A 216,957-nucleotide genomic window follows, 5' to 3' on the forward strand; every position below is an offset into this window, starting at 1 on the left:
GCGCTTTCCCCAACAGCTGCTGCTTTCCGTCACGTGCGCGGGTGCTTTCAGCGTCTACTGTTGGCTTTTCATTTCTTCCCTAAGTACGGGGTTTCCCCTTCTACTTCTTCTCTAGCTTCATGCATGTTCAGGTTGCGAACTGGATGGGGGTAGGCTCGATTTCAGTTTTATACCTCACTTCTGTTCACTTTTCCGTACACGGTTCCTTTGATAGTGGCCTTTTAACTTTTAAATATTAGAGTGCTTTGTTCGCTCTACCTTTCTTTCCCTGACATGGTGAAACGCTAAATGTCGTAGGCAGTTGAATCCGATGTCCCGACTTAGATGTGTGAGTCGTAAATGCGCGAAAATGCATCCAGATATTGGATTCGACTACCCATAGGTAGAATGATGATATTATCGGTGAGCTCAGAGGGCTCGAATGCTCGAATCTCGTACCACCTGCTGTGGCTTGATTTCACTTCGCTCGCGTGGTATGATCGTGGTGGCTAGCCCTTGCTGTTGCTTGCGTAGATCTCCGCAGGGGGAATCTCCAAGCTTAATGCGTGCAAAGATAACTTTAAACATAGGCCCGTCAACTGTTAGATGACCCCAGTAGCTGCTCAAACATATCAGGTAGAAAGTGCACGTTACGCTAGACAGTAATATCGCCACGTGTCATGGACAAGAGACATGACCTCATTGCAACGCAATCGGCTCAAGGGTAAGTATGTCAGCCTTAAAAACAGGCCAGCGTGGGGTTGTTTGACATGAGGATAGCCTGCTACGCACCGTACCTGGCATGACAGGGTCCAGCGCCAGGCGACATCGGAGATGGTGGCGGGGCGATCGATGCGATAAGATAAGCCTCTCACCATGACCGCCAAGCCCGTGCGTAAGCGTCCGGAATCTATCTTTCTCAATTGCGCAACCATTCGCTCTCTCTCTGTCTCCCAACGCAATTCAGATTGCCGCCCACCAACCCCGTCCCAGCAGCAAACATGGCCGCCCACGTCCCCAGATATGCCTATCTCAGGCGAGGCGCCTCGTCCCTCACGTCGCAGCCGGCCTTCAGAACGACGCATCAATCGCTCCAACGGCACGCCGCCGCCCGCACTCTTGCCACCACCGTCGGCGACCCAGCCTCAACGCCGACGCCGACATCCCCATCCACAACCCCCAAGACCGGCCGTCCGCGCACCCGGTTTTCGGACCGCCTCAACCAGGGGCCGGCCTTTGGCGACTTCGTCGGCGGCGGCGCCAAGGAAGAAGCGCTGTCGGCGGACGAGATGCTGGAGCTGCGGACGGCCATGGTGGGGCCCGAGGGCAAGAAGAAGCAGATCACGCGGCTGCCGTCGTGGCTGAAGACGCCGATCCCGCTGTCGGACAACTACAAGAAGATCCGGAACGACCTGCGCGGGCTGAACCTGCACACGGTGTGCGAGGAGGCGCGGTGCCCGAACATCGGCGAGTGCTGGGGCGGCGACAACAAGAACGCGGCGACGGCGACCATCATGCTCATGGGCGACACGTGCACGCGCGGCTGCCGCTTCTGCAGCGTCAAGACGAGCAACCGCCCGCCGCCGCTGGACCCGCACGAGCCCGAGAACACGGCCGAGGCGCTGAAGCGGTGGGGGCTGGGCTACGTCGTGCTGACGAGCGTGGACCGGGACGACCTGGCGGACGGCGGCGCCCGGCACTTTGCCGAGACCATCTCCAAGATCAAGCAGAAGGCACCGACGATGCTGGTCGAGGCGCTGACGGGCGACTATGCGGGCGACTCGGACATGGTGGCGCTGGTGGCGCGCAGCGGGCTGGACGTCTACGCGCACAACGTCGAGACGGTCGAGGCGCTGTCGCCGTTCGTCCGCGATCGCAGGGCCAAGTTCAGGCAGAGCTTGAAGGTGCTGCAGAAGGCGAAGGAGGCGAAGCCCGACTTGATCACGAAGACGAGCATGATGCTGGGGCTGGGCGAGACGGAGGAGCAGATGTGGGATGCGCTGAGAGGTAAGAATTGTCCATCCACTCCACCTTCACCCCTCCGAAGTAGCGGAGAGAAAGGTAAAAAAAGGAAAAAAACGCGAAACTAACTAATGACCAACAGAACTCAGGAAGGTCGACGTCGACGTCGTCACCTTCGGCCAGTACATGCGTCCCACCAAGCGCCACATGAAGGTCGAGGAGTACGTGACGCCGGCGAAGTTCGAGATGTGGCGCCAGCGCGCCCTCGACATGGGTTTCCTGTACTGCGCGTCCGGCCCGCTCGTGCGCTCCTCTTACAAGGCGGGCGAGGCCTTCATCGAGAACGTGCTCAAGAAGAGGGCCGCGGAGCGTGCGGGTGGGGGCGCCGCAACGGCACCGTCCGTACCGCTGACGTCAATTGAGGGCGTGAAGGAGATGCAGTCGTCGTAAGAGATGACACAAAACTATTCCCTTTCGTTTACCGTCCCACGGCGGGTGACAGAAGATTCGAGCCCCCCGGTCTCTCGCAGACCATGCTACCTCTCTACCTGTGGGTAGTTGGATGTGGTGCAATGTTTCTGCGAGGTAGACGCGGGTGGGCTCCATCTTCTGTCATCCGCCGTGGTTCCTCAACATTCTTGTAATGTTCCTTTTACTGCATGGGCTCTTTGGCGTTTCTTGTCTTTTTTTTCTTTTGTTTCTTCCTACATGGAAAAAGCGTTGGATGGCCGCACTTTACTACAGTTTGGCCGTGTACAGCATACACGCAAGCTCCAGGGCCGGCGAGCGCCTCGACTTGGAAATTTTCTTTACTACTTTGGGAACGGTGTGTCTTTTCGGACATAGAAGATGGAGGATTATCAGGGGGGGAGAGAGAGAGACCGAGACGAAATTTACCATATTAGTGGCATCATTCAACAGATGCCTTTGACGCCTGTTAATTGAGGATCTGAAAGCTGGGGCCCGGACATTGATGAAAGATGGCTATATGAATCGAGCTAATCCGTGATGCTTGAGAGATTTGAGGAAGACACAGGCTTTCGTAAACGTTCTTTTTTCGTCATACAACTCCACGAGGCAGATCTTACGGTAATACGGGAAGACTATTTTGGCGCGCGAGAGAAAAATCCTAAAATCGAAGGTCTTGAACAATTCCAGGTGTATCGACTGTCTGCACACCTTTCCGGGCGTCGTAGTATGAACAATCATCATAACCATGCGCTCCAGTCCGTCATACGAGAGGGGGAAGAAAAAAAAAAGTAGAAAGGCTATTCCATTTCAAGAGAAAACAGACTAATATCCCCGCGGCACACTCATTTTACGCGTATGACCGCTTATGCCACGCTATTAATGACCAACGTTGCCACGCCTTCCTCTTCGGACCGCACGTCCATCTTCATGGTTACGCCCGCCTTGGCCGAGAAGGCCATGCGCACCTGCGCCGCGACCTTGCCGCCCGTAATGGACTTGCCGTACAATTTGAGCGTATGCGTCGAGGTGCTAAGAGCGACATCGGTGCCCTCGAGGGGTTGCAGGGAGAGGGTCTTGGGAATTTGCTCCACGGCATCTAGGTTGGTGTTAGTATAACTTCAAGGCCATGCAGGGATTGATATCATGGGGAAACAAACCTTGTATGCTCTTGAGAGCGCTGAGCTGCAGAGTCTCCGTTGCCTGCTCGCCCGAGGCAGACTGCTCCCAAACGTTGTCGAAGCTGCCTGCGTACGCCGGAACGATGTAGTCGGCACCATTGAGATCGAGGTCCTCGACCTGGTACTCGTCTTCGTAGCCACCCTCTTCGGGCTCGCCTGTGGATGGGTCGATTTCTTTGAGAGTAAACTTGAGGATGTTCGTGAAGCTGGACGCAACGTAGGTAGCCTCGCCCTCGGTGCGCTTGAATGAGACATAGACGGTGCCGGGCTCGTCAGTCTTAAGCGCAGGTGCAGGGATGATGAACTCCTCCTCAAGGCCAGACTCCTCCTCATCAGCTGGGGTGACGACCATGGTGACATCGGCGAGAACAGTATCTGGAAGTGTGTTCTTAATCTCGTACTGAAGGACGATGTGCTCGTTGAAGATGTGCTTGATTGCCGAAACAACATATTCGGTCTCGGATTCGGTGAGCTCCACGACAGGAGAGGACTTGAGAACGCCACCAAATGCAGCAATCTCGGGAATGGCCTGGAGCTGGGCGGCGTATTTCTGCGCAGCAGCGGTTGCAGATGCAGCAGCGTCGGCACCGGTACGGCTGGCCGGCTTGGGTCCTGCGGAGGGTGCTTTGAGGGTAGGAGTGGCAGAAGTGAGCTTCTTCGTACGGTCTTCGGCATCGGCTTGTTCCCGAGTGACAACCGGGACCTTAGAAAGGTCGAAAGGCTGAGAGAAGGTGTCCTTGTCATCTGCAGTGACGTACATAACGAGCTGGTGCTCGAGCGTGGGAAGAGAGAACATGGAGTCTATGCAAGTGTTAACAAACCTGACTCATACAAGCAGCCATGCTATTCAGCTTACCATTACGAATGAATTTGTGGGCATCCTCATCGTCATCATCCATGAGTCTCAGGTTCAGAGCGGCACGGTCACGGACTTCATCATCCGTATCGTCGAGGCAGCGGGTCAGGAGGACGCGGACGCTGCTCTTGACCTCAGGGTCCTTTTGACCAACGCCGAACTTGGCGAGAGCAGTAACAGCAGCAGCGCGGACTATAGAGTTTTCCAGGACGACACGGTTGTAGATGTAGCGGATGTACTTCGTTGGCTGAGGCGTCTTGGGCCCCTCCATGCCGAGCAGGTGCAGAATGCGGACTGCAAGCTTGGTGAATTCGCAGTCCTCGATGAACTCGCACAGGTGGGCCAGAGCATCCTCCTTGCTCTCCGGAACGAACTTGATGAGGTCGAACATCGATTCAACAACGGCACGCTTGAACTCGTAGCCACCCTCATCCCTCAAGATACCGCTGAGGAAGGCGAGCATGCCGGCCTGCTTCGACGGGAACTTCAAGCACAGCGTCCTAATAGCCTCCACAATTGTGACCTTGAACTCGTCCGTGATCTCAGCCATGAATCCAGAAATCTGCTTCATCAGGCGGTCCACGCTCGACTCGTTACCGGTCTTAAGGAGAGTCGTGATGGCGAAGGTAGCAATGGAACGGTTGCTGTTCGTGATCAGCGCCTCGATGTCCGGGTTGCACTGGCGCACAGCGTCGGGCTTGAACGAAGCAAAGTTGTGCAGGATGCGAATAGCGGCGAACTTGGTGACGGCACGAGGGGAAGTCAGGAACAGCTGGAGGACATGCACGGCCTGCACAATATCCGCGTCGGAGACGTCCTTCATGTCGCAGATGGCCTTGGCAGCCTCGAAGTTCACCATTTCGCTCTTGTGGCGCAACCAGCCGTCGAGAAGCTGCAGCATGGGCCTGCGAAGGTTGGGGTCTTCCTCCGCAAGCTTCGACGCCAGCCGTACTAGCAGGACGGTGGCCGCCGGGCTCTTGACCACACCAGCAGCGCTGTACTGCTGCACCATCTTGACAAGGGCCATCCGGTCGTGCGAGCGCATCTGGTAGAGCAGGCCAATGGCATGGTATTGGGTCATGAAGTTGGTGTTGGCGGCGGCCAGGTTGGAGTGCGAGGAGCCGAAGCCCAGGGAGAAGCCGCCAGAGGACTTGGTGGACGACGCGGCTTCCTGGGTCTCGGACTGCCATCTCCGGACAACGTCACGGGCGACGGGGAGGAGGTGGTAAGAGGAAACAAGGGCAGCGGATGAGACCGAGGGCGTCTTGTCGACGATGGCAGTCTTGATCAGGCGCTCAATGGCTGGTACTGTCGAGGCCTGCAGGGCATCAGCGCAATCCACACAAAACTCCTTTCGCAGCTCACATCAATAACACGGCAGAGTGCTCTTATGGCGTTCGCGCGGTATACAACATCGCTGCCGACGGCCGTGTCCTTCATAATACTACTCGTGACCATGATAACATCCTCGGCGGTGTTGGCGAGCTCCTTGATGACAAGGTAGACCATCTGGCGCAGACTGGCATCCTTGTTCTGGAAAAGCTTCGAGATGCCGAAGAACAGCGAGGTGGCCTCATTGGTGGGGAACTTCTCGCCGGTGAAGAGAAGGAGGGAGATCTTGGTGAGGAGGATACGGCATCGGCGCGGCGAGATCGGGGACGAGTTGAAGACGCGGGCTGCTTGTGGGTAAGCTCCAGCTGGAGGACACGGGCGCGGCGGAGAAGCGTACCTTCCTGGAAGACGGAGGTGCGGTCGACTTTGACAATGGCGCCCTCGCTATCTTCGTCCTTCTTGTTGTAGCTCATGGTGGAGGCGGCGCTGGGCGGGAGCGCAGGCTAGGCGGGAGTGGTTGCGGGTATGGGGGAAATGTGTCCTTGTCCGCCAGCCAGGGTGCTGCGACTCGGTCGGAGGGGCGGCGGCGGCGAGAAGAGGCGGGGCGGTATTTGCGAGCTCAGGGCACCAGGCAAGAGTGTCGCATGCGAATGGCGGGTCGCAGCGTTGGTGGTGAGAGGTGCGAGAGTGATAGGCCGTCCGTGGGTCGCGCCCTTGGTGTTGCGCTGTGCTCGACCGACCCTGGTACGCCTGGCCTTCTTGGCGCCTCCCGCGGACAGCCCTGCGGCGGAGCGTCATCGCGCCGCCCCTCCGCCAGGCCCCAAGAATATCCCACAATTCTCCTTGCAATTGCTGCCTGTCCGCTCGCAAGCACCCATCGAGTCCGCCCACGCACTGGAGCTCCATCGCACCCATCTGCGCACTTGGAAACACCTGCAGCCCCGCCATCTTTCCGTTGGACCGCGCCCGAAATGAATCAAATGCCAGATGTACCTGTTCAGGTCCCGGTGGACGACCCCAACGCCGATACCGAATGGTAGTGTACCTGCCCTGGTCTAAGGATAATGCTCTAACCTTGTTTCCGCAGGAATGATATTCTCCGCAAGCATGGTGTCATCCCCGAGAAGCCCCCTTCGCCCACGCCTATGATCGAGGAAGCTCTCACCGAGGCACGGAGACTTGCTCATGAGAACCGGTTGGAGGGCAAAGACTTGGATGAACTTGCCGAGTTGGAAGACGAGGAGGATGACGACTTCCTCGAGCAATACCGGTATGTTCGCTTCACTGTTCCATCGTTGCCTCCTGCCTGCGACCTGACACATCTGCAGCAAGAAGCGCTTCGCCGAGCTTTCCTCCATCCAGACCGCCTCCAAATTCAACCAAGTGTACCACTTGCAGAAACCCGACTATTCGCGCGATGTGACCGAGACGTCCAAAGAGGCCTGGGTCCTCGTGCTCCTCACCGCAGCCACCACAAACACCGAGTCACAAAGGGCCATCGAAGTTTGGCGTGAGATGGCCCGTAAGTTTGGGGATATCAAGTTCTGCCAGATCAGAGGCAACATGTGTATCGAAGGATATCCGGACAAGAACACACCCACTATCCTCGTCTACAAGGATGGAGATATAAAGAGGCAGATTGTAACACTGAAAGAGCTCAATGGGCCACGCACTTGGGTGGAAGGTAAGGAACCATGACGCTGATTATGGCGAAGCCTCGTGCCAAGCTCTTCGAGAAGTTTGGCGCGAGCATCCCCGCCAATTGACGCATATTTTTGCTAACGGAATTCGGTCAGACGTCGAAAAGCTGCTGATAGACCTTGGTGTCCTCAAACACGGAGACCCCCGCCTTCGGCGCAAGGATGAAGAGGCCGAGGAGAGCTCGAAGAAGATTCGCCAGACTCGTGTTGACGATGACGACGACAGCGACTGGGATTGAGCAATCATTCGATCCCGAACCAGCCAACGGACGGGCCCAGCCGTCAACGAATTGCTGAAGCGGAGGGTAGGCATTCGGTCCCATGCGCAAGAGATGCAATACGCAATGACGACAGGCTGCATATAGGGTTGGCGGTCAAGGCTTGACGGCTGAGGCTTCCCCCAGCAGTTCATGGGCGGAACGGTGCATCGGGCTGCAGGCAGTCGAGGCAGTGGTCTGCCTGCAGCGGGATCCTCCAGACATATGCTGGCCCGGGGGGCAGCAACGGCCTGCCGGATTCAGATCTGACCGCGGCCTGTCGGTTTGTGATTAGACACGTGCGGATTGATGCGCCGTCGAGCTGCGCGGGATATGCAACGGGAACCGTAGTCGTACAAAGAAACGCGCCATCTCGTCAAATGTTCCCTCACTTGCGTCTTCCACGTCGCTTTACAGGCATCTCTACTGCTGACATGTCGCCCCGCGTTCAGCCCAGTTTCCCTTGGCCTCATTACCTCAGCTCCACACTACAACTTTTGCTGTGCTGACACGGCCCGCGCTTCGCTCAAACGGTCACTGTGCGTAGGGAATATGCATGCACTCCCTGGCCCGATCCTACTGCTCATCACAGGGTGAATATCTTTATCCATCCCAGCGAACGGGAAACAACGGGAGGCACGGGTATCGGGCCAGACTCTCCCACAGTATCATCACCCTATCTCGCACCCCTAGGAGTTGATTCGCTTGGCCCCAACCCTCGCACCGAACGCGTAACCCATAGCTCCCACCATGCCGAGCCTACGGCAATCCTGCCACCTTGTTCTCGCCGTTTTTCCGCCTATCGGGACAGCCCACCGGAGAGGCGTTGAGCATGCGAGAGTGGCTGGATAACAGAGAAGTTTCGCTCTCGTATTCGGCCACGCATTGATGGGGCCAGACTTATTCCCAACCACTAACGAGGTTGAGGCTCTGATTCATTTCCGCGCAGTTCCCGGGATCCCAGCAATCGCCCTTCGACTGCTTCCTTCCACCGGCTATTGTACCCATGTCCGTGGTGAATGGGCAACGCCGACGGTACGTACTTTCTTTGGGCCTGTCAGCATTCAGATGGAACATGCGTGCTTCCTGCACGTGCAACCCAGCCCTGCATCTCACCCCTCCCAGCCCACCCTCACCTCTTGCGAAAATCCGAAACGAAGCTTGCATCTGCAGTTCAAGGTGCGTGGCATACCAGAAGCAAGGCTCGAAAGCGAGCAGGATAAGCACGCCAGCGGCTCCGCAGGGTGTTGCGCACGCCCACCCTTCCAGAATTCTCTGCGATGCTCATCAGTCCTACAAGCAGCAATGTATCTCTACTTTGTTTCCCCAGTTGCTGCGCGCGTCTACAGTCGGGATGTCCCGTTCTGTGGCGCCGCGCGCTTCATCAGACCATTTTGGTGCCATGCTCCTGAGACATCTCCTCTCCCCCAACCAACCCCGCAGCCATCTATCATCCACCACCTCCTGCCTGAACACGAAAAACGCCCACTGAACGCTGTCCACGAAGCCGTCTAACTGAAGAACGCGCAAGCTCAGTATAACCACTCGCCCACTTTTCAGCCCTACGCCCTAACTAATCAATCCGGTCTAAATGCTGACTTGTCCCTCTTCGTCGCCAACCGCTTAAACGCTCTACAGCAACCCCGCTCTTGGTCTACTCGTCCAGTGTCGGGATAGTACTGTGGGATTCCCTCCCTCATCGGGCACTCCGCCCGCCCTAATTGCTTTCCACTCTCCGCTGCGGCATTTGCTGCATGGATCCTCCTTCCACTTTCCACCCGTCCCCCCTCTCCCCTAGCACATGCGTACTACTTGCTACTTCTGATGCCGGAAAGCCGCTCTGGCGTGCTTGTTCGCTCGGGATCCTACATTGCGAATCCTCCCCAGCCGCTTTGCATGCCTACCCAATGACCTACGACCGCCACCGCCGCACTCACTGCTGCAATGCAACAGCGACGGCATACATTGGCTTTTCCCTATACCGATCCCGCCATCTCTCGCTCTTCCCGGTGCTTGGGCTGTCTTTTCCGCCGGAAACACCGCACCACTCCGGCCCCCCTCCAATCATCTCTTCTCAAACACCAACCATCTCCCCTATCTGACTATAGCCCGCTAACCAACCAACGGAGCCATTCCGGCATACGTGTCCATCGTACCATCCACACACTCTCCATCATCCTCCGAACCAGATGTTGTGTGAATTTCCCTTGCTCCCCCTTCCCCTCAGCAGCGCTCGCATCTTACAAGAAGACATGTACCATCCTCATCATCACCACTAATCACCATGCACCCCTAAAGTTGCATGGGGGCCCTGCAGGACCCGAACGCACGCTCAAACGATGCCGTGCCGTTGTCAGCTTCGCTTGCCGAACAAGCCGCTGACTACGCCACCTCCCCCTGCCCCAAACCCGCCCCTCGGAGTGCCTCCGCCGGCTTATTAACGACCATGCATGCATGCGTGCCATGCTGCGTTGCGCGCGTCTTTCTGATGCCGAAGTTCGGGGGGCGTTGAAGATTCCTTACGTGCAGGCTGTAGTAGTAGCATGTTCTTTCAGCTCGCGCGCGCGCCCCCTTGCCGATCGGCATGTACCGTGCCGATGGGATATCTTTACTTCCCCTTCTCGTTGGCACTTTCACTGGGAGTTGTCTGTGTGTTGTTTGAAGTGCGTGCGTACACGGGGAGACGCGCGGTGTGTTGCGTCTACCTTACCAGTAATGTGGGGTTCGCAATTTATCCCTTGTCCTCTTGGTCTGTTGCTATTTGCTTCTTTGTCTCGTGATCACTTCTTGATATGTAGTTCGATTTTTTTTCTTTTTTCGGGCTGTCTCTGTTGCATAGGTTCTAGACTAGAGTGAAAGAGGCTCGAAGCCGCGCTGGGTGGACAAATCGCGATCTACACGATCCTCCGATTTCTTCCAGAAATGATGAAATAGCATTCTCGACGTACGTGGATATCGAAGGCTAAGCGGACGAGCGGGTGAGAGAGGGGGCGCAGTGCTCTTGGCCAACAGTCTCGCCTGTGACGAAGGTGGCTTGGCCTGTTGTGAGGAACCATGGGTTGGGTGTGCACACCTTACGAGCTAGCGACAGTGGTTGCCTCCGGGGTTTTAGAATGGATGGGTTTAGGATGACGGAAGTAAGTACTTGAGTTAGTAGGTTGGCAGTATGATACGAGACAAATGCATGTTGCCGGGGGAGAATGGGTGAGTGCAGGCCATCACATCGAGTAATCGTTGCCAGTGACCATAGCAATAGGTAATAATCAGCAATCTAGAGCTTCACTTGCTATCATTCTCATGCTGATGAAGAGTGTTGTTTAGATTAGAAAGAAATTAAGGATATCATAGAAAATTTACTACTATAGAGGGTGATTTCCCGCTAAAGCGCCAGATAGTTGGCTAGTAGCGATAGAGTTCCCTAACTCAGACAACTCCAATGAGGGTATATACACACAATTTCCATAAAGGACATGAGACACTATATATGGTCCTTCGTAGACTCGGAAGGAAAAAAAGCGAGCGGTAGCCTGCATATTTCCCTCTCCCTCTTCCTCTTCCACACTTCTCACCTCCACACCATACACTTCGCCATGCTGGTATCCGTTGTTATGTAGACTTTGTCTTTTTCCTTCTTCTCTTGGGTTTCCTCCCCTCTCATATCAGCGCGTCGCCCCCTCCCCTGCTGCTTTCCTCTTCGATGACCCTGTATATCGCCGACTCCTCGAAGACGGGGCCTTGCCCATCGCAGCGGGCAGCGTTCCGCAACCTCTCGCACACGTCAGCTACATCGACGGCGCCCGACCGGACCAGTGAGTGCGACTGGATCAGATCCCATGTCTGGCTCGCGCCGAGCAGATGCGGTGTCGTTCTGCCGATGTTGGCTCTCGAATGCTGCCCGGTACCGAGTCCGCCACCGCTACCGCTGCTGCCCATGCCCCCAGCCCCGTCGCCTGGCACCGTTGTATACGGATCCCTGTCCAGATCCAACTGTAAGTCGCCGTCCTCACCGGGACTCGCCGACCGGCTACCACCACTCCCACTGCCACTGCCGATGGATCCTACTCTTCTGTGTCGGTGGTGGTTCGTCGCCCTCAGAATCTCATTCTCCGTCTTGGCACGTTGTAGCAACAATTTTAGACGCTCGTTGTCGCTCTGCAGGCTGTGCGTCGACGACTCAAGCACGCGCAACTTGTCTTCTAGCTCGCGGACATGTCGCTCTTTCCGCTCACGGAAGGCACGCTGTGCGGCACGGTTTTGGGCTTTGCGTCTGGATTGCGCGGGTGTTAGGCTGGAGTTGCCGCCGGCGTTGTCTTTCTCCTCCGAGGAAGAACGCGTGTGCTGACCGCCGTTGCTGCCGATGGTTGGCGATGTTGGGTGCGAGGGTGAGCCGGTGTTGCCTATTGGTTGCTGTTGCTGCTGCTGCTGTCCTGACGAAAGAGCGTCGGAAGAGGATGTGGAGGAGCTGTGGAGGCCGGGGGCGGTGCTGAGGGTGGCGTGGATCGGGGAGGCTTGGGTGTGTTGGATGTGCTGGGCAGTGTTGGCGGCGTCGAGATCTAAGTGTATGCCGCTGTCGACGCTGCCGACGTGGAGCCCGGACGCAACGGCGGACGAGTGCGGGTGGTCGGGTGGCGAGCCGTCTGGTAGCGAAGGGAAGGAAAATGCGTCGTATTGCAGGAACGAGGTCGGGTCGAGGTGGGTCTGAAAGTCCATCGAATTAACTGACGGCAGCTGGGAAGTGGTTTGGACGGCAGCGTTTTCTGGTGTTGGAGTGTTTCGCGAGAGGAGGGTGGAGCGGGTAGGGAGGATGTGTTTTGGCGCAGAGAGCTCGGCGAGCTCCTCGAAAGCTACGTACCTGCAAGTTGAGCTTGTCGCTGGAGCTATCGTAGTTCGGCGTCTGCGGCAGGCCGATGTAGTACTGCTGGGGCGGCGGCACGGAAAAGTAGGTCGAGTAGTCCATGGCTCCTGAGGTTGAGGGCAACGGCGGGCGGAGTGGCAGGATTGAGGGAAGAAGCGGAAGGATTATGTATGGGCGATAGTGCCCACGGCGAGTTGGGAGTGTGGCTGTCGGGGCCAATGCGCCCTCGGGATCGGCGTGTAGATACTTGGGGGCGCGGGGGCGTGTTTAGCGGGCTCTACCGCGCAGCAATACAGTCGAGTCGTCGGACAGGGAGGGCTGCAGACGTGGGGCGCAGGGATCGCAGGCCTCGCGATACACGCCGCGACGTACCTGGACTCGCACAGGCGGAGGCGCGCCCGGGCTCCGCGGGGCATGGCTAGGCGTAAGCTGCGCAGAGTCAGTAGTGTCTGGGGTCGAGGGCTGGCCGTGCATGAGAGGCAGCTGAAGATCGGCAGCCAATGGCAGCATAAGGCTGAAGCGACGGGTGTCTGGGCCTCGCGGCCGCTGCCCCCGCCTGCCTTCGATGGTCGTCCCAGTGGTGAGGAGCTGGTCCCGCGTCCAACACGCAGGCAGGAGCGGCCCCCGCCAGCCTGCCGGTAGCGGCCGCCCAACTAAGGCCTGATCCTCCGTCAGCGCCGGTGCGACCAGCTCATCATCTCCCACGCGCCCCGGCTGCCGCATCGAAGCAACACCACGCTCGCCCAAGCTTTCTGCTCAAGCTCGGCTCCCAGCCCTGGTGCCCGCCTGCCAGACCGCTCCCACAACTGCGCTCAACTGGCACTGGCTGACACGAGAGCGGTCCAAAAATAGGCGTTATGGCGTCCCGGCTGCCGCTTCGGGTAGGTGCTCCATCCACGGCGACGACGCTTCGGTGCGGCTTCCGTGCCACGCCTCTCCTTGGTGCAACGGCCCGCTCGACAGCCGCTGCAGAGCCGCCGGGTTCGCAGGCCGCGGTTGGTGGAATTTCCACCGTGATTTGCCTCGCGTTCCTGGCCTCCAGGAAGTGGTCATCGCGGACATAATCCGCAATCGTCCGTTTCGCCGTGCGCCCTGCATGTTTCGGACCCTCATCGCATCTCATAAACCCTCGTGTGCCCGCTCGCTGGAGAAGCTCCCTGCCACCAGGGTCCGCACGCGAGTCAGCCCCGTCCTCCGCCAGAGTGGCATGACTTTGTCGCTGGTAGCCATGCACATGTTTGGAAAGCCATGGCCTTCCTTCGCGCCACACTGCGCCTATCTTTCTCGAGGTCACTACTCCTACTGCCTACCGCAACACATCCAATACCATTCAGCAGGAAACCTAGTTTAGCTCTCACCGTCATTCCAATCTTCCTGAGCTGAGCTCTCGCAGATCTTCCCAAAGCCCACGTCAAAGAGCTTGTAGTATTTCCACACGGTATTCCCATGCTGATGCCTCGTGGCTTCAACGTCCCGAAAAGCAACAGGGCACGACAACGCCACAAACTTCGGCGTCCCCGACTTCGTTCACATGCTGGCACCACAGCGCGTTCGATCCACAAAGGGCTTCGAGAGCAGCAGCCTGATGATGTGCCCATGTCGACCCGAAACCCATGGAAGTAGGTGCCGGATCCCCGGTGTTAGCCCGACAAGCATGTTAGAGATGCGATGAGTTCCCAGCAATGGTCCTTGTTAAGGGCGCGTTTTGCTTCCAGATAGGACAAGCCTTCCCCAACCGAACAGCGGACAGCAGCAGAACTGCCGTACTTGGCCCGATGAGGGGATCTGCGCTCGGGAAGCGGGGGTGGAGGGAAGCGTTGCGGATCAGCACGGGTCCAGCCGTGTCCTGTAGTCTTTTTACTTGCACGCAGATCATTCTCCGGGCTCGAACCAGAATAGCTGCTACCTAGGTGAGATGGTAAGGGCGGCGGCGGCATTTTCGCCCTGTGGGGATCTGCGAAGGAATGGGGACAATAGGTGAGCGCTTTCTTTTGCTTCGTGAGGTACAGCGCCCACTAAAAAAGAAAAGGGGGATCCCTAGGACCTACACCGGCTCGGCCTGAGGGACCTCGAAGCCTATCTGTATGGCTTGCATTCGGCAGCTACATCCCACTCGTCCTATTGGCTTAAACTCGGATCGGATGGTATCTCAGCGGCTGTTGATCGATGCAAGCAAGACCACGACATTACCTACCAAGTCAAAACCGGGAATTACCTCGCGGGATGTGCGACGCTTGGCAGTCAGAAGCCAATGAAGGAAGATGCATCGTGTGGAATAGGACGTGGTTGGTGGACGGGCGGTTGGAATCCGATGGATCAAGGTAAGTACCGAATGCGGCACTAAAGCGGGAACGGGATAGCTCACGTATGGCTATCTGCGGGGATGACGATGCCCATCCACAAGATCTATGTGAGCAATAAACATGGTCTCTGGATCGTCATCATGAGTCTAGAGTGCTCTCTTTCTTCTCAGGACTTTGGGTATGTAGTGTTGCTCGATGCGGAATGCACCTCCGCCGTTGACGTCGACGGCCTGCCAGTGTAGTTGGCATTACTCGCTCCCCTTTACTGGTATTCGGATGGGATGATCAGTCACTTTTTCGCTAAATCATATGAATTGCTCAGCGTAGTTGAATCCAAGGTCTGCGCATAGATGTGGGCCTTGAATGCAAACCACTTCGTCAAGATAATTAAACGAAAATTGTATCTAAACATTACGAGCACGTTCGATCCATCAACATCCCCTAAGCGGTGGAACATGGAAACTTTGAAAAGTATACTGCCCTGAAACATGCATCTACTGGTACCCATCTTTCACGCCTTATTCTCATATCTTCCGCGCAGTCCTTCTATGATGCTTTCCACGAGACACCTTAGTGCGGCTGCTTCCGCTTGCGGGGTTCTTGAGATCACCTGGCTCTCCCCTTAGTGCTCACTCCCATCATGAGTTCTGGTTCCGACCCGCAAGACTTCAACCGGTTTCTGTTGCTTTGGGAGCGCCTGCTTTCGCCCTTTAATCTTTGTTCCCTGAAAGAAGTTGGGGAGAGCTTCCGGTAGTGGAATCAGGCGTCACCAAAATTCAGGACTTTCGGGAGCTTCTCGCGCTCTCTGCGTCCCATCGGTGAACAGCGTGCCTTGCTTGTATGGAAACCTCAACGTTCAAGCCACGTGCCGATGATGACAAAAACTTCCAGCGGAGGTTAGTGTGGAACCTCATTTTGACCTATCCTTTTGCCAGCTACGACCGTGCAATACGTAATACTATGAAGCATAGAACACAGTGAGTATGCCTTTTTTTTTTTGTGATTTGGACATACGAGTCTGTTAGCGTGGTCATAGCTCTATAGGTAGTAGTGCTATCAGGAGCGGAATTTTTGCCCCAGCCACTTCAGAAAAGGATAACCACCACGGATAACGCCACAACTATTGCATTGAATTGCTCAGGACCAAACGCGCACGCGTGGAGCGTAACCGAGTCTGTTAGCTCCCCATGACCCATTCCGTGGATAGTTGACGGATGCCATGGATCGTCCGCCTCACCTCGTTTACTGCTGAATGATGCTCCGCATGCATTTAGAATTCTATGGTCCATGAACTGCCACGTAAAATCACCACGGGCACGGGACCATAGCTATGGAACGAATCCCGATTAATTATTCGTCTCTAGACCAGTCGAAGTGTCATTGGAAGTACCAGTGGATCGCGCCGACTGAGGAGATAGAGCCCTCTTCTCTGCATATCTACTTTTCTTTTGCTTGTCCGATAGAACAAATGGAAAAGAAAACACAGATGAGGAAATGAAAATCCGGGAAGTAATGGAAAGATGATTATGAAATTGACAAACAAACACTATGCAACAAGTCCCCCTCTTGCGCTCTTGTCGATGCTTTCATCCAAGCATCAAAAGCAGATGAGTCGTAAGAGCTGTAGATAAACTTCCTTCGAGAAATCTGATAATCAATCTTCACCGCCATCACCACCAGAACAAGACCCAAAAAATACGGTATACCCTAATCGCTTTCCGTCAACATCCGCCCGCCCGAGAAGTAGAATGATAATGCTCATCATGAAAACGCCTTGCAGAAGAAGCAAAGAAAACAAGATGATGCCGGGACGCCTATGGTAAGTGATGGTAATATTGAAACACATGAACGCCCAAATGGTGTAGCTAAGATGCGAGAGCATGCATGAAAAGGTAACCAATGATACGAATGCGTAACGATATCCGTACGAGTCCAAGTATGAGAAAAGTGTTTCGCCGACACATAGTGGGCGACATGAGCCGAAGGTAGAGGGTAGCAAGCCTTCAAACCTTCTTGGCGTCAAACAATGTGAGGCTCAGGGCAGTATCGTTCGGACCTGAGCCGCTGGTCGAGTCTGGGAGAATCTCCCAGCGTCGGAGTTGGAATGGCACTGGTTTACTGTATTCCACAGGCGGTGCTGGGCCAGCTCCACTCATATTGGTGACAACACCGGCACCTGCGGCACATGCGGCTCCTAGACGCTGTTGTTGGGCTGGCGTGCGTTGCACCTGAGGCTGCCAGAAGCCTTGGTGCTGATGCTGCGCCGCCGTGCTGCGGGATGCAGCCGCAGTGTTAGCAGCATTACCCACGGTCGATTGATTAGGGGTGTTGGCCGAGCCGGAGGCCGGAGACTGGGTGGGAGTGATGAGCCCCAACCAAGAATCCTGCATGGTTGAAGGGAAGCCAAGGATGAAGATTATGCGAGGGTCATGCACTGGTTTGTTGGCCTCATGTCTGAGAAGTTGTATACGGGCGTCTTCGGGAAGGTCGTCGGAGAGGGAAGCAGCGACATCGAGAACGTATTCCGTGGTATTGGGATAGGGCTGTAGCTCTGGGTGGAGGAGGAAGGCGCGCAAGGTCCAGAGTAGACGGACTTGGTGGCTGGTGTTTACCTTGCCAGGTTGATAGACCGACTGATGGACCACGATCAAATGTAGAAGCGCGCAAATCCAAGGACAAAGAGCACTGACTGCAGCAGAGCCTCGTCGCAGCTTGAATGTATCCTCCTTCGAATCACTGGCGACTCCTGACTGAGCTGCTTGTGAAAGCAGTTCATGCAATGTCCGAAGTCTATCCAGTATCGCAGCGCAGATCTGGCCTTGAGCCTTGTCCTCTATACTCCAAGCGGTCAAGTTGAGCACTGAGAGATATCTCTGCAGCATCTTTTCATGACCTTCCTTGCAGAGAGGGACGGACGGATCTTCGGCGCTTGAGCGTGCCTTGGCGAGAGTGGTGACGGCGGAAAGAACATGCGTCTCGGCGTATTCGCGAATTTTTCGCGTCATTTCCGCGTCCAATCCGGTAAGAAGATCCGACCAGATGGACTTGTCCGCTTCCACAGCTTCTTTGACGGCCTGAATGATAGCATCTGCGACACCTATCTCGCCTTCCTCATCAGACAAGACCTGGATCTTGAAGAGCAGTTGGAGCTCCAGTTGGCAAAATGGTACTGAAAGATCATCTGCGGCATTCACCAGGGCGCTCGCCTGCTCCTCAGCGTCGAGGTTCGACAGACCTAAGCTGCTGCTTGGATCCATTAAGGCGTCGAACATTTTCTTGAACAACGTCGAGCGCTTTTCGTCTAGAGACATTGCGGCATCTGTCTTTCCTGAGGGAGGACTGATGCCCATGGCCACGCAAAAGTCCTGCGCGTTTCGAGATGCATGGTAGCGGAGCACCTTAAGCAAGCGCTGGTTCCGAAGCAATGCCTCAAGCTGGATCGGTTGGTTCGAGTCCTTGGAATCTAAGCAGAGCTCAATAGCTTGCCGCAGCAGCTGCAATGCAGTCCCTTGCGAATCCTGGCAAAGCTTCTCTTGTTCAATCCTGTACCGATAGATCTCTTGTACCAGTCCGAATCCCTGTAGGCCTTCCATTGGCAAAATGGCGTCCAACACGTGCAACGAGGCGTTGGCTGCAGCCGAGACATTCCTCCTTCGCAGGACACCGATTGTGCTCTCCGAAAAGGAAATGAAGTTCTCGAGCGAGAGCGATCCTGAACCGACTGCGCACGGAAGGATGTGGAGTAGCGACTGCCCGTCGCTGAGTATGAGGCTGGAGATGGTGTCGGACATGTGGCGGTCGAACGTCTTGTCGTCAAATGCTTTCAACCGCTGGAGCCACTGCCCATACCTGCTGTTTCGACCGTCTTCCTTCCCGATCTGCTCTCCGATGCGCGAGACGACCCTAGCGAAAACTCGTGCAACCATGTTCTCATCCATCGTGGTCCCGCTGGCGAGGATGCGGTCGATCTCCTCGTCGAAATCCATCTTGCCACTGTGGAAATCAGCCATGTTATCGGATGCCGGCGAGCACGCCGCCACTGCTGATCTTTGTTCCAATCGCGCGATATCGGTTGTGAGTTGAAGGACGAGATTCGGTTCTGCTTGGAGCCTGCAGCAGAGATCGGCAAGCGCGAGAAGAAAAGAGCGCTCTGACGGCTTTTCCAGCCTAAACTTTCCGTACTGCTCGACAAGGCCGTTGAACAGCGGTCGGAGGGCGCCAATCGCTGCAAATGTCCGGTGATGATGATTGAGAGTATCGGCGATGGCGGCGAGAATCATCATGTCCCTCGATTGCATGGATATGTTCAGAATATCAGCGAGGATCGCAAAATCTTCGAGCTGCTCCATGACACCCCTGATGGCGTAGAAGCGAGACGCGGTGAGCGCGTAGTCATCTCGCATTTCGTCGTCGTCGTCACCAGAATCTGGCCTGTGATATGTCAATAAATAATGAGTGCTACGATAGGCGACACAACCTACTCTAGTCGTGCAAGCAATTCTTGGCGCAGCCAGCGACTGATTTCCAGCCGAACGCTCGTACTCAAGTCTGCGAACGGGATGTCGAAGGTTATTTCGGCGCCAGTCCCAGGAGCAAATATCGACCACAGCTGCTTGATGATCCCGTCGTGGTCGTCCATGAGCATCACCGCCTCGTATGCGCCGTTTTGCAAGTTTGTTTGTAGTAATGTTTGTCGAAGATTGAGCACATGTTCGGGAAGGCCTTGGAGAGGGATTTCCGCGATGAGACGCACATTGCAGGCTTCGCTCTGGACGCGTGTTAAGATGGATGCGCAGCATTAGGACTGAGTAAATTACTTACTTTGGTGACGTCTCCACCCGCAGATAAGCTTCCACTTGCGATCAGCCACTGAAGATATCTGCCGACAGAAAAATGCTTTGAACGCACAAGCTCGGCAACGAGTCGGAAAAAGTCCCGATGCTTGATACCTTTCAGCTTCTGATCATCGCTAAGGACGGCCAGAACAGCGCCGTCGATATCAGCTCCCCTGGATTTCCACTTTCGAAGCAAGCGTGCTGCAATATACAGCCTGTGACCCCCCTCACGGTAAAGAGAGCATGCCCATTGGAGCACTGTGACAGCGAGGTCTTGACTGTCAGGCATGATTGCCAAGCACCTAGTGGCAACATCCCTGAGATCGAAGTCCAGGGCTATTGAATCAAGGGTTGAGAGAATGGCCTTTTGCGGGGATTGGTGGGCTTGTGTTGGCTTATGGCACCATCCACTGAGTCGCTCGTTTCTCCTCATGATAGAGCGGAGAGCGCTCTGAAATGCAGGTTGACTGCTGCTTGAAAGCATACTCTCGAGGATGTGCCTGTGTCTCTTCCATGTCCTTGGTATGACCATGCAGTCACGATGACCCAGGATCAAAGCGGTGATTAGCTGTCGCGACCGTTGAACAAGTGGGTGGTCAACGTCTGAATCGTCGCCTTTGGTCATGTTGCCAAGTTGCAACAGTAACGCTTCTGCAAGGCGTCGCCCTCGCCGCCGAACGGTAACAAGATCCTGCCAATAGATCTGAACCATTAGAAACCATACGGGAAGGCGCTCAACCTCGGTCGAGTCAAGAGACGTAAGAAGCCAGTCGAGATAATGGTCTTGATCCAGGAGTCGCTCAGTGTACAGCTGCGAGGCTAGCCGGATAGTGTAGTCCATCTTATCACGCCATCCATCTTGACCACAAGTGCTGATGGTGCTGTCGACGAACTGTTCCACAAAGACGGTCCATTCACGGACCCATTTCAGCTCCCCACCCATGCCACCCGTGCTACTTGCACCCTTGCGCATCCAAGCGCGCATTTCGTTCGCGCCGACACATTTCGCGAGCCAGATGGCCCGAGCAATCGGTATGTTTTTGCTGAGACACTGTTCCAGTAACAGCTTTCCCCGGATGCCGTGTGGAATCCTGCGTTTTGGTGGTAGCGAGGGATTGGCCAGATCTCGAAGCCATTCTTCGCGTTGGGTGTCTTTGACCGTGATTCGAGGGGGTGGTTTGAAAGACGAAGGCTCCCTAACACGTCCAGACGCCTGGCGCTTCTCGAGCGCCTGGACGAAAAGAGACGACAAAGCCTGCAGAGTGGTTTTGTTTTTGACCTGGGGGCCGACGTACGATTTCCCCGCATTCAGGTCAACCTGACCCTTGCGATCGTCGTAATACCCAACCTTGACAACTTCCGCCGACAGATTATCTTCCGGATGATTTCCAGCCCAGGGATAGAAATCCACAGTCTTGCCGCGCGACACCCGCACGGCGTCGGGAGGAGGCTCCACGACACCGTTGCGTTGCGCAACGTCCCTCTTTACGCCACCCGTGGCCGGGGAGGCTGTTCTCGCTCCCTGCGCCTGTCGCTTGTGCACGCGGAATCCCGGTCGTGGTGGAAAGGGCAGGCTTCCGGAAGTCGCGATGGCGGTGGAGCGCAGGGCGGCCGAGGCAGCTCTTCCGAGCCCGGAGGTCGCGGCGTCGGCGACATCCTCGAAGGAAATCTGGGGACGTCCGCGGGGAGGGGGCCTCGAGAAGCCGTCTTGGGCGGCGAACTGTGTGTCTGGGGCGACCCAGCGAGGGTCGTCTTGCGGGTTGGCCTTCTTGGGCGGCGCATCGGCGGACGGCTGCTTGCCCTCGTCGGCGGTGAGATCAATCACATCGGTGGGCGGGCGAGCATTGGCCTGAAAGTGCTGTTGCACGGCGGGGCGGCCTTGGATGGGCGGGCGTGGCAGGTTTCCAGCGGTGGCGCGCTGAGCTGCAGTCGGGCCAGGACGAGAAGTCATCGCATTGAGGCTCCATGCGTGATCAGGCGCGGGCAGACATGTTTACTGCGGTGGACAAGAAGCGGACTGGAGGTAACAGGGAGGATCGGACATCTGGGGGCGTCAGCGAGGGTGTCGACCAGGGCGGCGAACGTACCGGCGCAGCGCTCAGTGTGGAGGTGGATGGGTGGGCTGAAGATGAGGTCTGGCGGCGCGGTGCGAGAGCAGCCGGAGGGCAAGCCAGGATGCGCCGATCAATCTTGGGAGCTTAGTGGCCGTAAGCGTCGCGCGCTCGCCGCTGGCTTGCGTGATATGGGGGCAGATAAAGCACGGGCAGCCGGGCGTCTTCGGCTGCGGCCGCTTGTTGCGAGATCTCGCCCAGCAGCGGCCGCCCGTCTGCGCGACATGAGCCCCGACCGCTTCGCCGTGAGGGCGCCGTGTGATTGATTGCAGCCGACACTGACAGACACTTTGCGTGGCACGCCGGCACCCAGGCCCACCTGCGCTCTAGCAGCACACTGGCGTCGCCCGAGCGCCAGCGGACATCGATCCATGCGCGGCGACCCCTGCGCAACCCACCGCGAGGGGAACGGAATTGTGGCTGCCGGAAGCCACTGGCTGGATGTCCGCTAGGGCCCTGAGCCAACGCAACCTCCACCGCACGCCAACACCAAACAATATCCGGGGCCCCAACCGCACGCCCAATATCCACACCACCACAACCGCCAGAATGGCCACCAAGAAGGATATGCGCCGCGACGACCTGAGTACGCTGCCCGCAAGCCCTGCCGCGCGTGCCCCCGCCGCTGCCGCTGCCGTTGCCGCTGCCGCCTGCACGTGAGAGCTAACCCCCCCGCCTGCAGTCGTCCCCTACGCCGACCCGAATGAGAAGGCAAGCTCCGACCCGGATTTTGCTGGTATGCCCCGCCCGCTGGACTGCTATGTGCGCTTTCTGACGCCCTGCCAGGCACCATGGCCAGCACGCTGCCTATGGCCGCTGTAAGTCTATCTGCCTGCTTCTGCGTCGGACTTCCATGGCTAACCTGGCGCAATAGATATTTACGAGGAACAAGTAAGCTTTGTCGGAGAGCGCGCTGGGGCCTGTCGGCGAGTATGCTAACAATGCGGACTTGAAACAGGATGATCGGCTGGTACGTATGCACGACCGCCCCTTGCGCGTCTCTAGCGACGCGTGCTGACTTGCAACCCAGGACCGCCGTCATCTTCGCGCTCCAGACCTGGCTGGCGGAGACGCCGGAGCAGAAGAAGAAGGCGTCGACGCCCGGCTACTTCAGCGTCATGATGGCTTGTGTGTGACCCCCCGCTGCACTCAACGTTCTTGTTGCTGACTTTGGCGTAACAGTCATGTCCCTCCTGGTCGTACGTAGGACCCTCAAGGCCCGCTGCATGAAGAGGAAACTAACGTCTATCTTCCAGTCCTACATGCCCCTCTTCCTTCCGCCTCCCCCGAACAAGGCCAACGCAGGCTCTGGCACCGAGGCTCCAGCAGCAGTGCCCCCGGCGTAGTAGGCAAAAGACGACCTAAATGTAACAGTTCCGATAGACGGGGGAGAAGCATGCAGACAATCCCCAATTCAAAAGCACCTTTCGACGCATGACTCAGTTTCCGTGAACTTTCTGACTGCTTTTGGAACCGTATCACAATTAATTAAGCTCGTTGCGTTGCCGCTATGCGGCCGATGCACCTGGCCGGACCGGCAGAGCCCGTCGCGGCTACGGCTATTCCGGAAAAGCAAAATTGGAAGACGTGTCTTTGGCGGTGCTCAAAGACAGTGTTTCCATGTCGTGGATGTCCGGAAGCTCTGCCGGTGGCCGGGCTATGCAGGGTAGCGGCAGGGTGCGCTGGCAGCCCGAGTTCCATGGGCTGCATCTTGCACCCTCCGGAGAGGCGATGCGTGTTCCTCTGTGAAGAACATAAGCAAATCACAGGCGCTGTAGTTGGAGACGCATGCCGCACTGCAAGTTGCGCTCCATCACATACGTCAGCTGCGGACGTGCGTGACCCGGCGCGTCGCACAGGCCCGGGACAGCAGCCGGCGCTCGCGCAGAATGGTGAGAACGCAAAAGTGCAACGGAAGGTCTGTTTGGTAAAAGGTTGGGCTGAGCGCGCGCCACCGAAGTTATCTAGCGCTCCGGCTGCGCGACCGGGCAGTGCAGCCAGGCGGGAGGCGTGATAGGCCGATGCAGTTCTGACTGTCTGGTTCGCATGTGGCGACTTGTGGTTCTGGCTTCTGGCTGACTGACCGCCCCCGCGGCAAGCCCCTCGTTATTTAGCTGCGCCCAACTCTCCTTCGCCTTGTTCACAACACCACTCGACCCACCGCCCTCAGACGCTCCAACGCCTCACCTTCCGCGACCTTTCGCCCCACCCAGCGCACCCTCCTCCTACCACCACTTAGCAAGGACCGTTGTCAAAGACTGAGGTTTATGTCCACTATCGAAAACCTCAAGACCTTCGGTAAGCTCAGCTGCCCCTCCCTCAGCCTGATGGCGCTGCTCGCGCCTGCCGCCGCGACCACGCCTGCCGCGAGCGCATACATGGCCCAGAGGTGTTCGCCAGGGCGACCGTCGGCTTCCAAATTCTGAGTGAGCGCATCGCTGACCGCTTCCCTCCGCAGACCCCTTCGCCGAGGCCGACGAAGACACAGGCGAGACCAAGCAGTCTCAGAATTATATACATATTCGAATCCAGCGTACGTATCCTCCTCCACGGCTGCGACCATGGCCAAGTCTCGCCAACGCGCGGCGCGTGGGCCCCTTTGACGCGCGGCGGCTAATCTCTGGGTCCCATAGAGCGCAATGGCCGCAAGACCTTAACCACGGTTCAGGGCTTGCCCAAGAAATTCGACCAGAAGAAGATCCTCAAGGTCATCAAGAAGAAGTTCGCCTGCAATGGCACCATCGTGAACGACTCGGAGATGGGCGAGGTTATCCAGCTCCAGGGTGACCAGCGCAAGGATGTCCAGGAGTTCCTTACCGACAAGAAGGAAGGCCTCGAGCTCGATGCCAAGACCATCAAGGTATACCATGTTGGACTTTCGCGCTCTTTTGGACACGCTGACAATTGGCTCCCAGGTCCACGGTTTCTAAGCGCCCTCCAGTTCGCCCCGCCCGCTGCAGCGACTGAAGGTGAAAGCTTATACCACACGGCTTACGAGAAATAGCCACGATGCGAGTGGCACCTCGCTCGCATGTGCACCGTGCCTACTTCTTTTGCGATGACCGGCTTTGTAATGGCGGTTACACCGGGGCGGCGTTGGCGAGATACCCATATGGCTGGATTGGTTCCTTACGGTTGCGGTCTTTCTTCCTTCATCTTCTAAATTGCGGACTGATGACTGAACGAGCTTCCTTTTCTCTCTGCCTGACTGTTGCTGGAGAAGGGTTTGCGACATGCGTTCTCTGGATGTACGCTGGTTGCTTTCAACAGTCAGAATACCTTCCAATGGAGGGTGGAACGCAGTTTCACGCAGCATACACGGAGGATAATGAATGCAGATTTTCGGTTCCTATTACGTTTTATCGTTTCTCCCGGTTCCAGCTATTGTTTATTTTTCGCTCGATGCAGTGTCTGCTGTGCATTCCGTGAACCACTGCCGATCACTGATCGGCGGTTAACGTCGAAGATCTAGGAACCAGAAGCGAGGCAAAGTACCATGAATCCTGCCAGATGCTAGCCGAATCCATGGCGCGGATTGTGGACATTAAGCTTATCCCCTATTTGACTATTTTTTGCTTATCAGCTTTTAGCACGAGAATTCAAGAGTTACACGACAACATGCAAATGTTCCCTTTTGCAAATCTACAGCATGTCTTGTGAGGAAATGTTGCGAAAGGGGACAGACGGCCGTAGGTACTCAGCACCCATTCACTGCAACCCGCACATCCCAGGCACCTTGCTCGCGCCCCGGCCCACCAGCCCATCCAGGTACGCCAGCAGCACACGGGCATCCAGCATATCCAGCGCGCCCAGGTCCGGATGCGAGCTCCGCAGCACGCGGCCACCCCACAGCACCCTGACGTATACCGCCGCCGCCGCCGCCCCCGCCGCGTCCTTCCGACGATTGGTGTACACCTCGAAGACGACCTCGGCCCCCATGCCCGGCCAGACCATCACGTCGACCTGCAGCAGCGCCAGCAGCCGCGCCACGCTGCCGTCGTGCGCGATGTTGTGCCGGTACCTGACCCGCGGCTTCACTTCTCCTCTTCTCTTGGCAGCAGCGGCGACGATGTCGCGAATGGGCGCCGCCAGCTCCGCAACCCACACGCCGTAGCCGGCCGCGGCCGCGGGCAGGCTCTCGGGCGCCGCGCGCCACAGCCGCGAGTACTCGTGCTGGCCGAGGCGGAAGACGGCGGCGGCCTGGGAGTCGGTGACACACTTCCCCTTCGTGTCGCACGGCAGTGGCTTGGCGTCGCAGAGGCGCGCGGAGAGGTTGTCGAAGTAGTGGTCCCAGGACCGGTGCCATTCGTCGTCGGTGTTGGAGGCGGCGTCGTCGGATGGGACGCCGGATATGGAGTCGAGGGCGGCGAAGAGCGGGCGGGAGGCGGCGAGGTGGGCGAGCCAGGAGGATGCGTTGCTGCCGGGCCCGTAGAGGGAGAGGAGGGCGGCGGAGGCCGGGCAGGGGTATCTGGGTTCGAGGGAGTCGATGGATGGGGGTTGGACTTTGATGGGGAGCGGGCCTTTGGGGAGGGTTTGGGGAGGGTTCTCCGAGGAGAACATGCCGGCGATGAGCATGGAGGCGACGTGGGAGGTGATGACGTTGTCAGTGACGCGGAATTCCATGACGGACAGGGGATCGATGGAGGGCAGGAAGGAGAGTAGGTAGTGGTAGACGTCCCAGAGGTCGCGTCCGTGCTGCCAGGAATCGTCAAGGCCGCCCCGTGTTATCTGGGGGAACTGGCAGTTGCCGTTGAAGCCGGCGTGGGAGAAGGGGTTGGAGGGGTCGGTGTAGACGCTCCAGTAGGTATAGGCTGATGCGTTGCCTGCGGGGTTGAGAGGGGCGCCCTGGTGGAAGACACCCGAGTCGGAGCAGTACCATGGGTAATTTTCGACGGGGAAGGTATTAGAAGCGTATGGTGTGCGCTTATGGTGGCGATGTATCTGTGGCAATCCGTTGGTAAGACTCCACCATATCTAACGCTGTTGCGAGGAAGAAGATGGCTTTCACCGTCACATGTTGTAAACATGCGAAAAGGTAAATGTAGAGGCTTGGTTCTTGTTTGGTTGCGCTTAGAGCTCAGAGGAGATTCACTTACCACTTCCACATACTCAAGCTGGTACTCATCACTCGCGATTATTGGATACTCCGAGGCCCGGACATGTGGCATGTTGCACCAGTTATAGGTCCCGTATGGCACGCCATCTGGAAGCTGCGAGCCGTTGAAGATGAAGCCGTGCACGCCAGTCCCGTTGATTACCTCGTTCAAGTCCGTGATCCACGTTGAGTTCGGTGGATGCCATCCGGAGACGGAGCTGTTCAGCGAGAGAGCGGCGGCGAGAGACATGCTTTCGAGGGTTGTGGAATGCTGACCCGATAAGGGACGTATCTGTGCCTGAGCTTCGCGAGATGAATCGGCACTGTTCACTTGTAGGAAGAAGTAGAAGACGGAGAAGAAGAAGGTAGCGAGTAGGATGGTAGCTAGAAGAGCTAGGGAGGCGAGCCTTTTCAGAGCACTCTTGGGCGTCATTTCTCGCTTTACACCCATGGGCGGCGGGTTCGCGACGCGGGCGCAGTCAGTAGAATTGTTGGGTGCAAGGGTCCCGCGTGCTTCTGGGACTGGCTCTCATTGGCGGCGGCGTTGCGCCGTGCGTCAAACAATCGCTTTGGTTAAATTCGTGACCTGTGGCTCAGCGCGCTGGACCTCATGTACCGAGCTTAGTAGGGCAGGGCCGTTGAGAGCGAAACCCCCATTTCCCACCGAGGATTGGGCAAAACGCCTTAATCAGCCACGCTAATGCAGCGCTAAGGCGACGCTACTTGGTCGTGAAGTTTAAGGCCTTCGTCACGTCTCGCTTGAGTGATGGAAAACGGGCGCATCGCCTATTTAACTAAGTAGATAAATACCTCGGCTGATTGGTCCAACTACCCCACCATCGACATGTGCGCTTTGCTCGATGTTGCTAGATGTACCATGAGTGTCTACTATCTTCATCTACAGGATCAAACGCGAAAGCCTCCTGCCCTCCCTCGTGTATTAACCACCACCTAATGCGGTAAAGACGTGCCAGCTGCAAATGGTTGGCATCTGTTCGAGAGGCAACAAGAAGCCGGCTTTCTCGCTATACCGGTCGAGCGGCAATATGGAGTCCTACAGGTTGCAGTGATAAGGGTGATATGATGGAGTGTAGCATTAATGAGTGCGACTGGACGGCGGCATGCATTTGCTCATTCTCACTTAGTATACTACCCACTTCTTTACAAGATATCGGCACATTACAAGCTGATACTGCTCGTAGCGTCATAACTGAGCGTTAGTGGTGACACAAGGCCAAGCCAAGAACAGCAGGGATTGTTGACCTTCAGCTGCCCCACCATCAGCAGGCGCAACGTCTCTGCCTCTTCTTCAACTAACCCAACAAGCCCCGAAACGTCCTCGAAAATCAGTCCTGCTCCCGTGATCACAATCGGCAAAGAGATGGAGGTTGCCGCGAGCGTTATAGCCGTGATCCAGATCAGCAGCAACGTCGCCACCCTTTGCTGGCACTACCGAAAGTTGAAGTCGGCCCCGCAAGAAGCAGCGAAGATCATCCAGCAGCTAAAGAGTCTCGATGTTATACTCAACAGCATGGTCGAGCTGCTTGAAGATGAGAACGCTGCCGTTGACCCTCGCTTTCGCACGATCGAGTTTCTCCAGAAATCCGGACAACTGGATGCTTTTCAAGCTTTGCTGAAAGATCTGGAGGGGAAACTGAAGCCTCCACGAGGGCTGGAGAAGCTTCTATTTCCGTTGAAGAGCCGAGATGTCGAGGCGACGCTTCAAGAGATCGAGAAGTTCAAGACAGTCATCAGCCTTGCTCTTGGCGTTCATCAGGCAGCGTGCTTGAACGCAATGAGCGTGAACGTAAGAGACATCAAGGAGACGCAAGAGAATGCAGTAGAGGCTCAGAGACATGCACAGGAAGGTAATGAACAATCAAATATACTAAAAGAGTCTTTGGGCTGACCTGGTGCCTCCAACAGCACGTCACATGGAAAGCATTCTGAAATGGCTCGCGCCTCCGGACTCCGATACAAACCATTTTCGAAAACGCGAGGAACATCACAAAGACACCGGAATATGGTTCGTGGAGGGAGTCGCCATTGATCATTGGAAACGGGGTACCCCATCGCTATTTTGGCTTCATGGAATTCGTAAGTGCCGAAAACATGACTTGATTCGCCAAATACTGACCTACTATAGCTGGATGTGGAAAATCAGTGCTTAGGTGTGTCCAACCTGTTGCATAAGGAAGGCCGTTTCTGATGTGTACAGCTCAACCTTGATTGAATGCTTGAAGAAGGAAGAGCTGCACAAAGCGGACGATGTTGTTGCATATTTCTACTTCGACTTCTCAGATACGAAGAAACGTAACGCCAGCAGTCTGATGCGATCGCTCATCTCGCAACTGGTGATTAACCACAAACGCATTTGGCCGAGACTCGAAGATATCTTCGAACAGCACCATGGCCAGCGCCAGCCTTCAAGTGAAACGCTGCTCTTGGTGCTACAAGAGTTGGTCACTAAGTCCAAAAGGACCTTCCTCGTTGTTGATGGACTAGACGAAAGTGAAGATGTGGAGGATACTTTGAACATTGTGCGCAGTATGTGCGATTGGAACATAAGCGGTCTGCGCATCTTCGTCTCTTCTCGGCCCCTCGGCATCATTGAAGAGGCATTCAGCGAGATGCATCCTCTTGAGCTATCTGTGAGCGACCATCTTGTCGATCCGGACATACAACTGTTCCTTGGTAGCAAGGTGAAGGATCTGTCCCAGTGGGATCTGGACACTCGTGCCGCAATCTCAGAAACCTTGTCGGAGCGGGCAAATGGAATGTATGGGTTCCTATCTGAAGCATTTATCTGTCCCTGAATCTGATTTTCGATAGGTTCCGGCTGGCGTCTGGTCTGCTTGACCTCGTTGGGAAATGCCGGAAAAAGAAAGACCTGCAGGTCCTTCTCTCCTCACTACCGCGGACCCTCGAAGATATGTATGAACGTATACTTCTAAGCATTCCGGAAGACGAACGTCGCGATGCTTTCAGGACTCTTGAGTGGTTGGCATTCTCTGGCCAGCCTGTTCGGATGGAGGACTTGTCTGAAGCACTCGCTGTCGAGCTGGATGATCAACACGGCTACGACCCCGATCTCAAGGACCTTTGCATACATCGATCACCCATCATGAACTCCAGCCTCGTCACAACATCAAAAGCATGGCTAAATGATGTCAAGAGCTCTCCAGGCTACTATGATGAAATATGGGATTCAATGAACATAGTCGTGACCGAGGTTCGGCTCGCGCACGCATCGATCCTGGACTACCTCCGATCTCCCGGGATCAGAAGGGGTCGTGCCGCGTCGTTCGCTCTAGATTGGGATTCAGCGAACCGAACTATGGCTCAGACCTGCCTGCTATATCTTCTGAATCCTTCACTCAAGAGCGGCTATCCGACCTCGATGCGTGGCTTGAACTTGCTATTGCGAGAATGGCCTCTCCTCATCTACGCGTCTCACTTCTGGGGCTACCATACCCAAGAGCTCGGTGAAGAGCTGGATTCTACCACATGGAATTTGATTCAGCAATTGTTCGAATCCAAAAAGCTTCCGAATTGCGGCAATTTTGGAACGTGGGCTCGTTTCTTGACACCTGGTGCACAGCAGCAAGTTTTCGAGAATACGACCCCTCTCTACTACGCATCTTCGCTTGGAATCGGATCCGTCGTTCGCAAGCTTCTCAAAACTCTGCCGCTGACTGAAGTCAATGCACTTGGTGGAAGGAATGCGAGCACGCCTCTCCAGGCCGCAGCGTACCGCGACCATTTGGATGTCGTAAGACTGCTTCTCGATGCAGGCGCTGACCCGAATATCCGTACGAGCCGCTCAGATGGTAGTGCACTGTTCTGGGCCATTCTAAATAATGACCCCAACGGCCCAAGGATCGCGAATTTGCTGTTGCAGCATGGTGCAAGCCTTTGTCAAGAAGATCGCGAGGAGTTGGATAAATATGGGGTATCTAGTATCATGTCCTGACATTATCCTGCTGGCAATGCACCGCAGACTAGCTTTCTCGGGGAGAAAACAGAAACAAACGAAAAAAAATGAAGTTGTATGCAAGGCGTAGTAATTTGATATGCCTTCGATATGCGTGACTGTCAATCGAGATGTAATTCATCACCCCTTTTGATTGAGGAAAACCTCTCCCATCTTCCATGAATCATCACAATCTCCCCATAACCATCTAGGGTGATACGGTCAGCTCATGACACCACCGCCACGGCGGGTGACAAAAGTGCCTTCCACACCGACTTTGAAACAGGATATTTAGGTAGGTAGTTGAATATAAGATCCAGACGTAAATGCACGAATCTCAAACTTACATTCACATCCGGATCTTGTTTCAACTTATCTATCCCTTATAGAGTTGTTCTTTAAGGCAGTTCCGGGTGAACAATTTCTTTTGTCACCCGCCGTGCCACCTATCTCGGGCTCAGCGCACAAGAGTGAGCAGAGAGCCCGTTACGTAAAGAAGTGATTTACAGATTGATGGATGGTGAAGGCGACAAAATGCTCGTGATTGGGACGTGATGACACATGCGTGCTGGGGATTGGATTGTACTGGCTGGCCAAGGCCATGTTGTTCGTACGCCGCCATGCACGTGTAGATGGCTTGAGACGAGGAAGAAGACACTTCGACGATGTGAATTCTTAGCGGTTAAGAATGTCTGCCTCTTTTCTGGACGAACTGAGCTTGTATTTTTTGTGTCGAGAAAGGAAACGAGGTCATATCAGCCTCCCTTTTGCAGTTCCTCCACGACGTCCCTGATCACCTTGATGTCCTTCGGCCCCATCCGGCAACACCCGCCAATCCACCGCGCGCCCTCCTTCCACCACTCCCTCACCCTGTCCTCCAACGCCTTCCCCTCCGTCGCCTCGCCCTCCCTCCACACCTTCGCCTCCGCATCCCACACCTCACCGCTATTCGGATAAACCAGACACGCCTTCTCCCCGGCACCCTCTCTCAGCCCCCTCAACGCCTCCACCACCAAGTCCTGCGGCACGCAATTCACGCCCACCGCAACGACCTGCTCGCTATCCCTCACCAACTCCCCCACGCCCTTCAACCCGCTCCCATCACTCAGCACCACCTCCTCCCCCTCCACCGCGCCGTCCTCCTTCGCCAAGCTGCCGCCGGTCTCCACCCTCCTCAGCTCGACCGCCGCCTCCTCGACCGCCGCCACCGCGCCTCCCCTGACCGCTTCCCTCCTTCTGCGCACCGTGACGCCCAGCCACGCGCGCGCGTGGGGGAACTCGTCGCGCAGCAGCTCCGCCACCGCCTCGATCTCGACGCGGTTCGGCATCGTCTCCAGCGCCAGCGCGTCCGCGCCCGCGGCCAGCAGCGCTGCCACGCGGCCGCGGTGGAAGTCCTTGAACGCGTCCTTGCTCAGCGCGTACCGGCCCGTGTACTCGGAGCCGTCGGCCAGGAACGCGCCGTACGGCCCGACGCTGCCCGCCACGACCAACGACAACCCCCCGTTGTCGTCGCGCGCCTCGCGCGCCACCTCCACGCTCTTCTCCACCAGCGCCCGCGCCTCGCCGTCCGTGTAGCCCGCGGCGCGTAGGCCCGGCAGCGAGGCTTGGTACGAGGCCGTGGTCGCGACGGTGGCGCCGGCGGCGTAGTAGGATGCGTGCACGGCGCGGATGGTGGGGGCCGAGGAGGCGAGGGCGGCGGCGGACCAGAGGCGGGTGGCGAGGGAGAGGCCCCGCGCCTCGAGTTCGGTTGCGAGGGCGCCGTCGAGGATGAGCGGGGTGGTGGGGGAGAGGGGGAGGGGGTTTGTGGACGGCATGGTTGGTTGGTTGGGGTTTCCGTTGTGTGTTCCTTGGGTCGGGGGAGGTGGAGGGCGGGTTGGTTTGTTGTTGTTGAAAGAGACGGTGGGTGGTATGGTCTGGTTGATCGTCGGTTGGCTGTGGTGTGAATCGTTTGCGTTTGGCGGGGCGGGGTGCGGAGGAGAAGTGCGGAGGGTGTGGAGCGGGCTCAATGGCGGGCGTGGGGTGTGGCGGCGATCAATCTGATTGTCGAGCTGAGCTGTGCGTATGTCAGACCTCGGCGAGCGGTGCAGGTGAGGGAAGGAGGTCGGGAAAAGAAAAACGAGGAGTGATCGGACCTTGTGTGGGGCGTGGAGGGGCGGCTTTGATGGCGGGGTAATAAGTAAACATTGGACGCCTGAGACGGCCGGAGCGACTTCCGAAACACTGTCTCTTCTTTCCAGTCCCCGAACCACGCAGTATCGGCTTCAAGGGGCGCCGCTTAATTAGCGGCGGATACCACGAGGGTGAGGCTGACTGACGGGAGCAGGTTTGCCGAACAGGCGTTCCTGGTGATGCGCAGACGCCCCTGGAATCCTGTGTGCGCGAGTCATCAGCCAGCGTCCAAAACGGTTGGTCCACAATCTTTGCGTACCTTCAGAACGATTCTGCCGCCATTGCTCAATCTTATCGCGGAAGCTCACTTTCACATACGCATCATCTTCAGAAAAGTCTTCTTTCCAACTGTCAATTTCAATCGCTATCATGATCATAAACGCCGTCTCATGCAGAAAAAATAGGAGGGGTATAGAACGCGTCAAAACCACTGACCGCACGCTCACACCTTCACGTCCTGCACCAGCTCATCCGCCCTCCTCGCGCCACCGCTGCGCACCACCTCGGCCATGATGGCGCGCTCCTCCATGGCCGAGTTGTCGCCAAACACCTCGTCCATCTGCTCGAGAGTGCGACCCTTCGTCTCCGGAACCAGGTAGTAGGCCCAAACAGCGGCGAGCGCGCACCAGCCGGCGAAGAAGACGTAAGTGCCGAACCCGGCCTTCTCGATCATCGTGGGCACGATAACGCCGATGATGAAGTTGGCCAGCCAGACGACCGATGTCGACAGCGCAACGCCCTTGGCGCGGGTGCCGTTGGGGAAGATCTCGCTAGGCAGGCACTACAAGGTTGTTAGCATTTATCCATCGTAAGGAGCACCTTGCGGAATGCTTACCCAGGTCAAAGGCGAGTAGGAGACACCGTAGAAGAAGGTGTAGATGTAGGCCATAGCCGTGGTCCCCCAGCCCGCCGCCTTGTGGCCTGGCCAGTCGGACGAGTAGAGCCCGACCAGGATGCTCATAACAATGTACGGCGTCATCATACCAATCGCGCCCCAAATGGCGAGCGGGCGCCGGCCGATGCGGTCGATGATGAAGAAGCACACGATAACGGCGAAGAGCTGGCTGATGTTGAGCGTGCCCGAGAGGATAAGCGACATCTCGTCGGTCTGGCCCAGAGAGCGGAAGAGAATGGGAGCGTAGTAGATGAAGCCGTTGATGCCTTGATTGCAGTGTTAGCTCTATTCATCGGCCTGCCTAGTTGAGCAAGGGACATACCGGAGAACTGCTGGAAGAAGGCGATACCGGTGCCGACGGCCGTGCGCCTCCAGCTCTTCTTCTTGAACAGGTCGAGCCAAGTGGCGATCTCGAGCTTGAAGCCGGAAAGGCCGGGGTGATGGTGCTCAACAACCTTCTTCTGGAACTCGACCTCGGTCATGATGGCCTGGAACTCGGCCTGAACACGGTTGTCGGTCGGGGGCAGGCGGCGAAGCTGAGACAAACTCTGCAGGCATTCCGCCTCGCGGCCCTTCAGGCCGAGCCAACGAGGGCTGTAAGGGAAGAAGTGGATGCCGGTACCGAGGAGGATGGCGCAAACCATCTGGAGGCCAAAGGGAAGACGGAATGCGATCTCGCCATCAAGCTCCCTACATCTTTGTTAGACCATCTCGGGTGTCCAGCATGAAGAGTCGAACTCACTTGGTGCCATAGCTGATCCAGTACGAAACAACCACACCGGTCACGATGGAAACGGACTCGAGAACAAGGAGAGCTCCGCGGAGGTTGGGAGGTGCGATCTCTGAGATGTAGAGCGGAGCGCCCTGTTGCGGTGTAAGTGTCGCGTCAAGGGGGAGTGGCACATTTCGAGCTTACCAATGCCAATGTGCCAACACCAATACCTCCGAAGAAGCGACCAAAGACGAGAGCACCGTAGTTGGGAGCGGATGTCTGAATAATGGCGCCAATGCAGAAGATGATGACAACAACGGTCAGGGCCCATTTCCGGCTGATCTTGTCCGCGAGCCAGGGCATGAAGAAGCAGCCAAGGAAAGCACCGAGCTCCAACATGGCGGTCATGAGACCGGTGTAGAAGCCGCCCTGGTTCAGGATAGGGTAGGCGGCGAGGAACTGGGGCATGACATTGATAATTGAGATGACACCCTGGTCGTAGCCGAACGAGAAGCCGCCGAGAGAGGCCAGGAAGGAAGCACCGAAGACAAAAGGCGAATCGAGGAGACCACGAAGACCGCTACGACCATATGAGACCTCCTCGGCCATGAGGTCGGGGAGGTCGGCGGTCGGGACGACCTTCATGGCGTTGACATCCTCGTGGTACTCGGCGGAGCCCTTGGAGAGCTTCGCGCTGTCTTTGTCGGAGGCTGCCATGGTTGGTGGAGTGAAAGATCAAACAAGTGATTTGAGCTGCCGGGTAGAGAACAGCAAAGGCTGGAGGGCTGCGGAAACATTTTATAGTCGGCTCTGGAAGCGTCTGATGCAACGGCGGCAGGGAACGGGATGGCGTATGCCCATGTCCTTTGGCGAAGCCTGCAGCCGTCTGGGGCTCCGGACTAGGCCTCAGTCCGTGATCTGGGGTTGGCATCTGTGGAGACAGCCGGGGGACGAGAGCTTGTCTGGTCGGAAGCCCATTCCCGTTCGAGAGGCGTGGGGAGGAGGAAACTGCCCCAATGGAGCGCAGGCGGAATGTGCGCGCGGCGGCATTGTGGGACAGGGCGAGTCAGCAGGCCGGCGGACGTATGAGAGGGCTGAGATTTGCACTTTACCAGCGGCGCACGGTAATTGCGGACTAGAGCGGCAGGCGGTGGTGGCGATGGCACGGTCAAAGGCCGACGTCAATGGCGGCGCAGTGGCCGAGCGCCCGCGCGGGGGCCACCCGGTAGCCACTGCCGGCACATCATGCGCCTCCGCCAATCGGCCGTTTCCTCAAACGGCCGACACGACGTCATCGGTCGCCGTCCCCGGTCGCCGTCCCACCTCCCCAGACCTTCTCCACGCCGGCCGTGGTGCGGATCGGGTCGCGCTGGTCCACATCCACTGCCTGCTCTGGCAATGCAACCGGCCCCATTGGCCTGTCCACAAGACGGACAGCCATCACCACCCCGACAGTGTGGTGTTGTGCGGCGCGCCAGGCACCGCTGGGCCGCAAGCCTCGCGTTCTCAGCCGCACGGGACCGAAGAAGGAGCCTCCAAGGCGTCCGACTACCGCATGGGGTCCGGGCCAGGGCCTGCTGCGTCGCGAACCACTCGTTGTACGGCTGGGTCCCGCCACGAGGTCATCTGCCACGGCCCCCGGCACAGTGCCTGCCGGTTCCTGGCCGCCCAACAGAGCCGCCTTCACCGCATGCTGCCTTGCTATCAGCCTCGTGAGACACTGCGTCACTGTCTGCGAGCCCGGCCAGCGCTCAACACCACCTGTCACTCCACTTTTGTTCCTCAACGCTGGCACTCGGCCTGCCTGCCAAGTAACGCGTGTCGGCAAATGCATGCTTGTCAGCGTCGGTCTTTGGCAGGGAACCTAGGAACCGCGTCCGGTCTTACGCGGAGCCGAGGCCAGACCGATCGTCATGCTGTTCTATCCTTGTATCTGCACTTCCCATTATCAACCTCGCCCATCCCACTTCGCATTGAGTGCTCCAGTTATGGACTTCTTACTCCATGCGTCCGTCTTCACGCAAATCTCGCTGGACTGCGCCGTCCTGCAATGGGCCGAGGAAAATCTTCACGCTGATGTATCAGGATGCTCCGCCATGAAATCATACAGGAACCCCTTTTCCGGCCATACCAACCCTACCCGTTTGATATCACTACAGTACGTACACCTCGTTTCTCCTGTACTCAGCACCGCAGCCGGCGAATGAGAGCCTCTCCGATGCTGTGCCCAGCATCTGCCGCTCCAAAATTGCTCATTTTGGTCCAATGACTGGCAACCATCTCCATATCCCAAGAAAGCCGTATCTCCGCCATTGAAGGCTCATTCAGGCCGTCTCAGTCCAATCGTTCACCCCCAGTAGCCGCCCACTTCCCGCTTCGACCCGCAATACCGTCCCAATCGGCCATTTACCGTCGGCGGCCCCCTTTTAGTCCTTGACATTCGTCGAGTCCCAACAAACGCAGCCCGACCAATTTGCCACAATGGGGCTGTTTTCCCGTGGCGGGTGGCTTTCGTCACTCTGAGAAAAAAACGCAGCAAGAAATGTTGCATCGAGAAGCCCAAGCCTTAGGGTCCAGAACGCCACTTCCTCGACTGAAAAATGCCGCGCGTCCTAAAGTGTGCCCGCCTGCATCACCAAAGGCCGAAACACGACGGTAAACCCACTTCTTTCTGAAGGAACCCAGTCGTCGGATAGCCCCAAGCACGGGGGCCAACAGCCAAGTTTCGCCGAGCCACCTTCACCGGCCGGGCATTGCTGCGTTATCTCTCGGCTTTCTTGCCACCAGGAACCCGGATCCACAAGGCCCGATGCAGAAGGGCCCCCAGGAACGACCGCTTGTGCTGAGCTGTCTAATTCACCGGGAGTCGTATAGATTCAGAGTCCAGATCCCTCGGTGTGGACACCTGGCTTGGGCCAGCATGTGATCACATATGCTCGCTATCGCTCTACGGCCATCCATGGCATAGGTCGAAAGGTGAACTGTGCAAAGGCCGGTCCATTTCAATTTCTTCCTCGCCATGTCATGGGAACGAGTAGTTGCATCTGAGTACTGCGTTGCGAATGTGATCGCGTCATTCGTTTCGGAACCCCAACACTTCCAAGATCACATACTCTACACCCTGCTTGAGTTGATTCTGACAGAATATATTTCCGCTCAACTTTCCAAAGAGCCGCCCAAGATCAAGTCGACATTCAGCTGATAAAAAAGCCAATTTTCGTCGAATACGAATCCCCCGCACCATCATCATCGACCGACAATAACCGCTCTTCATGTTAAGACTGAAAGTGTACTAGATACTGAGGGGAAATTGCTATGGTTCTCGGAAGGTGGCTTGGTGGTAGGATATCCAGTGGTAGTGGTGGCAGCGGAGCCAAGCCAAAACTACTCAGCGCGGCGGCGTGCGGATGTAGGTGCGTGGAAGAGTGAAACCACCTGCTGGAAGTCGAACGTGAGATACGCCGATGATCTGAGGATTGAAATGAAGAGCCCGCGGACCTGTTGAACAGCTTTCTAATTCTATTTTGGCACTGTCGGTGAATCAAAGGCAAAGCTCGTTCCATCACCATGTCCCACTGTTAGCTGCGCCAATGTCGGGGGAAATTTGTCTCGCATTCTTAGAGAACCGAACTCCAAGCCGACGCCATAGATGCCCTTCATCAAGCAGGCAATACTTCCTGCAGTTCATTTGAGCGGGTTGTAGTTACCGCTATGTCCTCAGTCGGCGAGATCCTCAGAAACTGTATGCTCACGCAGGACCTTCCTCAGCACGAATAGCACGAGATGATCATAGAAAAGTGGCATTCTCAAATACAAAAAACCGCTGCCAGGTACCCACCACTCAGTTCCAGGAAACGCCGCGTGTCTAAGAAACCTGAAAGTGTGACAGCCTCGGTCCACACTACGTGGGTATGCTCTACCTATTCAACATTTGAATTTGGAATATCTGTGTTCCTGCCCCACTGCCATACGTCGAATCATCCATATTACCTTCCCCTCCTCTCCCCAACACTGGGATATCGCAGCAGATGCTTTTAAAGGTGGTGAGCAGCACCTCCTCTTGATAGTGCCACTAAGCATGGTCCGCCGATATGCAAGTCCTGTTTCTTCTTTCGTACAACACATGCGGACACTGCGTCTACCCACCCACGGACGCAACAGTTGCTTGCATAAGACCGGAAACCAGCAACAGAACCAGAAAGCACAAGAGCAGTACGAGTCCTTTACGGCGATGTATTTCTCCTTGGCGTTATTTCTCAACAGAAGGCTGGAGGCTACGATAAAGGCGGAATATATATGCGATATTTGCTTGTTCGCTCTTGCGGGCAAAGGGTCGGGCCAAAAGATGCACGTGAGGGTGTGCTTGGCTTCGCCCTATGGTTGTTTGTACAGTACAAGCAATAGAGGCGCTTGCGGACCTGCTCGTGTAGGGCGGATCACGAGACGAGCGGGCCACAGTGAACTGAAGGTTTAATATGCGAGCTCTCGAAGTCTCTTACTTCCTGATTCCATCCACATGCGACATGAGAGGCATCGCGATGATTCACCAAATTCAACGGCTGTAAAATTTCTTCACATCCCCTTGGCTTGTTCAGGTGTGTTTAGTTCGTGAGTATGGAGTGCAGTGAAGGAATAGGAAATACAGCACCATCTTCCAACGTTGATGCTCCATGACAAAACATAATAGCTCCCCACGAATTGCAAAACAATCAGGATATGCTGCAAATGACAATCTTCGTGTCACCATTACCAAAGTGCAGTTGTCAAGAAGAAACTTGGTCCACCTCGCAGCCGCATGTGCAAAAGATTGGACCCGCAGAGAGATGTCTGAGCGCAAATATACAGCCTTTAAACCACCATCAACGACCGGACGTCTGCCTGACTGCCCACGTGAGTACGTTTGACCTTGTCTACTGATAGTGACCGTCACAGAATGCACATCATGACCAGAGCCCACGTCTCAAAAGCCGAGTAATCAGAGCCCAACAGCCGACAAGGACCCACGGAACAGAGAAGCCGCAAAACCGAGAGGAACGAAAAGCCATCCAGGCAACTGGAATCTTGGATATGCAGCAATCCTCATCCGCTACCGCGCAGCCACGCGTGGCGGCGACCGCGGAAGCGGCGGCGGCGGCGGCTGCTGCTGGCAAGCCCTGGGTTCACAAAGAAGGGAAGCCGATCAGAGCCGATGCTCTCTAAGTACCTACCTTCCTCATTTGTCCCGCGAGAATCATTATCCGCCCGGGGCAAGTGTTTGGTTTTGCGGGAAGGTTTTCCCCTTGCGATGTGGGGGAGGCAATGCGGGCTTGATTGCGGGGAAAGTTGACCCGCACACTCCCGTGGCTTTTCTCGGTCCGCGGGCGGGTTTGAAGATGAGGCCCGCTCATTGTTCCGGGTTGGTGGTGGGATAGATGACGTAGGGTGAGCAGGGGTCTCTCGTGCCGGACCGGCGGGATGGGGCTCGGTCTCCTGCAATAGTGTGGGGGTTTTGACAGTCCTGGGAAGGGCCACTATTTAATGCCACGGCGGGTGGTAGAAGAAGTGTCCCAACCTGCGTTTGCCTTAGGGAGTTGACCCAAACAATTATGTAGGTAGTTGCATCCATCCGCATTCAAAACTTACACCTGCGTCCGGGCGTTGGATGCAGATACCTACCCAAGCTTGGATAGCTGCAAATTCGATGGGGTGGGCTCAGATTTATGTACTGATGTTGACCTGTGCACGACGTCACACGAGACGCCTGGAGCAAGAAGCGCAAGCGAACCAGCCATGCGATTGCATAGTCTCATGGTTGAACGTGAGAGTTTTAGGTCTGCGGTGAACCGGGAAGGAATGCCCCGCGTCTGGGAATTTCGTATTTCTTCTAATTGGGAAAGCCCTGGGATTCCCAAAGTCAAAATTGTGGCAGGATTGCACGTACAGGACGGCTAACCTATTGCGGTGCTTAACGATGCGCTTTCGAAGCCACCTTCACATTCAAACGATCCCCACGACTCCGTTCCTCATCATCATTCTTCCACCCTGTAGCCATCTGCCATTACGATTCATCGCCGAACATCCCCAACGCTGCTTCTTCTCCCGCAAGTTTCTTTTGTCACATGTGGCCTTCAGCTGACCACACGCACACCAACGCATTTGCAGGCAGAAGATAGTTCCACAGGGGCGACCGTGTAATGTGCCGCCCAGGTACTGCGCTCCCCTGGCCTTGGAAAAGCTGTATTGGCTCACCTCCCGTCTCTCACTAAAAGGAGTCCAAAAGCGCAAATTCTCGGAAGTTATTGCAATCGGTGAGGACTGCATTAATGAGTTGAACTAGAGATGAGGGAGAAACATTGTCGAAATCCTGCGGGGACACTGTTGCTCATCAACAGGCCGCTGAGGAAGGAGAAACAGGACCAAACGGCCGGAAACCAAACCATGTGAACTTCGAAAGCAATGGGCTACCCTCCCACGATGACCATCGAAAAGGGCTCTCGGATCCTTTTCCTATTAAAAAGTTCCACATCGATGACCTCGCGGCAAGCACGACCAATAAGGTGAACAGGATGGGGAAAGAAACCGGCCCAATGCCTGAACCATCACAGCTCCCCACTGCCATCAGCACTTGGGACTCTCGCATCCCTCCAAGCGCGGGCAACCCTTTCTACAATTCCCACCAACGGTGCGACCCTCCATGTACCTCTCTCGACGTGGCTCTGTACTAGCAGCATGAACACGCTCACGCTGCTTGAAATGTAGAAAGCGCGGACGGCGGCGCGGGTCTCACGTCGAATATTGACTTGGCGATGAGCGAGGTGGTACAGAATCGTTAGCATCTAGCCCTCCGTTCGTCAGTGGCCGACACCTTGCGATGGTGAATGATGTAGGAATGGGGCGCACGGCAGGTGACAGAAGATTCAAGCCCCGAAGCTCACCAAGGTCGACACACTCTTCCATGGGTGGTCGAATACAAGGTCCGGATGTAAGTGTAAGTTTTGACTGCACACACTTACGTCTGGGCCTTGTGTTCAACTACCCATCCCATGTGAGTATGGTGGGACCACTCTGCGAGGCAGATGCGGGTGGGTCGGTTTCTTTTGTCACCCGCTGTGGGGGTGAGGAACATTAAAAGAACCAAAGTGGGCTTACAATGGTGATGCATATCCAAGCAGGGAGTAAGAGACGGGGATCAGAGCTCGCGCCAGAAAGATGAAGCCACCAGGAGGTTGTGTAGACGTTGATGGCTGAGAGAGTGAAGAGACGGACGAGGGTGGCGGAGGGCGTGTAATTGAGCAGCCTGTATGCATTGTCAGCTGCGGTTTTTGTCCTGTCCGTCATCTCATGTGTTGATTCTCTCCAACTCTGCAACCCTTTAAGATCCTCAGCCATTCTTACCCTTCCAGACTTTACAGGAAGCCGTTTGAAGGGCTCCAGCCCATTTCATCTCCCAGAACAAAGGTTTAGGCGGAAGCAGAGTTGATGAGAAGACACTTACCATCGAGACATTAGGCAATCCGCGAAGTAGAAGGAAAGATATCCTGAGGCTGTGCACTGAACACGTAATCGCAAGTTAGCAAGCAATCCTCACGTCAAACACGAACAGAAAACAGCACCGCCCCTCCGACCAACTCAAGGTTTCCTTTCTTCTCCACGCATGGTTTGAGGGCAGGTACGCTCATCAAAAAGCCAGCTCAAAACAGGGCTCGACTCACCCACAACGCTGCCAATGCAACCTCTGTGATCACTAGACTTGCCACCTCAGCTCCCATTTCAGATTCTGTCGCAGCGCCATCGAACCCTACTCTCCCACCTATGCCACCACCCCTCCATCCCGCAACTCCCCATTCAACGTCCCTGTCCAGCCCCCCTCTCAATGCACTGATTGATAGCTGCCAGACCAGCATTATACACCTCGCAAACCACCATATAGGTGGCGCCGTTGCTAGGCCCCGACACAGCAGCAGCGGGACGTGGAAGGACTCTTTAACCCCAAGCAAGACGGCGATACGAGGATGGAGAGCAGAGGAGGGCGGTTCGGCATTTAGAGAGCCTTGTCGGTCAACATTGTGAGACTGCGAGTTGCCATTCAAGTCCACGCCAGGATCCTCACGAGATAGCGTTCGGCTGAGGTCCGGCGAGGAGGCCGCGGCCATGCGAGTGGCGGCACTAGAGCGACGGCGAGCGTGCACTTGCGCCGTTGCGTGTGCCTGCTGCTGCTGCTGGGATTCTGGAGTGGAAAAGGCGGGAATCGCCGTGTTCGCTGGGTTGGAGCAGCGGCGAGATGGCGGCCGTGATGACGTAGACATGGCAGTTAGCGGCTGGGGGATTCCTTGTGTCTGGTATTGCGATGGGACACGGTCATCCGGCGCGAAAGGATCTTTGGGCGTGTACGATGGTGGAGGTGTTGACGGCACTGCTTGCGGCTGGGCGAGCGGAGTGGAAGGTGCCGAGGCTGCGAAGGGGTGGCGGGCTCCCGGACGCGCACGCTGGTGCGGCAGTTGGGACGACATTTTGTTCCTGTTGGTGTGGTGCTGTGGGTCACTGCTCCCAATGATGCGCGCTGACGTAGGTCTGCTGCTGTTGGTTGCAAGTGCTGCGAGGCGGTAGTAGATGGACGCAAGTCTCAGCGTCTCTGTTGCTGACGTGGAATCACGGCTGCGCAAACGAGCGAAACGAAGAGAAGAGAAGGTGCTCAGACGAGCGGCAGGCAAGCTAACGGACTGCGGGGCACACACGCTGGCTGTGGCTGAGAAGCGCTCCGCACGTCATTGAAAAGCAAGCTGTTGCACACTGGCGAAGGGACGGTCGACGGGGAAGAGCGACTGGTGGGACTCGCAACAGAGAAAGGAGTGCGGGTGCAAGGTGGCGGGACGTGGGCAACGCGAAGAGATCGGACCCTTTTTTTTCCTGTGTGCACGCGTTCAAGGCATGGCGACAGGGCGCCGACTGAGCCGCGAGCAAGGAAGGTGGGGTGGAAAGAGAAAAAAAGGGAGGGAGGATGCGTCGAAGAGACCGCTTGACCGGGGCACCAGTTGGAACGCGGCTTACGTCTCGCCGGGGGTGGTGCGACAGTGTGGTGGAGGTGCGGGCCAGAGGGATGGGGAGGCCGGGCTCGGGGGCAGAGGCTAGAGCTTGGGATGGATGGGGGAGGTGTGGTCGGATCGCGTCTGCGCCTGGAAACCGTTCCTTCTTCCCCGGATTTTTCTTAGGGCTTAGCGCCAGGGTCCAGGAACCGTGACCAAAAAGCAAGGAACAGAGGGAGAGCACCCGATCCCGGACCGCACTCCGTCATCGCCCGACTTGCCGCGCCCGCCGCCGCCTGCTCGTGTGCTTTGTTCGATGCCAATAAATTTACAGTGTACATATGCGTACAGCTCGCCCTGTTGCTTTGCCTCGGCTTCGATCGGCGCCGCATCTACTGCTTACGCTAACTCGCCATCGATCTGGGCCCGCAACACTGCCCACGTCCCTGTTGAGCCACCACAACCACGCTAACTACCCGCCAGCCCTATCTCAAGATGCTAAATCTTCGGCATTCGACTCCTCCACCATGCCCCATACCGACCAGGTCTCCTCCTTGCCCATCCACATCCTCTTCTGAAGCACAAAATACTCCGATACACTCCTCGCGCTCTGCTGCATGCGCTCGGGAGTAACCTCTCCGTTCTCCCCGACCGGCAATTCTTGGCCGGCCGCGTCCACCGTGCGCACTCTCCCCTCCCTGTCTTTTTGCAAGTAGCTCCTCACCAGTGCCTGCTTCGATTTTATGCGAAAGACTATCTGGCGAATGCAGCATGGCTCTTTTTTTGGATCAATGCCAGGAACGGGAATTTTGACGACGCGATCGGACACGATGCATGGCCGCGAATGCGATAGCCGCGCCCAGTGCAGGGACTCGTTTGGCTTGCGGGCGTGGATTTGGGCACGGAAGCGGTTTGAAATACCATCGGTGCAGATGCGAGAGAGGTGTTCGATGTCGCCGCTTGAGAGAGGTCAGCAGCTAAGCTCTCTGTGCAGCCGAGTGCCATAGGGCTCTTACTAGGCAAACGCGGTGTACATATCCTCGTGCAGCTGGAGTACGAGCTTGGAGATCTTGCGTCTGCTGATAACGGGGCGCGGCTTCACTGTCGTGAACTTATACACAAGCCGGCTTTTTCACGTACGAAGGCTGGTCAGCACCATTCCGAAGGGCCCATCCTCCCTCTCGAGGCCACTCTCGCGCCGTGGGACGGGAGTGACCTACCTGACAAGGTCATAAACTCTGGTCTTCGCCCAATGGTACTCCATTTTGAGTCTCAGCCTCGGCTCCCTGACCAGACTAGGCACATTGATGCCCGTTGGCCTGATGAATGTATCTATAGCAGATGCCATTAAATCAGCCCTCGACTCCCGAGCTCCAGAACAATTTCCTCGACCTTCACGTCCTCAGACAACGTGAAGTGCAGAGCCAGCTCTCCCGGCTCAATGGCACCCAAAGTAGCTGCAGGAGAAAAGGAGCATACCAGGCATTAACCCGACATCGGTCGGCATCTCGTCAAGGTTCTGCGACTGCACGGTCACCATGCTCGGCATTGCCTTGCGCTTCTGCATGTCCATGACCATGCGCTTCTGGACGGCCGACATTTCTGCCTGCCTGGCACCGACAGTGCCGAAGCTTCTCGCTCTATGCGCACATTGCTGCAGTATCCGCGATTGGCGGATCCGGTGCGGGGAAGTGGAGGTCGAAGGCGTAGCGGAAGAAAGAGACCGGTAACCAGCAGCGCAGATGGTGTTGGCGGCGGCAGTACGGAGTGGGAGTGCGAGCAGCGGGGTGCGCCGTATGGCCAGCGAGGAAGCCATTGTGATCACGGCGGGCACAGGCGACGAAGCCGTTGGGTGGAGGCGGGACGACAATGCGGTATGTTGGTCTCAAGAATAGCCCGGAGGATGCTCGGACGGCGGACTCGCGGAAAAAGTTCGAGACGGGCGCTTTCCCCAGTGGAACGCGGTCACGTGACAGCCCGTCACCAGCCATCTTCCAAGAAACGCGCGGCTCCCACGTTTGAGCTTGCACGTCATCAGGCCTCCAGAAAGAAATGCTATTTAAGAGACGATTGACGCGCGCTATGAACTCCGGGTGGACACTACGAGGTATATCCAGCAGTGACGCCAGCCACACGCCCATGCAACTAAGTTCCCACGCCCACATGCTCCCGGAAATGCTGCTAAATGACTTTTAGAGCCAGACGGAAACAATTACTGGCTCGACTTACCTTTCGCCGTTGTGCCTGACGTACTCGCTGAAGCCCATTAGCCCCAGCCAGACGGCCTCCTCGCAGCGGATCGTGCGGCTGCCCTGGTTCGGCACCAGATTCACCCACGCGTCGAACATGTCGCCGACGTTCTTCCCCGTCACGCCCTTCGCCACCAGGTCCTCGTCCGCCATGGCCGCCACCTCGAGCCCAGAGACGCCGCCGAACACGAGAATCATGTGCTTGAACTCCCTCGGCAACGTGAACCCACGCCCGTTGTCAGATTTACCACCGCCCCCGCCGCCGACGTCTTCCTTGGGCACGCCGCCGCGAGCCAAGATGCGCGAAACGGGCATACCGCGCTCGCTCGTACCGATGGACACGTCGTAGCCGCCGTCGAAAGGGCATTCGGTGAAAGCCGCCGACAGGCTGCTAGCCTGGCGCGTGTGGTAGCCCCAATAGTACCCGGCCTCTTCACGCGGCTGCGCTGGATCGACGGGCTGGGCTTCCAGGCCGTAGTAGTGGCCCGGATCCTCGGCAGACGCTAGCTTGAGCGTGACGCGCGTGTGGGGAGGGATGGGCTTCTCCAAGTCAAGCTGGACAGGTTGCGGAAGCCCCGCGTCCACGACAGTGTACGGACTAGCCGCAGTTCCGGTGCCAGCGTTAAGATCCAGCATCACCGGAGGGCTGTTGCTGTGCCTGATGAAGGCCGCCAACGGTGGACTCCCCTTCTTGAACTTCTTCTGCTTCTTCAAGGAGATGATCTGGCTAGGCTTGCTAGGGGCCGGCGGGGAGCCCGAGTACGAGCTTCCACTGTGCGAGCCGGACCAGCTGCTGGCGTCGTCGGACGCGTTCGGATCCAGCACGACACCTTCGCGGTATTGGCACCACTCGTCGGCACGCAGGTGGTGCGGCATGTCGAGGCTTGGTAGCGTGCCGGCCGTACGCAAGTTCGGGTGCAAGGGGAAAAGGGCCTTACGCAGATTTGGTGGTGTCTCGAGGTAGGAGAGCAGGTGGTACAAGAAGAAGCCGGGGTCCGAATAACCGGTATAGCTTGCGTAGTCTGCACTTCCCACGGTGCCGAATCCATTGTAAGAGCCCTTCCCAAAGTTCTTGCAGCCGTCATCGCTGAAGCTATGAGGGAAGCCGGGACTCCCGTTCACAGGGCTGCCTCTGCCTCTGTTGAGCACCTGGCTCTGCTTGTCATCGAAGACGACGATTTCGTCGACGCAGAAAACGGCAGCGGCGCGTGCGATGGCGCCGGCCAAGGAGGTTTTGAGGTCGTGTGATTGAGCACTGCGACACGGTCGGGTTAGCTGCTCTGCACGCGAGCAAGATGGGTTTGACAAGCCATGTGCGAGCTCTTACTTCGCAATAATGCTTCCCGGAAGCGCAATACTCAGAGTGTGGGAGCGTCCCCTGATTGGAGTGTAAACGGCGGTCGGTCTGCTGGTGTCGGTGCCGTTGCTGCTTGCATTGGCCTGCCGATCGGCCAAGTCCAAGATGGTGTTTGGACGCTTGCGTTTCTGGGCGACGATCAATTGTCGGGGCACGTTTGGGATAGATACGGGGTGGCGACGGACCTTGAACTGCTGCAGATGGGGAGCCATTGTGGCTTGCGTGTGAGGAGTTCTCGCGCGACTCGGAAGCCTCCCATTGCCAGCAAGCTCGCATCGATCAACCTCAGGCCCACAGATGACGTTGCCGCCAGGAAAAGCGGATGCTGTTCTCATGATTGCGATCGCGATGGACCACTACAATACCGGGGACATGCTGGCATCGGGCCATATCCGCCAAATGCCGCGAAACTCAGCGTCGATTGAAGTCAAGAACCGCGACAAAGAGGCTCCCAAACGCTCACCACGCCGCGCGCTTCCCCGCATTCGGTTCAAGCCCGATGCGGACGACTGCAGCTGTGGCGCCGCCCGGCCCGCCGGCGATCTGCCACACGGGCATCCGCCCCGGCGTTTCCGTTGCGAATTACTATTAGCCGAGTCGCCGTCGCTCCGCCGTACACGTCACCTCCACTTTGCTTTGCTCAGCAGGCCCTTGCGCCAGTCCAGAGTTGGGGGAGGAGAAAACTCCGCTGCCATCATCTATCCGCAATTTAGATGGGTTTTGGGAAAGCGCATGAGCAACGCTGTTTTTCCCAGCTACAGACCCTTCCGTGCTGCTGCTCGAACACGATTCATGTCGCGAGAGTGCCGCGGTCATGCCAAACAGTTACCGATACGCACAAACGTTATGCTTACCGTAAAGTCATATCTGCTGGTTAATTCATGGGGGTGGGGGGCAGTTTGCGACTGCCTTGAGACCCGATGGTAACCTTGCGTCATTGCACCTTCCAGAGGTGGTCAGAACTATAGTTGACATACGCGGTCTTTCCTTCTCGATATGTGTAAAAAGCCGCAGGAAATGCAGCTCTTTTTTTCTGCACTGACTACTTCCTCCTACTCACACACTGCCAGTCTGTTCACACTTCGAAAATCCGCCTGTCTGAACATGGCTGGCTCTCATGATCACGGCCATCCTTATGACACGGATGCAAGCGATCGACAGGACACCGGGATGGTCTCCATCACAGCTAGGGAACATAGCCAGCGACAACTTCGTCATAACATAAGACTATCAAATCTAGACCGTCGGGAGCGGCTCACCGAAAAAAGCCTCGACGACACCAAAGAGCATTTAAGACAAGTACGGCACGAGATAAAACAACAGCAGCAATACCAACCGGTTCAACCAGCTACGGAATTCAACACTGGATATACAGAGACTGCCGGCAGAGGAAATGCCACGACCGACCCGTTCGCGTCATCTCCTTGCGGGAAACCTGCTGCTCCCAGCCAGACGCACGGCGCAGGAACCAGCATAAACTCCAGAAATGCTACTTCGCGTCGCCCATCTTCCCTTGGGCAGACTAAACAGTCCCCGCGCCCTGGTCCATACAACCGAACCTCGCACAAGAGGTTCTCCACAAATGGACCATCGCCATTTGGTTCCCCATTTCAATCCTCACGGCCGGACAGCCGCCACGAATGCTCCGAGTATAGGCCTCCGTTGCAAGATCCGCCTGGAATGCCGACCATAGTCGGCATGACTGCCACTGCTCCTGCTGCCAGCCTCCCTTTCAGCCCCTTCTACGGTCGCCCTCAGGGCCCGAGTGCGGCTCCGGATCCTGTACAAGAACGCTCGACCAGAGATGACGGCACCTGATCACAGAAAGGGACGCGGAAGTCGTCCAGACATTGATTCCACTACCGACGTGATATATGCATTAAGATACCACTGACGGCATTTGCAGCGCCTTGCGAAATGGTTCACCACGCTGTCTCCCAAGGACGGGTGCATCAAGTCTCCGTTTGCATGCTTCGCACCATTCCAGACCTCCATTCTACCAGCGGATTGTTTGCATCACTTCGACTGACGGTGGAACAGAAGCGTGGGGTTCGAAAAGGGAGAAGTCCCGCAACGCACTGTAGTACCGCTCGGAAATGCCGAGGATGCGGATCGTCCTCGACTGATGTCCACATAACGGGCCGACGGTGAAACGGGACGAGGGAAAACCAAGCGAGATCAACCACCAGATCTTCATTGCCGAGCTTCTCCAAGAGATTAGTAATTTGGCTGCATACAAGAAGGTGAAAAAATAAGGTTTTACGTCGGCATTGCCGCCACAGATGCACGGATATCATCCACTAGTTCTCTCGTCAAGGCTGGCATTCCGTGGTACAGGATTCTGGAACTCAAGGGGAGTGGAGAGGGTATTTCTTTTTTGGGGCCATCCATGTATGTGCAGCCTGGTCCTTCTCGTCCGCTGCGTCGGCCCGCAAAAGCGGTAGCGAGATGGCGAATGTCATGGCTTTCGTAGATGAATGAGATTGATTGTGGTTCACTTTGCTTCTTTTCTTAACAATGTGCTCATAGAGATTCTGCAGCTAACGGTTAGCGCAACGTTGCTTTTTCCGTCCGCCCGCAAAATACAAGACAACAGAACGGGTCCCACTTCTCAGACAGGAGAAGTCATCAGCAGCGACCGAGACGGGATTGGCGTCAGGGTGCGCATCGATTGCGGTGGAGATTGCTGAGGATCCGCGGGGCTCCTGCCGGCGCCCGGCCGTTCTCTGCCCCTCATTGCTAAAACTAACCAGGGATCCCAACTGCAGGTACGGCCGTGTCTTAGGGCTGGCAAAAGCTTGGCCGCCACCATGAAGCGCCTCTTGTGCGAGATAGATGTGTTATGTGCTGTCACGGTACGGACTACTCCCGTGGCGATGGAAGGCTGTTCCAGAAGCCAGGTTTCCGGGTGAAACGCCGTCGTCGGTCTCCGAAACAAGAGGCTTGTTTCCGCTGCATCGTGGTGCTTGTCGTCACTTCACTTGCATAGCAGCAACAGCCTCGGCACAGCCATAGCAGGATATACTATCTATTCAAAACGACCAAAGATTCCAAAGCCAGAGAGGTGGGGGAAATGGAACAGAAATAAGTCGGTATCGAAAGGGAAACGGAGGCGTGTTTCCTTGCCATAGCCTCCACTGGTGGGCCTCTTCGGTCCAAACTTCCAGACCCCGGATTCGCTGTCTAGCGTGTTGCCTGAGTGACTAATCCACTCGACCCCTCCTCGGCGGATGCAATGCTGCGTCTTTGATATCGTCTCTCTCTCCACCTCATGATTGGAGAAAGATCATCACTGCTGTCAACAGATCAAAAGAGAGACGCCCAGTACGCCCGTAAGTCGGATACAATGTCATTTGCCAGATGAAGTCACTCCTCTGACGGGCGATGGCGGTGGTGAGAGCTGAGGGCTGAGAGCTGCGGGCTGGCGCCAACGCCGTTAGCCTTGCCGCTACCGGAGCGCTAGGCAACCGTTGCCGGTCTAGGTCCAATACTTTCCCCAACTCTGATACACCCGCTTTCTCGCACACTGCATCAGACCAACCAGCTCCACAGTGGCCCCTCTCAAGCCATTCCCGGACCTCGGTCCACCGCTGAGCCTATTCCCGCATCCACACCAATTCCGGCTTCGCGGCAGCTCCATCCGTTTGCCATCATTACTGATCGCCCGTCTATGCACTATGCTGGCCGACGTACAGTGATCGACGATGTTACCGCTCTTCCTACGTAGGCAGTCGAATCCAATATCCGTGAAGACGCGGCTTTTATAACGTCCAGATCTTGGATGCAACTGCCCATGAATAAGGTGCATTACCAAGGGCACCACCCTGAAATGCTGACAAGTGAGATGGCTTGAGGTTGTGAGCATGTGCTAAGCACGGGAGATGACTTGACTTGGGATAGCGCATTTCAAAGAGCATTGCCTCTTGTGGCAGGAAAAGGACCGGTTGCGGCGCAGAACACGAGGTGATGTTCGGCGGTCCGCATCCTCGCAGATCCTTGCAGTCCGAGCCTCTGACCATTCTTCTTGATATTAGCCTCAAACACTGGAATCGGACGTGGTCAGCAGGCTTCAGGCATGCCGGGGCCACGTTCGGAGCCATAGCGGCGGCAACGAGCACAGAAGGATTCAAGGATACCGCGGACAACGCCCAACTGGTGGAAGGGGCGAGGGCCGGCGCAACGGCACGTATGACGATCTCCTATCAGTGTTTCTCGACCTTCGGAAAACTACTGCGGCTCTTGCAAATGCAAGAGTAAGGCGAGAAGGCCAAGTATTAAAGGCGCTGTCGACCTCCCCGTTTCACTCACCAACTCACCCTCATCTTCCAACGTCGAGCTCCAGCTGCACCTCTCACTTCAGCAACTTTTCTTCGCCAAATCTCGCCTCCGCAACAATGGTTGCCGTCACCCCTCACATCCTTCTGGCGCTGGCCGCCACTGCCATGGCTTTACCCGCCAACAAGCCTACCCGCGTCGAGGCCCGCGCCCCGCAGTTCTCTATTCCTACTGGCAGTTTCGGTGGTAGCAGTTCCACCTCCAACGACGTCACCGACGGCGTATGCAAGCCCGTCACTTACATCTTCGCTCGTGGCACAACCGAAACCGGCAACATGGGCACGACTGTTGGCCCGGCGCTGCAGCAGAAGCTTGAGTCTGCCCTCGGCGCTGACAAGCTCGCCACCGAGGGCGTCAACTACGCGGCCGACGTCGCCGGCACCGTCGTCGGCAGTGTCTCACCCGGCCAGGCCGAGGGTAGCCAGAACTGCGCGAAGCTGGTCAAGCAGGCTTTGTCAAGCTGCCCGGACACCCAGATTGTCTTGGCTGGTTACTCTCAAGGTGCGCAGCAGGTGCACGGCTGCCTCATTGATTTGGACAGCAGCTCGGCCAGCAAGGTTGCAGTAAGCCTCCGCCCTTACCACCTCACTTGGACAACACTGACACCACGTTCCCTTTACAGGCTGCCGTTACCTTCGGCGACCCCCTCCAGGCTCAGGCCTTCAAGAACATCGATTCCAGCAAGACCAAGATCTTCTGCGCAACCGGTGATCTTGTCTGCACCAACCAGTTCATCATCACGCCTGCTCACCTGTCGTATGCGACTGCCAGCACTGGAGAAGCGGCTGAGTTCATCCAGAGCAAGCTCAGCTCTTGAACGACACTTTCGGATCATGAAGGAAACACAGCCAAGCAACAATGAGAAACGCCCATAGGGAATCAGATACGCATGTACACCTCTTCGCACTTCATCCTGATTGCCCGTCACCCGCACCCATGTCCTTACTATGAGCCCAAAGCCGATGCCTTTGTTCCACTTCCTATCCCTCACTTCTGTTGTTTTCACCACCAGCACACTTCGTACTCGTAGCTCTCTCCCTTAGATACTCTGTCGACCTTGCTGAGCAAGAGCCTTATGACTGTTTTGTAAGCATGGAAAGCAACAGCGAATTCGACCACGAACCTTCTTCTGCAGGCAGACCATACTCAGCTGAATTTCGAGAATGTTTAACTCGGAAAACCTCTCCCACAGCAAAACAGAACATAGATGCGGTAAGCAGCTGCGGCACTGTCCGGCCCGCTGAGGGTAAGCGTTAAATCAGAAATTGTGCTAACTTGCCCCCTTTTGGCTGATATCACACCACAATGAGCATTGCACCTGTCCCAAATCCCATAAAATTTCTCTGCTATACACTCCCATCACATGGCCCGGAAATTGCTCACCGCCTTCGCCCGTGTCCCACCCTGCAGCCCTGCATTGTTTCGCACCTCCTTCCTACTTCTAACTTCATGAATGCACTCGTCACCTGCTAGTTTCTCCCAAACTGCTGACATGCAGCGCCGGCATGGTCCCTGTCATGTCACATCAATCTGTGCCATCCTCCGATGGCCCTCCAACACTGCCGCCTGCACAACGGCACTACCGAGCTGCCGCCTACGCAGACTCTGGCTACCCGTCCTAGAAGTGGATGTGCAATGATGGAAACTCAGGTGGACGCCTTTCAGTTGCTCAACAAGCAGGCCTCCAAAGAATCCGACCTTTCGGAAACCGCGTAATCCGGGAGACAATATCCCACCCACGCAGGTAGGCGGAGACTATGTTGGGATGCTCATGTGTTACCTAACAGCCTACAACTATATCCGGATCTTTCGCTTCGACCAAGAATTTTAGATGGGGTACAAAGGAAGGAGAGTGAGCGAGCGGGGTAAGGCCGAAAGTTTGTTTGAGATCAATCCCTCGTGAATAAGGAAGAGAATAAAGGGGCTGGTAAGTATAAAGTGTAAGGTGATCGAGCTTCTTGGGCATGGGAAGGTAAGAAAAATCAAAAACGAACGCAGGGAAGTGACTACACGTCTTGGCTGAGGACACTGTTCAGCTACACTCCCTCATGCTTCCCTTCATTCTTTGTTTTCCAACATACAGCCTCCTTCCTCCCTTGTTCTTTCATCACCTACCCTACCCCGTGTCATCAAATCTGAAAAGTCCCCAGAAAGGAAAGTAAACCACACCGTCCATGACCGCGTACCTCATTTCCACATTCAATCATCCCCCTCATCCGAGCGCCGCCCTCATCACGCCCTAATCACTCCACCACCTCCAGTAACCACAATCACAAAATGCTCCAACACGTCCTCACTTTTCAGGTCATCCCTCCTTCTTCCCCCGTTCCATGCAACGCCGAAGATCCCCACAAGATCCACAGCCCCATCAAGACCATCAAACGAAGTGAGAGAAAGCAAAGAACAGTAAGACATATCCAAAGGTAACGTCCCGTCCCCCCAACAATCTCCAACGTCCACGCTGCCCATATCCACCGACACACGGTAAGTCCACCCAACAAATCGACGATCCAGCCAAAAAAAAAAAAAAAAATTTCAATCAAATCAGGTACGTCTTCATTGTACTTCCCCTTCCAAACGCTCTATAGTAAGTTAAAACACGAATCCCTCCCCCCTTCCTTGTTACCCTTCTCCCTTCCCATCTTGACAGATCCATCCCAAACCCTCAGACCCCCCAAAGACACGCCCATTCGATAGACCCCAACCCACAATGCAAAATGCCCAAAAACACCCGCCTGCACCGTCCGCGAGAGACAAAAAAAACGCGCCAGCCCAATGTAATGCTTCGCAAACGCCGCGGTACCCAATGACGATATGCTCGTGTACAAGAACAACTGAACTCAGAGAAAAGAAAGGGAGGTAAGAGATGACGAGCGGTATGTATACTCCACGAGAAACATCGCAATGCCCCCTCTTTCCCTCCCCTCCCCTCCCTCTCTCCTTCACTCCTCCCTTGCTCTCTCGTTCCCTCTCCCGATATCACAACAGGACGAAAGGTAAGGCAGAACCCAGAAGTCAAAGATGGGTATAAAGAACTCAAACCACCTCTCCCCATAGCCTCCCCTCCCCTCCCCTCTCTGCCTCCTTCTCACTAAAACATGCTCACCGCCTATGCTCCGGCAAATGATCGACCCCGGAAGTACTCGGCGAGGTGAACCATCCCTTCGTCTTCGCCCTCCCCTGGCCACCCTTACCCTTATCCTTCACTTCCATTTGCGGTCCTGCCCCTGCATTCACCTTTCCGGGGGATGGTTCCTTGCCAGCCGCCGCGGACGACGCCCCATCCGGAGGAGAACGAGGTTGAGATGGTAAGTCCGAGGGGGGAGAAGTGGACGTCTGCGCAGCCGGCGCCGCTGTCGCCGAGGTACCGCTTCCAGCACCTTCCGCAGACTCAAAAGCCACGAAAGGGGGGTGAGACGATGACGAAGCCGAGGGTGCGGTGGGCACGCCGTCCTCGTTGGCGTCATCCAACTCCAGATCGAACACCGACCCTTCTAGCCCGTTCTCTCCGTCCTCTTCTTCGTCCTCTTCCTCTTCCTGCTCTCCCTTCTCCCTGTCGCAAACACTACCATCGCCATCATCATCCTTCCCCTTATCTTCACCCACACCCTCTCTCTTAGGCAATTCTCCGCCAAACTCGTGCTTCGTCGCTTCTGGCGTCACTGGCGCCGACGATGCATCGCTCTCCACCAACGGTGCGGCAACTACGAGGAGCTGCGGATGCTCTTCGCCCACGTCGTCATGCTGATGGAGATGGTTCCTGGTTCGCCTCCGGCTGCCGGCGGCATTGCTTGTCCTCCTGTTCCTGTTGCTACCGTTACCACTATGAGCAGGCGAAACCGCCGAAGCCTTTCTCCTCGGCGGCAACGGCGGCGGAGGCGGGGATGCCGCATCGGAGACGGAATGGCGCGAAGCCGCTGAAGAGCTGGATTGTTTTCGCTGTTGTTGCGGCGAAGATGGGTGGCAGTGGTGATTGCCGGCTTCCTTCTCCTTCTCTTTCGACCCATCGACAGCGGCAGGCGTGGTGGCCGTTGGTGTCGGTGTGTTGCCGCCGCCGCCGCCGCCGCCCAACAACGAAGATGATGACGAAGTCGTCCTACTGTGACCGAGAAGCGGCGGCGCGTGCAAGGGATCTTCTCCTTCACCACCATCCTTGCCCACATGCATACCCACCGGGGCCGCCGTCGCGGCCGGAATTTGGATATCTGCTTCTACCAGGCTTGCATGCCCCCCATTATCCCGATGATAGCTACCGCCGTGCGCAGAATCAAACCCCTGGCTATTATCACCGCCTCCATTACCATTCGTACTACCACTACCCTGGGGCACCACAACGGATGATGAAGACGAAGCCGTCGCGCCAGGCGAAATGGGAGGTACGGGCTTCCTTTTGGCCAACCCCAGCAGCTGCGCGCTGCCTTGTACCCACTTGTTCTCCGGCTTCGCGGGCGGGGGAAGTGGCATTCCAGGAGGCGGGAGCGGCTGACCGCGGCCCATCGGAACGCTGATGGAACTGCTTCTCGATGGTGGCTGGCGGCTATTGTTATTGGTGTCCGGATATTGATTCTTCGGCGGAGACACGGAAGACGGCGTCGTGGCCTTGGCGGAAGAGATGGAAGAAAGGGGGGTGCTCGGAACCCGGTCCTGCTGGTGGTGTTCCTGTGTCTGGTGCGGCCTTGTCTCCGAATGCGTACTTTGACTCCACAAGGATGGCTGATGTGATTGATCATGAGGAGGACTGGAGGAGTGCGCCGGCGTGCCGGTAGCCGAGACGGTAGCGGATGACGGGGGCAAAGAGGGGGAAGGGTGAGCGGGTGTAGATCCAGGCTGAGGGGCGTTTGACTGCTGGCGCGAGGCGAACCATTTCTTAGCTGCTGAAGTGGCCGAGTTGAGCGACATGTTAAGCATCTGGCGCTTTTCCGACAGCGACGTCTTGCGGGACGAGAGGGAGCTTTTGGCACTCAGGTCAGAGTGGGCTGTGGAGTCTGTGGCTTGCGAGTATAGTGAGCTCTGTTCCGAGTTAGCGGAGAAGGCGGCTGGCTCGGGACGCAAGATGGGCTCGGTGTGCGAATGGACAAATTCCCCGAACAGGTCAGTAAAGCTGGCCGCATCCTCTTCAGTTCTGCCAAGCGACGGGCCTTGTTCTCGGGGCTCTTGGCTCGTTTCTGCCTCCTTTTGTGCCAACGATGGCTTCACCTCCCGGTCATCGTCGGCAGCCTTTTGTCTGGACATCTGCTTCGCGTCCTCTCCACTGTCAGACGTCTTGTTCTCTGACATATGCTTCAACCCTCCATGAGCGGACGCTTCGGCTAGGGGCCCAGAAGGCACTGCCGGAGAACCAACGGGAGATTCAACGGGGGAGGTTGGCAGTGAGCGTGACGAGATATCCTTGATTGCTGCAATGGCATCGTGCTGGTGCTTCTGCGGGCTCTTCTGCGCTTCCACGACTGCTGTATCTTGCGCCACCACCGGTCGTGCGATGGTCGCAAACGAGCCCGAGCGCATCGACCTGGGCTTCCCGGCCGACGCACGAACTTCGACGCCACTTGCGGAGGCGCTGTCGCTGGCGGTATTACCTGACATCACTGATTTTGCAGTCTTCCGGGATTTGAGGCTTGACACGTCCGACTCCCCCAGGTTCGGCATACTCATTGTCTTCTCGTCCTTGCGTGCAAAATGCGAAACAGCCGGCTCTTCGTGCACCGTCGACCCATCATCGATCGAGGCATCATCCATGGCAGGATCGTGCGCAGCATCATGAGGGACCGGAGCTTTGGTGGCATCTTCCCAAATGCCGCCCCGCAAAGGCTGGGCAATGGTATCGAAGAAAGGCATATCGTCCCAATTCGGCAGAACAAGCGTCTCAACCACGACTTCGCGGATCCGATTCTCAATAGCTCTCAAAATCATACCATACGTAATCTGGCGCGAGCTCACAATGGGCTCAATGGTCATTTCCATCTTCGGCGGGTGTTCAAACGTGATCCAGAGACGATTGCTGGGCGGAGGCTTCACGCGGACTAAGACGTGGCCTTCCAGCTTCTTGAGAATACCAGCAAGCACCATATTGACGTACCGCGCCTTGAAGCGCGAGCCGAGATCAATGCGGGCCACGGCGGCGATTTCAAGGCGGAAGTTGCCGTTGTACTTGATATCAGCCTCTGCAGTCAGGTCTCCATCGAGAGTCAGTTCGCGCAGCTTGGGATTTGTAATCATAGGGGCGCTGTCGCCCATGACGATGCGCTGGATGGTTATACTCTGGATGAAGGCAGGCTTGGCCACACGGGAGATCTTCTTGGTAATCTTGGTGCGGATGAACTCTTCAACATTGGGAGTTTTGTATAGGGCAAGAAAGACCCTGCCGGCCAGAGCATTGATCCACCGCGTCTGCAAGTTCTCCTCCGATGCATGCAGCTGCTGCACGAGCTTCACGACGTGTGGCTGGTCGGGGTGGAGCGGTGGGGAAATGGGCATGCCCGTCTGGCGCTCCTGGTTGCGCAGCAGGGCGAAGTAGAAGTCCTCCTTCTCCGAGCTGTTTTCCGAAAACAGGTAGAAGGGGCGGGACTCGGCCTCGGAGTCGGCGGCGTTGGGGGCGCGGCGCAGGCGGATGCAGTTGCGCTTGATCCAGAGCTCGCCCTCGGGAATGGCGTCGCCGCCGGCGTGGACGTCGACGATGCGGTGGGCCAGGGAGATGACGTAGCGCACCTCGACCTGCTCGGCGTCGTCGAAGAGGATCAGATGGCCGTGCCTTTCAGGGTGAGCAGGGCGGCGTGCTGGGGCAGGGAGCTGGGAGGCGAGACCAACCTGAGAACGACGAAGAAGACGTTGCGAGCCTTCTTCTGGGCCTTGGGGTTCTTGGCACCCTCCATGCTCGGGCCCTGGGCGCGGTTCCGCTCGAAGATGGTGCGGTACATGCTCTGGTAGACGCTGGGGCTCTCGACGCCGACGACGGCGCCGGCGGGGGTGGTGCGCTCGGGCGGCTTGCCGTTGACGCCGCCAGGGACATACTCGCGGCAGACGGCAAAGTAGCCGGCGGCGACGTCGGGCTCGGCCAGGCGGGCCCTGAGCTCGGGGGGGATGTTCGCGGGGTGGGCGTCGCGGAGGTGGTCGTCGGCCTGGCCATGGTGGGGACAGGCGAGCAGGGCGAGGTAGAGGGCGGCGGCGAGGCATATGGGCACGAAGGTGAGGCCGCCGATCACGTAGACCAGCAGGAAGGCGGCAAAGGTGGCCATGGTCGCGGTGGAGGAGCGGATGGATCAGCGGCGGCCATTGGGGACACGCAGCGCAGGTGGTCGGACAGCTGGAGAGGTGAGCGTGTCTATGCGTTCGCGCGCGGCCCGCGGATGACCAGGTTGCAGCCCGGCGAGCTAGCCGCCTGCCGCCTGCCACCTGCCAGCCCTGTTTTCCCGCGCCGTGCGCCCACCGCCGCCCATCACCCGCCCATCTCCACCGCGATCTCTTCCTTGGTGGCGCGCTCTCGCGCGGACGGGCGCTTCGGCCTGCGCGTGCTTCCTCAACGACCACCAAGCGATGCGCATCCGCTGTCGTCAGAGCGCGGTGGAGCTGGGCGATCCTGGATCGGAAGGGATCCCCGTCTGCGCCGGCCCGTCCCTTTTCCGCCGCCAGACTTCCGCTCTCCGACAGTCCTTGTGATGGCCTTCGCACTTTCTCTTGGGATTCCTTTGCTTCGTTGCCGTGTATCCGTCGGTCTTTGTCCCGAATCCGCTTCCCGAAACAGGGCGTCAACCCACTCCAGCCTCAGCTTCCCTCTCTCTTTGTGAAATCGGGTTGCACCTGTCTTTGTAAAATCGATCATATGCGTCCAGAGTCTGGCTTTAGCTCCCCCGTCTCTGTCCTTGTAAAACTGCCCTCTCACGCATCCTTTATGAGAATCACCCAGAATTGTTTGTTTCATAGCCGGCTGTCTGCTATCTGGTACCATGTCTTTTGTCCACTTGCCACCACGCGCTTACCCTCCGCGCCTTGAGACCCGCCTCCTTAGCCCTTTGTCCCAGCCATTCTTCCCGAAACAGGATGCCATCATATGTTGCTAAAGCCCCAGATGTTCTGCTCAACCTCCTTAAGCGGCAGCGGCCACCAGTCAGACTGCGGCTGCTTGAAGCGCACGAGCCGGCCCTGCACCTCGAGAACCCGGTACAGCCCCACAGCACGGCTTGGGCTCGTCACAAGGTCTTGGCCCATGAATGTCACTCCAGCAATGATGAACAGTATACATTGCATTTCATTGTTCCTTGACCATCGCTATGCTAAGGCTATGCTAACCTTATTACCCCAGAATTGTCCGCTATGCCAGCAAGCAAAAGAAAAACCGAGCAATGCCCTTCAGCTCCCACGATCAGAAGCCAATCTCGCCAGTTCCAACCCAGAATTTTTTTTTGTTTTTATTGTTTTTCGTGAAGGAAATCTTGAATGCCAATTGACGCAAATACACCAGGAGTTGGTCTGAAAATCGAATCAAGACAATGTATGCCGAAGCTGTCCAAGGCCCCATGCCATGCACAGCAAGCTCAATGGACGTAAAGGTTGAGACGCTCAGCCCTTGTTCTGGCTTAGCAAGCCTTCGTAGTGTTCATCCGCAGGCCAATCGTGAGCGACGCGGTGCATGTCGAATGCGTCGAACTCAGGCATGATCTCACGACCATAGTCACTGAAGGTGGTGTAGTGACGGCCGGGAATGAATTGATCATCATGAGGATACTTCGACTCCGAGTTCCAGAAGTCAGAAGCGAGTTTCTGGAAAGCCTTCTCACCAAATTCCATCGTGCCAGACTTCTCGGGGGCGATCTCGACAAACTTCTGGCGATGGTTGGGCAACTGGTAGTACGGACGGAGGTCGTCGTTACCCGTGAGCTCACTATTGATGGAACGGTCGTAGAGGACCGGCTCAGTGAAGTCGTAGCGGCTGGTGATGCAAGAACCGGGCATCGGATCAACGTCCATGCACTCAGCAAGCAGCTCGTCTTCCATGTCGGCGAAGTCAACAAGGTCGGCGTGAAATTCATCCATACCGTCATCGTTAGACGCAAGGTCCTGTAGGGCAAGCTGCATAGCCGAGTCAATGACAGGGTGAGCCACAAGTGAGCCCGGCTGAACCGGCTGAGCCGGCTGGGCCGTAGTCTGGGTAGCCTGAGGAGGCTGGAAGACAGTCTGCGCAGGCTGAACCGGCTGAGCTGCCATGGCGAGGGTCGCGGCGCCAGCGTTGTTGCTACTGCCAGTGTTGGAAGCGGCGGTCTGAGCAGGAATGCCGTAGCCACGACCGCGAACGAACGTCACCAAGTCGTCGACCGAAACTGTAGTGGTGAGATAACCATGGGGGAGGGAGGCAGTGTCGGGAATGAAGCGACGGATGAGCTGCCAGCCACTGCCGTTGTTGACCAACTCCCACCCAAGAGTGTTGAGATAGTTCGCACGGCTGATGATGCCAATGTGAGGACAAGCCAGGTTGAGGAAGCCATCCATAGGCGCATTGTCAGAGCCAACCTCATCGCGAATGGTGGAGTAAGCCTTGGCGATGATGGTCCATTTGGCCTTGACGTTTTCACCAGCCCACATCTCCTTCACAAAGCCGGACCTATCTTTCTGCTGAAACTTGTCGAAGACGGGTGAGATGTAGCCTGCGCCGTGTCAGCTGAGCTCAGATAACAAACGCTTTGTTCACTTACAGCGGAAGGCGACGAAGCAATTGAGGGTGCGCTTCTTCTTTGGCTGTTGCGTCGGAGCCGACTGCGATGCGCCGGCCTGAGTGACGCTTCCAGGGTGGTTGTGAGTGACCTGAGCGTTCGCGTTCACATTCATGGCGTTCTGAGGCAAGGCGTCCTGAGGCAAGGCGTTGTGAGGGATCTGGATGAGGCCCTGCGATATGAGGTGTTGCAGTTGGCTCTGGGTGACCGGAAACGTCATGGTCGGCGCCTGTTGAGCCGACATTGTAGTGATATGCCGACGGCGGGACGATGCAGTTCAAGGGAGGTCTTGACCGAGGCAGGCAGGTTGAGCGCCCGTAAGAAAGTGGAACAAAGAGAGTTGGGTGTCCGGGGGATGGTCAGTCTCGAAGCTTTGAGAGCACTAAATGCGCCAGCTATGGTGGCTTGTGCGCGGCGGGCACAAAGAACAGTGCCTCTATCACTTTGGCTGCCCTAGTCACCTGCCCTGGCTTTTCTCAAGGTTCACCGCCCACGCCACCAACTAGAAAAAGCTTAATGTTGCTGCTGCTATGCCTACGGCAGCGTCTCACCTGTCGTCATGTCTAAAGCACTCTATGATCCTTAAGACGCGGGAGCTGTTCAACTTCAAGGCGCCTTTGCTGCCTGACATCATGTTCGTGCACAATGCGCAGGTTGATACTGCGCCTCGCATTGCGCTTTGCGTCACCGACAATGATACTGACCACGACAGAATGAACTCTGAACCGGGATCATCACAGCACTTTGGCGGCGTGTTGCTGTGGGTTAAGGGTACCAACCTTACTTTGTGATTTATGGGCTTTCAGTGCCCACAAACCACCACGCCAAGCATCGCCGACTCGCCGACACTGACAAACACAACGGGAAGGCGCGCGCACGGTGCCCCTCCTCTTGGCTGCTACCTAGCTGGCCCCACCGCGAACGCCTTCTTCCCTCTACCTCTTTCACTCCTCAGCACCGTACCATAGCATCGTACCATAACACCAACGTCATGGACGGCATGTCGAGCAAGCTTTGGAAACCTACACGTGGCTTGATTCCCATCGAGGGATACCTTGCCTCACCCGTTCAGCCGGACTTCGATGCGCTGCAGCGCACCGAAATGGAAGACGACCCACCTGGACCTCCCCGTGGCTCACCGGAGCATATATCCCGCCTTCTCATGGACCTCGACACGCTTCGCGATCTTTATGTCTACCATTCGGATACGATCACTCTGGACATTAAGGAACTCTTCCAAAATGTTATGGAAGAGTGCCTTGATCTTCTGAACCCGCCCGATTCCATTCACGATGTCACCTGCCGTACTGAGTTTTTCAAGATCGTTCGGGAAGTCGCTGTACAGGTCACGGGTCTCATTGAGAAGCGCGCTCATCTGAGGACGAGTGCTCTTGTTCTTCCCAGAGTTTTGACGCGCCTCCTGGAGAAGACCAACGGTTATCAGGAGGGACTCCCGCGGTGGTCGCAATTCCTCTGTTTCAACGCCCCTGGCGCCACGAAACTTCGATTAGACGATGCACCGGGTTTGCTACAAACTTTACGTCGTGGCTACCAAGTCGTTCCACAAGGCGGCATCGGTATCCTCCGCAACTGGGACACTGAGATTTACCAGATCAGCACCGCGATCGATCAGCAGACCGAATACACCACATGGAGCGGCCGATTCGAGTGGGGTATATTTTCTCAACACAGACTTGCGCTTGGCATCCGTAGGTTTGATCCGGGTATTACCAGGCCGTCACCGTGGTGTAAGGACCAGCGGTTCACAGCCAACACCATGCCGAAAGGAATCAACCTTTTCCGACAGGAGTTAGAAGTGTTAGACCAGTGGATTGGTAAGTTTCAAAGTTCCAAGTCTCTTTTCATTAGCTTGTCAGGCTGACAGTAATCTTTGTAATAGGTGAAGCGCTCGTTGATGCCATAGAGATCGTAGATCCTTTCAACGCAGTCGCCAAAGACGACTATGAAGAGGATGAAGACGACTATGACCTCGGCTCGACCTTGTCCAAAAACATCTGGACTTACGATGAAATGAAATATAGGCAGGACGAGCCTGATGACGATGAGGCTTTCGGCTTTGTCGTGGTTCAGCGCTTTATCCGAGACGAGGATCTTGAGCGTCTCCGCGAATTCGACAGCATGACCGCGGAACAACGCAACCAGTTGATGCCGGCGGCTTCAGGTCCCAATGCGGCATCCTCATCGCAAGCTGGACCATCTACTGCTGCCGGTCCTCAAGCCGGCTCCTCTGCTCAGCCTACTTCTTCTACTCAACCTTGATTTTCATACTTAGCGTCCACATTCTGAGCACACACACGTCCCCCAACACACGCGTCCCCCAGCACACACGTCCCCCAACACACACGTCCCCCAGCACACACGTCCCCCCATCTGCTTCACCGCCGTATGGGATTCTGAACAATCGTGTACTACTGTTCGCTTCAACAGCGTGCGGACTTTATAGATAGAAAACTCCGTAGATAGAAAATCAAGACTCTATCTCAATCTTTGCGATATATGAAAAGCTTGACGTGACTGACAATCCCAGCATCCATGAATCGCAAATCAAAGGAAGTAGTATCCTTGCCTACGACACAATGTCGCAAAGTACTGTAATGGTCCCGGTCGAGAGGACATTATATTGCAATTAGTTAATATAATAGAGGTCGCAATTGGTGGCGCGTTCCAGCGGGTGACAGAAGAGTTAAGATCTCTGTGCTCTATCGAAGACGCAACACTCTTTCTATAGGTAGTTTAATACAAGATCCGGACGTAAATGTGGACATTGAAAACTGATATCTACGTCCGGACCTTGTATTTAGTTACCCATCCCATGTAAGCATGGTGCAGTATTCCTGTGGGTTGGCTTCACCTGCCGTGGCGTGAGCGCGCCTTGGAAAAATGAAAAGAAAAAGGTGCCCGGTCGCAAAGGGCTCCCGCTGGTGAAACGCGCGGAGTTGACCGCTCACTTTACTGTTCGGCCTCCATCAAGGTCGGCGGGTCAGCCACTGCAACGCCGACTTTCCATCTCCTTCGGCAGACCAAAACTGAGGTGGCGGGGCCCGCTAGGCAGCAGCTAAGAGGCGGGCACTGGAAGCTGGGTGGCCGCCATTTCGAGGAGTACGCAATGGGCATTGGAAGTTTAGAGTGACTGAAAATTGCAGAGCACCACGCCAAGCATTGCCGCCTCTCCGACGCCGACAAACACAGCGAGCAGGTGCGCGCACGGTGCTCTTTGGCCCAAGGCAACGGCCCGTTGCCGGGCAACGGAGCTGGAGGGCGGGCGGCGGGCAAGCGGCGGTCGGCGACTCCGAATGTTCGCTGCCTCGGGCACGCCAACCATCGCTTGCCGGCGGCAGCTGCGACCGGGCAGGCAAAATTTTCACAGTGGCAGCAACCTTTCACTCGCCCGCATGAGCGGGCGCTCATGCCTAGGGCAGGTAGGTTCCGCTGCGCGCCGGGACGCGGCCGGCGTGCGCACCGCAACCGCACCTGTCAGTCACCACCCAGTCCCCACCAGTCCCCACAGCTGGGCGTACCCCGCTGGCGCCGCACACCCGCTAGGGCCCGCCGAGAGCCTAAACCAACGTCGCTCGCTGGAAATTAGGCCCAATCTCCCGCCGCTACGCGACTCCGCAGTGCTGCACCAGTTCCCAACTTGTCCCCCACCCACCCTGAGCCCGCGAGCCCGCGCTGCAGCGGCAGCGGTAACAGCGTGTTTTCGCGCCCGCGAGAGCACTTCTGCCGCGCCCCGGCGGCCGCCAGCAACCTCGTTCGCGCTCGCCGTCCAATGAGGCTGCGCCCACGCGGCCACCGCCCATGCCCGTCATCACTTCAACGCAATTCCGCACGCACGTCCGCCACCGCCACTTTCATACCCGCACCTCACCCATTAAGTGTCCATCTAGCGGCACGAAGGCTCCGACGAGCGAACAGAAGACGATGGCAGTCTCGACACTTTATCAATGAAATACAACTCCTCCATACTGCATGATCCTGAGAGCACTGACGCAACTCGCTCCTGGAGCAGCCTCCAACGCACCCAAACTGGAGATTCATGCAATTGATGTGCGATCCATTTGCGTAAATTGAACGGCAAGGGCGGCCCGAGCAGCCCGCTTATTCCAGGCGAACGCAGCTATCTACACGGAATGCCGCTGCCTACCGCTTCCCACTCGCTCAGCTTACTCTTCCATTGACTTTGAATGTTCCTTTCACTTGGTAGTGTGGTCCGCAAAACTCCGCCACGAGCGCAAAAAGCGGCCTCCCTGATTTTGTACGTATCGTTGTACATGTATTTTCTACCTTCGTACCTTCATGCGTGCTGCCTTGATTTCTAAGCATATTCACACGGACAAGGACAAGTAGAAGAGGAAGGAGAAGGAGGGTAATAAGCGGAACGAGCAGATGGTAGTAGATGGTAGCATCCCACGTAGATTGGGTAGGCTTCCCCGGCCGCCCTCACAACCCTCATAGTGCGATCGGCAAAATAAGTTGCCATTTGCCTGTACGATTTTTTACTCCCCTAGCCTCTTAGCTAGTCGCCAACTGCCCTAGCAGTAGCCGGGAGATCTTGCTGATGTCGCGTTCTCTAGCGTCTGTGCGGAGGTATGAGCGGAGCGGGGATGTGAAACAATGTTTCGACAGCGGGGAATTGTTGCGGAGACCGACTGCTGGTTTAGTATTAGTCCCCACGCACATTGGCCTGATCGCTGCTTTACGCTTACAGAAGCAGCCAAGCTGCATCGGCATATACCATACAGCTGGGTTTGCAATCGTCATATAACCTGGATGGAGAACGCAAAAGAGCACGGCATTGTAATTTTGTTCTGCATTTCATTGATCGTTCTGTCATGGCTTCAAGCTAACCAGCTGGAGCATCTATCGACACGCCAATATCCATCCTTTTCGCCCTTTCTTTACTCCCGATGCTTGCAAATCCATCAAGCCCCCGGCGGCGAACTACACAAATCCCACAGCTGATAGAGGAAGGACCTTTCAAGCAGAAGAGCCGGCCCTCCACTTCTCCCCAGTCAACTTCTCGTACGCCTCGAGGTACTTCTCGTGTGTGCCGCGCACAACCTCCTCGGGCATATCAACGTCGTCCTTGCCCTTCAGTCCGTTTGACGTCAGCCAGTCGCGCAGGTATTGCTTGTCGAAGCTGTCCTGGCCCTTGCCAACGGCGTACCCATCGGCGGGCCAGAATCGGCTGCTATCGGGCGTCAGAACCTCATCTACGAGAACGACTTCGCGGTTGGGGTCGGCCGGGTCGAAACCGAACTCGAACTTGGTGTCGGCGATGATGATGCCGCGCTCACGCGCGTACGCGGCGGCTTCGTTGTAGAGCGACAGCGCGAGCTCCTCGATGCGGGCGGCCGCGGCGCCGCCGACAATGGCGGCGGCACGCACGCGGGTGATGTTCTCGTCCTTGCCGCCAACCTCGGCCTTGGTGGAGGGCGTGTAGATGGGCGTGGGAAGCTGCTGGGATTCCTGCAGACCGGCGGGAGCGGGCTCGCCATGGATGGTGCCCGAGCGCTTGTACTCGGCCCAGGCACTGCCAGTGATGTAGCCGCGCACAATGGCTTCGATGGGGAAGATGGAAAGACGCTGCACCTGCATCGAGCGGCCCGTGAGCGTCGAGAGCTGGCCGGGCGAAAGGGTCGGGCTAGCAGCCGTGATGGCCGGGGGCAGGTCCGAGGAGATGAAGTGGGTGCGGAGAGAGGGGATCTGCGCGCGCAGGTGGCGGAACCAAAAGGTGGAGAGATTGGTGAGAAGCGCGCCTTTCTCGGGAACACCCTGATGTGACGTGTTAGTCGTAGTGGTTGGAGAGGGAGGGGCTGAAGAGTCGGCACGGGGCGGATAGTTGAGGGGAGACTTTGCTATGAGCTGCAGGTATTGGAAGGAAGACAACGCAGGTTCGCTGGGAGGCTGGAAAAGAGGGAAGGAAAAGGTGAATGCCAGAGTACTATGTTTCAGATGTGCGAGCAAGAAAGTTGGAGCCAGAGTTGCATACATCAGAGCAAAGGCCGAGATGGAAGCCGCAGAGTCCATCACCGCAGTAAAAGGTGGGGAAAGGAAACAGTAGAAGCAGGAGATGATTGACGCGAAGGAGAGAGTAGAAGAAAACGAAGATAGGGTTTCGAAAAGAAACGCGAGGCAGCAGGAAGCTTACATTCCTCATGATGACATCGTAGGCGCTGATGCGGTCGGTTGCCACGAACAGCAGCGTCTTGCCGTCGATCTCGTAGACATCGCGCACCTTGCCGCGCGCCAGCAGCTTGAAGCCATGGTCCTCCAGATTGGTGGACACGACCGCAGTAGTAGCCGGGTTGATGGTCGACATCTTTTCAGTTCAGAACAAGTTCAGGTCGAACGGGGCGTTGTTGAGTCAAAGTAGCAGAGGTTGACGATTTCCGGAGAAAATCTTCGGCTATATGGCGGCCACCTCTTTCGTCGCCGTTTGACCGCGGTGGAGGGAATCGGGTGTAGTGGGACAAGTGAAGTCGAAGTCAATCGCGCGAAATGGAGAAGATGGCGACTGGATCTGCGAGTGAGTGTTCGGCTATCGGCAGCGCGCGCGTTCGTGGCAGAAAGAGTGTGTTAACCAGCGATAGCCAACCACAGCACCCGTGCTGTGCATCACACCTGCATTTTCCTAGCAAGAAAAAGAAATGAACAGACGCTAACACGTCATAACATCTTGGAGTCAGATCTGAAGCTCTTCTTCCTGGCCTTTTTGATGGAAATACTCGTAGGCGGCGTCGAGCAATGACATCTCGCGATACTGCAAAACGACCCACCGACGAACGCAATTTGGTACGCACTTTTCAGAGAAGGCTTTTGTCGAAAGATTTGTTGATCTAAAGCCACATCAAGGTAGCCTCGGATCGGAGAGTATGTTTTCCAATGTACAGCACATGAGTTGTACCAAGGCGTGTGAAAATTTATCGTACAAGATCATAGCCAGCCCGATCTACACACCTCATACAACCCGCACGGCCTATCAATACGGGACAGCACCATGACCACATCTTCCTCATACAACAGAGCGGAGCAAAGCCTAAACGTACCCTGTCTAACGCCGTCCAATGTACACTTCTCCACAGGACGCCTGTTGTGAAATCACGAAGAATAACGCCTTTTTCTTTTTTGTTCGCAGCACCAGATGAAACCAACGCTTATACATGAGACGTGGCTCCCATGAGCTTGAGAGCACTCTCATATGTACCGAACATGATGGCTGCGCTGGGAACCACACGCAGAAGGTGGGGAGTCAGACCGCCGTACAAGCCCAGCAGGCCCTCTTCCTTGGCCACAAGCTTGAAGCATTGGACGAGACCAGTGTATTTATGGTGGCCGTTCTCCATGGGCGCCAACCGCAACCGCGTCCGCACAACCTGGGATCTTCATCAGCAATTGCTCTCGCGGATGCACTCCTGTTGAATCGCTTACCTCGTGAGGGTATGTCAGAATCGTCGCGATGAACTTTGCAAATCCGGCTGCACCCAAACCTCCAGTCCACTGGACCGTCTTGTCCCACACGTTAGGCTCGCGACCGGAAGCCTCAAACCTCTGCTGCCTGTTGGCCAGCCCAATCTTCATCTGTTCATACAGCACCCACTGCATTGTGCTCTCCGACACACCCAAGTAGCTCGCGGTGAGGCCCTTGTACAGTCCGCGGATGCCCTCCTGCCGAATGGTCTGCATGGTACAATCCAGCGCATTCTTGTACTGCCTGCCGCCCTGGGACTTTGCGTGGGACTTGTCCAGCTGCAGCCTCGTCTTGACGAGCCAGATCGGATTTGTCGCGGTCCCCGTCACGACACCGGCGGTTGCTGCGGCAAAAAGATGCACCCACGCCGATTCTTTTCCGTCGTTGAAGTACGTGCTGAGCACGCGCTTTCCGTTGCCGTACGTGTAGAAGTTGATCGCGCGCGCAGGAACCACGCCAACTAGGTTGGGGCCTAGTCCTTTAAACAGCGCGCGCCAGCCTTCTGTCCGCGGGATAGCGAAGAGGATCTGAAACGTTTCCCGGAAGTGGAGGAGTGCGCTACGCGTAAACGACATAGATGATGGCGAAGGGACGCCGCGGGCAGCTCGGGAGGCAAGCAATTGTTGGTGGTAGTAGTCAGACTGTAACCGGGTTTTCAACACGTCGAACGGCGCAGTCAGGGTTGCAGCGGCTGTACCGCCCATTCTGATGAGAGAGCTCTGTCAGCTAGTGCTAGAAAAAGCCGGCAGAGGCTCACGTACGCGCCAGCTACGAAATGCGCCCATGACTTGGCGAAGGGCGAGGATTTTGCCGCCACCTGAAGGTCATTGGAGTCTTTCGGGAGCAGAGGATCTCCGCTCTCGCGCGGCTGCGGCAATGGACTCTGCTCGATGGCAGACCGCGCCACCCCGAGCGGGCGGTTGTCCTGGGCGGATTCGAGGGTCATATACGATGCCGACTAAGTTGTTACGGAGGTCAGGCGTGAGGATCGGCGGGCGCGGTTGCGGAAATTGACGGGGAGGCGTGCCGCGCAGTGCTTGGATGAGTTCTGGGGCCAGAGGGGGCTGTATGTGCAATATTGTAAAGTGGCAACAGGAAAATCGGAGAACGGTGGATATGGCGCGACGAGATAGCTCTGCTGCGGAGGGCGCGGTCGAGAAATTCCTTCGGCGACGCACACCCCGGTCGAGCCGGCGTCATGCATCGCTCGCCGCTGCACTAGAGCTCCGATCGATCAGAGCTCCGTTGCCGGACGACCCCTCCACCCAAACCACCTATTTTCCGGGGACTCTCATTCGTGACACGAAGCTATGCGGTCTACAGCAGTACTTAGCGCTCCAGGCTTCTGGAAGCGTAGCATGGACGAGCTTCGCCGTCGATCCAACACAGGCACGCCCGACACTTTGCCGCCGCCACACGCTTCAGCTTGCTAATCCGCGGCGGTGCAGTTTTCCAGCTCGAGGCCATGAAAGGCGCCGCGCCATTGCCGCTCGTCACCTTCTCCGACCCCTCGTCCATTGGCGACTGCAAGCGCATGTCCGACGCCGACATTGGCGGCTACTCGGAGACCAATCTCGACTTCGTCCCTCAATCGGGCGCTTCGCCGCCGCATGCACGCTTCCACGGGAACATATCCATCCAGCTGCCCCAGAATAACCCCCATGTTTCTCGAACCGGCTTTGCTGGTTTGAGGACGCGCGATCGCCCGCCGACCCTCTTTGGCAAGTCGTTGTTCGACCTCGATCCGTACCGGTACTTGGCATTGCGCGTGAAGTCGGACGGCCGCAAATACTTTGTGAACGTGCAGACCGAGTCGGTCGTACCGACGGACCTGCACCAGCATCGTCTGTACGCGCGTAAGCCGGGCGAGTGGGAGACGGTGCTCATCAAGCTGAGCGAGTTTGTGCGGACAAACCACGGCATGCCGGTCGAGCCGCAGAGAGAGATGATGAGGCAGAGGGTGCGCTCGGTGGGCATCAGCTTGACGGACAGAGTGCCTGGGCCCTATGAGCTCTGCATTAACAAGATATGGGCCACCAACGAGCTGAGTGAGAGCGAAAGCGAAGAAGATGCCCGGGTAGACGAGATTACCAAGGCGCCGTCGGAGGAGCCGAAAGCTCTATGAGTGGTGAGTTTACGCGTTAACCTGGGTTTTGAATTCGGCGTTCGGAGCGTAGAGCACAACAACAAGCGTTGAACTAGTTGTGGAGGGACAGTTGAGCATGGTCGAGCGCATCATAGGTAATTGCAGATTGGCAGGGTCAGCTGCAAGGTTTGGGGAAGAGTCCGTTCGGGAGTCTCGGAAACTTTCCTGAACGAGTGCTCAAGTAAATTGTAGATAATTGCGCCTATCCAAATACATCTTTCTGTGCCGAGTCGTAGACATGCTGGTGGGCGCAGAGCTCAGGTCCAAGCTCCCGCGGTGGGCGTGCGAGCTACGCCGCGACGCCTTCCCGTCGCGAACAAAACAACTGAGCGTGCCTGGACCCACCATGTTGACCATCGCACCTCCCGCATCTCGGCACATCACGAGCAGTAACAGACCATGTGGAAGCGACCTGAAGCAATAGCCCGCAACCCGCTCAACTGCCGCTAGAACGGGGAAAGGAAGAAAAACAAAGGCAATTCGCCGAACTCCGCGCGAGCGGGCCTTCAGTCGCGACCATGGCGCGGTACCTGAATCCCCAGAAGGTCAGCCTTCTTGTCCTCGCGAAGCTGTACTGCGAATTCCCTGCTCCGTCCTCGGCCACCATCCCCATCCTCACCTTCCTCACCTCCCAGCTCATCTCGGACAATGCGGCGGGCGGCGGGAGAGCCAAGCACGCTGACGACTGCATCCTTACCCTGGAGCACTTTGAAAAAATCCTGGCCGCCCACCCACACCGCCGCCCGGGCGATGACCTCCTCGAAGGCAGGGATGAGACGCTGTACGACGCGTTCCTGGCCCGGCTGTGGTCCATCGACAGCCTGGACGCGCTGCACGGCTTCTTCGACGCGCTGTCGGAGCTGGTGGGCAAGCCGCCGCGCAACTTCATCTCCACCAACGAGCGGCATCACCCTCCGCCCGTGATCTGCCTCTCGCGCACCTCGCCGCTGGGCACGTTCGTGCGCCGTGCCCAGCTCGAGTTTGCCCGCCTGCAGTTCCACGATGCGAGCAAGTTGTGGCTTGCTTTGGTCAACTACAAGCTGCCGACGAAGGATTGGTGGCAGGAGCGGAGGCGCATGCTGGATGACGCATCACCACAAGAAGCTTCGAATGCGTGGTTTGATGAGAACTTGGTCGGTCTGGGGTTGGAGAAGGACGATGCGTTGTTCAGAGTGGCGTATGGGCAGTTGGATGAGATGAGTAAAGAGGAGGGGCTGGCCAGTATGGATGAGATCGAGAAACTGTTGGCGTTCCAGATCGATCGCTTGCAGAGTAAGGGAAAATTCCCCAGCGCGGAAGCCATCAGCTATTAACTCGAGTATAGAGTACGGCAACCGTGTGCCGGATGACATGAGAGAGCGTCTGCGCAAGATGCTAGGACCAACGGCTGCAGCACCCAGTCTTGCGCATTTCGTCAAGTTAGCACCAATCTGTACTGAGCTGCAGAGGCATGCAGAGAATGGCTGACCGGTTGTAGGTTTTTCGATGCGTGGAGAGCGGGCGATTATACGTCCTCTTTCGACAACCTGCATCGCTACTTCGATTACACAATGCAGACAAGGGACAAGACATATTACCAATATGCTCTGCTTCACATGGCTATCCTACAAGCAGACTTCGGCTGCTTCAGCGAGGCCATTGCCGCCATGAACGAGACTATTGCAACCGCCCGCGAGAACCAGGACATGAACTGCCTCAACTTCAGCTTGAGCTGGCTGAACCACCTCGTCAAGGCTTATCCGAAACAGATTAGAGCATCTGGCTACGGCGGTATGTTGGGATCTGAGCGGGACGGTCTGGCATTCTTGAAGTCGAAGGCAAAAGAAACCAAAATGTGGAGTTTGCTGAGCTCGACACTCTTGAGTGAAGCCAAAATGCTACTTTCCAACGTACGTTGAACTACGTTAACATTGGTAATACCTCGTCTGACCCAAGAGCAGGGCTCGAGCGTACCCCGTGCGTTCGAGCATATCTATCAAAGCGCGCACCTTAACGTGGTGCACAATATCAGAAGCAATATCAGTTCCCAGATGTTGATGCAAGCATCATTATACGGCAGACTAGGTTGGGTTTCGAGCTATTTTCGACCAATGCCTACTGACTGAATTTTCAGGCGCCACGGACCTTTCAGATGCTGTCTGCGACATCCTCCATCTCTGCTACGGCAACGTATGTCCCATCGAAGACATTCTCCGTTCCACTTGCCACAGCGCATACATAGTAAGCCTTGCAACACCTTTCTTGCCCCGCCTGGCTGCCTAACGTTTGATTCAGAGATCTCAAGCCGGAGATTATGCAGGAGCATTCGAGATTCTTGATTCCATCAACCAGGCAGACCACCGCACCCTCAAATTCCATCAATACATAAGCAATTATGCGGCCCTACTAAAGGCAAAGCGAGCATTAAGAAGGTAGGCGCCTCTGAGAAGTCCATCCAACGAGCAGTTGCTTTTGGAAAACCACAACGCTATAACGGAAGTCGGTGTTTGGAGGCTTGAGGCTCCCTTCAAAACCACTGACAGTATCAACTGCGTCGTCCACCTCAACATCTCAGCTGACGTCTTTTGTTTTACTGTAGATCAGACTTCACAGCCGCAACGCATCTCCTCGATGCCCTGCGGGCCTTCCGCCCCACGGATCCAGAGGTTCTGTACCAGCTCGCCGCCCTCGAGGTGGATGCGCTCACACGCCGTGGCGACTTCGCTGCCGCCTTCGTGCGCGTCGACGAGCTGGCTGCCGACCTGAAGGCCGAGGACGCCGACGTCTACCAACGTGTGCACTTGCTAACACTCAAGGCCGCGCTCTTCGCCAAAGCCGGCATACCCGAAAAGGGCTTCAGCATAGCAATGCGAGCTTCTAGCGCAGCGCACCGCGCGAGGCTGTGGCCGGCGCTGTGGGAGGCACTAGCGGCGGTGCAGGCAATCTTGGTGGAGCTTGGCGAGTTCCGTGCCGCGAGACGGCTGGGTGATGCCGTCGCACCGCTGGCGCTTGAGGCAGGAGACGAGACGCTATGTGCGAAGCTTTACCTCGCGCTGGCGGATGCGTGCGTTGGGATCGCAGGCGAGGAGCAGCACCAGCACCAGCACCAGCAACAACAACAACAGCGCGAGACCGCTCCTTCCTCTACCGCCATCGCCGCTGCCGCATCATCCGCTCCAACAGATGGGAACAGTTCAAACACTTTTTCGTCAGCCGCAGACAATGGCAGCGCGGCGGCGCACCAAAAATCGCTCGCTGAGGCAATGTTGTTCCTCGAGAAAGCCAGGGACTGCTTCCGCTCCATCGAAGATGTGCGCGGTGAATGCGAGACCATCGCCAAACGCGCGCTGCTGGAGAAGCTACGCACGGCGACGGCTTCGAACGATGGAGGAGGGCCCATTCCTGGTGGTGGTGCGTTAGGACACGGCCAGAAGGACGATGCTGCGGCCGTGGAGGAAGCCGTGGCGTACATTGGTCGGTACAAGGCCGTCATGGAAGGCGATGGAGCTTCTGCAGAGACGGTAGGATGATTTTAGAGCTGAGAGGAAATGGCGGGGAGCCGTTGCCCTCGTTTCCCTACTTCCTATATTTGCAAGTGCAAAACATGCATCTCCTCGGTCGGCGCCATCAACTAGCACATTTCAAGAGTCTAGAGATGAAAGACTACGAAATATAGATACCTTAATAAGATCGTGTCACAGCGGGTTGTGCAATTCATGTAGCTCGTGGAGCCCTATATCTGGACGTGTTTGTGCGGGCTTAACACTCGCATCTACGTCCGGATATTTGCTTCAATTGCTCACGTTCTTGATAGGGCTTGAAGACTTAATCGTACTGTAACCTGCTGTAGTGCTCGTGAACATGCCGGTGGACATGCCGACTGAGGATATGAGAAAACAAATGGGATGGTTTGGCATTGGCTGTACAGTCCTGTCTGGTGTGTGTATGTCTCTTTGTGTGCTAGGGAAATAGGAAAAGGAGGGGAACTGGCTTGCAGTTCTGTCCCTACTTCCCTAGTTTGGGAATTAGAAACAGACATTCAGGGCCCACTTGACTTTCACTCTCGTTTGGCTTCTATGTACAAAAAGTTGCAGGGTATGCTCCTTCCCGGTTACGCCAAACGAGAGCAGGCGGCGACGGTTGTAAACATCCTAGATGAGAATATTTACTCGTCCTTCTTGTGGTGGTTGACCTTGTCGTTCCAGAAGAGGGTCTGTAGGGGGGCAATCGTCAGCTTTATCTCCACAGGAAACAAGATAGCCGCTGTCTCGTTCTTCTCCAAGTTACATATCCCCGAGACTCTTGCCTGATCGTGCGCTGAAGGCGGGACCCTGCAGATTCACGTTCTTCATGCCCCAAAACCACGCTCCGAACATTACTTCTTCTCTTCCTCTTCACAACTTGCCACCCTAAACACAACAGCACGCGCAACGATTCGGCGAGCGCGGTAGGTGAGTCAAAACAGATAGTAATAAAGAAAAGCGTGCTCACCTTGTCACCGTCACCCCAGAAGAAGTTCTTGGTGCGGATGTTCTGGTAGGGGTATTCGGGGCGCTCCTCAAGCGGAGGCATGTGAGACTCGTGCTCCCAGTGCTCGCTCCACAGCCTGTAGGCGTTGGCGGCAGAAATGGCGAGAGAAGGAAGGACGACGCTGAAGAAAATAAGGTAAGTGGGTGGCTTAACCAATTCTGAGCATGATTTCGTCCGTGGAGTCTTGTAACTGAGCCGCAGCACCTTCGTCTTGACGTAGATGGGCCGGACCAATGGAAAGTCACCGCAGTGAAGTGGAAAGATAGGCCGAGGGCGATATCACTCACTAGATGGACAGCTTGCGCCAGAGGTCTGTATGTAATAGCGAATTAGCATCCCTTCACTCCCAATCGCGCGCACGGCACAGCATGACCCCTCCTCCATTATCAAAAGTACATCCAGCATCCCCATCCCCTCTTCTCCCCCCGGTTCCAATGGACTGTGCCAACCATCGCAAAGGTAAATTTATTACGCACCGCTGGACTCGGCGGCGTGCTGCTTGACGGCAGCACGCTCGCGGTTGAAGGCGTTCTCAGAAGCACCCTCAAAGCCGCCCTGGGCAGAGGAGTAGGTGCGGCGGGTGACGGGGGCGCGGAGGGCCTGGGTGGAGCGGCGGAGGATGGCGCGGGACAGCATTGTCGCGGTTTCGATCGGCGACGGTTGGAGTGGAGATGGGTGGGTTGCCGGAGGCGTGGGGTTGGATGGTGGTGGTTGCGGTTACCTAGGTACGAAGCTGCAGGTGCGGCTTCTCGGCGCTCCGTCACACCACTTTCCCGTTCGCCCCGGCCGTTCCCGCCGCAAGGAGCTTGGCGCGCTGGGACCTCTCCGCCCCCTCAAGCGCGCCCTCCGCTCGCTCGTCTTCCGCCTCTGACGCCATCGCTTTTGCCCGCGACGCGACTGGTCAGAGCTACATCCTGGTCACCGCGGCCTGCGATCTGGGGCCGATCCAGACGACGCGTCTACCCTGCTCAACTCAAGTTTTACAGGCGACACCCGCTCGAAGCCGGCAGCAGCAGCAGTGCAATCGCCGCTCGCTCCGGTCATGAACTCGCGTCACCATCTTGCCCGCCGCTCCGCGCATATTCGCCAGCCGTCTGGCTAGCTAGCCGCCACCATCAATCGCTCTGCGTCGCCGTACCTTCCCCTGCCAGCTCTCTGCAAAATTCAGTAAGCCGCCGCGTATTTCGCAGCCTGCAGCCGTATACACACAAATGCCGCCACTCAGGATCACGACCTGGAATGTTAATGGCATCCGGAATCCTTTCGGCTACCAGCCATGGCGCGACAAGCGTACTTTCGACGCCATGTTCGACTTGCTCGAGGCGGACATTGTGATTATGCAGGAGCTGAAAATCCAGCGAAAGGACTTGCGCGACGACATGGTACTGGTCCCCGGGTGGGACTGCTTCTTCAGTCTGCCGAAGCACAAAAAAGGTTTGTAATGGATCGGGTTCGAGACGAAATGGGGCTGCTCAATGTGCGCAACCTGCTCAGAATAGTAGACGCTGACTGGTAATAAGGCTACTCGGGGGTCGCAATATACACCCGCACCTCCCGCTGCGCTCCCACCCGCGCTGAGGAAGGCGTTCTCGGCGTTCTCTGTCCGCCGGGATCCTCGACTGCATACCGCGACCTTTCACCCGACCTACACATCGGCGGGTACCCTACAGAACAGCAGATAGACATGGCTGGTGGCGTCGATCCTGCGGCACTGGATGCCGAGGGCCGCTGCGTAGTTCTCGAGTTCCCGGCGTTCGTCTTGTTCGGTGTGTACAGCCCGGCGAATAGCAACGGCTTGCGCGACGACTTCCGATACGCCTTTTTCAGCGCCCTCGACACCCGCATACGGAACCTCACACGCGAGGGCAAGCGCGTCGTTCTGTGCGGCGACTTGAACGTATCGCGTTCGGAGATTGACACCGCACAGGCAGAGGAGAACATGCGCAAGGAGGGCATCTCCCATGCAGAGTACGTGTCGACGGGCAACCGACGCATCTTCAACCAAATGCTTGAGAGTGGCGACGTCGTGCAGCCGCGGGATGAGGGGAGGGAGACGCCGGTGCTTTGGGATACGTGCCGCGAGTTCCACCCGACGAGGAGAGGCATGTATACCCATTGGGAGCAGAAAATCAATGCTAGGCCTGGAAATTTTGGGTCGAGGATTGATTTTGTGCTTTGCAGCATCTCGATGAAGGAGTGGGTACAGAGCGCAGACATTCAGGAAGGACTAATGGTAAGTCCTCGTTGTCTGAGATGGATCTTGTCTGACTGGGAGTCTAGGGCTCAGATCATTGTCCTGTATATGCTCTTCTCAAGGAAAGGGTCGCGTTGGATGGTGAAGAAGTCACCTTGAGCGATCTCATGAATCCACCTGGGAGATTCAGGGACGGCAAGCGGTTGCGCGACTGGACACTGAAAGACTCGCCCGCCTTCTCTGGGAGGCTACTGCCGGAGTTTGACAAGAGGAGAAGTATCAAAGATATGTTTTCACGTAAGGCGACAACCAGCAAGCCCTCGGCCAATGGTAGCGCGAACACAGAAGGCTTGGCCGCCGTCGTTAACAGCTCGTCCCCGTCCTCGTTGGGGCCGAAGTCTCAGGAAAGAGCAGAAGAGAATAGCCAAGCTGAGCCAGAAGCATCGCAGAAAAGCCACGTCTCAACGGTAACACAACTCAATGGAAGCAATCGCATTCATTCAACGACCAGTACAGAAAAGAAGCGCCCTGTCCCAGCACTTCCGACCGCGAAGTCAAACAAAAAGAAGAAATTATCTGCCCCGGCACCGACGCAAAGCAACTCAGTGAAAGGCCAGCAGTCTCTGAAAGGCTTCTTCAAACCAGCACCATCGCTGCCCCACAACGATAGCAATGATTTGTCGAAGACCACTGAGAGCCCGTCCGCCTTAGGCGTACCGCCAACCCACAATTCCATCTCTGATCAGGCTTCTATCGGGGATTCGCCAGAGCGAGGACATAGTGCTATCGAATCTACATCAGCGGCCGGGCCTGAAGCGGTGAGCAGAGCGGAACGAGGCGAATACGGTCCACGCGCATCACCAACCCGGTCAACATCTGAGCATTCATCTGAGCATTCGCCCAGCAAGCAGCCGCCGCCCATCAATTCTTCTTCCCTCATTCCCGCCGAGCGGGACACGGCAGCCACCACCGGACAGTCATCGTCCACCCCAGCGCCGCCGCCATCGCCTCCCTTCATTGATCCCATCGTGTCCAAGGAGTCGTGGAATAAGCTCTTCACCAAGCCGAACCCGCCGCGGTGCGAGGATCACGACGAGCCGTGCATATCGCTGACGACGAAGAAGCCGGGCGCCAACTGCGGGCGCGCATTCTGGATGTGCCCGCGGCCGATCGGGCCGTCCGGGGCGAAGGAGAAGAACACAGAGTGGAGGTGTCGGACGTTCATTTGGGCGAGTGATTGGAACGGCTGAGCGAGACGAAGACTAGGGGAAAGGGGAAAGGGAAAGACGCGTGGCGAGGACGGCGATCTAACAAGCACGGCGGTATTGATTTGTGTTTGTTGCATGAGGAACACGGCAGGAGTCGAGAAGTCCATGAACTTCGGTGCGTGTTCACTCATGTAGAGTATATTAGGCCCCGCTAGTAGTCAATATCAAGAATAAATAAAGAAGAAGAAACGCTGGCATTCATGAGGGACGTGGGGTGGGGAAGAGGTGACGTCCACGCCAATTTATGCGTTCATTACAACTTCGACATCTAGAACATAGCTCCACGCCCCTTTCTTTTTTTCAACCTCACGTTGGTGTTAAAATTAGACCAAGATGACAGCGGAATGGATTACAGAGAGTAGATGGCGTCATCCACAAATAGGCATTACGCCGACGTTTTTTGGCTATTTAAATCTTCTTTGAGTTGTAGGTCGTGGTTGTAGCCAAAGGAGGAACTACATAAAAGATTGCTACGGGACAGCTCGGTCAGGAAAGAACTGTTGTTGATCCAACAGTCCACGCAACTTTCCGCCTTCAGTTAAGCGTTGTAATGTAATGGTGACACCATGAGTATATCATTTTCCTGTTCAGACCGGATGTTTTTTCCGGCAGGACTGTATCAGAAAGTCTTCGAGGCAGTAGGAATAAACTTGGGGGATTACAAAATGCGAAAGTGCAATCTTCGTGTTCCAATCGACAACAACATTTTCGCACCATCATAATCCAATTCTCGGTGCCGCACTTCCGCGATCTGCGGCTCTAATGGCTCATCTATAGCCATGTATCTCCTCTGTCTCTCATCCATCTATATGCAAGTGCTCTTTCATCGTCTGCTCACGAAACTCTCCTCCCCTACACGCCTAACTCCCACCATCATCGTCCTCTCCACCGTCTCATATCCCCATCCAAACACGCTCCCTTCGTTTCATCCGTCATCCTTCCAACCAGCCACCAACTCCTCCCCGCCACTAACACAAATGGGCGAACGGGAAAGAAGGCCGTCTCCCTCTACTCAAACAAACTTCCCCCCCTTACCGGGCTCCTCCTCAACAACAACGCCACCGGCCACGGTGCCATACCCTTCGGCACCAGCAGCAGTGACACCGAGACTCTCGCTAGCATTCTCCGGCGCAACAGGCAGAGGCCGATCCAGGGCCGTAAACCTCTCCCCCTTGACCCGCGCACGCAGCCACAAAGCTCCGATACGGACGCACCAGCAAGCCGCAGCCCACAACAGGCCCCCGACGGGCGCGGCGACGAAGGCGCCAAAGGCGCTCCAATCGCCGCCGTACAGGCCGTTCTCGAGGAGGATGAGATTGGCGGCGGCGAGGGTGTCGCCGTCGTAGTAGACGCAGCCGAAGAGGAAGACGGAGAAGATGCCGCCGAGGCCGCCGACGACGACCTCGGCGCCGGACCACCACCACGCGCGGTCGACGAGGCCGACGACGAGGACGGGCACGAGCGAGGCGGAGACGAGGTCGGAGATGAGGTAGACCTGCAGCACCGACGGCGAGCGCAGGGCGACGACGACGACGGGCACCATGGCCAGCACGACGAGGGCGCGGATCCACCACAGCGGCAGCCGGTTGCGGAACAGGTCGTTGCTGCCCGTCGACACCATGGCCGACTGGAACGAGTCGAAGGCGGCCGTCGACAGCGCGACGACCATGACGAGCACGATGCCGACGACCCAGGCGGGCAGCGTCGAGAGCAGGCTGAAGAAGGCGATGGACCCCTCCTGCGGCGGGTCGCCCGGCCACACGCCCGACCACGCCGCCAGCAGCCCGCCGCAGCCCACGAGCGTGAGCACGACGGTGACGACGACGGCGGCGATGGTCACGGCGATGCGCAGGTCGCGGTCGCTCCGCGACGCGAAGGTGCGCAGCCAGAAGCCCGACAGGAAGAAGTCGTTGGTTAGGATGGCCACGGGCAGGATGTAGATGAGCTGCCAGCCCAGCAGGTTGGAGTCGAGGTAGCCCGACGAGTCGATCAGCGAGCGGTCGATGTTGGTCTCGACGCCGACGGTGATGACGCCGATGATGATCAGCCCGAGCACCATGGCGCCCTGGATGTTGTCCGTAACGAAGGACACCTTGAAACCGCCGAGGGCTAGTGGATGCTGGTTAGCTTTTGCCTGAGCTTTGCGAGAGGTGTTGATCACGTACAGGTGTAGATCGTGGTAACAACGCATTGAACAACCGTTGCAGGAAGACCGTCCAGACCGGTCAGAACGTTGACGATCTGTTGAAGCGCTGACAGCTCCGCAACCATGTACAGGAAGAGTGTGATGAGTCTACGCAGGCCCGTCAGATCATGGTCTTTCCAGCAGAAGAACCGTCGTGAAAGCAAAACTCACGTCATGACACTAAGATACAGAGCCGCTACGACGCCATACCGTTGCCTCGTCCACTCGGTCAGGACGAAGCCTTCTGGGCATTTGCGTCTGATGATTGGACCCAGATAGCCGAAGATCAGAAGCGGAAGGCCGGAGGAGAGCGCGTACACCACGAGACCTTGCACGCCGGCGATGGTTGCGATCTCGGGATACGTGAATAAGATTCCAGAACCGAGAGCTGTTCGAGCGCGAAACAGAAGTGCCTAGGTCAGCTGAGTGCACGACAGAAAGGGGAGAGGCTTGGGAAAGGGTTAATCAGCGGCAGCACATTCCTCACGCAAGTATTATCTTGATCGAGTTTAAACGGTACTTCTCAGCTTCATCATTACCGGAGTCCGCGACATCCTCTTTGCCAAGCTAGCTAGTTGGCTTAGCCGCGGGGAAAGCAAAGGGTGGATGCCGCGGAAGCTCTCAGTTCGATTCAGCGCCCGTAGTGAAGCCGCACAGGGGATGACCCAGCTGGGTCGTCTCCACATCGTCACTGTCTTACCATGGATGTAGACATAGCATGCGTTCTCGAGAACATCAAATAGCCAGCTTGCTTGCGAAACGGCATTCTCCGGCCGAGAAAGATTCGTCTCAACGTAAGAGAAATGCCGCAAAAGCACAAACCAAGCCGAGGGATCCAGCCCTTGATCAGTCACAGACATCATGTCGTCCAGTGAAGATGTGGAGAGAACAACGCCAGCGGGGATGACCACTGCGAAGAATCGATCTGTAATACGAACCTGGCGAGAATCTGTCCTTGTCGGACAATTGGAAGAATATCTTGCGCGTTGGCAGTCTTCGCCGGCAGGAGGCGAAACCCCTGCTGGCGAGGTGCTGTCCCGGAGGAATGATGCGGTTTGATCATTGCTGGAGGAGCGTTGCTGCCGCTAATCGGAGTGGATGCTGAAGAATCGGACCGCAGAAATGCATCTGCTCGCCGTCGGTGCATCACTCACCCGAAGCTATAAAGTTCAGGGCGAGCGGTATCGCTGCACGTTGGAAGAGTCAGTAAATTGCAGCCGCAGTAGTAGAAATGAGAGAAGAAAAACAGGGTTTTGCTGCTGGAGCCAGGAAATGAGTTCGAAGAAAAAGAGAGAGAAAAAAAAAAACTGGGCCTGTTGTTCTGACCCTTCTGAGTCCTGTTGCTGGACAGGTAGTCCGATTTGGACTGATGGCGGAGCTTCCATGCCACGAAGACACCGCAGAGCCTGCGAAAGTAGCAAGAGTCAGCTCGCCCAACGCCGCAAGCACGGCGAGAGGGCTTACAGGAAAGCGCCGTAGGTAAGATAGATGATGGCGTTGGACGCCTGAAACGACGGGACACCCATATCGACAGAGCGTTGGGTATTGGTGTAGAAACGCGCTTTAACGTGCAGGGGGGGAAGTAGAACGAGAATAAGAAGTAGTGTTCGAGGGAGCAGCTCTCGGTGAGATTTTATTTGGGCGGTCGTGCATAGGCAGCCCACACCCGATCTCGCGCCACCCGAGCGCCGTCCCTAGCCCGATTGCGGCAGGTAGTCCGACCGCGTGGTCTCACGCGTCATGTGCGTGATATTGTGTCTTGGATGCGCTTGTGGCTCCTTCGCCACTTTAGCATCTTTTTCCTTCTGGCTTTCATGACTTTTTGTGCTCCACATCCACTGATCGCAATTTCCATCCACAGTCGTCTCCTCTGTCGGCGCGATCCACCGGCACGTCCACCCGTACTTTCAACACCACGTTCCAATCAGCCCAAATACTTGCTTCAACTGGAAACACACGACGAGGAGTTCTAGAACTTTTGACTTCTTTTTGTATTTGATGCATTTTCCCGAAATCAAAAAAAGAACAAATTTCATCAGCAAAGAAGAAAGCAAATACTTTTCAACCATGATCGCCGTTCGCCTGAACCGACTCCAGGGTATCTCCCGACTGTTTGTACCTCTTGAGTACATCGAATATCAGCAATAGTGAGAGCAAGAACTGGACCACTAATCCAGTCACGACAGAAAAGAAGACAGAAAAGGAAACAGGAACGCAGACAGAAAAGCAGACAGAAAGGCAGACAAGACCACCTCAAGCGGTGGATTCGTCAATGCAGTATAGTGAAGCTGTTTACAGCCTCGTGGGGAAGCGTGAGCACACGGGGTAGGTGCCGTTGACAACCGGGTAGCCCACAAAACCCGTTGAAGGGATTGCGCGGTTAGCGACATGTCCACCGTTAGGGTACATGCCATAGATCTGGCTGTTCACCACGGCGTGCTGAGCTACGTGCTGAGCGGATTGCTGGCCCGCAATATGTCCCACCGGGAATTGGCTAGTTCCATTGACAAACGCACCGTGAGGACCGTGGAGGCCGTAGGGACCATGAGGACCATGAGGACCGGGAGGAGCCATACCGCCTGACGGGCGAGGGTAGCTGCAAGTACCAAGGTAGGTACCGAAAGCGCAATCATCGTAGTCCCTGAATCCAGAAATGGGGCCGCGTCCAAAGTTACGAGCAAGATCCTTGAAGGCCCACTGGATGCGAACGCGCTCGCCATTGGAGAGGCGGAGCCTACGGTACGTGCACAAAGCCGCGTCAAAGGCGCTCTGGTCATCAGCGAAATTGATGACGGCGTAGCTAGCCTCGCCTGTACCCGGAGCTACGGTCCGGATCCTGATATCCACGTGGGAAATCACCCGGCGGGGGTTGGAGAAGATCCGCAGCACCTCAGACTTGCTGACGCTTGACGGAAGCCCACCAACCCACAGAGCATTCCGCATATGGACGTTGGCATCGAAGCGGGGAATGTTCGCCGTACGATTCGGCTCTGAGAGGATGCTATCCCTGGCGAAGGTGGGCAGGGGGTTCCTTTCCGGCGCCCGAAAGTTCTCCACATCGTAGACACGGTGGTCGCGATAGTACTGCGGCGATTTAGCTGCAAGTCAACAGGCTGTGAATGGTGTGGACCGACCGTGATCGCATCCACCGAGTCCTGGTAGAAAGCGAAGCGGCAGCCGAAGCCGGGAGGTAGTGCAAACCTCTCCCTCTCAAGCTCCGAGATCGCCCAGACCTTATCAACCTCGCCGACCTTCTGAAGAAGCTGCAAGACTTCAGCCCTAGACGGCGTCCTTCCATCGCGGCGGGAGACGAAGACGGAACGAGGAGCCCTCGCTTTCTCAATCCGGCAGGGACGCTCAAGGATCGAAGCTCCAGTGGCACATTCCATCGCTATGTTGGCGTTGTTCTTGCCGTGGTACTGAACAAACGCAATCGGAATCTCTCCGTTACGCTTTACCTTGATGTAGCAGGTGCCATACCGGCGGAACTCTTCGACCAAGGCGGCATGGATCTCTCTGTCCGGCTTATCCTTACGGAGGCTGCAAAGTAAATGAGTTAGATACCGCATTATTTCCACGGGTAGTTGAATACAAGGTTCAGAGGCGAGGAATGGGAATACTCACCTTGCCACGAACAGGCAGGCCTCGGGAGTCAGCTTAGCTTGAGCATTGCCAGCATCGATTTTCTCGGAACGGCCAGCACGGACATACGCCTCAAAGGCAGCGGACTCCTCCTCACGAGAGGATGATCCCGGACGGGAGGATGTGCTGGAGACGGTCTCCTCAGGGTGTACCGGCATGAAAGGGTCTGTTTCAGGTTAGGCTGTAATGAGATGAGATGTTAAGAACTTACCCTCGCGTGGCTGCGGAAGCTGGTTTTCGACCATGGCATAGAGGCCGACCGGGTCAGAGCGACTTGGAATCAGGTGAGGGCGCTGAAGGGCTTGTCTGCGGCGGCTCAAGGCGCTCCCTTCGAAGAGCGCCTTTCTGTCCGGCTTGACCACCGTCGGGCAAGGAGCCGGCGTCTCATCCGAGTCCGTCAAGAAGATTTTGGCGTCGTAGAGGTCAGCCACAGAAGCAGGCTTCGACGAGCCCTTCATCTCTCCGATGCTACCATCGCGGCAGCGCTCGTCATGATCAGCATCACCTGAAAATCAACCAAATATTAGCAAACATTCAAGCGAGGGTCAAATTTGAGTGAGAGTGAGGCTCCCAGGTGAGAGGAGGAAAGAACGGAAAAGAGAAAAGGCGCAAAGCACCCGTGGTTCGCGGAGTGAAATCGCGTCGAGTGAGGCAAGTGAAGACGGAAGGTGAAATAGATCAGAGCACTTACCATCGAGCGGTGGTGAGAGGGGCGTGCTCGGAACGGTGACACCGCCGCGACTCTCAACCGGGCTGGAGGGAATCGAAGGAGCACCGGGTGACATGAAGGAAGTCTCATCACCAGAACTGTCAGACGAGACGCGTTGGGGTGTCGAGCGTGCACGGCGGTGCTCACGCGGAGAGGACGGAGGAGGAGTGACCTGAGCCATGACTGGGCGAGAGCGACTTCCCGAGGGTGTGGAACCTGTTAGGTTGGACTGTCAGCTCAGGCTATACAGCAAAAGCTAGGCAGTAGTGGCGCCAGGCGGCGTCAGAAAGAGGCCATCTTTGCGGTGGAGGTTGGCTGTGCGCTGAATTCGAGCGCGCGATGCACAAGGAGGGGGCTTACCAAGGGCTAATGATGCGAGCGAAAGTGCGGTGCAAGGCGCAATTGCTGGTTGCGAAGGTTGTCAGCAGCGCGCAGCGACAGCTTGATGAGTGTATCGCGACAGGAGCAAGAGGCGTTGCGTCCGGTCACGAAGAGAGTGTGGTGTAGAGGAGAAAGGTTGGAGGTTGGAGGGCGGAAGGAGTTTATATACCAGGCTCGGCGGTCCAGTCGAAGGCAGCCAACCTCACTTCAAGATGCTCTTCCAGACTGCCCTCAGGGTTGGAGGCGGAATCGTTCCCACGTGCAGACGCCCACGCTCGCGGTCCGTCTGCGCGGGTCACCCTGATGGCCGGTTAGCTGGAGAAGGCGCGACTTCCCATCTTGTTCTGCACGCCCTAGCGCGACCGCTCGCCGGACGAGGCTGCCTGGCAAGGGCACAGCAGGCGACAAAAACATTTGCGCCTACTCGCATCCGCCTCACATCCATGTAGGTAGTTGAATCCATGATCCGGACGTAGATGCGAGTCTTGACTACGCGTAAATGCGCCCGGATCCTGGATCCAAGTGGCTACCTCGTGAGGACTGTATTAGGGCCGTCGATGTTACAGCGAGCAACCGAATAACCCTTTCGCCGGAGAGCAGGTGACAGAATTCTTGAGCCTTCTGCCTCCACCGAGGACGCGACACTCTTCCTAGGTGGGTAGTTGAATTAACTGCCCGGACGTAGATGTGAGTATTGAATGCAGGCAATCGCGTCCAGATATTGAATTCAAGTGCCCGCGTAAGTCTGGTGCAGTATTTCTGTGAAGCAGTTGGCCAGCCAGGTCGCAGGCTCACGTTAGACCACATTGCGCATACCCAAGGTGGGTTCCATAGTCGTTATGGAGGCGCCGCTCGCCAAAACCTTGATTTCAATTGCGGCATGAATCTGCCACCCTGCTTTGTATACATGTGTCATGCCTTGTAACTCTTCCCTGCGCGCACAACGTTAGCGATTTAACTCTTGCCAGGAAAAGGCTGCGGCTGTGGCTCTTACCCATCCCTGTCCAGTTTTGGGTATTCGTGTCATTCGAGCCCTCCCAACCATGTGCCCCGTCCTACGTCTGCTTACTCTTGCGGCCATTCTTCTCCTTGTCAAAGAATCCTAGGAAGTAAAGGCTCCTGAAGGTGAAAAGCATCACGGTGAAGCCGACGTTCCCCCAGGTTACGGCGTTCCAACCCAGGATGTTGAAGGTTCCCTTGATTCCGAGTCCCCAAGCAGTGATGAGCACGTGGCCAATGTCACCGAGCCACAACGCAGCCAGGTACGCCTTCACGGTAGGGAGATCCAGGCTCGTGTTGAGAATGAACACGCCCAGCATTCCCAGCAAGAGATAGGCGTTTCCAAGCTGGAGAGCCAGGATATGCTCCGTCGAGGTCAGCTCGTGAGCCTCGGCGGCAACTTTGCTGGTGGCCAGCTGGGAGGCTGCAAAGAACCGTGGTGAGAGCAGAGGGCCCAAGAACCCGGCGACCCTGGGCAATCATCAGAGAGATTGAAACGTCAGCAGAGAGGTGCTACGCACAAAGAAATCGGTTCAATGATCGTGAACACGACCCGGGGCACGGTAGGCAGTGAAGAGGCCATTTTGATATTCGTCTTTGACTTGCCCAATTCGGACGGGATGGGGTGTTAGCTGAGTACCCTTGGTCAGCAAGATCCAACAAGAGAAGAGCTCCCTTCCCTGCAAGTGACACTGAGAGGGTTGCACAGGCGCTGGGTGCTGCTTACCAGTTCGCGGATAAGATATAGCAAAGCTTGCAGATGGTTTCGATAGATTGCTTGAGTGGCTGGGTGCGATGTGTCAGTACGTCCATGGCACCGGAGGGCGCCTGCCGCCCCGTTGCTGAACTGCCTCTCGACTTCCTTACATTTCTGCTTTGAGAAGGAGAGTATGGGAAAAGATGACACTACACTCGACTCGGAGAGACCGGGATGGGCAGGGTAGGAGCACGCATACGGGAAGGGCACAGATTACACAAGAAGACGTGAAAGCTGGGATTACGGGAAATCCTTGTCCGGCATGGCATTTACAGAAGACACCAAAAAAAGATGCTAGTGTTGTGGGCGCGCTTGCTCGGATCCAGCATGGCACACCGCCGGGCTCACATCATGTCATGGCTCCGGAAGATCCGCGCGTGTGAGATCGCCGGCATCCTTCGCGCCCTCGCAAGAGACGGGTCCCAGAAGCGTAAAAGAGACAAGTAAGGCGCAACTTACCGTGTACCGGAGAGGGTCTGCAGCAGGGCCGGTAGAGCGTTTTATGTTAAGGGTGCGGTTCTCGTGCGGGCTGGTCTGTTGGAGTCGTACGGACGTGTGTTGGCGGGGCGCCTGGGGGAGCAGGGCAGACGGCAGCAGCAGCCAAGACGAGCGAAGCACAGCGGGCACCCAAGCTGCAACTTTTCGCGTGCGTCAGCGACACCGAAGGGCAGCGGCGCGGCAGGGCCTGCAGCACGCCCGTGGCCATGTGAACACTCACCAGTCCCGTTGACGTGACGCGTGGAAGCTGGGAGAATGCACAAAGACCGACAGCTGGCACGCCTGCCCGTAGGGGATCCCGCGATTCGGCGGCGGCGGCGGGGGCTCTGGCTGGCGTCTTTGCCGGGATGCAGCGCCTATCGTCGTGCCCCTCATCCTCGCTGCCTGAGGGCGACCACCACCACTCCTGCTCTCGCGCCGCTTACCCGCTTGACCTCAATCTCCCCTCCGCCTGCTTCCCACCACCGCCGGCCTCGCGCCCGCACGCATACGCACGATCCTCGCCCGCCACAGCTGCACGCGCACTCGCACCCGACCGACCCACCGCGACGCTCGACCGCCGATCCCAGCCATCACACGAGAGCTCTGACATCGGTGACGCCTCCCGAGCCGCCTGCCTCGCGCCCGCCCACAGCTGCAACACCATCCGCCTGCATAGCCGCAACGTGCGCGAAGCTCGAGCATACGTGAAGGCCCTCCTCGGCACCCGCAGACACGCCTGACGCCCGCGCGCGAACCGTAACAACACACACAGCCTCGGCCCGGCCGCATAAATCCGCCAAGCTGGCTCCCATCGGCACGACCAGATTCCCCAGCGCAATGCAGTCGCTCCCCGACTCTCGTGCTCAAACCTACGAGGAGCTCTACGGTCCGCCGGAGAACTTCCTCGAGATCGAGGTGCGTCCCCGAACGGAACCAAGCAATTCCCACCGCCAGTCTACGAGTGCCCGCCCGAAATCGCCCGGCATACCGCACAACACAACACCTCCCCACCCCCCCATACCCTGGGCCAGCCGCTCCCAAACTCCTTCCAGCCCTCTCAATGACAAGAAACAATCCCAATGACTTTTCCACGCCCCCACTAATCTTTCCCCCCACACGTAGGTCCGCAACCCGCAAACCCACGGCACCGGGCGGGGCATGTACACGACGTACGAGATCAGCATGAAGACCAACATCCCGGCCTTCAAGCTCAAGCAGTCGTCGGTGCGGCGGCGCTACTCGGACTTCGAGGCCTTCCGCGACATCCTCGAGCGCGAGTCAGCCCGCGTCACCATTCCCCCGCTGCCCGGCAAGGTCTTCACCAACCGTTTCTCCGACGACGTCATCGAGCACCGCCGCGAGGGCCTGCAGCGCTTCCTGCAGATCGTCGTCGGCCACCCGCTGCTGCAGACGGGCAGCAAGGTCCTGGCCGCCTTTGTGCAAGGTGAGTTTTGTCGTTTGTTCTCTATACGAATAGCATCCTTGCATTTTGCATTTGGCGTGGGGGGGAAGGTACCAGAGTAGATTTTTTTTTTCTCCCTTTCTTTGGCGGAAAAGCATCCACTGCCGTGTGGCATAAGAAGGATTGGAAAAGAAGAAAGAAAAAAGAGAGGAACGCGATTGCTGACTTCGAGTCCTGTACAGATCCGAACTGGGATCGCAACCAGTGGTGAGGAAAAGGAAAAGAACTAAACGATTCAAAGATGATAAGATGAGATTGTGTAAACAACAGAACCCTGTATACCGGACCGAGGTGGTGCATAACCGCAAAATGCCGGACACTTGGCCCCCCAGCCGGTTTTTGGCGAGTCGGCAGTTGATATGGTTCCTTGCTTCTTGATTGTGTGTTGTGCAATCTACTTACTTGGAGCAAACGAGGGAATGGGAGCGAACAAGGAAGCGAGCTTGCATTAATGCCCCCATGAAAGCTTGATATAGATACCCTTTTGCTACTGTCAATCTACCTTTGAGAGCAATTCCCCAAGGCATTTCTTGTGCTCTGTACGTCAGGGTTCCTGTCTTGGACACCACCGAAAAGAAGAAACAGAATCGATAAAGTGATCACAAGGATCAGCTGTCACTCTGTGTGACATGGGATACGTCTTCCCGGTGATCTCGAACCGGACTTTCTTAATTCTGATTGTCGAGTGTTTTTTTTATTTGTTAGTATTATGCTTTTCATTACAGCGAGCAATCTGTTGTATATAAATGCCTGACTCCGGCGACTCCTCCAGCAATACGCTCATCTGAGTTCCATTTCCGTATCCGAGAGCATTTGACATAAAAACACCGTTTTTTCCGTTAGAATGCCGACCGGAGCAGCGCTGATTGGTGACAAATAACAAGTTAAGAGGATGAAGGAAAAAGGAGACCAAGGAAAATAGAGCAAAACCATTTTAAATGGCCAGATTATTGAGTGCTACCTGAGATGGTGAAAGCCGAGAAAGAGAGGGGAAGGGCTATCAGCGACTGTGAAGCTGATGCAATAACGGAAACGGAAAAAACAAGCTCTGGAAACTAAAATATAGGGCAATGCCTAAAAATTCCAAAGCTAAGGGCACCCTGAGGCAGATGGTCTTATAGAGGTCGTGACGGCGTTTCCTAAAGATATAATGCGAACATCGGAAACGAGCAGTTGCTGAAGCCTGTTTCAGTTGCGCCAAAAACAATCAGGAGTGGATATGATAAACGCGGTGAAGTAAGCAAGCGGATGCCTTGAAGGAGGATTGGCAAAGCAGGGCGGCATCGGTTCAACTTCGTTAATGATGCTATGCAACGACAAATCGAAAAGCTGGGCAAGCGCAGCGACGGTCCCATCTTCGATCGAACAGGGCTTGAGGCCGCGGCGTCGACCGAGGACATTGTGTGAGCGGTGGTACACACTACTGGGATGTGGACTTGTGGCGTCCTCGGCTATTGGAAGAGTACTCGGTGTCTGGTGACCACTCCTCTGGTTGGAAGTCCGGGTTCAAGAAGTGTGCAGTGTTGTAGTGAGAACTAAACAGAGTCAGCCAAATGGTCTTAATGACATGCGACGAAGTCATACTTCTTGAAGATGGATGTCTGAAATGTTGGTGAATGGGTAGGCCCAGAGTTGAAGTCCGGTTTCAACTCATACGCTGAGGGCCTGAACAACGAACCACGGTCACCCTTGCCACCCCCAGCAACTGCCATGCCAACAGGTGGAACCTCCAGTGGTACGTTTGGCGCTACGTACTCCTGGCTGTGTGGAACTGATAACGGCGAGTACAGTTGGGGTGTAGGCTGTGGTGGGGGCTGTGATGGAGTAGGCGAGAAGCTTGCAAATGGATCAGACATGTACGACGGTTGTCCTAAGCTAGGGGCGAAACCCTGGGGCCCCATGCCCGGAATGTAAGCTAGTACGTCCGAGAACTCCCTGCTCATATGCACGTAATCCTCATTGAAGTGGGGCGCAAGGTTGACAGCGACCTGGGTAGGCATCTGAGGCGCCATGGTGCTCTGGACTTCCTCAGCCTTGTAGAGGATGTCATAGTGGCCCCTGCAATCGAGTCAGATCATGCTTAGCACCACCACACTACGAAAAGATTGGGCACGTACGGTCGGTAAAGCAATCTCACGGTCGGAACGTCCACGATCGGGACGCCGTCGTGGGTCGTTACATCGAGGCGATACATGTCGCCTTCTTCTCCTGCGCTGCGATCCAGATACAAGATTTCGAGCGCGAACCCAGCAGACTTGAGCAAGACCTGGAAAAGAGCGGTTAAGGTAACGTGCTCTATCTCGCAGTTGCTGGCCTCGACATTCCTCCGGCAGTATTGCTGCAAGTCTTCACCCAAGAGGAATGGCTCAAAGTCCTGCGGGTGAGTCTGGATCCAAGCACTGGTCAACAGCTGCGAGGGCTAATGTTAGTACGCGTCGCACACAGCCGTCATGTGAACACTTGCCTTGAGGTGGGTGATGATGCCCAGCGACGCCATCTGGTCATTGAAGGCCTCAAGCAGCAGTCTGTCGTCGACGGTAGGCGATTTGGCCAATTTGCCAAGGAGACCTAGAGTTTCATCGGCGAAGTCCTCATATACGTCGGCTTGCAGGCCGATCTGGTTGAGCAGGTTGGCGAGCGAGCGCAGGCGGCTCTGCTCCTCGAGGAACTTGTGGCGGTCGCCGACGCGCTGGAGAGCCTCAAAGTAGCCAAAGGCCACGGCTGCACGTCATGTCAGCTGGGGCGTCTCTTGGTCGGGACGGCGGTGCATACCTCTCCACCCGCAGTGTCCATCGCCGCGACAAGTTCGGTAGTGGGAATACTTGTAGGGCAGGTTCTGGCACGAGTTCAGCGGCGAGCAAGTAGGCGGGCGGCGCGGGCACACGAACCTGGGTCTTCGCACGATAGATGGGGTCGCCGTTTGCGTACTCGGTCGTGATGGCGGCCGTGGATTGTCTTGGCCCGACGAGCGGGCCCTGCGGGGAGTCAGCAACAGCACTCTGGGCACGGGCGGGCGGGCGCGGGCACTCACAGTGGCCTCGGGTGTGTATTCGTTGGAGAGCTTCTGCAGATGGGCGAGCTCGTCGTCGGCAGCCATCTGCTGGTAGCTCATCCTGGCGGCTGGTGGGCGCAGAGGCAGTGGTGTTGGGTTGTAGCCGGCGGGAAGCTCCGCGGTCCGATGGGGGAGCTGGAAGGACCTGTACGACAGCGCCGACACCGATGCAAGTGCCGGGTCATGGAAGGGCTGCGCAGGGTAGTGGTGGAAGTTGGGCGAGAGGACGGGTTGGCGATTCATGGCCGCTTGGGGCGCTGGGGCGCTGGGGCTCTGGCGGATGCTCTGGGAAGCTCTGGGGCGCGGGATGGGGCAGCGGCGATCAGGCACGCGTCACGATGGTGTTGACTGCTGCGCGTCTGCTGAGGGCAGAGGCAGGACAGGACAGGAGATTGCACGGCGGCGGCGCGGGATTGCAGGTCACCCACGAGCGGCCATGGAGGAATGGCAGCGGAGTCGGTTTTAGTATGCGCAGAGACCCGCGCCCGTGGTTGCAGCAGCGACTCTCCTGTGACACCGCGAGCTTTTGCCAGGGGCAGCAGGAGGATGCCAATATATGGAGGCAACGCTGAGCTGTGGGGATGGGGCTTGCGAGTCTCTCGACTATGCTGCCAGGTACCGTCCCAGACCGCAGCGCAGCTCCCTCACGCACACGGCGATGAAACGGCGAGGGCCGCCGTCGCACTCGATGGCCGCCCAGGATTGAAGAAGCTCATCGACGCCGGCGCGGGCGCCTGCGCGTCGAGCAATGCGGCAGCGATGTGAGACAGGCTGTGAGAGGCATAGCGACGGCGCACAGGAAATGTGTGCGCTCAGGCGGAGGGCATTCCCGCCCCACGCCATTCCGGCGACGCGCCCATCACCGCCGCCCCAGGCCCGGCGCCTCCATCACGCACAACGCATCACCGCCGGCCGGCCGCCCTGCATTGCTGGCTCCAAGGCCGCCCGGCTGCGTGCGTGAACGCGGGCTAATGGGGTGAAGATGGGGCCGGCGAGCAAAATGAGATAGGTTACATACTGTCGCTGCCGTCACGCCGCGGCGCACGTCCTGGGCGGGAGCCCGTCTGATTCGCCGCGGCCGGTGGAGCGGGCAGCCAAGGCTCGGTGGCCGCCTGCGCAGCTGCACACAGCTGCAGCATTATAACCAGCTCGCACAGCGCCAGCGGACGCCCCGAGGCGATCTGTCGCCCGCACGCCGCCCCCAAGCAACACAGCGCGCGCGAGACACGGCCGGGCGAGCCTGGTTCCAGGTCATCGCGAGCTCCACCGTGGCGTCCAGCCTTCCGCAGCGTCGGAACCCTTGCAACACTCAGCCTGCACCTACGCGCCTGCGCCCGCGAGCTGCCCGGCCGCCCGATCGCATGCCGCCTCACACGGATGGCCCAGCAAAAAGGAAAGCACTCGCTACGCGCCCGAGGAAAAAGGAATGCCCGCGCTCTACCGCAGGTTTCAGCCTTTAGAGTAGAAGCAACTTTCCATGACCGCATCGTAGAGAGCAGACGTTTCACGCGCCAGCCAGGTCCCGTCCACTGGCCTCCCCCCTCGCACAAGGGCTTGCAGGCCACCGCTGCAAGTCATTACCTCAACCCAGCTCCCGGCAGTCTTCCCGAGAAACCCTTGCCCTTCGTCCCGCGGCCGAGCTTTGCGCTGGGTCCATGGCGTCCCCCAAGATCCGATAGGCCCTGTGCTCCCGTGCTCGCCTGGAACTGCGAAGCTTCTTCCGACCGGAAGCCCTCGCCCTCGTTCAGCACCGTCGCCCAGAGCGACCCTATCGCCGCGGTCCACTCCTGCATCGCATGCACCCGATCCCTGTCCGTGCTACTCTCGATCTCCACCGTGCCGTTCTGTTGGTTGATCTTCCCGCGTAGCTTCTTATCCACGATAAGGAAGCCCACTATGTCTTGCACTTCTGGTAGCGAGATCTTGAGCTGCTTCGAGATGAAACCAAGCGTGAACCGCGTGTACGGCGCTACGAGCTTGAGGACCGCCTTGGTACGCATGTTACGCGTCACTTCATCGATATTTTCGGCAATGAACGGGTCAGCAAGGAGGTCCTTGTTGTTCTGCAGGATCTTCTCGTAGCCGTGGATGTCATCTCTCTGGTACGCGTCTACCAGGTCCGTCATTGCTGCAATGCGTGGATCGTTCTTGTACGGCTTCGTCTCCTGCGAGTCGAACGGGTTGATGTCCGACCCCATGAGCATCGTCGTGAGCACAAGGTACTTAAGGACCTGGATCCGCTGCAGTGATCCAGCTTCGTCGTAGTTGCGGAAGCTCTCGAAGAAGTCGCTCTGCGCTTCCTTCCAGTTCTCTGTCTCAAGATCAGCTGCAGTTGAGATGAGGCCGCTTACGTGAGGTCGTACCTTCACTCATGTGCATCTTGCCACCGCATTCGCGGATGATTCCCATAATCTTCGGGTGAGGTACTGCTGAGCGCACCTTCAGCGCACGTTGGTAGAGTGCCTGCACACGCGCGTCAGAAACCTGTCTCGTTCCGCATGAAATGGGCGCATCAAACCGACCTTGAGCCGCTTGTTGTTCCTCGTCTCAGCGTACATCAGAATCTCCAGCGAGTAGACCTCCAATGAATACGTTCCCTTGCTCGGGTCGTCCGAGCCATCTCCCATCTGACATGCCTTGTGAAGCTCTCGTAGCTTCTCAGTCAGCTGACGGTAGTCCTTGCGCTCCAGCCACAGTTTGGCCAGCTTGATGTTCGTCTTCAGCCACAGCCGCTCGTTGTTGGTGCTTTGGAAGGACTCGAGCGTGAGCGCGTAGAACTTCTCCATGCAACGGTACGCCTCGTCATCCTCCGCGGCCTTCTCGATGAAGTCTAGCATGTTGTTGATTGATTTCTCTGAGTAGTTGCGCGTGACAGCCGACTTGACGTATGTAAGCAGCTCCTTGTAATGCTCGACGGCCTGTGGTTTTCGACGTTAGTATGTAGTTCATGCTTGCTGCTAGGAATGCCAGTTTGAAAACGTGGGTACTGACATCGGCATACTTGGCGAGCTTGAATTCGAGCTTGATGGCTTGCTTAAGGCCTTTGAAACCCCTTCCTTCTGTCAGCCCAGACTCTAAACGGGTAAAGCTTGCGACGGGTGCCTACCAATCGCCCTTCTCCTCCTCCAGCGCTGGTACACCCAAGAACTCTTCTATGGCATCCTCCGGGTTGTCGGCCTTCATCTGCTTCGCACCGTAGTACTTGTTTTCGATGTCGACATCACCGGTCTGTTCGTCGTCGTCATCCTCGTATTCGAAGTCATAGCTGGCGCATTGTCAGCGAGATATAGACCTAGGACACGGAGAGCGGGGCAAGCTCACTCTTCCTGGTCCGACTCTTGCATGAAATCATCGTCGGAGGACATGGCGCGGGCTTATTGAATTTGCGGGAGTAGCTGGACGCGCACTGAGCCCGAGCGCTGAAAGCGTGAGAGGGGCCGTAGCTTGGACGGAAGGGGAGGGGTAACAGAAAGTTCGCGCAGTAGTTGTGAAGCTGTGGTGTTGCCTTGCAGTCGCGCTGTAGGTCCGGGGAGCTAGGTGCGCACGGACACGCCCCGCCACTTGCGGCGATTCTTTAGGCTCTTGCTCTTGCCCGACCACCGCCGCCGCTCCGCCGCGCAGGAAACAACACCACCTGCGCCCCAGACTGCTGCGACACGCTCGCTCTTGCAAATCAACCGTGCGCGCGCATACCCTTTGAAGGACTTACGCGACACGATCCTCCTGAATAGGCCATCTCTGGCCCCGATCACCTCCCAGGCAGCCCTCTCGACGGCATCCCCCCGGAAGACAGTTTTTTCGAGCGTCGATTCGCGACAGATTCGCTCTGCGACACCGCCAAAATGGGAGGAGATCTCAACTTGAAGAAGAGCTGGCACCCGCTCTTGATGAGCAACCAGCGGCGGGTATGGGGTAAGTGAATCGCATCAACGCTGAATGCATGATACTAACTCCAAGCAGAGGAAGAGCAGAAGGCGCTGGAAGAGCGCAAGCGTATCGACCAGATGATGAAAGAACGTGCAGAGGAACGGGCGATCCAGGAATTGCAGGACATGCAAGAGGCCGCAGGCGGCAAGAAGAGGATGAACCGCGTGGACTGGATGTACTCGGGTCCCTCTAGTGGCCAGAATGGCACGACGGAAGAAATGGAAGGCTATCTACTTGGCAAGGTATGTTTCATCCATGACAAATGTGCGTTTCATCTGCTAAGCAAGTTGCAGCGCCGGGTCGACAACTTGATAAAGAACGACGAAACCAAAAAGCTGGAGAAAAATGCCGGTCAGGAGTCTTTCTTGGAGGCTCAACCGAGCGCGAGCAACCCACGCGACAATCTCGCCAAGGCGTCGATGGATCCTATGGCCGCAGTCAGGCAGCAAGAGCAGGCAGCGCTGGAGACTATGATGAATGACCCAGTGCGTCGTCGTGCTCTTCTAAGGGAAGCAGGGGGATCATCAGAGGGAGACCGCAAGCACCGGAAACATCGTCACCGGGACGAGGAGAGCAGGCATCGCAGCAAGCGTCATAGGAGAGATGACGACGACGAGAGACGACACAGCCACCGCTCACGACACCATCGCGACTCTCGTTCGCGGTCACGATCGCGGTCCCCTCACAGGCGGAGCCGTCATGACGAGGGACGTGAGCGTCGACGCGATGAAGAGTATACTCGCAAGCGGGACTCTAACAAGCGCCGTGACTCTGAGCGTTCGCGATCCCGTTCTCCTTACGCGCACCGCAGGCGTGATGAGCGTCGTGATCGTGAATCCTCCAGAAAAGACAACCATCGTGCCAGGGCAGCATCTTCTCGTTCGCCGTCGCCCGATCGCCGCAGAGGGCCGCCTCCAAGGACCTTCCAGAAACGATCCAATTCACCCAAGCCAACGAAAGACGATGCTGAAGAGCGTGCTAGGAAGCTCGCGGCTATGCAGTCGAGTGCGTCAAGCCTCGAGGAGGACAGGAAGAAGAGACTGGCTGCCCTTGAAGCTAGGGAGGAAGAGGAACGTCTGGCAGATGATAAGAGGCGCTCTGAGAAGGGTCGATTTGTAGCTGGTCTGCATCGCCAAGCGGAGGATAATATTGGCCTGGGCGAGCGCCTAAAGAGGTCCAGAGCCGGTCTCGAAAAGCTGGAGGCTTACTAAATGCGCAAATTGCGCTCGGTGGACATGGCTTCCTCTCTATCTCTTTCTGGTTTTTATCCTTTGTGTTTTCTGTAAAGCACAACTAGGGGTCCTGAAGTGGGTGGCGCCGGCGTTTAGGGTGTGGAATTGGTCAAGGCTTCTGGCTCGTTAGGGTACTGGGCCTTGAAGAAATCCAAAATAGGCATGGCCCTTGTACTCAGCAGGCCCAAGGAAGCAGATGCTCCGGGTTTTCTTAGCGAGACACGACATCATGGGCGCCACGACAACACTGGTCAGCTCTAAGCCCACGTAATAGACGTATTTCGCAGCAACGTCCGAGGAAATGGGATGCGAATGAGCTCAGCTGATGGCCACTTGGCAAAATCGGCGCGACTCTAGCCGTGCGCGAGGCGGTCCGCCTTGTATTCTATTGGTGATGGATCCTGGCTGTGCAGGCGCTTTGCACGGAGAGCCGTCTTCGGCTCGCTGGTACGGCAGCCCCATCTCGCCGCAGCGCTAATTTAGGCGTTCGGGCGAATCTCTAATCGATCTCCATCATACACCTACCTCCAGCTGCACCGCGCTTCCTGCCGCCGACCCCCCAAATCTTGAGTGCTGTGGCCGCCGCACTTCCAACGCTCTGCTGAACCGGTTATGAAGCCTGTCCGCGCGTAACGCTGCCCTCGCCCACAACGCCTACCGCTTCGCATCGACCCAACACCCGACCCAACAGACAGCCGCTTCGCCTCCCCACGCCAGCTCGCGCGCGCATCGCATACACTAGGGCCACCGTCACGCCTCCGCCTCCGACCCCGTCTCTCCCTCATTTCCGGCTCTCCTCTCCACCCTCCTGAACATGCCTCTCTGCGGCGGCACCAAGACTGTACAGCGGAAGCTCGTGCTTCTGTACGTATGACCAGACCAAGATGGGATCGGGCCCGCTAAGGGCGCGTGCAAGTGGGAACAACGTGGGCACGAGTGTGCTGACATCGGGAAATGCAGAGGCGATGGTGCCTGTGGAAAGACATCGCTGTTAAACGTGTTTACAAGAGGGTGAGGTCGCTGTCCTCGGAGCTGCCTTGTCAATTGTCTCGCCGGTCTCGGTGCGGATAGCTAATCGATCTCAACTCACACAGGTACTTCCCAACGGTATAGTGAGTCTCAGCTGCCGCAACTGTTCCCCGCCGGACTTGCCGTTGACAACTAGTCTCTCCACAAAGCGAACCGACTGTCTTTGGTAGGCTTGCTCTGTTCTTTTGGCGGACCTGCGCATCGGCTAATATTGAGATACAGAGAACTATGTACACGGTAAAGAGAAGAAAAAAAAAAAGGCCAGCCCTTGTTGGCCGCACGATGACGTCGTTCTAACAGGGTGCATCTAGACATCTTCATCGACAATGTGCATGTCGAGCTGAGCCTCTGGGATACGGCCGGTCAAGAAGAATTCGACCGGCTGCGCTCGCTATCCTATGACGACACCCATGCTATAATGCTCTGCTTCAGCGTACGGACATGCCAGCCCGCCATACAACCTATCGCATTTCAACTAATGCCTCAATGCGACAGGTCGACTCACCCGACTCCTTGGAAAACGTCGAGACCAAATGGGTGGGCGAAATTGCGGAGAACTGTCCTGGCGTGAAGCTCGTGCTTGTGGCACTCAAGTGCGACCTCCGAGAACAGACCGACGCCGACGATGAGGACGGACAGCAAGGCGAGAAGCCGGTCCTCATCAACTACGACCAAGGGCTCAAGGTCGCAGAAAAGATTCGCGCTCTGAGGTACCTCGGTGAGTAATGCGCACTGCACACGTAGATTGGGCCCGATAATTGTGGCCTGATCTTTCTGTTTCCGCTTTCACCCTTGTTGGCAGCGCAACACGTGAGATTGCTGACGACTACTCAGAATGCTCCGCGATGAAGAATAGAGGTGTCAACGAAGCCTTCACAGAGGCGGCAAGAGTAGCGCTTTCCGTCAAGAACGCAAAGGATAACGACGCGAAGTGCGTCGTTATGTAAGGTGGATCGACTAGGCGCATCGGGCGCCCTACTTATTTCCTTCTAATTTCTACACCGGCAAATACCTCAAGCGTCGGCCATCGGAGTTGAGGCGTACTCGGCTACTTTATGGCGCTGATCCCCGCATCTGCGTCACAATTATCGATATGGGTTTGGGTGGAGGCTTTTGTTATTGATCTGATTTGTTCATGCCCTTCGTCCTGCGTAGACCGGCAAAAGCCAACATGCATTTTCGAGTTGGTGTTCTTTCCCTTTACCTGTCTACTGTCGTCTGTTCGTTCACCATTTGTTTCGAGTATGCCGAGTACCGCCGCTGCACCTTGTGATTTTGTGACCTAAATATTGTATGTAAGCTAGTCCATGTGTAGCAAAGGCTCCAATACAGGCTCGAGTCTGAAGTTTCACAGCTGTTGCAGGCGCCCAAAATATTGTTCCGAGACGGACACCGTTAAAAATAGCTTGCCGCTTGGAATCAATTGGACGTCGCATAGCACGGGCACATGTGGATCGGCTTGATCGTGACAAAAACAGCAATCGGCGCAGTCTTTCGCGCAGCTCCATTCCATGAAAATATAATGGCTCTTCGGCATTCACCTCCGTCAAAGTGCTTTGTGGGAATCCAGAATATTGAATTTTTTTCAGGACTGAAGCATGATGTCCCTAAGTAAACGGCGCCAGAGCCATGCCCCCACTGTATCCGACCCAACTTCAACCACGCCCTTCAACCCATGCACCTCCTTAGATCGTGGTCTCGTACGGGATAGGAGTGATGGTCTCGGGAAGGTTGTCCTTCATGCTGACGGTCCTGGCACCACGGGGGAGAGCGGGCTGCCTCTTGAGCTGGACGCTCTGGCCCTCGGCCTTGGCGGCCTTCCTCCTGGCGGCGTTCTCCTTGACACGGTTGATGAACTCGTCGCGGGAGCGGGAGTGGCGGACGTGCTCGATGCGGACGTTGATGCGCTTCTCGATGTAGCGGTTGCCGACCTGCCTGTGGAGGATGACACCGACCGCGGACTTGGTGACGTTGTAGATGACACCAGTCTTGCCGTGGTAGACCTTGTAGGGCATGCTGCGCAAAAGTCAGAGTTGCGATCTCTTGCCTCGTTCAGTGTTCCGCAGGCTAAACTGACCCCTTCTGGACGGCGCCGTTTGCGACAACATCGACGATGTCACCGACCCTACACAATTGCGTCAGAAACGCGACGCACACGATGGCGGACGAGCAGCGCAGCTCACTTGTAGGTCTTCAGGTAGGTGGACAGCTTGATGGCGCCGTGCTCCTTGAAGTTGCGGCTGAAGGCATATCTGGTGCCAGCGCGGAGACCTGCGGAGTGACCCATTGTGAAGGAGTTGTGGCTGGCGATTTGGTCAGTTGCAGCTGGGCGAAGGGGTGCAGGTCGAGGGCGCACGTACGGAGGGAAGTCGGGAGGTCGAAATTTGTTGCTGGCGTCGCCGTCGTCGTGTTCCAGCGGGCGCGGTGGACGCAAATTCGAGCATGTGTCGCTCGGCCCGTTATTTCGCCGACATTAGCGAGGAAAGTGCACCCACACGAAAACGAAGAACAACCCGTCTTCCGCCTCACGACAACGACGACGACCACCGCCTCTCTCCCACCTCCGACTCCAGGACGCAACCATGGCCCCCAGGAGTTACTCCAAGACCTACAAGGTCCCGCGTCGCCCGTTCGAGTCCGCGCGTCTGTACGTTGCACCTCACGGCCACTGAGCGAGGCTTGCTCCTCCGCTCAAGTCGTTGAGAATGGTTGATTAATTGGTTGCTGGATAGGGACTCTGAACTGAAGATCGTCGGCGAGTATGGTCTGCGCAACAAGCGCGAGGTCTGGCGCGTCCAGCTTACCCTCTCCAAGATCCGTCGTGCTGCCCGGTACGTGCACCGCGAAAAAGTTTACGCAATATCAAAGTCGAACAATTCTTGGCTAACAGTCGCGCAGTCAGCTGCTCACGCTCGACGAGAAGGATCCCAAGCGTCTTTTCGAGGGTAACGCCCTGATTCGCCGTCTCGTCCGTGTCGGTGTTCTCGACGAGTCCCGCATGAAGCTCGATTACGTCCTGGCCCTCAAGGTCGAGGACTTCTTGGAGCGCCGTCTCCAGACCTGCGTCTACAAGCTCGGTCTCGCCAAGTCTATCCACCACGCCCGTGTTCTGATCAAGCAGCGCCACATCCGGTAAGCATTCCACAAGTCTCGAGCTCTATAAATGGTCCCATTGGTTCTGACATCATCACAGTGTCGGCAAGCAGATCGTCAACGTTCCCTCCTTCGTTGTCCGTCTCGACTCCCAGAAGCACATTGACTTCGCTCTCACCTCGCCCTTCGGTGGTGGTCGCCCCGGCCGTGTCAGGAGAAAGAAGGCCGCCGCTGCCGCCAAGGGTGATGACGCCGGCGAGGAGGAGGACGAGGAGTAAATTACTCCAAAATCATGACGGCAGGTCGGTCGAAGTGGTTCGGTTTCTGAAATTGGGGCATGGGATTCTACCAAAGCGTGGTGTCCGGCATGAAGCATATCTGGGAAAGTTAGATGTGCGAATCAAAAAAGGTGCCCCGGTTCTGTTACAACCCTTCTGGATTGCTGGGTTTTCCATCGTGGAGCGTGGTTCCGTAACGTGGAATAAAAATTTCTATTTGCTCGATATCCACAATTGCATTTTCTCAATCTTCAATTGCTATTCGAGACATTCTGAGAATCCTGTAAACACCCTGACAATGGGTAGCTCAGGCTTTGCTACAGCCATTTGAGAACACGAGAATTTGTCCACCTCGCAAGGTACACTTAGATTTATAGTCAATTCCAGCCGCGGTGTATCAACTAGCCATGCCTGGACGTACACTCACGTCTGTACGGCTACGGTTCACTCCGCAAAACAGGCCGTGTATTATTCGAATACGTCAAGCCAACTATGTCGCGCAAATATGTAGTCATATCAGAGTAAAGTGTGTCCCATTTTAAAGCCATACATCACCTCGAACTCTATCGTACGAGGAGAAAGCATGACTCTAGCGCACCTGAAGACGGTCGACTAGGAGTACGTCTGTAGGATAGTTCAAGCTTGTTCTAGGCATGTCCTTGCGATATTTCGACGCGTGCGCGCTGGCACAACCATTTTCCTTTCCTATTTCGGACATGGTCTAGGCGTTCAAGGCCGCCTGCGATGCAACGGGAACGGGCTGCCAATTCTCATCTAATGAGGGCTTCTTGATCTGCGCTCTCTCGTGAACACTTGTTTGAAGAAATGTGGTATTTGCTCGCGGTCTTGATATCGTTTACTGTATCCCCGCTCCAGCGCATCTTGAGGCAATGTGCACCCCCGTCAAAGTATGATCTGAAAGGACCAAGAGGTAAACGACTCAACCAGGATGTTTCAATGTCGTCCGCTCCACCTATATAGAGAAATCAGAGGCTGCAATTGCTGCTTTTCCCTGATGGGTAAACCGTCTGAGTGGGAAGCAGAGGGGAGTTCCAGCCGCCAATGGGAAGACATTGATTTGTGGTATGCGGGGCTGGACTTCGATCTGCTTTAGGTCCCTTATTTCTGATTCTTCGGCTTAGTTAGCGTTACCGACGGTCGGTTTTATCCTTGTAGATGAGACGGACGGGAACTTGACCATCTCGTGAATCGAATGGAACGTGCGACTGGAATTGGGCGTATCTGTTTGACTTGATAGAGGCAGTCAACGATCACATAAACAAAGCTCATGCAATGCAGACAAGTAGGATAGCTGGAGTAAAAATGAATGAAAGCATGTAGGAATGAAATGCGAGCCGATTCTCATATTTGGATACACTTCGAAACAGGCTTCTAACGGATTGATGTTCAGATGGGTAGTGGCGATATTAACAGTAGAGTGGGATTTTTGCCTCTTTGATGGCTTATTTTAGGACAGTACAAAAATATTTGGCTAAGTTCTCTTGAAGCTTGCATTCCTGTCTCGTCGTCTTCTTCTTTCCCTCCACGCGCAACCTCATCCGCTTAGTACTGGCTGGCAGCCTGCTGGCAGGCCTTCAGCTGATCAAGGTACCAGCCGCAGATGGTCAGGGAGCCCTGGTTCTCGTCCATGCACCTCCGGAAGTTGCCAATGTCCTGAGCGCACGCGCCGGAGCTCTGGTTCTGCTGCTGGCTGTAGCTGTCGGCGACGGCGGTCTGCTGCTGGGGAGCCTCGGCGGGGGCGGAGGAGCCGCCACCGAACATGCCGCCGATGGCGTGGCCGATGGAGGAGCCGACGGCGACACCGCTGTAGGAGTGCTGGTTAGCCTTCTTGATCGAATGGTCGTTTCGCGCGGTTCGGGTCCCCTCGTTGGAAGCAGCAAGGCGGTTGCCACCACGGCTCCACGCTGTCTTTCGGCCGAGCGCACTAACAATTGAGTCGCGCTGGCTTTGGACCGCAGCGGCGACGGTGGCGGCACCAGCTCCATCGCGCAATTCTCTCGCTTTGTGTCTCTTTTCGCGAACTCATCCTCCGAGATGTTGGGACTACTCACGCAGCGGTGCTAGCCATCTGACCAAAGAGACCAGGGCCCTGCGACTGACCCTGCATCGGGGGCTGGGCCTGCTGGGTCGCGGGCGGGTGGGCAGCGGTAGAAGCAGGGCGAGCCTGCTGGTGCGGCGGCTGCGGAGGCGCAACGGCGGGCCTGGCGGGCGCCGGAGCGGGCGCAGAGCGGCGGACGGGAGCGGAACCGCGGGACTGGCGAGGCATGGTTGATGATGGTAGTTTTGTTGTTGTGGTTTGGAGAAAGGGATGTTTGGCGGGTGGAAGGGGAAGGATTAGTGTGGAAGCGCGGATGGCCGAGGTGAAGGGCAGGGCGTCCGCAAAATATTGGAGAAGCTCCAGAAGCCGAGATGCGCGGCGCACGGACGCTTGCCGCCGCCGCCCCTCAAGATGCGTACAGGGAAGTGCGCGAGGTCGAATCAAAGCCCTCGGATTTGCACGCTCGTTGAGGGACCAGAGACCACGCACATGGGCTTGACTAGAATCATCATTGAAACCTGTGTTCAGAAATGCCACAAAGACGTTTCGTATATCTCAAGGAAACGACGAGAGCGCATAGCGGCTTAGGGACTCTCAAGAACCATTAAACATGACAAGCTTCCCAATCTCCCCAGCCTCTTCATTTACTGACCTTTAGTGTATTTGCTGCAGGGAGCTGAAGCATCTGCGAGAATGCTAGTAATAGCAGAACCTAGGACTGATGACCTCTTAGCCAATCCCTTCGGCTCCTCAAGCTTCAGCAGCACAGCAAGTAGCAGAATATTTGAGCCCTCTATGCTCACCGAGGTCGACGCACTCTTTATAAGTGAATGTGCGCATTGAAAACTTACATTTACATCCAGATCTTGTATTCAACTACCCTTCCCATGCCAGTAGGTGATATCTCTATGAGGCAGATGGAAGTGGGCTCAATTCTTTTGTCACCCGCTGTGGCAGCTAAATGGAGACATCACGCGCTAGGCCCCCGCTGCCGCAACTTCTAACAATGACTTCATGAATCATCTGCGGGGTCAGCTGCGGGTCCCGCATCCTTACGTTACCGAAGGACCAAATGAAATTTGGAGGATTTCGAAGTCCGAGATGCAATTGTGGCAATGGCAAGACGTTCCTTCTCAGCGCACCGAGTGCACCAAGTTGTTTGACCCCATTGCCGCATCATTCTGGGTTCTGGGGCGCAAAGGCGGTGAAATCCCCCGGCCGGTGCAGGCGGTGGCCCTCCCACTCTCAGCATGTAGCCTGGCCGATCAAGACGAAGAAACGGACCCTGGGGCAAAATTGAATGCTCTGCCGGATGCAGCCAGCGCCGTGCTGGGGGGGCGGATTTCGCAGGCCATCAAGGTGTGGCCACGAATCCCCCTGGAACAACAGCGCCCCATGAGCCAATTGCGCCGCTGCAAGTGCACATAGAATGATGAATCAGTACAAGAACCAGCGGGCTATTCTGCAGACAGGATTAGCAATTTCATGAAATGTTTGGAGGCAAAATGCACAAGCAAAGTTGGAGATGATCGAGAGCGAAGTCCAAGCGTCGCTAGTCACGGGGTGGCAAGTCTGCGCCTCTCCTGAAGGCGACTCATCGGCAGGGCTGGCCAGCGTTCTAGAAGAGGTGCAAGGCAAAAGAAGCACGTCGCAGCTGTGAGAACGTCAATTAAGATCTGCTCGGTGGCGTGCTGGTGCAAGGAGAGTGGAAGGTGCGAAGCAGCCCAGTTTTGGCGCTAGCGGCGCTAAGCGAGCGAGGGCACTGTGAATTCTACAAAGAAACCGATGCGCTTTTCTCGCCTCTTCCCTTCGCCTCCGGAACCATCGACTATCACCTGCACCCGTTGCTTCCATCTCCAAAAGCCTCCGTGCCGACCAGCCAAAGGAACAGCAACCCAGTGATCCTCGACAACTGTCAAGATGGTGAGCCTGACCCTCCACCGCGCCCGCAAGAGGAGGAGATTGTGGCGAATCGACCCGCTGCACGAAGCACACGACCTCGACACGACCCGCGACCGATCTCGACAACACGCGTTTGCTTCTGCGATGGGGGCGACACTCGGCCAGCTTGAGACGATTGGGGCCATTTGCGGCGATGCGACACGGACATGCCTGGAGGCCGGTGCTGACTTTTTTCGCCTATAGGTTCTCGCCGTTGACCTTCTCAACCCTACCCCCGCGGCCGAGGCCCGCAAGCACAAGCTCAAGGTTGGCATCCTGTAGTCTACTGCACGCTGGACACTGGCTGACCTTTCGAAGACTCTTGTCCCGGGCCCCCGCTCCTTCTTCATGGACGTGAAGTGCCCCGGCTGCTTCACCATCACCACCGTCTTCTCGCACGCCCAGACCGTCGTCGTGTGCCAGGGCTGCTCGCAGGTCCTGTGCCAGCCCACTGGTGGCAAGGCCCGTCTTACCGAGGGCTGCTCTTTCAGGAGGAAGTAAATTACTCGCCGCGACGAGCTGGTGGCGGTGCAGGGCGTGTTGTGAAAAATCTACGGCGGTGGCGGTTGCTTCTCCAAGGAACACGAAATTCATGGACTTTCAAAAAATGGCGTGTTAGAAACCACACGGAATCACCTTGCAGGATAGAAGAGGGATTCATCCTGGTTACCGAATGCGAAGCAAGCCAGCACCGCTGCATGGCGGCGGCTGATCGAACAAAATCAGGAGTTCCGGATATCTTGGCGACATGATTACGCTTCTTCGCGTGTGCTGCTGGTTCTGGCGCGTCAAAGCTCTCTCCTTCCCTTTCCTTTTCCTCTGCTTTTGTGTATAACGCATGCTGGGAGGGGAGATGATGACATTCGCATGAGCCTCCACTGCCAGGAGGTGAGGACCCGTTTGTAGCATCGAGGATACCTACAACATGCTCTCGCGGTCTTTCTTGTAACTCAATTTCTCAACCAAATGATGCGCGTTTGTACTCGCTCATGACCCCGTGGCACAATGATCCGTGAACCAGAAGCGAGTGAGACGTGCCGACTCCGCCGGCGGCCACCGGCGGCCACCGCCGCCCGGCTCCTCTCCAGTCTATCTCCGCTTTGACAACCCCACAGCTAAACTCGTTACAGCGAAATGCCACATGCGCCCTGGTCCCACCTTCTGCATCGAGTATTTCGCGGCGCCCGTGTTTCTCATTCTCCGGTGTCCTCAACGTCTCGTTTTTTCCTCCTTGCCCCAAGGGCGTATCAGCGCCTTTGTCTGGGCGCTTTAAAAAGCACCCTTCCCCGCGCGCAAGCCACTTTTTCTTCCCACGCCATCCCACCCTTGAAGCTAGCTGAACCGCTCCTGGGCGAATAGCTGCGTAGCTTGCAAACATTTGCACTTATCTGCAGACCAGACTTACCAACCGAAGCAGGCCAAACCCCACCAACTATGCCTCTCTTCTCGACCGCCCCGTCTACCGACGCCGACTGGCAGAAGCTGGCGGAGGAAACGCAGAACAAGCTGGTGATCGAACAGTACAGCGGGAAAGAAGTTGTGTCGAAGCTTACGCTGGAGAGCCTAGCTAAGACAGTCGACCACACTTTGCTCAAGCTCGACGCCACGGAGGCACAAATCGATACAGTGTGCGAGGAAGCGAAGAAGGACAAGTTCGCGGTATGTTGAACAATTCTTTTATCGTATTGTTTTGCCGCTTCCTTATTTGCACATTCCATGGTGTTATCCAGAAAGAGGAGGGTTGGTCCTGGACTTGTTGCTTAATGGCTACATTTTGCAATGTCCGACTTCTGGTGCATTTGCTGTTCTGCAGCATTTCGAAAGCCTCTTTAACTTGTCACATTCTCCGCCTTTCCTCATCATTAAGTTTGCACACCCGTGGGGGAGAAGGCGCTCGAAAGGGAGCAGTTGAACCAGATCAGTTTCACCGTATGCAACTGCATGAGTGTAATCCTAGCTTATGCTGGCTGTGACTTCGAGCCTACTTTGGGCCTACTGCCTCATCATTTCACGGTAACTAAAACAACCTGTCTCTCAGACTGTCTGCGTCCGTCTCAACTGGGTTCCCCGCGCCATCTCCAACCTGAAGGGCACCGGCGTCGGTGTGGCCTGTGTCGTCGGCTTCCACGAAGGCACCTACACGACCGAGGAGAAAGTGAAGTAAGCCTCCCTCTCCAGTCCTCTCTCAGCCGGATGCCAAATCTGACGCCGATCCCCCAGCGAGGCCGCCGCCGCCGTCTCCGCCGGCGCCACCGAGCTGGACGTGGTCATCAACTACCCGCAGCTCCTCGCGCACGAGTACAACGCCATCTTCACCGAGCTCGCCACCCTGCGCGGCGCCGCGGCGCCCAACACGCCCATCAAGCTCATCCTCGAGACGTCGCAGCTGCAGCCGTTTGACGTCGTGGCCGCGACCACGCTCGCCGCCTTTGCCGGTATCGACTGCGTCAAGACGTCAACGGGCTTCAACGGGCGCGGCGCGAGCGTCGAGGACGTGCGGACGATGGTGGCGGCGATCAAGGCGGTGGGGAGGGGAGAGGGGAAAGACAGGATGTGGGTTAAGGCGAGCGGCGGTGTTAGGGGCCTTGCGAGCGCGAGAGAGATGCTGTTGGCGGGTGCGGAGAGGATTGGGGCGAGCTCTGGTGTGACCATCATGAAGGAGGCGAGGGAGGCTGTTGGGGCGGACGGCATTGTTGGAGAGGGTAACAAGGGGGCGGAGAGTGGAGCTGGCTACTGAACTGAAGGTCAAGCTCGATTGAGACGGATAATTTGACTCGGGCATAGACGGTGGTATGGAGTTGACCGAGGACTTCATCAGCATAGGGTCATAAAAGTAACTGAATCACACCTTATCGAAAAATTCTACATGGGATGAATAGTTGAATACAAGATCCAAAAGTAGAAGTGTGCATTTGAAACTTATCAGAACTTGCTTTTGTGTCCGGATCTTGTATTCAACTACCCATGAGTATACTGTATTGTCTATCTATGGGCGGCCCAAGTTCCGTTGTCACCCGCTGTGCCCCTTACTGCCCGCCTTGAAGTAGCATTCCGACTTGCCCTACAGCCCGCCTTCAGGTCGATGTTACACATTCGAGTACTTTTAGCGCCACCAGAGCCGTTGCGTCCTAATTAGGGGGAGGCCAAATACAATGTCTGCATGTAATTTTACAGTTTAAGAGCCCACTTCTGGGTCCGGACGTTTGCTCTACATGCCTAGAGCATACTCCCTCGGGAAATAATGGAAGGGCAACAAATTACGAGTCCATTTGACCAACTCATCGCGTTTCCCAGTCAGGTTAACAATGTCAAAATTGACAGTCTTCAGTCTTGTTTGACCTCCACCTAATTGACACTCTTCCTGATTGCCTTCCTTGCCCGTCCAATCTCAATCTCCAGCTCCCTCATCTCCGCTGCCAAGTCCACAAGTTCCGGCACCGGCCCTTCGACAGCTTGTATGAAGCGGCCCTGGGCGTTGCGCAAGGCGGGCGGCACGAGGATGCCGAACCAGCGGATGGGATCGTCTACCGGAGGTTTTCTGCTCGCTGCTTCCTTTGCTTGGACTTCATCGCTGTTCTCCTTCTTGTTCCCATCGCTCTTTGCATCATTGGTGTGCGACTCGCTGGCTTTGCTTCCTGGTTGTGCTTCACGGGGGCCGGACTTCTTCTTCACTTCGTCGTCAAGGCCGAGCTGGGCGACTGAGACGGCAACGTCGTCAGTTGCACGCCTGTCCATGCCCTCGCTGTTTTTTCCTGTGGGCGCGGCGGCATTCTTCATTTTCTTCTCATCGACTGTAGGTTCATTGGGAGGATCGAGCAGGCGAATCGACCTGTATAGTTTGGAGTCCGTTTCTTCGGTAGTTCTGATGCTCTTGTGTCAGTACAGGGAGGTTCGCCGGCTAACCAGGAGAGCTTCTTACACCCGCCGCAGCGCCTGCATGCGCTCGTCGTAGAAGTCCTGACCATAGCGGATACGGCTCGAGGGGTTGAAGTTTGCTTGTGCAAGAGATAGGTAGCCCTACAAGCTTTCAATGAGCAATTGTCCCACAGACTATCTTGATATCATGGAGGGAACGTACGGAGGAGAGTTCGGATGAAAGCTGCTGGCGAGCCTGAGAGTATTGGTCGAGGAGAAGTAGGTAGCGTTTCAGCAGCTCGTCGAGCGTGGCTTCCAGGCTGTTCCTCGCAGTGTCGGCGGCAACCTTGTCCTGGGCCTCCGGTGTCGCCCTCGGAGTTGGCAGTGTCTCGGCCATCTTTCAGGAAATTTGATGAAGCTCCACCGAGTAGCTTGCGGCGGAGGAGAGCAGGCGGACAGCGGAAGCAGGGACCCTGACCCATGACGTTTCCACGCTAAAACATTCAGCCCTACACCGTGAAGATCACGACTGGGGCAACACCAACCTAGCAGCTGCTCTTCCGACCTTCTCCGCAACAACCGCCATGAACGCACAGCCGCTACTGCGCCAATTCCTACGACCCGTGGGCGCCGGCCTACGCAATCTATCCGAATCGACGTCGCGGCGCCCTCAATGGCGCTGTCCGCAATGCACGGCGCGGAGGAGGCCGCTGCAGCTACAGCAACGCCGCTTCCAGAGCTCGCAGTCCAGCCCGCAGCCCGGCGATGACCCAACCTTCACCTCCATTGTCGACCAACCGGCGCAGCTGGTCAAGACGGGACGGAGGCATGGGCCCGGCCTGATCATTCTAGGTACCGCCCGCACCAGTCCTCTCCGCGGCCATTTTGCGACTGACTATACGATATCCGTTCCTCCTGCTCCTCCGCCTCCGCATAACACATCAGACTTGCATTTGTGCTGACGATCGGAACCTCGCGACGCAGCTCTCATCCCCATCACCGCCTTCGCGCTCGGGACCTGGCAGGTGCAGCGGCTGGGCTGGAAGACGGACCTGCTCGCGCGCCTTGAGGACCGGCTGATCCAGCCGCCGCTGCCACTCCCGCCCCGCATCGACCCGGACGCCATCGCCGACTTCGACTACCGCCGCGTCCACGCGACGGGCGTGCTGAACCACCGCAAGGAGATGCTGATCGGCCCGCGCCTGAACGACGGCGATGACGGATACTTGGTCGTGACGCCGCTGGAGCGCACCGGCGAGGACGGACGGCAGCAGCAGACGGCGTCGATATTGGTGAACCGGGGCTGGATCCCCAAGGATAAGAAGCTGAAGAAGGACAGAGATCCCGCGGCGCTGCCGGAAGGCGAGATCACGGTGCAAGGTCTGTTGCGCCAGCCGTGGAAGAAGAATAGGTTCACGCCAGACAACAAGCCCGCGCAAGGCATTTGGTACTTCCCAGACGTCTACGAGATGGCCGAGTGGGCCGGCACGCAACCGGTGTGGATTGAGGAGACCATGAGTATGTCCAGCTTTCTCTCCTCCCTCCCAATTCATTACAAAGACTTGGGAAAAATTCGGGAGACAGCTTTTAGTGAAAGCAAGCAGAACTCGAGACCTTGCAGGCTAACACTAAATCTCTTGAACAGAGCCGGACCTTATCCTGTCTATGGACCGCGCGGCCAAGGGCATTCCCCAGGGTCGGGCGGCGGAAGTCAATATTCGCAACAACCACACGCAGTATATCTTCACATGGTAAGTATCAGGTTCCAATCGGCATTCATAACTCATAAGCCTGCACCTTTTCATGGGTATCATACGCAAATGAAAAGCAGTACAGCAAACTGATTCACGCCGCCCAGGTACGCCCTTTCCGCTGCAACATCCATCATGCTCTGGATGGTCATCAAGAAGCCCACTCGTGGCGTTGCGCGTCGTGTTCGCCAAAGTAGGGAGTGGTAGACTTCTTGACAGCACGCAACAGACGCAAAATGAGCCATAGTACAAGGGGCATGACGCTCCCCTTCAGTAGACCCACTGATGCCTTCACTCCTCCGCCTCCTCGTCGATCGTCTCCATCTCCATTCTGCTTCTCTTCCGAGCGGTGGACCATTTGGACTTGGGCGTGGCCCGTGGCATGCGAATATCTTGGAGTAGTTCGCGTGGTAGGAATTTCTGCGCAAGAGAAAAAGGCGTCGTTGATGCATTGATTTGGCGCTGTCTGCGTATGGCAAATAACGTAAGCGAAACCGCGCTCAATGTACCGGGGAGTGATATGCTGCTGTTCCATGCATGCATAATTCTTGTAGCCATATTGGAAACCCATGTAGATGGCTGAACATGGGAGTAAAATAGTGAGCCACATACCTGCTCATCAAAGCCACTATATCTGCTTCCTCAATCGTCCTACGTCCGGCGTGCTCTGCGTAACTAGCAAGATCCTCACCCACTTGCTCAAAAAACCAGTCCGAGGCCTGTGAAATGGCGTCCATCGTGTCCTTGCTTAGCTTCGTCGTGGGTCCAGCATGCGAGCGGGCGAAGCTGGTTGCTAGCCGTTTTGTGACGCTCGATGGGAGAGAGGGATACGGCGTGCCGTGGCGGGAAACCTTCAGTGACTTGCGCCGGGTTGCCGCTCGCTTCTTCGGGTTGGAGGAAGGTGATACGGAGCGGCGTGTGGAACTTTGGCGAAGTTGTGCTTCTGAAGCTTGTTCGCCCTCGTCGATTTCCATGTCCTGGTCGGCGTCTGGGTCCGTCTCGTAGTCTCCCTCCTCGTCGGCGACGGGTAACGCATCAGCCGGCTCATCCATATCATCCGGAACATTCTGTTCATCCACATCTTCGTCGTATGCGACGGTTTGGGCGTCTGGGACATCTAGATCATCATCTTCACCTTCAGCGTCTTCAGTATCCCCCTCTTCTTCTGGTTGCGGAAGCAACAGTGATGGGTCACGGGAACCTGGCATCCTGAAGCGAAACGTCGGCTCGTCGTCCAGATCAGCACCTGCAGGTTGGTCAATGTCGCTAACGCGGGAGCGGCGCCGCGATGCGAGCATCGCACGAAGCTCCTGTGTTGTATCACTGCAGCTTGAGGTCAGCTTCCATCTCTATCGGAATTTTTGAACCACTTGGGACCATACTCTTCTCCAAACCTGTTGGTCATCTCGTCCAATACGTCTTCAGCATCGCCATCGAATACCAGCGGTCCGACCGTTACGTCATACACTTCGGCCGCATCCTCGCTCAGCACGTCCATATCGTCGCCAAATCTTTCACTCAGCCTCAGATGCGCCATAGACAGTCCTGGCCGCGGGTCCTCGCTAAAGGCACGCCTTCCACCCTCCACCGAGTGCATTGTAGTATCCATGTCTTCAAGTGCCATCGAAAGACGCGGCGGTGCTTCGTGAAAGCTGTCATCCTCATACTCGTGGAGCGGCATGGAGAGACGCGGGCGAGGTAGATCAGGGCCTTCGTCGAAGTCATCGTCTTCCAGCTTCGGCCTTACATTCGTCTGCCGGGCATCCGGGGAGGGCTCGATGGGCTGCGTTATGGGCGCCAGGCCTGCTCATGTTGTCAGCATTCGTCCGGTTCCAACTCCCTCACGTTACACAATGGTTTCCACTCACGCCGACTGAGCGCCCGAAGAATATCGCGCGGCGTATCTCGCTCCTGTACCCCGCTGCGCCGTCTGTTCCTGCGGCCGCCGGACGCGGCCAGCGCGGCATCGCGGCGCGCTTGGAGCGCGCGGATCGCATGCGGTGTTGTCGGAGGGCCGACTAGTCGTCGTCCTACGGGGAATTGGCGGACATTGTTGTTGGCTCGCGGCGTCCGGGTCTGCTGCGATGCGGGAGTGCGGCTCGGACCGGCGCTGGCGGCGCGGAGGGGCGTGCGGGTCTGGGGTTGGTTGAGGGCGTGGGCAAGCGCGCGAAGCTGTGAGAATGATGTCTGTTAGTTTATGCCTTGTGAGAGGGAGGCCGGGCGCTGGTTACGTCGGCGTAGGGCGTTGCATTGTTGGTCGCGCCTTCGTTTGCTGGAAGGTCGTTGTCGCCGGACTTTGAAGGTGTAGTGCGCGCGCGTTTGGGCGGAGGTTCGGCCATGGTAGCCGGTAGGTGGTCGTAGAGATTGAAAGGCAAGCGGGTGGTGGTTGTCGCAGAAGCAGCGGAGTAGAGGGAGTCGCGTCGGCGGCTGGGGGACGCGTCGTTAGGTACCGTTACCTAGCGCTAGGGCCTTATCGCCCTCCGATAGTTAAATGGCTGTCACGGATTTTTCTTTTGCGCCTACCAGGACTGCGCTTCAACAGTTTCACCCACCTCGTGAATTCAAGATTACACCATGTCAGACTCAGAAGATGGAGCTGGCGTGCCGCTCATCGAACCTGGATTCTTGAGGTCGCCGTCTCCCGCGAAGGGTGAAAAAAGGAAGAGGGAAGATGACGTCGAGCCGAAGCAGAGCAAGCGGGCAGAGAAGAGAAAGAATAAAAAGCCGAAGAACGCGGAGAATGAGGACTTGAACGAAGAGCTCGGCCTAAACCTGGCCATTGGACGTATGGACAGCCAGCTGCTGGCTGATTACATGGCGCAAAGGACCAAGCGGTTTGATCCCGACCTTAGCATGGTGGAGTTGGAGGACCGCTATGTTCCAGGTATGCTTTACGTTGATGCTACCCACCATTTCTCGACCAACGGGGCACTCCGTTTAGTGCCGTGTCTCATAATGTTATGAGCTGCGAAATGCCAGGAGCCTCCGCTAACTAAATTCCAGAGAAAGCGATTGTCGACACTAGCAGCTGGGAGCAGCAGAGAGACCTGGAACATCTTCCAGCTTTCCTGGAAAATTACGCTAAGCGCAATCTGAAGAAAACATCAAAAGAGAAGGGTAGACCGCATACGCTTGTCGTTGCCATGGCTGGGTTAAGGGCCGCGGATATGGTCAGGTATGTCATTCTGCTGCAAAATTGTGGTAAAAAAAAATCTAATTCGGTCTAAGGGCTTTGAGGACGTTCGAAGACAAAGGCGTCAAAGTCACAAAGCTCTTCGCGAAACACATCAAGCTGCAAGAGGCGATTGAGAACTGCAAGAGATTCAAGATGAACATCGGCGTAGGAACCCCAAAGAGAATCATCGACTTGCTTGACAACGGTAAGTTGAGATCAAACTCACAAAAGCGTTTTGGATTGCAACAAGCTTTCAGAGGAAGCGGAAACATTTACTCCCTTTGGACAGCGAATGTGTCGACTCTTTGTACAATCATATTGGCTTTGAGATGTTTTGCGAAGTCACAAGGTCATCCGGATATGAATGCTAATTCGCAACAGGAGCCTTGTCACCTGAGAGCCTCGAGAGAATCGTTGTGGATGCATCCCACATCGACGTGAAAAAGCGCGGAATCATGGAGAATCAAGAAGTCCAGAAAGAACTCGCTCAACTTCTAGCTCGCCCAGAGTTCAAGAGCCGATATGGCCAGCCCGAGAAGAAGATCGAGGTGCTTTTCTACTGAGAGCGACTGGCTTTGCAGTACTTCGACGAACTTGTAGGGCAGGAACATCGTCTACGATGAGTAAATGGACGGCATTAGGGGCACAGTTAGTCCGTATACCTAATCTACCCAAATGCTCCTATACCATCACGGTGCAGGTTCGGAAGAATCATGGAGACATGGATCCGACGCGGTAGATTACGAAGAGTTTCAGGCAGCTGTGGATTCTCGTAAGACAACCAAGCGAGAAAGAATGACTACGGGTTTGAGAATCGAGGCTGTCCGAAGCTCCAGACGCCGCAGAGAAATGGTGGAACTACGATGGCTTCATGGCGCCCTCCAGTGGTATAGATAGATGGCCGCCCCGGCACGGGCCGGGAGCGAGCCGGAATCATGGATAGAAGTCGTTGAGATGACGGTGTTGCAAGGTCATACCTGCTGCGCACGACGATCATTAGTGGCTGACTACGCGGAATCACAAGCATCTATCATTTAGGCCATCGAATAGAGCGTGCGTTTGCTGTGTCCGATGGCTGCAAAGCTCGGTGGTGTATACAATATCCAGCCCATGCTATAGCAGACGCTGAAACCCATTGCCGACGCGTGTGCTCATTTCGGGCAGATCGAGAAAGAGCAGCGGGCGTCCGACAAGGACGGGAAGACAGGTCAAGACGCCGCAGACGCCGGCGGCTGTCGAGGCGCGGCCTAAATCGCGGGAAGTCAGCCATTGCCACAACATGGAGACAGGCAACAGCGCAGGCGGGCGGTTGGTTTGGGCGGGCATGGGCGTGGAGCGGGCATCGCCGCGATGGAGGTCGAAACAGAGCGTGGCCCCGGCCTTGCTCGCGCGACGTTGCAAGGGTTTTGAAGATGCGCACTGATGCGGCACTGCCGAGTATCAGGCCGCGCAGCCGGTGCGGTGGGACAGACGACGGCGTGGCTTGGGGCGGCAGCGCGCTGGGAGCTGGGGAGCTGGCTGGCAGCGGGGCCGTCCTAGCCGCCTGTCGCAGGCAGCAGAGCCGGCTTGGGGCTGCGGCGCGTCTTTTGGCGCGTCGGCGATGGGAGCACAGGAGTGATATGTATTCTGATTTGGCGCGCCAATCCGTGCAAGCTAGAGCCGAACGAACCCCCGTAACTTGCACCGGCACATTGCAACCCCTCTGACAACCTGCTTCATCGCTGGAACACTTGACCGACTCCGCTCTCGCCGCCACCGTGAAGCCCGCGAGTCCGTCCGAAAGACTCTTGAGCTCGCCACGCCCAGGTCGCGTCTGCAACACCAACCACCTCTCGCCGCCGCCGCCATCGCGAAGGCCAACTCTCCGTCCTCACCGACCGTCCGCGAGCTCCACGCTCCCGCGCCTCGTCAGACCACCAGATACCCTGCTGCAAGCTCCCAGCACCGCCGCGACAACACCCCAGCGCGCCCATCGCGTCCGCCCCGCCAAGTCTTCTACACCAGCCCAACCCCCCCGAATCCATCGCGGCTAGCGCATCCGCAACCTCGAGTGGTGAGTTCCGCCGGACCACCTGTACCAGCCCGCCCCGATTAAGCTCCTGTCGCTGACCGCAACGGCCCGCCGTCCGCAGCTTGGCCCAAGTCCCTCGGTGCATCCGTCAAGCTTCCGTCACTCTGCAGCTACCTCCGCGCCTCCTCAACGCGACCATCCTTCAGTCTCCGTCTGATAACTGTCCGTCAACGCCTCCATAATGGCTGCTGCACCTGCGACGCAGTCCCTGAAGGTAGGCTTGCAACTGCTGAAGATGCAAAGAGACCCACGCTGACCGCTTCCGCAGTGCGTCGTCACCGGTGACGGTGCCGTCGGCAAGGTATGCCTCGCCCGCTCCGCTCCCATGCGCACAACCATTGACGCCTGTCCAGACATGCCTTCTGATCTCGTACACGACCAACGCCTTCCCGGGAGAGTACATCCCGACTGTGTATGAACTTCTCCTGCCTCTTGTTGGGACAACCGGAGCTGATTTAGCTTGGCAGCTTCGATAACTACTCGGCCAATGTCATGGTCGATGGCAAACCCATCAGCCTGGGTCTTTGGGATACTGCTGGTCAGGAGGATTACGATCGTCTTCGCCCTCTCTCCTACCCGCAAACCGATGTCTTCCTCATCTGCTTCTCTATTGTTAGCCCGCCTTCGTTTGACAACGTCAAGGCCAAGGTGCGCGCCCTTCTATCCCTGCCGGACGCACGGTTCACTCACGCTTCTTTTGTAGTGGTATCCCGAGATTGAGCACCACGCGCCCGGTGTTCCTATCATTCTTGTCGGCACGAAGCTCGATCTCAGAGACGACGAGGCCACCCGGGAGAGTCTCAGACAGAAGAAGATGGCTCCCATTCAGTATGAGCAGGCTGTGGGAGTTGCGAAGGAAATCAAGGCGCACAAGTACTTGGAGTGCTCTGCCCTTACGCAGCGTAACTTGAAGAGCGTGTTCGACGAGGCCATTCGGTGAGAGTTTCCCATGAAAACGCCATGAAACCGCAGGCGTCCGAAGGGGCAGTTAAATACTAACCAGTCGTGCAATAGCGCCGTTCTGAGCCCGAGGCCCGCCGCCAAGCCGAAGAAGAGCAAGTGTGTCGTCCTATGAAGGAGCTACGCAGAAAGGTCAAACGCGCATCACACCCTAATGATATAGACCGATGCACCTTGACGAGTGGCATGACTTGTGGCGGAGCATGACAATGAAATCTCTAGAGAAAGCCTGTTCACCTCGCGATATCTGAAGGCAGTTTTGCAGACTGAGACCGTCGGTCCGGTGTTGCTCGAAGTCGGCCGCAAGCGTCTCGCGGATGCGCAGCCGCGACGGCGGGACACTTCTCTTTTCCTTTACAGTACTCTCATCGCTGGTTCAGTTTCGTTCTTTCTTCGGGTAAGCAGTGGGCGGTAGCAAACAGGTGTCGATCTGGGTTTGAAGGAGGGATTCCCTTCTTTAGTTCACTTGTAGATAAGTGCGTGGAGCAACGGGTAAAGCAAGGCATCATGCTGGATTCAAGCACAGTAGTGGAGAAATTTCGCTTTCATAATCATGGGGTGCCTTCAAAGTATGCGCCGGTAATTGTATAGCTTTCTACTCTTTCTGTTTCTCTCTCGCCGATCGGGCTTTTTCCTTGTTCTGATACACAAGAGCTGGCTGATGTGCGTCGACTCACGTGCGGATGGTTGTGATGACGATTAGCGGCAATCTTTCCACAACTTTGGACGGAGAGGCAAAGCAAGATTTCGGAGACAACACGGATCGTGCGCCTTGAGACATGAAAGGGACGCGAGTACGAGCCAGGCCTTCATCAGCAGCACTTGCAGGCAGTACCTATGGAGAGCTCGGCAAGCAGCTCCTCAGAGATTGCCAGCGCGGAGATCTACGCGCGTGATGAAGCTGTCATGCGGGATCGAATCGTTTCCTTGTGTGTACCTTACCCGACATGCTGGCTTTGGTTTGGTTTGGCAAAGCATGATCTCGGATGGTTTCGTCGAAGCTCGTCGAGAGGCTAGATTGCTCCTGCTGTCCGCAACAGCTCTGGAAGTTGTACGGATGGCCACGACATTCTCGCTTGCAGCCGACAAGCGACGTAAGAGATCTCGTCCAGTCTTGCCCCGGCTTGCAGCTCGCGTGGCCTCCCGGACCCGCATTTGGTGCCACAGGCAATCCCAAGCTTGACCTTGCTCCGTCACAGTGTTCCCGAGGTGCTCCAGCCACCGTCTGTCTCGCGCGAAGCCTAGCCTAGCCTAGCCGAGCCCCCAAGCTCCACCAGCTACCGTGTCTTCGCAACCTAGCCTGCGCCGCACTGCCGACTTGCGCCTGCCCTTCCTCATTCGCGCTTCCACCGGCCCCTCCCTTCAAGACGATACAACCGCCCGAAAAGGAAATGTTTCACCAGGGCGATGTGCAAAGCGGCATCTCGCTTGCTATCACGCAGGCCAAGTCCGTCGTTTGCTTTGTTCGAGGTGCGTAGCTTCTGACGTATACGTTGTCCCCCGCATCCCGACCCCAAAAGCCTGCAACATCTTGTCATAGTCCAACGTGTCTTTCTGTGTGTCTCTAACAGAATTTTGCGAAGGCAGACGCGGGCGAAGAGAGTACGACATGGGAGGACGAGTGGTTAAGCAACGAACCGGTGAGTTCCACAAGCACTCTCCAAGCAAACCAGCCATTCGCGACTGCGCGGATACTTGCTTCCGTGGGAGGCTCTGGAACTTGGTTTGTTAATGCATCTTTCCTCGTAGCTTGCCACGCTCCTGGCCCAGAAGACGATTGCCTTGCGCCTTGAGGCAGGTAGCCAGGAAGCCGGTTTCTTGTCCGTATTTTGCCCCGTCCCGAAGACGCCGGCGGTCCTTGTCATACAGTAGGTGATCCAAATCCCCACGGGGGAGAAAGGGCTCGGATGCTAAACATCTGGGGAGTCGTTGAACTGCTCTGCTAACGCGCGAGTTGCTCAGTAACGGACAACTGAGGCTGTGCTTGCTGGGGGGAATTAGCCACGATGAATTCATCAGCAAACTGGAAGGTGTATTGAACCCGGAAACAGCAGGTCATGGCTCCGCGCCTGAGGACACGACTACAACGGAGGCTTTGGTGGACGACACCACGGAAGCTGCCACGCAAGTGCAACCCGAGTCCAACTCGATAGCTGACGAACCATCGACCTCGACCGCGCAAGCGACCACCTCGTCTGTTTCTCCGACGACCGAAAGCCCACCTTCCGCGTCGACACAACCCGCACCAACGCAACCTGCAACGTCCTCCGCATCCACTTCCAGCGCCGATCTCAATTCGCTCTTCCCCGACCGCGCAGCTCGCCTCGAGGCAGACCATCAGTTGACACAGGAGGCGGAAGCTGCCGCACGCGCTGCTAAGGCCGCAGGAAAGCGAAGGGCTGTTGAGGAGGAAATATCATCTGCGAGTCCGCAAGACACCAGAAGGCTCAGTTACGCGGCGCAGGAGAAGATGCGCAAACAGGCCCATCAAGACGAGCTCAACCGGATTCTTCAGCGCGTGGAAGCCGACAAAAAGGAGCGCAGGGAGCGGGAAGAGTTACGCAAGCGGCAGCGCGAAGCTGAGCTCCAAGAGTTCGCGGGGGCAGATTTCGCGACTCCTGCGTCCCCCGTGTTAGAGATCGCAAAGAGAGGCTCAATATCTGGTGCAAGCCGGGGCCCAGCCCCCAAATCGGGAGATGTCTGCCTCCGTATTCGCCTCCTCGACGGCAGCCAGATTCGCGAGTACTTTCCACCCACGGCGACGTTGCATGCGGACGTGCGGCCACGCGTCGACTGGGCGCTCAGCAGCGGCCCTGGACCTTCTTCGTCCTCGAGCAAGCCTCCCGCGGCACCGCCTTATTCCTTCAAACATATCCTCGCACCACTTCCTAACCGCACCCTTGGCCCTTCGGATGAGACGAAGCCACTCAACGATCTTCCGGACGTTGTTCCAAGCGCAACTCTCGTCCTAGTTCCCGTCAAAAACGCTGTCGGTGCCTACACGGGCCTTGGTGGCGGGTACGTAGGGAGCATCTACGTTGCCATGGTCCAGCTCTACAACATGTTTGTGGGGCTCCTGGCAACGTTCTTCGCGCCTTTTGGGAGGGGCAGAGGCGGTCAAGAAGGCGGCGGTGGCCATGGTGGGGCTACCGTCGGTGGGGCACAGGACGGACAGGGGCAGGGGAGGGGCTCGGGCAGAGAGGGAGGAAATGCAGGGGGCAGTGGGAGTGGAAGTGGAAGTGGGATCAGGATCAGGACATTAAGAGATCAGGATGAAAAGGGGAACGAGTATTACAACGGGAATAGCCTAGACTTTGAGCCGAAGCCGAAGAAGGGGGATGAGGACGAGAAAAAGTGAGGATGAAGAGCACGGGTGTGGATGGTGCACGTATGGAATGGTGGGGTTTGCATGGGGTGTGGTCAGATGAGTAGTAGGTGTTGTTACCCTGGCTTCATCATACCGTTCAGGTGAAGGTTTCAACCACACTAACGATCATGCCTAAGTTACGATAAAGTACGTTAAGACTTTCATAATGCTCATGAGTTCATGACTGGTATTTTGACTTGCTGTCCAATTCCAACAAGCTATTCAATCACCTTGTGAACCGAAAAGATATCCTTGCTACTGCGGATGAGTTTGCTTACAGTCTCTTTTCTCCACCTGAAGAATCCTCCCTCGGTCTCTTCACTGCTCTTTCTCCTCCTTAACAAACATCAGATCCGTCCTCATTGTGTACTTGACCCCCTCCAGCACGTCATCGCCAGAATGCACCATGTTCCGATGCTGAAACAAAAGAACTCTCCCAACCCTCGGCACAACATCCACTCTTCTCCCCCTCGTCGCAGGATCGGGATCGCCAAACGACAAGGTAAACCAGTCATTCGGGCCATGGAAAGTGGTGGCGCCGCCCTTCAGCGGCGCCTCGGGCTCGCCCTCGACGCGGCCGATGAACGGGCTCCTCCTCTCGCGATCCTCATGGCCCGTCACCTCCTCGCCGTCGTTGAGGTACAGGTGCAGGGTGAGGAACGACCGCTCCACCGGCCCGCCCTCGACCCGCGGCCGCTCGTACGTGCCGTCGCAGTGCGGCTTGAAGTACTCGCCGCCCACGTACCGCAGGAACCGCAGCCGCTCGTTCAGCCCCGCGCACCGCCACCGCTCCCCGCGCTGCACCTGCCGCGCGTGTAGCGCGCTGCCGTGCCCATCCTCCGCCGTCCCCCGCGGCGGTACGCTCCACTTCTCGCCCTCCAGCACGGCCAACTCGGGCACGAGCGGTGCGGCGCGCGCCCACAGCCGCGCGGCAATCTCGGCATCGTCGTAGATGATGCGCCCGCAGTTGCGCGTGTCGACGGCTAGCGCTTCCCGGCCGCCGCCCATGTTGACCATGGCGCGCTCCCAGGTGCCGCCGTCTTCCTTTCCTCCTTCCTTGGAGCTGGCCGCCGCCGCTAGTCGTAGTAGGGTGGCGCACTCGGACGGCGTGAGCAGGTCGTCGATGACGGTCGCGTAGCAGTTTGCGTACTGTGGTATGGGGCTGAGGGCGAAGTTGATGCGGGTGGTGCTGACGGTGGCGGGGGCGGGGCCGCGGAGGAAGGAGGCGGGGAGAGAGGCGGGCGGTGGGGACGCCATCGTTTTGGATATCGTGGCTGTTTTCTCTATCTTCTTCTTTTTTCCCTTCGTTGGTGTGTTCTGGGCTGGTTGGGCCGAGGCTTTAATGTGGAGGTGGCGCAGCTGGTCGGCAGCGATTTGCGATGCTACGGACGGCGCGGGATGGGAGTGGGAAATCTGTAAAAAGGATGTTGCCTTTGGCAGTCGCATATGGCAATGGATTGATGGCTGTGAAGCGGGGCTTTGAGGCTGCTCTTAAATGTAAATGGCGGCGTGGGGATGGGTGAGGCTGTGTGTAAGCCTAGTTGTGGCTCGTGTCCGCTGTTGCCTGGTTGACTCATCTGTGACTGGCTACTTCCCGCTAACACCTCACCGCTTGCTCTTGCAAGGCTGATTCCGGTGCTCTTAGCTGTTTAGCGTCTGAGGCTTGGTTGTGGGCAATGCTTCTGTCATGGAGTGGTCTTTTATTTCAATTTGTTACCATATTGAGTCTGTGAGAACGCCACTCAAGAACACTTCATATTATAGCGCCGTCAAGTTTCATGAAGAGATGTTGTATTGCTTGTGCCGAAATTCGAACCACTACAAAGGATAATGAAATGTTCCTCTTCTAAAAGTTACTGCGGTTACGTGGTAATATACCCGTGTCTCTCCCATGTATGCTCAGGATGCAAATACAATGATGCAATATGCAATTTCTTTCGTCGCCTACTGTGGGGTGTAGATGCGAGCCGTTAAAACTTTATTGACACATCATGACATAGAAGTGCGCTACCCACATACGTACGGTGCAATATCCCCACGATGCAGAAACTTTGGACAAAAAGCAGCTCTAATTCAGACTCCCAGCCAGCCAACCATCATCCACAAACTCCTCTAATGGTATCTCCAAATCTTTCGCACATACGAGGGATATCATATATCGCAACACCGCTCAATGAGTACAGACAAAAGGGAAAGAAAAAAGCGACAACGGCAGCATTCAGTAACCAAGAAACATACAGTCCTTAAGGAAAGTCGTCATGAGTACACCCGGTTACTTCCACTTCCCTTGGAAGTAGAACTCAAACTCTCGTCCTTCTCGCCCGCGCTGTCGCCACGCATGCGGCTCCTCGCGTACGTTATACCAGCAATGTCGTCCAACTCCATCGGGTCGCTGCGCACGATGACCGTCGTCTCTGTCTTGACCGCGAGCACGGCACGGGGCGGCGGAGGGGGAGTGAGCATCTCGGTGCTATCCTGCCGCACCAACGAACGATCACTCCCACCCCCAATGATGATGGAGCGGCGGAAGCCGGCGCCGGCGCCGGCTTCGATGATGGTGGTGGTGCCGAAGAGTTGGCGGTTCTTCCAGAAGGGGAAGGAGGACTGGAAGGTGTCGATAAGGTCGGCTTCGGCCCGGGCACCGGCCGCCTCCTCGTCGTCATCATCGTCTTCGATGTCGTTGTCGGGGGTAGGCAGGGGGACGAAGACGTCGCGGGTGAGGCAGAACACCAAGACGTCGAGCCAGCCGGTGCAGGCGATCATGGCGCCGGCGAGGCACAGGTGCGCCATGCTTGTTTCGGTGCCGACGACGCTTTGGAGGCGGGCAGAGGCGAGGGGCAGGGTACACACGACGTAGATGAGAGGATATACGACCATCATGTAGGCGGCGCGCTGCGCCTTGGCCGACGTGACGGGGCAGGGGAAGTGATTCCTCTTGATGCGCAGGCGGATGATCCAGAAAAGGGCTCCGTAGAGGAAGACGGTGCCGAACTCGGCGACGAAGATCCAGAAGTAGTGGCCCCATAGACGTAGGCTGGGGTACTTGATGTTGATCCAGCACTGTGACTTGAGGTGAGCTGGAGTAGTGATGACAAGCAAGGGGAAGAACTTACCCAAGCACCGGCACGGACGTAGAAGTCTTCGGTATGTGTAGCCACACCCAAGATGGCAGCTAGGAAGACGAGAGCCCAGATTGAGGCGCAAGCAGTGTAGAAGGTGTAGGTATCGATCCTGTAGGAGAGGGCTATACAGGCGAAAGTGTGGAGGCCGATGGCGACGGCCCACCAGCCGCTTGCAAGGTCGCCGACGGATACGAACCATCCCTGGGCATAGCATGAAGGGGAATCGACATCGATTGCATCACGCAGAAGCCACTCGATGTTGATGAAGAAGGCGATGGCTTGTTGGAGGTCGGCAAGGAGAAGGTTGAAGATGAGGAACAGGAACTGGTTCTGGACGCCATGGGCTTTTCTGTGCCACCGGGAGAAGAGGGTCCGGGCGAGGAAGAGAAGAAGGATGAAGGAAGAGACAAGTGACATGGCACTGAAAACGACTATTGCAGTGAGGCCCCTGGTGATGACATGTGTTAAAGGAGAGAGGGAGGCAGACTCGGGTGCCATATCGGCTACATTCTGGCCCATTGTGGCGTATACAACAAAAGAGAAAGGCAACAAGGCTGATGGTCAGGCGGGAGGATGATAACATGGTGGGACGGAAGAGGCGGGCTGGGCATATGTAGCAGTGGGCGGAGGGCGCGGAGAGAGTCGATAAAGTTACAAGGATGAGTCGTGGTGATGCTAGGGTGTTTTGATGCTTAGATCTGGCCATGGGCTGGCGCACAGATCGAAAGAGGCATCGTCAGAGCCCGGCCAGCGCTTAAGGACGGACATTCCGTGCAGACGTAAGTTTGTTAGCCGTACAAACGGACAGATGCGGACTGGCGGAATGCCAATGGGCTGATGCAGCGTGTTGACGTCCATGCGAGAGTTGGACCGCCGTACTGTTGGCTCGAGTAGATGGGCAAGAGAAAGGGTCTGTTGGGCGACTATCTCGTTCAACGTATGAAGGGCGTTCGGGTGCGCCCAGCGCGGAGCCAAGCTGGCGGGAAGCAACGGCAGGCGCAGATGGGACAAGGCTAGCAACGTGCTCTGGCGGCTTCTCGAATCATGAAGGAGAGGAGCGAGGCCGGATGCAGACTGGCATGACGATCGTTTGGGGCTGGTGTTGGGCGCTGACCCGCTCTTGCCCTGCGCTCCGCCGCCTGCCTCGTCTCTCCTCCGCCGCCTTCCGCCCTCTGCGCTTTCCGCCTCGCCCCCAACCCTCCAGCAAGCCGGGCACCACGTCGGCCACGTGTTTGCCTGCTGCTCACATGCATCGCTCTGCCCCAGTGCAGCAGCTGTCTCGGCCATGCTGAAGCTACGTCGCAGCCTTACCCAACTTGTTTCAGCTGCGGAGCTTATCCCAACGCTCAGGCCCGTAGATCCACCCCCCGGCTTCAGCTGCTCCACCTCCTCGACGCGGCTACTATCACCAAACGCATGCTCCTTTTTCAGAGCCATGCTCTTGCCTCTTCTCCACCACCTGCCCTCCCAACCCAGCGTTGATCAGCTCTGGGCCTGCACAGCCGTCAACCTCCCCCCCCCCCCCCCCCCCCCTCCTAATTGCACCAGAGAGTATATCCACGGATACACTGCATACCTGTGAACGAGAGCTTCGACTGCCTCAACCTTGTTCCTCGTAACGTCGGCCGCTGCAGCAATACCCGCGCGGCCCGGCACGGTACCGCTGTCAAATCCTGGTGGGCTGACCTTGTCGCTGCCCAAGTCCGTCCGCTGGTCTTCTGAGATGCCTCGGCATATGTTGAGGAGAGGTTAATATACTGAAGCTTGGCTGCATTTAAGTGCCGGCTGACTTTATTTGCAAATCTACAACATCCGAGACACGAGCTGGCCTGAACTGATGAGTGATCTGATGAGTGATGCTTGACCACAACCAAACCATAACTCTGTCGCTCGTGCTCTAGAACTCGTCTCTGTCTCATATCCACCGCAGCCTGACTGTTCAGATGCCGTGCTCGTCTCATCTGCCGCCTTGTTCCTGTTTGGCAGCATCGTATTTCCCTTCTCCACCGCATCTCGAGTCTGGGCGCGTGCCGTCATCTATTGCTGACATGATGCCCAGCGCTCGCAGCCACAACCGCGCAGCCCTCTTACAAATTCTCCGGCCGCTGACTCGCGCGCAAAGCCGTTGCCGAGATTGACGGCGGCTCTGATCAGGGTCCTTCCGCCTGGCTGATGCCCATTCTCCGCACTGGGGCACCGCTTTCCATAAAACGGTCGGGGTCCGTCGGCAGTCGAGTCAAGTAGGACGAGACGGCGCGCTTGGCACCGTTTATATGCCCCGCGACGACGTCGGACCCACCGTGTTACGGCGGAGGTTGGCGAGACCCAGGAGCTTAACCGAACTTCATCGCACGAGTCAAGCATGGAAAGGTGGCGTTTGATTTCGACCAGCGGAAGAATTTGAAAAACTGGTGATCCAGACGATGCGTTGACGGATTCAACTCCGTAATCTTTCAATGGAGAGTTCCCGTGGCAAAAGGTCGACTGCCCCAAGAATCGTCTTACTCCATACCGCCATTACCCTGCGTTCAAATGACACAATGTCGGTTTGTTCAGTATTGCAACTGGGTTAAGGTAGTTGATTCATACATGTTGGACATGGACGCTTCAACTCATCCTTACATGGTCTTTTACACCGAAGACCTCCCCCTACCCTTTCATCACTTCGCTGGCCGGTCCTCATTCTGGAAACACTCGAAATGTCGTTACTCTAATGTTACAACAGGTGCCATAAAGAATTGGGCCCTCTAACCTCCATCGACGACGCTATTACCCTTCCTACACAGGTAGTTGGATCTAAGATCCGGACGCATTTGCGCGTATTTAAGACCCACATCATCGTCCAGATCTTAGGTTCAACTGCCCATGAATATAGTGCAACATCTTTGAGAGGAGCTTTCGGGTAGACCCGACTATTTTGTCACCTGCTGTGAGGGCACACCTCAACTACGGGGGCACTCGGTAAATCCATTCAACCGGGTCAGATCAGCAAACCTGTCAAAAGGACGGAAAAATGGGAAAGTGAGATTAAATTCAGTATGAGAAAGATCGTACACTCGCGAGTTGGAAAATGTTCCATATTCCGAGCGCTTCGTAACAAGGCCTCCTCTACGTAAGGTACATGTTCATCTGCCATCATTTTGGCATCTCTCTCTTGCTGATATGATCAAGAGCAGCTGTTGTCTTGCATGTCGATCTACAATGTGAAGAGTCGACTGGATGAAGACGAAGGTATGGGAAAGAGGGAAAAAAGAAACTTAAGAAAAAAAAAAGAGTATAGCCTTCCCAGGTCATGAACACCTTTTCCATGGATCCTCCTCCCCGACCATGCACACGTACAGAGATTGAGAGAGAGCAAGGAAACAACGAGAGTTGGAAGAGTAGGCCGTACCCAGTCCGGTATCCAGGGTATCTCAGATGCTAGAAAGAAAAGGTAAAAGAAAAGGAAAAATAGACGAGTCATTCCGGTCTAGCGTACATTGTGTATCATCAAAGGGTAATGGGGAGAATAAAAAAGAAATGAGAACTGTTGGAAGTTTTGGCACATCGCAATTTCGACTCCAGATATTATTCGGTATTTGTTTTCTTTTTCCTTGTCGGTTGGTTTGTTGTTCTTCTCTTCTTTAGTATGGACTACCCGACCTTGGCCTCATGGCATGCGAGTTGCCAACTACCTCGACAGTTCTTCCGTTGGGCGTTGACATGCCGCTGCTACCGTTGCTACCGCTACCCTCACCGGGCAGCATGAAACCGTTGGCCGGCTCCACCCTAATCTCAACCTTCGTCTCGGCGCGCACGCCGCCGAGGCCGGCAAGGATGGAGTCGGTGCTGCCACGGGGCGTCGACTCGCGGGCAGAGGTGCTGCTGCTGCGGGCGCGGGTGAGGCCCTGTGTTGAGGGAGTGTTGCTAGCCTTGTGCTTGGGGCGGCCGACGCGCTCGGTGGCGTGGTGATGGACGCCACCCTTGGACAGTTCGTCCATGTCGATGAAGTTGGAGCCGCGCGCGTCGAGGCCGCCAGTGATAGTGACGCTGTGGTCGGCGCCCATGCCGCCCTTGCGGTCGCTGAAGGATGCAATGTCCCAACCCGTGGCGGTGTGGCTGCTGCCATGGCCTCCATAGCCGGTGCGTCCGCCAGAGGAGGAGGCGCCCTTGCCGGCCCCGCCCTGGGGCTGATCGATCTCGTTGGAGACGAGCACGCGGCGCGTCAACGCGTACAGGGCGGCGTCGACCCAGCCGCACGACGTCATCATCGAGCCGGCAGCGCAGTAGTAGGCGATGGGCAGCGTCTGACCAGTCATTGTGGCCATGCGGCCCGCGGCCAGGGGCAGGGTCAGCAGCACGTACGTGAGCGGGTACAAGACCATGTAGCGCGCCGCCTGCGAGACCTTGTTTTGTGTGCTGTGCTGGTGCGCGCTGGCGATGCTGACGAGCTGCTTGCGCAGGTAGATGAAGATGAGTGCGTAGATGATGACAGTGCCAAACTCGATGATGAAGATCCATAGGTAGTGCAACCAGAGGCGCTCCGTCTCGTACTTGTCCGATGCCCAGCACTAGGAAGCGATGAATGTTAGCCTTTTCCTCGTAATGCAGTCGTTATCTGTGCTACCATGGGAGATGAAAGTTTTCCCGGCTCCGGCCTGCCACGAGAGCTCAAGGATCATGCGAGGTGATCTTGACACCTCTTCTGGTTGCTCCTTTCATCTCGTTCTATGGTAGCCCTTTAAAAGAAAAGAGTCACTTACCCAGGCACCAGCCGCGGTGAAGTAGTCACTCCCATGCAACGCCGGACCAAGCACCGTTAGCAACAAGGCGAGCGCCCAGATGACAATTGTGCCGGTCAAGAAGGCCCTGAATGGAAGCTGGCGGCCCTTGACGACGCTAAAGAAGGTGTGCAGGGCGATAGCGAGGACGAACATGCCGGAAGAGATGTCGCCAATCTGGACGAGCCAGGCCTGGCCGAAGCAGGCGGGGCTTGGGGCCAGCATGCTGTCGGTGTGGATCCAATGGAAGCTGATGAGGAAGGAGATGGACTGCTGTAGGTCGGCCAGCAGCAGATTGTAAATAAGCAGCACGTACTGGTTGTAACCGACGTAGCTGCGGTAATGTTTGCGCCACGATACCAGACGGTATGTGATCCAGCACAGCAGTGCGAGCGTTGCCACCGTCGACATCAGCGCGAAGATGCCAACCGGCCACAGGCCCCGTCGCAGGTCTTCCGGCAGCGGGTCCACGCTGTACGGCCATGGGAAGTATTGCGGCATGTTCTCGGTCTTTGAGTTGCGAATCAACGGGGTTTCCTTGCTTCCGTCCGAAGGTTTAATTCCTTTTAGCCTTTAGACTTCTCCGTTTTCCGGCTGTTATTGGTTCGTCGGCGTGGAATCAAGAGTTATAGGGCGACGTATGGATCGACAGCTTGGGCCAGAAAGTCGTGTCTTCGTGGATGTCAATTGGCTCTATACCCTCGAGTGCATGTCGAGAAGTGTATCCTGGTCCTTCGCTTCCTCAGTCCTTGCAGCCGTTTTGGTGGAAGGCCTCGTGGTGAAGAGGATATGCCTCAGTGGCGCGGATGTGTTGAGACAGGCGAAATGAGGGTAAGAGAAGGAGTGGAGGGAGGGGGGCTGATATGAGAAGGAAGAACGAGGGTCGGTGGGGCTGAACAGGGAGTGGTATGGGAAGAGGATAATAGAGCGGGGGATTCGAGGCACAAGGCGAGTCAAAACCAGGGACGAAAGGATGATGGAAGATCGGCCTTTTGGCGAGGGAACACGGCAGTCTTTTTCAGTCGACCAGGGTCCTGATGGACGTGGGGCGTCAGAAGGACAGGGTGGTGATTAGGTGGATCAGTGCACTCGCCGCTGGCCGGGGATGGGATGAGGCGAGAGAGGGTGGCATCAGTGGGAATGCGCTATGGCAGATCAAACGGGAGGCAGAGGACGCGGATGCGGGTGCTAATGGGGACGGGCCCGGTAAATCTGGCCCAGCTGGCCTGTCATCTCTTGTCTCCACTGGGATCCTTCGGCAGCCTGAGGAACTTGGACCGGGGCATGCTGGCAGGGCGCACGCCATCAGCTTTTCCGGCGGCCATGATGCCCGCTTGCCTGGTCCAGCGTGGGATTCGGGCCGCTGCCATTGGATTATTTTTTGTGGGTTGGCCCCGGTGTCCTGGTGACAGGGTGTTGGAGGCGCGCTCGGTGCAGCTCCGGGACGCGCAGCTCGTTGACATAGGTGCTACCTGCTGCGGAAGGATTCGAGGCTAGCTGGCGGCGCGACCGCAGAAGCTCCGCGCTCTCTTGTTGTTCCCATCGCGTTTTGCTCGAATCCCATGTGCGTCGGCTGTGGCGGGAGTGTGGGGGGCTCCGCGAGCTGAGGTCGCACCAGGAACCAGGGCCGACGACTCGCCTGGCGCAGTCCAGATGGCGCAGCCTGGTGCCGACAGGGGAGGCCGCGGAGGCGACTACGTAAACAGCAGCGTGGGTTGGACGGTCTCAGGCGAATGACGGGGCGGCATGTCGTTGTGCTGCGGCTGGCCAGGCACCTGCCACGATCTGCGCTCCCAAGAGCATGGGGTAGGCAGGCGCCGATACGGCGCCCGCCCGTTACGGAGCGCTGCGCCGGTGATCAGCAGGGGGTCTTGCTTCTTCCTGTGCACCCGCGCAACCGCAAGAACGGACGGCGTCGACACGACAGCAACGGCGCACTGCACTATCAGCCCGCCAGTAGAAGCGGAAATGCTGGGCTACGACGGACGACAGAGGTGCGCCAGCGGGTCGGGAGTGCAGTTCCGGCGGGAGGAAACGCCGCCGGTGGGGAACAACCTAAGACACCAAGAGCGACGCGGAAGGCTTGCCTGCCCGTCTGACTCGCATGCTTGCGCTGCACACAACGCCGTCGACTCGCCCTCACAGCAACCCAGGGCAACGTTTCGCTAGTGGGCGCTACGTTCGACAACCGCATCACGCAGTGGATTAGCGGCGCCCATCCTCATCGTCTACCGTCCTCAAACGCCAAACCGTCTCTGTTTGCCGCCGCTCCTTGCCGTCGTAGGAACGGTATTTGCAATTCGACACATGGGCGTGCTCATCCCGAAGAAAATCGCCGAATGGTCGGCATCATGTAACGTGACAGCTGACGGGCAGCACCCTAACCCTCTCCTTTCCCAGAACAACACCTTAGCTGCCCTCACCGGCGGCGAGCCTGTCCGTTTCAGGGCGCCGGACTAGAAAGATACTTCGGGCGACATTGGCATTCCAAAGCGTCGGATACCCCTCGACCTCTAGGCCGCTGCGGGGTAGGGGACGGAGACTGCGGCGCGGAAATAATTGCACCCTCCTGTGTACTGCAGGCACGCAGGGCTGAGGACGAGGAAGAAGAAAGAGCCACATCGGATCTCGATCACAGGCACAACAGGGGCACCACTGCAATTCCCCGCCCTTGCCTTCTTCTCACACTATCGGCGGATCGGGCGCGCAAGCTGGCTCAGCATCTTCATCTTCGCTTCGGCTCCGCTTTGCTGTGTCGTCCAGCGCAATGATCCACCCTCAGCGTCTGCAAATCCTCGGCCTGTGAGGTTCCTGTTGCGCGCGCGAGAGGACCAAGGGATTCACAGCCAACAGCCCCACTTCGGAACTCATCAGAAGCAAAAAGGGATCCACCGCCCGTGCCCGTGCCCGCGCCGCCTTAAGCGACAAACGGAAGCATGCCCGTCCGCTTTGTTACCCAATACTGTGACTTGCGCGTCGCTCCCGCCGCGGCTCGTCGGCGCTGCGGTGCGGGTGGGGTGTTGTAGATGATCTCTATTGACCACGGGGGAAGCTTATCCCAACAAGCCTTTTTTTTTTCTTCTGCTCGGCCAGTTGCGGCGCCTGACGTTGTTCTTCTGCGGAAACGAAAAAGCAAAAAAGGACGACGAATCCTGCAGGAAGACGTGGCGCACGTCACTGTTTCTTCGCCCAACGGCGCCGGATACTTCGGTCGCTGCTATCGGTACGTACCTCGGTGTCTCCGTTCTGGAATAATCCTCGGGCATAGCGACCATTCGCCAATCCACCCGCCGATCCACCTTTGCAATCAACACGAAGACGCAACGAGATGATTGGACTCGCTCGCTTTCGCAACCTCTTGATGAACTCCCTCCCGGTGGGGCTGCGGCGTCAAGCACACAACTGCTCCACTTCGCCGTCTGGAGCTGAGGCTGTGCGCCATGTCACCCTCAGCCCTCAGCCCACCTCTCCTTTTCCCCCGTGTCTCGAACCAGCCAGGTAAAAAGTCGATTTCGTCTTCATCAATTCTCGGCCCTTTGCGCTGAATGGCGAAGCGGGACTCGGCACGCCTAGTCATGAAATCACCGCAGCCGCAGCGGGAAAGCCGCCGCGGCGCAGGATCCACCGAGAGAGCAAACCGGGCGGGAACACCCGGTTGCTGCTCTCAACTCACCCAGCTGCTACGAGTACGTACCATGGCACTATCGAAGTATGGCCAGAACCACGCCCAAAATCCTACCGCGGTTCGGAAGCTGCACCCTCAGATCATTATGCAGGCAGCCGACGTCTCCGGCAGATCTCCCCGCTCCCGCGGAAAGCCCTTCGACGTCCTATCAGCGGTTCAGTAGCTTCAACATTTGGACCCTGGTATTCGTGCGTGGGGCTCCCCACTACTTCTCATTATTGGGCACTGCTATTTTTCTGAACACAATATTGTCGCAGGCCTGTCCGGTGCCTTCACACTTACGCTCCATATCGCGCGCTCTTCTATCCGCTGCGACCGGCCATCATAGTGCAGATGGCTTCGCAGGATCGATAAGCCTACAGCCGCTTGTTTCTCTTTTGGAACTGCTGCTCAACCTACATCGTTTCCAGTTGCTGCTCAACGCCAATACTTCGGTGCTCCCGCGGCGGCGCATAGGAGAGTATGGAAGATCCCATGACGAAGGAGCCAAGCCATCAACCGCGCTATCGACCGTTCACTGGTGGGGCCGCGAGCTTGGTCGGCCTCGCCCTATTTTTCGTCGCTGAAGCAAAGGTTTCCTTGCCCGGTCATTAATGATCACTTTGCTCCGGTTCCGCGTTCACCACCTTTCCGGACTAGGCTTGGCATTTCACCGTGTGATTGGTGGGTGCGCTCTTATAGGATTGTCTTCCTTGCTAGTATGGCATATCCATTTCTGCAAAGGGTCCCTGGCGTGTTTGAGAACAGGAAAAGCTCATCCTACCTGACGCCACTTTTATCATATTGTTCCGCACGTGGAGGCTGGGATGACGCGGGTTTCCAGAACGAAAAAGAAATGAGCAGCAACCAGCAACAATCGGCGCAGAATCCAATCAGGATCGACACCGCAGGGCAGGCCTCGATAGCTATCAATTGGGTGTGATGAGACACTAATCCGAATGCGGCAGTCATCGCGATGTACGTGCTGTGTAGGTGCTGTTCTTTCTTGTGGCTCAAAAAAGAGCAGCTGATGGGGAATCTTCCATCGGTATCTGCAAGTACCGAAGCTCACCCGTCTCGTCAATGCTGTGGCATTACTCCTGTTGCGACGAGTTCCGAACTCTCCCGGGACATGCTGTACGGATGCACGCCAACGGACGCATTTCGTACGGTCTCCGTTCCGGCATCCTTTTCTTCTGAAACGCGCGAGGTCGCCATTGTGCAGCACAGCATCTCAATCCGCTATTTCCGATATTCGTTCCCGGGCAATCTTACTAACGATATATACTTTTTAATAGTTCTACACCAGCGCACTTCAAGTTCACCATGGAAAAATCATTCCCCTTTGTCGTCAGCACTAAGTTTTGGTACGTACCCGTGGTACCCACACCGTCTCAGCCCAGATGTCGATCCTCCGCAAAGAAGACCCGCGGTTTTGGTGGCGAGAGATCGGACGTGGGCCCGAGTCTCCCTTCGCCTAGCTCTTCACTCCACTACATGTTGCCCAGTGCTTTGGAAAGACCCAAGACGATCATCGGGGTAGCTTTAGCAAAGTCGGAAAGGCGGCCCATCTAAAGAAGAAGATCGCCATGATCATTGGATGGGGGGAGAGACGGGTTATGGGGCTGTAGGGTTCTCTCGGGGATGACTCGGAGGTGGGTTGTGTAACGTCTTTCACCGGGTTATGGGACAGACCGGGTTATGGGACAGCCCACCAAATGCTGCGGTGTGAATCGTGGATTTTCTTCGGATGCCAATACTAAGCGACTCAATCTGGCTCTCTTGTTGGCTGTCCCATAGCCCGGTCTGTCCCATAACCCGGTGAAAGACGTTAGCATGGGTTGGTTTCGGAGCAGTTGTCCTGGATGGGCAGGAGTGTGCGTAACGCACGGAATTTGGGGGATCTGACGGGGAGGCCGTGACAAGTGGGGTTCTGATCTCCATTACTTTTCTTGAGAACGCGTCTGTCCGTGGTGGGTGTGGAGTGGAGGGAGAAAGTGCTTGTTGCAGCACGGACGAAGACATGAGATGATCTGCTCAGCTTTTGCCCATGCGATATCGGAAGATCTATCTTCGTAGGCCACGTCTTTAGTAATTCTCCTGTCATGACACGATAAGAAAGGGCGAGGAGTTGGAACTAGTGGCGTCAGGGTCTTCGACAACTCAAATATCAGTTCGAAGATCTGCAACCGCGGGAGGGGCTGGGTCCGGCGCGGCACCTTCGACCGGCATTGAGATGGCCTGACTAATGGGGTATCTTGAGTTTCCGCTGTTCTCTTAGTCCGGCCCACCTACTTCGTGCTTACTGGTTAATCCGTTTTCCCAAACTTCAGTAGGGAAATCCGGAATGAATTTCTCCAATGTCTGGATGTATTTGTACAGTCTCAAACGCAAATCTACATCCTGATATCTGCTTCAACAGCCAACGTCCGGCACTGCCGATAGCCGTGTGCTCTGGATTCATGGACCACCGGGATTCGGGAAGACTACGCTATGCGCCCATGTAGTGGACTTCCTTGAAGATAAGTTGCTGCGTAGCTTATGCCTTCTCTTCCGCATTTGTGCAAGCCGGAGCAAAGCCGGATATCGTCCCGCGAATCTGGCCGTCGCAGTTGGTGCACCGCAATGCAATTGCCCACGAGATAGATTGGCCGTACTCGACAACCGCAAGCTCCGCAACAGTGGCCCCTCAACTGGAATCATGGCATTTGCTCGAGATGATTCTCGCCAAACTTCACACCTTGTAGAGTCCGGCGCGGACTCAGACCGTGTATTAGACAGCAGTACGTTTCCTTCGGCTCTCCACGCGGCTGTTTGAAAGTGGTACGCAGGAGGCACACTGTGGTGCATGCAATCTGGTGAGCTTGCCATCTACAACTTCGAGGATGTCCACTGACAAGTCCACACGTCTACGGTCTAAGGTTCCGTTGCTTGTCTCGTGTCGATTTTGATTACTGTTTCATCTGTATGCCATTACTTGAGCACTTGCATAGGCAATTGAAGACAAGATCCGGACGTAAATGTCAGTTTCAAATGCGCACATATACGTCTGGATCTTATCTCAACTACCTATGCAGGAAGTGTGTATCGTCCTGCGTGTGCCACCCGCTGACTGCAGTTAACACAACCCCACCCCGAAATGGACTAGCGTAAGTATGCCAGGACTACTCAAGCACTGTCTCACAGCAACCACTTTTTTTCGCTTCACCCAAGTCATTCCTCTCGATCTTCCACCCGACATTTTTTGCCTTAGCCACCCTCATCACCCTCGAGCTTGGATTGCGCCAAACAAGATGCGACCCACAACCTACAGATTCATCCGCCGTTGGCACGAAATGCTAGGCCTTCCACGACAATCACCACCATCATGGTATCGGGATCGACTCCGAGAGGAGCTCCGGGAACGCCACACCGCAACAACACACTTGCTCAGGCTTAGCGAAACCTCAGACGTCTTCTTTTCCATCAGCCGAGCCCAGCATGATGGATTTCCTGTGCGCAAGCTGCCGCCTTTTGCTGTCCTGCGTCATACACCTGTATACGTGTATATGCTTGCAAAATACACGTCACGCTGGAATTTTTATCGGGCGGTTGCATTGCTCTGTCACGCCCCTCATTACGCGTCGGTGCGCGAGGTCGTGAACCCCAACAAAGATCTCAAGCTCGCAGAGGTTGCTTCTCGTCACCACATTGACCCGGTCACATTCACGCGTGTCGGTGGCAAGCTACGACGGTTTTGGCCCCTCTTGCCATAGAGCTTGCTTCTGGCAATTGTCCAGATCAGCTGCGGTGATCCCTTGATTACACCACAAAGGCGCGAAGCTATAGTAAATTGTTTGGTGGTGTCAGTTGAATACCGTCAAGCAAGCTGACTGAAAGGTAGATAAGTACAAGCCATTTGGTGACTATGCTCACCACACCCACATCCGCTTCCTGCCACTTCAAAGACTTACGCTCTCAACGTGAGCAGTTGGAGCAAATAATCGGATACAAAAATTATCTTTCTCATCTTGTAGTCGACACGACAACGCGAGATCTCACCATGTCTCAGCATGCAGACAGAAAATCAGGTACCAACTCCATCTCTTCATGGGACCAACTGCTAATCGTTGCACAAGGTCCGTCTGCCAGTGGCAAGCCAAAAGTCATCGGCATCTACGGACTACCTGCGTCTGGAAAGACCTTTATGCTGAACCAGATAAAGCAAGAACTAGGCGAGGGGGACTTCTTATTCTTCGAAGGGTCGGAGATGATTGCCTCTTTTGTCACGGGCGGTCTTGAAGCCTTTCATGAGTTGCCCAACCCTCGCAAGACAGAGGTTCGGCAGCTTGCCATCGACAGGATTAGGAAATCCTGCACCGCCAGCGACCGGGCTGGGATCGTCACGGGACACCTGATGTTCTGGCCGGAAGAAGAGAAGGAAGGCAACATGGTCTGCACCCCAAATGACTTGGCTACGTACACCCATATTCTCTACTTGGATGTCCCTGTTGAGGTCATTGAGCAACGCCATCAAGCTGATGCGACCCGAACGCGTCCGGCTGCAGCAACGGACCATCTGGCCAAGTGGAAGCAGACTGAAAAAGACCAGCTACGCCAACTCTGTCGCTCCCACGGCATTCTGTTCGCGTGTCTCAACCCATCTTTGTCGAAGAATGTTCCCGCCCTGCTTCGAGACTTCCATGGCCACACCGAGCAGCACAACCTTTCTCGCGCCGAGAACAGACTAGATGAGATCATGGCCCTCCAGAAAGACCAACTGGAGGCCGTCCTGGTCATCGATGCCGATCGGACTTTGGCTGCGGAGGACACTGGCGAATTGTATTGGTCTAACGCAGTGTCCGAGTCTGGGCCGTTCAACGGCGAGAATTACCCATTGAAGTCCCTTTTCAGTAGCCCCATGGGGTACTCGTACGATGCCTTCCGGCAGGCCACTTTGCTCTACGAAGAGGGCTGTGACGACGAATTGTTCGAAGCGCGCTGTCAGCAGGTAGCATCAAAAGTCACCCTATATCCAAAAATGGTGTCCTTGTTGAAGCTGACACAACATGAGCATGTTGGTGTTGTTGTGGTCAGCTGCGGTATTCGTCGGGTTTGGGAGCTTGTGCTGGAAAGAGAAGGGCTATCGGGGACAGTCAAGCTCATCGCCGGAGGACGCATTGCGGACGGATTGGTGGTTACCGCAGCAGTCAAGGCTGCCATGGTCGCCCGCTTGCAGGACTTCCACCGCAAGTATGTTTGGGCGTTTGGAGATAGTCCGTTGGACTTGGAAATGATGATGAAAGCAGACCAGGCGGTTGTCGTGGTAGGCGATGAGAATTCCAGGAGCAAGAGCATGGACAATTCGTTAGGCTTTGCCATCCAACAAGGCGATTTTCGAGCTCTCCAGGTCTTACTACCCAGCAGTGTGTCTCCGCGGCTTGATGTAACACTACTGCACGTCGCTCAGTTCACCGAGGCTGAACCTAGCGGCTCCATCCTCCGCCGCCGCAGTGACATCTCGATCTTTCTCGCAACCGACAAAAATGCGGCGAAGCTGCTCGCGACACCCATGCGAGATTCAGCCGTTACTGGCCCAGCTCTGAGGAAAGCACATGGACGCGCTGGTGCATATCTGGCAACAGAGTATCTGACTAGCGTGATCGGTGTTGAGGAGTGCCAGATCTCGCACGTCCAGGGCCACTCTACCACAGGGTTCCAACTCCTACATGAGTCAAAGACAACAATCGTGGCCGCCATGCGAGCCGGAGAACCAATGGCAAGTGGAGTCAACAAGATGTTTCCACGAGCTATGTTCGTCCATGCCAGCGGCCCGGAGAGTATCAAGTTCAAGCACTTGCAAGGACAGGTCCAAGTCCTGTTGGTGGATTCGGTCATCAACAGCGGTGCCACAATCCTCGATTTCGTGGAGGCAATTCGCGAAATCAACCCGGGCATTCGCATCGTTGTTGTAGCGGGCACAGTCCAGGCGCAGTGCATCTCGCCGAATAACCCCTTCTACAAGACGCTCGCTCAGCATGGCGACATCAGCCTCGTTGCTCTCAGAAGTTCCGAGACCAAATTTACTGGTAGCGGCGGCACTGATACTGGAAACCGTCTTTTCAACACCACGCATCTGCTCTAAACCGATATCTGTCTGATTCTGGATGCGGGCTTAGATAGTTAAGGTTACCACAGGGGGTCTGACAGGCAAGGTCATCGACCGTGTGGGGGCATTTGCAGACGGATTTTTATTTTTGTAGCATTCAATCAAGAAAAGAAATCTCTAATCAACATCATTCCCGCGTATGTAGTTAAAGCACATATCGAGACGGATTCGTTTGCGTTTAAGACCATTAGCTACGTCCGGACGTCTTCTAAGGATAGAAAAAGATGGCGTCCGTCGTTGCAGACTCAGGACTCTCGGTCAATTTACACAGGTGTGGTGGAGACTGGGAAACAAGGAAAGCCTTGAAACGAAATATGTACGGCTGTTCATTGTGCTCGTGTCCTCGCATCCTTCTTGCAACGCAGTTCGTTCGCATTGGAGTGAATGCATCATGTATGTAGATCCGGACATGCGGTACCGGCGGAAGCGAAGGAAGGAAAAAAAAAAAAAAGCGGACCAGCATCGGCCAAAAAGAAAACAAAACGTACAACAGCCGGGATTCCCCAATGGTCACCCACTTGAGTACTAATCGGCCGGTTCGCAGCTTGAGTACGGCTGAGCGGACGGGAAGCCCTATATTCTGCGACCTATGGTCGTACGTGAAAGACGGTGTTAATGTTTGGGTATATAACACCAACAACCCAGATATGTTTCTGGAACAGCTTCATAGCGCCTCAACGAAACCTCTGGTTGATATTCTGCCCTCTGAAATGAAGCAGCGGAACAACCCTCGTCACGACAGCGATGTTAACAGGCTCTGTGTACTTTTGAGACAGCGCACTCCGAGTGGAATTTGGGTACGATGGGTCGTTTGGCGTGATTAGCCCGATGATATCTGGTATGCCTCTATTATTTGTAAAAGAAACAAGACAAGTGATTGAAGACCGACATTATTTTCGTCCTCTATTCTCGTGCCACTTTTGTAGACTGTCAACACCGCTAAGCAGTGGAGTGGCTTCCCTAGAATCCGCACGAAGACGTGTGGCTTGGAAATTTTGGTAGAACGGGATATTGCCGATACTATAAGAGGTCGATGACAGAGGGTACGTTCGGAGTTATATTCAAGAACTGGTGCAAGTAGGAGAGAACATCTTCGGCGAAATAAGGTAGAAGGGGTTAGATTGTTTTGTTCCCACGCTGCGCTAATAACGGACACGATTCTCCACCTACTATCTACTATTCCCGATGAGCATAAGCATCTATCCGAACGAGGACACGTTCATCTTGTTGTTGAATCCAACTACATACGCAGGATAAGTGTGGCGTCGTCTGCGAATATTAGAGGGCTCAAATATCCTGAAGCCTGCTGTGCTGAATGCGGGAGAACGGGGTACAAGAAGATATTTCGTTCTAGACGTCCGGGTTAAAAGAGAAGTGGCCGGCACTAAGGAGATGCATGCGCAAATGTGCTTGTAATTTGAGACGTTAGGAAGGGAGCGGGTCCTAATTTCACTTCACAAACAAAAAAAGAATCCTTTGAGTTCTCGCCAACTCCTGGTGCAGCATGTGAGGAGGGCAAAAAAGAGGATGTAATGGGGCTCAGCCGGGATTCTATTGACTGTTAGTTGTTGCTCGGATGAGAATCGAACTTGGGAAGCTTACCGAACCCGGGGCCTCGCACATTTCAAGCATGCTGTGCTTTCTAGACTTCTAAAGAAGACTGGGAACACCACCCGAAGCGCGAATCATACCACTAGACCACTGAGCCGTTGAAAGCGGAGCCAGAATTGTATCTGGAGTGATTCCACGTGATTGTTAAGGATGATGTGAGAGTTTTGGCAATATATAGTACAAGCGACGTGTGCGCGGGAAGGCCCGCCTAAGCGAGAGCCGTACCCTTGATTCCGAGATCCGCGCAATTTATTCATGCATGACGAACACCGTTGAGAGTAGTTAGTGTGATGCTACTAAACCGCCCCTTTCCGCCGTCTTTCCAACTACACGATCACGCATCGCCAGCGGGGCGCCGCACTTGCAACTGATACGGCTGGCACCCTGCGCCCTAATCAGTCCGCTTACTGAGACAACTCCCATCAGCTTACAATCTGCAAACGTCCGGGTGCATATGATCAGTAAAAGTGATCATGTTGGTGTCCGACTGCTCCTTCATCACCGCATGACTGAAAATGGGACCTTTTGTACGCAATTGAAATCTGTATGTGCAAAGTGACATGAGCGAATCTAGGACAACAGTAGAATAAAAACAAAACCTCCCAACCCATGCAAAAACCTTGAACAATCTTTAGTTTTAGAAGAAAAACCATCACGCCCCCCACGCCTCCGCAGCCATCCTCCTCATCTCCGCCTTCTCCTCAGCCACCGCACTACCCGTCCTCACAGCTTCCTTCAACGCCTCCAACCTCGCAACCTGCTCCGCACCAGCTTCGTCCCCGCTCTTCGCCATCAACTTCACCAGCTTCGGCGCAAATTTGCCCGTCGCGTAGACAACTCCATCCGCCCGCTTCGCCCACAGCGCGACCGCTAGTTTTAGAAACAGCCGGGGCGCGTCGTAATCCTTCTGCATGTCACGCACCATGTCCCGCACATACGCCTCCTTGCGCTCCTCAACGTCCAGTACCGACGGCACGTCCATCTTGGCGGCGAACTTGTTTAGCGACGACCGGACGGCCGCTAGTCCCTGCTCGCCGCCCAGTGTTGGGGATTGCTCTTTGAGTGCGGTGAGGAGCTTCTTGACGTTGCGGCGCGCGCGGGCGCTGCGTACCAGGCCCCTCGTCTCGGCGCGGGATGCGGCGTCTGGGACGAGTTCCTTGACGACGTATTCGCGCAGCATGTCGAGTAGCTGAACGCGTACCTTGGCATCTAGCATGGCAGTCTCGGTGGTAGCGGCGGCATGCAGCTCTACGCGGGCAGCCACACGCTCGAGCCAAAAAACGGCGAGGCGGGCGTCGGCGTCGGCTTCGAGGCGGGTTAGCGTGGCGTTGAAGACGGCCTTGGCGCCGCCATCACATGAGCAGCGCAGCAAGATAGGGAGGAGAGGCGGCGGCAGTTGCAGCTCGTCCATTACGGGCGCGAGGATGGTGGGTAGGTCTCCCAGTCCGCTCGTCAGCTCCGTATCCGTCAGCTGGTGGGAGTTGGACCAGAGATGCTCGGCATGGGCGCGCACGCGCTCTTTGAAGGCGGACTGGATGGCAAGAAAGAGGTCCATGCGGATGAGGTAGGGAAAGGTACCTTCGGCGACAACCGAGAATTCGTCTTCAGACCGGACGGCGGCGAGGACTCCGGCATGCGCTTTGGCGGCGGCGGAGTGGGAGGCATCAGGTGAGAGGTCTTGGAAGGGGTCCTGGAGGGTGTTGCATTAGCGAGTGGTCGGAGGATGGGGCAGTGTTGTGGGATAGATGTACGCTGATGTTAACGAAGGACTTATCTGACAGTGTTTCCATGAGGTCATCGGTGGCTTTGGCAAGCCATGCTCTGGAGACGGCCATGTCGAAGAAGACAAGAATGTCTCCTGGATGTTGCGTGCTGATATACCTCTCCACGGCGCTGCTGTCGGGGAACTGCTCCGGCAAAAGATCAACAAACCATTGAAGGGCACAGGCAGATGTTGTGCCATCGACGAGCCCGTCCATCTTCTCATCCCGCTCTTGCTCGAGGTAGCTCGTTGGTGCGAAATCAACGGTGCCATCGCCGATGGACATCCGGCCATGGAAGCCAGTCCCAAGTCTGTCGACAATGAGCTGAAGGAAGGCAGTTGGCAAGACGCCGTCTGGCGGCATACTTTCGGGGCTGCACGAACGTCAGTGACAAGCTCTACTCTCCGGGAACCTGTACCTACACGCCTGAATGTTGAGCATCTTCAAAAGCGGCGTGGGCGTCTGCGATTAGTCCTTCAAGATAAGGAGGCGAGAAGATGATGGACTTGCGGACTTCTCTGGGATCGGTGGTCTGAGGGTAAAGGGCTAGCCGCGGCCCGTCTTCATCTTCTCCCTTGGCACCATATCGATTCATGGCAATGAGCTTGTTGATGCTCTCAAGCGCGAGGTTATTCGCCAACGCGACTCCGGCAGCGTAAACCACGCGTTCCTGGACGAGCTCCTTAAGGTCTTCCTGCAGGCGTTCTGCTTCGGCTCTGGGAAGCAGAGGTCAGCATGGAGAAGTCGAAACCGTCTGATAGGACATGTAAAGGTACCTGGAGACGACATTCTGGCAGTCCGTGCTCAGAAGTAGTTCTGCCTGGGGATCTCTCACGAGGGCGGAGAGCTCTTCCTTGGCAATGTCAAAAGTAGTGGCGAGCTGGGACAGCGGGAGGCGTCCCTGGCCCTCTGGGTCCACATTAGCATTGCAGGTAAGCTAACAAGATGATTAAGCATACCGGCCTCGATGTGCTCGTTCAGTTTCTGTAAAAGGACGTCTGACCTAATGAAGCCGTCTCCAGAAAGGCTAGGGAGGAGGCGGACCTCCTGATCGCTCTCGGAAAACGCACGGCTACCAGCATCGGGGAAGGCGAGCGCGAGCTCGCGCATTTCGTCCAACGAGAACATCTGCGGCATGGTGGAGTGGAGAGCAGGTGGTCGACTCAAAGCCCACTGGAAAGGCCGATTAGTCGGGGCTATTTCTCGGCTGTGGCCGAAAGGGGGAGGTGAAGGGGCCCTGGCATGCAAAGGGCCAAAGACGAAGCTGGAGCAATAAGATGGCACACGGACGGAGATCAGCAGCATGGACCAGGCAGAGCTCGAAATGAGGGCGAAGGCGTCCAGCGGCAACAATATATGCGGGTCAGCGCTCGCGGAGGATGCGTTCGGCGGAGCAGCGCATTGCAGAGAGGCGCGGGCGACGGCGAATGGCTGCGAGATCCATGAGCGGCTGTTTTTACAAAGCTGCAGCCACAGGATGACTCACGGGGACGTTGGACGGGTTGACTGCAGCGACGTGCCCTCAACTTCGCGGCGTCGTCCAAGCTGCGGATCATCTCCGGTGCCGCACGCGCCAATCACCAACTTTCCCGCCCGCCGCCAACACCACCACCAGCGACACCAACCTGCTGCTATCGCCTGCCGCCCGTCATGTCGCAGTTCAGAGCCGCCCGCCTTGATCTGGGCTCCTTCATCAACATCCGCAACATTCGCGACCACACCAAGCGCAAGGTCTTTGCCGAGTTTGAGCCCGAGAGGTATGCAGAGCCCACACCACCTCATTGCGCTCAGTGGCCATGCTAACAGCTCGCTTCTCTCAGGCAAGCCCTGCGCTACGTGATCCGCAACACCACCCTTCCCGCCCGTGTCCGCGCCCAGGCCCAGCTCGAGCTTTCTCAGATGCACGCCTACACCCGCTCCACCCAGTTCAAGAACAGATGTATCATGGGAGGCAGGGGAAGAGGTATCATGAGCGACTTCAGGATGGGTAGAGTAAGTCTCCACCGCCCCATTGAAGCATCATGCCGCGCGCTCCGCTCTCCACAAGATGCGGCCTGCGCTGGGTGCAGCAACCTCTACTTCGACAATGCCCTCTTACTGACGTCGGTGCCTCGCAGTACCAATTCCGTATCAATGCTATGGCGGGCAGCATTCCCGGTGTCAAGAAGGCCAGCTGGTAGACGGCGGGCGAAGAGCGGGATATGGTTGTACAACATCGCGAACATTTACAGGGCATTGGGTGGCGTTTGGGAGGTTGGGTTTTCGGACTGGGCGGGTGGAAAGCCTACGAGAGACGATGCGGGTTCCTGCTCGCGTTTGCGAGTGCATTGCAAGCGCAATCCCTCAATCAGATGTTTCACTCCAGTCTATTGGCCCCCGCACTTCTACTGGTTCCCAGGAGGCGCTCTGAAATACTGTGATGCTCACTTCGTAGGAATGCACGAATTGTTCAAAGAAGCAGATGTCGTATGCAGCTTGTGGATGTGTCGAGCATCGGTCCTCATCATAACCCTGGAGTGTTTGTCGGGACGCGTATGAGCACACTTAAGGCTCAGTTTTCCATGTCCTGTGCAAGCTTGACGCTGGGCATGGCCACGTGCTGAGGTTCTGCGGTGGTCGACCTCGTGCCTTCCACTTCTTAGATCCGGCAGGTGCCTGCGGTTTTCGACAGGCCCATGGCCCCATAAAACACCAACTCGCCTCGCCCAACCTCCACAACTCAACGCCACTCTACATCTACATCTACGGTAGCTCGTCCGATCAGCTTGCTGCTCTCTCGTCGTTAGCCGCCTACGATGTTCAAGCTCAGTCAGGCGGGAATGCCTGAGAATCCGTCGTACCCGCGGAACCTCACACAGCTTGGGTACGTGGACTGAGTACATTCAAGTGAGGCCCTTTTTGACACTTGCAGGTACTTCATCGACGAGCGGTCTGAGATCAGGACCATCCGACCTCCTCACAACTACTACAACTTCTGGATCTCCAACAACAATCACATCAACGAGGCCTTCCGCGAGTCCATGCACGCGTGCATCAACGAGGAAGTCATTCACCGTATGACAGCTTTGGGCATTCCACCCATCTACTTGCCTCAGCTTTCTACCGAGAAGCCGCATTCAGAACCCAATGTTCCCGTCCTCGTCACTGAAAAGGAGGAGCTGAGGAAGCTGAAGAGGATTACTGTGGTGGTCAATGACGATTTCCAAGACCTTGGTCTCTGGGCATACCGCATCGTCAGCAAGGAGCATGGCCTTGAGGCAGGCTCGGTGGTATCTCTTGCCAAGGCGCTGCACAAATCTGACAGTGAGCCTGCCGAAGTCCCCGCACACCCTACGCAAGGACCTGCAGAGAATGATACGCATGATCTAAACGAGAGCCCGACGTCCGAGGATGCCACGCACAGCTCTGGCCTCGAGCCTACTGACGTCCCTACACACCCTGCCAAGAAATCTTCAGAGAACGAGAAGCACGACCTGAAAGAGAGCCTTATCTCCAAGCCCGGAGCAAACATTGGCCCGGAGTCCCCGATAGCAAGCAAGACGTCCGTGACAAGCACCGAGGACGTCCCTTTCAAGGTTCCGGAGAACTGGCAGGCGCCCGGTTTGGTCGTGCTGAACCCAGGCCAGCTCCTGTACTCATACCAGCTCGACAAGGCCGTGACGAAGCAGTCTTGGGATTCGCAGCCGCGCAAGTCAGCTATCCACCCTGTTGCAACGATCGATCCCATCAGGAACAGGGCTGAAGGTCACAGGACCGTCGACGAGCACGTCAAGTCAACCTTTGACACGATCCTCAACAACCCGGACTGGGTAGCACCTGATGCCCATATCTACATGATTGGCACTGGAAATGGGGGAGATGCCATGCTGAGAGTCCTTAGCAAAGAGTGTAAGTGCTTCCTGCCTCTGCCGTTTATCGATAGGTCAATGACTGACAAATAACAGGGCCAAAGTACGAGAAGCGCGTCGAAGCTATTGCCCTCACAGATCCGACCCCCGTGCACGAAGTCTTCGAGGACCAGAGGTTTGTCAGGTTCCTCCGCGACCGTACTCGAGTACTGGCCCCATCTGCTGAAGCGTTCGGCGTGCCACTTGCTGTCCCGTCGCCTGCCTCCAGTGCTTTGCCTGAACACAGCTCCGACTGGGGGTACCACTACTTTCCGATCCAGTCCTCGGGCGAGAGGATCTTTGGGGAAATCATCTTCCCTACTACATATCGCCATATCCTTGCCTGGTTCGACGCTGTTGCGAGTACTGCCGAGTACCGCAATCCAGAGATGAAGGTCCCTGAAGTCCTCCCTCAGGGCCTTGAGGATGTGGAGATTTTCGATGCCACCAAGGATGCCCCGGAGGAGAAGGCGGATGAGTGATTACATAGATACACTCCAGATAGTCAATGTGAATGGCCAGTTGAAGTGAAGGCTAAAGCTGATGAATACGTGAGCGGTGATCCAGACATAGCACCGGCAACATCGGCACTTTGACTGCTAGCGAGATTCGGCGCTTGACGAATCCAAGGCGAGGGAAGTGTCGGTCAGTAGGATATCGGATGGCCGCGGTAGGGCCGTGGGGGACGGAGATTTTTTCTTCATCAGCAGAGCTAGTCCAGCATTGGGTGCCGATGGGGATGCCGTATTCATACATGGTATCCTAAATCCGCGGTATGTCCGGGCGCACGTAAGATTGCATAAGCTCCAAGGCTGAAGAAGCTTGTGGCCATGGCTTTCGCTTCAGTAGCCAGGTTGAGAAAGACCCGCCTCCGGCTCTGGGGAAATGCGGAGAGCTGGAGCAGAGGCGACGGCCCCAGATGGAGCGGCGAGGTTGATTTTAGGTTGTTGGGGTTTCGTGGGCGGTCCCGAGTCGCGACAGAAAGATGTGTGATGATGCCATGGGCGACGGACGGAAACGGCAGTGCTACATCATTGGCCGGCTCGGTCCGCCGTAGTGGCGGAGATCCACCGCTCTGGCTCCGGAATGGCGGACGAGGACCAGTTTTCCGTCACAAAGAGGAGCATCCACCGGTCAGCACCGATTGTTAATCAGGCGGCGCCGCACAAAGCGCAAGGGGTGAGATGAGCCTGGCATGAGGCTATTGTCAGCCATCACCCGAGGGCGCAACTCGTCGGATGGGAAAAACCCCCACTTCCGCCATCGGGCTGCTCGCCATCCGCGCTATTCTGACAAATTAGCACGCAAGGAGCTCGGCGGCCGGCCACGTCTTTCTGCTCCGGTCGGGCCCGAGGCCAGATTCCCCAGATCCAGCGCCTTCCATGCGGGTGTAGGGCTGAAGAAAAGGCGTCGATGCACGTGGGATGACAGCATCCAGCTAGCAGCCGCATCAGAACGCCTGTCGAGATCGTCAACCATGCGTAAAAGGCGCCAACGCAGGTCATGGTGGAAGCCCGACGACGGGCGACGAAATGGCTGCATCATCGCCAGGCACCTGGCGCCTCGGAGCAGCCGCCTCGATTGCTCAGCAGCTTTCAGTGAGTCAGCGAGCTCGGGCTGTAACGCCAGCGCGTGATTGGCTGCAAAGCGGTGCGGGCGGGCGTACAGCGTCCTTTTCGGGCGCGCTAAAATTGCGTGATCAAGAAAACTTATGATGCCTTCAGGTCTGTGATTTCAAAGATGGAGCCGCTGGCGCTCGCCGGCGTTATATGCCCGATGCGACTCTCGGACACGCCGTGTTAACTCGTCTCCCTCCGCTTTCGCACTTCTCTTCATCAACAACTCTTCTGCTGCAAAGTCACCTCGCAGAATTGCCTGAGAGCGCGCCACAAGCATTCCTCAGCCACTACAGAGCCCCTGCGCCCTCTACGCGAGACCCCACCATGTCCGAGTCCAACTTCGACTGCCAGTCTCCCAGGGAGGTTGAGTCGGGCTATGCCAGCGGATGCTCGAGCGAGGCTTCTCTGCCCGACATCTTCTTCAGCAAGCAGCACCTCAAGTTCATCAACCAGCAATTAGCCAAGCTCGAGCCCGAGGGTGCGTTTCCTTGTTGTCCCGCCTCATCGCGCGAGCCCCGCTAACAAAAGGGATGCAGAAATCCTGAGATGGTGCCTGATCACGCTGCCCTCTCTCTACCAGACGACGGCCTTTGGCCTGACCGGTCTCGTGACCCTTGACATGCTCTCGCGTCTGCCCAACCCCACCAAGACCAGCGTCGACCTCATCTTCCTGGACACCCTGTACCACTTCCAGGAGACGCTCGATCTCGTCGACCGCGTCAAGAAGCGCTACAGCCACTTCAACCTGCACGTCTACAAGCCCGCGGGCTGCGAGACGGCCGACGACTTCGCCGCCAAGCACGGCGACCGCCTGTGGGAGACCAACGAGGAACTCTACGACTTCGTCGCCAAGGTCGAGCCCGCCCAGCGCGCCTACGCCGAGCTCCAGGTTAAGGCCGTTCTCACTGGCCGCAGGCGCAGCCAGGGCGGCAAGCGCGGCGACCTGGACATTGTCGAGATTGCCGACGATGGCCTGATCAAGATCAACCCCATGGCCAACTGGAGCTTCAGCGACGTCAAGAACTACGTCGAGAAGTACAATGTGCCGTACAACGAGCTGCTCGACCGCGGCTACAAGAGCGTGGGCGACTGGCACTCGACGCAGCCCGTGGCCCAGGGCGAGGACGAGCGTGCGGGCCGGTGGAAGGGCCGCGAGAAGTCCGAGTGCGGCATCCACAACAAGAAGTCGCGCTACGCGCAGTTCCTGGCGGAGCAGGAGCGCAAGAGGCAGGAGGAGGCGTTAAGTAAGGCGCTGGAGTCGGCGCACGTGGGGGCGGCATGATGCTCCCGCGGCGATCCGCCTCGGCACCTTCTTATTTTCTTTTGCAGCATATTAGCATCGGCGTTGGTTATAGCATTCGGATGAGCATGATGCCCCAAATCTGGGACGGCGTTTTGAATTGCAGGGCGGAGATATCAATTGGTTTCATGGGCTGACTGGGTTGCTTGAAAAAGGACAGATTGAACCTCCACAGGGGGAGACAGATAGACAAAAAGGCAGCTGATAGGTACCTGCGTGGCAGGCAAACAATTGAGGCGGCCAACGGCCGAGTTTCGCATGGACATTGATCAGCGTGGCCGCTTGGCGTTTTGGAGAAACAAGCAACCTTTAATTCCAATCCCAACCGGGCCTCCCGCCACGGGCCACGGCCCCCTCTCCGCTGCAAATCGCGCACGCCCCGGTGGTTGCGTGGAGCAACCCTCAGCCGACGGAGCCACGAGCGGCGGCGGAGGGGGCCACACGAAAAAGTCGCAAAAAGGCGGCGAGCGAGTGGACGGACGGCGCTTGCTTGGTAATGACGTGACGGGGCCAAGGGCCTTGGAAGGCGCTCCGCTCAGATTTTCAATGGCGCGGCAGTTGGCGACAGCGACTACAGCGACACGCGTGGACGACAAGGAGGTGGGAGCAATCGCGGCCGGCGACGTAATCGCCCATTACGGTTATGCGGAGGCTGAGACGCGCCCGTCCGCAGGCTGCTCCCGTCGCAACACCTTCCCGCGCCGTCGCTCCAAACGAGCGGGCGTGACGCGCGGGAGTGCATCGGCCATGGCTGTTGACGCGGCAGGCTGGGTGTGATTGTCATTAGCTCTACGTACTACGGTGCCTGCTGAATTTCGGCATCCTGGCCCGCCTGGCCAAGCCCACGCCCGAAACGGCCACCACGCCTCCAGAGCCCCATATATATCCGCCGAGTGCCCGCCGCCAGCATGTCCTCGCTCGCCGCTGCTGCTGCTCAGAATTCTCTCGTTCCCTCACTCTCGTCCTCTTCACAACAGTCGCGAAACATGGCCAACCCTCCCCACGGTACGCGCGCCCGCACGCCTTATCGATAGCCCGAGACTGACTTCTGCAGGTGGTGTCCTCAAGGACCTTATTGCCCGCGATGCCCCGCGTCGCAAGGAGCTCTCTGAGGAGGCCGACAGGCTCCCCGCCATTGTCCTCTCCGAGAGGCAGCTGTGCGATCTCGAGCTCATCCTGAACGGTGGTTTCTCGCCGCTGGAGGGTCAGTAAACTTTTGCTTCTCCGCGGCATGCCCGCCGATATCGCCGCCGACCAGCGCGCTCACGCTCATGAACAGGTTTCATGAACGAGAAGGACTACACTGGGTGAGTTTGCCCCGCCCCCGAACCCTGCCGCCCGCGCGCTGACTGAGTTCCGCAGTGTCGTTGAGACCGAGCGTCTTGCCGACGGCAATGTCTTCTCCATGCCCATCACCCTCGATGTCTCGCAGCAGACCATTGACGAGGTCGGCGTGAAGCCTGGCGCTCGCATCGTCCTCCGCGACCTCCGCGACGACCGCAACCTCGCCATCATGACCGTCGAGGACGTCTACAGGCCGGACAAGTGAGCACACCCACATTTTCGCGCTGAGGGGATATGGACTGATATCTTGTAGGGAGAGGGAGGCCCGCCAGGTCTTCGACAAGGACGGTGACATCGCTCACCCCGCCATCAAGTACCTGTACAACACCGCTCAGGAGTTCTACGTTGGTGGCAAGCTCGAGGCCATTGACCGCCTGATGCACTACGACTTCGTCGGCCTGCGCTGTACGTCGCTTCTGATACCCCAGCAGCTTCCATTGCTAATTCCCTGCAGACTCCCCCGCTGAGATCCGTCTCCACTTCGACAAGCTTGGCTGGTCCAAGGTCGTCGCTTTCCAGACCCGCAACCCCATGCACCGCGCTCACCGTGAGCTGACGGTCCGCGCTGCCCGCCAGCGTCAGGCCAACGTCCTCATCCACCCCGTCGTTGGTCTTACCAAGCCCGGTGACATCGACCACTTCACCCGTGTCCGTGTCTACCAGGCTCTCCTGCCCCGTTACCCCAACGGAATGGCTGTCCTGGGACTTCTGCCCCTTGCCATGCGTATGGCCGGTCCCCGTGAGGCCGTCTGGCACGCCATTATCCGCAAGAACCATGGTGCTACCCACTTCATTGTCGGCCGTGACCACGCTGGCCCCGGCAAGAACTCCAAGGGCGTCGATTTCTACGGCCCGTACGATGCCCAGGACGCCGTCTCCAAGTACAAGGACGAGCTCGGCATCGAGATGGTTCCCTTCCAGATGATGACCTACCTCCCCGACGCCGACGAGTACAAGCCCAAGGACGAGGTCGATGCTAACACCAAGACTCTCGACATCTCCGGCACTGGTAAGTCTGGGCTCGAAGTTGATTTGAATGCAGCTGCTAACAGGTCCAGAACTCCGCAAGCGTCTCCGCACCGGTGCCCACATCCCCGAGTGGTTCTCGTACCCCGAGGTCGTCAAGGTCCTCCGCGAGTCGCACCCTCCCCGCAACAAGCAGGGTTTCACCATCTTCCTTACCGGATACCAGAACTCCGGCAAGGACGCCGTTGCGCGTGCCCTGAACGTCACCCTCAACCAGCAAGGTGGCCGCAGCGTCTCGCTGCTGCTCGGTGAGACCGTCCGCCACGAGCTGTCGTCCGAACTTGGCTTCACCAAGGCCGACCGCGACCTCAACATCCACCGCATTGGCTTCGTCGCCTCGGAGCTTACCCGTGCCGGTGCCGCCGTCATCGCCGCGCCCATCGCGCCCTTCGAGGAGAGCCGCAAGGCCGCCCGCGAGATCGTCGAGAAGTACGGCTCATTCTTCCTCGTCCACGTCGCCACCCCGCTCGAGTACTGCGAGGCTACCGACAAGAAGGGCGTCTACGCCAAGGCCCGCCGTGGCGAGATCAAGGGCTTCACCGGTGTCGATGACCCGTACGAGGCTCCCACCAAGGCCGACCTGGTCGTCGACCTCGCCAAGTCGAACGTCAGGACCATCGTTCACCAGATCGTCCTTCTGCTCGAGGCTGAGGGTCTTCTGGACCAGTTGTAAACGATGTTCGACCTTTTAAGTGGTTTTTGGGTATGACACGGGAATGTTATTTCTTCATTGGCGTGAAACGAAAAGGAATCGGTAACTGAAATCGGGCATGTTTGAAATCGACCATGAGATATCATAGAAGAAGAGACAAGCAGTCAGTCGTTCACTCGACTGACTACCATCACATCCAAGTGGTAGACCGGATGTAATGCGCTTGTCAAGGGATAAAATTTAGATGCGATTGTTTTGATGAGTGTTTGGACTGGAGTACTGTGACCTTGATCGTGAACATTTTTGCAAAGCTGAGCCATCACACATGTTTCGGCTATATTTCTCACCACTTATTGTATGGGTGGTCGAATATCCCATGTTCGCGTATTTGCTCCGACTACCCACATCTGTCTCACAGCGCTATTGCACCATCTTCAACGCTCACACCTAGGTCCGGACATTGGATCCAACCACCTCCGTAAGAAGTGCAGTATCCTGCTTAGAGGGGCTTGTGCCACATAAGCAGAATATAACGCCCTCCGCGGGATATAGAAGATCAAATATTGGTCCCCGATTGTGGCAATTCACTTCCACTATTCGGGATGCTCCGTGCCGCAGAGTGTTGTGGCAAATGCCGAATGCCTGTTCGACCACTTTATGTCAATGTGAAACGTGGACTTGGGCAATTAAGTTAAAACTCGGATATCAAATACAAGCTCTCATGCTTTTGGAGGATGACATCAACCATCCGGGAATGGGTGTCTGCAAGTTTCATTTTCTACGGTTGCGTCCGGGCCCGACTTGGCAGTGATGCTCAATAACGCCGGACTTCAGAATATCCGCAAAGAAATTGCATATCCCGGCTCTCATAGCTCTCCACTGTCACATTGGAATATCTAAGTCGAGACATTCATGTCGCAAGCCTTTGTTTCAGACGGGCCGACAAAGAGTTGGTTACTTTTGCTTTTGCTTTTGCTTTTGCTTTTGCTTTTGTGAGAAGGCTGCGACGCGTCTTTTCGATTGCTGACTCTTAATCCATCCCTTTACAACGAGGCCGACGTAATGACCAGATCTGTTTAGAGCCTTCGTCTGAATATCCAAACATGAGAAGATCTTTTAATCTATTGTCGACGATATCAGGGCGCCGGAGATCAGCTACTCTACCAGAGTGTAATATCTGAAATTACTCACTGCACCACTTTACACGATCGTTAAATGTAGGGTTTATTAGCGGGCACAGCACATACCTCGTGGCGGTGATGCAAGATGTCGATACTTAAGCAGGTGACAGCAATCTTGTAAGCTCACCAGGGTCAAAAACACCGTTCTATAGGTAGCTGAATACAAGTTCAGGGTTAAATATCCCTATTTACGTCCGGATCTTGTATCCAACTACCCCTACCATAGAGTAAGGTGGAAATGACTTTATGAGGTAGATGAGGATGGGTATCTGTTATCCGCGGGTGAAACTAGCCCATTTACAGATGGTACATTATACTCACAGGTAGTTGCATCCAAGTTCTGGATGTATCTGTCGTTTCAAAAATGGAGAACGTCGTTGATGGGACTTAGGGAGCCGGGTCAATTTCTTCCATCCCCCGCTGTGGCACCATCAGCATCGACAAAGGCCCAGGTTTTGTTAAAGGCACTAAATGAGCGAGCATCTGTACAGAGTGAAAGAGCGCTCCGTGTCTCAGAAGGTTCCCAACACGGGATCATTATGGTTTTATAAAAGTTGCTACGGCTTTCTTCGAGCCCCTTGTGCCTCCTACTGTTTGCACTCACCTGGTTTAGGGCTCTCTGAGGACTCATCAAACCCATACCGTCACCCGGGCCCTTCCTGTCCTCGAGTGTATAATGCAATCCATGTCCTTCTTCAGAGAATCGGACGAAATTCCCAGTGTACTAACACCAGAGAAACGTTTTGGAGTATGCGCCAGTCCTGCAAGTTGTCGTTTGTACTCACCTGATAGTTTCTTGTTGATGGTTGCAAATGCAGGTAATATCACAATGAATCGTGAAAGCACATTGATTCTCTACGTTCCCCTATGTGAGTAGTAGTGGAAGCAAATGTCCAGGCCACAGCGTGTGACGGAAGAGATTGGGCTTTTAAGATCACCGAGGACGATACACGTTTCCTACATAGCTAACTGAGTATAAGATCCGGACGTAAATGTAAGTTTTAAAAGTGCACATTCACGTCTGGGTCGTGTATTCAACTGCCTATGTAAATACAATGATACAATGGCAGCAAATGTATCTTGAAGGGCTCGAGTTTGAGAAGAAAAAGCTTGTGATAGCAACGAAGTCTAGGCTAATACCAATCCAACCACTTGCTCCGATCTACCACACTCCACGCAGGATCGGCAGCAAATCCCAACTTCTCCACCGCAAGCGACATACAAAACAAGGGCAATGTCATCAAGACATTGCGGTTCAAAACAACAGAAAGCCACCAATCCTACTAAGACTAGAAAATAAAGCGCAGAGAGGTATCACAAGAACCCAACCACGCCCCTAACCAATTTCCTCCAGCGTTTACTTCGTAGTCGCTCTTCCCCTCGGCAAGTGCCCCTTTCCTCTTGCACAAAATCGGATATAGAAGAAAGAACAAAAGGCGCCGCCGCGGCTATTGAACAAGTACCAGCTGTTATTTCCTTCGCGCATTTTCAACTGGTAACGCGCGGCAGCAAAGAGAAGCGAAGAACAAAGGAGATGCAAACAAAAAATAGAGGGCCATGATGATGAGATGTGTCAGAATTGTGGACGCCGGGACCGATGCTCTAACGAACAGGAAGAGAATGCTACAAATTAACGATACTAAAAGAAATAGAAAAAAGGTCGGGGCTGTAGGTATCGGGCGTAAGTGATGGACGTCGAATCCGGGTATTGGTGTGAGCGACATTTTACTTAGGTTGATGGATGATGTGTGATACTTGAAGTTGGCATCTGATTTGCTGTATAGACTGCATCCACGTCTCATGTGTGCATGGACAAGCAAAGAGCAGCTCACAAGGAAATAGATAAAAACTGAGATCGTCACACCAGCCTCAAACCAGAATTTATTCAACCAGATGTCCCACATGCGTACCATTTGGTAATGTGATGTGCCACTGGCTGAGATCGATCGCAAAGCTGTTGCCCAGGCTCACTGCAGTGGCTGCCGTTGCGGCGTCGTCACCCTCTTGAAATTCTTTGAAATACGTCTGGAGGTTTTCCTGTGCCGTGACGGCTTTCGACAGGTCATTGCTTTCCTGCAACACGAAAAGGACACCGATGCGTGCGAACTGCACTCGCTTCTTGCTAACGGAAAGGGCCGATGTCGTAGCTGAGGCAGCGGCGGATCCTGTGGCCGTAGAGGAATAGGAGCTGTAGTACGCATTGCTGCTGGCCGGAGCAGAATCGTATACGATACCGTATGAGGTTGCAGCGTCGTCGGCGTTGTCGGATCCGTCGCGAGCGACCCGGAACTTCAGCTCAGGGGCAGGAGTAACGGTCGGAACGGACGAAGGACACGGAGTCGAAGGCACGTCGTTCTCCAGTGCAACCTCAACGACTGGCATCGGGGCGGGAGGAGGCAGATCGATGGAACGCTTCTTCGTCGAAACGCCGCTGAAGGTCACTAGCGCGTTTTCGGCTGTGCAGCTTAGGTTGTTGGACGAAAACAAGGAGAGCAGCTCGGACCCGCTGAGCGAAATATGGAAAGAATCCGAGGCGGTCGAGATGAGCGACGGCATAGCAGAACCAATCGTGGCGTTCCGTCCTCCGATGGTTGTGGTCGTGCAGCCCTCGTCGGATTCCGTAGTGCAATGATCGCCGGTGAAACCGTTGACACACATGCAGCTGCAGTGGCCACTCGGATTGACGACGCTGCTACCTCCGTTTTCGCAAGCGTAAGTTTGCTGGCATTGAGCGAGCGCTGCATCTGCACTGGAGCTGCCATCGCCGCCATTTTGCTTTGGAAGAACAATCAAAACAACGGGCACGATGACGGCGGCGGCGACAAGCAGGACGAGAATGAGCATGAGGACGATAAAGCACCAGAGCGGCATGCCGCAGCATCGCCTGCCTTGCTTTTTCTTTTCTTGCGGTTTGCCTTCGGGGTAGTCGTGATGCTGTTCGTACTGACCCAGACCAGAGGGCCAGCGAGAAACGGGCCGCGGAGATCCGTACCTCTCGCCAGTTGGTGTCCCGATGCCTGGATGAGGAAAGGAGGTAAGAATGTCGGAAAGTGATGATGCTCTTCGTTGTCCGGCCTCCCAAGCTTTGTCGCCCCCGCCCTTTTCCCACATTTCCATATCCATCCGACTTGCGGTCTTGCCGCGGTCGAGATTCGAAGCGAGACGAGTGGCGCGTCTGATCAGATCTGGCAGGCTGGTCAGACTCCCGCGAGCCTCGGCGTCCCGAACAGCGTTGACGTTCAACCGGGGCGGGCGCCGAGCGCCGACACGGTCGGCTAGGGACATTCCTGTCTTCGGAGTGCTGTAGCCTGCTCCAAGCGCTCCACCTTTTTCCAACCCGCCCAGGATCTGATTCACTCTCGGGTCAACAGGAGAATCCGGGCTGTTATCTTCCGAGCGTGCCAGCGGAGATGACTTCATTGGCCGCCTCAACCCTACTGTATTTACTGATTCCGAAGACTCCGAGGCCGATGGCGGGAAAAGGCCGGTCCCGCTGCTCAGAGCCTCACTGTCAGGTCTTGAAGACGATCGGTTGCCGGGATCCCGGGAGTTGCCGTATCCAGCAGCAAATGCACCACCAGCAGCGCCGGCTGCCATGATGCCCTGTCCCACGGCGCTTTTCTTTTGCTTTTCGTTGTTTCTTATTATCCTGTCGAAACTGTCCACGCTCTTGATTGTTGTTAGTGACGGCTTCCCCCTCTTGCCAAGGCTGGCATGTCTGACAAGCCCAGCTTGATCACCATCATCTGTCACCCGCGAGGATCGATCGCTGCCGGTAATGGTTGAGGGGCTGGCCATGGGCATGTCGTCCTCGGAGGGAGTGGCGTCCTCGTCGAAATAGAAGCCGTCGGCGTTGGGAATAACATTGCTCGAAGCAAAGGAATTATGCGAATTACGGGAACGCGACCTGTGCGACTCGGCCTCCTCGACAATCGGCGAAACAAACGACTGCTGTGAATAATACGACGAAGGGCCTCTCCTGGCAGACGGTGGGGGTCCAAGGCTCTGGCTTTTCCGCGATTGAGGCATGTTTGGCACGGGGAAATCGGGGATGGATCCAAGCGACGAGACCGAGTTGATGGAAGAGGTGGTGATCGGACGGTGCTCGTTGGGAGACGGGTAGTAAGAGTTCGGGGAGAGCTGGTCATCGTAATATTCCGAGGGCGAGACTGGCTCGGGTTCAGGCTCCCTGCGCCTGTTGCCGGGGGTCCGTGGGAGTGGAGGAGCGAGGAGCGTAGGATCCGGCCTCGTAGGATCCAGAATGGAGGGGACGTAAGACGGGCGCGGCGGGCGTTGGGGCGGCGGGCCTTTTTGACGGGGCGGGCTTTCCTGGGCGGGCTGGCTGTCGTCAGCCAGAGGCCAGTTGGGGCCGGGAGAGGGCGACAATTCCCGGCCGGAACTGGAGGGTGGGGTAGGATTGGCCTGGGGGCGCGTGGGCGGACGGACATTGTACTGCGAGGTCGGCAGCGGCGGCCGCGATGGTTGGCCAAAGTAGTCGGCGCTGAGGTACTGGGCCTGCTCGGCCTGAGCGCGTTCCCTGGCCGCCTTCACGGAGCCCTTCCGCTGAAGGCCGCCGTCGCTCCCATCATAGGTCGCGCCGGGAGCGTAAGGATGGCTCATTGGCGAGGGCAGCAGGTCAGATTATTGCATGCGGAGCGGCGGGGCGATTGGCAGGAAGTTGCCGGGCGGAGTCGCGGTGAGATTGGAGAGATGGCTGCTGAGGTGGTCAGAGACACGGCGCAGTGACATTGAAAAGAATCGTAAAGGAATGACACGGAGATCATGGGCAATCATTCACAACGCCGAGGGATGCGGAAGCCAGTTGCGTGCAACAAATTGCGTTCCAGGTGGAGCAGAGAGGACGGCGAGACGTACGCAGGGCCGGGAGCATGCAGTCAATTCCTCAGTCGCTAATCAAACGGCGTGCGTCGGAGAGCCGGGCATGGAGTAGTGGTGGCCAACCTAGGGGATCCGGACTCGCGGAATTAAGGGCTAAATGGGTGAACGACAGACAGAAGAAGGCAGAAGAGAAGAGAGCGTCAAGCTCAGGCCGGATTGCAGATGGAGGCGGCGGAGGGAGAGGAGAGGGGAGGGTCAGCGCGGAAGCAGGGCGGAGGAGGGCGAGATTTTGGCGGACATGGGGCTGGGCACGTCGCGGGCGGCGGCGTGGAGAGCTGGCTGGAGCAGAAGCGAGGGCTGGTGAAGAGATTGGCCTGAGGGCGGATGGTGCGACGGCCACAAACAGAGCCACGGCCGGTGCAGCCCACGAGATGGGCGCGCCGTGCCCGCGTGCGCCGGCCCGCCTGGCCAATTGCGACGCCCCTGGCCCGCGTCTGAGATTGATGGCCGCGAGATGACGGCCTCGCGCGCGGTCGCTAGCAGCAGACAGCCCGTCGGTCCCAGGGTCCCAGCGCGCCAGGCCAAGCCCCGCCCAGCTGCCCGCCCACACAGCGTGCCGTGTCACCACCGACACCGAGTCGCACCGCAGCCTCCAGGTCGCGACGACCGTTGGTGAGGCGGCGGGCGCGCGGACGCGAACACGATCCACGGTGCATGCTTGGGGGCTGTGGGGACGCCGCCTTGGACGCACGGCCTGCGTGGTCTGCGCCCGCGTAATGAGTCTCGCCAATTTGTCGACCTCTCCCCTCCCTTCCCGTCCGAGTCCGTCAACACCTCGCGCCTGCTCTATTTACGGGCCCCGGTGGGCGACATTAAAGGCCCGTCCGCGCCGGACAAGCTGGCAGCCCGGGCGAGCGCCAGCACGCCTCCCGCCAGCCTTTCCCATCTCTGCATTGGCATGAACAGTCGGCAAATGCCAGATGCCAGACCCTGGTCCACAGATCTCCCTCCGGCTCGCGGAAGCTGCAGCAAGCACCACCGTCCGCCCGCAGCGTCGGCCGTAGCAGCAGGAGCCAGCAAGAACCAGCCAGAGCCAGCTCACTGCCGCCTGAGGCCTCCCGCCTGCGTGACTGCGAGCCTCAACTGCCGCGTCCCAGTTTAGGTCAGCAATCTTAATTAACCCACGCACCCTAAAAGTCAGCCCAGCCCGAGCCCTCTCAGGCGGCCGATCTACTGAATTCTGACTTCCATTCGAACCTTGTTTCAGGACGACTTGCACGCTGTCCCGCTGCTCCGGCGCTGACAGGGGGGTGCTGCTGTACGCGTAGCACTGTGCTCCCCTGTGCACATCGCGACTTCTGCTTCCTGTTCCTGTTCCTGCCGCTTGCATCTGCATCTGCATCTGCATCTGCATCGGCCTCACCGCCTCGGCCTTGTGATAGCCTGCGACGTTTCACGCATGCAATGCGCGCTTCCACGATTTCCCCTCCTCCGTCCAGTGAGGTCGCTAGCGGCATCGTGGACCGCGTCGCTGGATGGCGATGCAAAAGAGCAGTTGAAGCTCTATTGGATCTACGTTTCTGTCCCGCTCCACGCTTCAACGCCCCTCCACCCTTCTGGCCCACAGAACCGAGTGATCTGACCTCATCTCTTGAGGATCCCGCCAAAGCTGCAAGGAAATGAGCCTAGCCACATCGGTCCTACAAAGACACTACTCACTGCAGGCAGTAGAATGCCATGTCTTGATGTATCAACGTCGGGGTTTGGACGTAGGAAGAGTGTAGCTCTGTATTCTGGAACGTACCTTCCACTTGGTTGTATTCGTGCTTGGCTGCTGCCCGCACCCGCCCTCCAGACGTGCCAAGTGCATGTTGTCTTGACAGATATGGCATGCACAATGGCACGACTCTCACCACTGCAGTCTCGCTTTGTCCTGGGAAAACGGTCTTCTGGTTTGCTGCTCTTGACACCATCACCTCCAGAACCGGACACTGTCACGCAATGGCTGCCCACACTTTCGGTCTGCCTACCCTATAGGCCCGGCCCACATGTATCACATTGCTGATGGTGAGCAGAAGCGTCGTCCGCCGGCCCTGGCTCCCGAAGGCTCGACGATGAGTTTCCCGGCGACTCCGCCAACAGCCCGGAGGAACGCCGCGACACGTCACCGTCGGCTTCGCTGAACCTTGCAGCCTCCACTCCTGCCCGGCTCTCGCAACAATCCAAAACTCGGCTTCGAACCACGCTCCGCGACAGTCCAGCTCGACCGGGCTACAGCGACACGCGCACCGGACTCTTTGGCCGCTTCAGTCCCGCCCGAGATTGGAGCACTGTTAGGCGCCGAGCACCTTCTTACCATGCTCTCCGAGCCAGAGACCTAGATGATGAAGACGACCAAGACGTACCCGCCTTCACTCCTCTACCTCCCCCTCGTTTGTTCGTTCCCCAGGATCCTCTAAGGCCCGGCCAATTATTCCGCGAGGACCGCGCTTCCTCGCTCATCTCATCCCGACCCCGTGTTTCACCCAAGCCAACAACGTGGTCCCCATTGTTTCGCGCGCGCCAACATTATCCGCCAACCAAAGCCGAGCTTACATCCGCTTTCGAGACGTCACGTCCCCATGACTACGAATTCGAGCCCGATTCCCGGGTAGAAGCCTGGCTCGAGAATGTTCGACCGGACCGTTTCGAAGCAACGCACGTTTTATCTTCTCTCCGCGACTTACATCTGAGCCGGGATCGGAGAGATGGCATCGTCGAACCATATGTCCACCATGCCACCCCTCGAGGAGCCCTGCCGAGCTTCGAAGCCCCAGAAGGTGGCCAAACCCAGCTTCCGCCATGTTCTCCACAACAACACTTCTCCCCTTCCCCCATCAGGGGCTATCCACGTATCCACTGCCCCCCCAGTGCGATCCCTGTCCCCCAAACGCCTTTGACGCACCACCATCACCACCATCACCACAACCTCATCCCCCACACCACCAGCCCAACCAACCCTCGCCACCGCCGCCCCGGCACCGCCTTCTCCTCGCCACCCGCCCCATCGGCATCCGAAGACGACAACGAACCAGGACACCACCGGTCGGACCACGCATCCGCGTCGACAAGCGCCGCGTCGCTGTCATCGCCGTCGCGTGACTCAGTCCCACCGCAGCCGTGCATCACGCTGTCCCCACCGCCGTTACAGCAACGCCTGACCTCCTCGCCCCGTCACGACCAATATCGCGACCACGTGGCGGCGCGCGTCGTTCACCCGTCACCCCCGTCGCCGCCGTTGCTGTACAGCCGCCGCAGGCCGAGGCAGCGGGGTCCGGCGCCTGCTCCTGCGCCGGCGGTCGTGACGATGCCGACGACGACGGGTGATGCTGGGCACGTGCCTGTTACGCCGAACAAGGCGGTGGCGGCAGCGGCTGCTGCTGCGAGGAAGAGTAGGCTTGGGGATGGTGGTGATGGTGATGGTCACGATGGTGGTGGTGGTGGTGACGGCGGTGGCGAAGACGACGGCCGCGTGGAGGAGTCGATGTTGAGCCCGGATGTGTATCTCTGGCGGGGCGATAGCGAGAGGAGGGCGCGGTTCAGGGAGATGATAAAGCAGAGGTGTGCGAGTTATGGGGACAAGGGTATTGGTGATGTCGAAGAGGGTGGTGGTTGAGGTCGGTTGGATGTTTGGGTGTTTGTTGCTGTGGTGTTTGGGGTTCGGGTTGGTTCGGTGGCGTGTGTTACGTTGGTTCGGGGCTTAGTAGGTTTGTAGGTTTATTGGGCGGTAGCCGTTTATCACTGTAGTAGTCGGGTTGAAGTATGGGAGTATCAATACAGTGGTATTTTCTCAAACTTGAGCTACACGGTAGCAGACCAAAGAGTTTGACGTTCCCACAAATGTCTCACGTGGAACATGGCGTCTATCTCGGTGGGTAGTCTAATCTAATGTCTGTAGGTGTTCACGAAGTTCTACAGCTCACGTCCACATTCGGACATTTGCTTCCACTGCCAACGTAGGAGAGATGCGGCTCGTTTGTGGATCACAGAGGGCTCGAACCATTTGCCAGTTCACCGTGGAGCCATAAAAGTGAGCTAACAGCTCGGAGACACGTATGTTTGGGAAATCGAGACAGACATGTGGACGGTTTTGATAATCTTTGGGGTATGTCGCCTTCCGGTTCAAAGTCCGGTCCGATGCAGATCAATGCAATGTTAATACAGATCGAAACCCCAAGCCCAAATATTTGTTTGTCTATGTTTGTCCTGCAAAAGTCGTTGATGGTATCAACATCACAAGTTTCAGTTTTTTTTTTTTTTTGCGAGGTTGGCTCAAGCACCGGCTACAGCTTGACTTATTGGTAAACCGGTCAGCCTGGCCGAACTTTACTGTCGTCATCTACACAAAAGGGATGTTGAAGTAACCAAAGTAGCATTTTCAACGAATTGTCTATACTCTACTACTAGTATGGTACGATTTTTGTATACGTGCGACCCCAAACAATTTCCACCTTGTCTGCTGAGAGCGGGGCAGCCTTCATGGGAGCCTTGTACACTTTATTTCCGTCAACTCAAAGTTGGCCGCAGAGGGATGGAAGGGCCTCACCAGAGCCCTATACAACCTCAAAGCCTCGATTGCACAGTTGAGTCTTCTTCCACAGGTCTGTTGGCGGCGAGCCATTTCTTTTCCAGCTCAGATCCCGTGGGCGGCGGAATGATGCCATTGATCTTCCAGTACTCACGTGGAGCCTCTTGGATGAAATACTCCCAGTCCACGCCTTTCGGCTTCAGTACTGGGTTCAAAATCAAGTCGACCTTCTCAAGAAAAAGGTCTCGCTCAGCTTCGTTCTGGAAATAGCGTGCGACATGGTAGATGGTGATGGTGGTGAACTTTCCGGGACTCTTTCCACCACGGAAGATATCGTACGGCCCCCTCTCGAAAAACTGGGTATTGACGTAGAAGGCGGGGAGGCCAATCTTGGTGTATAAGCGCGTGATTTCCTCTGCAAGGCCTTCCTTCTCTTCGTTGGAGAAGGTGCCGGTGCTGTGGGAGAAAAGCCAGAGGGGCATGATGGAGGTTGGAATTGGATATTCGTTGAACGTTGGATAGCAGAATGAAGATGCGAAACTACCTTTCAGGTAGCTGTTGATATATATGCAGTCATTCAGCTGTGTGTTTACTGATAGGGCGGACTACTACTCGGAAGGAATCAATCCCGTCTGTAGCTCAACCAAGTTCCGGCTCCAAGGGGATATCACTAATCATCATCATCACCAACTCGCCCGTGAACAACCTTCTTGAGTAGATATTAGATGATTACTCAAGTGCGAAAAAGCATCTAGCAGTTGAACAAACCGCGGCTTGCCCTCCTGCGCCAACCGAGCCGAATGTTGGTCATCATGGAAGGAGTGGCGGCCGAGGCCGAACTCTCCCCATCAACCATGATCGCTTCGCACACGGGCATGATGAATACTCAATCTTGTGCAATGTACCACACCGCCAAGTATTGAATAAATACTTTTATGAGGCTTTGCATGTTTCAATGCAGGTGTCTTGGACTCAAAGGCACAAACGGAAAGCAAAAATCATATTCATGAATACCGTCGGTTGCCACTCTATCAGATACGGTGTTCTCTTGGAACATTGAACGCCCCCATACTACTCATAATCAAAGCCGCAGGGTTGAACCTATCCGGATACAGCTTGTTCATAGCCGCGAAGAGCTCACGCGGGTTCTTTGGGTTGCCCTGCAAGGCGTTTCCGAAGTCCCGAATGTATCTCTTCGTGTTGGCCAGGTGCCACACGCCATCAATCTCCTCGGGCTGCCTGTGCCCGGGGACCACGTACGCCGGGCCCAGCGCCTCCACCTTCTCCACCGCCCGGATCCACTCCTCCCGCTTCGCCTCGGTGTTGGCTTCGAACAGCATCTGATGCACCTGCCCGTACACGACATCCCCGCAAACGGCCAGCTTCAAGTCGGGCACCCACAGGACCGACGTGTCGTAGGTATCCGAGTGTCCGACCTCGACGGCCTGCATCGACCAGCGATTTCCCAACTTGAACTCGTTGCCCGCGGGCAATGGCTTCGCCAGCGTAAAGGGCCTGTAGATCTGGCCGAGGAAGCGGGACTCCCAAGTGCTGCTATAGTGCTTCTCCTCGATGTCGTGCTCCATGTGGCGGATCGTGGCCGCCGTCGCGATGGGTGAGGCTTCAGGGAAACGCTTGAGGATGAGGGGGATGCCGAACCAGTGGTCACCATGGCCGTGGGTGATGTAGATGTATTCGAGCTTGCGGCTGGGCGCAATCCTCTCAATCCAGGCAATCAAGGACTCTGTCTCCTTGATGGTGATTGGAGTGTCGACGAGAACTGCGGCGGTGGCGGAGTAGATTAGAGTGCACGAGGTCGGGGACCAAACGCCTGCGTTCTTGTTCGGATCATTCGGGTTTTTGAAAGGGATGGGAGGAACAACGTAGACTGCAGACCGGAGCTCGGACATGTTGTGTAAAGACGAGAGTGGTGCAGACCTGCAAACGTTGGAGTATGGGAAAGGTAGTATTAATTAGTCCTCTGCGAGGTCTGTAGCAGCTATAATTATGTATTCGGTCTTGGAGCGGGGCTACAAAGTTGTTCAGTTACCCTCGGAAAGCACTGTTGAGATGCATGCTCGTAGCAGGGCCGAGGCAATGTTTAATGATTAGTTCGGCACAGAGTACCTACGCACGCAGCAGGTTACAGAGGATTCGCCTTGTAGGCCGCTCCAAAGACATTACGTTCTTCCTACGCAGGTAGTTTGTCCACATTCAAGACTTATATCTACGTCCGGACAATGAACTCAACTATGCGTGTAGGTACGGTGGGTGCAATGCCTCTGCGGAATAGACGTGGGTGGGATCAATTCTCTTGTCCCTCAGTCTTGTATTCTTTTTGCGGGGATGGCATCCTGCCCTGGGATGATTAATCAGGACCAAGGCTCTGCGGCAGTTCGTGTTGCTTGGCCCTCGGTCCCGTTTCTCGTCCTTTTTGGCTTTGATCTTGACTCGAAAGAAAGGCGCATCCCATGAAACTCTTTTACCGGATCAGCCATGAATGGGAGGCGGGACATACAGGCTAAAGGACCCCAGCAGGATAGTTTTTAGGTAGTGTATGGACGCGCCACGTACACCTGATGAAGGAAAGTTGGGGTAGCCAATACTTTTAAAAGTACGAGTCCACCGTTGGATGAGCAAGTCAAATGAACAGATTGGGATCAGATGGAAGTCTTTAATCCCCAAACCTGCCTTTTAAGATCAAGCTTCGGTACTCCATTTCCCAACAAAGACGGAAAAAACGGATTCCGACCGAGATTGACCAAATCCTTGACCGCCAAAGTTGAGTTTTGGGTCTGATCTGTTTTTCCAATACTGATGGTGAGTGGGCTGAGTGGTGTCGATCCGTCAGCCCCACTTTTGGACCGGCACTGATGAGTGAACAAAATCAGAGGCTTCAAGCTCGAATCTGGCCCTGTCAATGGCCAATTGCAAGCGACGACCTCGCGGCAAGCGCTTAGCGCGACAAAGGGAAATGGGAGCGGGCCGTTGGAGAGGTTTGGCCGGGATTGCTGGTGTTGAGAGCTCCACAGGGTCTTCGGAACGGGACTGGCCATGCTGCAGCTGGTTTAGCTCCCCGCCGATTGACCTGTCAGACGGCGGGGCTTTCCGCAGCGTCCGACTCCACGTGCTGGCACGACTCATGGCCGTGGTGTCGCCCCGCATCCCACGATACACAGTACTTATGAGCCGCCGCACAGCTGCCCTCTCCCAGTCCCAGTCCCACGGTACCCGTGAAACAAGACACCATGCCCATCCCTACCGAGCCCGTTGGATCCCTGCCGCGCCCCAAGTACCTGCAGGACGTCTTTGCCGCCTATGACGCGGGCAACGCCTCGCGCGACGAGCTGCTGGCGGCGCAGGACAAGGCGGCCGCCGACTCAGTCCAGCGCTCCGAGGCGACGGGCGCCGAGTTTGTGACGGACGGCGAGCAGAGGGTGCGCAAGCCCGCATCGCTGGCCGACACATGCTGACCGACGCAGGCGTCCTCGTTCGCAACCTACCCCATCATCGACACGCTGGGCGGCAAGGGCCTGGCGGACAACCTCGCCGCCGACGGCCAGTTCTTCGCCATCTTCGACGACGGCCACAACAGGCAGCTGCCGCGCCTCGTCAAGGGCCCGCTGAAGTACAAGACGTATGCCGCCGACTACTACAGGAAGAGCAAGCCGTTGGCCACCAAGGCCAGCCTGAAGCAGGCCGTCATCGCCCCCAGCATGCTCTACCTGCTGTACCCGCTGCAAGGTCAGTGCCGCGCGGATGGTTGGAGGGGGCGCACCAGCTGACACAATGACAATACCGCAGGCGAGATCGAGGGCTACCCCCGGGACAAGTTCGTCGAGGACCTGGTCAACGAGTGCGAGAAGGACATCCGCCAGTGCTTCGAGGCCGGGGCCAAGCGCGTCAGCATCGACTTCACCGAGGGCCGGCTGGCGGCCAAGAAGGACCCGCGCAACCCGTGGACCGGCGCCGACCTGCTGCAGACCTTCATCGACCTCAACAACAGGGTGCTCGCCCGCTTCACCCGCGACCAGCGCGCCAACATCGGCGTGCACACGTGCCCCGGCGGCGACTGCGACAGCGTCCACAGCAAGGACGTCGACTACCACGAGCTCTTGCCCAGCATGTTCCAGATCAACGCCGGCTACTTCCTGATTCAGTGCGCCAGCGAGACGGACAAGGAGAAGGTCTACAAGGAGATTGGCCAGTACATCCGCAAGGACGCCGACGGCGTCAAGCAGGTAAGCTCGTCCGGATCAGGGCAGGGGAATCGGCTGACAGGTCCAGGTTGCGTTCATCGGCGTCATCGATCCGCTGAACCCCAAGGTCGAGACTCCCGAAGAGGTGGCCGAGCAGCTCGTCAACGCGGCCAAGCACATTGCCGTCGACCAGCTCGGCGCCACGGACGACTGTGGCTTCAGCCCCTTCAGCACCGACGTGAAGCCCAAGCACGGCTCGCCCGACTTTGCCAGGGACATTGCCTTCCAGAAGATCGCCAGCCGCGTCAAGGGCGTCAAGCTTGCCAGTGAGAAGCTGGGCGTGTAGTGGGGTCGTGTTCGTTTCCTAGACGATGGTGTACATATTAGAGACGGAGCTTCAGTGGCAGCGAGTGGCAGTTACGCGGGACGATATTCGATCTGTAGCAATTCATACGGCAGTACATACAAGCACATGCGTAGTGCGAAGCGCACGCGAAGTCGGGGGGATGGAGAAGAAGGTTGACAACAAGGTGTTGCGGGGATGGTGAGAGGGTGGGTAATCCCCGTGCCCCTGCATTCCACTAAGGCCCTGTACAGGCAATGATCCGCAGCCTCCGTTGTGTCATGTCCCGGAACAGAGAACAAGCTTCATCAAGCGTTAGTCTTCTGATGTGAGATTCCCTACTCTCCACATCCTGCATCCTGCCAGCAATTAGCCTTTCTGGCTATAAGCTGTGCACCGCCTGCAAAGCTGACCAGACCCACCTAACCTAAGCACTACTAAAGATATCGTGATGCGTAGTAAGCGGCGTGGTCGCTACCTTAAGACCGGGTGATGGTCTACTTCTACTTTTCGTAAGAAGGAACTCTACATTCACACAGCATGCTGACCTTGTTGGAAACGCTGCAGAAGCAGGCCAGAGACGAACCAGACAGAACCTATGCCTCGTACGCCTTGTCAACCGACGTTTCAGAGGGGTTCCGCGACGTCACAGTTGGCGACCTTGTCCGAGCCATAGACGCCTTTGCTTGGTGGCTGCACGCCGGATGGGGCCGCAGCGAGGATTTCGGTACTGTTGCATACATTGGACCGTCAGACTTGCGCTATGCCATCTTCTTCTACGCAGCCATCAAGTGTGGCTACAAGGTATGACTGATATTCCAGTAACAACACTCTGCTTATACACGCTCCAGACGCTGTTCATTTCCCCTTTGAACAGCTTCGAGGCCAGCAAATCCATCCTTGAAGCGACAAAATGCCAGCGAATCTTCTATGCTCCCCCGATGGGACAGGTCGCAAAGACCTTGCAGAGCGCGGCAGAGTCCAGAAAGACTGAGATCATCCAGATTGCATCTTTGGACGAGTGCTTGGCCGCAGAGTCCAACCCTTATCCGTACGAGAAGACGTTTGAAGAAGCAAAGTGGGATCCAATCGTCGTGCTCCATACCTCGGGAACCACGGGCCTCCCGAAGCCGATTACAATGAACTTCGGGTTCTTCTCTACCACTGCAGAGCCAGTCCCAGCCGTTCCAGGTTACAAAGATGGCTCATTCAAGTGGTTTGAACGCCGAACCTTCTTCGGCCCTTTCCCGCCTTTCCATCTGGGAGGCATCTACTCCATGATGACCATCCCCGTGTATTTTGACGCCACCATCATCATCCCTCCCGCGGCACCCGGTGCCATATCCGGCAAAGCGCTCGTCGGTATCATGCACCGGAAGAAGATCGAGGCCATGTTCTGCAGCCCTCTCTCCATCGAGCAGGCGATGCACGAGCCCGGCGGCCGCGAGAAGCTGAGGGAAATGCACTTCATCGCCTTCGCGGGGGCACCACTGCCGTCGTGGGTGGGCGACGACCTCAGCAAGCACACGATCATCATGACGTTCTGTAAGCAAAAACCAAAGAAAACCCCCCAATCCCTTTTACACAACCTCGACTGACACCTCAAAACCCTCAACAACAGTCGGCTCCACGGAGACCGGCGCCATGCCCACCATCCCGCCGCACCCGGACGACTGGGCCTACATCAAGTTTAACCCCTGCGTCGGCGCCGTCCTCGAGCCGATGCCCACCACCTTCCCTTTCCCTTCCTCTTCTTCTTCCTCCACCTCCATCTCCTCCTCCACCACCTCCTCGACCAACCCACCACCACCACCGCCCACCACCCCGCACGAACTCGTCTTCCCGCCCACCACCGACCAAGCCATCCTCCGCCATCGCGGCAACGCCTGGCTCTCCCTTCCCCCCGAGACGACTGCTAACTCGGAGTGGCGCTCGCGCGACCTCTTCGTGCCGCACCCGGATCCGGACAAGGCACGGGAGGGCTTCTGGCGCTTCCACGGCCGCGTCGACGACGTCGTCGAGCTGGCGTCGGGCGCGCGCTTCTTCCCCGCGCCGTGGGAGGCGGTCGTGCGCGGGCACGCGCGCGTCGCGCACTGCATGGTCGTCGGGGCGGGGAGGGGGAGGGCGGGCGTGTTGGTGGAGCCGAAGGAGGGGTGGGTGGAGGAGGGGGAGGGGGAGGTGGATGGGACTGTTGCTGCCGTCAACGGTGGTGGTGGTGGTGTTGGGGAGGAGGGGAGGCGGAAGAGGGAGGAGGAGGAAGAGAGGTTCATGGACGAGGTGTGGCCGGCGATTGAGAGGGCGAATGAGGGCGTCGCGGAGTACGCGAGGGTGGCGCGGGAGATGGTCAGGGTCGTGAGACCCGGGAGCCTCTTCAGGGCGCCCAAGGGGACGGTCATCCGGAGGGCGAGCGGGGATGGGCACAGGGAGATTATCGAGGAGATGTATCGGGGCTGATTGGTCTGTTTCCTTGCAACTGTGGCCATGACACCGATCCAATGAAATTGTCCTGGCTGTGAGACATTTCGTGCGTCACTTATCTGATAGGCCTTAACCCCGTGGCTCTGGACTTTCCCTGAGCTGACAAGTGATCTTGCCAAGTGAGCTAAAACTGTACCCAAGTGCACCGCATAAGATGGGTAACAATCAGCGTCGTGGTTGCCTTCATCGATCGCTTGCTCATGGTCTTGACGATATCGGTAACGAACCTGGATTCTTTCAGCTGACGCATTGGAAACATCGCGTCGCGGTGGCCTTCCGTCGCCGGGGTGGCCTTCCGCCTGTGGCTCCATTGGATGCAGATTGTCGGGCAGGCTAACCGTGCTTGTTTCATCCCACTCTCTCTTATCGATATGATGCAACGCTACATTATCGTGACAGTGCAGGCGATTATCTTCGTGCCACAATCGGGAGTGAGAACTTAGTTCTGTACCTGGGTATTTAGAATTTGGGCTTGTACGTCATTTGGATAACGTCCAATTGGGCAAACTGTTATCTGCAACCGACTATCCCGGTTGCCGGGTTTGGTGTATTTAAGGCTGGGACCGTCGGTAACGCTCTTGAGCGTGCCAGCCCAATTTGCCTCAGACCTCATCCTGAGTCGTGGCTTTGTTTTGCTCCGAAGATGGATTCACGATCGGATAAGGAATCTGCCAAACCCTTCCCCGCGCCGGTGGACAGTGACGTTGATATCGGCGAAACCATCGAATTGAAAGAAGGTGACAAGCTCAAACGAAATGTCTCCCCTCACATGGTCCATGTAAGTCTATCGTCTGCGTGTAGCGTCAACTACTAACGAACAACAGGTCATGTAAACGGCGTTGAACCGGCGGCGGTAATCACCAGAGCTGACATCGGTGCAGATCTTTGGGATGCAACATTGGGAGTGGTTTGATGGTTGTAACGGGGAAGGCACTATATACTGGTACGTATTGCCTGGAACCTTCAACATCATGCTGACAAGTCATGCAGGTGGGCCTGGTAACATGGTTCTCGCCTACACCCTCCTTTGCACTTGCGTTGGCGCCGCTCTTCAAACGCTCGCAGAAATGACCGTGGCATTCCCCGTCTCTGGTAATTTCGTCAACTATGCGCAGCGCTGGTTGGATCCATCCCTGGCTTTCGCAGCTGGCTTTGCAGAATGGCTGGGTGGGTTCCTCTGTAGATGAGAAATCCTTCGCTGGTTAACACTGTCCCAGGATGGACCGCCGTATCCTCTGCCGAAGCTACAGTATTCACCGTTATTGTGAACTATTGGGCAAAAGAATCTGTGCATGAAGCTGTTTGGTGTAAGTAAGGCATATCCCCACCACGGATACTTGCGTTAAAATAGACCCCGGAACTAGTAACGGTGTTTATGGTTTTCGTTGTCGGCTTGTTCCTGCTGCCCAACAGGTACTTTGCCTATTATGAATACTTCGCGGGTTTGCTCAAGATAATCGGGTTGACCATCGTCATAATCGTTTCCATCGTCATCATTGCAGGCGGTGGCCCCACCGGCCGCGTGCACAATGGCGAGTATTGGAGGACTCTGCCAGTTTTTGCCAATGGTTTCCAGGCATGATACCCCTCGAATTCCCGCAGACAGCCCGCTAACATAGATCAAGGGCTTCTCCAACTGCGCCCTCCTTGCCCTTTGGGCCGTGGGAGACCAAGTGTTCGTCGGAATTCTGGCCGGCGAAGCGGAAACTCCACGCATCTCCATGGGTCGCGCAACGAAGCTCATCCCATACCGCAACGCCCTTCTGTACATGCTAAGCATAGTGCTCTGCACGCTCATGGTGCCCATGAACGACGATCGCCTCTTCGGAGGATCGGGTTCCGCGGCGTCTCCCTTCGTCGTTGCTATGAACGACGCCGGCATATCGGGGGTGCCGGATTTTTTCAACGTTGTCATCATGGTGGGAATCGCCGGAGTGGCAGTAGAGAGCGTGTACCTATCTTCGAGAGTGCTACGCTCCATGGCGGAGCAAGAGCTCATTCCGAGATTCCTGGCAGGGGTGGACTCAAGAGGACGACCGAGATGGAGCCTGGCTATCACATTGGCCGTTGCAACGATGCTGACCTACATCAATCTATCGAGTAAGAATTCTCAAACATATTTGCCAGTTTAGGCGGCTGACAGGCGCAGATACCGGGGCCGAGGTTTTCACATGGTTGAATTCCATCACTTCGTCCTCTTTCTTCATCGTCTGGGGGGTGATCAGCCTTACATCATGGAGATTCCGTGCAGCTCTCAAGGCCCAAGGTGACCCGCTTTTCAATGAGCTGTACGCATGGCGCTGCTGGGCCTGGCCCTTTCCCACGGTCTGGCTCTTCACTTGCACCGTACTTTTGCTGGTCTGTTGCATATACATAGGCTTGGTTCCAATTGTAAGTCTCCCTTTTTCCCACCAACGCACAAGACTTACCGGAGCAGGGATCGTCTTCCCCATCTGCGTATTCATTTTTCCAGTACATGATTGGGGTAATTATAGTTCTCGCGTTTACCGTGGCCCACAAAGTCATCTACCGCACCAAAGTACAGGACCCAGCAACAGCCGACCTCAAAAGCGGGCGACATACGTTGACGGCGGAGGAAATTCGGCTGTTAGAGGCGTACTACGGGATGCCGGCGTGGAGGCGGTTCTTATCGTATTTTCGGGGTTGAATCAGCTATTATCAAGGCTGTACTAATATCAAGTACGCCCGAAATATTGAATTTCTGTATAAGGACAAGCGAGACATCTTCGCAAGCAAACAAACGGTCTCCTAGTCGGTGAATGGGATACGTAGATGATCATGGGAGATTGACAATCGGCATGATTAAACTTGGCTGAGTAGGAAAAAGCCGGTAGAAAGGCGTGTCGGCGCGAACTTCCATTTGTAGAGAACAGCGTTACGCCACCCCTCATCTAGCCCGCATAGCCTAGGCTGTAGTGCAAGACACCGAAAGTAGGCATCGGTATGCGCCAATGTTTTGTGATTGACGATCGACTGTTCCCCGCACGCTCTCCGGCCCGCGCGAATGGATGGTCTTTGACACTGCCGAAATGCGGGGCCCCAGGTCGTCCTGCCCCATGTTGTGGCTTGCCATGCCTCTGGGCTTCTTTTCGCTTGCATTGATCCGAAACACTCTTAAATGCGTCATGGCCTTGTGATCTCTGGTACGCCCGTGAAGTGTCATGGCAACATGTCGGACACTACGCTGATACCGCAAACCTCGCTATGGGCAAACAGAAAATGCCTGCTCATTTGCACCATCGTCTCAATTGCAAACATGCAATATGGCCTGGACTCGGCGGCCGTGGGCGGCCTACAGGCAATGCCCGGATTTCTCGTTGTTTTTGGATACCCCGACCCGAGCAGCGCTGGCGGCTATGCCATTGATGTATGTCGGTGAGGGCTCTAATTAAAGTGTGTAGCATGCTGAGCCTGGCGCACAGGGAACTTTCCAGCAGCTCATTACCAGCTTGCTGACGCTTGGTTCATTTATATCGTCCCTTACCGCCGGCGTGTTTGCACACTTCTACGGCCGCAAAACGGCTCTTTGGACGGCATGCGTGCTCAATGCTGTTGCATGCATCATCCAAATAGCCACCGAGAATAAAGAAGCCGTGTATGTTGGACGTCTGATACTTGGCTTCGCCAATGGGTTCCTTGTCACTTTCTCCAACATTTACACATCAGAAGCTTCACCGGCGCATCTGCGCGCTGTCATGGTTGCTCTGTTTGCCTACTGGTACGTCCAGCCCAGCGCCATGATTTTGCCTTTCCAATTCCATACGCACCGCAGACGACGCACACTCAAATGCGCTGACTTGGAAAGGGTGAACATTGGTAGCATCGTCGGCGCAGCCGTCACGAACGCAGTGAAGAACAGGTTGGACAAAGCATCCTACCAGATTCCCATCGGAACCTTATTCATCGTCCCCCTCTTCCTGGCCGTGGGGCTACTTTTCGTCCCCGAATCGCCGCGCTATCTCCTCAACAAAGGCAAAACGGATCAAGCGCGCAGGGCTCTGGAGGCTCTCCGCGGGGACTCGTTAAGCGTGGAGCACCTCGAACTCGAATGGGCCGAAATGGTGAAGGGAATCGAGGAGGAGAAGCGCCTTGCGACTACAGTTGGCATGCTGGACATGTTCAGAAGTAGGTCGAACCCTCCCGCTCGCTCCTCTGCTGCGCCAGAATCTCACGTCTCCTCCTGCAGACAGTGACCTCCGCCGCACGCTCCTCTGCTACGGCATGATAGCCTGCCAAACCGCGTCCGGTGTCTGGTTCCTGATCAGCTACGCCACATACTTCATGATCGTCGGCGGCCTCGGCGTTGACGAAGCGTTCAAGTTCTCCGTCATGAACACGTGCCTGGGCTTCGTCGGGGTCAACGTCGGCATGTTCGCGATGCGGCACCTGGTCGGCCGGAGGAGCATCCTCATGCTCGGCGCGACCTTCTGCGGCTGCTGCATGCTGGCGCTGGCGATCGCGGCGTCCGCGGCCGCGGGCAGTACGGTGGTCCTGCGGGATTGCCTGATCGCCTTCACCGCGCTGTTCCAGTTCGGCTACAACGCCTGCGTGGGCGCGGCGAGCTATCCGGTCGCCACGGAGCTGGTGAGCACGAGGCTTCGGTCGTGGACCGTGGGGACCGCCACGAGCCTGGGCTATTTCCTCGCCTGGCTGACGGCCTTCTGCACCCCGTACTTCATCAACCCGGAGAACCTGAACTGGGTAAGTCGCGCTCCGCAAGAGGATTATAGAACAGTCTTACTGAGTAGACGATGCAGGGGGCGAAGTATGGCTATATCTGGGCAGCTGCAAACTTCCTTTGTGTGGGCTTCTTCTTCTTTTGCATGCCTGAGCTCAAGGGCCGTACGCTCGAAGAGATCGACGAGCTGTTCCTCAACAGTGTCTCGGTATCGAACTTCTCCAAATACCGGACGACGATTGGAGATGCGGCGGCGCGGGATATCAAGGATCACGCCGGACTGCCCGGACAGAAGTCGGGAGGAGCTACGGAGCATGTGGAACGTGTGCAGTAAATGAACCGCCTTGTTGTGCCCAAAGATCAAATACATACTAGCCAGCTCTCCAATAAATTACAAGGGTATACCCACATTATTATTTTCGCCCATGCTGCCCGTCCAATTCGATCAAATTGCTGTTGCCCGACAGCTCCGAATATTCGTGGCTCTGGATCTCCGTTGTACCCGCCGTCGCGGTCGGCCTGTTGTAGTATTCGCCCGCGCCAGGTACCGATGGTGGAAGCTTCTCGCTCTGCTGCTGCTTCTTCTTCCGCCGCAGGAACATGAGGAGCAGTGGAATGGCAACAGCGCCTGCAGATATCCCAATGCCGATGCCGATGCCGGCGCCCATGCCCGGCCCTGAACCTTCTCCAGGAGGACAAGTTGTTGTTCCTTCGGATGCTGCCCCTGCTGCTGTGGCGCTCGAAGACGACGATGATGTGGCGGTTCCGGTGGCCCCGGAGGAAGCAGAGGTGGTCTGGAGGCATTGGTTCGTAACTCCCCAGGTGGTGGTAGCTCGATCCTCGTCGACTATCTGGATATATCCAGAGTCGAACCAGCCGTAGCCATCCGTGATGCCTATCTGGAAGTGGCAGGGGCTTTCCCATGTGTCCCTGATGGTTACGGATTCGGTGGCAGTGCCATTTAGCCCTGCGGTAACGGATTCTTATGTTCAAATCAGCGACGTAGTCCTTATAAGTTATGCCAGGGCTTGTTTACCTTGTGTGCCATTGCAGTGAACGTACAAGTCGCCATTGGTGTAGTTTGAGGACCACGAAACCTTCAGGGTGTCGCCGGCGATGACCTGGGGGACTGGTGCGGAAATCGCGGGATAGTAGAAGTAGTTGCCAGAGTTTTCCAACGCCGCAGCATGGCGAGCACCAATGGAAAGCAGCAGCCCTGCCACAAGTGCTCGAGTATGCGTCGTCATGGCTGGCTATAAATTGTGGAAGTGGAGTAGCGCCGGGTACGACTTGTCGGGGTCACGGCAAAGGATATAAAGGCAGAACCTCGCACGCGCCGGGGAATATCATGCGGCGCAGCAACAGGCACCCACAAGACCCACTGTTCAACGATTCGCGGAGGAGACGCCCCACAAACAGCCGCGTTGCACTGCGTGCAGTGCCTATCAGTGTCTTAAAACGTGCTGTTGATGTACTGAATTGCAAGCATACGGCCATTCCTCCATTCCACTTGATACGTATACTCCCATGCTTCTCACAGCAGGATGCCACACAGTCACGACGCTCGCAGTTGCGCGACGGTGGTCTGCATGGGCCAACGGGGATCCAGAGCGCTTAAACCGGTCATCCCTGCCGAATTTGGATCAAATGCACTTTCCCGACCGCGCGTAATTTGGGGGCTAGTCTCTCGAGATAGTGGATTGTGCCTTTCCATATCCCTTAAGGGTCGAGTGTGCCCGGTGTTTTAGATGATTGTGGCCGTGAGGTTTACCTCTTTCCTGCGGCAGCTTTCGTACGAGCCGCTACAAGCTCCACGTACTCTTTCAGAAGCCGGGGGACATCCATCTTCCCCATGTGGACTTCCAAGACCTGGCGAATATACGAATCAACTTACAGGTCCCTCGAGGAAAGCTGGAAGACTTACTTGTATTGAATCGGGTGCCGTGTATTGGGGCAATGCCAGGATGTCTTCGAGATCCCGTTTGGTCCGCGCCTCACGACTCCTCTCTCTTCCGCATTTGTCACCAAAGAAGGAGAGCATCAGCTGCCAGTTCCAGGGTGCGATGTCGTTGTATACTAAAACGCAGTGTTAGTATTCCATTCCTGCGCGCCATTCCGTTCGCCTACCTTCTTCAGGGCCGTGGATGGCCCTTTCAATCGTGTACCCGTCGTTATTGATAACGAGGCTGTACGCAACAGTCAGCTATATGCACTTACAACCGCACAATCCGGAGAAACTTCACATAAGCACGTTCTTCAACCCCAGCTTCACCATGGTCCCCACCTCCTGCGCCGTCAGCTGCGCACTGCCGTCTCCCGTCACCAACACCACCCTCCCGCCTTGCCGTCCACCACGCATCTCCCTCTCCGCCACCGCCGCGCCCAAGCAAGCCGGCAGCGCGTATCCAATGGACGCATAGTACATCTGCGTCACGTACGTGACGTCGTCCGGCAGCGCCACATCGCTCAAGCCGAACTGCGCCGTGCCGGACTCGGCCACCAGCACGTCGCCCGGCCGCAAGAACTCCGCGAGACGCGGCCAGATCCAAGCCTGCGTGATCCCGTCCCCGTCGTCGTCGTCGTCGTCCCGCTTCTTCTCTCCATTCCCCCCACCAACCCCAACGCCAAGCCCCTGATCCGGCATCGGTACGGCGCGAAGCTTGGAGACGTCGAGGCCCGCGACGACGCCGGCGAGCAGCGCGCGGATGCCGGCGTCGTTGCGGAACGACCCCACCCCGCGCACGACGACCTCGTGCGGGCGCACCTCGACGAGCGTGCAGCCCGCGGCGATGCGGCGCGAGTGGCCGCCGGTGTTGGAGTCGGAATGCAGCGGGCCGAGGTCGAGCACGAGGTCGCTGTCGCGCTCGACGGCGGCGACGATGCCCGACGGCCGCGAGAGCCGGCCGACGTAGGTGCCGAGGAAGTAGGGCGCGGACTCGCGGATGATGCCCTTTCCCATGGGCGTGGAGACGGCAGGCACGTGGCGTAGCGTGTCTAGTAGGGCGCGCGCTTGCTGGGTGGCGCCGTGGCGGGCGACGAGCGCGTCGACGATGATGACGGGGCGACGGGCGGCGTAGAGGAGGGAGAGGAGGAGGTCGATGAGGTGTTGGGGTGGTGCTGGGGTGGGGTGGGCGGTGTTCAGGGGCAAGAGCGGGAGGGGGGCGTCGACTGTTTGGTGGACGAAGTCCGTAGGGACGAAGATGTAGACGGGTAGAGAGGTGTCTAGGCATGTTCGGAGTACCCTCTGTGCCGTCCCGGTTGGTCAGCGTAGGGTCGTGTGCGTTGGGGATGGGAAGCGTACGTCTATTTCGGACGTTACAAAGTCGATGTCATCCAACCAGCAATGGGCGGCTCGCACGTAACTCGAAATCTTCTCGTAAACCTGCTCGACTTTAGTATAATTCTACCAATGGCATGGTGGATTTGGAGCACATACTCTGTGGTCTGGATCTGGGCCCAGGCAATGGTGGATCATGGAACGGTTCCTTTGAGCTGCTGTCGAGGTGGTTCCAACAATGTTTATCGTTTTGACCTGCTCAGTGTAGGCTCCGGCAACTCCGTTGATGGCAGAGAGCTCTCCCACGCCCATGGTGGTAACGACTGATGGAGAACTGTCAACTGTTTGGGCCGGCTAATGATGGATTGTTACACATACCGACTCCAGGACATTGTTTCACCCTGCTGTATCCATCCGCCGCGTAGGCAGCACCGAGTTCGTTTGCAGTTCCCACTGAGAAGAATATCAACGAAACACCAAACCGAGGTTTCCATTTTTGGAAGCTTACCCCACGACAGCTGGTCGACTTCCTTTATGTAGTCAAGAAGCTCCAGGTTCATGTCCCCCGGAACTCCGAAGATGCTGTACACGCCCAGTCCGGCAATCCTGGAAGATTGGGACATGAAAAATGCTTAGGGTTTCGGATTGTGTGGATGGTGCTTACCTCTTCCAGAGATAGAGACCAAGCGGGATCTGCTGAACCGCCAACGAACCCATTGTGTTTCCGTTTTCGAACAACCTGCGCAGGTCGTTGACGATTGGATCTGCCTGAACTCAACGGATTAGCCTTGCTGAAGCGCGACGAATACAAAGGAGCAAAATACGCTAAACTATTTCTGGGCCTTCCAATTGGGCTAATTGTGTAGTGGTGCCAGGCCAGTCTCAACAGGATCTTGGATCTCGATTGAGATGCGATATTGCAGAGAAGTATTCAGTCTGATAAATACTGAAATCCCAAAATTTGCATCAAGCCTTCTGATGCTTCAGCAAATACGTGATGTCCATTGCAATGTTCCAAAGCCGCGTGTTTCCGGCGAATCGTAGGACTCGGCGTCTTCTCACTGAGCTCCGGACTCGGCTCCGAGTGTAGAGTCCCCGACATATCCGCAATTTTCCTGGGGCATCCGTCAATGACTTGCGCGGTGCCTTTAAGCCGCACAAAAAATTCTCTTCTGCCTCTGCTTTACTCGCGTCTTACGCCTCAGCGCTCCTCTAAGTGGAGCTCACAGAGCCTTTGGGATCGTCTTGTTATCTTTGCACAATCAATTCATTGCGTCAACTGGCCGATGATCTAAGGAAATCTCCTGACAGTCCGACCATCGGCAAAAGTGAAGAGTAAAGAGCCAATCGTTAATGAGCAGAGGCCCTGATAGCATTTCCTCTGATATCCGTTGCTAGCCTTCAGTGTGACAAGGCTCACCAGGAAGCATTCCCCGCAACAGACAGAAACTCGTTTTCGGACCCAATTCGTTTCCGCAACGCTCACTTCTTACGCTCCGTGAAGCACACCTTGACCGGCGGCACGCGGGTCGTGAACGCATCCTGCCATCCCGGCGACTCTTCGAACAACTTGACGCTCTCGACCGGGTCCTCGAGCGAAATGTCAAACCTGCTCGCAATGTGCGAGACGGCCAGCCTCAGCTCCATCATCGCAAGCGGCTTGCCGACGCAAGAGTAGGTGCCGGTCGAGAAGGGGATAAGGGCCTCCTTGTGCAGCGCCAGCTCGGGCATGGTCGACCAGCGCTCCGGGATGAACTCGTAGGGTTTGGGGAAATTCCTCGGATCTGTAGAGGTCGGTCAGTATACAGTCTCTCGGTTTTGACCATGTATAGAACAGAACTTACCATGCTGGACGCTCCAACACGGCACCGAGACGAGCGTGTCACCGGGGATGAAGCGGCCCGCGATCATCACACCCTCGGGCGGCGTCAGGCGCTGCAGGCCGGGTGGAACCGGAGGGTAGAGGCGCAAGGCCTCGTTGATGATGCCATCGAGCAGAGGTTTCTTGATGAGCGTCTGGTAGGAAAGCTCTCCACCGGCCGTCGCCATGGCATCGTCGACTTCCTCCTGAAGCCTGGGCTGCATGTGCCGATGTTTGGCCAATAGGTACACAACGGCAGCCAGGGTGGCGGATGACGTATCACTGCCGGCGACGATGGCCAGCTCGGCGTCGAACACGGCGTCGACGTCGGTCGTGGCGGAAATGACATCGCCGGCCTTCTCGTTGCCGCCCTCGAGGAGATGGGCGTAAAGGTCCAAGACCTCGGGTTTGGCCTGGCGTCTTTCTTCCATTTGGCTGCGGCACCAGTTGATCCACTTCACTCTCAGGCCGGAGACGATGGGCAGTCTTTGGAGCATCATGAAGACCCAGTACGAATAAAGAGTGACTCCGCCGATGAACTTGACCTTCCGGGACAGCTCAAGGGCCATGTGGGGCTTGTTCTCCTTCAGCTGGTTAAAGGGACGGCCGAACATCAGGTCGCCCATGACGTCGAAGCCCCAGTACTCGCATAGGTCGGTCGCATCCATGGGCTTGCCGATGTTCTCCGTAATCCGAAGGTCAAAGTACTTGAAATGCCCCTTGATGCGTGTTTCGTAGTCGCTCAATGCTACAGAGGCACCATTTAGCACGACCTCCGGCCAGTGCACCGCAAGTTCAACGTACCTCGCGTGGTGAAAGCGCGGTCCCACAGCTTTCTCCTCTGCGAATGGAATTTCCTGTCCCTGGTCATGTGCAGAGACCGGCCCGGATAGTTGAGGTCATAGAACGGCCCCTTGGTGCATTTGGAGTTGTAGCCGTAGATATCCGGAATAGCCTCTGCCGAGTTGATGGAGAGTGCTCTTGGATCTTGACAGGTCAGTAACAGCTCGTGTTCGCACGTGGATTGAAGACGTACGGATGCGAATGAAATCTCCATGTTCCTGGTGGATGCGCTGAAGCTTCAGGTAGAATTTCAAATCCGGAAAGGTCTGCTTCATGGTCCAAAGAGCAGTCAACTTTGCGCCCGTCGGGCCGTAAAACTTCCTCAGAGGATGGAAGAATAGACGATAGACGGCAATGCTGCCGTACAGACCGACGCTGAAGCTTGCAGTGAGCAACGCTGTCGTTGCTACGGCTCGGTATAGCGGCAGGTTCAGGAACGCGACGAGCGAAGCAAGAACCGCGAGCGGTCCGCCGAATTGGAGAAGTACCAGCTGAGAAACATACTTCTCCCACTCGCCACGGATGAACACACCCAGGTGCAACGACACGCCGGCGATTGAAGCGCAAAGCGCCGGGAGCAGCGGGTTTTCAAGAAACATCTTCGAAGCCATGGCCCATGTGGATGGGATGTCAGGAAAACAGGAAGCATCGGAGGTTTTTATCAGACCGTCGACGGCAGGAGCGGAGCGATGCCGATGCAACGGTAACGAGTTGGCGCTGACTGTGTGGATGAGACAGGGAATAAGCGCTAGTCCCGTGGTACAGCTGTGCCGCATTTCGCGTGCCATGCAGGTCTGCCCCTCAACATGCTTGCTCCCTGCCTCGGCCCGTCTCGCTCGTTTTCGCGATCTGATATTACTGCCTTTGCTGACATTTGGAAGCCTGCTGTACGGCCAGGTAGATGCAATGGACCTCACAGGGCGGCTACGGATAAATCGGATATAAGCACTAAGATACTAGTTCTGGGGTAGGTAGTGTACTTACCCCGTCATGCCGGCGGATCCGTTACGACAATCCTCTTGGCGCGGGGAAGATGCCCTTTCAGGCCTCGGTCGCAACAAAGCACATCCCTATTTGAGGGGTGTGCTGCTGACATCAGCCTCCAACCAGCACCATGAACTTTCCACCAACAAAGCAGTTGCCAAGCAGCGCCTGTTTTGCAACAAGGATATGACAACGAGCGATTTCTGCGAAACAAGCCGTCTAACTTTCCAGGTCTCGTATCCGTTCTCAAAGCAGGATTCGAGAAATCTGAAAGACGGGTGTTGTATGTACAATATCTCTTTCCCGTTATATCTGCAAGTTCTTTAGATGTGTCAGCATAATAATTGAATGGAAAAGGCGTTAAAGGCGTTATATATACTCGACTGTCGGCTGTTGCGACATCCACACTCCCCCTTGATATCAAGTGGAAGTACTTATGACTGTAATTATATTGGTTGCAAAATACGCCCTCAACAGTGTACTCAGCATCAAGCGCCTATAAACGAGACTTGATAATATCAAGTAATGAACAAGATACGTTCAAGTTTCTATTGGTGCGAATGTACCTGCGGTCTCCATCATGAACCGCCATACCCGAGCATCTGCTCCATTAGCAACCGTGTGGTCCTCACCCCATGAATCGGCAAGCCTTGGCACGCAGTAGATTGGGGTTTGGCGCTGGAGAATCTACAAATGATATTGGAGTTCGTCGCCTCGTAGCGAGACGATCTGACGTGAGCCATCTCCACCATTCAGCCACCACGAGCGGCGAAGCAGACGTCCAATACAGTCACGGTTGCGACCGTATCAGGCTTCCTGGATGCAACCGAGAAAACCAACAGCCGTTTCCCTACTAGTACTGCCGATGAAGCGGCATAAACGACTGGACACCAGCCCACCGAGATCATCAGTGATTAACCGGCCATTCTCAACGTGAAGCCATAATTAGTTTTGCATTTACTAAATTGCAAAGTTGACCTCTCAAAGGATGTGAATCATTGAGTGTCCAATTCCGGACCCGATGCGCTTACGGCGCGGGGCAAATCCAGTTTCAACTTGATGAAAGACTTGAACATTACCAATTGATGTGTCCTTATCACCATTTCGCGTGATGCAATGGATCAGTGAGAGCAATTAAAGGACTTTGAAACAAGAATGTGCAAAACGTGTGTAGACAGTTGAGCGCGGTGTAGGTTTAATGAAGCAATCGGAATTCTTGATACCTCAGTATTCCCGCCCTCTATAAAATCTATGAACTGTACTTGGTGGGTATTACATTACTGAGCTCAAGGACGCTTAAAAACACGGATGATGAAGGAAACTAAGGAAGAAACAAGAATCGGCCAAACCCCCGCATTACCACTGTCTTCGCTCCACATCTTGCAGCTCCTCATCTAACACCCGATTGAAGCGTTCGGGGTTGTCGATATACAGATGATGGCCGGCTTTCTCAATCACCACTACCTTCGCGTCTCCGTTGTCCTTCCTCTTCTCGTCATCACTCTTGCCCTCCAATGCCTTTGCGCTCTCGGCTTTGATAATCTTCTCCGCCGCACGGCCTCCGTTGACGTCCATCCAGTCACGATCGCCGTACATGAAGGTGACTGGCACACCTTTCTCGCCTTCTTGTCTGCCGATCTTGTGGATCCTGTTGATGAGCGGATCCCGCGCGAAGGCACCCGGTGCCAGGATGTGGGCGAGAGCGTACTCGCCGCTGCCCCGTTGGCGGAAGAGGGAGTAGGAGTAGTCGTGCAATGCAAGAGCCTCGTTCTGCGGAAGGTGCGCGAACACACGCGACGTCCAGCCCGAGGTTAAGCGCGGGCCCAACGGACCGGCCATTCGGATGATGGAGAAAGGGCTGATGTTTGCTTCCCAGAGATGAACGAGCCACTTCGGGGTTTGCCTCGGAGGCTTGAGGCTGTTGTCGTCCGGCTGTTGCGCCGATGCCGGACTGATGTCTGCACTGCTGTCTAGAGAGATGTTCTGGTCGCGGAGGGGGTTGGCCGGAAGCTCTGGAATCTCGGACTTCATGGCCGAAGGATCTTCCGGAATGCCGACAGGGCTAACGAGGATGAGCTTTTCCAGGCTGTTCGGATATTTGAGTGCGTATGCGGTAGCCATGTAGCCGCCCATGCTATGTCCAAGCAGGGTCATGCGGCCAATGCCCTTTTTGACGCGCCACTCTTCCAGTGCGTCGATGAACCAGTTCTCCGCCTCGGTGACCTTGCCCTGGCGGTCTTTTGCCTGGATTCTGAAGGGCGGCCGGCTGCTTCGGCCCATTCCCAGCATGTCCAGAGCGTACAGCTTCCATCCAGGTCTTCTGCTGAGGCTTTCGTAATTCTTGTAGAAGAAGCCAAGGCCGGCGCCATAACCGTGGAGCATAACAAGGTTGTGCTCCACCTCCTCGCCAACGCGTTCGATCGAAAACTCATTCAAAGCGCGATCCTTGCCGCCTAGCTGAACGAGCCGCGAATGCCATTTTCGGACCACGGCCTGGCCGAGGCTTGACGTTGACGAGGAACCGAGCTCTGAAGAAGACGTAATGGAAGATTGCGAGCTCGATAAGATTGCAGCCTGGGAGGGCTTCAGGACGTCGGGGATGAATGAGAGCACTGTCTCTTCTGCGGTTGCGGGCGACATGTTTGCGCACTCGTAATGTTCAGTGGTTTGCCTGCAGGGGCTGTGGGACTGGTGTAACTCACCCACTGAGTCCAACCTTCCTTGGGGCTCAATGGAAACAATTGGCTGAGTTTGCTGCCGGCGTTAACCATTGCGCGCTGTTCTGTCGCGGTGGCCATGGTGAGAGTGCTGAGTGCTGAGTGTTGATGTTGATGTTGATGTTGATGGTTCTGCCAGGCAGCAACGGAGCCGGTTCATATAGAGATTACATGGAAAATAGGCATCCGTTATGGCCGCCACTCAATGCTAACGCCGGTCTCTATCACCGCCTGTCAACGCTAACGCCGTGGTAGCCATGCTTGTGGCTGTGCTAACAAGGCCGCTATTGGGTCCACGCTCGCCTACTTGCAGCGGCCCCCAACGAAAAGTACCGCGTCCAGCCAATAAGACAGCGCATTGTGAATCCAACTCGGCCAGCGGAGCATTCCCTTGCCGCGCCACCATGTCGAGGCGTCATCGCGTCGGACCACGAATTCGTCCGAATGCCAACACCTACCAGCTAACGCCAGATTCCACTACTTCACGCGACAACAGGAGGAAATAGCAGGATCCGTGCACACAAGGCAACGGCTGTCGGTAGATTCTTCGCATGATTACAACTCTAAATCCGTTGGGTAGCCAAAACGCAACACGTGTTATGAACAACAATCAAGGTATCATGCCAATCATCTCAATTCCTAAAAAGGATACAAAAATGCATACCCATCAAACGGGGAAGCCCAATGGAAAACATGATAGGAGCCAATCGTCCGTTTGGGTCCCGCTCAGGAGAGCTACTCCCAGAATTCCTCGCAGCGGGACACAACGCCGGCGCAAGCATAAGCCTCGCAGTTACCCGTGCAGTTCTCAAACTCGATTGATGCGCTATCCAACGGCTTGCAGATATCGCAGCATTCCTATTGATAAGATTAGAAATGATCCATGCATAAGTAATTGACACACTCACCTCGCATGTCATCGCCGCCGAAGCGCCTGACAGGAAGAGGGCGACGAGGCCGAAGATGGTGTTGAAGCGCATGATCATGGTGGACGAGTGTGCTGTGCGAAGGCGGCTACGATCAGTAACTGGATCCCATGTAGCGAAGACAAGAGAACATCAACCTACCGACTTGAAGAGATAGCTTGGATGAGTTGTCTCCTACCCCGATATGCGCATACTTTTAAGCTTATATACGCCACTCCCTCGTTCGCTGATCTCCTTTTAGCCTTCTTCAGGCCCCCCTCTCCCTTCGTACGTACGCCGTACCTCACTCCATCTACCTACTCTGCGGCATAAAACATCAACTAACAATTAGCCTAAAGTTGTGCCTATTGGAAGTAGGTAGCCCAAGCTAGTCTGTGCATACGAGCGTCAAGACTTTGACTGGGCTGCCAAGCGTCCGTGGTCGTTCGCTTCGGGATGGACTTGAAACAAATCTTCGGTTCCTGATGCATTCGAGTCCACCCGTTCACTGACCGGAACATATTTACCTACCTCCTCAGACCCGGCAAGTGCTTATTGTAGAACTGGTGGAGGTACCTGCTTATGGCTAAACCACACGGCTGTCTTTGTGTGAGCCAAGGTAAGAAGGGCAGGTTGGCAGCATCGTTATTTCATGGCTAACGAGTCAGTTGCTCAATCCAAGATAGCGCTGAGTCAATATTGTTTGTCTCACTACGGATAGGCGTTGCGGTGAGGTTCTTTATGCGGAAAGGGTCTTAGACATTGTGCTTTCTGATAGGACCAAGGTAATCATGCATAGGTATGGGAATGATGGGTGATACGGAGAAGGTTGAGTGAGATAGGGCGATCGGATACATATGACTGACTTTCGGAAGCCCCGAAGGATGCTCGAGTACCATCTTGGGTCAGCCATAAGGAAAAGTAGTTCCAGGTGCGTAATGGATAATATATATGTGCATAGGAGAGAACACAAAGCCGCTGTTGCTGTAATGCTGAAAAAGCAAAGAATCAATGCTCAATATTATTACCAGAAAGGCCACTCAAACCAAGACTGTCGCCGGATGGGCGCCTCCGATGGTGGTTCAGGAGGTGGCGACGATAAAGGAAGCCGCTCTGCCCAAAATTAGATTTACTTCAAAATAGAGATTTGCAGAAACCAAATGGAGGGCATGTGGATGACTAGACAGACGGCACGGAGGCTTAGAGCTCCGCCTTACCCTTGCCTTTGTCCTTAGCCCCACTGGACTGCCCATTCTCGTGTTGTTCCGCATCCGAACCAGAGCTTTCCCGGTCACTGGATTGGACTTCTTTCGTCTGCTCTTTCTCTGACTCATCATCGGATTCCTCCCGAGGGGGTGTGCCATCTTCCTTGAATCTCTCCGCGCCTGATACATCCGCCTCGGCTGGTCCGGTGTCGTCCAAGCCTTCCCAACCATGGCCCCAGCCGTGACTTGCATCAACAGCACCCAAAGTTTCGCCACGCTGGGTGACGCGGCGTATATCACTCCAGTACTCGAGCTTCCGACATTCCTCATCGGCTGCATTCAATGCTTTCACGAGATTATCGATTTTGCGTCCCTCTGGAGAAGATTCGGGTTCATCTCGCTCCAGGTGAGCATCGCGGTGAGCCGACGCAGCCTCGAAATGTCGAAACAACACTGAGAGCAGGTAGCGTCGGGACGACTGAAACACAAGAAGGGACATGATGGTTGGCATCTGCAAAGAATTAGAATGCCCTTTGGAGTGGGAAGCAATGTGTCCATACCTGCTCCGAAAGATAGTACAACTCCTCTCCACCTTCATCAAGGAAACGGCGCACAAGCACAATTTTTTCGCGGTCAACTGATGCCTTTTTCAGTCGTCTCAGCAGCCGTGAGACATCGCTGATCTCATCCTCTTGATCAAGTTTGTCCTGGCTGTCGAGGCGGGTTAATGAAGTCGCATGCGCTAAGCTTTCACTGGCATAGTTTGACGCCTTCTTCGGGGGATGAATGGTGAAATATTCGGAGTTGAGCATATGGGCATCACTGATTTGCTTGGAATCCGCTTGACTTCTGAGCGTGGAATGTTTACGAGCGCGCTTTCTTAGCCAACGACGTCTCCTCACGAACGAGTGGAACCAAGGATGTGTGCCATGCCATGCAAAGCCGTGGCGGAAGGAGAACGAGTACTGCCAACCCTCCTCGTCGACATCCTGGGACATGTCGACATACCATGACGGCCATGCCCATTCCCAGCTTGGATCAGGCACAGCGGCGTTCGTGATGTTGACAGGCACCTGCTTGTGCTTGCCATCAACCCAGGGCGCGGGATCGAAGTTGAGCAGCGACTTGGAGGAGAACAGGGGTATGCCGAAGAAGAATGAGCCGCGCTGGTTTTCGTAGAGCTGATCGACAACAGCGTCCTCTTCCTTGGATTGCTTTATGATCTTCCTGGAGTTGACGAGCCCTTTCACGCGCTTCTTGCCGCGTTCAAGCTTGCTCTTCTTCCGCGAGATGGGGTCACCATCTTTACTGCCGGTGTCCATCTCCTCAGACCGTACCGCACAAGCTTTGGAGTCGATTTGCTCCAAGGATGTATTCCCCGACCCGCTGACTTCGTCTACCGATGCGAACCTGTCCTGCTGCCATTTTGCATATTTTTGGCGGGCGAGCCCACGTTTGGCGAGGTCTTCCCGTATGGAGGAGCGATTCAATCGGCGGGAGAGCTGGGGTGAAAGGGGGGTCTGGGTGCCGGACGATATTTCGCTGGGCGTGTTGTCGCCATCATCGGGCTTGGTGTGGTCTACAAGTTCGATCAGGTGGTCGTACTTCGCCGTTATGTTGGCGTCGTCGGCGCGAGAGGATGTCAGCCCAAGGAGGGACATCGTTCATGCGCAAGTGCTGCGCGCGGCGGTCTGGCTGAGAAAGGAGATATTATCGAGTAGACGGAGGGAAGTGGAGGAAGAAGAATGGCGGAGTCCGCTGGGTGCAAGCATAGCCTACGGGAGAGCTGACGGCGGGGCTGAAGTGGGATTGAAGCTTAGGGAAAAAGCATGGCGCTGGGCCAACTGCAGCCACGATGGGCGAACAAGATACGATGCGCGGCTGAGATGAGGAACTGACGGTGAGTCCAATCTGGAGCATTCAGCGCTCGCTCAGCACGCAGTCGGGGGTGGAAGTGGTGACGACGAAATTACCTGTCTCAAAGGAGTTGGCGCGCGGCTGAGAAGCTTGCGATGGCGCGCGTGGGTGCGGAGAGGGAGCTTCGCGTCATACCGAGGCCCATTCGTCGAAGTTTCCGGCGGGTCAGCGTAATTTTCCCCAGGTTGGTAGGGGCTTAGCCGAATCCAGCGACAGAACCATCGAAACGGGTAGCCGGTGCAATCCAGCGGCAGCACCTACGTCATTGCTAGCCAGCTCGCTGCATGGAATAACACCACTGCATCTCCTCCTGCCCTTTCCTCGCGCGCAACGTTCTCTGTCCACTCGCATCAATCCAATCACACAACCCTCATCCCACGAAACCATCCTTCAACTCTTTCGACAATGGCTGCTCGTCGTGGCGGTTCGCGCATCGGCATCTACGGCGGCCTAGCCGCAGCTGGCGGTATTGGATACTACCTTTACCAGGCCGGTGGCAGCCCCAAGCTGGCCGAGAAGGAGTTTGAACGTGCGTACCAGCTACCTGTGCTTCAGATTGTAATCCAGACTGACCGCTGCAGATGACGCCTCGCGCCTGTCGTCGAAGATCAAGAGCGAGCTCCCCGGCAGGGAAAAGGAAGCCAAAACCAGTGCGAAGGTGCTGGGCGAGGAGGCAGGCCAAACGGTTGATAGGACGGTCAGTATGCGCCGGTAACGATAGGTGTTTTGCGACAGTCTAGCTGATCTCTTGCAGATCGCCGAAGCGAAGGCCACTACGAGCAAGGTCGACGAGAAGCTGGAGGCGTACCGCGCTCAGGCCGACAAGAAGATTGGAGACGTCTCTGCGAAGACGGCCAAGGACCTGCACTCGGCAGTAGACAAGTTCGACAAGACTGTCGAGGACAAGGCAGCCCAGTCGAAGAGCTGGCTGTCGGGATGGTTCAAATGAGCGACGACATCACGCGACGAGCAATGGCTAACGAGGGCGTTGGGCAATGGACGATAATCACGAGGCTTCTGTAGTGCATCCGTAATCTAACTCTTCTTTGTGCCGGCCTGTTTCACGCTTTTGAGTCGACGGTTGCCAAGGACCTGCCCGTTTCGTCGCGCCTGGCCAGGCACAGCGCACGGAAGACGCCGATTGGCCATGTAGCGCAAAGCACTATAGCGCGCATGGAAAGTGATTGCCACTCATCCAAATGCAACGGAGGGATCGGCCGGCGTCGCGGCTGCTGATATCCGCCCTATCCCTTGCACGACTGCGCTGGATGGATGAAGTCAGAAGAAGAGCCATTTTGCCGTGAAACGCGCGGGTGGGCTGCCATATGGCCTTGCCCATGACCGGACGGCTACAGCGATGCCACGCCTGCAGCAGACCGACCGAGTGCGGAGGTGTGGGTGCACGCGCAATCAATCCCCATTGCCGGCCAATCCCCGTCAGGCGGGCAGCATGCTTCCCTTAAAGGCTGCTCGATGGGTCTACTTCCTGATCGGCTTACTGCTAACCGCAACCATCCTTCTTCACGCTCCTTTGTTCGCGAAAACCCCGGTGTGTCGCATGTGCCATGTTGCTGTCACCTCACCTGGAGTCCAGCCACCGTTAAGTGCTTTTCTCCGCTCTTTCCTCTCTGGGCTGCCGCCACCTGAACACCCACCGCGACAGCATAAAACCTGCCCGGACTCCATTCATTTTCTCCTTGTCACCTCTTTTCTACCTTCTCCACTCCTGCAATTCCTCTGCAGAGACCGCCAGCCAACATGAAGTTCGCTGTCCTTCTTACGCTGCTCGTCGGCGCCCTCACTCAGCTTTCCTCTGCGTCCTTGGTTACTGCCAGCTTTGAGGTAACCCGCCCGCCCCAGATTTTTTCTAGGAAAGACAACAAGAATACTGAGGTGCATTGTAGCTTCTTTTCGCCGAATCCTACACGGTCGACACCTGGAAGGCCGACATGGCCTCGGCCAAAGCGGCAGGAATTGACGGATTCAGTGAGTCGAGGCCACCCTCACCACGGGAATATCCGCGCGCTAATGCTCTGCTTTTCAGCTCTGGTTGCTGTTCCGCCCAACTGCCAGCCTCAGGACCTCAGCTGGCAGACAGCCAGGATCAAGGATGCGTACGCAGCTGCAGCCACCCAAAACTTCTCCCTCATTCCGGCCTTCGACATGACCTACCACTCCCGCACTGAGAACTGCCCGACTGGAATTGCCTGGAACATGACTTATCAATCCACCATGATTTCGGATGCCAGCAAGCAGTCAGCAACCTACCACTGGAACGACGCGGTCCTCGTTGTTACGCGCGGAACCCTGTATGGAGATGACTACTTCTTCCAAATGAAGTCACTTCTACAGCGCCAAGGCGTCAACATCAGCATCACTTCGTACTTCGAGACCTACATCCAAGCAGCTCATCAGCAGGGCGATCCCGCAAAGGAGGCCCAAAACGCCTACTCAGACTACCCATCCATTGATGGCTTCTATAATGGTAAGAAAAAAACACCATGAATATTCCGGACCAACTGACCTAAGAAATAGGAATGGCGTGGCCCCTGAATGTTCGCCAAAACCTCACCTGTGATGTCGACAACGCGTTCAAGGATGGCTTGAGCAGCGCGGGAAGGAACGGTCCTTACATTTCAGGTAAGTGTGTTTAGTCCTACCCACATTTCCGCCACCTTTGACGCCATCTGCAGCCGTCTCACCTTGGTACTACGCGAACCTCAACACCAACAACCCTGCCGACAGCCGGGTCCAGTACAGTGACACTCTCTGGTATAACCGCTGGCGCAATATCATTACCGATGCTAAGCCAGATATTGTCAACATTGAGAGCTGGAACAGCTGGAACAGCTCTACTTACCTGCGCGAGGTCCCAGAGCAAAACGGCACTGCCCCTGGCTGTGTCAGCCTTGGAGACCAAGGAAACTATGTCTACGGGATGAACCACACGTCCTGGCAGACGATGGGCAAGCACTACGCGCAGTACTATAAGTCTGGAGCCGAGCCAGAGATCAAGGACAACAGCCTCATCTACTGGTACCGAGTGCACCGTAAGGACGCCAAGTGCCAGGGAGGTGAGGCATCCGCGACAGGGTCCGTACAGAACTCCGACTTCCCCGATGACTCGGTCTTCATCTGGGCGGCTGTACGCGCTCAGGTCGAAGTCGAGGTGTTCTTTGGCAACTCGCCACACTCTCAGGACATGCGCACCGGCTCGCCCAAGGTGACTTTCAGCACAGTCAACCAGACTGGTCCTCAACTCCTCGAGCTGCCATTCCCGGAGGATTTCCCCTTGAACAGCAGCGACGTTATCTACCCGCACGTCATGGTCTACGGTGCCAACGTCCACCGCATCGCGTACTCCAAGTATGACAGCGAGCCGATTACAGCGGACTGTGCGTGGGCCAACTTCAATCCGGTGGTCCAAAGCCTTGGCTCAGATTTCAATTCGATAATCGGGTGAGCAAGGGTGTTGTTCCCCGTGGGGTAGTGATTTTGGGCGAAAATTGCATGAATGGACGACTAGTATGATCATGACTTAAAAGCGAAAATTGGACATACCAGCTGAGAACAGGAAGGGAAAATATCAATCCTTGTCCGTCAATACCCTCTGCGTGCTGGAATACTCTGTAGAGTGCAAGTGGTACAGGCGTATGCTGCAATCATAGCCCTGTCAGCGATGGCCCATGCTGCTGATGTACAAGGTGTTCGAGGAGGCTTCGACAAGCCGGGTCCCCGCTGCGGGGTCGGTTTCATTGCTGGCCATCGGAGATGTTTATTCAGAGGATTTGGAGAGCGAGGCGCTAATGACGTTCAACCATTGGCCGCGATCAAGGATAGGCCTGGACCAGGTTGAAACCTAGGCAGTGTAACGAATTCCAATGAGATCAGGGTAAGGCTCATGACACGTAAGCTCGATGGGCGAAACGCCTGGAGGCTGCGTACATGCTGGACTGTTTCATGGCTGCAGCAATCCGTCCAGTCGAAAGATTGCCTCGCCGCTCGATAAAATTGGGTGTGCTGCAGGATTCGGAGTCGCATGACGCGCGCTGTAAGAGTTGGGCTCTGCATGGCGGAACGGCGGCCAACTAAACCGCCGCCGTGGGGTATGCGGCAATATAGCCACGTTGAATCGGAAGAATTGGGAGGCTGCACGCAGCTGAAGGCGGATGGGCCAGCCTGGCGGTAGCGTGCAGCAACGCGAGCGACAGATCTCCGCAGTTCCCATAGCAACGCTGAAGCGTCAGCTCCACCCTGGACAACAACATTGGGAAGATGTGCGCAGTATGTATAAAGCCTCAACGAAGGGATAGTGTAGAGACTGAGGTGTGGCTGTCGTCTTCCCAAATCGAAATCCCTGCATGGCCGGTTGGTAGCCCGCAGCATCGCTCCACTTACACTTCCTAGCCCGGCCTAGTGCGGGCAAGCTCAGACGCGATTTTTCGCGTGGCTGTCGCGTGTCGAGCGCAAGCGCGTCATCTCTCCTCTGCGCCTCCAGCTCTTCTCCACCCACAACGGCCCCATACCCATTCTACCCGAGCTTTATTTGCTTTCAAATTCCTACCAAGCCGCATTGACATCCCACCGCCGTATCTCATCCATCAATCATGCCTCTTACCAAGCGGGCGCGGCCTGCCTCGCTTCCCACCGCGGACCCTGTAAACAAACGGAAGACTCGCTCACAATCGGACATCCAGTCCTTTGCCCGTGCATCCAAGCCCGGAGCATCGCCGTCGGATTCGAAGAAGAGGAAGGCCGTAACCCAGGAGACCGAGGAGGACGTTGCCACACCAAAGCTTGCATCCTGCAAGAAATTGCGCCGTCCGCGACCTTCGCAGCGGCCCATCTCTGAGACGCCGACCGACACGCCTACCAAGGGCGCAAGGACTTTGTTTGCCGACCTTGACCTTTCTACACCAGTTAAGCCTCTTAGGCTCGACTCCGTCTCCGAATCGACTCCTTCCGCCGTCGAAACGCCGCTGACGAGCCCCTGCTCGTCCACCACCCCAAGCTTCCGCGACGAGAAGTCCTCCGACGACCTGCCGCAGCCCATCCAAGATCTCATATATCTTCACTCGTCATTCCTCTCTGCGCTATCACTACACTATGCTCACAATGGCACTTCGTCACCGGTGGACCTGCATAATCTTACACCATCCATTGCCAAGGTCTGGGGGAAACGCAAGGTTACAATTGATGACATTCGGCGCACTTTGGGGGTGATGCAGAGCAGCCTCTCGTCAGGCCAACCGGCAACTGCCCTCAAGGCCCGGACGTTCCACCTGTCGGACTATGGACGCGGCAAGATCTGCGTTGAGCAACAAGAGAGCAAGAAGCAGCGCGCAAAACGAACCAACAGCGTGATTCCACAGGCAATTGACGAGAAGGCCCTGAATGCGTTGTTCGAACACGAGATGAACACACGTTGGGCAGAATACCGCTGCAAGATCACACCCAACTCGAAGAGCCCATTATCCGTTCAATATTTCATCAGCCAGCTTCCCCTCGCGGGGATCACAGAGAGCGCTTCGCTTGCCAAGGTCGCACCTCTTTTTGCCAAAGGTCAACGGCGTCTTGAGGATTTGAAGGCGGGTGCACACCACTCTCGGGGCGCTAGCAATTGTTTCAATGGCTCCGGTGATTCTGCCAGCTCAGAGCTCAAGCACGCCCGCCCTGCAGCCACCAAGACCCTCAAAAGCAAGGCCAGCAAAGCTAGCGTCTCCGGTCACAAGAAGTCCGCCTCTACATCTACTGCTGCTAGCATCAGCACCGCCTCCTCTGCTTCGGATGACACCAAGTCCACCAGCTCCTCGTCCTCCCGGGCGCCTCTGGTGCCTTCGGCCGCAGCACCCTCCCGCGCCACTTCTCTCCTAGACCGCATCCTCGCCAAGCAAGCCGCTGCTGCGGCCGGTCCATCTGGTCCAACGCCCGAAGCACGCGCTCGTAAAGCAGCGCTGCAGCGCTGTGAAGACGTCCTTGCAACGCTCAGCTTGCTGGCCATGACGACTGGCTCGTCATCAGTATCCTCCCGCGTCTCCTTTCCTTTCGCAAGGTTGGTGCGCGACATCCAAACCAGCTCCCGCAGCCCCATAGGCCCCGAAGAAATCAAGAAGGTTGTTGAGGTTCTGACTTCCGACATCGTGCCTGGATATATCAGTGTGGTCAAGATGGGGACGCTGGAGGCGGTTGTGGTGGACAAAGGTCAGGCCGTTGGTGGCGCGGAGGTGAGAAGGAGATTAGTCGCTGCGGGTGCGGAAGGCCTGTAGAGGGCGCATTTTTGATCTAGTGTCATATTTTGGTTAAGGAGCGTTATTGCATACGAAGGGAGTAGTCGGAGCATTCTTCACGATGTATACCCGTTTTACGGCATTTATCTATTTCATGGCTTAGCCTCACGGTAGCATGGATTTCACGGCCTTCGAGCATAAGCATTTCAATGGTCGGCGCAAACGTGTGCATCGTTTTGGATCATGCAAGCCGCCGTTTCATTCGTCATTTGATCTGCGCCTCGGTAGGCTGTACAATAGCTGTTCCTTCTTACCACGTAGGAATAGCATAGCACGGCTCCGCGGGCATAGCTGGAGCAGAAATCCGGACACAGATGGAAGTTTAGGGCTACACACATAAATCCAGCCACGGGACTCAGTTACCCAAACTATGAGATGCACGTGGGATGGTTCAATTCCTCTTCAAAGCAACAGAGGAGCTGCCAATAATGGACGAAGCGGTCGACCTGCTCTTTCGGATCTAATTACATCTCGTATTCAGGCACGGGCTCTTTGGTCACCCGTTCGTGAGAAGAGCATAGAAAGAAAAGTCAGACCTCGCTTGATACATGTCATGACTTCTCGACCTGTTGCTAGATGCCGTCCAAGGCCGCAGATATCTCCCAGACGGGGAGCTTCATGAACTAGCTATAGAACCATATAAAAAGAAAGACTTGTGGAATGCTTTGTAATGGAAATGCGCGGGTAGGCGGTTGCGAGGCAGATTATCGGAGAAGAGCGCGTCAGCCGATGCAAGCCGCCAGCAGTCGACGCACGCGAGCGCAACACCAGGCCCCAAGATGCAGCTGCCCCGCCTGGCTGTTCGACTCCCCCACCATCACCCTCTCGGCCTTCCTCTTTCCTCACGCACCCTTTCCCCCGTCCGCTGCCTGTCCCGCAGGACCTTCAGCCACACTTCGCCCGTTCGTCACTCCAAGCCCGTCTGGCCGTATCTCTACAGTCCGTACAACAACATGACTGCGCAACTGGATCCGTACTTCAAGCAGGTCGACTCCCTGTCCGACCACTTCATCGACCGCCTGCGCAAGGCCGTGGCCATTCCCTCCGTCTCCGCCGAGGAGGAGCGCAGGCCCGATGTCGTCAAGGTGTGCCCCGCCGCCGAGCTACCCCGCCATGCAATGTCCTGCTCACACAAGCCTAGATGGGCGAATTCCTCGCCAGCGAGCTCAAGAACCTCGGCGCCGAAGTCCACCTGAGGCCGCTGGGCAAGCAGCCGCACAAGGAACATCTCGACCTGCCGCCCGTCGTCATCGCTCGCTACGGCAACGACAAGAACAAGCGCACCATCCTCGTCTACGGCCACTACGACGTCCAGCCCGCCCTCAAGGAAGACGGCTGGGCCACCGATCCCTTCACCCTCACCGTCGATGACAAGGGCCGCATGTACGGCCGCGGCTCCACCGACGACAAGGGTCCCGTGCTGGGCTGGCTGAACGCCATCGAGGCGCACCAGAAGTCTGGCGTTGACTTCCCCGTCAACCTGCTCATGTGCTTCGAGGGCATGGAGGAGTACGGCAGCGAGGGCCTGGATGACTTCATCTTCGCCGAGGCCAAGAAGTTCTTCGCCGACGCCGACGCCGTCTGCATTTCGGACAACTACTGGCTCGGCACCGAGAAGCCCTGCCTGACATACGGTCTGCGCGGCTGCAACTACTACAGCATCGAAATCTCCGGCCCCGGCCAGGACCTCCACAGCGGTGTCTTCGGTGGCACCGCCCACGAGCCCATGACCGACCTCGTCCGCGTCATGGGTTCCCTTGTCGACCCCTCCGGCAAGATCCTCATCGATGGTCTGGACAAGCTCGTTGCGCCTCTGACTGAGGAGGAGAAGTCCCTGTATGGCGACATCGCCTTCACCATGGACAACTTGTACGAGTCGCTTGGCAGCAAGACCGGTCTCTTCGAGGACAAGGAGCGTACGCTGATGGGCCGCTGGCGCTTCCCCTCGCTCTCGCTCCACGGCATCGAGGGCGCCTTCAGCGCTCCCGGCGCCAAAACCGTCATCCCCGCCAAGGTCGTCGGCAAGTTCTCCATCCGCACCGTCCCCGACATGGAGATCCCGGCCGTCAACAAGCTCGTCGAGACGCACGTCAACAAGGTCTTCGCCAGCCTCGGCAGCAAGAACACGTGCAAGCTGGTGGAGCAGCACTCGGGCAAGTGGTGGGTCGCCTCGCCCAAGCACTGGAACTTCACCGCCGCCGCAAAGGCCGTCGAGCGCGTCTGGAGCGTCAAGCCCGACCTCACCCGCGAGGGCGGCAGCATCCCCGTCACCCTTACCTTCGAGCAGGCTACCGGCAAGAATGTCCTCCTCTTGCCCATGGGTAGCTCGACCGACGCCGCCCACAGCATCAACGAGAAGCTGGACAAGAGGAATTACATTGAGGGCATCAAGCTTCTGGGCGCTTACTTGCACTACGTCGCCGAGGAGCCGATGAGCTCTTAGATTATGGGAAAGGAAGGAATCAAAGGAAATGGAGTCGAAAAAGGCATTTGGGACCTTGGACGGGATTTTGGGGGTCGATAGTCTGAAAAAGAGGCGGATGCTACGATTCGTTATGTGTCAATGAAGGCATTGAATGAAATTATGTGAAATTCAGCCAGTGCCCAAGGGTCTGCGTTCTTAAGTGTCATGATCGATTCCTAGATTTGATTTTTTGTTTGTGAAAAGTACACATATCCTATAGACTCCCACTTTTTACCCATCCCAGCGAGGAGAAAAAAAGATTCTTGATATACAGAAAGTTGGAGTCGTGATCGTCTCCGTGTTTCCCCGCCCGCCCTTAAGCGTACAGCTTGTCAACACAACATCTACCAGACGCCTCAATGCAATGCAATTGGTCGATTCCATCTCTCGGCCGCCCCCTCCATCTCTCTCTCTCTCTCTCTCAGCTTCTCTTTGTTTTGATTCGAAGCAAGAAGCTTCCCCGATGCCCAATTGCTCAGACGTGTGGAAAACGGTGCACATTGCATCGTGGCATCGGTCCGCCCGTCCGTCTATCCATCCATCCATCCGTCGCTTCATGAGCCTTCCTCGCCAGCTCGCCACGTCCTCCACCACCACGCATCCATTTTTGTCCAGAGTTTCCATCCATTACAATACCAACATCAGACAACAACAACACAGCCAACGGGGGAGGAGAAGAGGTTAGGCAGGAAAGTGGAGAGGGGTCAATGAAGACTGCTCCACTCTCCACAAACACACTTTCTCTCTCTCCCTCTTTAAGCATCCCTCCCCCACAGCTCCTTCCGCCGCCTGCGGTCCTCGCGCGCCTCGCGCTTCTTGCGGCCCCAGCCGCGCTTGACCTCGTCGATCTCGGCCTGCTTCTGGGCCGCGCGCTCGGGCGCGGGCGCGACGAGGCCGACGAAGAACTGCGAGCACTCGAACTTGGCGGCGAGGCGCTCGCGCGTCCAGTGCGCGGGGTCCTGCGCGCGCAGCGCGCGGATCTGCTCGATGTCGGCGGCCGTGAGGTGGTATTTCTTGGCGTACGGGGCGCGGAGGGCCGGGGGCAGGGAGGGGGAGGAGGATGAGGAAGATGTGTTCTTGTGGGCCAGGTGGGGCGGCAGGATGGATGGCGAGGTGTAGGTGCCGGCGGAGAGCGCGGTGCCGGTCGGCGAGGCGGTCGGGGGCGACAGCCGCGCCGTCAGCGCGTACAGCTCGCGGCGGCGGTCGTGGGCCGGCAGGAACTTGAGCGGCGTGTGGTAGACGGACGGCGCGGACGAGGGCGGGTTGAAGACGATGTGGTCGGCCGTGTGCGCCGGCGAGGGCGTGGCGCTCGGCGCGATGGGGACGGACCGCAGCCGGTTGAGCTGCCGGCGGGCGGTCGACTCGTGCCGGCGTTGGGTGTGGGTGATTGGTGATGCAGATGCGGATGTGCTGGGTTTTGCTGCTGCGGCGGCCGTGCCGGCGGTGGTGGAGGCGGCTCCTCCGCAGCAGAGCAGGCTGCTGGTGATGGAGGTGGAGAGTGGCCGCATTGGCCGGGTGAGGAGGGCGTTGCTCATGCTGACGGATGGAATTGCGGGGGCATTGGCTGGAGGGAAGAGGACGGCTCTCGAGGTTGCGGCGTGAGTTTGATTGTAGACGAACAGAGAAAACTGTCGTCTGTGCGCGGTTTTGCTGCGCGATTGGTTGCTGCGGTCGCCCGGGCGTGCACGCGACACCCGCTGGACCCTGTCCATGTGGCGAGAAATGTCTTTACGTCTCCGCCAGATAATACACGTTTTCCATTTCGAAAAGCACACCACTAATGTGGTCTCATCTACAGACGGTTGCTTAGAATAGGCTGGAGACCACACTCGTGCGGCAATTCATTAACAAACAAGCTTCAACGCACGTAGTACCTCTCACGTATCGTAATCGGCGACATCCATTGCACGGTAGGCGGTTCCCATAGCTGCAGATCCGGATAGAACTTCACTGACACGATCGACTCTTACCATTGAAATATGCATTCTCGGATAAGCTTTAGCTATAGCTACCACATACTCATGGCCTTTTCTCATTGGATCAAAATCAAAAGCCCCCTTGACCACCGTCCCAGAACTGACCTTCTGCAACCACATACCCCCCTTGTGTCAAATCCGGTGAGAGTTGGACAGCTGCCGAGAATGACAGCGGAAGAAGATACACCTTTGTAAAATCATTGGAAGTCTCCGACAACTTGAAGCACCACTGCGTTCAAATGAGCCGGAATCGATAAACACAGAAGCATCCGGCATGATGGAGCATGACCGCTGTGGACATCTTGTCTTCCGCTACACATTGCGTTCGCGCAAAGCCCTCTGGATGTTCAAGGAATCATTGTTCTGTTGGTTGCGGACGCCGTGGAACTTTTGGGTTTCCCAGAGAATGTTCTCAACCACGGCCCCAACGGCCTCGAAGAACTCGTACTGAAGAACAAAGCGTCCCGGATTCTGCTTGGAGAATTGCACAAGGTCTGTAGATCCCCCCTTCAGGGTCTCTTGGACGATATAGTAGCAGCCGGCTGGGAGGAAGCGTTGAACCTGAGGGGAAAGACCTGAGGCAGCCGCGCGCATAGCGTAGGTCATCTCTTCCCAGCTCAGTGGCAAACGCTGTTCATCGGAGAAGTCGCGTTCTTCAATGAACCGTGTCAGTGGCCCGACAGTGGAAAGCTTCTCCCGCAGGTTCCGGATGTCCTTCTTCATTCGTTGCTCGTTATCCTTCGCCCTATTCGCGAAGTTTGCGAGTTTAGACTCCATCTGGCAAATGATCTTCATATGGGCCGACTGATTGTCCATGGACTGCGACATGCTTGCCAACTTTTCCTGCGTTTCAGACAATTGTTGCTGAAGTCCTTGAATGTCAAGCTCCTTTTCGATCATCAAGGATTGAATGCCACTCGTCAGTTCCATAACCTTCATGCTCAGTTTGTCGTTTTCCGCTTTCAGTGATAAGGTCTGCTCAGAGATGCTCTTGACCTTCTTGTCGTGGCGAATCCTCTCGTTCTCATTTTCACTCTTGAGTCTTTCAATCTCCTTTTGAGCCTCCTGATTATACTGCCTTTGCTCTTCGGTGTAGTCCTTGTCGGTCTTGCTGATCGCATCATTCTTTGGTTGACCTGCGAGCTTGGAGCGAAGATGCTTGTTTTCTGCGATGAGACCCTGCTCGATAACATTGAAAGCTTCTTCCAAGGCACGGAGCTTGTTGTCGTTGTCCTTGTTGGTGAGATCGGCCTGTGAGATGTTTTCGAGAGAGCGACTTTCGAACAGCTCCTTGTAACGGACCTTCTCACTCCTCTCGTGTTCCAATTGTTCTTTCAAACGGTATACACCTTCGTCGTGCATTGCGATCGTATGCTTCTGCGAGACTGTCATCTTGGCAATGCCATTGGAGCCATCAGCCGACGGCGCCTCATTTTCCTTCTTCCGCTCTGAATCCTGAAGTGCCAATACCGATCCCGTCTTTGGAGTTTGGATCTCTCTGTCCTTGTCGTTCTTCTTTGCAAGCTGAAAATTTGCCCAGCGCAGATCAACATGAAGCTTCTTGATCACATCGTCCTGCTCCAGCTCTCTCTTCGCCAGCTCGTACTTCGTCCAGTTCAAGTCGTTGGTCATGGAAACTAGCTGGTCGCTTCGGGGCTTCAGACCGTCGCGCTTTCCTGCGGTGTAAGCCAGCAGAGTGAGGGCTATGGCTGTCTTCGTCGAACCGGCATAATGCGGGAGGTTGGCGAAGTGCTTGACTCCATTAGTCGCCTTAGTGCGCAGGTCGCTGACGAAAGCTTCCGCCTCGTGAGGAGAGACTTTGGGCATTTTGATGCGCCTTTGTGGTCTTGGTAGAGGCCAAGCGACATGAGGCCCAGTTGATGCTTCTTCCATGACACTGAGTAGGCGGATGAGCACAGAGCGTTGCTCACCGGACGCTCACCGGACGCTCACCTTGTCTTGGGCATGGAGCTGTAGCTGAGAAGTGGTTGTCGGTGAGCTGGTGGGGAGGGGAGTGTCGGTGGTGGATGAAAGACGAGCTGGAAGCCCCGAGAAGAGCTGGGTGAGCCGTAGCTTCCAAGAACGGCAACAACACAAACGGAAGCCACGCGAGCTGCGCGCGTCCCGCGTTACTTGGGTGCTTGAATTTAATTTCTGGAAGTAGATAGAATTATTGAATGCGGACAACCACGTCCAGAGATTGGCTTCAATGTCCGTACGAAGAGAGCCTTGAGTGCAGGCAAATGCGTCCAGATATAGGATCCACCTGCCCATATTGGAAGTGAGCAGCTCTCTCGGCGCAGCTACCTGTGCGGTCGCCTCTGTTGCGCGCCAACAAGACTGTAGCCTTCGGTGCTCGGAATTGATGCATCACTTCACAGCGTTGTCACCTTACACGTGCTTATTGCACCCAGAAACTGTAACGATCTATCTATATTAACTTCTCTACTCTACGAATTAAAAATCATTATATGCATGAGTGCGCTTGCACAATGCGGTAGAACGGATCGCATCATCATCTTACTGCCCAACCTCACTTCGCCTGAACAGGATCTGTCCACCATCCACATTTGTCCTGCCCGCTTTGCTCACGCTGATAATTCCCTCCGCCACAAGGTCCTCCACAAGTGAGAAAACCATCCCATCGCACCCCTTCGCTGCCATGAAATCCACTGTCACGGGTAGCACCTCGGTATGATTGGTGATGCTCGAAAAGTAGCTCGCCTGGCCAATCGGAACGACCATATCAGGCGCCTCTGAGAATACTGAGATGCGAGACGCGCTAAAGCCAAATGGAATGGACGGCGGGGTGAGGTACAAGTTGCGGTAGGCAGTGTCCGCTTCGGTGCTGCCGATGTAGAGCAGCAGGCTGCTTGAGCACGTCTTGGCGTCGGGTGCCAGAACGCTGCTGTTGAACCACGACATGAACTGCGTCTTGTTGGCCACCGCCTCCGCTATCGTCGCCGACGAATTGTCGCCATACGACCAGCGCGCCAGCGGTGCCGGGTCGACGAAAGGCAGCCGCCCGTCGTTGGCGGCCGCGTACTCGGCGTACCATGGATCGCGCACGAGCTGGGTCTGCTCTTTGGCAATGAGAAGCGGGTACGTTGTGTTGAGAAGCTCGTCGACCGGGGTTGTGTCCGGGTTGTCGGTCGCCCAGGCTTCGGTTATGTTAAAGGCGGTGGCGTTGGCACCTAGGAAGGAGGAGAGCTTGTCTACGAAGTCTAGCAGCAGAGCATCGCTTTCGTATTCGCCGGCCTCGGTGGGAAAGTCGGCGAGTAGGATCTGCTTCGGGTAGGACGAAGAGATAGTGATGTTGTCCAAGTACATGGCCTTGGCCGCTGCGGTCCAAATGGAGGGGTCACGGCTGAGTAGACCAGCGGTATCCAGCTCAGGCGCGAGAGGCATGACGTTGGTGAGCTCCACAATTCCATGAGAAGGACGATTGCCGAACAGACCTTGGGATTGGGAGGGGCCACGGACGGAGCCACCAGTGTCGCTTCCAAGTGTGATGTCGAGCCATTCATAAGCGCCCTCGCCAGCACCAGGTCCCGATGATGAGGACGAAGGCTGCTGGTACCCATCGCCGCGGGGGTTGAACGGCGCATGGTAGTCAACCCAGTCCGCAGTCGCGCTCTCGCCGTTAGCAAATTGAGAAGTCTTCATCTTGCCCACAATAATAGCGCCGGCATCAACCAGTCTCTGGACGGCCAAAGCAGTCTTGTTGGCCTCGGGATAGAAGTGGTACCAGGCGCGGTTACCGTTGCTCGTTTTCATCCCAGCAACATCGTAAATGTCCTTTATTCCAAGACGGACGCCAGCAAGAGGCTTCTCTGCAGTCTTGGTGTAGGAGAGACGAGAGGGAACGGCAACGGCCAACGATTGGCCCTGGACATTGGCAGGAAGCACACTGAAACTACTATCTGCATTCGATATGGTGCTCTCGGAAAATGCACCCATGATGTCAGAATAGAGACGCCACGGCTGATATAAGTCGCCCGCGGAAGAGACGAAGTAAGGCCCATCTGGAATGGCATTGGCTGCGTCGACCTGGGCGGTCAGAACGGATGTGTTGCCAAGGCTGAGCTTGGCCCCCGAGTATGCGGACCCGGTGTATTGGAGGTACACCCCTGCCGCGAGTTAGCATCGTAACTATCATGAAATGACGAACTTACCCTGCAGAAAGCCGCTCTGGAAAACATCGTCCGCCTCTGTCCAGTTCGATACGACCGAGTTGAAGATATCACCGGAAAAGCCAGCATCATCAGTGCTCATGACCGTGATTGGAGTAAAAAATCCTGCCGACTTGGCGCTACTGCGAAAGGGTTTCGTTATGTTGATAGTGGCTACCGCATCCGGAGCAATGTAGTAGGGCACATCATCCAGGCTGACAGTGAAGCCAGTGGAGGACAATGCGGCATTGCTTAATGGAGCGAATGCGGCAAGAAGCGCGGAGTAGTGGGCAAAGGTCGTCATTCTGAAGGTTGAGGTCATATTTGCCAGGATTTGAAGACCACAAGGCGATTGAGAAGGGTGCCTGCGACTTGCAGAAAACACGAGGATGATTTCTTCTTTATAGGTCTGCGCGGCCTCCGAAATGCGGCCCCCGGAATGCGGCCCAAGGAGCGGCCGGGGGTGACGAACATAACATCCCACCACGATGATTGTTAATGCCGGCCACCGTGTGTCGTCCAATGAAAGGCAGGATATGCTGCCCCAGACGCCGCGAGTGCCCGCGGACGGCTTTAGCCGGTTGACATGGCGGTCGGGTTCCGTAGCCTATCCGATCTTCACCTGTTCCTGTCAATCGCTTGATCTCTGGCGACGTTTGTCATGACTCGATCCAGGCTGAAACTCTCGGGTCAGCGCAGTAAGGGAGATCAAGTGCTCATGAATCTGCTCCAATAGTCCTTGACCTTACACTTCAAGTTGTACCATCTCAATCCGAATCCGTGAGGGTTGACGACGAGGTAGCTGGTCACAGAACCCCGCTCTTGCGTGGCTATGCATGTCCGACTGGCAGAGCAGGCCTTGGCAGCGAATGCCGCGTGGGAGGCGGTGATAACCTATCTGGCCGGCAACTATCCGCTGCTGCCGATAAGGCGGTCGGAAGCTGACATACTATCGCAGCTGGCACAAATTTGACAAATAACAGCTTGCTACGACTTCACAAGTCGGAAGGAGTGGTTGGAAAGCAAACATGGAAATGCGCGATGAGTAGTGTCGAATTAATGGTTAGGACGAAGGCTGCGTCGTACCGTGATTGCCTGCAGCCTTCTCTGGTGGAAGCCTCGGTTCGCGGCTGAGTGCCGGCTAAACCGCCCAATGCGGGTTGTGTGGCAGTAGCTACGTAACTTCAGACGTCTTGGAGCTTCGTCAGATTTCAGCGGGTCGTGCTATACACCCAACACTTCGCTTGTGCTCCACGAATGCTTTGGTATATCGTCCAAGACTCTTGTGGGCTGAGCAATGGCTTGAAAGGTTACTTACTATCGGTTCCACCCCCTCATATACCGGACACTTGACCATTTGCGGAGATGCGGTAGCTCTCCAAGCTGATAAAGCTCCAACAGCTTGCAGCTGGAGCTGAGGCTGGAGCTTGGGGTGTGGCCGATTGGGCCGACCAATCAGACACCGCTTGGCCGCCGCATGCTGCCTGGTGGAATAAGAGTGTCAATGATATGTGCGATGAAGCTTAACAGCCGAGATATCCCTGGGGTTTCGCCGGTTTCCGCGAATGCAGAATTCAAGACAGAAGTGGTGAATCCCATCTGCAAGGAGGGGACGATTCGCCGCGGAGGTGCCACAGCGTGGGGGGGTTCTGCCGGAGTGCTGCCGGCCGGGCTCTGCGTCGATCCAAATCAGATCACTGTCGCAGAATGACAGCCACCACCCCTCGACCGTCGGCTGCACCATGTGTAAGCACCTGCGCGCACATCGCAACGATGGACAACCCGCATGACCGCGCCGATCATCTCTCGGTAACCGGTGACAAGCTCGATCTCCGTCTTGACCAGGGTTTCCTGGGTATTTCTTCCTGCGCTTGCAGCTCCTCTGCCTTCCCCGCTGACTTGCGCGTAGGAACCTGCTCTTCAATTTCCTCTTACGAGAGACTTGATGCCATCGGCGAAGGTGGTGCGTACTTTTTCCTTTTTTCTCATTCTCACCATTTGGCGACCGGCTTTGCTGACACTCATAGCCTACGGTATCGTCTCTCGCGCCCGCGATAGGCGCAATGGCTCTGTCGTTGCCTTGAAGCAAGTCCGCATCCTTGAACATGAGCGCAACAACGGCATCCCGCTTACGGCGTTGCGCGAAATATCGATCCTTCGAACCCTGCGTCACCAGAACGTAATCAATGTCCTTGAAGTCGCTGTCGACGACACTGTGCTGGAAGATGTATACATGGTCATGGAATACTGCGAGCAGGTTGGTGGTCCATGCTAGCTGTATGCTTGGGGACTAGGGATAATATCGCGCTGGCTTATCTTGCCTCTGCCGCACGGCAGGGCTTTTTGCCAGGTTGCTTGACAGGATTTGGCAAGCCTCCTCGATGTGCACAAAGTCCACTTCAGCTTGGCTCAAGGTTCGTGCCGGTGCCGCTTCGGTCGTGTGATGCAAGTAGCGGCTGACACCATTTTCCAGTAAAGTGTCTTACCCGCCAACTGCTCGAAGGTCTGGAGTATCTCCACAGAAAAGACATAATCCACAGGTATGCTCGTATGCGTTTGTGGCTCTGCGCCTCAAGTCTGACCATGCCCAGAGACATCAAGATGGAGAACCTGCTTCTCACTGCGAATGGCTCGCTGAAAATAGGTACCTTTGGCCAAACTTCTGTGTCAGCTGGGAGAAGAGTAGTTGCTGACCCCCGACAGCCGACTTTGGTATGGCACGCGAGTGGGCGCCAAGGCCCCTCACACCTGGTGTCGTCACGATCTGGTACCGCGCCCCGGAACTTCTCCTCGGGTGTTCTCGCTATACGCGTTCGGTTGACATCTGGTCAGCGGGCTTGTTCGTCGGGGAGCTACTGATTCAGATGCCGGTTCTCGATGGCAATGATGACCTGGAGCAGCTCTCTCAGATCGTGAAGCTTTTGGGTAGCCCCACGCCTGGAGATGTCAAGACTTTGTCTTCCATGGGCTGCCCGGACTTGATCAAATGGCAGCGAGACTCGATGCCCCAAGGACGCGTCGACAACCTTGAGCGATGGTTCCTCTCGAGATCCACCAAAGGAACTGTCAAGTTTCTCAGCGGCCTTCTGAGATGGGATCCGAAGACACGGTGGACCGCAAACGAAGCCCTGGGCAAGTCGAGGAGTAAGTTCGCGGCAGCCGCTGAGGATTGGTGGCGGGAAAGTCCGAGGGCTGCAGCGAAGGAACAGCTCCCCACGTTTCCCACTGTGGGGCGCGAAGAAGCAAAGGCTGGATCGCATAAGGATCCAAAAGAAACGACTATCACTAGCAAGAGGCAGCAGTCACGTGAGAGCGGATCTGCGGATCTTGGTGGGTTTGTTTTTGATTTCGGAGACGCCAAGGCGGCCACCAAGCTCCCGCCAAGGAAGCGAAGAAGATAGGTTCTGGGCAACCCTGGGACGTCCAGTATTATGCACACCATAGAGAGCAGGATTTGCGGAGTGCCGCCCCCCTGGCTCGTGGTTCCCCGGCAACGCAACCACAGTACCTTGGCGCGTCGCTCAACGCAGCAGATGACAGGATAATTTGAGCCATCTAACTCTCATTGTGGACCCAACACTCTTCCTATGTGGGCAGCTGAATCCAATATCCGGACGTAGATGTGAGTTTTGAATGGGGAAAATTGCGTCTAGACATTGGATTCAGCCCCCTACGTTGATATGTGCAGTGTCCCTGTGAGGCCGGTGCGGAGTCAGGCTCATTTGGCGTTGTTGGGTCATGCAGGCACCTCCCCAAGGCACTGTGTAGCCGTGTCGCGCCTGCCAGACGCGAAGAGCGGATGAGGTGCGCTAACGCGATTTGCAGAACCGTAAATGCTGCAACGCGGCAGCCCTCCAATTACGGAAGCAGGCTGCCCAGCTCACGGAAGGCCCCTCCAATCTTCTCTCTTGTCTCCTTGCAGCGTGATCGTACAAGGGTGCATGGTCGCGCAGGACTTGAGCCGTGATCGACATGGCGACTTGAACCAACCGGGAAGGACACCAGCCTCCGTCACGCGAGTACGTCGCCGCCACGGATATTCTTCGGTGGCTCATTTGCAAATGAACCTGCTGTGGCATTTACGGTTCTGCAAATCGCGTTAGCGCACCTTATCCGCTCTTCACGTCTGGCAGGTCCGATGTTTCACCCCGTTGCCCACCACTTTCGTATTGCACCCATGGAATCTACCTAGGTAGCTCCTTCCCGGAAAAACCTTCACGCCGAACATATATATTGCCCGCCTTCTTCCTGCACTGTCTTTTCTTCATCCTTTCTCTCATTCCGCGCGCCTCACCATGCGCATTGCCACTGTCTTCGCCGGACTGCTGTCCGTTGCCACCGCCGCCAATGGCCTGCTCTTCGAAAAGCTGAGCGGGGTCCCTGAAAGCTGGACCCAAGTCGGCTCGCCTGACGCTGCTCAGAAGCTGCGGTTCATGATTGCGGTCAAACAGGTACGCGAAACAAACACGAACCCCCATCATATTTAGATCATCAGTAAAAAATTTACATTTACGTCCGGATCTTGTATTCAACTGACCGTCTCGATATGATATGTGGGGATGCGGGCGGGCACACAACGCGCTAACGACCATTCCAGCCCAACCACGCTCTTTTCGAGCAGACCTTGCTGGACATTTCCACTCCCGACTCCGCCAACTACGGCAAGCACTTGAAGCGCGATGAGCTCAAGAGAATGCTCCGCCCGGAGGCTCAGGCCACTGACTCGATCATTGCTTGGCTCGAGGCGTCTGGCATCGAGAGCGAGGCTATCGAGGATGATGGCGAGTGGATCAACTTCGTCGCAAGCGTCTCGCAAGCCGAGAAGATGATGGACACCAAGTTCAACACCTACCGCAGTGAGATCCGTACGAACATCCGGAAGATCCGCACTCTCGAATATTCGATCCCCGCGGAGCTGCATGAGTTCATCAACATGATCCAGCCCACCACTCGGTTTTCTCAGATTCGCCCCGAGAGGAGCTTGGTTTTCAAGAAGGAACACCTCGGCCACAAGGCTTTCGCTGCTGCTGACGATGTTCCTGTTGCTGTGGATTGCCACTCTAGCATCACTCCCGACTGCCTGAAAAGCCTGTACAACATTGAGGGCTACACCCCCAAGGCGAACAAGACTTTCCTCGGTGTCTCCGGCTTCCTCGAGGAGTACGCTCGTTATGATGATCTTGCTCAGTTCTGCAACTTGTATGCGCCTGCCGCCACAGACAAGGGCTTCAAATTCGGCTCTATCCAGGGCTCTACTCTTCCACAAGACACCAACGACGATGCCAGTGAGGCCAACCTGGATATCCAGTACACGGTTCCCCTGGTTTACCCGCTCGACGTGACGTACTATTATACCTCTGGCCGTGGCCCTCTCGTCCCTGATCTCGATCAGCCTGACGCAGCTGAAAACGGCAACGAGCCTTACCTTGAGTACTTCACCGAGCTGCTGAAGAAGCAGGACTCAGAGCTTCCTACTACCATCACCACCTCGTACGGTGAAGATGAGCAGAGCGTTCCCCCCAGTTATGCCAGGACTGTCTGCGATTTGATCGGCCAGCTTAGTACTCGTGGTGTCTCGGTCATCTTCTCGTCTGGCGACACGGGTCCCGGCTCTGCTTGCCAGACCAACGACGGCAGGAACGCGACCCGCTTCCTTCCGATCTTCCCTGCTACATGCCCGTATGTCACTTCCGTCGGAGGTACCTACGGCATTGAGCCTGAGGTTGCCGTTGACTTCTCGTCGGGTGGGTTCTCCGACCTTTGGGTGCGTCCCAGCTGGCAAGACGATGCTATCAACAAGTATCTTGGGATCCTCGGCGACAAGTGGGCCGGTCTGTACAATCCTCAGGGCCGCGGTTTCCCCGATGTCGCTGCTCAAGGTTATCGCTTCCACGTCTTCGTTAATGCAGTGGAGACTCTAATTGGTGGCACTTCTGCGTCTGCACCGACTTTTGCGTCCGTCATCGCTCTTCTTAACTCTGCTCGCGTCGAAGCTGGCCAGCCCCTTCTCGGCTGGCTCAACCCTTGGTTGTACAGCACTGCCAAGGATACTTTTACCGACATTGTCAATGGAACGTCGACGGGTTGCACCGGCACCGATCATTACTCCGGACTGCCGGCACCTTTCGTTCCTGGCGCTGGATGGGCTGCGGTGGAGGGTTGGGATCCTATTACTGGACTGGGTACTCCCGACTTTGGTAGACTGCTCAAGCTTGCGGTTCAGACCAGGTACGGCGGCTACCGCCAGCACTAGGTAGGCGGTGCGCGGGTCATGACGGTTTCTTTTCTTCATTACTTAAGTTCACCCTTGCTATCATAATACCCTAAGAAATGAGAATTCAGTGCTGTATATGAGAATGGCCATGAGTGATGTAGAACCAGCGTGGATCTGTTTTTTGCTCATGTCATGGGTAGTAGAAGCCATCGTCCGGACGAGAATGTCGAATTAGAAATTTTACATACACGTCCGGACGATGACTTCAACTACCTACGTATTGTTTTTTTTTTTCCCCTCTAAGAACGAGCTGGCCATCGGCTGCGTGAGGGGGCTGTAGTATCGGCCCCCGGCCCCCTCAACCTTCTTTCCACTGTGCTGACCGCTCATGACGCGTCGAGGGTCGCAAGAGACAGCTCCACCGCAGAGCATGATGCGGAACAAGCTGACCCGACGTAGATGCCGAGTGGGACTGCGTGAAGAGTCGCTTGGCGAAGCCGTGTACTCTTTTGCTTGACAAAAGCTTGGACAGCTTGCTTGCGCCATCATCACGTCTCCTGCATCTTGTCGAGCCTGCGCCGCGCCCCATGAGGAAGCGCAATATGGAGATTTCCGGACTCGCGGCATGCGAGCTCGTTCCTCGATAAGAGCGTGCTGGGAAATCACTCGCATGGCGTCGGGTACCTGACTACCGACCGCCTCGCTTCGTTTCCAGGTGGTGGGGGTGTGTTTTTGGAGCTGCTTGTTTTGGAAAGGTCTTATCAGTAGTGTGGGGCAAAAAAAAAAAAAGAAGCTCCGAGCTCTCGTGTGGAGAAAGCAAACGGGTGATGCTCAGGGACCGCCCGGTGGCAATGGCGACGCGGCCGGGGATGACGCGACGCGATTGGACTGACAGATTCGTGGACGAGGGGCCACAGCGATGGCCGCCGGCGGAGGGAGTGTGGGAGGGTGGCACGAGAAGACGCGTCGCCCCGCCTGTTGGTAGTGGTCGTCGGGCTCTCCGCGTAGGATGTCAATTGTGTGGTTGGAGCTAATTGGGCTTGCTGCTTCAGGCAGGAGGCCGTGTCGCGCGGGCGCAATGGAGCGGCGCGGCCGTCTCGGGAGCAGATGGAGATTACTTGTCGTGTTTCCCTGGCGCCTGTCTTGTTTCCCGGATCTTGGGTCTATGATTCATGCAAGGACTCAAGGCCGAAACGCCTCTGCCATTTCAAGCTTCCGCCAATGCGAGGACTCGTTTGTCTGTTCTAGAATGACGCGGGTGCCTGGATAGCGGGTGCTTATCTCCTCGTTGCTGTACGTCAGTCAGCAACGGCCGAGCCGCTTACTTCCGCCCCCGACGCATGGAATGTAACCATGCAAGCGCGAGCGAAGCCACAGACAAGCTGCCCCAAGCTAGGTACTTGCCTGAGAAGGCTAAGCCCTCGGTGCGATGCCTGTCTCACGCGCAAATAACCAGGCCACCCGAGCACCGTGCGGGATACATACAACCGCGGCCTGCTTTTTTCCTCTCGCACCTCCTCACCTGTACCTCCTTTGCTACTATCGCACCGCGCTTCGCTGCTTTCCAGTCTTTCGTTCAATCGCTCAAGGCTGTCTCAAGACATGCGCATCGCGACCTTCTTCGGCGCTTGCGCCCTCGCCGCCTCGTCCTTCCTCGTCGAGGCGAGGTCCGCGCAATATGCAGGCAAGAGGGTGCCAGAGATGCCCCGCCCGCGCCGCGGAGATCTGCTGAAGAAGCTGTCGGCACCCGTTGAGAAGCGTGCCGCAGACTTCCTCATTCCTCAGAATGCCAACACCACCAGTGAGTGTCCCTGGAATTTTCCAGTCCTGGAATGCATATTAACATTTTAATCAGAGTTCGCGGTCGATGGCTCCGCCATTCCCGAGGTTGATTTCGATGTTGGCGAGTCGTACGCCGGTCTGCTTCCCATCTCCGACAAGGCGAATGAAACGAGCGAGCTTTACTTCTGGTTTTTTCCTTCTGAGAACCCAGAATCTAGCGAGGAGATTGTCATCTGGCTCAACGGTAACATTGGACACCCAACAGGCAGGAAATTAGGATCTGACAAGACAACGTCTAGGCGGCCCCGGATGCTCGTCCCTTGAGGGCTTTTTCCAGGAGAACGGACCCGTGCTATGGCAGTACGGTACCTTCAAGCCGGTGAAGAACCCTTGGACCTGGGTCAACCTGACAAACATGGTCTGGGTGGAGCAGCCCGTCGGCACTGGCTTCACTCAGGGCACTCCTACCGCCACCAACGAGGAGGAGGCCGCGGCTCAGTTCCTTGGCTTCTGGAAGAACTTCGTCGACACCTTCGGCTTGCATGGCCACAAGGTGTACATTGCGGGCGAGTCGTACGCTGGTTATTATGTTCCCTACATCACTGTAAGCTACAATCTCAGGGGGGGTTTCATCTCACATTTTTTGCCTGACATTATTCGCAGGATGCTATGCTCAACAAGAATGACACGACGTACTACGATGCTCAAGCTTTCCTGATCTACGATCCTAGTACCTCGTATGACGTTGTACAGCAGCAGATCCCCGCTGTCCCCTTCGTTGACTACTGGGCACCACTGTTCAACCTTAACGAGACTTTCACAAATGACATCCACAACCGTGCTGACGAGTGCGGCTACACCGACTTCTTCAACACTTACCTGACCTTCCCTCCTACTGGCCCTCTGCCAACCCCTCCCAATGCCGATGGTAATGCTGCCGGCTGTGACTTGTGGGACGACATTTACTACGCCGTCAGCGCTGTCAACCCCTGTTTCGACATCTACCAGGTTGCGACCACTTGCCCTCTGCTTTGGGACGTGCTGGGCTTCCCGGGTTCATTCGATTATGTTCCTGAGGGGACTGGCATCTACTTCAACCGCACCGACGTCCAGAAGGCCATCAACGCCCCTGTGCAGGAGTGGGCCGAGTGCTCCAACGGCGTGCTCGACACCGACACCTCGCCGCCCTCCGGCCTCTCCGTCCTGCCCGGCGTCATCGAGCGCACCAACGGCCGCTCCATCATCGCGCACGGAAACCTCGACTTCATCCTCATCGCCAACGGCACCCTGCTGATGATCCAGAACATGACGTGGGGCGGTGCCCAGGGATTCCAGACCGCTCCGACGGAGCCTTTCTTCGTTCCCTACCACGAAGAGGCGTCACAAAGCACGCTCGCGGCGTCGGGTATCATGGGTACCGCGCACACGGAGCGCGGCTTGACCTGGGTCGAGGTTGCCATGTCCGGCCACATGAGTAAGTTCCCGACACTCTGAACCTACCCTGAGATGGGGGGTGTGCTAACGAAAGAACCCAGTCCCGCAATACCAGCCTTCGGCCGCTTACCGCCAGCTCGAATTCCTGCTGGGCCGCATCGAGAGCCTCAACGAGCGGAGCGATTTCACCACGCAGACTGGTGATTTCGGCAACAACTTCAACTTCACCAGCGCCAATTCGACGCTGAAGATGTCGAAGAGGCAGATGGGCATGGAATGGGCACTGTAAATAATAGACATCTGTGTCTCTTCTTCTAATATGCCGAAAATTAATGCTTGAATTTTTTCTGGGGCATTAAAGCATGCTTAGCGGCAACAACTTTTGAATCGTTTGCGCTTGTTGTTGAGCTGTGGTGATGACGTGACCGGCGCCGGAGCTTGTGTTCCGGTACTTTGTTGACTACGCGATTTCTCTTTGACTCGTCCCTTCCTTCGACACGACTTTTTTTTGCCTTGTGCTAATTTCGACACGGTGTCCATCTGGGAAACGCAAAGAGACGGGGCCGATTTGACTCAGTAGTGGCGAGTCTCCAGCCAAGTGGGCGCGCGGGTGTAAGTTTTCCATTCCAGCCTTGCGCGTTTGCTACCGAAATTGCCACCCCATGTTGTCTCGGAAGGGAACAAACAAAAGAAAAGATTCTGATATGACACCACACCAAGTTGATCCTAAAGTCTCTCTCTCTGTCTCGCTTGCCCCTGAACGGGAACAAAAAGACATATCGCACCTCCCAACCCGTATACTTCCCGAGGTCGGTTATTAGAGAGCTCTCTATACTCAACAAGCGACAAAAAAAGAGCAAACCAACCGAAAAAACACACACAAGAACCAACCCACACGACGATGATGTTCGCCCTTCAACCACACGCTCCTCCTCTAGCTCCTCCTCCTCTCCCTTCCACCCTCTACTTCGCCTACGGCAGCAACCTCTGGCTCGACCAGATGCACCGCCGCTGCCCCTCGTCCGTCTACCTCGGCGTCGGGCGCCTGCACGAAAGCAACAGCAGCAGCAACAACAGCGCCGGGTGGCGCTGGATCATCAACGAGCGCGGCTACGCCAACGTCGTCGAGGTGGAACTATCGTCGTCGTCGTCCAACACGAGCAGCACCACTACCGCCGCGAAGAAAGATGAGGAGAAGGAGAAGGAGGAGAATGAGGAGGACGTCGTCTACGGCACCGTCTACGCGCTGCCGTCGACCTCGGGCGACGAGGCTTCGCTCGACGCCGCCGAGGGCGTGCCGAGGGTGTACGGCAAGGAGTATCACACGGTGGATTTCTGGCCGCACGCAAAGACGACGACGACGACGACGGGAGAGGGTGACGAGAAGGAGATGGAGAACGGGGCATCTTCTCCTCCGGCGTCGGACCTCTTCGTCGACGTGGCCAACGTCGCGCCGCGCCGCGTGGACGGGGTGCTGGTGTACGTCGACCGGCGGCGGACGGCCGAGAGCGAGCCGCGGGCCGAGTACGTCGATCGGATCAACGCGGGCGTGAGGGATGCCGTCGCGCTGGGGGTCCCGCAGAGCTGGGTGGATGCGTGCGTGGGGAGGTTCGTGCCGGAAGCGGAGGAGAACTGAGTCGCCCAAGGGGATGGATGCTGCAGTACTCTTTTTTCCCATGAACAAGCATCAGCTGCCCACGTAATAGCATTCGAAAACTCACATTTACGTCTGGACACGTGCTTCTACTGCCAACTTGAGGAGCCTCAATTTCCCTGCAACCCACTGTGGGGGCGGGTAGGTAGTAGGGACTAGCGATAATGAAATTAACGGTAACATGGCGTTTTCGATCAGAGTCACTTAGTCCTTTCTATGGAAGAAAGGTACTGCAAATTCAGACATTTATGTGCAGCTGGCAGTGTTTCTGCATTGATGATCTTGCGCTGGGGCTTACTACTTAAAAGTGGCCTTAATCCTTGGATACCGTCATTATTATTCCATCAATCATACAAGTCATCACGAACGGAAAATGAGGGTCAGCCACGCCACCGGCTTAATCTCAACGGAAACCTATCATCTACGAAGAGCCCGAAGGCACCGAGACGTTCTGCTCCTTCTCCTTGCGCTGCACGGCACCGAAGCGCTTGTTGCCCTGGTCAAAGATCTGCGCGGCGGAACGTCAGTCAGCACTCTAATTCCACTTTTGCCCCTTTCACCCAGGTCCAACCTCCAACGTCAGGAAATGATGTACTTACGGCATAGATGCCCTTCAAGAAGGTGTCACCGAGAATATCGAACGTCATGTCGCCACGGCTCTGGATTCCGCCGTAGACCATGCCGTTGCCGGCATCGGCGAAGGCCAAATCCTCCTTCTGCACGGCAAACAGCTTGTCACCGACAGCGAAGGAGACAGATGGGAGCTGATCGGCAGTGACGGAGCTGGGGAAGACGTAGCCCTGGTTCTGGCTGTCGTACTTGGCGCCGGGAATGGCCTTGTAGATGGCGTCTACGACGTCATCAGCGACGAGGGCGAGCGTGGTGCCGGTGTCAGCGATGGCCGTGTTGCCGGAACGCGTGATGGTCTGGTCGTTGACTGAAGCGGAAGCGCTGGTGAATGACCAGAAGCCTTGCGAGTTGTCGATGTCAACGTAGTAGGGGGCGTCGACACCGGCGGCCTTCAGCACGTCCTGGTCAATGTAGCCGAAGGTGTAGAAGGATTCGCCCTTGTCGGCCTCGTTGGTGTCCTTGGTGCTGCCGAGGTAGGCGGTGAAGAGCTCGGCGTCCTTGGGAATGTCCTCCTGCGCGATCATGTTCTCGACGGGTGTCTTGACCGGCTCGGGCTTCACCGTATTGATGCTGCCCCAGGCCAGGCCAAGCAGGCCATCGCCGGCGCCCTGCACGAACTGATCGGACAGCTTGCTCGCCAGCTCGATGGCTTGGCCCTCGACCTTCAGCCCGCCCAGCGTGACATCGTCGGTGCCGACCTCACCCGAGGCCGACGAGGAGTCGCCGTACTGGATCTGCCAGGTGCTGCTGCCAGACTTCTTGTAGGTGCTCGACTTGGACGGGTCAAAGACCGTGTGGCCGGACGACTTGCCTTGCGACTGCACGTTCGAGGGCAGCTCCGTCGACCACACCCACAAGTCAGCGGAACCCGTGTCGAAGTCCAGCTTCAGCGTCTGCGCTGGTGTGCCGATGCCCACCTCGCACAGGTAGAGCGAGTCGTTCTGGATGTCCTCGGCTGGCACGTCGCTCGTGTCACCACCATGAGAGGTGGCTTTCTTCTGCAGCACGTGCTTCTGTACTCGCGCACGTCCGCCCAGTGCCTTACCCTGGCCGAACTTGCCTTGCTGGTGAACCTTGTTGGAAACGAGGTAAGGGCCCTCCCTGGTGGGGCCGATGCCATCTGCTTGCTGTGAGCGGTTGCGGAGCGGGAGGAGATGCCCGTGCAAGAGCACACGTGGCGTGATACACTTGGGGAGATTGGGAGAAGGGCGAGAAAGGGACATGGGAAAGGCGACATACACTTGTGCAGAGCGTAGGCGTACGACTTCAAGCCGCTGGCCTTGTAGTTCTTGTTCGTGATGACGGGGATGCGGGTGAAGCTCCTGGTCGCCATGTTTGCAGCTTTTTCTGGTTGGTGCTGTTGTTTGTGTAGTGTGTGTGATAGGCGTTCGAAGAGTGGATGCTGGAAAAGGTAGATGGAGAGGCAAGAGAGAATGAGCCCGGCGGCGAGTTGGAGCAGGCGGTGCATATTTAAGCTGGAAGGTGCAGGACGTGCTCTGCGCTTGCCTGCTACAGCTTGCTGGCGGCGGGCACCACCTTACCTACTCGTGATTGCTACCCCGGGGAGCGTGCGCGTCGACGGCCATGACGCAAGAAGAGGTCAAGCTTCAGCTCGGTGCCACGCTGCGAATCAAGCACTCTGGGCAAGCCCAGCATTGACCGACGATCCACTCATCTCCCGCCCCGCGCCACGACTCATCGCACAACCACGGGGCCACAGCCGGCGGATGAGCAGATCTGCGTTGACCGGTGGCGTGGCCGAGGCAGCCTGCTGCAGGTCCTGGGTGCGCTGAAACAAGCTCAGCAGAGCGATAGATAGTCGCAGTTAGTTGTGTGCTGCTGGCAAGTCCGTCCCACCAGCCTCGGCCTCTGATTGGCCGGAGCTGCGAGAGCTCCAGTGGCCAGAGCTCCCTTTTCCCTCTTCCCCTCTCATAACTCGTCATGTCTCATGCCGCGCCCTGTCTGCGCGGTCAAAGCTCTCGGTATTGTCTTCGTATCAGCCTCTTGTAAGTGTGTCCCTGGGCGGCCAACGGCCTTCGGCAACGGCTACGGCTCGACACCTTCAGGTCCCCCGCCTACGTCATAATCTCGC

At 56.4% G+C, this 216,957-nt stretch overlaps 69 protein-coding genes across 69 annotated transcripts; 35 read left to right on the plus strand and 34 right to left on the minus strand.

Moving 5' to 3' along the window:
- Positions 1–980: 980 nt before the first annotated feature.
- On the plus strand, positions 981–2,391 carry SLS55_003050 (uncharacterized protein; the record flags this gene model as incomplete). The annotated part of the gene is made up of 2 exons (XM_066774530.1): positions 981–1,986; positions 2,084–2,391. 2 exons carry the CDS (start codon positions 981–983, stop codon positions 2,389–2,391), a joined length of 1,314 nt encoding a protein of 437 aa, XP_066634649.1.
- An 884-nt stretch (positions 2,392–3,275) lies between these two features.
- On the minus strand, positions 3,276–6,251 carry SEC21 (coatomer subunit gamma; the record flags this gene model as incomplete). The annotated part of the gene is made up of 5 exons (XM_066774531.1): positions 3,276–3,508; positions 3,570–4,391; positions 4,447–5,764; positions 5,812–6,122; positions 6,176–6,251. 5 exons carry the CDS (start codon positions 6,249–6,251, stop codon positions 3,276–3,278), a joined length of 2,760 nt encoding a protein of 919 aa, XP_066634650.1.
- Positions 6,252–6,758: 507 nt separating this feature from the next.
- On the plus strand, positions 6,759–7,717 carry PLP2 (Proteolipid protein 2; the record flags this gene model as incomplete). Its single annotated transcript, XM_066774532.1, has 4 exons — positions 6,759–6,814; positions 6,866–7,048; positions 7,107–7,462; positions 7,575–7,717. 4 exons carry the CDS (start codon positions 6,759–6,761, stop codon positions 7,715–7,717), a joined length of 738 nt encoding a protein of 245 aa, XP_066634651.1.
- Positions 7,718–16,896: 9,179 nt separating this feature from the next.
- On the minus strand, positions 16,897–21,679 carry SRB8 (RNA polymerase II mediator complex subunit; the record flags this gene model as incomplete). The annotated part of the gene is made up of 4 exons (XM_066774533.1): positions 16,897–19,324; positions 19,375–19,661; positions 19,715–19,901; positions 20,448–21,679. The coding sequence occupies 4 exons, from the start codon at positions 21,677–21,679 to the stop codon at positions 16,897–16,899; spliced, it is 4,134 nt and encodes a 1,377-aa protein (XP_066634652.1).
- Positions 21,680–22,388: 709 nt separating this feature from the next.
- Positions 22,389–23,185, plus strand: SLS55_003054 (uncharacterized protein; the record flags this gene model as incomplete). Its single annotated transcript, XM_066774534.1, has 8 exons — positions 22,389–22,425; positions 22,522–22,575; positions 22,626–22,657; positions 22,714–22,730; positions 22,798–22,809; positions 22,870–22,967; positions 23,022–23,038; positions 23,096–23,185. 8 exons carry the CDS (start codon positions 22,389–22,391, stop codon positions 23,183–23,185), a joined length of 357 nt encoding a protein of 118 aa, XP_066634653.1.
- A 921-nt stretch (positions 23,186–24,106) lies between these two features.
- On the plus strand, positions 24,107–24,769 carry SUI1_2 (Eukaryotic translation initiation factor eIF-1; the record flags this gene model as incomplete). The annotated part of the gene is made up of 4 exons (XM_066774535.1): positions 24,107–24,137; positions 24,298–24,372; positions 24,473–24,699; positions 24,755–24,769. The coding sequence occupies 4 exons, from the start codon at positions 24,107–24,109 to the stop codon at positions 24,767–24,769; spliced, it is 348 nt and encodes a 115-aa protein (XP_066634654.1).
- A 778-nt stretch (positions 24,770–25,547) lies between these two features.
- On the minus strand, positions 25,548–27,007 carry SLS55_003056 (uncharacterized protein; the record flags this gene model as incomplete). Its single annotated transcript, XM_066774536.1, has 2 exons — positions 25,548–26,780; positions 26,999–27,007. 2 exons carry the CDS (start codon positions 27,005–27,007, stop codon positions 25,548–25,550), a joined length of 1,242 nt encoding a protein of 413 aa, XP_066634655.1.
- A 1,308-nt stretch (positions 27,008–28,315) lies between these two features.
- On the plus strand, positions 28,316–30,907 carry SLS55_003057 (uncharacterized protein; the record flags this gene model as incomplete). Its single annotated transcript, XM_066774537.1, has 5 exons — positions 28,316–28,802; positions 28,861–29,031; positions 29,081–29,105; positions 29,153–29,713; positions 29,767–30,907. The coding sequence occupies 5 exons, from the start codon at positions 28,316–28,318 to the stop codon at positions 30,905–30,907; spliced, it is 2,385 nt and encodes a 794-aa protein (XP_066634656.1).
- Positions 30,908–31,662: 755 nt separating this feature from the next.
- SLS55_003058 (uncharacterized protein) lies at positions 31,663–32,721 on the minus strand (the record flags this gene model as incomplete). Its single annotated transcript, XM_066774538.1, has 1 exon — positions 31,663–32,721. The coding sequence occupies one exon, from the start codon at positions 32,719–32,721 to the stop codon at positions 31,663–31,665; it is 1,059 nt and encodes a 352-aa protein (XP_066634657.1).
- Positions 32,722–33,518: 797 nt separating this feature from the next.
- SLS55_003059 (uncharacterized protein) lies at positions 33,519–35,400 on the minus strand (the record flags this gene model as incomplete). The annotated part of the gene is made up of 5 exons (XM_066774539.1): positions 33,519–33,857; positions 33,912–34,237; positions 34,294–34,661; positions 34,714–34,835; positions 34,888–35,400. The coding sequence occupies 5 exons, from the start codon at positions 35,398–35,400 to the stop codon at positions 33,519–33,521; spliced, it is 1,668 nt and encodes a 555-aa protein (XP_066634658.1).
- A 9,501-nt stretch (positions 35,401–44,901) lies between these two features.
- Positions 44,902–47,503, minus strand: SLS55_003060 (uncharacterized protein; the record flags this gene model as incomplete). Its single annotated transcript, XM_066774540.1, has 5 exons — positions 44,902–45,017; positions 45,165–45,325; positions 45,915–47,189; positions 47,262–47,419; positions 47,477–47,503. The coding sequence occupies 5 exons, from the start codon at positions 47,501–47,503 to the stop codon at positions 44,902–44,904; spliced, it is 1,737 nt and encodes a 578-aa protein (XP_066634659.1).
- Positions 47,504–51,685: 4,182 nt separating this feature from the next.
- On the plus strand, positions 51,686–52,443 carry SLS55_003061 (uncharacterized protein; the record flags this gene model as incomplete). The annotated part of the gene is made up of 2 exons (XM_066774541.1): positions 51,686–52,189; positions 52,249–52,443. The coding sequence occupies 2 exons, from the start codon at positions 51,686–51,688 to the stop codon at positions 52,441–52,443; spliced, it is 699 nt and encodes a 232-aa protein (XP_066634660.1).
- A 2,285-nt stretch (positions 52,444–54,728) lies between these two features.
- SLS55_003062 (uncharacterized protein) lies at positions 54,729–58,858 on the minus strand (the record flags this gene model as incomplete). The annotated part of the gene is made up of 2 exons (XM_066774542.1): positions 54,729–58,374; positions 58,431–58,858. 2 exons carry the CDS (start codon positions 58,856–58,858, stop codon positions 54,729–54,731), a joined length of 4,074 nt encoding a protein of 1,357 aa, XP_066634661.1.
- Positions 58,859–60,179: 1,321 nt separating this feature from the next.
- On the minus strand, positions 60,180–61,571 carry SLS55_003063 (uncharacterized protein; the record flags this gene model as incomplete). Its single annotated transcript, XM_066774543.1, has 2 exons — positions 60,180–61,261; positions 61,310–61,571. The coding sequence occupies 2 exons, from the start codon at positions 61,569–61,571 to the stop codon at positions 60,180–60,182; spliced, it is 1,344 nt and encodes a 447-aa protein (XP_066634662.1).
- A 747-nt stretch (positions 61,572–62,318) lies between these two features.
- On the plus strand, positions 62,319–63,607 carry SLS55_003064 (uncharacterized protein; the record flags this gene model as incomplete). Its single annotated transcript, XM_066774544.1, has 2 exons — positions 62,319–63,162; positions 63,228–63,607. 2 exons carry the CDS (start codon positions 62,319–62,321, stop codon positions 63,605–63,607), a joined length of 1,224 nt encoding a protein of 407 aa, XP_066634663.1.
- Positions 63,608–66,325: 2,718 nt separating this feature from the next.
- ADE1 (Bifunctional purine biosynthetic protein ade1) lies at positions 66,326–67,670 on the minus strand (the record flags this gene model as incomplete). Its single annotated transcript, XM_066774545.1, has 2 exons — positions 66,326–67,123; positions 67,500–67,670. The coding sequence occupies 2 exons, from the start codon at positions 67,668–67,670 to the stop codon at positions 66,326–66,328; spliced, it is 969 nt and encodes a 322-aa protein (XP_066634664.1).
- An 835-nt stretch (positions 67,671–68,505) lies between these two features.
- RIM2 (Pyrimidine nucleotide transporter, mitochondrial) lies at positions 68,506–69,604 on the minus strand (the record flags this gene model as incomplete). Its single annotated transcript, XM_066774546.1, has 3 exons — positions 68,506–68,724; positions 68,780–69,297; positions 69,577–69,604. The coding sequence occupies 3 exons, from the start codon at positions 69,602–69,604 to the stop codon at positions 68,506–68,508; spliced, it is 765 nt and encodes a 254-aa protein (XP_066634665.1).
- A 680-nt stretch (positions 69,605–70,284) lies between these two features.
- Positions 70,285–70,944, plus strand: SLS55_003067 (uncharacterized protein; the record flags this gene model as incomplete). The annotated part of the gene is made up of 1 exon (XM_066774547.1): positions 70,285–70,944. The coding sequence occupies one exon, from the start codon at positions 70,285–70,287 to the stop codon at positions 70,942–70,944; it is 660 nt and encodes a 219-aa protein (XP_066634666.1).
- Positions 70,945–71,483: 539 nt separating this feature from the next.
- apc5 lies at positions 71,484–74,474 on the plus strand (the record flags this gene model as incomplete). Its single annotated transcript, XM_066774548.1, has 4 exons — positions 71,484–72,237; positions 72,290–72,383; positions 72,443–72,804; positions 73,558–74,474. The coding sequence occupies 4 exons, from the start codon at positions 71,484–71,486 to the stop codon at positions 74,472–74,474; spliced, it is 2,127 nt and encodes a 708-aa protein (XP_066634667.1).
- A 635-nt stretch (positions 74,475–75,109) lies between these two features.
- Positions 75,110–76,110, minus strand: SLS55_003069 (uncharacterized protein; the record flags this gene model as incomplete). The annotated part of the gene is made up of 4 exons (XM_066774549.1): positions 75,110–75,157; positions 75,436–75,595; positions 75,762–75,786; positions 75,951–76,110. 4 exons carry the CDS (start codon positions 76,108–76,110, stop codon positions 75,110–75,112), a joined length of 393 nt encoding a protein of 130 aa, XP_066634668.1.
- Positions 76,111–76,685: 575 nt separating this feature from the next.
- On the plus strand, positions 76,686–78,139 carry APN2_1 (Class II abasic (AP) endonuclease; the record flags this gene model as incomplete). Its single annotated transcript, XM_066774550.1, has 4 exons — positions 76,686–76,908; positions 76,995–77,707; positions 77,755–77,965; positions 78,039–78,139. The coding sequence occupies 4 exons, from the start codon at positions 76,686–76,688 to the stop codon at positions 78,137–78,139; spliced, it is 1,248 nt and encodes a 415-aa protein (XP_066634669.1).
- Positions 78,140–79,948: 1,809 nt separating this feature from the next.
- On the minus strand, positions 79,949–82,647 carry SLS55_003071 (uncharacterized protein; the record flags this gene model as incomplete). The annotated part of the gene is made up of 7 exons (XM_066774551.1): positions 79,949–81,045; positions 81,102–81,229; positions 81,293–81,509; positions 81,822–82,031; positions 82,276–82,308; positions 82,448–82,527; positions 82,586–82,647. The coding sequence occupies 7 exons, from the start codon at positions 82,645–82,647 to the stop codon at positions 79,949–79,951; spliced, it is 1,827 nt and encodes a 608-aa protein (XP_066634670.1).
- Positions 82,648–83,413: 766 nt separating this feature from the next.
- On the minus strand, positions 83,414–85,653 carry SLS55_003072 (uncharacterized protein; the record flags this gene model as incomplete). The annotated part of the gene is made up of 5 exons (XM_066774552.1): positions 83,414–84,205; positions 84,256–84,661; positions 84,746–84,929; positions 84,975–85,268; positions 85,455–85,653. The coding sequence occupies 5 exons, from the start codon at positions 85,651–85,653 to the stop codon at positions 83,414–83,416; spliced, it is 1,875 nt and encodes a 624-aa protein (XP_066634671.1).
- A 1,255-nt stretch (positions 85,654–86,908) lies between these two features.
- SLS55_003073 (uncharacterized protein) lies at positions 86,909–87,435 on the minus strand (the record flags this gene model as incomplete). The annotated part of the gene is made up of 2 exons (XM_066774553.1): positions 86,909–87,323; positions 87,374–87,435. 2 exons carry the CDS (start codon positions 87,433–87,435, stop codon positions 86,909–86,911), a joined length of 477 nt encoding a protein of 158 aa, XP_066634672.1.
- Positions 87,436–88,926: 1,491 nt separating this feature from the next.
- On the plus strand, positions 88,927–89,762 carry SNX3 (Sorting nexin-3; the record flags this gene model as incomplete). Its single annotated transcript, XM_066774554.1, has 3 exons — positions 88,927–89,004; positions 89,212–89,533; positions 89,734–89,762. The coding sequence occupies 3 exons, from the start codon at positions 88,927–88,929 to the stop codon at positions 89,760–89,762; spliced, it is 429 nt and encodes a 142-aa protein (XP_066634673.1).
- A 1,348-nt stretch (positions 89,763–91,110) lies between these two features.
- On the minus strand, positions 91,111–92,648 carry SLS55_003075 (uncharacterized protein; the record flags this gene model as incomplete). The annotated part of the gene is made up of 6 exons (XM_066774555.1): positions 91,111–91,609; positions 91,669–91,925; positions 91,995–92,272; positions 92,324–92,387; positions 92,440–92,526; positions 92,583–92,648. 6 exons carry the CDS (start codon positions 92,646–92,648, stop codon positions 91,111–91,113), a joined length of 1,251 nt encoding a protein of 416 aa, XP_066634674.1.
- A 1,532-nt stretch (positions 92,649–94,180) lies between these two features.
- On the minus strand, positions 94,181–95,968 carry SLS55_003076 (uncharacterized protein; the record flags this gene model as incomplete). The annotated part of the gene is made up of 6 exons (XM_066774556.1): positions 94,181–94,914; positions 94,967–95,066; positions 95,126–95,521; positions 95,583–95,655; positions 95,710–95,868; positions 95,925–95,968. The coding sequence occupies 6 exons, from the start codon at positions 95,966–95,968 to the stop codon at positions 94,181–94,183; spliced, it is 1,506 nt and encodes a 501-aa protein (XP_066634675.1).
- Positions 95,969–96,445: 477 nt separating this feature from the next.
- Positions 96,446–97,741, plus strand: CWC25 (RNA-splicing factor; the record flags this gene model as incomplete). The annotated part of the gene is made up of 4 exons (XM_066774557.1): positions 96,446–96,515; positions 96,564–96,772; positions 96,824–97,015; positions 97,481–97,741. The coding sequence occupies 4 exons, from the start codon at positions 96,446–96,448 to the stop codon at positions 97,739–97,741; spliced, it is 732 nt and encodes a 243-aa protein (XP_066634676.1).
- Positions 97,742–99,019: 1,278 nt separating this feature from the next.
- Positions 99,020–99,738, plus strand: RHO3 (Rho GTPase; the record flags this gene model as incomplete). The annotated part of the gene is made up of 3 exons (XM_066774558.1): positions 99,020–99,028; positions 99,287–99,509; positions 99,626–99,738. The coding sequence occupies 3 exons, from the start codon at positions 99,020–99,022 to the stop codon at positions 99,736–99,738; spliced, it is 345 nt and encodes a 114-aa protein (XP_066634677.1).
- Positions 99,739–100,476: 738 nt separating this feature from the next.
- On the minus strand, positions 100,477–101,078 carry RPL21A (60S ribosomal protein eL21; the record flags this gene model as incomplete). Its single annotated transcript, XM_066774559.1, has 3 exons — positions 100,477–100,807; positions 100,869–100,916; positions 100,975–101,078. 3 exons carry the CDS (start codon positions 101,076–101,078, stop codon positions 100,477–100,479), a joined length of 483 nt encoding a protein of 160 aa, XP_066634678.1.
- Positions 101,079–101,373: 295 nt separating this feature from the next.
- Positions 101,374–102,162, plus strand: RPS9B (40S ribosomal protein uS4; the record flags this gene model as incomplete). The annotated part of the gene is made up of 4 exons (XM_066774560.1): positions 101,374–101,438; positions 101,524–101,622; positions 101,690–101,923; positions 101,985–102,162. 4 exons carry the CDS (start codon positions 101,374–101,376, stop codon positions 102,160–102,162), a joined length of 576 nt encoding a protein of 191 aa, XP_066634679.1.
- A 1,563-nt stretch (positions 102,163–103,725) lies between these two features.
- Positions 103,726–104,290, minus strand: SLS55_003081 (uncharacterized protein; the record flags this gene model as incomplete). The annotated part of the gene is made up of 2 exons (XM_066774561.1): positions 103,726–104,107; positions 104,235–104,290. 2 exons carry the CDS (start codon positions 104,288–104,290, stop codon positions 103,726–103,728), a joined length of 438 nt encoding a protein of 145 aa, XP_066634680.1.
- A 1,851-nt stretch (positions 104,291–106,141) lies between these two features.
- Positions 106,142–106,663, plus strand: rps27 (40S ribosomal protein eS27; the record flags this gene model as incomplete). Its single annotated transcript, XM_066774562.1, has 3 exons — positions 106,142–106,144; positions 106,367–106,429; positions 106,481–106,663. The coding sequence occupies 3 exons, from the start codon at positions 106,142–106,144 to the stop codon at positions 106,661–106,663; spliced, it is 249 nt and encodes an 82-aa protein (XP_066634681.1).
- Positions 106,664–107,596: 933 nt separating this feature from the next.
- On the plus strand, positions 107,597–108,899 carry SLS55_003083 (uncharacterized protein; the record flags this gene model as incomplete). Its single annotated transcript, XM_066774563.1, has 3 exons — positions 107,597–107,821; positions 108,201–108,322; positions 108,383–108,899. The coding sequence occupies 3 exons, from the start codon at positions 107,597–107,599 to the stop codon at positions 108,897–108,899; spliced, it is 864 nt and encodes a 287-aa protein (XP_066634682.1).
- Positions 108,900–109,507: 608 nt separating this feature from the next.
- Positions 109,508–110,414, minus strand: SLS55_003084 (uncharacterized protein; the record flags this gene model as incomplete). The annotated part of the gene is made up of 3 exons (XM_066774564.1): positions 109,508–110,030; positions 110,082–110,179; positions 110,241–110,414. 3 exons carry the CDS (start codon positions 110,412–110,414, stop codon positions 109,508–109,510), a joined length of 795 nt encoding a protein of 264 aa, XP_066634683.1.
- A 187-nt stretch (positions 110,415–110,601) lies between these two features.
- SHY1 (surf-like protein) lies at positions 110,602–111,975 on the plus strand (the record flags this gene model as incomplete). Its single annotated transcript, XM_066774565.1, has 4 exons — positions 110,602–110,869; positions 111,002–111,535; positions 111,663–111,768; positions 111,876–111,975. 4 exons carry the CDS (start codon positions 110,602–110,604, stop codon positions 111,973–111,975), a joined length of 1,008 nt encoding a protein of 335 aa, XP_066634684.1.
- A 2,367-nt stretch (positions 111,976–114,342) lies between these two features.
- Positions 114,343–115,570, plus strand: cms1 (the record flags this gene model as incomplete). Its single annotated transcript, XM_066774566.1, has 5 exons — positions 114,343–114,652; positions 114,772–114,943; positions 114,997–115,148; positions 115,325–115,491; positions 115,544–115,570. 5 exons carry the CDS (start codon positions 114,343–114,345, stop codon positions 115,568–115,570), a joined length of 828 nt encoding a protein of 275 aa, XP_066634685.1.
- A 1,625-nt stretch (positions 115,571–117,195) lies between these two features.
- On the plus strand, positions 117,196–117,954 carry RAC1 (Rho GTPase protein rac1; the record flags this gene model as incomplete). Its single annotated transcript, XM_066774567.1, has 5 exons — positions 117,196–117,228; positions 117,283–117,315; positions 117,368–117,426; positions 117,482–117,662; positions 117,718–117,954. 5 exons carry the CDS (start codon positions 117,196–117,198, stop codon positions 117,952–117,954), a joined length of 543 nt encoding a protein of 180 aa, XP_066634686.1.
- A 3,705-nt stretch (positions 117,955–121,659) lies between these two features.
- Positions 121,660–122,598, minus strand: SLS55_003088 (uncharacterized protein; the record flags this gene model as incomplete). The annotated part of the gene is made up of 2 exons (XM_066774568.1): positions 121,660–122,530; positions 122,594–122,598. The coding sequence occupies 2 exons, from the start codon at positions 122,596–122,598 to the stop codon at positions 121,660–121,662; spliced, it is 876 nt and encodes a 291-aa protein (XP_066634687.1).
- A 999-nt stretch (positions 122,599–123,597) lies between these two features.
- SLS55_003089 (uncharacterized protein) lies at positions 123,598–124,982 on the minus strand (the record flags this gene model as incomplete). Its single annotated transcript, XM_066774569.1, has 2 exons — positions 123,598–124,401; positions 124,455–124,982. 2 exons carry the CDS (start codon positions 124,980–124,982, stop codon positions 123,598–123,600), a joined length of 1,332 nt encoding a protein of 443 aa, XP_066634688.1.
- Positions 124,983–128,086: 3,104 nt separating this feature from the next.
- SLS55_003090 (uncharacterized protein) lies at positions 128,087–129,724 on the minus strand (the record flags this gene model as incomplete). The annotated part of the gene is made up of 2 exons (XM_066774570.1): positions 128,087–129,013; positions 129,206–129,724. 2 exons carry the CDS (start codon positions 129,722–129,724, stop codon positions 128,087–128,089), a joined length of 1,446 nt encoding a protein of 481 aa, XP_066634689.1.
- A 7,205-nt stretch (positions 129,725–136,929) lies between these two features.
- On the plus strand, positions 136,930–139,011 carry SLS55_003091 (uncharacterized protein; the record flags this gene model as incomplete). Its single annotated transcript, XM_066774571.1, has 1 exon — positions 136,930–139,011. One exon carries the CDS (start codon positions 136,930–136,932, stop codon positions 139,009–139,011), a length of 2,082 nt encoding a protein of 693 aa, XP_066634690.1.
- A 2,287-nt stretch (positions 139,012–141,298) lies between these two features.
- On the minus strand, positions 141,299–143,546 carry SLS55_003092 (uncharacterized protein; the record flags this gene model as incomplete). The annotated part of the gene is made up of 5 exons (XM_066774572.1): positions 141,299–142,336; positions 142,398–142,782; positions 142,832–143,125; positions 143,186–143,318; positions 143,369–143,546. The coding sequence occupies 5 exons, from the start codon at positions 143,544–143,546 to the stop codon at positions 141,299–141,301; spliced, it is 2,028 nt and encodes a 675-aa protein (XP_066634691.1).
- Positions 143,547–144,059: 513 nt separating this feature from the next.
- Positions 144,060–144,589, plus strand: MRP2 (mitochondrial 37S ribosomal protein uS14m; the record flags this gene model as incomplete). Its single annotated transcript, XM_066774573.1, has 3 exons — positions 144,060–144,166; positions 144,230–144,401; positions 144,527–144,589. The coding sequence occupies 3 exons, from the start codon at positions 144,060–144,062 to the stop codon at positions 144,587–144,589; spliced, it is 342 nt and encodes a 113-aa protein (XP_066634692.1).
- Positions 144,590–145,204: 615 nt separating this feature from the next.
- SLS55_003094 (uncharacterized protein) lies at positions 145,205–146,778 on the plus strand (the record flags this gene model as incomplete). The annotated part of the gene is made up of 3 exons (XM_066774574.1): positions 145,205–145,272; positions 145,321–146,297; positions 146,354–146,778. 3 exons carry the CDS (start codon positions 145,205–145,207, stop codon positions 146,776–146,778), a joined length of 1,470 nt encoding a protein of 489 aa, XP_066634693.1.
- Positions 146,779–148,239: 1,461 nt separating this feature from the next.
- MET16 (3'-phosphoadenylsulfate reductase) lies at positions 148,240–149,197 on the plus strand (the record flags this gene model as incomplete). The annotated part of the gene is made up of 2 exons (XM_066774575.1): positions 148,240–148,393; positions 148,452–149,197. The coding sequence occupies 2 exons, from the start codon at positions 148,240–148,242 to the stop codon at positions 149,195–149,197; spliced, it is 900 nt and encodes a 299-aa protein (XP_066634694.1).
- A 1,004-nt stretch (positions 149,198–150,201) lies between these two features.
- On the plus strand, positions 150,202–152,258 carry MET3 (Sulfate adenylyltransferase; the record flags this gene model as incomplete). Its single annotated transcript, XM_066774576.1, has 7 exons — positions 150,202–150,220; positions 150,270–150,419; positions 150,495–150,522; positions 150,578–150,760; positions 150,813–150,964; positions 151,014–151,568; positions 151,618–152,258. 7 exons carry the CDS (start codon positions 150,202–150,204, stop codon positions 152,256–152,258), a joined length of 1,728 nt encoding a protein of 575 aa, XP_066634695.1.
- A 3,041-nt stretch (positions 152,259–155,299) lies between these two features.
- On the minus strand, positions 155,300–157,866 carry SLS55_003097 (uncharacterized protein; the record flags this gene model as incomplete). Its single annotated transcript, XM_066774577.1, has 2 exons — positions 155,300–157,840; positions 157,861–157,866. 2 exons carry the CDS (start codon positions 157,864–157,866, stop codon positions 155,300–155,302), a joined length of 2,547 nt encoding a protein of 848 aa, XP_066634696.1.
- A 4,993-nt stretch (positions 157,867–162,859) lies between these two features.
- On the minus strand, positions 162,860–163,306 carry SLS55_003098 (uncharacterized protein; the record flags this gene model as incomplete). Its single annotated transcript, XM_066774578.1, has 1 exon — positions 162,860–163,306. One exon carries the CDS (start codon positions 163,304–163,306, stop codon positions 162,860–162,862), a length of 447 nt encoding a protein of 148 aa, XP_066634697.1.
- Positions 163,307–163,855: 549 nt separating this feature from the next.
- Positions 163,856–164,734, minus strand: SLS55_003099 (uncharacterized protein; the record flags this gene model as incomplete). Its single annotated transcript, XM_066774579.1, has 1 exon — positions 163,856–164,734. One exon carries the CDS (start codon positions 164,732–164,734, stop codon positions 163,856–163,858), a length of 879 nt encoding a protein of 292 aa, XP_066634698.1.
- Positions 164,735–166,072: 1,338 nt separating this feature from the next.
- Positions 166,073–167,369, plus strand: SLS55_003100 (uncharacterized protein; the record flags this gene model as incomplete). The annotated part of the gene is made up of 4 exons (XM_066774580.1): positions 166,073–166,261; positions 166,307–166,568; positions 166,629–167,065; positions 167,112–167,369. The coding sequence occupies 4 exons, from the start codon at positions 166,073–166,075 to the stop codon at positions 167,367–167,369; spliced, it is 1,146 nt and encodes a 381-aa protein (XP_066634699.1).
- Positions 167,370–167,906: 537 nt separating this feature from the next.
- HIR3_2 (Histone transcription regulator 3) lies at positions 167,907–169,820 on the plus strand (the record flags this gene model as incomplete). Its single annotated transcript, XM_066774581.1, has 3 exons — positions 167,907–168,170; positions 168,218–168,911; positions 168,988–169,820. 3 exons carry the CDS (start codon positions 167,907–167,909, stop codon positions 169,818–169,820), a joined length of 1,791 nt encoding a protein of 596 aa, XP_066634700.1.
- Positions 169,821–170,911: 1,091 nt separating this feature from the next.
- Positions 170,912–174,877, plus strand: SLS55_003102 (uncharacterized protein; the record flags this gene model as incomplete). Its single annotated transcript, XM_066774582.1, has 7 exons — positions 170,912–171,011; positions 171,209–171,399; positions 171,464–171,944; positions 171,994–172,007; positions 173,288–173,990; positions 174,052–174,566; positions 174,623–174,877. 7 exons carry the CDS (start codon positions 170,912–170,914, stop codon positions 174,875–174,877), a joined length of 2,259 nt encoding a protein of 752 aa, XP_066634701.1.
- A 1,905-nt stretch (positions 174,878–176,782) lies between these two features.
- On the minus strand, positions 176,783–178,443 carry SLS55_003103 (uncharacterized protein; the record flags this gene model as incomplete). The annotated part of the gene is made up of 2 exons (XM_066774583.1): positions 176,783–177,660; positions 178,329–178,443. The coding sequence occupies 2 exons, from the start codon at positions 178,441–178,443 to the stop codon at positions 176,783–176,785; spliced, it is 993 nt and encodes a 330-aa protein (XP_066634702.1).
- Positions 178,444–179,302: 859 nt separating this feature from the next.
- Positions 179,303–181,135, minus strand: SLS55_003104 (uncharacterized protein; the record flags this gene model as incomplete). Its single annotated transcript, XM_066774584.1, has 4 exons — positions 179,303–179,604; positions 179,665–180,429; positions 180,486–180,668; positions 180,718–181,135. 4 exons carry the CDS (start codon positions 181,133–181,135, stop codon positions 179,303–179,305), a joined length of 1,668 nt encoding a protein of 555 aa, XP_066634703.1.
- A 1,729-nt stretch (positions 181,136–182,864) lies between these two features.
- Positions 182,865–184,148, minus strand: SLS55_003105 (uncharacterized protein; the record flags this gene model as incomplete). The annotated part of the gene is made up of 1 exon (XM_066774585.1): positions 182,865–184,148. One exon carries the CDS (start codon positions 184,146–184,148, stop codon positions 182,865–182,867), a length of 1,284 nt encoding a protein of 427 aa, XP_066634704.1.
- A 2,182-nt stretch (positions 184,149–186,330) lies between these two features.
- Positions 186,331–187,996, minus strand: SLS55_003106 (uncharacterized protein; the record flags this gene model as incomplete). Its single annotated transcript, XM_066774586.1, has 2 exons — positions 186,331–186,846; positions 186,896–187,996. The coding sequence occupies 2 exons, from the start codon at positions 187,994–187,996 to the stop codon at positions 186,331–186,333; spliced, it is 1,617 nt and encodes a 538-aa protein (XP_066634705.1).
- A 661-nt stretch (positions 187,997–188,657) lies between these two features.
- On the plus strand, positions 188,658–189,201 carry SLS55_003107 (uncharacterized protein; the record flags this gene model as incomplete). Its single annotated transcript, XM_066774587.1, has 3 exons — positions 188,658–188,781; positions 188,834–188,949; positions 189,007–189,201. The coding sequence occupies 3 exons, from the start codon at positions 188,658–188,660 to the stop codon at positions 189,199–189,201; spliced, it is 435 nt and encodes a 144-aa protein (XP_066634706.1).
- An 809-nt stretch (positions 189,202–190,010) lies between these two features.
- SLS55_003108 (uncharacterized protein) lies at positions 190,011–191,715 on the plus strand (the record flags this gene model as incomplete). Its single annotated transcript, XM_066774588.1, has 5 exons — positions 190,011–190,094; positions 190,157–190,238; positions 190,297–190,737; positions 190,788–190,892; positions 190,946–191,715. 5 exons carry the CDS (start codon positions 190,011–190,013, stop codon positions 191,713–191,715), a joined length of 1,482 nt encoding a protein of 493 aa, XP_066634707.1.
- Positions 191,716–192,859: 1,144 nt separating this feature from the next.
- On the plus strand, positions 192,860–194,518 carry SLS55_003109 (uncharacterized protein; the record flags this gene model as incomplete). The annotated part of the gene is made up of 1 exon (XM_066774589.1): positions 192,860–194,518. One exon carries the CDS (start codon positions 192,860–192,862, stop codon positions 194,516–194,518), a length of 1,659 nt encoding a protein of 552 aa, XP_066634708.1.
- A 974-nt stretch (positions 194,519–195,492) lies between these two features.
- Positions 195,493–196,982, plus strand: DUG1 (Cys-Gly metallodipeptidase; the record flags this gene model as incomplete). Its single annotated transcript, XM_066774590.1, has 2 exons — positions 195,493–195,624; positions 195,681–196,982. 2 exons carry the CDS (start codon positions 195,493–195,495, stop codon positions 196,980–196,982), a joined length of 1,434 nt encoding a protein of 477 aa, XP_066634709.1.
- A 776-nt stretch (positions 196,983–197,758) lies between these two features.
- Positions 197,759–198,538, minus strand: SLS55_003111 (mitochondrial 54S ribosomal mL58 domain-containing protein; the record flags this gene model as incomplete). The annotated part of the gene is made up of 1 exon (XM_066774591.1): positions 197,759–198,538. The coding sequence occupies one exon, from the start codon at positions 198,536–198,538 to the stop codon at positions 197,759–197,761; it is 780 nt and encodes a 259-aa protein (XP_066634710.1).
- Positions 198,539–199,291: 753 nt separating this feature from the next.
- On the minus strand, positions 199,292–200,806 carry SLS55_003112 (uncharacterized protein; the record flags this gene model as incomplete). Its single annotated transcript, XM_066774592.1, has 1 exon — positions 199,292–200,806. The coding sequence occupies one exon, from the start codon at positions 200,804–200,806 to the stop codon at positions 199,292–199,294; it is 1,515 nt and encodes a 504-aa protein (XP_066634711.1).
- A 693-nt stretch (positions 200,807–201,499) lies between these two features.
- On the minus strand, positions 201,500–203,455 carry SLS55_003113 (uncharacterized protein; the record flags this gene model as incomplete). Its single annotated transcript, XM_066774593.1, has 2 exons — positions 201,500–203,109; positions 203,155–203,455. The coding sequence occupies 2 exons, from the start codon at positions 203,453–203,455 to the stop codon at positions 201,500–201,502; spliced, it is 1,911 nt and encodes a 636-aa protein (XP_066634712.1).
- Positions 203,456–204,924: 1,469 nt separating this feature from the next.
- Positions 204,925–206,552, plus strand: SLS55_003114 (uncharacterized protein; the record flags this gene model as incomplete). Its single annotated transcript, XM_066774594.1, has 4 exons — positions 204,925–205,006; positions 205,061–205,114; positions 205,179–205,415; positions 205,855–206,552. 4 exons carry the CDS (start codon positions 204,925–204,927, stop codon positions 206,550–206,552), a joined length of 1,071 nt encoding a protein of 356 aa, XP_066634713.1.
- An 894-nt stretch (positions 206,553–207,446) lies between these two features.
- On the plus strand, positions 207,447–209,404 carry SED2 (Tripeptidyl-peptidase sed2; the record flags this gene model as incomplete). The annotated part of the gene is made up of 2 exons (XM_066774595.1): positions 207,447–207,602; positions 207,749–209,404. The coding sequence occupies 2 exons, from the start codon at positions 207,447–207,449 to the stop codon at positions 209,402–209,404; spliced, it is 1,812 nt and encodes a 603-aa protein (XP_066634714.1).
- A 1,662-nt stretch (positions 209,405–211,066) lies between these two features.
- SLS55_003116 (uncharacterized protein) lies at positions 211,067–212,870 on the plus strand (the record flags this gene model as incomplete). Its single annotated transcript, XM_066774596.1, has 5 exons — positions 211,067–211,166; positions 211,221–211,391; positions 211,447–211,751; positions 211,811–212,621; positions 212,683–212,870. 5 exons carry the CDS (start codon positions 211,067–211,069, stop codon positions 212,868–212,870), a joined length of 1,575 nt encoding a protein of 524 aa, XP_066634715.1.
- Positions 212,871–213,482: 612 nt separating this feature from the next.
- Positions 213,483–214,217, plus strand: SLS55_003117 (uncharacterized protein; the record flags this gene model as incomplete). The annotated part of the gene is made up of 2 exons (XM_066774597.1): positions 213,483–213,487; positions 213,563–214,217. 2 exons carry the CDS (start codon positions 213,483–213,485, stop codon positions 214,215–214,217), a joined length of 660 nt encoding a protein of 219 aa, XP_066634716.1.
- A 439-nt stretch (positions 214,218–214,656) lies between these two features.
- SLS55_003118 (uncharacterized protein) lies at positions 214,657–216,198 on the minus strand (the record flags this gene model as incomplete). Its single annotated transcript, XM_066774598.1, has 3 exons — positions 214,657–214,743; positions 214,835–215,985; positions 216,105–216,198. The coding sequence occupies 3 exons, from the start codon at positions 216,196–216,198 to the stop codon at positions 214,657–214,659; spliced, it is 1,332 nt and encodes a 443-aa protein (XP_066634717.1).
- Between the last annotated feature and the right edge of the window lie 759 nt (positions 216,199–216,957).

Source organism: Diplodia seriata (assembly GCF_021436955.1).
Source record: "Diplodia seriata strain FDS-637 chromosome Unknown scaffold_3, whole genome shotgun sequence".
Lineage (NCBI taxonomy): Eukaryota > Fungi > Ascomycota > Dothideomycetes > Botryosphaeriales > Botryosphaeriaceae > Diplodia > Diplodia seriata.